Genomic DNA, 269,442 nt, shown 5'->3' with positions numbered 1-269,442 from the left:
CTCCTCCCGGCCCTTGCCTGCGCCCAGCTCATTCACCTCCTGCTCCTGGCCCCAAGCCCCGGCCCTCGTTCCCCCCAGCCACGGCCCTGAAACCAATGACACCAGTGCCGTGACACCCTGTCCCCCCATCCCGCCAGGTTCCTGGCCAACACGTCCTTCCACGGCCGAACGGGGCCCGTGCGCGTGGAGAAGGCGACGCTGGTGCGCCCGGAGCAGCAGTACCGCGTCTGGAGCCTGCGGCGGGACTCGCGCGGGGAGCCCACCTGGGTGACGGTGGGCGCCTGGCAGCGCGGCAAGCTGGAGCTGGAGGAGGGCGCCTGGCAGAGCCACCGGCAGCACAAGAGCCCCGGCGAGGGGGCCGGAGGGGCCCGTGCGAGGCTGCGAGTGGTGACGCTGGTGGAGCATCCCTTCGTCTTCACCCGGGAGGCGGACGAGGACGGGAGCTGCCCCGCTGGGCAGCTCTGCCTGGACCCTGGCACCAATGACTCGGCCGTGCTGGATGCCCTTTTCGAGGAGCTCGGCGCTGAGAACGGCTCGGTGCCGCAGGCGTACAAGAAGTGCTGCTACGGGTACTGCATCGACCTGCTGGAGAAGCTGGCTGAGGACGTGCCCTTCGACTTCGAGCTCTACATCGTGGGTGATGGGAAATACGGGGCCTGGAAGAACGGACACTGGACGGGGCTGGTGGGGGACCTGCTCAGCGGCACGGCCCACATGGCCGTCACCTCCTTCAGCATCAACTCGGCACGGAGCAAAGTCATTGACTTCACCAGCCCCTTCTTCTCCACCAGCCTGGGCATCCTGGTGAGGACCAAGGACACGGCATCGCCTATCGGGGCTTTCATGTGGCCTTTGCACTGGACCATGTGGGTGGGCATCTTCGTGGCCCTGCACATGACCGCCCTCTTCCTCACCCTCTACGAGTGGAAGAGCCCCTACGGCATGACCCCCCACGGCCGCAACCGCATGAAGATCTTCTCCTACTCCTCAGCCCTCAACCTCTGCTATGCCATCCTCTTTGGGCGCACAGTGTCCAGCAAGACGCCCAAGTGCTGCACCGGCCGCTTCCTCATGAACCTCTGGGCCATCTTCTGCCTCCTGGTGCTCTCCAGCTACACGGCCAACCTCGCGGCCGTCATGGTGGGCGACAAGACCTTCGAGGAGCTCTCGGGTATCCACGACCCCAAGGTAGGAGAGCGTCTGGGCTGCCTCGGGTGGGGCTGAGGTCCAGGGAAGGGGTTGGAGGTGGGGGGGTTCTGTCCTTCTTGCTGCACCTTCCCCACTGGAACGAGCACGAAGGGTCTCCCCAGCCCCAGTCCTGCAGCACAGCCCTCCTGAGGTTGTGTAGGGTCTTCCCAGGCCCCCAGGAAGCTTTGTGTCCCCCATGTTTAATCCTGAGCTCAGCTCCAGGGTTGGGAAGAAGGGGACCGCATTCACACCGAGGCTGCCCTTGGGGTGGAGGGGGGTGGGAGGGGGGTCCCCAGGGAGCTGGGGGTGCTGATGCTCTGGTGCCTCCTTCCAGCTGCATCACCCCTCGCAGGGCTTCCGCTTCGGCACGGTGTGGGAGAGCAGCGCTGAGGAGTACATCAAGAAGAGCTTCCCCGAGATGCACGAGCACATGCGCCGCTACAACGTCCCCACCACCCCCGCTGGCGTCACCATGCTCAAGTGAGGGGTGGGCAGAGCATCGGGGGGGGGGGGGGTCTCCACCTTTCACCCCCTCCCAGGGCAGGCATCCCAGGGAGGGGTGTCGGGTTGGGGTGACCCCCAGGGAAGGCGGGGGGTGGGAGCAGCCCCCTCTCTGAGGGTCCGTCTGTGCCGGCGCAGGACAGAGCCCCCCACGCTCAACGCCTTCATCATGGACAAGTCGCTGCTGGACTACGAGGTCTCCATCGACTCCGACTGCAAACTGCTCACCGTGGGCAAACCCTTCGCCATCGAAGGTCTCGGGGGGGCTGCGGCGGGGGGGGGAACTCGGGGGGGGGGGGGGTGGGGGATTGGATGAGTGTGTGTGTGTGCGTGTGTGTGTGTGGTGGGGGTTGGGGGCTGTGAAGCCCCCACCCCAGTGGTGCTGCTCTCTCTCCCCCCGTGCCGGGACCAGGCTACGGCATCGGCCTCCCCCAGAACTCGCCGCTGACCTCCAACATCTCCGAGTTCATCAGCCGCTACAAGTCGGCCGGCTTCATCGACCTCCTGCACGACAAGTGGTACAAGATGGTGCCCTGCGGCAAGCGCGTCTTCGCCGTCACGGAGGTGCGGGCGGCCAGGCCCTCGGCTCCTGGGGCTCTGGCGGGGCTGCTCCTCACCCCAGCCCGGATGACACCCCCCCCCGCCTCTCCCCGCAGACCCTGCAGATGGGCATCTACCACTTCTCGGGGCTCTTCGTGCTGCTCTGCATCGGGCTGAGCGGCTCCCTGCTCACCTCGCTGGGCGAGCACTTCTTCTACCACCTCGTCCTGCCCCGCATCAAGCGCAAGAAGAAATTCAACTACTGGCTGCACACGAGCCAGGTGGGAACGGAAGACCCCGCCTCATGCTGCTCGTCCCTCTTCCCTCCTGCGGCCCTGGGCCGTCACCCACCCCGTTGGCCCCCCCAGCCCATCACCCATCCATCGCACTCTTTCCCCACAGAAAATCCACCGGGCTCTGAACACGGGCACGGAGGAGCAGAAAAGCCAACGGCTGAGCTTGGAGCAGAGGTACAGCCAGGGCTGGCTGCCTGCCCTGCTCTCCTCCTCCTCCCCACGGGCACCCACTGTCCTCGGGGGGCCCCCTCGCTCCTTCTCCCCCTCCCCGAATAGGTGCAACCTCCAGCCAAGGCAGGCGCCGGCAGCGGGGCAGCGCTGGAGCGCCCTGCAGAAGGAGGCACGGCGGGTGCGCTTCCAGCTGGACAAAGCCCCCGCCGAGGGCGAGGGGTCCCCACGGCACCCCGGGAACGGGCAGGCGCCGCGGCCTCCGGACGAGAGCGAGCTCCGGGAGCTGGAGGAGAAGATCCAGGAGATGCGGGAGCAGCTGCGCGCGGCCCTGGCGAGGAAGAGTGAGCTGGTGGCTGCGCTGGGCGCGGCGAAGAGCGGCCAGGCGTTGCCGGCCACCGAGGAGCCCCAGGAGGAGAGGTGACAGGGGGCAGGGAGGAGGGAGGCAGCCTCCCAAAACACCCCAGGCCAGGCTGCTCAGCCCAGACCACCACCTCGGTTGGGGCAGGAGCAAAAGAGATGAGAGACAGAAGGGAAAAGGTGGCAGGACAGAGTGGGGCTGTCCTGGGGCTGGGCCTCCTTTCCCCAGCACCAGAGCTGGCGCGTTTGTCTCTTCCCCCCCTCCCTCCCACTGCGGCCGGAGCTGAGGGGGTTGAGCTCTGGGGAAGGCAGGGGGTTGAGGGGGGGAGAAGCCCCTGCAGAACCAGGACAGACAGCAGGACACGCGCTGGCAGAGCCCTCAGCAGCGCTGCGTTTTTAAACCACGCCAATAAAGATGATGGAGGAAAAGAAAGTCTGCCTTTTCTCTTCCTGCTGCATGAGAAACGCAGCAACGCTTGGGGTGAGGGTAACCCTTCCCTTCCCTGCAGGCCCAGCCCCAGCACAGGACAGCAGTGAGGAGGAGGAGGAGGAGGAAGGTGAGCCGCCCTCATCCCACACCGTACTGACACGGCAGCGAGAGGCCGAGACCCGACGCTCCCCTCCGGGAGAGCCAGCTCCAGGGCAGCGAGCCGGGCTGAGCAGAAAGGGACCCTTCCTCGGGCGATGGCGAGAGGGACAGCACCGGCCCCAGGGTGTGAAAAGGCGGCAGGCCCAGCGCGCTCCCCTCGGCCCCGAGAGCGGAGGAAGTCCCGTAACTCGCAGTCCCACCGCGGGGAACGCCGGGCAGCGGGGCGAGAGCGCAGACCCTCCCTGCCCGCAGCCTTTCCCCCGGCACGGAGAGGCTGCCGCACGCCGGTGAGCGCAGCCACGACGGGGGCTTGTGCTCGGCTCCCCCCTGCCCTGCCAGCACCCCTCTCCGAGCCGTAACGGGGCAAGCGGGGCCCTCCCCGGGGCAGCAGCGGCTGCCCAACGACTGAGAGCTCGACTTGCTGCACCCGCACCCCCGCCGCAGCATCCTCACACCTCCGCGTCCAGCAGGAACCCAGCACAACTGCTAGCAGGACACCACAGCAGCCGTTAGAGATAATATTTATTATTATATACAAACACATTTTGTACATTAATTAAATAGAATGAACTCTACTCTTCATTCATCAAATCATTTGGTTTGTTTCTCCCCTTCCCCTCCAACCCACCCGCTCCTCGTAAAAGCCGACGATAACTCCTTGCTCCCTCCACGTCCACGCCGGAGGCAGGGAGGCAGTTGCCTTCGAGGCCCCTGCCCAGAAGGATGTGACATGCTGGGCACGAGCAGGCTCCCCGTTCCCCAGAGCAACGCTCAGGGCCCCTTGAGACAAAAAGGAAAAGAAAAAAAAAAGAGGGGGCAGAGAAAGCGAAGCAGGGGGCTCCAAGCCCCCGCAGTGCCGACACAGAAACCCTTTCCTGGTGGAAGCCACCGAAACACACACAAGAGCCCTCCAAGGGAGACGGACTGCACGGACACTGCTCAGCCGTGGGGAGACGAGGTTGAAACTGGGGGCACTTCCACAGGGCCACAGTGTCCCCCCCAAAGAGCCGAGTGCCCCACGTGTCACCTCCCAGCGCTGCCCTGTCCACCACACTCCTCCCCGAGCCGCTCTCCTCTCGGGACGTGCTCCTGCGTCACCCCGCTCCACCTACACGCGCAACCCCTCCTTCCAGCCACGGCCTCGCGCGGGCCCAGCCCGTCTCCGTCCCAGCCCCACCACGTCTGCCAGCGGCACTGCAGAGGGGTCGGGCGCGGCCAGCGTCACCTCTGCTGCCAGGGAAATGCAGGAAAATCAGCTGAAATGTCTTGGCTTTAGTGTTTTGGTTCTTTGCTAAACCATCTCATGCAACAGCTCAGCCAGTGAAAAGCCGCTCTCTCCTCTGGGATGGGGCTGACCTTGAACGCAAACGTGTCCCGTTGAGGGGACAAGGCACTGAAAAGCAAACCACACCACCCACAGCGGCAGGCGCTGAAAGCAGAGGTGCGCAGAGACAGAGCTGCTGTCCTCCTCGTCCCAAACGCCTACGGACAGCAGCGCTGCAGAGCAGTTCCCAGCAGGTATCACTCGAGACCACGCGCCCGCACCAGGAGCTCCCACTTTGTGCTGGCCACACGCGTCCAAGAGCGGCCAAACTCCCAAATCCCTCCCAGCAGAAGGGACAGCTCTTCTCCAGGGCGGCCGAACACGGGAATCGACCCCGCTGCTTCCGAGCCCGGCCAAACGCACGTCTCCTGGGATGGGACCTCTAACCTGGCAGCTTCCAGCCCCCAAGCCCACCGGCCCAGGGAAGTTGAAGGGCAGAAAAAACGAGGCCGAACCGCAGCTTCTGCTTCGGTTATTGCCCAGGTTACTTGGGGCTGCCCAGCTTTGCCCTGGTGTGAGCAGATCTAGCTCCTCCTCCCCTTAAGGAGAAGGAAAGTTCACCAGGTTTCTCCTCTGCTTCCTGCGGCTCTCGCACGGGGGTCTGAAAACGCCGGCCCTGCTCGCATGCAGCTGCTATGCTAACCAGAAAGTTGCCACACGCACACACACGCACGCACGGTTTGTCCCAAATCAGCCCACGCTTGTGAACCCCTGGACTGCAAACACCACGGCAGGGGGCAGAGCCGGGCGGTCCCACGCGCGTCGGCCTCTCTCGTACGCAAGCGCAGACGTGCTTCGCCCAGGGGAGCTCCCTGCAGCACCTTTTCTCTGTCCCAGCCGCTCTGCTTCCGCTAAGAGGACTTCATGGGTTAAGGATGACGGTGAAGTGAGAAATAGTAACAAACAAAATCCCAGCGCCTCCCTGGCAGTCCAGAACGACAGCGCGAGGGACTCAAGACAGGCTCCTCGAGTCCGGCTCCGGGCAAAGTTTGGAGCTAGGCGTACTATCTGCTGGTGCCGGGCAAGGGCCGCTTTCACCCCGGTCCCCCAGAGCGCCACCCAAGCGTCTGTCCGGACCAGCGTCCTCCGCGAGGGCTGGAGGGCTCTCTGCCACGCTGCCGTTCACAACGCAGTCCTCGCCGCTAGGTTTGGCTCGGCTGCCTGAGCCCTCGACAGCCTCAGTCTGCTCGGGAAGGGGAGGGCTGGGGAAGGAGGCTCCCTCCTCCTGCGGCGGGACGAGGGGCGCAGCTGGTGCCGCCTCTGCGGCAGGGGGAACATCTGCTGCAGCCACCACAGATGTTGAAGTGACTTCAATGGTGATGGAGCCCATGGCGGTCTCCGGGTGGTCGCTGCTGACCCGGATGCGGGCAACCAAACCGGAGGCGGCGGCGGCATCCTGAGGGTGCCCGTTGGCCACGGCTTCGTGCACCACGTTTGGCTCCAGGAGGGTGGCGCTCAGGTCGGACAGAAACGAGGCTTCCGTAACGATGGCGGCTGTCTCGGCTACCCAGTTCAGATTGCTCCCAACAGAAGCGGCTGTGGCAGCGGCGATGACGCTGGAGGCCTCGCTGGGAGTCAGGGCGGCTGCGCTGCCGCTCTCCCCGGAGGGCCCGGCGGCCAGGTGGGGCCGGCGGCTCCCCACCTCAACGGGGGCGGCTGTGGTGTTGTTGTTGAGGTTGTCCTGGAGGGTGGTCTGCGTGCCCTGGCCTACCTGCTGGTTCTGCAGCAGCATCTCCTGGATCCGGATCTGCTGGAGAATGGCTGGCAGCTCGTAGTGGTGGAAGAAATAAATCATGGAGTGCTGGAGAAGGCAAAGGGAAAGGAGTCATGCGCTGGGCTGGGGCTGCAAGCCCAGACATACCTCAGCGTGCTGGTTTCAGCTGGGATAGAGTTAATTGTTTTCCTAGCAGCTGGAATAGCGCTGTGTTTTGAATTTAGGATAAGAATAACGTAGATAAGACAGGGATGTTTTAGTTAACGCTGAGCAGCGCTTACACAGAGTCCAGGCCTTTTCTGCCTCTCACAGCGCCCCACTAGCGAGGAGGCTGGGGGTGCAGGGGAGCTGGGAGGGGACACAGCAAAGGGACGTCCCATAGCACACGACAGCACGCTCAGCGTATAAACTAGAGGGAAAGCTGGCCGCAGGCCGCTGCTCGGGAACAGGCTGGGCACCAGCCAGTGCGTGGTGAGCAACAGCATCGTGCATCACTCGTTTTACCTGTTCTTTTACACCTTCCTCTTCTGCCCTATTAAACTGTCTCTGTCTCAAGCCACAAGTTTTACTTTTCCCCCCCCCACCTTCCACTTCTCTCCTCCATCTCACTTGGGGGGCAGTGAGCAAACAGCTCTGTGGTGTTTACCTGCCTGCCGGGTTAAACCGCAACATGTAGAGAACTACGCTTTCCTCTCGCTGTAAAGACAACGACTGCAGAATTTGGCTGCTCTGACAGCCAAGAGGTTATCTGAAATTTTGGAAAGACATATCCCTTCTACGACTCCTGCAAGCTGCTGTCAGAGCTTTTATAGTTTCTCTCTGAAGACAGGCAATGGCGTACAACCCCTCTTCCCTTTTAAGGGCTCAGAATAAGAAGGGTGAAGGCATTTCTCTGGCGCATCTCCAGTCCCCCGTCTCCATCCTGCAGCAGAGAAAGGGGGCAGGTCAACAGCCCGAGACACACGAAAGGTTTGCTTGAACCAGGATATTGGAGACATCAATTTGGAGCTGGTCTTGCCAGCATCTTCACTGCACAGCCCTGGCCCTCTCCTCAGCCTCTGCAGAGGAGATCCTCAGCAGGATTTCTTCCAGAAGGAGGAGACAGAAATCCTTCCCTAACACCTTCCAAAAGTCAGTTGACATCAGCCTGCTGTCAGTCACGCAGCTGGATGAGCCAGGACCAAAAGGTCCTGCTGTTCAATAGCTTCCTTCTGCTGTTCCATTTCCAAACCAGGGACATTTCCATCTCTCACATACGTAAAGACTGCTACTCAAACTCAGCTTGATAAGAAGTTTGCTAAAGCCCAAAATGCAGTTGATTTCCTCCACTTTGCTCCCACTGACTGTGCTGTTGAAATCAGCAATGCAACAATTTAAATCGCAGGCAGTCAGATCCCTGTGAGGGGCGTGGAGTGACCAGGACCGAATTCACGCGGTGGCACCTGCCTCCCCGCGGCTGGCGGCACCGACGCGCGGCAGGAGCGGCAGCTACTCACCTGGATGAAGAGCCACGAGGTGACGAGCGCCAGGCTGCTGTACTGCCCGTTGAATCGATAGTGGTAAGCGTAGAAGGCAAAGTGGTACAGATAGAAGAACCTGGACAGAACGGCAATAAATATCAGGATATGGCAATGGAGAGGAGAAACGCGAGTTAATTTCTACGCCTAATCTGTTCTGAGCTGGGGCACTTTGCACGGGGTGGTGCAGACTCTCATTAATTAATTAACAGGCTTTCAACAGGGCAAAACAAAGGGCAGGAAAAGGGGTGAGGTGGTTCCTGAGACACAGGCACGAAGCCTGAAGTGGAAGCGATTGCACTTTGAACCCTGTGACACGTAGGGCATTGCCCACAGAGACGTACAGAGGCTCTCAAGAGTGGAAGCCCTCCTGCCTGGGAGGCTTGGAATGATCCGAAGCAGCCTCCCACCGGAGAACGGGACACGCGGTGAGAACGCGCAGTGCGGGAGCGAGGTCGCAGCCGGCTCTCACCTGAGCCAATGCCTCTTGCTCGTATTGGTGTGGCAGCAGATAGCATCGTACTGGTCGGCCAGCCACACGATGAGGATGATGTAAAACGCCGTCGTGGTGTCGTTGAAGAACTCGGACATGATGGCCTCCATACCTAGAGGACAGAGGGCACCTGGCGTCAGCACGCTGCAGGGCACAGGCAACGGGCTTCCCAGAGGGGCAGGCGAAGGGATCTGTCGTGTCAGAGCCGGGGCTGTACGACTGTACGGCAGGACAAACCAGCTCTGCTCAAAGCAGCAGCTACGGCCAAACCTGCTTCCCTGCTGACTGTCGTCAGTGCGCAGGCCAGAGGATCAGCTGGCTCCGGACAGTGCAGATTTCAGGGGGTTTTTTTTGGTTTTTTTTTGTTTGTTTGTTTGGGTTTTTTTTTCCCCAGTCAAATTGTGCTAATGCAACACGGTCACAGAAGTGTGAATCTGAAATGAACTAAAGTGACAGACAAAGCTTCAGTTTATGTGATTTCCAGGGGACCCAGAAGGACAATGCAGCTCACTGTGCCATCAAATTCCAGAGCCTTCCGCCTTCTGATGAGCAAACTCACTAACGACCTGCTGTGGCCAGGTCAGACCAGGGGGTTACGCTTTCTACAGATCCCAATGGGACTGGCTGCACACACACGAGGAGCAAGCTCACGTCCTTACCGACTAGAGCCAGAATGACTGTGAGGAGGGGAGCTGCGGGGAACGCAATCGTCATGTTCATTTCCAGCATCTGCAACAGGTCAACTGCAAGAAGGAAAACACACGATAACACAGAGCGGACGTGGGGCCGGGAAACCCTCCGCCCCCATGTTACTCCCCATTCCAAGCACTGCAACATGAAGTCCACTGACCCACGTCCACGGTCCCTGACACTTGTCAAGAGACAGAACAGCTCTCTCAAGCACGGTGACAGCGGAATACAGAGATATATTCCCTCTGCAGGTCCGTGCAGGACCCTTCTAAACAACAGCAGCCAAGAGCATATAGATGATACCCTGTACTGCAGCAAGCACGGTGCCCAGCACACCCTGAATGCCTTACAAAATCCTTACCAATGAAGACAAAGATCTGATGGTGCGAGTAGCGCAGCAGCATCGAAACAGAGAGAGTCTGAAACATGAGAACAGAAGGCAGCGTTAGAGCCCCACAGGTCCAGGGAGTCACCTTCAGAATCACACCACGGCAGATGCCTGGACAGGCGAGTTTGGACTTGCAGTGTTGCACAGCGCACTGTGCATATCCCACGTTTGCTAGTTTGAGCTATGCAGACTGATTTCCCAAAGAGTAATTAGGGCTTCACAAACAGCAATTAATCTTTGTATTACTGCAGTGAAACAGTAAGTAATTTCTTTGTAAAGAGACTGATTCTGAATATTTGAGCAGGGGCCAAACCAAACAGCAGCAGCACGGCCGGATTTCTTCCCGTCCCACACCTGTGCTCCTCCCAGCGGCTCGTAACGCCTCTCCAACAGCCACCCAGCACGCATTTCCTCGTCTCCCACTGGCCACAGTATGGCTGTACAGGGAGCTGCACCAGCGGACAGTCGGGCACAAGGGGAGACAGTCACCCAAGACTCTGAACACAGGCTTAGTTATCACTTGGGGTCTTGTCCAACACTTATCTGTAATCACCTCGTCTCACACATAATCACAGGAGACTCGGTTCTATCTTGATCACTCCTGGCAAATTAGTTAGGCCTGTTCTTAAAAGTCTTCGAGGACAAACTTGTGCACCCTGTGCGCTGGCAGCCTGAGTGTTTTAACCGCCCTTAGAGACTCTCAGACACGAATCTCCCTTTTGACAACAAAACCAGTACTTCATTCTATCTCACCTCCTCTCTTTGTCTCACTGTTAGGATTTTCAGAACCCACATTAATTAAAAAAAAAAACCCAACAGAGTAGAACCTCCTACTCCACCAGCTTAGCTTTAAAAGCAGATGAGAGCTCAGGGCTCGGAGTCCAGCAATGCCTGGCTCCTGCCAACTTACAAATATGACCATGATGACAAAGGCTGCCAGATACGACGTCCTCGCCATCCACATGCTGACAAAGCGATAGTGCTCCCCAGACACCACATTGCGAAGGAAACCTGTAGAAGAAAAAAAAAAAAACAACACAGACACACAAGCTTCATGTGATTAAGCCACACACTGAGAACAAATTTCCAGTGCCTTCTAAAGAAATATGATTTAACGCAAATCTATGGCAACACCTCCCCACGGCAGCACTCTTATTGTTACGCAGCGCAGTAAGGCAGGAGGAAGTCACGTTTGCAGACACCTCTCCCCTCCTGCTTGTTTCATTCTGTCCTTGACAATAACGTCTCTACATAAGACAGGGAACTGTTCCCTGCATTAGAGATTAATCAACTGTCAGATGATGATATTCATGCATCCACAGAAAAAACATCAGCTGCTCTGCACAGGTGCTGAAAGCGATTCCTCCAAGCCTTACCTTTGTTTTCCTCATTTTCAGCTAAAGCTTTGACACTCGACATCAAGATGTCATCATAACCCAGAAACTCGTCCAGCAACAGGCGACTGAACCTGTCCCCAAAGCACTGATCCCTGGTAGGATCTAGAGAGGAGACAAAGAAAACATTCAGATTGCTCACACCTTAAGCCCCAGAGGTCTTCTCAGCACTCAGTTCCCAGCAAACCTGTGTCTGCGCTAGGACCTCTGGCAGTGTAACTAAACTGGGCAGGACTGGGAGGGAAAATGTCACACCCCGATAAATCTAGCCACGCTGTCAAAATGCTAATGTCAATCAGGCCTTAGAATCACATCAGTGCTGTCACACTCTCTGTCGGCACAGACAGAGGGAATCTGCCTTCTAGGCTTGGACTGTCTCCCTAGGCTCACCCCAACTAGTGGCCCAGAGAAACAAGCTTGGGTCAGACTCGGAGGGCCAGGCTGAGGCCTTTTAGCCATCGGCTGGCCTCAGCACGACACCGCTGGGGCCCAGCGTCCCCACGCACCCTCCTGCAGCGGGACACGCGAATGCCTAGACTAGAACCTTCTAGTCGAAGATGTCCCTGCTCCTTGCAGGGGGGTTGGACTAGATGACCTCTGAAGGTCCCTTCCAACCCAAACCATTCTGTGATTCTACGCCTGCCCACGGCTCTGGGTGCTGATGGAGGCTGTTCAGTTCCACCTCCTGAAGCTGGTACTGCATTCTGCTGTACAAACACTGAACAGCTCATAAAAATAACCCAAACCTAAGCACAGTAGGAAGTGTAAACAGAAATATTTTTTCAGTAAATGACTAGGATATTTATGAAGGAATTTGTCTAGCTGAACTGGAAAACTCAGGTCAGTAAACAGCTATTTAACATGGAAACTGCCCAGCACCTATACAGGATAACCACTTAACACTCCAGCCCAGCTGTGCTTCAGTTGGATTAGCAGCACGCAGTGAAATCTAGTCCGATCGCTGCACCAACAGCTCATTACAGATCAATGACGTTCACAGGCATGAAGAGGTTTGAGACCACGGACCTGACCTAGCATTTAACAGAGCAAATGCCAGGAGAAGAGAATGCTGTTCCAGGAAAATGGTCTGCTGGTGCTAACAGGGGCACAAAAGTACGTTAAGGCAGGGCCAAGCAGACCTGCTCAGCACCATCCCTGACGCTATTGCTCTTGCCACTGGGCTCTAACGTTGTGCCGCTGCTGCTCCACACTGAGCCTGGATCTTCAGTACCATGAGGCTCTTCCTTCCTCAGGGAGAAAACTGTGCCTGACGTAACATTAGAGCTCGGTGAAACAGGCTCCACCATTTCAGACTGCTCCTCTTGGAAAGGTGTGACCTACTAAAGCAATAAAGACTCCACAAAGAAGCTCTCCTAGATGGAAAATGAGCGCCATCAACTGTTACAAATAGTTTCCGCAAGACTAAAGAGGAAATTGCGCATAGGTATCTCTGCAGAGCGCTCACCCACCCCTGCACCAGAGCGGGCTGGCTCCCTCACTCACCCAGCGTCACCACCATGACCGGGATGCTGAGGCGCTGGCGAGTGCTCTGGGACAGGCGCAAAAACCCGTACTCCAGCGAGTACTCCACGATGTACTCCTCCTGCGGCCACACTGCGAGAGAGGGGGAGGGAGACTCAGCAGCAGGGTTTGCAAACCGCCACCAAGAAAAAACAGCACCTCTGGATTCCCTCCCTCCCAACACGTTCTGGAAAAGAGAATCTTGTTGCAAGCACAGGCTCGCTCCAGGCTTCCTTCAACCAATTTGAAACAAATCAATACAAATTCTTCAAAATTGCAGCCCATTCCCTCGACATCAGTCCTTAACGTGAAACTTCTGGGAAAGCATCAGGGCAGTGGTTCCAAACCCCATCAGCGTTGTCCAGAGTCCGCCCGCATCTTTGCCAGGCAAGCCCTAGACCACTCGCTCTCGCTGTGTTCAATTTCTGCTTTCTATGTTGTTTAGGAAACAGCAGGAAAACACACTGTACACCTGCTGAACACCACGTAAACACTCAGCAGGGGGAGAGCACTGTGCTACTCAGGAGACAGAGGTCACTGCTGAGATTACAAATCTCAAATCTAAAGGCAGGAGCAACTACGGCTTTCCAAAAAAATTTGATGCCTGAAGTTTCCTTGATTTTTTTAAAGAAAGGTCCAAAATATATGCGTTTTGCTACACCATCTCTGAAAGGACAAAACCTCCTGCTTAAGTTGGAGCCAAGCAATTTAATCCCCGATCTTTCCAACTGTCAGAGCGTATATTGCAAGAGGCGAGGGGAGGCAGCTGCTGGGCATCTCACAACAAGGCAGCAAAAAAGCTAAAACAGTACAACTTGAAAGATATGTTCCTGTCTCTTCTGACTCACAGCAACAGAAACGCCCACTTTACTTCCCCGCCTCTGATCCCCCTCCCCAGGCAGCACACACAGGCTGGTGTGTTTGTTTCACCTCTTGTTTCCATTATAAAACAGATTTAAACTGAAATGAAAATAAAGTGTTTAAACATCAACAAAGGAATTGCCTCCTTTGTATCATAAAACATTTTTCCACGGTAAAAGATTCTGTCTAAACATCAAATTTGGTGTACTTACAGCATAAGAAACCTGGAAAAACAATAAAATCAGGTGTTTGGCGAATTGGGACGCATTTGAAAAGCTGAATTTTTTTAACTGCGCTGGGAAGCAGCACAATTCTCTCCCCACCACGCTGCTGGATCGTTTCCAACCAGGCGTTCGGCAAATCGAGGCACAGCCCGTCAGCGCACACAGCACCACGCAACGTGACTCTCTCGCAGAACTTAGGCAACTATTAATAAAGGTATCGCACCAAAAATATTTACTGCTCTTTAGTCGCATGTGACTTAATGATCTTAAAGTCAGGACTAATTAGTTCTGGATTGGCATCAAGCAAAAACAACGCAAGACCAAGGGAGCAGGGCCACTGCAGCATCCAGTCTCCCAGTCCTCCACAACCAGAGCATCCGGTACTTCCGACGAGCAAACCGGTCCAGTCTTTCCAGGGACAAAAGTGTAGGTGAAAAAGGCAAATGAAATAAGAATCCAATCGCCATGTTTCTTTTTTAATACATTTCCTCCCTAACCACTAGAAACAGAAGTTATCCAACACTGGAACTCCATTTTAAATAACGCAGAGCCACTAAATTTCCCTCTACGGTTTACGAGGCATTAACAGCTTGAGTCACGCTGGAACAAGGGGAGGGACAAAGCAGGATGATATCCTGAGCGATGCAGAGCAGCAACGCCGTATCTCGCAATCCACTAGAACTTGCTCGGTGGCTTTCACGATTAATTAGCTACTCCAAGCACTGGGGTTGACTCAGAGACCCAAAATCCAGCCCAAACCCGGTTAAGGCGAGGAGGATCCCTGCAGATCTCAAGCGGATGGCAAGCTGCTCAGAAGAGGGAGTTTCCCATTCACCTGAGAGATCTGGCGCTGGTCTCTGCAGAAACACGACGCCAGAGCAACAGGCTCCGGCAAATTTTACAGCCCAGACGACCCCCGACTCCCAGCCTCCCTCCAACTGAAGGGCAGATCTTGCTGCGGACGCGGTGTTAGTATCGACAGGATTAACCGCAGGCGAACGCACCAGGGAAGACGTTTAAAGCTACTATGCACGTGCCCAGGGAAGCGGGAAGGAATGAGACAAGCAGGGAAGGAGCACGGGGCAGGGGAAGGAGGGAGCACAGACAGCAGCATAAGTTGTCTTTACCTGCTCTGGCTAGCATCTCAAACTCGGACACAGTCTCCCTCAGAGGCTGCATACCTTTAGTGGCCGCTTCGCTAAACGAGAACTCCTGGCTTTCGTTGTGGGTCAGCGCCTCGGTGCTGCTCACCCGGGACGGCTTGAGGAACACCTTGGGCTCGATATCCAGCTCAAACTGTCGGAAAAGCATCGCAGGGAAAACCGTGTTAGCAGTTACTTCAGTTCCCATCTTCTGCGCTCCGGTGAAGGCCTCCACCACCAGAAGGAGAACAAAAGAGGCCACTTTCTCAGGCTTTACTTTCTGTCTTAAACCACCAGTGGCTAACGTGGAGATCCAGGAAACGCCAAGGAACAGGCTCTGCTCCCAGGTGATCACAGAAGGACTGTGGCACACTTAACATTCTAACAAACCATTCCTCCCCAAACCGGCACCCAGGTCCCCATCACCTTCTGTGTACGCCAGGAACACGACTTTACCTTGATAGAGCTGTTTTCAAACATGTCCACAGTCATTTCCTCCTCTTCCTCCTCTTCTTCCTCAGCTGGGGATTCAACGACCATTCCCGGGAACTTCTCAACACCGCAGAATTGCAGGAAGATAGGGGCTCGGCTCGAGTTGCGCTGTATTTCCACCCGCAAGATGCCGTCGCGCGGCCATTTATCCCGCACGTGCTCCAAGCAGTTAATGGGCGAGCGGGAGAAGGCGATGTGAATGTACGCCAGGATGAACAGCACAAAGAGAGCCTACAGAGAGCGAGAGACAAAGCAGAGACCGTCAGCGCAACCAGCCTTGGCCTGTTTACAGGCTGCTCAGGTTTAACCATCTCCTCCTCGCCCGTAAAGACACCGGATTAACCTGGACAAATGGGTTTGCAAGTGGACAACCCTGGTGGTCTCTGCATCAACAATAAAGCGGCCCGCAGCAGCAAGAACAAGCTCGGAGCTGCCACCGATACCCACGCAGTACACGTGCCCTGCTGAAAGCACAGGTCACGCACGCAGGCTCCAGTGCCACGTAACATCCTGCAAACCAACGCTGTCCCCAGAACGACTGCACCGCAGGCACACTGACCAAACACAGCGCCAGCACACGACGAGGCTCCAAAGCATAACGAAAGAAACAGAAACACATCCGTGGCGTTCAACCATCCCCTCCTCAGCACAAAGTGTTCCCTGTTGAAGCCCAGAGAAGACTGCCCAACTCGACAAAGGCAGAATAAAGCGAACCGCGACAAAAGACAAGCCGTGACAAGAGCAGGACAACCCAAACCCACGGCAGAACCGCCAGCTCCGTGTTCAGACCCGCCACGCGCCGCTGCAAGGTACGGACTCTGCCGTGGCGGAGCCTGAGCTGGCCTGGCGGGGCCGGGCGCACGGAGCACCACCGCTCCCTTGCCCTGGCTCACTCCAAGAACAGCGATAAAGTCACAGCAAAACAAAGTGGACTAATAAAATCTGTTCCGTAGCAAAGACAGTAAAACTAGCGTGACATTACCCAGCGCTGTCCAAAGTTCACAGCCGAAAGCTCCCAGAAACACCGGCACAATAAGCAGCACAGCTGAGTTTCAAACGCTCACTTTCCAACTGCACTGAGATGCTCGTTCCTAATTAATCTCGCTGTCCCTGCTCCCTGTCATTCCTGACCTATTTGCTGTGAATAAACAGACTGGTAAACATCTCCTCTGCAGAAGAGCTGCACAGGAAGACACTAGGGAAGGGAAGGAAAGCCCTCCCGCGCCGCAGGAGCGGCCACGACGGAGCCAGCAGAGCCACGAACAGTTTCAGGACTCTGTGAAGAGCAGCACGCAGGACCAGGGTCTCTGACTTCACCTCCTACCGGTACCCCGCAGGCAGAGCTCAGGCTGGAGCCTGGCTGCCTCCTGACGGCAGGCTGCTCTCTGCAGACGCCCTGTGAGTACTCTCACTTCCTCGGGAGCGCTTTGATCCAAAGCAGACAGCAGCAGAAACCGCTACCAGCCGGGCCACTCGCTCTGCCTCACAGCCTCGCCGTTCGCACCATCCAGTGTCCCTGTCTGCCTGACTCCAGTTATACCACGGGGAAAGAAAAAGAGAGAGAGAGATGTTAAAACCTGGAACGTTTATTGGGAAGGGGAGAAAATGTGTATGTGCAGTACAAGACGAGTTGTCCTAAAGGTTTTCTTGCTTTAAGTGGCTGAATTTAGGAAACTCAGAGCAGAAGCATGCTCTTGTCACCCGGCAAGCTCCTCTCCCCGCTTCCCCTCACTCTACTTTCCCACACTGGCACTGGCGAGAAGCATTAGCGTGTGCCCTGGAACTCGTGGTGCAGGATTTAACCTATAAGGAGTTCACCCCCAGACACTCAGAGACCCCTCTGTGGGTCTCCAATCCTGCACCCACACCAACAAGAATGCAGGTGGGACTTTACACGGAGGCGTGACGGCACGCAGGCACAGCTGAAGGCGCTGACTGCTAAAAAGAAACAAAGTTAAAATGGAGTTGCACGCTAATCGCTTCCAGAAAAGAAAAGACAAGACTCCAACAAAAGACCAACAATCAAATCTCTCACGTATGCAACGTAACCAATAAAAGTGACTGCTCGGAAACAGAAATCTTTCACGGACCTGAGGCACGCCAGCGTGGCTGCCCATCGAATTGGCTCTGTGATTTCCTTTTTACTTCCAGAGCTCTGCTGGAGTGGGGACCACCACAGACCGTTACGACTATCCACGTCTCTCTCACAGAAGAGAGGCCCACGGGAGCTCAGCGGACAGCTTGGGGCTGCGTCCCAAACACAGGCTCTAGCAGAGCCAAGCTTTTTTGAGCGTATAAGGAAATTTATGCCTTAGCGCCCAACTGCAAGCTAGCAAGGGGAATGTCCACTGCTCCCCACAATGCTGCCCCTCACCTTGAGGAGGACGAAGAACTCGAAGACGCGGCGGAAGGAGGGCGGGAAGAGGCGAGCGTAGGTCACTGCCATCTTGAAGAAGAGCGCGTGGAAGAGGCGATCGCGTACGTTGATCAAGGGGTTCTGGTTGAGGTTGGGGTTGCGGACGCCCCGGTTGTTTCCCCCGGCAGCCCCGCCGCCCCCGTTGTTGTTGTTGTTGGCCGGGTGGTGGTTGTTGGCGTTCGCCTGGTTCTCGGACATCCTGACACCGGTGGCAGGCAGCCGAAGGGCGCTGGTGAAGCTGACCTGGGCCGGAGGAGCCGTTCCTCCTCCACAGAACAGAGACGGGCGAGGCGAGGCGGCCGCTCCGGAGGGGCCTGCGGGGCGGGAGTCAAGCGCTGCCTGCGAGGGGCTGGGGAGAAGCCCCGCGCCGGGAGCTGCTCGGTGCGGGGCTCCAGGCAGGAGCTGCCCCGGTCCCGCTCTCCCCGGGGGCTGTCACCCCGGCCTCCCGCGCCAGACGCCTCCCGAGCGGAGGGCGGGTCAGGCCTGGCGGGGCCCAGGCCAGGCTCCGGGGCTCAGCGGGCCGCAGGCTCGGCGGGGCCCGGGAGCGGGACGGCCCGAGCAGGCCCGGCGGGGACGCGGCTCCTGGGCCGGCCCCGCGGCCATGGAGAGGGGCTGTCAGCGGGGCGGCCGGGCCCGGAGCGCAGTGGGCGCCTCGGCTCTCCTGGCGCGGTGCGCGGCGGTGCGGAGCGGGGGGCCCGGTCCCGTCCCCTCAGCGCTCCGCCGCCATCTTCCTCCGCCGGCACGGGCGAGGGCGGCAGTGCGCCTGCGCCAGCGCACCGGGGAACTCTGGGACGGCGGAGGACGGGGGCCAGCCCCGCCCCGCCCCTCCATGCAAATTAGAAGTCCTCCCGCCATGCACCGCGCGCAACCGGCAGTTCTCGACGGTGGCCGCCGAAAAGAGAAAATTTCTGACAAAAAGGAGTTTCGTAGTATAGAAATAGACAGATATTTCTTAAAAGTGTGAAGTCATAAGGAAAAGCGCCGAGGTCTAGGACAGAGTTACTCGCCATGACATTGAAATTATTAAATAAGAGAGGTTCAAATAGCATCGCCGCGAGAGCCCAGTTCGTGCTCGCTTCGGCAGCACATATACTAAAATTGGAACGATACAGAGAAGATTAGCATGGCCCCTGCGCAAGGATGACACGCAAATTCGTGAAGCGTTCCATATTTTTTCCTTTTTTTTCCAGAATATTACAAACCTCCCCCCTCCTGCTCTGGGGGACCCGTTTTGGCCCCCGCTCCGTGCTGGGGGCACCTCCGTGCCGTGGCGGTGCACGGGGTACAGACCTCCCGTCCGGTCAGGGGAGCCTCCTGGGGACGGCTTCTGCCCTCCCACCAGAGGAGAGGGGTCCCAGGGGTGAGGGAGGAGACGGGCACCCTGAAACCTTCGCACCCCCAGCCCGGGGGCTCAGCCCAGCCCTGCTCGGGTCCCTGCGCGGCGCAGGTCACAGTGGGACAGCCGACTGAGGGCGAGGCCCCTGCCCCGCGCTGGGGCACCCATGGGGGGAGAAGGACGGAGCTCCAGGGAGGGTGGCAGGCAGAGACCCCTGTCCAGGCAGAGACCCCTGCCCTGGCCCACCCAGAGGAAGACCCCAGCTGACCTTCGTCCACACAGGGAACTGTGGGGAAGGGGCTGCGGGGCAGCAGCAGAGCAGGGGGCCATGCTGGCTGCTATGTGCCCCCCCGTGCAAGGGCTATCCTGCTGCCCTGCGGCCCACTGTGCCCCCCGCCCCGTGACCCTGCAGGGCTGCAGCGGTGCGAGGGCCATCCAGCCCCCCGGCAGTGCCGCGGGTGTTTATTGAATCGCTCTTTTACAGCGGAGAGCAGGGGTCCCAGGGCCCGCCCCAGCACCTGGCTCTGCCCCCCCACCCAAACACAGACCCCCCCAGGGTACCACCCCGCTGAAGGGATGCAGGGGCCAACCATGGCCTGGTGCTCTGACCCTCCCCAGCGCTGGCATTGTCCCATGGGGATGGTGGCCCTGTGTCGGCGGGTGGGATGCAGCCAAGCCCCAACTGCAACTTCCGTCCTCCTCAAGTGGCCGGAAGCCCAGGGGACCCCAGGTCGTGGTGACGGCTGGGGAGGGGTCCGCAGGGCAGCGTGGCCCCGCTCAGACAGTGCTCTCCTGGTAGCTGTCGTCCTCCAGGAACGGTGTCAGCCTCCCATCAGGGCTCGGCACTGCCGGGGTCACATCCTGCCCCGGGGTCGCGGCCTCCCCCGGGTCCTCATCGCTCTGCTCCCTGGCAAAGTGCATGAAGACCTGCGGGGAGCGCAGGGTGAGGGGCAGTGCTGTGGGACCCCATCCCCTGTGCCCTCGTGCCCCGTGTGCCCCTGTCACCTGGTCGAGGGTGGTCTGGGACACGGAATAGTCCTCGATGTGGCAGGGGCTGCGGTGGGCTGCCAGGAGGCTGAAGACACTGGCCAGGGAGCCGGCGTGGGAGGGCAGCTGGTACTGCAGCAGCCCCCCGTGCCGCTCCTTCAGCACGATGCCCGGGAAATGGCGCAGCATCAGGCTCTCCACCGGCTCTGGCCCGGGGCCACCCACCCGCACCACCACCGTGTAGCCGTCCCCAAACCTGCAGCGGTGAGCAAGACATCACAGCAGGGGATCGGCCGCGTCCCCATCCCCGCAGGGCGGCCACCCCTGGCTGCCGCAGCCCCTGGTACCTGTTCTTGAGGTGCTGGACGCTGCCCAGGCAGCGGAAGCGGCCGTTGACCATGATGGCCATCCTGGTGCACAGTGCCTCGCACTCCTCCATGCTGCCGGGGGGCAGGCGTGAGGCCCCCCAGGACCGGGGGGGGGGTGCTCCCCTTTGGGGGTGCCATGGGGGCAGAGGGGTGCTGCTCCCCTCCGGGGGTGCCATGGGCCACGGGGCGGGGGGCTCACCTGTGGGACGTGAGCACCACGGACCTGCCCTCCCGGACAACGCTGAGGATGCAGTCCCACAGGAACCGCCGGGCACGTGGGTCCATTCCGGTCGTGGGCTCATCCTGCAACGGCCCGGTGGCCATGTCAGCCCAGGAGGGGGCTGGGTACTGCCACGGGACCCCCCCGCCGCCCCCACTCACCAGGAAGACGACGGGGGGGGAGCCGAGGAGGGCTATGGCCGTGGAGAGCTTGCGCTTGTTGCCCCCGCTGTACTTGCCCGCCGGCCGGTCCGCGTGCGGCTCCAGCCCCAGCTTGGCGATGCCCCACCGAGCCACCTGCGAGAGACACGGAGGGGATGAGGATGGGGGATCCCCTGGGTTGGGAGGCTGGGGTGCGGGCCCTACCCCGGGGGTCTCCTCCTCCGGGACCCCGCGCAGGCGGCTGTAAAACTCCAGGTGCTCCCGCCCCGTCAGCAGGTCCGTGATGGCGTCGAACTGGGGGCAGTAACCCATGTGCTGGTGTACGGACTGCAGGTCGGTGAGCACGCTGCGGGGACGGGGACACGGCTGAGCACGCCGCGGGGACGGGGACAAGCTCCAGGGACAGGGACGAGGCCGAGCACGCTACGGGAACAGGGATCAGCACGCTGCCGGGATGAGGACGAGGACGCAAACACGCCGCGGGGACGAGGGCGAGGAGGAGCACAGGCTGGGGACGGGGGTGACAGCACGTGTGCTGTGGGGACAAGGAGAGGGGGAGCAGGGATCCCTCCATCTCGCCCACCTGTGCCCTTTCAGCCAGGCCTCCCCCAGCGTCACCTCTGTGTCCCCCGTCAGCATCTTGAAGGTGGAGGTCTTCCCCGCGCCGTTCACGCCCAGGAGGCCGAAGCACTGCGGGGCACAGAGCGGGGTTACGGCACCCGCGGCCCTGCCCGTGGCACCATCCGTCTGTCCCCCCACCCAGCACTCACCTCCCCGGGGGGAACGGCCACGCAGAGCCGATCCACCGCCGGAACCTTCCTGCGCCGGTACACCTGCACGGCAAAGCCGAGACGGCGCTGGATGCTCCCCACCATCACCCGCTAGCGGGATGGGGGCAACGGAGAGACCGGAGGCCCGCAGCGAGAGCCGGGGCAGGGTCCGACCCCACGGCACGCACCTTGGTCAGGTCCTTCAGCAGCAGGAGGTGACCGTGCGGGGGGCTGCTGCTCACCCTCGCCCGCTCCCTGGCCACGTCCCGGTCCTCCTCCCCCAGCGAGGGCAGCTGCAGAGCCTGCGGCCTAGGGGCGACAGCGGCAGGGACACTCCAGGGCTGACCCACGCCACAGCCGCCCCATGGCCGGTCCTCACCTGGGCCGCAGGAGGAAGCGGTATTGCAGCAGGAGGGTGAAGAGGAAGAAGACGATGCCCTCAACGGCCATGGCGAACATGTTCTTCCCTGCCAGATCCCAGGACAGCGGGGACACGAAGCTCCTGTCCCCTGCGAGCAGCGAAAGGCGCTGTAGGAGGGGGCGACGCCGGGGACGGCCTGCGTTGGCCAGGCTTTGGGGAGGGGGAGCAGCCCCAACACCTCTGGACTCACCAAACCTCTCGAAGGCATCGGCCATCGCCTGGTTCTTCACCATGTCGATGAGGCCTCGGCCCAGGCAGAAGTGGGGGAAGATGAGGAAAACTTTCTTCAGGACGCGGTTGATGTCGTTGAGGTTCTGCCGGGGCAGCGAGGAGAGGGGTAGGGGAGCTGGTGCTGGCCCTGCGGGGACGGAAGAGGGGTCCGGGGCAGCGCGGAGGCTCACCTGGTCCACAAAGAGCTCCAGCACAAAGGTGGCCACGCTGCCGTTGATGCCGATGAAGAGGTTGACGCACGTCAGGGCCACGTAGGCGGTGCTGGGGATGCTGAAGAGGAAGGAGGCTGGGTACATCAGGGGGGTGATGGACCAGCTGGAGGGGCAGAGACGTAGGGGCTGGCTGAGGGGCGCCTCCCATCCGGGGGGCACGGCACCCGCCACCCCACCGCCATGACCCCCTGAGCCAGGGTGCCGCTCAGAGCCCCCCTGTTCCTCCCGCTGCCCTGGGGTCCGGCCCCGGCTGGACTCCCCCAGCCCTTCACCCGTAGAGCAGCAGCAGCAGCACCAGGGAGGGCAGGTTGGCGGAGGACACGTAGGACTTCTGCTGGAAGCAGAGGAAGATGAGGATGACCAGAAACGCAGGGACCAGGTAGTTGCACTGCGGACACGGAGATGATGAGGAGGGCGTCACGAGTGGGACCCAGCCCCCTGGGTGCTGTACCCCATCCCCGTCCCACACCATGTCCCAAGCAAAGTTGCCCAGCCAGTAGGTGATGGGCTTCATCCCGCTGACGAACTGCAGGTGCTTGGCCTTGCTGACCCGCTCCTCGATGAGGAAGAGCACAAAGCTGGCCGGGACGAAGGACATGGCGAAGATCACGCAGATGGAGACCAGCACGTCCACCGAGGTGGCCATCCTGTCGCAGAGGGGAGGGCTCAGCTGGGGATAGGGTGGGGTGGCCCCATGGGACCCCCATCCCCAGCACTCACAGTGCGGCCTCCGAGAGCTGCTCCTTGGTGAGGTTGAGGGGGTGGTTGGTGGCCGTGATGCCGTAGAGCGCGGCGTCGGTCCCGGCAGGCAGCTGGGCGCGCAGGAGCCCATTGCTGGCCACGTTGAGGAAGGAGACCATGGCGTGCCAGCCCTTGTTGTTGAACCAGACCTGCAGCCAGGGGAGCCCGGCGCCTCAGAGCCCCACTCCCACCCTGGCACCACTGCCAGCTACGCCCGCAGCACCCCGCTCCCCGCTGGGCTCCCGCTCCCATCCAGCCCCCGCCGGGCTCGGTCCTTCTCAGGCTGCTCCAACCCAGTATGGGGACCCGGGTGCTGCGTCCCTCGCCACCTCCCAGCTCTCCCCGCAGGACCCCCAGCCCCGGCGCCGGGCTCACCTTGATGTTCCTGCGAGCGTCCAAGCCCTCGATGAAGCGGCTGAGGTTGCTCAGGAACTGGTCCGAGGGGCTGCCCTGGGTGCGGGAGCATGGGGTGAGGAGTGGGCTTCAGCCAGAGCCCTCCCAGTGCCGGGATGCTGGGGCCAAGCCGGGGAGCAGAGCCCCAGCCGTACCGGGGTGACGTTGAACAGCGCCCGGAGCTCCAGCACGGCCTCATCCACCTCCGCCGCCGACGGCAGGGCCTGGGAGCTGCCGGCCCCCAGAGAAAAGCCGCCGTACCTGCGGGCAGAGACGGGCACGTCCAAACCTGCCACCCATTTTCCACACCGCTGCTCTTGCCAACACCCAGCTCCTCCACCTGCCCAGACGCTGCGGTGAGGGGCACACAGCGAAGGGCTGAGGCCGCCCAGATGACGCTTGGGCTCCTGCCTCCCCTCTGCCCCATCTGCGTGAGGCCCCATCCCCTCCCCGGGCTCACCTCTGCTCGTTCACCCACTTCTTGTTCCTCAGCCTGAAAGAAATGGGGTGGAGGGGGAGAAACCCCCCCCGAGGAGACATTATGGCAGCACCCAGCAGTTGCCCTGTACCCTGCGGTGCCCTCCGGGGTTTGGTCCCCAGGGTCCCATCCCGCGGTGTCCCCAGGACAGCCCCGTTCCCAGCACTCACTCCCGGCGGATGATCTGGGGGTAGGTCTTCACCAGGTAGTCCGAGATGTTCCTGCCCGTCAGGTTCTGCAGGACGTCGCCTGTGCCCCTTCGCACCTGGTGGGGATGGACAGATGGACTGGCTGGACGGACCCACGGCCTCGCCGGCCGCTCTGAAGCATCGCCTGCACCCAGGGCCGGCCCCGCTGCGGGCTGGGGGTTACCTGGGGTGGCGGGAGCCCCCCGGCCCCCTCGGGGCAGTCGGGCAGCATCCTGCGAGTCCCCGGCCTGCTGCACCAGCACGGGGGGGACGGCTCGGCTTGCGTCCAGTTCCCGCGCCGCAGCGCTTCCAGCAAGGCCGGGGGGGTGGGGGGGACCGAGAAGCCATGGGGGTGGGAAGCTGGAGGGCATGGCCCCGTCCTGGGCCATAGGGGGGGGGAGAGACCCCTGTTACCAGAGGCATCGGGACCTGCCCCTGCCCGCGGCTGCCATCACCCTCCCACCGCGCAGATGGCTGGGGGTCCGCACTGCTCCTGGCCGAGAGGTGGGCATGGAGGCGGGGGCCGAGCCACAACCGCCCCCTCCCAGCCCCTCCAGCCCCCACCCCCGCGGGGCGCAGGCACTCACGTCTCCCCAGCATCCTTCATGCACTGGGTGCCGAAGCCCGGCTCGGCCAGCAGCGCGGCCAGGAGCCCAGCCGTGTCGGGGTCCCCCGGGGCGTCGTTGCTGCCGGAAGACGTGGGAGTGAGACGGCGGCAGTGGGAAATGGGGGGACGCCGGGGGACAGGGGGGTGGGGACACACCTGAAGAAGGTGAACTGCTGCCCGTACATGGAGGGCTGGAGGCGCAGCGGCGGGTACTTCCCGAAGGGCGGCACGATGAGGCTGAAGAGCAGTGCGATGCAGACGAAGATGGCAGGCAGGACGATCTGCCAGGGGCCAGCAGTCAGGGCCGGCTCTGCGCCCCCTGCCCCATCCCATGGGGTCCCCCCGGCCGCACCCCGGTCCCCGGCCGTACCTGCGCGAAGAAGCCCCGGGTGCTGCGCCGGGCGTGGAGCATCCTCTTGATGAAGAGGGCACGGAGCTGCTGGCGGGTGAGTGCCCAGCCCCTCACCCTGCTGCAGGCCTGCCCGGCCCCCCGCAGCAGGTCGGTCTCTCGGGGGTCTTCGGCTGTAAGGGCAGAGACGGGTCAGGCCTCAGCCCCCACAGAGCGGGTGGCGAGGGACAAGGGCTTGTGGCGGGCGGCACGTGGGGGGATGGTGGGCTGGCAGGGGTGTCCCCCCACCCCAGTGGGGATGGGGCGCTGCATGCGGGGATGTGACGGGACCCCCCAGCCCCCCTCCAGCCCCCAGCTCCTACCTCGCCGGGCTCCTTGGGCTCAGTGCAAAGGAGAGGAAAGAGGGGTCACAGCCACGCCAGCGCCTGCCCGCCCAGGGTTAGCACCGACCCCGGCTCCCCAAACCATCACAGGCCCCCCCCAGACCCCAGGGCTGCCCCCAGCTCCAGGAGAAGGGCCTGGCTACATCCCCCGGGATTTCATGTCCCATCCCAACCCGTGCACAGAACCAGGTCCCCCCAAAACCCACTGCCCTCCCCGCCCCTCGCCTTGCCCCATGCCGTGGGCGAGACCCCGAGGCCGGACGGGAGCGATGCTGCGCCAGCGTCCCTCAGCCTCCCCCTGCCCGCTGCCTGCCCAGATGGACGGGTGTCCGAAGGGACGCCTGCCCGGATGGACGCGTGCCACGGCCCCAGCCCAAGGAGTGGGGGGGGGGGGGGGGGGCACCCAGCAGCAGGAGCTGGGCAGCTTGGGGGTCCCCAATCCCAGCTCCCCCCTCCTCACCCAGCTCCCCGTCAGCCGCATCCACGTCCCCCCCCTCGCTGGGGGTTCCTTCTCTCCTGGTTCCTGACAAAACAACGGCGCGAGCGCCAGGGTGGGGATGAGGCCACAGCCTGTGCCACCTCCCTGCTCCCATGGGTGCTTCCAGTGGGGACCCCAGTCCTGGGACCCCCTCTGCTCCGAGCAGTGCAGCGCTCGCCCCAGCACCCCCCCACGCTGCTGAGCATCTCCCCCCGGCCCCCCCCAAAGCTCAGCCCCAGCAAGGACCGAAGCGTTTTACCTGCCACGTCAGCATCCACCCCCGCGTCCTGGGCCACCTTCAGAAAGATCTGAGGGCGGGAGGGGGCTGCCGTTAAACACCGCCATCGGCGCCCACCGCCCCGGCGAGGCAAGCCCCCCAGGTCACAGGCAGCCCCCACCCCCCGGCCGCAGCTCCTCTGGGCACCTCTTCCAGGGTGGTGTCGGAGATGCCGTAGCTGGAGATGCCAAGTTCCCCCAGGCGGGCATCCAGCTCCTGGAAGAGGTCCCCAAAGGTGCCGTCCTTGGCCCCGCTGTAGGGCAGGATGAAGAGCACCTCGTGCCCGATGTCCTCCACCAGCCGGGAGCCGGGCACCAGTTTCTGGATCAGTGCTGACAGCTGGGCCACATCTGGGGGGACAGGGAGGGCTGGGAACCCGGGGCAGGAGCTGGTGGCCAGTGCAGCACCCTGGACCCCGGTTTGGGGGTCCCTGGGGGGGTGGTTGGAAGGGGCAGGAGGGCAAGGTGCCCCTTCTGCTCCACCAGTGGAGGGGGGCCAAGGGCTGGCTGAGTGCACCCGGGGACCCCCCTGGCCGACGGGGCTCCATGGGGAGCACGAGGGAGGGTGACGCTGCACTGAGGGCACAGGGAGGGACGGGACCCTCACCCACAGCGCTGGCCTCACTGCTCCGCTCGCTGCCCCGGCCGGTGTCACCGCTGCACTCCGAGTCGCTGCCGTTCTGCGGGAAAGGGCGGCCGCAGCCTGGCACCCTGCGGCAGGATCCGGCCCCAACCCCAGGGCTCGGCGCTCCCCCAATACCTGGGGTGGAGGCACTGGCCACCCTTTCAGCTGACGCTCAGCGGGGCCAAGGCACCCACCTTTTTGGTGGTGCCGGGGATGGTGCCAGTGCTGCTGCCCATCCCGACCTGCTCCCGCTTCACCAGGGTGAGGTGGTAGCCGGTGCCCAGCCTGGATTTGAGGAAGAGCGGGGACCCGCAGCAGCAGAGCCGCCCCTGCGAGATGATGGCGGTGCGGTCCCCCAGCAGCTCCGCCTCGTCCATGTAGTGCGTGGACAGGATGATGGTGCGGCCTGGGGGGGTCAGGCAGTGGGCTGGACCCCGGGCCCCCTCGCTGGACCCCCACTTTGTGGGCATCTCCCTGCCAGCGCGGCTCTCTGCTCGCCCCATGGGCCCTGCTGCTGGCTCTCCACAGAGGGAGAAGCGGGGTCCCCCGTCCCCCCGTCCCTGACCTTTGCGGTACTTGAGCAGCAGCTCCCAGATGCTGCGGCGGGAGTAGGGGTCAACGCCGGCCGTGGGCTCGTCCAGGATGACCACCCGTGAGCCGCCCACGAAGGCAATGGCCACCGAGAGTTTCCGCTGCATCCCGCCTGCCGGGCAGCAGGGACAGCGTTGCGGGGTGGGGGCCGGGGCTGCGGAGCCCCGCTCGGGGTGCCAGTCCTGCCCACCGCACGCACCCGAGAGGTTCCTGGTCTGCTCGCGACGCTTGTGGGGCAGCCCCGTGTCCCAGATCAGCTGCTCCATCTCCGCCTTCACCCGCTCCTCTGACAGCCCCTTCAGCCGCCCGTAGAACCAGACGTGCTCCTCCACCGTCAGGCTGGGGGTGGGCAGGGGTGAGGGGGGACAGCCAGCGCCCGCCACCGCTCCCCCCCGCCCACCCTGCCCCTTGCCTACACATCGAAGAGCACGTTGTGCTGGGGACACGTCCCCATGGTTTTGCGGATGCTGTCCATATCAGAGCGGATGTCCCAGCCCAGGATATAGGCAGTGCCGGAGGTGGGGGGCAGCAGGCCGGTCAGGATGGACCTGGATGGGGGATCAGCGGAAAAAGGGAGTCACGGAGAGCAGGACCGTGCTCCGGGCTGGGGTGCTCCCTCCTACGCAGGGGGCTCAGAGCCCGGCCGGATCAGGGCAGACAGGACAGGAACGTGGCAGAGCCAGGCTCAGCTCTCGTTCCCACCATGGGCCCGCCAGCCCCCGGCTCACATGGTGGTGGTCTTGCCGGCCCCGTTGTGGCCCAGGAAGGAGGTGATCTGCCCCTCGTAGAAGTCCAGGCTCAGCCCGTTGACGGCCGCGCGGCTGCCGTGGCGGTAAACCTTCACCAGGTTGCGGACGGAGACGCCAGGCTGGAGCTGGGTGGGCGGTTCCTCCACCAGCACTGGAAGCCACCGGAGGGTCACATCCCCGGTGGGACCCCTCACCACGGGGGACAGGACCCCCTGCCATGGGGTAGGACGCCCACCGCAGGTGGGAGGGCTGCAGCCCAGCTCCGTGGCCACATGGCTCCGGGGTGGGCAGGGGCAGGGGCTCACCCTGGGGGCCAGCTGGGGGGCTGGTGGGGTACGGGGGATGCCTGGCTGAGGACGGCTCTCCAAGCCAGTAGCTCTTCAGGAAGGGGAAATTCCAGGGCTTGGGGATCCCATACTGACCTGCAGCAGAGGGGGCTGAGTGGGGCCGGGGCTGGGGAGGGGGCTGTCGGGGGCCAGGGGGGCCACGCTCACCTGGGAATACGCCCTCCAGGTACCAAGTGGCCAGGCCATAGAGGCCGGCGTCCAGCAGCAGCAGCCCCATGGCTGCGGCGAAATTGTAGGGGTCTCCCGGCACGGGGCTGGCGCCCAGGTTGTGCCACTGGATGCCCACCCCCTGCTCCTCGTAGAGGGAGAAGTACTCGCAGCCGAAGCCGAAGGCCACCGGCGACAGCAGGCTCTGGCGGCAGCAAGACCGGCAGAGTGAGCAGAAAGATCGGCCCGGAGGGGTTCAGCCCCAAAGCCCCCTGCCCGGCACGGCCCGGGGCATCGGGGAGGGGGGCAGCCGGGGCCGCTCACCACGAGGACGCGGAGCGGGAAGGTGACGTGGTCGCGCCAGGCGACGCACAGCACGTAGGGCAGGTAGAGAGAGAAGTAGATGATGCCGCCGCAAGCTGAGGCCAGGTTGGCGCGGGGGAAGAAGGTGCTGATGAGGAAGCACTGGCTGATGGTGGCCACCGAGAAGGTGCTGAGGAAGAGGAAGATGACGGCCGGGTCGCTGTAGGGCAGGATGTTTCCCAGCTGCGGATAGAGGTGGGTTGCAGCCTGAGGAGGCCCCCAGGTGCCGGCTCCCAGCCCCGACACTCCTTGTGTCACCCACACCATCCCCTGTGCCCTGCGACCTGCCTTGAGGATAAGGACGAGGAGGGCAGAGCTGAGGAGGAAGGGGATGAGGCTGCTGAGGAACCAGCTGAGCCAGAGGATCCCGCTGCTCAGTCCCATGGTCTTCATGGTCTCCTTGAGCCGCGTCTCCTTCTCGTGCACCACCCCCTTGATGATCATTGCCACCGAGTAGATCCAGGCCAGCGTCATGAAGAGGGGCAGCGAGCGGTTCAGGACCCGCAGGAACCTGGGGGAGAGGCCACCGGCCCTTCAGCCCGCAGCCTGGCACACCAGGACCACCGCCGGGCAGGGGACACCCTGGGGCACGCACCAGCCCCGGGACGGCGAGGCCGCAGGATGCTCAGCCCCGTCCCCCACAGCAGCGGGGTCACTCGAGGATCTGGGGGGCCAGGGCCGTTCCCCCCGACCCACTCACACATCGTCCACGTAGCAGGGGTAGGGCATTTGCTGGACGTAGACCCCTGTCCGCGGGGCCGCCCCCGTCTGCACCCGCACCACCGCCTGCTCCACCATGTCCTGCACGTAGACGAACCCCCCCCAGACGTAACGCAGGTCGCTGAAGGGGTCGGCCGCAGGGCCCGGGTCCCAAAACCTGGGGGCAGAGCACAGCGCTGAGAGGGGGGACCCCCACTGCGGCGGGTGCAGGATGCTTGGGGGCCACGGAGACTGACAGGGCAGGTGTCCCCCGACCTGTCCTTGATCTTGTTGGTCCTGGTGACGCCATCGATGTCCATGCGGATCTTGTAGCGGACGTGGCAGGGCAGCGTGGGGGCTGTGGCGTTGGTGGGGGGCTGGAAGACCACAGCTGCCCAGAACCGCTGCTCCTCCAGCAGCTCCAGGGCCCGGGCCACCAGCTGCTCTTCGGTGGCCACCGCCTCGATCTTGTCCAGGCAGACACACTGCGGGGCAGGCCGGGCTCAGCGGGGCACAGGGGCCAGCCCGCCCGGGGCAGCCGGGCCCACACGCACCTCCATGAACTGCGACAGTGTGCCCAGGACTGCGTCGGCGTCGGCGTAAACCTGGTGCCAGGTGAGCCCGGGCCCCGCCACCGGCCCCGCCAGGAACCTGGCCAGCGCTGGGAACTTCCAGGAGGTGCCGTTGAGGAACCCGTCCAGGAGCCGGGCCGTCCCCGGGGCCAGCAGCAGGTCCTGCAAAGCACCAGGGTACCGACCGCGGGCCGACGCAGCCCACCCCGCTTCCGGCCAGGACCCCTGGCTGCGCCCCACCCCACCGCAGCCCGGTCCCCGATGGGGAGAGGGTCCGGGGGCCACGCACCCGAAGGACCTGCATCTCCAAGCTGCCGTTGAGGAAGGCGTAGAGGCGGGGTCCCAGCTCCCGCCAGGCACCCCCTGCCTCTCCCAGCACCGCCAGCTCCCGGAAGGTCCGGTTCACCTGCGCGGGGTGGGAGGTGAGGCAGGGCTGGGTGAGACCCTCCCCAGCCTCCCTGCAGCCCCCCACTCACCTCGGCCATGACGCTGTTGGGGCCGGGGCCGGGCGGCGTGTACAGGATCTTACCCATGAAGAGGGGCTTGACCCCCCGCCAGAAGACCCGCGACACGGGGCTGGACTCTAGGCTGCGGACCAGCTCTCGGCAGAAGGGACCTGGGTGGGGGCAGAGCCAAGCCCTTGCCACCAGCACCCCCCCGGGGGTCCGTGCCCCTCAAGCCCCCCACCAAGCCCCCCCATAGCCCAGCCCCACTCACTGCTGGCGCTGCCGGCGGCCGAGGCTCTCCGCTCCGAGCTGTTGCGGTCCAGGAAGGCTTTGATGTCGTTGTCCTCGTACCAGTTGAGGGAGGGGATCCTGAGCCCCCCGCCCTCAGGGTGCCCACAGGCGATGCGCGACAGGGCCCCAAAGGCGCTGGCGTTGGGGGCCATCAGCGCCCCAAGCTCCCGCCGCAGCTCGGCCAGGCTGCTCATGGAGGAGACCTGGGGAGAGCAGGACGGGGAGCGGAGCGGGGCTGCGGGGAGGCCCACGGACTCGGTGGGGAGCGGGGCACCACTGGGGTGCAGGGGGGTGGAATGGGGGGGGGCACGGGAGCAGGGCGCTACCTCCTCCATCAAAGCCGCCGCGTCAGCAAGGAAGGCGCCCACGGCTTCCACAGCGCCAGCGATGCCGCCTGCCTCTGAGCTCAGCTCTTCCTATGTGGGGAGCATGGGAAGGGGGTCACGGCCCCTGCGGGGAGGGCGGGGGTCTCTGCCCCGGCACCTTCCAGCACCCAGGGCCCAGCCGGGCCAGGGGCTCACCACCAGGAGCCGGGGGAGGTCGATCTGGGAGAGGAAGGAGCCCTCCATGGCGCGGAGCTGGGGGCTGGGCAGGGCGCAGAGCCCCCGCTGCAGGCGTTGGGTGGAGGTGGCGTCGCCCCCCACCAGGAAGCCCCCCAGCTCCGAGGGGTCGCAGACCACGGCCTTCAGCGGCAGGCGGGTGGAGAACTGGGGGGAAAGGGGGGCCGCTTACGTCGCAGCCCCCCGGTACCCCAGGCACCGGGAGCAGGCACCATGCCCAACACTCACGATGCGGGGGCTGAGCGAAGCCCCCAGCAGCTCGTCCACCAGCGCCGGCGGCAGAGACGTGTTGGTCCGGAGGAACCGCGAGAAGCTCTCGTCCTCCCTCAGGTAGCCCTTCACCGGCAGGGCTGGGTGGGTGGGGAGGAGCTGGGGTCATCCAGGGGGTCTCGCTCCCCCGGCACCCCCCGTCCCCGGTGCTCACCCCTCCGCTGAGCCCCGCTCCCCCGGAGCCGGCGCAGGGCTGGCAGGAGCTGGGTGATGCTGCGTAGGAGCCGTTGCCCATTGGTACGGAGCAGAACCTTCCGGGCTTCGGCGAGCAGGCGGGAGAGGCTGCGGGGGCACGCGGCGGGGAATGAGACACCCACCCAGGCCCCGCTGCCCGGCTGAGCCCCCTGAGCCCCACCACTCACATGGAGCCGTCGAAGTTGCCCACCACGCCGGGGGCCTCGCCCGCCGTCGGGTGCCGAAAGCAGGGGTTGTTCACGTTGCAGATGATGCCCTGGAGCCAGGGCAGGGTGCCGGCCGAGGGCAGGGCCTTGTTGGGGAAGTGGCCTGCGGGAGAGGGAGAGACCTGGGGGGGCAGCGCAGGACCCCCTGGGCCGCAAACACTCCCAAGCGGAGAGACGCCAGAGACCCCGGCTCTTGTCCACCTCCCAGGTTTGTCTCCCCCCGTGCCACCCAGGGCCCCACAGGGCTCCCACGCTGGGGTTGGGGGGGGTCCCGGCAGGCACTGGGGGGGTCCCGGCCGCCCCAGAGGGCCCAGGACACTCACACTCATGCTGCTGGAAAGGCGGGTGGGATTGCCGCACGGCGATCAGGATGAAGAAGAGGAAGAGGGGCCACAGGATCTCGATGGCCAGCTGGATCTGGGGGAGACCCACGGTTGGGGAGGGGTCCTGGTCCCTGTGCTGGGACCGAGCAGCTCTGGGCACCCTCCCGCCCGGTACCCACTCACCCGCTGCCGCCGGCGGTAGGTGAAGTTCTTCCAGAGCAGCAGCCCCAGCTGGGTGCCCACGGCCATGGTGGGGGGGGACGCGCGCCCCGCGCCCTGCTCAGCTCCGGCTGGGGGCGAGAGCAGGGGGTCAGCACCAAGCTGGGGGCGACGGCCGGGGCTCTTGGCTAACGGCAGACTGGGCAAAGCGCCGGGCACAGGGCTGAGCTCCGGAGGGCCGGCTGGAGCCGGGCCGGCATTCCTGCAGCAAAGCTCCTTTCCGGAGCAAAGCCCTCAAATCTTCTTTTCTACACCAAAAGCAGCAAAAATAGGGCGCAAGCTCTGCAAGGGCCTCCAGGTCGGCGCCGCGTTAGGAGCTGTGAGCGGGATTCGCACGCCAGGCCCGGGGAGCGGCACAGGAGCGGCTCGGGGCCGCGGCGAGCCGGGCCTGGACCTGCCCGTGCCTCAGTTTCCCCAAGTGCGGGACGTGGCCAGGCCGGCAGCAAGGTTGAGGTGTTTCTGACAAGACTCTCGGCGCGTGGCCGAACTCGCACCTTCCCGCCCGGCGAACGCCCGCGCCCTGGCAAAAACAGCTCCGGAGCTGCCCCCCCAGGCCCAGCACCCCGAGCTGGTGGCCAAAGCTGCAGAGTCACTTGCCCGCCCTCTCGCCTCCCGTGGCCTCGCGCCTCCGCCAGCCCGGACCAGGATAAGCGGGCAGCGGGATTACGATCCCGGCTGGGAAATCCGGATAATCGGCCTGCGGGACCGGTCACGGGGGGGGGGGGGGGATGATTCCTCCGGGGGGGGCACCGGGGCTTGGGGGGAGCTGGCACCAGCACGGGGGGAGGCTCAGCCCGGCCGGGGACCCCGGCTCTTGTCGGGACGAAACAAACCCAAACCCCCGGGATCCGCACGAAGCCAGCTCCCAGATGGGGACTCGCGTGGGAATCCGCCCCCTCACCCCGCGGAGGACGAACGCGGCCCACGGCTGCAGCCCCGGGTGGGTGTGGGGCCACGGGGCGGGGGCTGGACCGGGGATGGGTGAGTGGGACATGGCACAGCCCCCGCCGGTCACGGGCACGGGGGGGGTGGGGACACGGACAGCCCGGGGGGGTGATGGGGACACGGACAGCCCGGGGGGGTGATGGGGACACGGGGACAGCCCTGGAGGGGACAGGGGGGAAAGTACCGGGCGGACGCAGTGGGGCCGAGGCCCGGCCGAGCCCAGGTCCCGACGGCACAGATTCCCCCCCCCCCCCCCCCACCGGCCCGCCCATGCGCAGCAGCCCCCGGCCCGGGGACCCCCCCGTTACCTGCTCACTCCGCCACCGCGCGGCCCCTTTAAGAGATCAGGGCGGCTCCGCCGGGCTCGCCCGGAGGCCCCGCCCTCCCCGCAGTACAAAGGAGCCGCGGGCGTGACGTCACGGGAAGCAGCTCTTAAAGGGGCCGTACTACGCATGGGGGCGTGGGAGGGGCAGGGGCCCGGCCCCGCCCCGCCCGTGCCACACCCGTGCCACACCCGTGCCACACCCGTGCCACGCCCCGTGTCCCCCTGCATTGCCCCACACCGGGCTCTGAGGGACAGACCCTTCCCCAGGAGGGTCCCCGAGCCCCCAGGGCGGCCGCAGCCTCGAGGCGGGGGGCGCGGGGCGGCAGCGATGGCCCCGGCAGGCTGCTCCCCCTGCAGCAGGGGATAACACCTGGACCCAGGGGAGCGCAGCTCTCTGAGACGCAGTGTCTCACCCCAAAAAAAGCCGGATCCCACGCAGGCATGGCCGTGGGACACAGCCCGGGAGGCGCCACTCGGGTCGGGGTCCCGCGGGTCCCTGCCAGGATCTGGCCACCCCGGGTTTGACCGCAGCGCCTGGCTCCGTTCCGCAGCCCGGGCCGGCACGGCACAGCGTGTCCCTCTGGAAGCTTTTTATTGCCTGCAGTCAGGACCAGCGCGCGCGGCGCCATTAACCCTGCAGCCCCATTCCCAGCTCCCCTGGGCCGCAGTTCGGCCCCATGGCACGCCGCCTCCCACCCCAACGGCCCCCGCGCTCTGGGGTCTCGCCCGGGTCTGTGGCAGCTCCCACCCCCTCCCCAATGCATGGAGGGACCTGGCCTGAGCGCTGACACGAGGAGCCTGCAGCAGAAACTTCTCCCGCTTAAGTTAAAAAGCACTTTTCTTAAAAAAAAAAAGGTTTCCATATAAGAGCATCTGCATTAAAAACCCCACACGAGGCGAAGAAGCCGCCGCGCGCAGCAAGGGGCTGTGCCATGCGCCAGCGTCCCTTGGCATCACCCCGCAGTGCAGGACGCGGCCTCGGAGCTGCGGCTGGGTGTGCCGGGTGTGCCGGCTGCCAGCCCAGCCCTGCGGCCACCGCCAGGGCCTCGGAAACTTGGTTGCTACAAATTTTGCAAAAATAAAAGGCATTTCCAGCTTCGCTTCCAGAGATCGCACCGTGTCCCGCCAACCTGAGCCCCACCGCTCCGTGGGGCCAAGAAGCGGCACGGGGGGCAGCGTGGGCGGCTGCCCGCCGCTCCTGGACGAGAGATCCGGTGGGCGCCGGGTGCAAGGGCGGCTGCTCATCCGCGTGAGGAGTCACCGGGCGCTGGAGCATCACTGGGGCTGCGCTGGGGCCAGGGGGCACCTGCGGGCTGTGGGAACCGGCCGGTCTCTTCTCTAGAAATGAGGTCTTGCTCAGAAAAAATAGATTCCTTTCAAAAATTGAAAAAAAAAAAAAAAAAGAGTTTAAAAAGAGGGAATGATGAAAGTAGAGGCTGGAATGTCGCTGGCAGGGTCTGTACACGAGATGGTGCGAGACGGGGCCGGGCAGCGTCCCGCTCAGTAGCTCTCCTCCTCCTCGTGGTAGTAGTGGTACCCGAGGGGGTCCCCGCTCTGGTCGCAGGCAGCGTTGGCCACCTCTCCTGGGCCGCCCTGCGGGCAGTACTTGGGGTCGTAGATCTGGCGACCCAAACCGAAGACCTGGCCGCTCTGGTTGGCGCCCTGGTTGGAGCCCATCTGCAGCGACATGGAGGAGTTGTCGCACTTCTCCGTCCCCGTCTTGGCATCGTAGATGTGCCTCCTGGTGCCGGGAGCTGTCATGCCCACCTGGAAGGACAGGACGGAGCAGGGCTCGGCCGCAGATCCCCCCGCCAGCCCCCCCGGCGCGGCGGCTCACCTGGCTGGCACATTTGTTGGTGCCCATCTGGAGGCTGATGGTGGAGTGGTCCATGGGCGGCAGGATCTGGTTTTTGGGGTCGTAGAGGTGCCTCCTGGTGCCGTAGGCCGTCATGCCGGACTGGCTGGCACACTTGTTCGTGCCCATCTGACAAAGCAGGGCCGGTGAGGACCCAGCGCTGCCCCACACGAGCCCCCTCTCCCTCCCTGTCCCCCCACAGCCTCTCTGGGCCATCCAGCGCCGGGGTCTGGACGCGGAGCCATGATGGTCCCACGTACCAAGGACACTGGGAGCATCTCCAGCCTCGGGTGCCCCCAGCCATGCTTGGAGCCGTGATGGTGCCGAGGGTGATAAAATGAGGCCTCCTCCCACCCCCAGCACCCCAGGAGCGTGAGGGGCAGCCCACCTGCAGCCCGATCACGCACTGCCCGGCCTTCATCTTGGCCTCGTCAAAGTTCCTCTGCTGCTTCTCCGAGTATTTCACGCCAATGTCTACGCCGCTCTGTAGCCCCTTCGTCTTGGCCTGCCGCAGAGGGGCGGTGAGGAAGGACGGGGGTCCCAGACCTCCCACCCTCTCCCGGGGCAGGGGGAACCATGGGGTTGCAGGGGGCTCTGCCCAGCTGGTCCCCCAGGGTCGCGTCCCCTCCCAAGCCGCTCGCGTCCCCGCGCGCTCACCATGCCCGCCAGCGCCAGCAGCGACACCTGCACCTGCGTCAGGTTGCCGCTCTCGAAGAGATCATTGGCTTCAAAGAGATCCACGGGGTTCATGCCGTAGCTGGCCATGGCCTTGATGAAGTTGGAGAGGTTCTCGAGCTGTTGGGGGGGTAGAGGGGTGAGACCCCGGCGACAGAGGGGCTGGGATGGAGCTGGGCTCCGTTGGCGGCCGGGGTCGCGAGCGGGGCTGCCGGCACAAACCTGGTGCCAGTTCTGAGCCGAGCGGTTGATCTTCCTCACCGAGTTGGGCTGCAGCTTGTTCATGAGCCTGGAGGGAGGCGGAGGAGTGGGGGCTGCAGCAGGGCAGAGACCCCGGCCGGCGGCACGGGTCCCTCTGGGAAAGGTCTCCCCCACAGGCACGAGGCGATTCCCCCCGCCACAGGGCTCCCCCCGGACACAGGCAACTCTGGCCAAGCAGCGCTGCAGAGAAAACCTCCGCTTGCCATGAGCTGGGGGGTCTCAGCGCTGGATCTGGCCCACCCCAAGGGCTGGCGGGGGACCCCCGGAGGGCAGGGGTCCCCCATCCCCACCTGAAGGGAGCAGGGGCCGAGGGACTCACTCGCAGAGGATCACCCCGTCCTTCAGCCCCTTCTGGAAATCGGGCCCGATCTGCTTCCCTGTGACGCTCTCGATCCACAGACGCAGCTCGGCCTCCTTCTGCGGGTCGTACTTCTGCGCGAGCTGGGAGGGCGAGGGGGGCAGCTCAGGCACGGCCCCCGGCATGCACCCCAAACCCCTCGCAGGGGACGGCTCCCCACCCTGGGCACCGACCCGCAGTGAGGTCTGGGGACAGCAGCCCCCGTCCCGAGCATCATCCCTGGGACACCCTGGGGACGCTGGCAGTGAGAGGCTGGTCCCCAGCCTCCGCGGGGCCCTGGAGCGAAGCCCCCCCAGCCCCAGAGAGCCGGGGGACAAGGCACCGGGACTGCCCCTGCCCCTGGCACAGGGACGGTGATGGGAGCACGGGCGTGACGCTGCCATCTCGCGCAGGCGTCGGTGCGGCCAGATCGGGTGCGAGCCCGCAAGCACGGAGCCCCCCTCGCATACAGCAGCCTCTGAGCCTTTTGAGGAGGATGAGGAGGGTCTGCCTGCAGAGGCTGGGAGAACCACCCATCAAGGGCTCAATCCTCCCCTGCTTTCACGGGGAAATCTGCCCTGATCCCCGGCACCAAGTCCCAGGGGTCCTTGGCCGCCCCACGCTCTCCCCTCCGGCGCGGCCGAGCGCGCCGCCGCAGATTCCTCGGTCACCGCGGCTATGCCAGGAATGCAGACGCCTCCTCCCAAATGGAGACCAGCTGCCCGGCCGGCAGCATCACCGGCAGCATCGCCTGGGTCCCGGCCCACGAGGGAAGGTGGGACAGAGGGGGCCGCACGGGAAGAGCCCGGGATGGGCACGGTGTGGCCCCGGTGCGGAGATGCCAGCTGTCCCCCGAGCTGGGCTGAGCTGCGGCCCCACAGCCCTGGCCCCAAAGGGGAAGCTGGGCTGGCGCAGGGACGGGCTGGCCGAGCGGGGTCACACTTGCCACACCACACGTGGCCCGGCCGGGGGATCCCATCACCCCGCCAGCTGATTTTCCAGTGCGTGGGCAGCCGGTGCCAGTTCCTCTTCCCAGCCCATGGCCAGCACGGGGGATTCTCGGGGCACAGAAAGGGCAAAAGGGGACCAGATCCCACTACAGCCCAGTTTGCTGGGCTTGCACGGACTGGGAGGCTGCCACTGGCTTAACTGGTTCCCAGTTGGTGATGTCAGCCTCCAGCAGGCACACCGGGGCAGTCAAACTGGCTCAAGTCTTGCTGAATCAAGCCGAAGCGCCCAGGAGCAGGGAGCGGTGGGGCTCCCGCACGTGTCCACCCGCTCAGCGCCGCGGAGCCCAGCCCAGACGCAAGCAGGGGCCCGTCCTCGCTGGGTGACGAAAGGCAAATGCCCTGCCAGGTCAGGCAAGGAGAACCCAGCCCTGGCTGTGGCTGTGGCTGCCACATCCCCGCAGCCACGTGTGGCCAAGCCCCTTCTCCCACCTGCCCCAGCCCTGTCCCGGCAGCTCCCACATCCCCGGGCGGGGCGCAGCCACCCGGGGCCACCGGCCGTGCCATCGCCCGGAGTGGCAGCGGCACCCGGGGCCCAGCCCCAACCGCAGCCCCCGGGCTGTGCGGGGAGCATGGCCAAGGGAAGGGGTTGTGTCCCCCCATGCCAGTGGGACCCCTGTGCCCCCCGTCGCAGAGGCCGAGCCCCATGGCAAGGGGCACGGTGAAGGCTGGGACGGGGGCACCCGGAGTCGCGGGGTGCACCCAGCCCGTCCCCAGCGCTTCGGTCAAGGGGAGATCGGCCAGGCCGGAGGCCCCGGTTCCCCTTTCCCCTTCCGCTCGCTGGCTCCTCTGTGGGCGGCGTGCGAGGCCTGGGAGGCCAAGGGTGCCCCGGCTGTGCCCGGCTCGGGGGTCCGGGGCTCCGAGGAGGCCACCAGCCCGGTTCCCAGCGAGGCCCACAGCATCCCGGGAGGGGACGAGGCAGCTGGTGCCCCTCCCACCCCCGGGCCCCCGGAGACACCTCCCCGGGACCCTGCGGGCAGGGCCAGGGCTCCCCAGCCCCCGCACCCCCCGCCCCTCGGAGGCCCCGGTGCACCGGGAGGGAACCCCGGCTCCCCACCCCGGGACCTGCGGCTCCCCGTGCCGGGACCCCCAGCTCTGCATCCTCCCGAGACCCCTGGCTCCCTGTCCCGGGACGCCCAGCTTTCCGCCCGTCGGTGCCGCCGGGACCCCCGATCTCCGCCCCCGGGACTCCTCCCCTCTCCGCCCCCGGTGGCACCGGGACCCCCCCACCCGGCTCTCCGGGACCCCCGAGAGCAGCGGGACCCGCTCGCCCCCTCGACTCACCCGGTTCTTGACCTCGGCAGAGAGGCCGTAGGACGGGCCCTTGTTGAACTGGGAGCTCATGGCGGGGCGCGGGGAGCGGGTGCGGAGCCGGGACCGGGACCGGGACCGGAGCGGGGAGCGGCGGGGAGGGGGGGGGGAAGCTGCGCGCGGGGGGGGCGGGGGGGGGAGCCGGCCCGGCCCCCCCGCGCTGATTGGACGGGGCCGAAATGCCCAAATAAGGGCAGGAGCGGCCGGATCGCGGCGGGGTCCCGCACCCCGACACCGGGACCCGGGGGGCACCGGGGGGCATGGGGAGCCGGCGGGGCTGGGGGAGTTGCGGACACACTTGCGTGGGCTCGCGGGCACACGCACGGGCACCCACACGCGCACCCAGGGACGGGCACACGAACACAGTCACGGATGGGCACACGCGTGTGCACCGCCCCGCACCGTGCATGCACCGATGCGCGCACCCGACCCGCGGGCACATCCCCGGACACACGCACGCCCCCCGCCCCACGGGCGCGCCCCTGCACACGCACACTCACACACACGCGTGTGCACCCCCTCCCGCGCGCTGCCCCGTCCTCCCACGCATATCTGGCTCACCCCCTCGTCCCGCGCCCCGACCCCCGGGAGCCGCCGGGCTCGGCTCGGGGTCCCGTCCCAGCCGCTCTGCGCCCCACCGGAGGCAGAAAGCCCACGAGAGGCTGCCCTGCGCGGGGGTCCCGGGGAAGAAGTGGGCTCACCCACTGCAGGTCTCCCGTGGGGGCCCGTAGCCGCCCCGAGCAGCCCCTTGGGCAGGGGCCGGGGCAGGATCCGGCCTGGGGTCCCCACGCTGCACCCGAGGGGGGCCCAGCCCGTCCCATCCCGTAGGTGAGCAGGGCGCTGTGGGGCTGCGTTACCCGCGGGTGGGTGAGTCACGGGTGGGGGGGGGCCGTGAGTGCGCAGAGGCTGCAGGCTGGCGGGGGCTCGGGGCAGAGCAGTGACCCCAGGGGCAGCCACCGCTGTCCTGGCCCTGCCACCGAGCCCACGGGGGAGGCAGAGCCGGGAGCGTGCCACGAGTGGGGGGCCCAGAACCCCACATCCCACTTACACCCAAAGCTGGGGCCTCCAGCAATGCCCCGCGGTGCTGATGGACACCCCAAAAGAGAGGTGAACCCCACAGAGGCCCGGAGTCCCACGGGGGCGAGCCCCAGTCCCACAGCACGGGGTTCTCTGCCCCTCGGGCCCCTCCATGGGGTGCAGCACTGAGCCCCCCCCCGCCCCACCAAACGGGCGCTGAGAGCAGGGGCACCGCAGTCCCCTTCCCCCCGGCCTCGCGCCCGGGGGTGCGCGTTTGGCTTTTCCTGTTTCAGGTTCGCCTGCGAAGCCGATGAGGAAGTGAGGTGGCGTCACACGCGCCCTCCTGACAGTTGGCCCTGGCGAATGTGGCCGGCGCGGTGAGGAGCACGGCGCTGGCAGCCCGGGCGCCGCGGCCGAGCCGAGCGAGGGGTCGCGAGGGCAGGGGCTCGGCCGCCCCGGGAACCATGTTCTCCCGGAAGAAGCGGGAGCTGATGAAAACCCCCTCCATCTCCAAGAAAAGCCGGGCGGGAAGCCCCATCCCGCAGACCCTGCCGGTGAGTGTCCCAGCGCGACGGCAGCCACTGGGCTGAGGCACCCACGGAGCCACTGGGAAGAACTGTGGGGTGGGAAGGGGGACGTGGGTACAGCCAGGGGGTCTGCGAGGAGAAGGAGGGAGCGGAGGAAGGACCCTGCTCACTGGGCCTAGCAGAGGGGGGATTTTGCCCCAGACGAAGGGGACGGAGCAGCCGCCTGGGGAAACGGGAGGGCGAGCGGAGCTGGAGGAAATGGGGCGCTGCGGCAAAACGCAGGGGAGCCCGGCAGTGGGGGCTGCAGCTGCCAGTTTGGGGAGGGCAGAGAAGCCCCGAAACCGCCCAGGGGACGGAGATGAGAGCGGGGGGACGCCCGGGCTGGGACAGCCTTGGTGCCCGGGCTCTGCCGTGTGTTTATTTACTTGCGCCCACCAGCGCTGGAGGGTGCGGGAGGAAGGGCCTCGCCTCTGCCGGGCTCCTCCGCACACCCCGGCACTGCCCGCCCCGCGCCTGCGCCCCAGCCCACAGAGCGTGGGGCAAGATGGGGCCCATGGCGACCCAGAGCTCGCCCGCGGCTCCTTAGCCAGGGGCACCCGGCCCCAATCCCCTGGGAGAGGGGCTTATGGGTGGCGGACGGAGGGATGCTCGGCCGGGCGGCGGGGAGGAAGAGCTACAGCCCCTACTTGGCCGGGCGCCGCAGGACAGGGAAAGCCCGCTCCCCAAAACGCTCCCTGGACTCGTTGTCCCACGCACCCGCCGTGCGGCTGACGGTATGGCCGGGTGCGCCCGTGGGGAGGGATTGGGGTCTCTGGGGCTGCTGCACCCCAGGAGGGACGGGGACGGGTTTTCAAGGGCTGGGCTGGCCCCAGCTGTTTTGGGGTGGGGGCCTTGGGCGGCCCCCTCGCAGCGCTCGGTGTTTGCCTAAATGCAGCTTCCGGCCCTGCCGAGCCGGCGGTGCCCGACCAGGGATGCTGAGACCCAGCGCACTCGTGTCACAGCCGCGTGCCTGAGGGTCCCCAGTGAGGGGCAAGGGTGGCCGCGGGCCCCCTCCCTGTGCCGTGAGGACCCTCACCCTGGGCGCGCAGCCCCCGCACGGTGCATGGGCCTGGAAGGTGCTGGTACCAGCCCCTCCCCTGGGGCAATTTTACCGCTACAAACTGGGGACTCCCTCCATCCGGATGGTGTCCTGGGGGGTGTCCCCGTCTCTGTCCCCATCCCTGGCGGGGCGCGGGCCGTGCCCAACCTGGGGACAGGACGGGGAGAAAAAGAGGAAGGTATGCGTGGGGCCGGACCCTGCCGTAGTCTGGCCGTGCCGGGGGTCCCCAGGCCCCTGAGGATGGGGAGCTCCAGCGCGGTGGGTGCTGGTGGGACAAGGCAATGTCACCCACATGGTCACTATGTGCACCCCCGGGCAAACCCGCACCCACAGGGGCCAGCGGGGGCCGCGGGGGTGGTGGGCAGATGGGGTGGCCGGGCTGCCCTGTGGTTTTGGGGTCGATGCTGCTTGCGAAATCCCCACGCCAGGGGATTTTAATCCCCCAGGAGCTTTGGGCAACGCCAGGCTGCCTGCGGCGTGGCACGGCACGGCATGGCCCGGCCCTGGCCAGGCGTGTGCCCAAACCCTGCCAGCTGTGGCTCTGCCTTCACCCTGCAGGACAGCCCCAGACCACCCCAAAACCCCCAGTCTGGACCCCTGAAGGGCCGGAAATGCTGGGGGGGGTGGGGGGGGGCTACGCCTCGTCCCCATGCCGCAGCGGGGCGGGGTCGCCCTCGGGCTCTGCCAGGGTCCCCTCACTGGGGAAACTGAGGCACAGCACAGCGGCGGGGTCTGCTGCCAGCCCCTCAGACAACAGCCCGTCCCTCCAGGCTGGTGGCACGGGGGGTCCCGCGGCGCTGCCCTCTCCCTGCCCAAGCTGGGGTCCTGGCCGTGGCACCAGCCATGCCCTCACGCTCGCCCCCGCTCCCCAGGACCTCTCCCGCAAGGATTGCCTGGAGGCTCCCGGCGCCGGCCCGGGGGAGCTGCCCCCTGCCAGCGCCAAGCTCAGCAGCAGCCCCAGCGCCGTGGGCACCCTCAAGCGCCCCACCAGCCTCAGCCGCCATGCCAGCGCCGCCGGCTTCCCCCTCGCCGCCGCGGGCCCCAGGGCCACGCCCAAGGGCCACAAGACCCCCATGTGCTACAGCCCCATGGAGGGCGGGGAGGGCCTCTTCATCGACACCGAGGACATCTCCCAGCTGCTGACGGACGTGGCCCGCTTCGCCGACGCCCTGGAGAACCTGCGCGACGTGGTGCTGCGCGACGGTGAGTGCCGGGACGGTGAGATGCCCCCGCTGCCGCTCACACAGCTCCCAGCCTCCCATGGCCGTGGGGACAGACCGGACCCGTGGGTGGGGGTTTCCATCCCAGCCGGGAGGGCACCGGGACCCCCGAGGGGCCATGGGTAGAGGATGGCGGGTGGCTGCCCGGAGCTCGGAGCCAGGATAACGCGGCTTCCGGCCTGCGAGCTATTTTCATCCCCTCACTTTCCTGTTTACAGCGCGGTGGTGCCAGCTGCCTGCCAGGGCCCCCAGAGCCCCATGGGGGCACAGCCCACGGCCCCCCAGACCCCAGACCCCCCAGAGCAGCCTGACCGGGGCGGCCGGCGGGACGGGGCCGATGCCTGGGTGCGGGCGTGGGGCTGGGTGGGCTGCGGGGCGGCCCGAGGAGGCCAAGGGAACGGTGGCGATCTCGTGGTCCCCGCGGCGAGGTGGGGCTGCGGCGGGGGGGTCACATGATGCCATGTTTTTGACGTTGGCTTTGCAAACACGGTGATGCATCCCCACTCGCCACAGAAAACAGCAACACCCTGCCCGCAGCAGCGGCCGGCTCCATGGCTGGGCTGGCAGGAACGTGGCTGGGGTCTGCGCTGTCAGAGGGGCGGTGGGATGGCAGCTGGGGAGGCGATGCCTCCCGCTCCCTGCGAAGGTTTGGGTGTTGCAGGGCAGGGAGGAAACAGCCCTGAGCCCGACAGCAACTGTGCTGCCGCCGTCCCTGCTCGGGATCCGTTGGTTACCACTGGGCCCAGTTTGGGACAAGCCGGGAGGGTCCCAGGTGGGCAGAGAGATGCGGAGAGGTCGGGGCTGACCTGTGGGATGCAGCCATCATTTTGGAGAGTCCAGCTCTCCTCCGCACCCATCCAGCCCTGCTGCCAGCCCTGCTGCCCTCCCCGCTTCCCGCTCCAGAAGGGGCCTGGAAATGGGAGAGGAAACGGAGGAAACCCCTTCCCGACACCAAGCTGGGGGCTGGGATGGGGAGAGGGCTTTGCCCGCCCAGGCTGTGGGTGCCAGGCTCCCACCCCAGCGCTTTCCTATGGGAAGCTCCTCACCTCCTAACAACGGCTGCCAGCACCCAGCCCCAGCACCGGGCTGGTGGGGAGCGGGGCCAGACCCCCGGGCTGGCGCTGGACCCCGCGGAGGGGACGATTCCCAGGGAAAGACCCCGTGGGAGGCGGGGAGCCCGGCCGGCCGGGATGGTGGCAGGACAGACCCACTGCATCCCTCCGGGTGGCTGGGAGTGCCCATCCGGCGGGGCGGAAGGGAAGGAAACGCAGAGGAAATTCCCAAACTGCTTTCAAGGGAAAAAGTTACTACTGAGGAAAGAAATGCCTGAAAGGTCGGGCTGCCCCGGGCCCGCCGCTGCGGCAGGCAGGGGACGCGCCGGCTGGCTTGGCCACGGCGGGACGGGAGGGCAGGGATGGGAAATGTCAGACGAGCAGGACGTGGCTGTGCCCAGGGAACCCCAAAGCCAAGGGGCTTTGGTTTGGGAGCCCGGTGGGAGCCTGTCTGGGACGTGGGTGGCAGGGGGTGGCCGGGAGGGTGCAGAGAGTTTCAGCCCCGCTCTCTTTGCAGACCCCAAGGAGCCGCAGCGGCCGCTGGCCCACGAGTACCTGGGCGAAACCCTGCGCATCCTGCGCCAGGTCATCACCAAGTACCCGCTGCTCAACACCCTGGAGACCCTGACGGCTGCCGGGACCCTCATCTCCAAAGTCAAGGGTGAGACGATGGGGGCCAGGAGCTCCGTCTTGCTCCCTTCCTGCCCCGGGCTGGGACGTGCGGGGTCCAGGAGCCCACGGGGGGCTGCCGGGGGCAGAGCTGCCCCACAGACAGGTGGAGAGGGCGAAGGCGTCAGCTGCCTGCTTGCTGCGTTGCAGTTTTAAGGATGATTTAGCGTCAGAAATGACAGAGCCCAGAGCCCTACCTGGGGGTTTCCAAGCTCGGCCGCAAGAAAAACACTTAAATCATCAGATCCCGCTCCTGGCAGCACCTCGTGTTTACAGGAGCGGGGTCTGCGGAGCCCAGATCCTCGCCGGGGCACCACCTCCTACCCGCGGTTACACCAGCGGCGAGGGGGCCGGGTGTGCTAACCGCAGGCAGAGCACAACATTTTGCGTCACCGCGCCGCTTCCTGGACAACGAACAGCAACCACGAGGGGACAGGAAGCGTCGTGGCGGGCGGCAGGAGGTCTGCTGTGGGGCTGGCCCCACGCGAGTTCAGGCTGTCCGCATCCCCGGGCAGCAGATCCTAACCCCTTACCACGGCGCAGGGGCTCAGCTCACCGGCTCCCGAGCAGCCGACCCAAAAGGCACTGGGCTCTGCCCAAAAGCCCTGGCTGCGAGCCAAGCGAGCGTCCCTTGGCCTGGGCATGTGCCAAGCGCCATCTGCGTCACATCAGCCGTGGGCGAGAGCCCTCCCGCCCTGGAGCAGGGGGTTCTGGAGGTGCCGGAAGGCGCCGGAGTGGGTCCGTCGCCAGCAGCGCTTTTCCCTGCCGGAAACGGGAGTAAACAGAAACGTGAGCCAAGCAATGCTGGCAGGGAAGTCAGTCTCAGGGTAAACGAGGGGGCAGAAGCACTACTCTGCACTAGCGAACGTCCATCATCCATAGGGATGATCCTCTCCTCCCCGCTGCTCCCTCGAGGCCAACCCAGCCCCAGCCCCCAGCACCGAGACCGGAGCCAGTCCTTCTCCCGCCTGAGCCAGGGACAGGCTCTCGTGGCGACAGGACTTCCGTATTTCTTCGTTTCCAGGTTTCCATTATGAATCCAACAATGAGACGGACAAGCGGGAGTTTGAGAAGGCTGTGGAGACCATCGCGGTGTCCTTCAGCAGCACGTAAGGGACTTCTGGCCCCTTGACAGACCCCGTCGCCCAGGACACATCTCCACCCTCTCACCGCGGCCCCTCGCCCATGCACGGCCCCACACATGGTGGCTGGTTTGGGGGGGTGGTTGGGGACTGGAAAGACCCCGCGAGGAGGGTGGATTCACACCTCCTGCTGCTCACGCTGGCACCGAGAAGGGACCCCAAGCCTGCTGAGCCCATGGGCTCCATCTCCCGGCCCAGCGCTGGGCCGAGCTCTGCTCCTCCACCTGAGCTACCAAGATCTCGTGGAGCTGAGCTGATCCCCACTGAAACCAGTACTGTGGCTCCGACTGCCCTGGCCCTTGCCTGGTCCCTCGGCCGCAGGTCGGGTGCTGCTGGGTGACAGCCACCGCCCGCCCTCCCTTTGCTGAGCCCAGCCATGTTCCTCTCCTCACAGCGTGTCCGAGTTCCTCATGGGGGAGGTGGACAGCAGCACCATCCTCTCCATTCCACCCAGCGACCAGAACCAGGTGAGCGCCGCCCGCTCCTGTCGCACGGCTCTCGGGATGTGTCGGGGCGCTCAGACCCGGCTCGGGAAGGGGCTGAGCCTCCAGCCATGGGATTCCCAGCTCACCTCCAAGCCCATCGGAGCTGTGTGGAGGCTTTGCCTGCTCGCTCCTGCCCTCGCCGCCATCCCAAGGAGGGGAAAAGCCACTCGGCAGCTCGATCCAAGGGGCGAGGTGGCTCGGGAGAGAATAGAGGCAGCAAACGGGGCTCTGGTTGCTCTCCGTAGCTCTGCCCCAATATGGTGCGTGCACGGCACACGGCATTTCTCCAGCCCCATTCTGTTAGCTCACGGCCTTTCTGTGGGGCCACGGGCTGGGCACAGAGGGCTTCCAGCAACAGCGGAGCGGCTCCAGCAGCGCCGGGTTTCTGCCTCCCCTCCATCCGCCAGCCCCTCCAGCTGCTCCCCTTCCTCTTCTCTGATCAGTCCACTTTATTTCCCAATTCCCAAAGAGCATGGAGAGCCTCTACGGGGGGATCCCGGGGCCTGGAGGAGACGGCATGCCTTCGGGCATGGAAAGCTATGAGACAGGTAAGCAGGCAGACTCTGGGTGCAGGGTTTGGGGTGCTGGGGCACCCGGCTGAGCAGACCGGCCGGCAGGAACCGGCGTCTTCCCCACCGCCGCCGTGGCTCCTCAGCCAAGAAAAGGCAGCAGAGCTGCCGCTGGCCCCAGCGCAGCGCGATGCCGGCACAGATACGGGGGTCTGCACTGAGAGCTCCTGGAGCTTGCAGCGGTGGGCCGGGTTTTCCCAGCTGTTCCAGCGCTCCTGGGAACTGGAGGGCACTGGGAGGGAGTGGGTCAGTGAACAGCAGTGGCACGTTCAGGGTCTCTCTCCTCTTTCTCCCCCCGCCTTGCCCCTCGTCCCCTCACAGGCCGTCCTCCTGCCGAGGAAGTGGACGTGATGCTGCAGCGCTGCGAGGGGGGGGTCGATGCTGCCCTCGAGTACACCAAAAACATCTCCAAGTACATGAAGGACCTCATTGGATACCTGGAGAAAAGGACCACGCTGGGTGAGACGGGGAGGGCGGCGGGCAGGCGCTCTGCGGCGCGGGGCCGAACCCCTCCCGGCAGCATCAGGACTGGTCGAGGTCCTGGCTGAGGGAGCCAGACACCCCAAGGGCAGTGCCGGGCTGCGTTCCCGAAGTTCTCAATTTGTTTTTCAAAAGGAACCCGGTCAGCAGGGAAATCCTGGTGTCTCGTGTGTCTTTTCACTCCCAACATTTTTCTTGCAGAGATGGAGTTTGCCAAAGGGCTTCAGAAGATGGCAAACAGCTGCAAGCAAACCATGAGTCAGGAGGTGAGTCCCCACGTCCCTAAAGCCACCTGGCGCCCAGGCTGTATCAGACCAGGCAGCTCTGGAGAGCTCGTTTGGCGCGACCCGGCCAGGAGAACAAAGCGCAGTTCTCCAAAGCTCTTTGCTTGCCAAAATTCCTGCCTCCAAACCAAAGCAAAGGATGATGCTGAGACCCTGCAAAAGCTCCTCCATCGATAGCTGAGCCTCTGGCTCTCCCTCCCCGAACGCAGCACTGGAGGATGTGTCTCCTTCGGTTCACCCTGCGGTGCTGGGGCTCAGGGCCGCGCGTTTTCTCGTTTCTCAGACCAACATGCCTTTCCTGTCCATCTACCTGCTGGCCCTGGAGCAGGATATGGAGCACGGGGTGTCGGTTCTGCAGGCCGCCAACACCCTGCAGCACCAAACCTTCCTCCAGGTGAGAGGAGCCGGCGGCGCAGCGCAGGGACGCTCGGACACGCGGCGAGTCCTGAGCCGGTGACTCGGTGCCGGGCAGTCTCCGAGGGCCGTGTCCCTGGGGAGCAGCAGATGCCACCTTCCCCAGGACAGGCCATCCCACAAGGGTCTTCCCCGGCGGCTGGGCAGCGAGGGAGGCTGCTGGTCTCTGTAGCCCTTCTGCCACAGGCAGCTCTTCCAGAAACTGGAATCCAAGCTGCCGCTTGGCTCAGCCACCGCTCGGGCTCGGCATTCCCCGGCTTTGCTTCGGCCTCAGCGGGTCAATGAGCCCAAGCTCTCGGCCAGAGGCCAGGTCCTTGGAGGGGTATCCTACCTCTGTATTGATCTCCACCTGATCCAAGGCCCCTCCGCATTCCCAAATTCCCCCCCTGGCATGGACTGAGCTGCAGCAGTGGCTCCCAGAGCCACTCTCCGGAGTCATTTGCCGGGGAGGGAACTGCTGTTTTGCCGTCTGGCAAAACTGGAAACTGCATCTGGCACTTCCCAGGCTGCAGATTTTCGCCCGCGACACAAACCCTCCCTGTAACCCAGCCCAGATGTGCTGGGAAGCGATCACAGCCCCCACAGGGAACTTCTCCTTGCAAAGCCTTTTGCGGAGGGAAGAGCCGCGAGCGTTGGGGTGTTGTTTCTCCCTCCTGATTCAGCCGCTAACCGTGCGACGCCTCGAACATGAGAAACGGAGGAAGGAGATCAAGGAGCAGTGGCACCGGGCGCAGAGGAAACTGGTGAGCGACAACCATGCGGCACAGGCCCGGTCCGGGGTGCCCCCGTGAGATGCGCCCCTCTGGGGACCCTGGGCTCCTCTCCCCTCTCCAGGAGCTTTGTCCTGGGCGCCTCTGCTGAGCTGGGGGACGCCAGAGAAATGTGGGGCGCTGGGGAGCTCACGGGAGGGAACGATCCCCTCGCGGAGCTCAGCCCTCACCCCGGGTCTGTTTTCACCGGCAGCAAGAGGCGGAGGTCAACCTGCGCAAGGCCAAGCAGATCTACATGCAGCGCAGCGAGGAGCACGATAAGGCCAAGTACATGGCCGTGAAAGCAGAAGAGGAGCAGCAGAGCACGGCCAGCAGCATCACCACCAAAACCCTGGAGAAGAAGAGGCGGCTGGAAGAGGAAGCCAAGAACAAGGTAGGAACATGACAGCTCCGGGCTCCGGCTGAGCATCTGCGCGGCGAGACCCTTCTCACTCTGTGCCATCCCAGCGCACGGGCAGCTCAGCGAGCTGAACCGAGCTCCCTGCGGACCCTTGGACACGGCGCAGGAATGCCTCGGGGAACGGGGTCTGAGCGCAGAGTTCTCCTTGTCCTCCTCACCTACAAACCCTTTCCACCTCTTGCTCTCCCAACTCGCAGGCAGAAGAGGCGATGGCCACGTACCGGACCTGCGTGGCAGATGCGAATACCCAGAAGCAGGAGCTGGAGGACACCAAGGTGAACTCCTTGCGGCAGATCCACGAAGTGATCAAACAGAGCGACCAGGTCATCAAGACGGTGAGTGGGGCTGGCCGGCTCGGGCTGCTCCCCGGGGCCGGGGGGGTTCAGAGCTGCCTCCCCAGACCTGGCGTCCCTGCCCCTGTTTCAGACGAGGTCTGGGTGGATATAGACCTCCCTTTGCTCCCTCGTGCTCTGAAAAGCCAAGGCTCAAGGCTGCAGACCAAGCACCGCTCTGTGCTCCTGATTTCTCATCTAGCCTGGAGCTCCTTGTCTCTCTCTTCCACGTACGTCACCTTGCAAAGCTCACGTCTGGTTTTCTCTACGTTATTTTTAGGCCACCATCTCCTTCTACCAGATCATGCACATGCAGACGGCTCCGCTGCCCGTCAACTTCCAGACGCTGTGCGAGAGCAGCAAGCTCTACGACCCCGGGCAGCAGTACGCCTCTCACGTCAAGCAGCTGCAGCGCGGGGACGAACCCGACACCCAGTACGACTTCGAGCCCTACGTGTCGCACAACGCCTGGTAGGAAAGGAGAGGGGGAAACCCTCGCTGGTTTACGCTCATCCTCTCTCTCACTGGCAACCGGGAAGCTGGGCTGGACCAGCTGGGAATTCTCCTCACATCCTCTCCCGTGGATGAGGCGGGCTATCTGGTATTTGCGAGAGGACGGTGAATCTCAGACAGGTGGACAGCAGCCGTGAATAAGGCTTTCCAGCATCTTTCCTTCCCATCCACTCGGACATTCCCTTTTCTCCTTCTTTCTGCCCCCAGGTCCCCCTTTACTCGGACGCGGAAAGGCAGCTTCAACGCCAATGACTTCTCCACGACCGCCGGCTCGGACGGGCCCGGGCTGCCCAAGGACCGGCCTACCTCGGAAGGGGCAGGAGCCAAGGAGCAGCAAAGCGGGGCTGCGGCGACCGAGCGGAGAGGTGAGCCCGGAGTGGAGAGGAGCCGGCATCGCTGTCCTCACGGCACCGCACGCGGCAGCCGCGGCCCGCCTGGGTCGGGAGCAAAGCAGGACTCCTACGGGTACCGAGGAGGGGTGTCCCATCACAGCAGCAGGGCAGGCTGGAAGCCTTGCAAGCTGAATTTCCTGAAGGACACAGAAATCAGATCCACGGGGGTTTTTTTCCTTTTTCTGGTGCTACCTACCAGACTGTTCCCCATCTTCCCATCTCCTCTTTCCCTTGCTGGATGTGGCCCTGAAGGCATCACAACCCCAGCAGCCCCCTCACCAGCCTGTCCGAAGAAGATTCCCTCAGTAATTTGTCTCCCAGAGTCTAGGCTCTCTCCCGTGTTTCTCTCCCAAAGGCAGGAAGCGATCTCAAGTGGGCTGTGTGTTTTCCTCTGCAGGTGGCAGGGGACACCAGGTCCACAAATCCTGGCCAACCTCCATCACTGAAGCTGACAGCAGCCTGGACTCAAGCGCAGGTAGACACCGAAAACAGCCCTGGCAGCCCGTCCTTCCCCTTCCAGTAAAGCCAGTGTAAACCCAGCGCGTCGGAGTTAGCAGCGCAAGCTTGCTGTGGGAGTCGGCCACGAGCATCAGCGCGCGCTCAGAAGAGAAGCAACTTTGCCCGTAATCTCACTGCCTCGCGGGTTTTCTTTTGGCAGGTGAGTTCGGCCACAAGCTCCAGCGGCTGTCCTCCAACGGCACCGTGTCCTCCAGCGAGGAGCTGGAGGAGAAGGAGGAGAATGCCAGCCCCTTTGAGCAGGGTACGTGACAGCACGGGAGGTGACACGGCGCTCCTGCCCGCACCCCGTGGCAAAGCTGACTGCAGGCTGACTTTTCCCAAATTCAGTAGTTCTGGAGGTAAACGGAACAATTGCTGGGAGGATCCCTGGTCTGTGAGGAGCTCAGCATTTCCTTTACCAAGGGATGAGCTCTGCTCGTTGGGAACAGATGAGCTGGGGCTGCGCGCCTCCAAGCGCAGGTTATTGCAACGGCGCCGAAGAGCGAGCGCATCCAGCTGGTTGTCTGCTCTGACAGCGGCCCCTCTGCTCCAGCTTCGCCTTGCCTTACCTGCTCAGGAGCCAGGACGCAGCTGCCTTTCTTTTTGCCCTGCTCATAGGCATCAATGGGATCACCTCAGAGATGACGGCTCCAACGGGGCCCTTCCGAAACATCGGCTTATCCAAGGCTGCCCAGACTCACCGGCTGAGGAAGCTCCGCACCCCTTCCAAGTGCCGGGAGTGCAACAGCTACGTGTACTTCCAGGGAGCAGAGTGCGAGGAGGTAAGGTTGGGCAGAGGGCTCGGTGGGTGGACAGAGGGAGGACGTGTCCCACGAATGGGGCGACCTCAGCGCCACCTGCGCATGGCCCTGCACTTCACCCCCCCGCGCTTCACCCCCCCCCCGGCCAGAGCCACGTTGTGCGGCTTTTTGCTCGGGTGCCACTGGTTTGGTGTAGAAACCCCATCCCGGCACCTGGACAGACAAACCGGGGGTGGAACCACAGCCAGGAGGTCCAAGCTCTCTGCGGAAGCAGAGGTGCCAGCATGAACCCTGGGGCAGGACTGCCCTAGCCCAGCTCTGACCTCTGGTGTGGAGGACATTCTTCCTGTGGGGAGGGGTCCGGGCGCGGGGCATCGGTCCTGCGGGGTCTCCAGGAAAGGCATTTTTCCTGTCTGCCGTCCTGCCCCACGAGCTCCTCATTCTCCGAGCGATGCCCGGTGTCTCCATGCCTGCCCTTGCACCCGGTCGTGCTGCTCTCTCCCACCTCCACGCGTTTCCCCGTGTTTTCCAGTGCTGCCTGGCCTGCCACAAGAAGTGTCTGGAAACCTTGGCCATCCAGTGCGGGCACAAGAAACTGCAAGGGAAGCTGCAGCTTTTCGGGCAAGACTTCACAAAGGCTTCTCAGAGCAGCTCCGACGGCATCCCCTTCATCATCAAAAAGTGCATTTCTGAGATTGAGAAGCGGGCACTGAAAACCAAGGTGATGCCCTCTCTCTTCCCTCTTCTCCAGCTAAGCTGGCTCAGAAATGCTCTTCTGCCTTGGTATGAAAACCAGCAGACGCGTTCTTCAGATCATTGGAGGCGAGAAGCCAGAAGGTCCCAGGGGTACACTTCGCCCTGAGACCCCAACCCCTGACCTTGGAAACTCACTTCTCTTGTCTCCCTCTTTCCTCGGCAGCAGGAATGACAGCAACACCTGGGCTGGAAGGGGTGGTCCCAGAATGACTCTGAGAGGGATTTCCAGCTGCAGAGGGAGAGGCTGGGAGCTAGAAGCTCACCCTCTCATGCAAACATGAAGAGAAGCATCTCTCCTGGTTCCAGCTCCACTTTTCTCTCTTTCACAGGGCATCTACCGTGTTAACGGTGTCAAGACCCGCGTGGAGAAGCTTTGCCAGGCGTTTGAGAATGGGAAAGAGCTGGTGGAGCTGTCCCAGGCCTCCCCTCATGATATCAGCAACGTCTTGAAGCTCTACCTGAGACAGGTACGGCGCTGGCAATACCTTCTGCTGGGGGGAGGCGGGGGAGAGGCGGCCGGAGCAAAAAACCTCCCAGAACCAAACCCAGCTTCACTGAGTCACCGCTGGCAGGAGCCATTCTGCACAAACTGGGAGCCATTCTGCACAAACTGGGCTGAACCATGGCACGGCAGCGTGGGTGTGCAGGGTCCCTCCCAGCTGGGAGCGGAGCAGCCCTGAAGATGCCACCATGCTCGCTGCATCCAAGCCGGCTGCGGGTTTCCTGCTCTCGCCCGCCCTCGCTGCGGCGGCGGCACTCGCATCCGCAGGAAAACAACGCGCAGAAGCACCAAACCCTCCCTGCCCTTTGCAATTGGGGAAGCAGGTACCCAAAAAGGGAAGCGATCCAGCAAAGCTCGTGCCTCACAGCTGAGCCGGGGCCGAGGTCAGGTCCGCTCTGCCCCTCACGTCGCCCCGCCGCGGGCTCCGCCGGGTCCTGCTCACCGCGTTCTCCGCCCCCAGCCAACGCCAGCACGCAAACTCGAAAACTCGAAAAATGGCAGCGCGGCCCACATCCTCCAGGCAGCCACCGCAAGGCAGAGGGAGAGGAAACGGCTTCCCCTTCGCACTGCAGTTTTGCTACTTAACTCTTTCATGCTGCCTTTCTCGGAGGGCTGGTGTAAGGCCGCAGAGGGGCTCCCGTGCGATAACGCAAGGATGGAGCCCTGTCCCCAGGTCCCCTGCACAGACAGAAGGGCTCTGAACTGCCCCTGCGGTTTCTCCAGAGAAGAAAAGCGGAGTGGAAAGCGAGGGAGAATCAGTCCTGAGCCGCGCTTCAATGTCTCCCCACAGAGAACCGTGTTCAAAGTCCCCCTAAAGCGCTGGACTGGGGGGGACCCGCTCCCCTGCGCGAGGCAGCCTGTCCCCAAAACATCGTCTGAGCCACGCTGAAAACTTCGCGAGCCATGCAAAACCACCAATTAGTGAACGTGCTGCTCCGGCTGCTTCACACAAACTTCAAAGCCAGAGTTTCCACCTCAGCACAGCCCCACCTTCGCTGCAGGCTAGGCTGATTGCACCCTGCCCTCTCCGCCCAGTGCGGCTCATCCCTCCATTCCTCTCCTCTTCCCACCGTGCGCCCACAGCAGGGCTTTTCTAGGGGAAAAAAAAGAATCCCTTAGCCTTCACCCGGAGGGACTGGCCCTGCCCAGAGCACCCACGGGTCCCTCAAATGCTGCTTTTTGCTTGAACTCCACAGGTACTAATTGGCTAGGGCAAACGGGGCTGCATTTACACGCTCCAGGAGATGGATAAATAAACATTGCTTCTGGGTAGCACGCTCTGCGAGCAGCGGGGATGTTTCCTCGCTGCAGGAGTGCCCCAGGTTTCCTCAGCTCCACAGCGCGGGGCAGGACGAGGTCTCAGGGTGAGGTTTCCCCCGATCGGGGGGCTCGGCTCCCCAGCACCCACCTCCCTGTTCTCCTTGCAGCTGCCGGAGCCCATTATGCCCTTCCGCATGTACAACGAGCTGATGGGCCTGGCCAAGGAGAGCCTGCAGGGCGGCGAGGCCAAGGGCAGGAGCGGGAAGGGTGGCCCTGAGCTGGTGGACAGAGGCCCCGACACGGACAAGGTGGTGGTGAACCTGGTGCTGAAGCTGAAGGAGCTGCTGAAGGAGCTTCCCTGGGAGAACATGGCCACGCTCCAGTACCTCCTGCTGCACCTGAGACGGTGAGAAGGGCGGGTCCAGAGCCCGTGGGGTGTGGGGTAAACGCAGCCTCCCCTCTGGACCCACGCGGGCGCTGGGGCCAGCCCAGCCCTTCCCAGGAGTGGGGAGGAAGATCTGTGGCCGCAGCTGCTCCTGCGCCGCTCATGCAGCTCCTGTCAGCCAGGAGCGGGGGCTCCTGCGCCGCCAGCCCAGCATCTCCTCCAGCCTGGGCTGGGCGAGCCCTGCCCGGCCTCTTGTCCCTTCTCCCTGCTTTCTCTCATGAGTTCCTCCTCCTCCCCAGGATTGTGGAAGTGGAACAGGAAAACAAGATGACCTCAAGCAACCTGGGCATCGTCTTTGGGCCAACACTGATGCGCCCAAGGCCCACGGACGCCACTATTTCCTTGTCCTCGCTGGTTGATTATCCCCACCAAGCTCGCATCATCGAGGCGCTCATCATCTTCTATTCGACCATCTTTGAGAACAAGGAGAGCCTGGCGCTGGCCGATGCCAGCAAATTCGCCGCCGGCAGCAAGGAGGAGGCCAGCAGCTTCCCTGACCTGGTAGGGGTCTGGGGAAGGGAGCACCCTCAGGGACGTGGAGCCGAGCAGGACACCCTGCTTGTGCTTGCGACCTGGAGATCAGCCGGGGCAGAGCCTCCCGCAGCCCCACCACCACCCACCCCACTCTCCGCGCCCCCGGCCTCGTGCTCTGCCCGGCAGATCGCATCAGGGCCGATCCCCATCCCTGCCACCCGACGGTACAGGTCCCGCCAGCGCCATGGCCCTTCTCTTACAAAACTCACCTTGCTTCGTCACGTCCCCGGGCGCGTCCCCACTCCACTCGCGAGTCGTTTGCTGTCCCACAAGAACACTCTCAGTGAGACAGGCCGGGGGTGGGAGGGTGGAGCCTACGCACTTATACCGGGACAAGTTGGTATTTCTCGAACCGTTTCTCGGTGAATGCGAACGTTTTCTTCTCCTCCATGCCCTTCCCTCTGTGCCTCTTTCTCCCAGGCCAATGCAGGCTCCCAGCGCGCAGCTCCTCCCGGCAGCGTCGCCTACCTAGAGGTGCCTTCGGAGAAGGGGAATTCGGATTACAGCGCCGACTCATTCGCAGGTAAGCGTAAGGCGCCCAGTGCCTCCTCCCCAGTGGGCACGGGTCTCGGGAGGCACGAGGCGTGTTGGCAGTGGCGATAAGGCAAAGCCCTTCCCCTGGGCCTTCCCGCAAGCCGGCTGAACAAAGCTCCTGCGGAAGCCATGGCGGCAGGCGAGGGCGTAGCTCAGGGCTCCCTCTGTCCCGCAGAGTCTGGCGACCGCTCCGTTGACTCTGACTCTGAGCTGGAGGACAGCGGGGAGCTGCTGGCCGCAGACGGGGGCCCACGAACCCAGCTAACGAAACAGGAGAGCGAGACCAGCACGGACGAAGCTCAGTTCTGCGACGACGGGAGCGAGGGGCAGCGGAGCCGGAGCTGCAGCATGGGCCAGTCGGACACGGAGGGCACCGCTCCCCGCTGCCGCAGCCCCCCGGGAGAAGAGCAAAGTGACGCGGAAGAATACCCTGAGAGCTGCCTTTCCACTGCCAGCACAGACTACAACACAAACCAGTCCAACAACAGACCCGCGCCTGCCGCTGCCCGGCATCCTGCAGCCAGGTGCCACGGTGGCCGCGAGCAGCAGCCTCTGTTTATCTAAGTCACCGAAGAAAAATACCGCGGACGCTGGGACGGGGCAAAGGGGCAAAACCCAGAAACGACCCGGGCATAGCGACGCGAGGCGGAACGCTGTGGTGTTGCGGGGCGGGGAGGGACAGCACGGAGGCGCGGGCAGCTCAGGGGGGTTTGGCGTGTCAGCTGCAGGCAAGGCCTCGCCGTTCCGTGGCTGGAGCTTTCACACGAAACCCCTGCGCCCCTCGGCTCCCATGGGGAAATCGGGTCAGCCTGCCTCGACCGCTGGGAGTCCCTGCACGGGCCGGCACGTTCCTTGGGAAGGAGCTGGAACAGGGCAGACCCTCCGCTTGCTGTTTGGGACTGGGAAGGAACCCAGGGCTTTGCTGTGCCCGTGCCAGGCCACAGGCTTAATTTTTGCCGGGCTCCCTAATCCTGCGCCTCTACGGCAGAAACTGAGATAGGAAAAGTCAAAGGATCCGATCGTCCGAGCTGGCTGCGGCTGGAGGGGAGGAGGCTGCCAGGAGGTGACGCAGGGAGGGTTCAACAGCAGGCAGGAGAAAGGCACTGCAGCGAGGCACGGGCACCGCACGGACAACGCCGAGCACAGGGAACAGCTCGCCGGGAAGGGGACACGGCCGGAGGGGCGCCGGGCTCAGCGCAGCCGGGTGAGAGCCACCCGCGCCACCTCGCGCAGAGCCAGCCGCGGCTGCAGCGTGCCGGGCCCCGCAGGGTACGTTTATCATTCATAACTGGCTGTACCAGGCACCGGAGCCCAGCGATGAATTTACTGCCTCAGCACTCCCAAGCAGCGCTGTGCCTTCCCTGGCTTGGCTGACGAGGTTCGCATGCTGCTTGTATTTACGGGCATTTTTCTGCTTGGCAGGAGCCACGCAAAGAGCAATCTGCAGGCTGCGAGCACGCGCAGGGACAGGTTTTCCTGGCTGCACGGTCCTGAGCGTTGCCTCATCTCTCAGGGTTTGTTTGTTTGTTTTTTTTTTTAATACAAATTTGGTCTTCAAAAATCAAAGCTGCGAGTCCAGGACTTGCTCTCCCAGCTGGCCCCGAGATGGAGCAGGGCGGAGGGCAGGTCACCACGGGGAGCCGCCTCCTCAGGGCCCCACGGCCCGAATCGAGTCACAGCCCCTGCCAGTGTAAGTGGCTTTTTTGGTTTGGTGGTTTTTTTTTTTTTTTGGTAAAGAGATAAGTCTTCAACATGGATCCACTACCTCTGCTGGCAAAGGAACTTAAAGGGTTAAATGAGACCAGCCAAAGTATTTTTTAAAGCTATGAAACTTTTCTGCACTGAAGCATAGAGAAACAAGTAGGTTTCTAAGCTTAAGAAGAGCTGAAAGCGGTTTCCTTCTATCACCCTGCTCGTGCCCGGGCTGCGTTCCTGCCGTCACCGCTGAGCGTGCCACCAGGCCCTCGGCCCGGGAGGGCGAGCGATCAAGGAACCAAGAGCTCCCGGCCGGGGGCAGATGCGCAAGGGCAGCTCACACACACACAGCTTGCAGCCCACGGCTCCTAAGCAGCTGCACGAATCCAAAGCTGCTCTCTCGTAATTCGCCAGCCCCTTCCCCAGGGGAGACGCTGGACGCCAGCTCCTCTCGCTCTCCTCACGCGTCAGGGCTGCGCTGCTCTGGGTTTGCAGAGCGGCAGCAGATCTGGAGCCAAGCGAGCGAGGCGGGAGCGATGCTCCGGCTGGAGGCACACCGAGCAGCGTCTGGGGGGCCGTGCACAGCTCATCCCACAGAACGGGGCAAGCAACCGGACGTTGGAGCCCTCAGAGGATCGGCCTCCAGCACGGGGGAGAGAGCCCGGGCGTTACAGCGGCCAGAGCTCTCCAGGAGGAATCTGGAACGCATCTCCGCGTAGCAGGTTAAAGGTACACGGAACCAAAGTGAACTTACAGCCGAAGAGTTTGTAACTGAGCCAGGGAAGAGCCAGCGATGCCTGCAGGACATTCTGCTCCGCGGCTGGATTTTCCCAGCAGGTCGCTTCCAGGGCGGCAAGAGCAGCGAGGCCGGCTGCCCTCTTGCCGCCAGCACTGCGACCACGGGCGGTACCAGGTGTGTTTGCGAGGGTGGGTGGGGGGTGAACGCGAGCGAGGGGAGGCACAAAGCTACGCTTGAGCTTCACACGGGGCAAGGCACCCTGCTGTCTGTATATTCATTCAGCGCGGAAACCGTAAAGCGTGTTTGTTACGGCATGCCTGTGCTGCTGTATGAAGCTGCGTTACATGTTTTGCTGTGTTCAGATTGACACGCTTCCAAAAAAATAAATAAATGAGTGTGTTCCAACCCACGGCTGTGCGCTGTAAGGAAGCGCTCCACGGATTTCTAGCAAGTAAAGTGAAGTTTAAAAACCCTCGAGGGACCTGGGACACATTAAGATGAAAGCGACTGGGGGACGATAAGCAACTCTTCACCGCAGTATCTGACCAGCAAGGTCTCAAAACCAGAGCCAGCGGGCAGAGCAGGCGAGGTAAGGAAGGAGGTCTGACCTGCAGCGCTGGATGGGAGCTCTGCAGGGTGAGCTCTCGGCTCAGCCCCGGTGAGTCCCTCGGAGCCTCAGCAGCAGCTTGTTCTAAGCAGAGCGAAAAACATGGACCTTGCAAAGCCCGGAATGGGGCACAGGGATAGGCTGAGAAACATAATACCAGGAGGAACAGCGAGAGTACAAAGCTTTATTAAAAATAAGATCCTATAAACAAAATAGGAAAGCAAAAGCCTTTTTCTACTCGCTTCCTCCCTGCACGCTTCGGTTGCGTCACCTCACTTCCATGGCTTGAGTCCTCAACGAAGAACAAGGGGCTCCAGCAAAGTCCACGCTGGAAAACAAGGAATTAGGCCAAGTAACACGACTGCAGGAGGAGAATTTGCTTGGCCATCGATGAAAAGCAGACATCTCAGAGTGTCTGTAAATTGCTGGCGGATGGGAAGATCAGGAGGCACCACACAACTTTCCCGCAGCTGGAAGAAAGAGAACTCGGGATGGGAATCGCCTCACGCCTCCCTCTGCAGACTGCTCTCCGGGCCGAGCCCCGCTGAACGCCCCGAACACCGACAGCCACGCCCCGAATGCTGGCTACTGAGGCACGCGACCAGGAAAGCCTCACTCTGCTCCGTCCTCTCACCAACACTTCCCTCCACAAGCAATTTAAAGTTCTGGGATAATCTTGTCCCGGAGGCAGCTCACTTCAAGTCAATCCTGGAAAGGCCCAGCCCAAAGCCCACGGCTCGCCAGAGGGTTTCATGCTGCGCCTTACCTGACAGCTCCGATCACTGCACCAGCCTGTACGTGATGTAGCGCCCCGCGGTCTCACTCGGTCTTATGATCTTCACCACCTAAAGGCCAGCAGAGGGAACTCGTCAGGGAGAGAAGCTGGCGGCGAGTTTTCCCTGCGGCGCTTCCCAGCCCAACCCAGACAGCGCGGCTGCGGCGCTCGGCAGCCACGGAGACGGCGCTGAGCCCCCCGCTTCAGCTGTGGACGTGGCGTGGAAGTGCCACCCTCCAGGGCGAGGGGAGGGGGAGATGACAACCGATGCTGCCGTGGCCTCACTAGAACTCAGCTCAGCCTACACACGTCCATTCCTAACCTACACAGCTTTTCCGTTCGGAAGAGACGCCTTTCCCATTTCCGAGAATTCCGAAATACCGCAGAGGATCTCCCCTCCTTGCCCTGCCCATAGGGAACCGCTGCCCGGGTCTATTTCTCTCTCTCACCTGACCACGCTTTATTCCGAAGTAGCGGGCCACGGGATCCCCGGCCTGTATCCTCGGGAGCTGGTTCTCCCTCAGCTTACTGCGCGGGGAGTCAAGGAGAACTGGCCACCGGCCCGGCGCGAGCACAGCTCAGGGAACAAAGCCACGAACCATCGCACGCGGACGTATTCGCTGTCAGCCCACGGCAAGCGCGCCCGGCGCCCAGCAGGAAGGGAAGCGCCAAACAAAGGATACTATCTGGCCAGAAGCTCGGTTACTTCTTCCTTTGTCATGACAACGTGCTCGGGGACCAACTGTAAACAACGGGGGAGAGAGCGTAGGATTAGAAAGCCAGAGAAAGGGGCCAGCTCCTCACAGCGGCGGGAGAAGCAACGCGTTCGTAAGGACGAAAACCATGACCGCGTCTCTGAGCCGAGTGAAGGTCCCTGGAGCGGCCCGAGCTGCAGCCCAGCGCACAAAAGCAACCACCGCGCCCCCTCCCTGGCCCGATGCCACTCACCTCGTGTTCCGTGATGTTGATCAGGAGCTCTTGCTGCAGGAACTGCTCCAGGATGTACTTGGGAGCCATATCTACCAGGGACTGGAGAGGGAAAGGGCTGTCAGGCGGCAGCGCTGCTCCGGGACAGCCCTGCCTGTGCCCAGATCCGCTCAATGAACACCGGTCGCTGCAAGCGAGGAGGTGCTGCGCTCGCGCTCCCACGGGTGCAGCTCCGCAGGCAGAGAGCACGCAGATCTCGTGACGACTGGCAAATACCCGCTTTCCCCCTGACGGGCCCTCAGCTGTTCTTCTGCAACCAGAACCACTCGCTCTGGTTAAATACACTTTGCGTGCTACGCAAGAGCCTGCGTTAAGGCACAACAAGGCTTTAGCGAGAGATTTTATCCGGAAGGAAATTCATGGCTTCGATTAACCTAAAGCAGCGCTGAGAGACAAGCGAAACACCCGCACCCAACGACCCTGACTGGGCTGCCTCCTCTCGCGGCGCTCCGCACCTGCTTTGCCGACGGCGTCATGCCCTGCTGCACCACGATCAGCGCCCTGGTGATGTTCTCCTCCTGCATCCTCTGGCAGTACATCTTGATGGTCTTTATCCCAACCTTGGGCTCCTCTGGGAAAGCACCCAGCCCCCGGTTACGCGCAGCCCTCCTGCACGCTCTCATCCCCTCCCTTTCGGCCCCGGCTGAGGCGGCGCAGCCCAAGGCACCGCGGCCTCTCCCGGGGCCGGAGCGGGGCTGGGCTCACCCGGGAAGAAGACGAACATCTGGTCGGTGGGATCGTCGTTGTGAGCCACCAGCACCGTCAGGTCCGTGCGCCGGGGCCGGCCCTCGCTGGGTTTGTCACCGAACTGCGCCTTGAACTCCTCCAGCGTCTGGTCCAGCTCGTCCTGGGTCACCAGGTACCCCCGGTCGTGGCAGAGCTGCCCAGAGCGCACCCGGGTCAGGCGGAGGCCTCGGGGCCGGGCCGGGCCGGGCGCCACAGCTCCCACCGGGCCGCCGCGCAGCCCCCGCCGCCCCGTACCCCCGGCCGAGGCTCGCCCCACGCCGGGTGCCGGCCCCGCCGCCGCCGCCCGCACCTGCATGATGGTTTTCCGGATCTTCCACAGCCGGTACGTCTCCTCCTCGTCGTCCATGGCGCCCGCCCGGCCGCACCGCCCGAGGCCCCTGCGGGCTGCCCGCGCTAGTGCCTGCCCGACAGGGGACAGGCGGCGCCGAGACGGCCGTGGGGGCCTCGGCCGCGGGGGCTTGTGGGAGCTGTAGTCCGCGGCGGGCCGCCTCCCGGCGCTCGCTCGGGGGGGGGAAGGAGGTCCCTGTCCCGCAGCCGGGGCGGTTCCTCGCCTGTCTGCATCCCGGCCCGGGACGGGACGGGACCCACGCACCGCTCAGGTGGGAAACCGCCAGCGCGGGAGGGGAGGCCTGGCCTGCAGCGCCTCGCGGCCTGACCTTGTCCGTCCCCCCCCCCCCCCCGGCACCCCCCCCGTCCTCATGGTCTCGCCCACCTCGCTGATAAACATCCCCTCGGCCACCCCGCCCACCTTATTTCTCCATTGGTCATCTTTCCATCCATCATCCTGTCGGTCACGCCTACGCGCGCGCTGACTGGCTACATCGGCCGCAGGGGGCGGTGCCTCCGGGCAGCCGAGCCGTCGATTGGCTGAGGGCCCGCGGGCGGTGCGGCGCGATGGGATGGGGCCGGGCGGTGCGGCGCTCGCTGCAGTGCTGGGCGGCGTTGGCGGCGGTGCGGGGCCCGGGCCGGACCATGGTGAGTGCGGGGGCCGCTTCGCCCCGGGGCCGGGGCTGGGCCTGGGCCGGGCCGCGCCCAGGGCTGGGCGGCGGTGGGGGCGCGGGGCCGCTGACGGCCTCGCCCGGTTGCCCCGCAGTGCGCGCAGGCGGAGGACTGGCGCTCGGCCAAGGCCATCTACGACTTCCACGCCCTGGACATCGACGGCAACGACGTGTCCCTGGAGAGATACCGGTGAGGGGGGGCGGGGGGGCGGGGGGCAGGGCCGGGTCGGGTCGAAGGGCCTCGGGCGGCGAGCAGGCCTTGGCAGGGAGCAGCTTCGTGCGGCTGCTGATGGACCGCGCTCCGCAGGGGCTACGTCTGCATCATCACCAACGTGGCTTCGAAATGAGGAAAAACCGCTGTAAACTACACTCAGCTTGTCGACTTGCACGCCAGATACGCTGAGAGGGGTTTACGCATCCTGGGGTTTCCCTGCAACCAGTTTGGAAAACAGGTGCCTGGGGGCAGCGGGAGCGCGGGGACAGCCCTGGGCCGGCCGGGCTCCGTGCGTGCCCCCCCCCGCCTCACAGAGCCCCCCGCCCCCCGTCCTGTCGCCTTCCTCAGGAGCCCGGGGACAACGCTCAGATCAAGGCGTTCGCCGAGAAGTACGGGGTGAAGTTTGACATGTTCAGCAAGATCGATGTCAACGGGGACAACGCTCACCCGCTCTGGAAGTGGATGAAGGAGCAGCCCCATGGAAGGGGGACCCTGGGCAAGTGAGTGTGGGGTGGGGGCTTGCAGAAAGCACCCCAGCAGGCAGGGAGGGGGCTGCTCTGGGCCCCTCTGTCCGAGCCGAGGGCCTGGCTGCAGCAAGAGGAAGGGGTTTTCTGCCAAAATCTCACTCCTGGTTTTTTTTTTTTCTCTCTCCTAGCGGAATAAAATGGAACTTCACGAAGGTAGGACGCAGCTGCTTTCTCCTGGGCTGTGCCTGGGTTGCACCGTTGCTCTTTGGGGGCGGTGAGGAGGGAGGATCCTTGTGTGCCAGCTCCGCTCTGGGTAGGAGCGTCCCAAGGGGCACCAGCCCTGTCCCGGAGAGGCAGTAAGCAGCCGGTGCAGGGGCAGAGCAGGTCTGCCGAGGGCTGCAGCTCCACAGGCAGGACCCGCCCCAGCCAAACCCCCTGAAATCGGCTCCCTGCGCTGCTCTCGTGGGGCCACAGAGCCCCTGTTACAGCTGGGTGTTGCTTCACTTCCACAGTTTCTCATTAACCGGGAGGGCCAAGTGGTGAAGAGGTACAGCCCCATGGAGGATCCCTACGTAAGTCTGTGGCCGGCGTTACGGCTCTGCCTGACGCACGGCAGAAGGGGAAGCGAGACCTTGCAGATGCCTGCAGATTGCATCTGTGGAGAAAAATGGCAGCGCAGCGGCTGAACGTCGCTCCGGAGCACGCCCCGCTGCCCTGTCTGGGGGAGAAAAGGCAGCGCTGTGTGCTGAGGGGGTCAGCTGTGCCACCGGGGACAGCGTGTGCCCACCCAGGGTCCCAAGCAGTCTCTCTGGGGCGGGACAGAGGGGGGACCTTGGGCATGTTTTTGGGGCAGTGATGTTCCCGTAGCACAGGGCTCCTTTCTTTCTCTCAGGTGATTGAGAAGGACCTGCTCCTTTCTTTCTCTCAGGTGATTGAGAAGGACCTGCCTGCCCACCTGTAGACCCGCTCCCCTCAGCCCCGTGCTGTCCCGGCGCCGGCCCCCCCGGCTGCCTGCAGAGCCCTCCCCTCCAGCCCCAATGACGGTCTGCCTTCAAGCCAGCTCGCTGGTGAGGCAGACCTGAAGATCTGGCGTGCACCGGCTGGAAGAAGGCTTCACAGGGCCGGCGGCCGCTGCTAGGCAGCCCTTTTCTGTGGGCGTAGAGCAGGATCTAGCGTCCCCTCACAATAAACACAGTAGAAGTGACCGGTCGTGTCTGGGCGTGTGGAACTGAGCTGGGCCAGGGCTGGACCTGCTGCGCCGCTCCCCATGAGAACCCAGAGCTCTGCAGGGGAGCGAAGACCTTACGCAACGCCTGAGCTCAGCAGGGATAATCCTCATTAGTGCTGGGGAGCAATTGCACACAAATCCTGGCTTAGCCAGCGCTCCCGAGGGGCTTGCGCAGGAAAAACTGGAGCAGAGGGAAGGCGTTGTGTATCCCTGCTGGGACCTGGCCCTCTTGAGGACCCCTCCTTGCCCTAAACCAACAGGCACCCACCCCGATGAGGCAACAACGTGGTTTTTTTCTCCCACCGCTGCAGCAGGCTGACAGACCACAGGCAAAGCCTGGGCGCTCAGCAGCTTCCCCCGGCCCCGATGCCCTCCTGGCCCTGGGAGGACAGCAAAGGGGCCACCTCCAGCAGCGGCACAAGCCACAGCCAGAAGCAATTACTGAAAAACCCGACCAAGTGGGGGGTTAGGATGTGATGAAACACCTCACGCAGCCAGAGATGCGTCCCACGGCAGCGTGCAGGCCCACGGGCACATCCATCCTTGGGAAGTCTCGGTTGCGGCTTGTTGGCGCTTGCAGAGGCACAGCCTGGTCTGGCCAAGCCCGTGGAGGGGCCGTCGGCTCCCGTGGGCAGGCAGCGCGTGCTGTGCAGGTCCCTCGCGGGGCAGGAGCAGGGTCTGAGGGAGGTGCGGGGTCTCCCCCTCGCACCCATGGGCCCCAGCCAAGCTCAGCTCCGCTCTGAGCCCTGCCCTTGCTGCGGGGCAGAGACGAGTGAAGTCAGGGAGTGAAGAGCCCCAGTGTCCTTGCTGGGGTCCCCCAGTCCAGAACGTCAGGAACGCTGGGAGACTCCTGCTCCAGCCTGCCCTGCCCCGCAGGGTATGCAGGCTGGTTTCGGGAGCTGCCCCCCTCACGCTCGCCGTGAACTCTGTCGGCAGCACCGCAATGCCCAGCCGCGGTCGCACAAGGCGAGGTACGAACTGCTCCTCCGTTACCAGCGCCGGCGGCTCCCCGCCTCCCGCGGGGACAGAGCAGGGCCGGCAGTGCCTGGGCGAGATGTCCCAGTGCTGCAGCAGCCACCAGTGACGAAGCAGCAACAGCTCGCGCTGGAGGAACAGTGGCTCCTTTGTCCGGGCCGGGAAGGCACAGCCTCGCTGAAGGTGGCTCAAGCCAGCCATCCTCAATGGCCACCAAGCTGGGGACCAGGAGAGAAACTCCGGCCCTGGGGTTCCCTATCCTGATCCGAGTCCCAGATGGGATCCTGGGGCAGGTCTACACCTCTGGAGAGACGGACAGACAGACAGAGAGCTGGGACTTACGGAAATCTCGTACGTGGCTTCCTTTCCATTTTTACTGAGCAGAATGAAAAATTATCCTTCTGAGGCAAGTAGAAAATTCAGGAATTATTAGTCAAAGGCACATATTCTAAAAAAATCTCTTTACATATATACATCTCAATTAATTATAAATACACATAGAAAAACAAAGGCAAACAACAAGCGGATTAAAAAGTGCTAACAAAAAGGTGTAAGGGAAGAAAAAAAGGGACTCATTTAAAAATACAATACAATCAGTAGGACAACTGCATAATAATTTAGTTAAAAGATATTGTTACATATTATTAACCCTGACAAAAACACAGGATCGGGGCAGGGAAAGGCTTCCTCGAAGGTGCTCTCTGTCTTCCCAGGGATCAGGGAGGGGGGATTGCATATATTTTAAAATCAACATCGAAGCCACCAGGTAAGGCTCCGGGTGCCGGTGGAGAAGTGGCTGGCGGAGGGCGCCTAACGGGAGAATTCCTCCTCGCTATTCCTGAGTTTAAGCCTCTCTGAAATGGGTTTTCCCGGCATCCTTTTCTCTCCTTGCTGAGAATTCGGCAAGCGTCGAGCAAATGAACCAGGAGAGGGGTGAAGCCAGGGCCCCTCCACGAGTGGTGTGGACTGGGATTTGTTTTAAATAAAGGAGGGCGTGGGGAAGGGTAGAGCCTTGCTTTGTTCGGGACTCGGAAAAGGCGAGTTGCGGCACCCCGAGAGAGCGGCCATCCCTGCGGCGAGAGGCGAGCGTGGCTGCCGTTAGCAGAGCTGCGGGGAAAGCACAGACCTTGCGGGGCAGTGGGAGGGCCTGGCGCAGGGGCACGCAGAGGCTCCTCGTCTTTGGTGCTCACTTTGAGGTAAGGAGGTTTCCTTGAACGCGGTAAAACGCAGCACCAGCCTCAGGGCTGACCCCGGCTCGGGGGAGGCAGACGCCAGCTGGGGAGGGTGGGGAGTAAGGACAAGCCCCCAAAATGAAGGGCAGGGACCAGAGCAACCTCAAAATTGAGCCTACCCGTGCACTGTGCGAGGCAGGCCCAGGGTCTTAAAGCGCTGGGGAAGGCAGCTCCCACCTGAGCAGCAGCAGGAACGCTGTGGACCCCAGCCCAAAGCACTTCCCAGCAGCAAACAGGGCGCTCGGCCAGGCCCTGAGGCGGGCACGGGGCAGGGGTCAAGGCTCTCGGCCTGGAGAAGGGGACTCCACCAGGCACATGTAAAGCTCCAGCACCCCAATACCGACCTGCCAGGGCACGGGGGACCCCAGCAGAGGCCTCTCCTGGCTGGACCTCCTTCCCCAGGTCCACTCTGAGGAAGGGCCAGGCCAGCCAGGGAAGGTCTCGCGTCCTTCCCCTGAATACAACCTGGTGCCACTTCTAGGAAACACCTCGACGACTCGAGGCGGAGAAAAGAAACAGCAGAGGAAAGGCTTGCGGAGGAGCTGCCAGGCCTGGAGCATTCCTGCCGGCAGGCAGCTTCCTGCCAGACTCCTTAGATTAAAGAGAGAAAACAAAAGACAGTTTTCCCCGGGTCCGGCCGAGGTGCTGCTGGAACGGGGACAGTGACCGAAGCGGCTCTGCCCCGGGGAGAAGGCAGCTCGCCCAGCCGCTCCGGCTGCGGGGCAGTGGGTTGTCTGGGGCAGTGCTTTGCAAAGCAGACCTTTGCTCTTTGGTTCGGGAGGCTGAATTTGCAGCGCGAGCAGCAATACTGCACGTCCCCGGCGCTCACCAGGGAACTCTTCCCTTCCACGGCCCGGGAGCAGCTCTCACCAAGGTCAGCGGTGGGCAGGGCTGGGGACCCAGACCCAGCCACCCCAGCCTGTGTCCACGGCCCAGCCAAGGACAAGCCCTACAGAACAGGACCGGTGAGACGGCCAGCTGGAAGGCCACCACGTGACAGCAAGAAGCGGGACAAAGCACGGCCAGCCACAGTGACCTCGCCAGGCTAAAGTGCAGGAGGAGCTGATGGGACACGTGGCCCTTCTGCTCCGGGGAATCCCCCCGTGGTCCTGGCATGGCTGAGCTCTTACAAACTCACAGGCTCTGCCACCATACTGGCAAATGAGGCGCGGGCGCAGCCAGCTCCTGCCCTCTCCCGTGGAGCTCAGGCAGCCCCGGAGCTGTCGGTGTCCCCTCCTGGGAAGGGCAGAGCAGGCGCAGTCGGTTCTGCTTCTCTCAGCTACGCCCGCTCAGCCCTGCACAGAAGGACACCTGAGCTCAGGGGCTCCCGACTCCTCTGGGGCAGCATTCCCTTTCCCTTCACCCTGCCTTCAGACCCGGCCCTCCAGAGCAGCCTCAGGGTCGCAGCAGGGCTGGGGCAGCCCAAGAGGAAAGCTGGCAGCAGCCGACGCAGACAGTTTGGTCAGCCAGCTCTCGGGGCACCGGGTCCCTTCAGTACCGGACCAGCACTCCGGTCACCGGCTCGTTTTGGAGACCAGACATGGCCCTGCCCAGCTGAGGGGGCTGGAGGGCTGGGGAAGGCACAACCCCGTTTGGAAACTCAGTAGTCTGCAGGGGGACGGGCACAGAGGAGGGGGTCTCTCTCCTCGGTCCTACAGGGCGCTGACCTTTGGGCAGGGCTGGAACACAGCAGAGACCATCAGTCCAGAGCAGCTGAACCTGGCAGCACTCAGCTCCCTCCAAGCGCGCATTATATACAAATCTATACATGCCTGACTGTATATTATATATAAATAAACTTTGCTTTAAGGAACTATAGGGTTTTTTTTTTCTTCCCTCAAAAACAGAACAGGGTCAGTCCAAACCAGTAGAAAAGCCGGGGCTCCCCAGCTCTCACCTCTGCACCACAGGACCTGGATCCGCAGTGGTCGAGCGCCGCCTGACACGCCCAGCCGCCTGTCAGAAGTCTGGGAAAGGCCCGCTGAACTGGATCACACTCTGGCGCTCCTGGGGAAGCATGTTCTCCTGGGGGGCCCCGTTTAACGTCCTTAGCATGTCCTCCAGGATCTCTCTAAAGTTGATATTCCCATCCTGCTGGACAAAATCTTCCTGCTGCTGCTGCTGCTGCAGTGTCTGCAAGGGCCCCGGCTGAGGCAGAGGCAGGTGTTCATGCAGCGGGGAGCTCAGAGGCACGCTCCCCTCCAGGACCGGGGTCGGGCTCTTGAAGGCAGAAGGGTGGCTGAAGCCAAAGAGCAATCTGTGCTGCTGGTGTGGCTGGAGAACGGGCTCGGAGGGGAAGCACAACGCGCTGGGCTCCGGGTTCATCACCATGTCGGGAATGCTGTTGCTGGGAGGGCTGTAGGTCAAGTCCAGGATCTCGTCCTGGTGCAGGGAGTGTCTGGGCAGGGAGACGCCAGCGCCCGTCTGCGTGAGGTCCAGGGGCTGTGTCAGGATGTGCAGCGGCAGGGAGAACTGCGGGCTCTGCTCTTGGGCCTGGAGGAGTCGGTTGTGCTTTCGCTTCACGTTCTCATCCATCTGCTTCAGCTCCTCCAGCACCTTACGGACACAGCTCTCGGGGATCTTTATCCCTAGGGGAGGAATGTGCATCAGTCCCCACAGCGCTTCGGGAACGGACAGGGCACTGTGGGGACAGAGGGATGGGTGGCAGCACCAGGGCCGTTTGCCAAGCACACCCCCAGCCCACTTCGCCGCTCTGGCTGCAGAGCAGGGGGACGGGACTGCAGCCAGAGCAAAAGCAGCTCTGCAGCAGGCTCGCAGCAGGCACCAACAGCACAGCTTCACACGGGCATGGAGGGGCTCAGGCCTGGCTCACACCCTCTGCCTGGTACCCAAACACACGTCAGGGCAGCCCCAGCTCCCCCTCTCCTTCCCACGAGAGCATTTAAGCAGTGGGTGCTTCCAGGCTGGGACACAGCCCTGTTTAGGAAGGAAATTTTGGTACTGAGCAGCTGGATCCTTTTTCCTTCTCCTAAAATGTCCTGCTTCCCTTCCCCTTCCCAGCATTTCACCCACCGACTTGTTTCTTCTTCTCCTTGGTCTTGAGACGGACGATCTGCAGGTAGCTGGTGTTGGTGATGTTTGCCATGATGCTGGCGATCTTGCTCCAGACCCGCAGCAGGGCCCCGCACAGCATGTAGTAGTGCCGCAGGCGCATGCCCTGGTAGCACTCCTTGCCCTCCTGGATCAGTTTGCAGCTCCTGTTCCTTCAGTCCAAATGGGAGAAGACAACCTGGATCAGCACAGGCTGCCACAGCGGAGCGCGATCCCCCACCCACAGTCTCCCCAGTGCAGTCCTTCCCCACACGAGCTCCGCAGGACTGGGGCTGCAGATGCCTTACCAGACGGCATGGTTACACTTCTTCAAGGAGAAGTGGTAACTGCTCTCCCAGTGCTCCTTGGCTTCCTCGGGCAGCACCTGCAGAAGAAACACACAGCATTAGAGATTTTCCACTGTCCAACATGCAGCTGAGGCTCAAAATTCAGGGCTGGGAGCCAGGACACCTGGGTGCCACCACTATCTCTGCCCAATTACACAACAGGGCTACGAGGAGCTCTGAAGAGGTTACAGTAAAAGTCTCTCCACAGCCACTCCCACCCAGAGAAAGAGGCTTTTCCCTGTCCCCACACCGGAGGGCTGCAGCTCCCACCTACCCGCCGGTACTTCTTCTGCAGACTGTCCAGGCTCTCAGGCTGGCTTTGCTTCCCAATATTTGGCTTGTAGAGGATGAAGTTCTTCCCGCGGCTCTGCTCTGCCAGCAGACAGGTGTGTTTGCAGCCTCGCATCTGTTGGGGTAGAGCTGATGGTTACAGTCACAGCTTCTCTCCCTAAGCCCATGTTTCTGTTAAGTAACCCCCTTCCTTCCTTCCACGATGGAGGGTCTTGGAGGCATCTCCCAGCCTCCAGCAAGAGGTCAGACATAGACCTCTTACAGCCACAGCAGACCTTCTCCCATTGGAGTCATCCTCCACGCTGAGGTGCCACCCTGGCAGAGCCCAGGAACCTACCTTGTAGGAGAGGTAGAACCCATCGAAGGATCCTGTCAGTTTGAGTGACTTCTCATAAGCTTCCTCCCACTTTAAGCCTCTGTCGACACTGATCTAAACAGGGACAAACAGAGGCATTCTCTAACTTCACGGGGCAGGACAAGTGTATCAGGGTCTGTCTCACAAATCCCAGCCTCAACACAAACTTGGTGCTGCTGCAGCCTAGAAACAGGCAGTGCCAGACTGCCCGCCCGGGTTTGGCAGCCCCGAGCCCCTGGGGCCTCTCCTTGCCTCCTCTGTGGAACTCTCAGCATCAGTCACCTGCCCGTGACCAAGGCAGATGTGACACAAACAAGATACAAAGCCACGGGGCAGGGAGAGGGACTCAGCAGCTCACAGCCCCAGACTGGGAAACACTGGAGAAGACTGGATTGCAGAGACAGCTGTGCAGGCTGCCTACCTTATAAAACACGACCTGCCCGTCCTGCGGGTGCCCAGGGGTTAGGAAGACCTCCTTGCTCTCCTCGTAGATCTCATCCACTCCTGGGGCTAAATCTGTAGAAGGAGAACGGACTGCTGTAAGGCACATCTTCCTGTACAGACCTCCTCTCTCTGCAAGAGTCTCGAGATCTGTGCTGTATGGTGACACTGCCATGTCTTGAAATGGCTGTAGCACTGCCATCGTTCAGCACAGGGAGGAGCAGAAAATCTCAGGGGTGTAGCAGGGAGAGATCTGGCCACCCCTCTTTCTCCGTACCTAGGATGCCCATGTCATATTTGCCCTCCTTCTTGTCCTTTTCAATCAAATAGTCAAAGGTGTCAGAAAAATACTGGAAGAGCATGTTCTGCTTGTCCACCTCCAGACCCAGGATGCGGTTCAGGAACTTGGCGATGGAGCAGTCTGCAAGAGGGTGGTGGGTCAGGGAACACGGTACAGCCAGGCACGGAACCCGAAGAGAGCCACCCCACGACAGCACAGCGCCAATGCACAAGAGAGCAGCCCAAGGGCTGTTCCTCCAGGCTGCGGTCAGCTGCCAGGCTGCTGCAAGGAAATACGACCTGCAGCGCCAGCTAATCCCCACAGGACCTTCCCCTCAAAGCAAACATCCTGCCCCAGCTGCACAGCAAACCCCTCGAGACCGTGCTCCCATGCAGATGGACTGGGTGGGCCACGACACCCCCACCTCTTTCATTTCTCCCCTACTTTGAGCAGGAAAAGCTTGACACATACCCTTCTCCACTGAGACAGTGCCATACTTCATCTGATTGCAGCAGATCCCCACGGAGATGAGACCTTGCTTCATTTCTGGAATGGCAGAAGACAGTTGCTGCATTTTAAGGTTCAGCCTCCCCTCAGTAGTCCTGCGGGGCTGCTTCCCCTCCAGCAGTGCCTGTTATTTTGCAGCTAAGTCTCTCCCAGAGTCCTTTTTCCCCACCATGGCAGGGTGACACACATCTAGGTGGCCAATTGCCCCGCTCACTGGTGAGCTGCTAAGCCACTGCTGCTGTTCCCTCTCTCTGACCTTCTGCTCGGTTCTTCAGGCCTCCCAAACCTGACACCAACCCAACCCAGCAGCAGAAGCCCCAGAGCTGGTAATGTTCTTACCGTGGAAAAACGCAGCCTCTCCTTTATCGTAGCTCTTGGGCACGGGAACTCTGTTCTCCGTGTGGTTGAGGATAGTGGAGAGAACTCTGTCGAGCGCTTTGGCCCCGTACTGTGAAGGAGACAAAGAGTCACGCGCGGGATAAACGCACACCGGCAGCTGAGCAGCAGACTCCGTGTCACGCAGCACTTCCGCTGGCACCGCAGAGAAAGCTATCGCCTCCGGGAAAGGCCACTGTCCTGGCGGACGTGCCAAGCGAGACGCCGTGTGTCAGAGGCCTCCTCTACCCCTACGGGACCACAGCACAGGAACCTGCACGCCCGCACCCCAGCGCCAGCACCAGCCCCCTTGGGGTAGAGGCACGAGTGGGAGTGCAATCCCCCCGCCAGCGCGCTGCTCAAATGCACGACGCCGAGGATGAACTCTGCTCTGTACTTGGGGCTACAAGCAGGGAGCTGGATGCTAGGCCGGATCCTGCCTGTAGATGCCAGCAATGCTCTTCCTGGCTCCAGCTCCCGCCGAAGGCACTCGCCAACTACTTCAACCCCTCCTCGGCCGAGCTACCCTGAGAACAGACGCGAGTTACCTTATTCTCAAAGTTGTACTTGCTGAGGTCTCGGGATTCGGTGGCCCGGCGGTCTCCGTGAGTTAAGGCACCCTAGGAAGGCAGACCAAGCAAAGAGTTCTTACTTTCAACTGTTGCAAAACACCAGAGAAGGACAGCCAAAGGCCACGTCTCAGAAGAGGCTAGGCTAAGAATATGCTGTGGGCAGGCAGTGTTCCTCTGGAATACTGAGACTTTACCAAAGCATTTGGGGATTTATCAGAAGTGCAGAAAAATGAAACAGACATAAACTAATCATTCCATTCATTATTTCACCAGCTTTCTGGAAACAGATGGGTTTATGCTCCTGAAACAGTGGGGGAATTCCAGCATCTGGAAGTGGGTTCTGCTTCTCTGAAATTCCTCCTGATGCCTTTGTTACGTTCTTCAGTTCCTTTCCCAAATCCCAGGATGCTAAAAGCCTTCTGCATTCCACAACCGCAATGCCTGCAGTCAGGGGTGATGCAATCCCCCGTTATTAGTTAAACCGGCCACGCCAGTGGGAACACCGGAATGGAAGGTCTTTGGAGAGAACTGGGACTGACACGCTAATCTCTTTGCTGCAGGGCACTTACTAGACTCTCCAGACGTTTTGCCACAATGGATGCAAACCTCCTCTCTCCTGCCAGCTCAGAGATAAGGAAGACATACTCTGGAGCAGAAACCTGGTTTGATCGGTGTGTTCGACCTACAGGGACATGAGAACAAGGAGAGGTTGGTACAGCCTGCCTGGTACGGGAAGGGAAGCTGAGCATGAAGTGAGAGAGCCAAAACAACTTTCCACGTCATGCTGGTTTTCAGAGATCTCTCTTTGGGGGAAAATGACAGAGGTACAGCCACATTCATCACCCTGCTGCTGCCGAGACCTTGGGGAGTTGAGTTTATAGCCCTGACCCTCTGGGTCGAGGAGTAACTCCCCAGTTTGAGGTAGGATGTGCATTATTTCTTTTGTGCTCATGTATCGAGGAACTGTCCCTCCTCATCCTACAGAGCCTCCCCAGGGTGGAACAGAAGTCTCCAGGCACTCCTGGCATGTTTCATGAGGACACAATGCTAACATATACAAGAGGGTTTCCCCCTTCCCACACTGCAAATCACTCCTGAAATCAACACAAACCTTCCCTACAAGATACATCAGTCATAACTGCTTTCTGTTTGCATTTCATCCTGGCAAAACACAGGAGCACTGTGCTCTGCAAGGGCTGTATCCCAGAAAACTAAATCCACCCCAGCTGTGGCACAAGCCTGGCTCGGGCGGCCATGCATGCCTTTCCTTCCCAGGGCACCTGAGGCTTCCTGGTCTGAACCACACTTAGGGGAAGGGGACAGTGACCAAGAACACCTAGCCCTCACCAAACTGCTGTATGGCCCGGTCTGCGCTCCAGGGCAACTCCAGCGTCATGTGGACCCGGCGCTTCTGGTTCTTCACCCGTCTGTCTGCTTGGAGAGAGATACCTGAGCTGGAGGCTTCGGAGATTATTGCTACAAGCTAAGAGAGAGAGAGAAAAAACAAGTGAGAAAGGGGAGTGACGTTCCTGGACATCTGCAAAATTGCTTCAAGAAACAACCCAGAGCACAACGGTAGCCCCAGCCCATGAAGGGACCTGGGACTCCTTGTCACCTTCCAGGAGGTCAATTAGACAAACAGAAACCTGCAGAGCCTTGATGGCCTGCGGCTGGCAAGGCGCAAGCATGCAGAGGCACCCTCCCTTTCCTTCCCCTCTCAGTCTACTCGCTCCCATGCAGATGTTTGGAGGTTTCCTTAGCTTGAACCTGACTCACCTTTTCCCCTTTCATAAAACGTTCCTTCTCCTTCAGGTTGACATGGTCTATAGAGAGGCCTTGCTCCGCACGAGACTCGAACATGACCGAACCATCTGGTCTGCAAACTACCCGGCCCTTCCGCCCCGTCATCTGCACACACCGCGCAGGAGAAAGAGAGGCTGTCAGCAGAGGGGAGAGACCCGCGTGGTGCAGCAAGTCAATGTAGAAAGTTAATTCTCAACAGCTTTTTCAGATTGCAAGGAAGGAAAGGACACTCTCTTCCAGCAGGAACCCCCTTTCCTGGCCCCTTTTCCTGTCTCTGAGTGCCACCAAAATATACTCTTGAGTGTGAGGAGTACCTCAGCCACGTGCTCTGGGCCCCCAAAGTGATTGATCAGTTCATCCAAGGTATTGAGAGGTAGCTCTTTGCCCAGTGCTTTTACTTTTGCTAGGAGGTCCTGCTTCATCTTTTCCACATGTTCTAGTTCTCTCAGGCCATGCATCTCTTTCTGAGCAGGCAGCATGTGAAAATTACCTGCAATGTAAAATGCAAACGTTTAGAGTTATCTGATAATTGCAAATCAGAGAGGGAAAAAAAGTTGTCCCAAAGGGTTTCTGGGGACACTGTCTGATGAGCAGGCAAAGACTCCTTGACTTGCAATAAATGCTGCTGAGCATGGAGTGAATTCCCTCTGTGTTTCCCCCTGTTTTGGTGGTGAAAGGTGCATGCAGGGCAAATTCTTCCTTCTCACTGATCACAGCAGGTTAACGGGAATCTGCATCCCAAGCCCAAGTTTGACCATCACAGGATAAAATCTAGCCAAGATCAAAAGGCAAGCACAGACAGAGCTCCACCGTTCCAAGAAGACACCAAGAGAGCCTCCTCACATCAGCTCGTTAACTCTGCAACCCCCTTGGCCAGACCCCCCAAGGGTCAGGTCTGATCTGCTGCTGTCCATGCTTGTGGGGCACTGGGGTGGGTGGCTGCCTCCTGCACTGGGCGCAGAACAAAGTGACTCCGGTTCCCAGCTCCCCGCAGTGAGGAAGGAGCTAACCCCGTGCCACTGCTCTGCTTACTTCTGTCCACAGCGGCGAAGCCGTTGTAGGTGTGCTCAACGAAGATGACGTCATCCGTCTCAAACACAGACTCCGGGGAGGAGTTGAAGTCACTGTCGAGCCCAATGTCGGAGTCAGTGCTGCTGTCATCGCTGATCTTGATCACACCCACGGGGTCACACACGCCCTTCAGAGCCTTGGCGCAGCGGCCTCTCTGCTTCCCTGGCAAGGGAGAGCAAGCGGCGTCAAAGGAGACTCCCCAGCCGCGTGCACCAATGTAGAACAGCAAGTGCCAGCTCAGAAAGAGGAGGAGGAGGATAAATCACAGAACAGCTGAGATTGCCCCAAATGAAAGGCTGATCTTGGAAAGACAGAGCCTCTTGGGTGGGCTGGGGGGCAGACAGGAGGGGAGGGAGAGAGGGGGAGAGAAAGGAAGAGAGAGAAAGGAAGAACAAGGCAATCTTTATCAGGGATGAAGCTAGTTGCACACGTCAGGATGAACACACAGCCGGCTCTAAGCAGCGCTAACTCCTCAGGGGAAGGAGTTCGCAGGTTTGACTGCCTCCAGAGAAATGTGCAGGACACAGGAAGGTGCCAGTGTTTCGGGATGTTGTTTCCTTCCAAGCACAGTAAGACATGCCCCTGCTACGTGAGACGGTTCACAAACCAGCCTGCACAGGCTGCTCTGCAACAGCAGCCAGTCAGGACAACCTGCACAATCTGCCAGTGCTGCTGTCCCCTCTTCCCCCTTTCCCACATCCTGCTGGAGGAGAAATCCCAAAACTCTTCTTACCTGCAGCTGCAGCCAAGAATTTGGCAGGGAAGTGACTTTTTTTTTCCCCCAGGACACCTGCCACTGTCTAAGTAAGGGGTAGTGGAGAAACCCTCCTTGCTGCAAGAGGGCTTCAGACACGCAGGCAGGACTCCTGTGCGATCTGCCCACCAGCCGAGGCAAGGAAGCGGCTGAGGGAGAGGGGCACAGCTACTGGGCATGTGGTGGAGGGGAGGACCTGTGCCGTGACAGGGGAGTGGGTTAGAGGGAGGAAAGGGTGAATGACCTAGAGCTGCCATCCTCCAGATGAGAGAGAGTGACGAGAGATGTGCGGGAGGGCAAACTGAAACCAGGGCAGAGTAGCAAAAAGCATGAAGTAGGGAAAAGGGAAAAAGGAAAAGAAAAAGCTGAGTGGCTGGGGTGAAGCAGCAAGGCAGGAGGTCAGATGCTGGGCAGTGGAGTGTGCTCTTACGTTTTCTTTTAATGCCAGTTCCTTTTTCTCTCTTTCTTTTGGTTGAAGGAAAGTGCTTCTGAATTAGTGATAGAAAGACGCCTCTGAAAGTAAGATGCAAAATTTATTCTAGCTACCAGGAGTAGGAACATCTGCCGGTTATCATGTCGCAATGTGTATTTGAGATAGCACCACATTTCATGAAAGAGGGGTAAATCCTGCACCACAACTACCAGCGCGTGATCAGCCAGCCACCGGTACGGCACGGCTCTCCAGGACAGCAGCAACTCAGACGAGCGTGTTTCACCAAAGGGGTTCTGCCACGGGAGCGCGGGCTGCGCCAGCAAATCCTCAGGTGTGAAATGGGTGTGCTGAGGGAAGGCAAAGCACTGCAACGCCGGGAAAAACGCTCTCTGCCACGGCCTCCCTGCTGGCGGAGGGAGCGAGAGACACGGCAACGAAAGCAGGGCAGACCCTGGGCTCTGCGCTGCCACGTGGCATGCCAGAGTTGCGAGACCTTTATATAGCAACGAAGAGGGAGTTTTAAATGGGAAACACTATACTGGGAAACTGTTACATCACTACTGAAAAATCCAGTAAATCCCAGTGTCCCAACCTCTCTCCATGCTCTGACAACAGAGACCACTGTCAGGCTGTCCAACAAATGTGCTCCAAGTCCTCCGATTAACTGGACGTGGCCCTGCTTGCCCACAAACCAGAGAAAAGCCACAAAACACGGATACGTAGTGGTTTCAGGTGAATTGAAAAAAATCATAAGAGGTGGAAAACAAATGTTTCCGCAGGCTGTTCTTCAGATAAAAGAGCAAATGCTTAAATGCTGATCATGTTGGGTGGGGATGAACCCCCAGTGCAATGAGAAGGCAGTGCTGAATGATGTCTGGTTGGAAAAAAAAAAGATTAAAAAAAAAAAAGAACGTTGAAAGCAACAGCTGAGAGGTATGGACATGACAACTCACCCATGTGAGAAAAAGGGAGTCTTGGGAACCAGGGAGGGAGCTCTAAGACCCTTGGTGTGAGGGGCTGAGGGTGTTGGAGACAGCACTGCTCCCTGAAGGGCAGAGCCCTGTGCTGGCTCTGACGTGATTGCAACCACACGGCACCAGGAAGGGCCCGTTCACCCTGCGTGCTGGGGTGACCCTGGGCGCAAAATGCAAAGACCCACTCTCAGGTCCGGAGCCTCCTGGCCACGAAAACTTTGCTAATTTTCCCGACACTCACACTCCCAGTCTTCCCTGCGAACAAAGGGTTGGGCCGATATTCACTCACTGAACAATCCGTTTATTTTTAAGCCCATTTCTTGGCATATTTTAAACAACTGCTTCTTCCCAGCACACTCCTCTCAAGAAATCCCCTGAAATGCTGTAAAACCAGGCCGCCGCAGTTGGAGGCTCAGCAGATGCCAGAGACATTCTGTTATCTGGCCCGCGCTGCCGAGTGAAGAGCTCTTGCCTCTAGCGCTGGGGACAGAGCTGAGCAGCATGCGTGATCACTAACAGACCCTTCCTCCTCTGACAGCTGAGCAAGGCTCCAGCGGACCACGCAGGCCTCTAGACTCAATTCCTCTGAATTCTGTGACATGAAAACCAATCCAAGAGACTAAATCAATCCAAGCAGTTGTTAGGCTTGCCTTGCGCACTGTCACCAAACGGGTATTTGTTTTTCAGGAACGGACTGGAGACAGCAGTGACACAGACCAACACAACCCCTCCGTCAGTAAGGGAGGAAAGCTTTGCCTAAACTGGACGCATGCTGTCTCTGGCATCTCTCATGGCTTTCACCTGCGTTAAAAGTCACTTCACAAGAAAACAGTAACAGCCCTGCTGCCTGCAGAACAGAGGAAAGGCAACTCAACCCAATGTCACAGGGTTTTGTCACCCATCATGTAGGAACAGCTGTGTTCGAGAGACGGGCTGGTATATTGAAAGCTGGAGAAATAAGGGGGAGCATAAGCCTCTCTGCTGAAAAGGTAGCATGAGTCCTGCTGCTGGCTTCACTTCGGGCACAACCAACTGTCCTTTCAGCTAGGAATGAAGGCAACGCAACCAGGACACCGGTCCCGCCTTGCACATGTGCCAAAAGCTAATACTGGTGAATCTGAACTCCTTGGGCCACTCCTTCCTCTCACCACTCCAGCAATGCCACCTCACCTTGTCATCCCAGCCTCTGTCACTACAGGAGATTCTCTTGCTCATTTCTTTGGTGTCAACAGCCCCGTTTTCCAGTCAGACCCACACAAACTACATCTGAGCTCACACTCCTGGCTCTCCTACACCTGCCAATTCTTTTACGCATGTAGAGAGTCGGATCAGGTCGTTCATGCAAGTTTGGAGCACAGGAGACTTCAAAATCCAGTATCTGTCTCAAAGTCACACTGAAGAAACAGTGCCTTACGGATCTGGCTAAGTGTCCTCTCTGTTTACAGCTCATACAGGGCAAGGTGCTACGAAACTGCATTTCCAGAACTGCAAGTGGGAAGTGGCCCCAGGGCAGGGCTTTCCCTAGCACACCTCCAGCCTCCCATGCCACCCCCTAAAAGAAAAACAGAGATTTTCAACTCACTCTGCAGCAGACACAAAACAATTTAGATGCCCATCATTCTCGTCCAGGACTTCTCTGGTGCGAGCCTCCCCGGTGGACTGCAGGCCGATGACGATACACTGCAGGGAAACACAAGGGACGGCACAGCAAGGCATCAGGGAGGGCGTACCCCAGCTGGCATCAGCCCAAACAGCTACAGGCTCAAAGTCCCAGGTACGCTTCCCTCAGACCCTGTCCCAAACACACATCGGGCTCCTGATGAAGAAACATCTCTCAAATCTTTCAGCATCCAAAACCTTACCCCTGCCCACACCACAGAGAGGATGACCCTGATTACAGAAGCTAACTGACTTTGCTAGGTAGTTTCTGCCTAAAATTACCAAGTTGCATCCAGATGGATGAAAGGACAGAGCTGTGCGCGGGGTGAAGGATCTGGCACCTCTTCTAGCTTGAGCATGACCTAAAACGCCCTTTCAGATCAGCTTGCCCAATCTACCAGAACCGAACAGTGGGAACGCCTCAGAAGACGAGGCCGTGTTAACTCCCAGTATCATTTGCTGTGAATGTTCTCTGAAATCCAGACACTGCACTTCATCCTGGTTCACCTGGAGAGAACCTCAGCCTTAAAGAGGTTTGAAATTGCTTTCAAGTCAACCTGAACAATAATTAACTCCCTTTGGTTGCAGACTACAGAAAAATCAGTTGTAATGTAAGACTGACGGCTGCTGCCGCTGCAGCGAGGCTCTGATACCACACCTTATCCTTCGCCAGCTCCTCCTTGGCAAGCTCAACGAGTCGCCGGACTTTAGCAGCAATGCAGAGATACTTGAAGAAGCGCTGGTGAGCTGACCAAAACTGACCCCACAAGGATTTCCGAGACTCCAAGCCGATCCAGTCGGCTGCCTGCTGGAACACCATCAAGGCCTCTGCCCACTGCAGGCAATACGGAGAAAGGCTGAGTTAGTAACTTCGTTTTCATTTTCATTATTGCTGCGCAGGAGGTTATTAGAACAGGCTGGGGTTTGATAATTTGATTTAACATCAGTATTTATGTTGCTATGTTAGGCCGAATGAAGAGCCTGGTCATTCGCTCTTTTCTGCATTAGCATGATGTTGCAAGCTCTGTTTTGCAAATATTGAACTTTTAAATAGCAGAAAAAAAGACAATTTTTAATGTAAGCTGAGTGTGTGTACCCCTTGTCTTTCTTATGAACACAGTTTGTGGACATGGCCACATTTAGAGTCCTCAAACCCACTCACGTAACAAGCAGCCACGCCCAAACGTGATTAAACATGAGTCTGCCCACTGCAGTGCGACCAGCTCACCAACTTCGCTGCCTTGTCGTAGACAATCTTGTACTGCTGATCCAGCGGGATCTCCTCGATTCTGAAGGTCACACCAGCAAAACTGAGCTGCCTTGCAATGTACATTCCACTGACCTTCATGTCCATTGCCACGATCTCCATTGCACCAACTCCCCTGGGAGAGGAAGACAGCTGTGAAAACCCTTCCTCTGCTGCAGGGCAGTACCCGGTAGGTGCCTCTGCAAAACTGCCAGTTCTCCTGGCTCAAGCTGTCCTCAGCCATTGCATCTGCTTCCCAAACAAAGGCTGCCACAAAACGTAAGCCACACAAAAAAGGATGCTGGACATGACTTACCTCTTTTCAATTGCATGCAGGAACTCATCAAAAGCTCTGAAAGGGGTGCCCTCCCCCCAGATGCCCAGGCGGCTCATGTAAATCATGTTTTTTGGCTCAGAGGCACCTGTTTGAACAGAATCACTGTCAGCAAAAAACAGAGCAGTTGTGAACAGTTTTGACTCAAGTAAAGCGAACTCTTAAGAGGACAGTCACTTGCCATTGTGCCTCAGGAGACGCTAGGACCTTTCCAAATATTGCCCTCCATACACTAAGTGAGCAAGCACCATCCTACAGCTGAACTGTCCAGGATGGTGTTCCTGTCCAGTAACCAGTTAAACTGGAGAGAAATTAGTCTGACTTGCCAAAAAGTCACAAAGAACGGCAGTGATGGGGCTTAGGGCAGATCTTAACACCCTAGGCTCCCCTCTAGCACACTGCAGTACCAGTCACCTCTTCTTGCGTGAGCACGTACTCTCAGTGTATGTGCTCACATCTCAAGGGCATCCTTCAGATCACAGAGGTGACTGGCAACTGTTTATGCATGGCACCCACGCAATGCTGAGAGCAGCTTACCTGTGGCACTGGCATAAACAACCCTCGCTCGAGGCAGCTTGTTCTGAAGGTCCAGCACTGCTTTGCCCATTTTAGTAGAGCTGGCATTTTTGGCTTTATGGCATTCATCAAACACAATCTGGAGGGGAATGTCAGTTAAGGAAAAGATCTATTTTCATTCCGAGGATAGGAGCAGATAGAAAACACATCCCAGCCTCCTCCAACCAATTGAACAACCAGTCCCAGTACCAACAGGACTGACTCGTTCCCCACGCCGCATGAGATCTGTTGGTTTTGTCTAGTCCTCTGCTCTTCAGAGCCTGGAGTCATTTCCCCCTCCCTCTCCCTTCACTTCCAAGGTGTGTCTTGTAATGCGGAGGGAGAAGAATGCTGAAAAGGTTAATCCCAGCTTCATTCTTCCCCTCCTCCCATTAACACTGCAGCCTGCGGAGGAGGAGAGAGAGGAGTGTGGGGGGATGCATGCGCTTACAGCATTTAGATTTCTACCACAGGCACCAGGCTGCTCCGCACAGCTGCTCCCAGTGACTTCAGATGGCCCCAAGCTCTTTGTTCTTTGGTGAAGTACAATGACAAGCATGCAATTCTTCTCTCTCTCCAGGTTTTTGTTGTGGGTTTGTTTTTTTTTAAAGGATACAACTCCATCAAAATTTTCCCTGCACCAGTCCAGAATTTGTTTTAAGCGTGTCCTGTGCTGTCCGCCTGCCTGGCTTTCACCAATCAGCGCAGAATAAGTGGCAAAGAGGACTCCTTCTGAGGTAGCTGTGTCACCGTATTTAATCTGCAGAAAGGAAGAACAAGAGCGCACACGTTCATGACGCTCGCCCCAGTACGCTGCGCCCATCCCTTGCCCACAATCAATATCACCAATTGCGCTGTGACTGCGCAGGACACACACTCCTGCCTCCAAGAACAAAATCCAATCTGAGAGCAGAACAGACAAAAGACTGTTGGTAGCTGACGTCTTTAGCACTTCTATTTGGCACTGACACACGGTGATGACAGGGACTTTAAATGTCTGGACAAGTTCCACTAGCCAGTGTGTCAGCACATCTGGATGCGCGCAGTGAAATGTGGAGACCATGCGAGGACTCAATTTTCTGGCCAATGTTTTTTTAAGCAACAGTTTAGAATGTTTAATTGTTTTGAACCCTCCCATCTGTTTTAATTACTTCTAGAAAGTAATTTTCTCTTTGACTAGGTGAGATTGTTGCTTATCTTCCTGTCATGGGTCTCATCTGTTATGAAATAAAAGGTAAGGAAAACACGGTCCCAATCCGAAGGAAGCTCCATTTAAACCCTTTTTGGTCGGAAAACAAACATCCCTTTCAGTATCTTAATGGAGTGCATTCAGAGGTGTCAAACACATGTGGTTTTCATTGACTTTGTAAGAGTTGGTTGTTCAATACCATTAAAAACCAGAGAAGAGTGTTTCAGTGAACTGGCAGACACAAGCCTGGACAGGGCTGACGCACTGGACAAGAGGCTGAAGCACAGGCTACAAAGAACCCTGTGAATAACCACTATACAAGTACTGGTCGTTTCTTTTGGGAAATACTTCATCCTCATCACTGAATAACTGGAAAAAAAGTCTGAAAATTCTCTGATTCGCTCAGCTGGAGAGAAATGCCCATGTGCTCAGCCTCGGCACCGTGCGTCTGCAGCCCCCTGCCAGGCACCAATCTGTGCGTTTAACATGTGCTCCCTCACTCTCATGCTCTGAAAAGCAGTTCCATGAACCCAGCGCTGGGAAATGTCAGCCCAGGAGAGCAGAGCATGGCCACATCTAACAGGAGCTGTTCCCACTGCAGGACTCTTCAGGAATGGCGAAAAAGGTTTAAGTCCTGCTGTACTTTGCACTTGCCTGGAGACACTTCTCACTCCCTGCAGGAAACAGCTCTGTGCTCACAGTGCAGCTCTGCAGAGCGTATAAAAATAGCAAGAGTCCAGAGTGGGAAGAGCATGCCGAGAGAAAGGAACAGCAAGCAGCTTGCTGTCTGCTACTGCCTGTGCCACCAGCCACGCGGAGGCAGAAACGACTGCTGCTTCACATGCTAAGGCAGATCCATCTAACTGCTCCCGTAGGCTGATTTTCCAGAACACCATCACAACTTCTCTCCCTACCTTATTCAAAGCATGCACAGGAATGTGGGAGGCTTCAATGTCCTTCAGGTCTCTCTCAGCATCATACTTGAGATCATTGGAGACACTGAACCTGCAAAGCAAGACATGGGGCTGGTTATCTCCTAAGGAGATAGTCAGGGCATGCACAGTGATTAATAGCTCTGACTAAGGCAATAGTAGGTGTGCAAAACTGTCATATTTCCAACTGCCCACACACCTCAATGCAAGATCCTACAGCAGACTCCAGTCTGCCGCTGACAATGAGCTGTGGGTACCCTGCAGTAAAACCCCACACGCTAGGGGCTTGAGTCTGCACCCGGGGAGTCCATGAACACCCCTCCGCTGACTTCAAAAAGAGCGGGGCTAGGCTTGGCACTGCGCTCCAAGCAGTACATAATCTGCTAGTTCATAGTGACTCACGCTCCATCACTGCTGCAGGGGAAATATTGCTATTTCACAGAGAGCAAACAGGCACAAGGAGGTGGAAACGACTTACCCAAGGCCACAGCATGAGTCAACCATAAAGCCAACATCAGCACTAAGGAATTCCTTACTCCCAGATCCAAACTAACTCCAAGGTCTTACGGGAAAAGAGAAAAAAAAAAATCCACAACTTACCACAGAGCTTTTTTCCTCCCTTTAAGATAGTTTTCAAAGATGATGCCCGCAACTGTCCTGCCCTTTCCAACTCCAGCACCGTCCCCAATGAGGAACCCAGCTCGCTGCCCATTGGGTAATAAAACTTCATGTTGCTGCAAAATCAAGAACAGAACTGGAAATTAAACTAGATTTGCCTTTGCTAACAGCTTTCATGTGAGCTTATAAGAGCGCCTCTTAACCCTTTCACATATTCCATCCATGCAAGCGCATTTCCTGCTCTAGATAAATGACGCCAGGAATGGTCAAGCTTCACGGCCAAGTTCACATGTGGCAAGTTTACAGAAAAGGCCCTCAGGCCCCCAAAATGTAAAGCGCTCCCCTCTGCAACAAAAGTCAAGGGTTGTCGCCTCTTTGGTAAACTAACCCCACATAAGTTCCCAGCTTCAAATAATCCTTTCAAAAGGCATTTAAAATGCCATATGTCAATGCTTTCAAAGTTTCCTCACCTACATTACAGGTTATTTTAAAACACACTCCATACAAAGGCAGTTTCTTTCTAGAGTGAGACAGGCAAGCTGGGTAAGGCGGAGCCACATACCTGGCAAGCGTAAATGATTGCTTCCAGCTGTAGTGCAGAAAGTGACCCTTTGTCAGCAACGGAGCATGGCAGGGAAAGGTTGTAGGTGATGTCGGGTGGGGGGACGCTGGACAGAGTGCTTGTTTCAACCACGAGGTCAGGGTGGTGCTTCCCAATCTTGGCTAAATGACAACAAAGAAAACAGGTAACTCAAGTTCTTCGCTCCCGTGGGGCACCTCAAAAAGGACTGCAGACCTCATATTAACAGTCTGTAGCCCTCTGCTCAGGAACAGAAGAGACAAGCTCAACTCTTGCTCTTCACTCTTCTGTTCTGGTGAAATTCCAGACTGCTAGAAACAAGTCATGCCCCCAAATGCAAGCAATAGAAAAGTGTTCTGTTAAATTAGCATAGCACCAACAAAAGATCAGTACACTGGTGAAGTTTTTTTAGAAAATCACAAGCTTGAGATGTGTCATAGCAAAGACCATCTACTGCTTGTGGGAAAATAAGGGAGAGGTTAATTAGGTTGGTCCACAGTGGAGTTAACAGAACTTTCCATACTCACGCAACAGCACGACACTCACACTTTGAAGGTATATATTCTGCATAGGTCTCTGTTTGCCCCAACTCTTCTGTTTCTTCCTCCTCACCTTCATCCTCCTCCTCTGCAGGAGCCTGAGACTGAAAAGAAATACAGCATTGACCAAATGTTAATGTCCTCACTGAACTGTGGACACACGCAGTGCTACACGGTGCCAGAAACTACCATTTAAACCATCCCTACGCAAATTCACAGACACTTCAAATACAGTTCATCTCATTTATAGAGTAGAGCAACACAAGGAAAACCATCTGTGAGAGCCCACCTGGGGGCCCAGCACGTGCTCCAAGAGCTACTTTCAACACCTAGTCCACACCGAATTAGGGAAAGATGTCGACATCACTTTTCAGACGGGCTGTGGGCTATCACAAATTCTGCCCTAATCTGGCCCAGGGTAAGGGACCCAGACCAGCTTTAAACTCAGCGTGGTACTCAGCAGCGTAAAGCAAAGCCACAAAAGCCCAAATAATTCTTTAACACAGCAAGGTTCCACCACGGAAAACTTGTGTCTGTCTGATTTTCTTGTCTCACTCCCTCGGAAGGGAAAGGTCGGAACTGCTCGCCTCCACACTGCAACATTACCAAGTTACCAGCCCCGTGTCCAATCCTACTGACGTCAACCATCGTTCTCACCTGGTAGCTTATGAGGAGCGGGGTGTTGGGGACAGCAGGAACCTGGTCATTCGAACTGTTTAAGCCAGTGAACGATCTGCTGGGTGAGAACAGCTGGAACAGAAAGGGTGCAGGTGAGAAAGCAGTCCTAACCCGCAACCCTCCAACCCCAATATGCATGAATCTACGACAACCGTACGCATACTTGTGCTCTCTACTCAGATCTTACACTCTGATGTTGTCAGTGGACTTTAATACTTTCTGTTTGCTAATGAAAAGCCCTGGGCCATAATTCTGGAAACTAATAAATCTTGCCAACATGCCTTTCTCAACATACACACAGGGAATAACTGACCAAGGTAAACACATTCTTGCAAGAAGTGTGAACACTTTGTGCGTGTGCCCTCACGTGACGGAAGCCTGCAGGGACGCGTGTCCTCGCACACCTGCAGGAGTGGAGTCTTTCTGCCAGAGCTGTAATAATTACGCGGCATTAAGATGGGTTATCCCAAAATGCCACATTTTGCCTTGAAAGATGAGATCTCAGGCATGAGCCCACCTTTCGTACACCTCCTGTTAGCACTAACAGATTACCCGGGCAAACGTTGACACTTTCAAAGGACGCTTACAAGCCAGTAGCCCCTGTCAAAAACTGATTTTTATTATGGGAATACTGGATTTGCTCTGCACTGGAGCAGTTATCTTAGTCACCATTTTCCCATTTGCTCCAAAGAGAACACTTTACAAAACTGCTCTGCCCTTCCCGACAAGACAGGGCCTCAGTAAAAGGGGCTGCGTAGATTCTCATTGCGGGATCACAGGTTTATTCCGAACTGGTGAGTCCAACTGAAATCTCTGGGTGGATTTGCTAATGGAAGAGAAACAGCATCGCTCTGGGGACTAGAAGGGGAGCCCAGGTCAGTGATGGCGGGGGTCAGGCTGCCGTACGGGCTGGCGGGGTCTCTCCAGGCACCAACTGCTGTCTCAGAGTTAACGACGGCCTTGGAGCACCCAGCCCGCTGCACCGCAGCCAGCTAAGAGAGCTCTCAAGACACTCCTAGCTGGGAAGGCACAATCAAGGAGATCCTTTGTCTGCCCCCATGCAAACAAAATCACACTGGAATTTCCCGACAGCGAGCAAGGTCAAGTCAGCAGCTCATGGCATCCAAAGCAATCAGCAACTCCAGAAGCAGCACTGTTCAGGTTTATGGCCTGCAGACTTACAAAGAGACTCATGCTCCACCAGCAGAAGTGGAAGATGGGAAGTTCTCAAGCATAAACACTCCGATTATTTCCTTTTTTAAAAAACTAAAAAAAAAAAAAGAAGAAAGAAAAAAACACTCTCCATTACTGGAAGCCTGAGTCAGAATTACCAGAAGGAAGCTGGACGGAAGAGCTATTTTCAGTGCCAACAAATCTGGAGAGCAGGTGAAACATCTCCACCTACAAATCTGAGCTCAGTCTAAAAGTTTCTTCTCAGGCAAGAGAAAGGCGCAGACCTGCTGGAATGACAGGACTTGCTTCTCTCAGCTCCAGCCGTGGAAAGTTATCACAGGTCTGCTTTTGCACCATGCAACCTTCAAAGTACAAATCCCTGCTACCTCAATCCAGCAACGTGGCTTTGTCACACAGCATTTCACCTCAGGTACTGAAAATAAAGCCACAGAAACCTTGGCTGTTTGGAGCACTGAAGAACTAAGCAGATGGCTGAGAATATGCTGTGAGGGCCAGTCCGGGTGGGACCAGGATCTATAGTGGTTGACAGATCATCTTGCCCCAGACTGAACTTGTACGATTCCTTCCTTTCTCTACTCTCGCTCACCTTCCAGTCTGATTTCTTCTTCCTCTGCGCTACATATCTGTAAGCATTAACAGAAAGGGCATACACAGCACACATGAGAACACTGGATGTAAGCAGGAGAGACTCATTCAGTAACACCGCTGACAATTACACAATCAAAGACTCGTTCCATTGTTTTCCTCTTTGCATTGTTCCCCATTTTGCCCCATCTTGCCGTGATTTCCACAGGAAAAGAGAGTCACATCTGGCTGACAAGCCAGCTCCCCTCTGCACAAATCCATTCCCTAGGTACTGAGCTGGGAGAAGGGTGTTCGCATTTCTAAAGTGCTGTGAATGAGTTAGAAAAAAAAAAATACATCAGCATCTCACAAAAATTCTAGTGACAGGCTTCGGAGGCAGGGCTTTGCTTCCCCAATCTTAAAACACTGTAAGCTTGGGAGATGGCTGTGAGAGAACACAATGGATCACATGAACTATTTTTAAAAGATATTTCACAACTTCTTTACAAATGAAGCAAGTGTGTTTTGTCTGCTAAATTCTGCAAATACTCGACAGTGTAGTAGCTCTTCCCTCCATGCTCATTCCCGAAACGATGAGCAGACCCGACACATTACAAACGGCTCATGGCTTTCCTCACGCAAGCACACGAAGGCAGCTCTGCGTCCAGCCATTTCCTCTTCCATGACAAACACTCTACCTAAAGGTTCAGCGCCGGGCACTTGAGATTCGGGGTTCTCAGTGAACTTGAGATGTTCAGCACCGCGCAATCTCACTGTGAGACTTTCTCTCACTTTCTCCAATTTCGCTCTGTCCCCTTTTCTGCAAACCCGTTTCCCTGTGCTAGTGACAGCTGACAGAAAGCAGAGGGAAAGCTAAAATATGGATATAGTCTTCTACACACCCTATGTTAAAATTGCTACACAAGACAGTCCATTATTTCACTTTTTTTAACGATTACACGGCTGTTCTTGTACCTGGGATCTACACGTGGGTCTCACACAGGATGCATCCAGCTTCACTCATGAGACGTCCCACGTATCAGAGCTGTTCAGAGATTGCCATCTCTGCTCCGTCTGCATCTCTGAGACTGAAGTTCTGGAAGAACTACTGTCCTGACAACACAGGGCCAGGCTGGCCATTGCTCCTGGGTCAAAGCTGACCACACAGCTACAACTGATTGGATGTACGGTATCAAAACAGACGAGGACTGCATCTGCCTGGGTTACGTACGGTGTGACATGTCAGACATTCAGTTTTGTACTACAGCTTAGTAACTGTTCTGGCTACTTAAAAGACAAAATTCCTGCAATTTTATGGAAAATTATGGCGGTGTGATGATACGGGGAGGGACAGGGAAAGATTATCTAAATTGCTTGTATATTGATGCAGGATATCAGATTTTGCAACAGATCACTTGTTTGCCTCCTTTAACAATAACAAAAAAAAGCATATTTGAAATTCAGGTAACAAAAGAGTTGCCAATCATGAGTCAACTTGACAATCCATTTGTCCTGTGAGCTATTACCTCCCATGCAAAAATGAAACTGAAATCTCCTGACTAGGATGTGCTTAACTGTCACCTCCTCAGGAAATATCAGACTCAGTGAAGAAAACAAACAAAAAACAAACATCACCCAACCAACATTCCCTCCACCTCTCTACTCAGAAAACACAGATAAGACAAATAGCTAGAGATTCCTTTTGAAAGAAAGTCGTTTATAAACGGAATTCCAAGGAGTTAATTGGCCTTATCAGAACTTAAGTGCTCTGCAGGACAACAAGGGGCGAGGGGAGGACGTGAAGAACAGCACGCAACAGGACTGGAGACGGCTGCTCTGCTACGGTCAGACAAGTCAGTCTCACACTTGGTTTCTCACTTGCATTCCTTACGCTGGATTTAGAACAGCTTTTTTCAGTCCATTTTTTTGCTGCATACTCCACAGATACAAAACAACAAGGTTTTTTAGGCATAGAGTATCTCGACCAGAGTTCACATCTTCAGAAACAGGACATCATAGAACTATTTCTGTATGATTTAGGCTATTACGTAAAAAAATCCAATAATAACAAACTTTCTCTGTCTTTGGGGGTTTGTCTGTTTTCTAGCCTTTTTAATCACCCTGTTTACAAGCCTGCGATGTCTTCAGCCATTTCTTTGGTTCAAACAGCTCAGTTCTCTTCCTGCGAACCGTCTCAGGCTTCAAGTTCAAACTGGTCCAAAGCTCCCAGGCTGCGTGTGAACCGCCTGTGCAGCCCTTGCTGCCAGCACAGCAGCGTGGCCCTTGATCTGTAAGATATTTACCCGCAGGAAGGAGGGCAGTGGTATGCTCTGCCTCCGATTACAGACATGCCAAGGGCCAAGTGGACGCTGCAAAGGTCTGTAAAGGTGATCAAATCTCACCGATGTCAGCCACAGCTCAGGTGTCTGATTTGAGGATCTGTGTGAATAGCCTAAGATCTCACAAAGTCTAAGGCACACAAGACCTTCAATTTCCCACGTCCCAGGCCAGGACCCATGCCACGAAGCCACACTCCTTCAACACTCGACCTGTCACCGAGCCACACAACAGCATCGTTTCAAAGCAGAACTGCTGCCAAGACTCTTCTTTCCAAGCTGTGAGAAACAGCCAGCGTTCATCATGGAAATACAGTCAGACACACTACTAACTGCAAAACGCGGCCTCTAAAACCACAACAGAACCTCAGAATACAACAGTGACGAAAGCATAGGCATGCCAGCTTGCCTTTGGGGCATTCACGTTGAATGTTTTTTTCCCCACAATCTTCATAAGACAACGACCTACAAAGGAAACCTACTGCATGGCTGGGCATTCACTGTGAGAGCTGAGATCCAGAGATTCAACAGACGTGTATGATATCAGTTCCACCATCCAAAGCCAGTGGCTATGCATAGCGACCGATACCAGGTTGCACAATAGTGAGTGGAAAACAGATGGCAGAGGGCTGGCAAAACTGCACAGAATCACATGTTGCTGTGGGACCGCCGGGAAATCACACGCCCGGGAAAACTCAGATATAAAAGCTTGCAAGGACTTGGACTCACAAAGTAAACACAAATGCTTAGCCTTAAGTTGAGACAGAATTTGGTTTTCAGTCACTGTTACTAAAATATTTGCCACAGAGAATAAACAAATGGTGGCTGCTGTTGGGGACAGTTAACGGTCTACGTCATGGTGTTTTTCCTTGAGTCCATCTTTTCAGCACTCCTGAGCGCCCTGTCGCAGGCCACTCTGGATCTGCTGAATGTTTTAGGGATACATCTGCCTCGTGAGGCACCTACCTGTCACAGCTGTTCGAAGAAAGAGCTAGTGCTTGCACCACACTCTGAAGGAGTGCACGTATCCCTTTGAGGATGTCTGGATTCTCTCCTGCTTCCAGGAGACTCAAGTATGTGTAACCACTTCACCCTTTCCCTCCACAAGTGAAGCTGGTGATAGCAAAACAGCACCATCAGATTGCAACTTCACTCCTGTAAGGAACTGGTTTGGAGTTTCCTTGGTGAAAACACCACAGGATGAAGCCCAAGATATTTATTGTCTGATGGGAGGATGGAAGAGGAAGCAGCCCGTACCTCTATTTGGTTCTGCTGCGGCGTGTTTACATCCCATAGTGTTGGCACGTGGTTCAGACTATCGGCAGGCAAGAAGTCCTTCGGATCCGCAATGTCAGAGAGGGAATCCGCAGGGGACGAGAAGAGGGAGTTGTTGTTGGAGAGCTCATCGAGGTATGAAGAATCCTGAAATGGAGAAACAATCAATTAGAGGATGCAGGATGAGAAGACGAGAGTGCTCCTTTCTCACACCTACTCATCCGGGACATTTTCATTTCTTGCTATTAAATGAGCAGCTCTGTTACTTCATGCTCCACAAAACTTAGAAATTAACTTGTAAATTAGGACATGCTCTAAGCAGCTGTTTTAAAAACTCAGTTTCTTGAAAATGTAGGAAAAATGCTGACTGGACAGAAGTGCCAGTGCACGTTCAAGACTAACTCAGGCTGTGTGCACCTCCCCATACAGAGGAGCATTCAACAAGATGTCAGTCACCTCAACTTTGTGTTTGATTAAAAAGACTACTGAGGGGTGAAAAGCCCTCAGCCTCACACCCAGAGGACTCAAGTATTTCAGTCGTGCACAGCAGGCCACAGAATACCAGCTACATCCGATAATGACACAGCTGTTTAATTGCAATTTATAACACAGCAATACCTGGAGGCTTCAAAAAAATTAGCCTCCTCATTCCAGGTTCTGCACAAAGGAGGCTGACAGCAGGGGGGAAGGAGCACTAGTGTCATCTGGATTTGTATCTAGAGAAATCCTGGCAAGTCTACCAGCCCTTTTCCCAAGGGCATGCCTCAGTCTGGACAAGAAGGGAATGTGCTTCAGTGACGAGGATCAGGCTGTCCTTGCTCTTTTTCTGGTGCCTGTGCTGAGATGCTTTACAATTGTTTTATTTCATGCCAATCCAGTGACAATGTTGGGCTGAGTCACGTGGACTCTACCTCAGAAAAAGCTTTCAATCCCCTCCCTTCCTGCTCTGGTTTTTCAGATTTCAGGTGGCAAGAACTGATAGCTGAAAAGCACTTCTTACTCCACGTCCTTAGCTCTGGCACAAGTTGCTGCATGTCCCCCACTCCATCATATCACCTCAGCTCTCCCTCCAGATCAAATACCACTTTCAGACTTTTTCAAACTTTGTCAGAAAGTCAGAAAAAGTTTGTCTGCTGTTTACTGAAGAGCAACGTACTTTGAAATACCAAGCTCCAGCACACAGGTCCTGCTGGACACACGTCTCTGTGCCAGAGGGATACAGAGAGACCAACAGGTCTTTCCTGGTGCCCCATACGACTCTGCCAACACAAATCAGTTTTGTGGTTCTTCAGAAGGGTCAGATTTGTCAGCACACAGCCAACTCAAGCTCTCCGCTAAGCCAGATAACCAAATGAGCGTGATAATACCGCAGCGCGGCTGCCAGGAGAGCCGCAGTGTCTGATAGGAGGAGAAATCGCTGCTCATTTCCAGTTAAAGGCCAATTTCCTACTACAAAGCAGAAAGGCAGCCAAAGATTTTTAAAAGTCCCTTAGCCCTGCCTGACATAAAATCATGAACAGCTGAGCCTGCTAGCACTATTCTAAGGGCTTCAAGCCAAGAGCCGGGTCAGACATCCCCCTCAACTGCTATCAAAAGTTATGGGTTTGCGGTGTTTAAAACTATTGGGACAAGTTCCCTTCACCTCCTTCCCAGATATCTCGTTTGGTACTGAGCAGGCAGTCTCCACTCGGAAGCACTGATGCGCTAAAGCGAAGGCAAGCAGTAACAGAGATTGCAGGCACGACGTTTAAAGCTTGTATTCCTCAAAAGACAACTGGGGGGACCCAAAGGCTTAATGAGAACGGGCTGTTCACGAGGCTGTGCTACCAGGATGGTACTGCCACGCAGGACACCTTCCTGCTAGCAGCGGGTACTCGTGCCGCTGTGCGTGACACCACTGCTGTCTGCCCAGCAGCAGATGGGCAGCATTTCCTGTGCAGCTCTCACTGTCAGTACTTCTGTGGCTATTTTAGGATTACCCAGAAACCAAGGCTTTTCAGAGACTGAAGCAGGCGTCTAGATTTATCACCTCAGAATTAAGTGATCTCTGGAAATGGGACTCTGTTTCACACTTGAGAAAGCAGGAAAACACTTGGGTAAATATCGTATTTCTTGGCCAGAGCAAGCGCCTTGTGCATCCTGCAGGAGCCTGCCCGCCTACCTCCCGCAGCTCTAAGCTCCTCACCCACAGTACTGTACCTGCAGCCTATGTGGCATTCAAACTAACGTGCACGCTACTGAGATTTTTTTTTCCATTAACTGTCATCTTCCGAGGTGTGCAGCTTCTCTCGACCTTCCAGACCTCTGCAGAGACACTTGCTGATTACCTCGAACCACTGTGCTGCTGAAACAAACCATCATCTCCTCTTGCTGTCCTCCCCACCCTTCTACTTCTTCCTCTGGGCTCAAAATCCCAAGAACAAGCACTGCAGGAGTTCAACAGCCTCCAGACTGTCACCACAATCTACCCTCCTGTGCCACCACACCTCTTCAGACTCAACTGGGACATGGGTAAAGCAGAGAGCATTGACATCTGGTCTTGCTGTGGCTTAGGAAGAGAGTTTAACAATTCACCTAATGCTACTCTTTCATATTATGACTGTTACAAGAGTTTAGATCACTTTTGTAGCAACTCTTCTGGTCATTCCCAGAAAGGAGGGAGGCGGAGATGGACAGGCAGATGGACATGCTCCTTCACCCATCTGCTCTGGTACCTGACACACTGGACTGATGCAGCAGCCAGAGGACCTGAAGGAGCCAGAAACTCCACCGAGGGTGTCTGACAGTGCAGATACTACACAGAGGATAAGTACAAACTGATATCAAGAGGTTCATAAGAATTGCTTTGAAGAAGTTACTTTCAAAGCCCAGCACTAGAAGCAACACCTATTATCTTCTCTGAGTACCCAGCAGAACACAGTGACACAAACAGCTCCTGAGACAGACCTGGAGCTACAACTCTCCCACTTGAAATCCATGACGGTACAAGTGCTTTGTCTACAGGCAACGAACAACAGCTGGTTAAGTGGCCGATCCCGAGATGCAGACACACTGCTTTTTGCAGGTGCCTGGGGAGATCCCGAATGCAAACCTAAAAAAAGCACACCTGGAGTCTGCTCACACAATGCTTGGCAGGCAGGAGGAAGAGCAGAAGCTTGCTCCTCACAAGCCCTCGGAGTTCAGCTCACATATCATCCTTGATATTACAGTTAAAAGATGAAAGGTAGTTAGTATAATCTGCATGCTGAGAGGAGAAGCATGTTTTCCCTCTCTCAAGGACAGGCAGGCCTGGGAGATACTGCACTACAGACAAGAAAAGCTAAACCAAAAGGCTGGAATTGCAAGTAAAGCCCAGTTTTGGTGGCTTTGTGTTTGTTTTTTCTTTTCATTCTGAAAACCTTTGTCACGCAGACCCATTTTAGCATTTGACTGACAGCGTTTCACTTGAGGGCTTCACCGCCCAGAGACAGCGGCAGCAGCGTCTCAAGGAGCTCAGGATGGTCTCAGATCTCTGCCTCAGAGACACCAGTGACAGAAGTTGGTTCAGGAGGAAACGTTTGCATACACATGGCCATGGCAGCAAAAAGGCTGTAGAGCAGACCAGAGCGGCCGTTGCCCATGAGGGTCCTGAAGAAAGAGAAGTGCTGGGCTGGAACAGCAACAGATGTGTGAAAGCACTGTACCACAACCCAAGATACCCTGGCAAGCGCCCTCCGCCTTCCTCAATCCCCCAGTAAAGGTTCCAGCCGTACCACCTCTACCACCACTCCCCTCTGGTCGGGGCACCGGACCGAATCAGCCTCCAAGTCAGAGGGATGGTAATACTAGTCCTGGAAATTACCTCAGTGATCCCATCTTCCAGCAGTATTACAAGGCATTAGTCACAAACTTCCAGTCTCTCCCATTTGTCTTACCTAATTACATTATCTACAGAGCACTAAAACTAGTAACGTGCTAGATCCCCGCCCTGACGTGCTCACAGTGCAATCCCAGTCAATTAGATTTGCTACAAAATGCAGTTTAATTGTTTAATACAAGGCCATGCTGATAACTACAGCCTATGTCATTAAGAACCATGCCTTGACTAATTACTCCACTGGTTTATATGGAGCAAACGGGAGCAGCTACCTTAGCCTCCGCAAGGGAAAGGAAGAATTATCACGTAAACTACCAGCTCATGAAATAACAGAGCGAGCAAAAGGGCTCCTTTCCTCAACGGGATGAAGCCGCTGCCAGACCCACCGACACTCCCCAGCTACGGGGCCGGTTCATCCGCTGACGGCATCAGTTCCAGCCGATCCCCACAGAAGAGACCCTCAGCCGAAAGGTGCCGAGCCCCGATGCACAGGCAGAAGGTGAAAAGGAGATGACAATGTTGGAAAAGACAGCCCAAGAAATCACGAAGAGCGAGATGATCACGGGCGCAGCAAGCGCTGGAAAGGGGTGGCGAGCCAAGCCAGGACTGCAAAGCCAGCTCCAGATCTGGAAAGCGCTACTTCTGCTTTTCGAATGGTCTGATGTGCTTCGGAAGCTGCTCCCTCCAGAGAGGTCTCCCATCTCGGTTTGCAAAATTTGAAGTGAGTTATTTTGTCCCTGTTTAAGACTGATTAACAAGAATTTTAATTTTTTCTTATTGGAAACAAGAGGTTTTTACAGTAATAACACTTATTTTACGTTTCAGCGGAAGTCAAATTTCTGCAAGAGATGGAAGTTATCCCGCAAGGCAGGATCTTTATTTCAAAGGCTATTCTGCAACCATTCTCTACATAAATCTCATTCTTGGAATTAGGCTATTTGGTTTGGGGGAGTATAGTGCGGTTTCTTTTTATTTTTGGGGGGTTTTCTCCCCCCTCCAATTTAGTATAGCCTGCAGCCAAAATCCAGACAGCACACTGCAGATCATCACTGGTGGGAGAGTTTTACCCTGGGGGGCTGGCAGACCGGCTTTGCCTCCATCTCTTAGCCTGCTCCGTTAAACGCTCCTCCGCACCAGGACAGCGAACACCTGGGTGAAGCGCAAGCTTGAAGATCTCAACCCTGAGCACCGCGTCTCACAGCACGGACTTTTCTCAGTTTCTTGCATTACAGGACGGACACAAGCAGAGACCTTGAGGTCTGCTGCGAAAGCACGGTTCAGAACTAACTGCTTGAGTCAGGGATGGAGTTTACAGCAGCCCGCTATAAAATGGTGAAAGGACGATTCCCTTGCAGCAGGGCGACCGCTTAATGGGGAATTTTATAAGGGGTCAACAGACAGCCGATGCAGAGGCTATGCACAGCTGCCAGCTGTGGGTCTTGCCAGCATGTTCTTTTTTTTACCTTGAAGTTGAAATTACATCAAGACAGTAGAAGAGGAGATCGAGAATTACAAATCATTGTCTGGTCTTCATATCAGAAGATGCTCCAGTGAGTGACTTTGATAAATCAATGACAATCATTTGCTGGACTTCTAAACTGCGAGGGCAAGCCAGCCAGTGCTTCTACAGCACACTATTTCTGTCGTTATTGCAAGAGAGATGAGTTATCAAAACCAAGAATTAAGTCCCTAGAAAAGATCTGAAAAAACCCCCAAACACTTAACCTCTTTCTCCCAGCCACTGGAAACAGTTCAATTCCCTTAGTCAGAACAAAGTCTTTGTTAAAATTAATGAAAGAACAGGTGAAGTCTAAATACAGAAGGAGTATGCAGCCGAAAAATATTTTTGTCCACGAAGCTATCAATATAAATGGTTTATTTGCTCACAATCCAGACAGAGAAAACAAATACTCCTCCTGCACAGCAATTAGAGACTGCTCCACTACAAAGCACACAGCTGATAGGGGATTTTAAAGCAATTTAAAAAAAAAACAAAATAAAATATATATATACACAGGCACACATACACAAACAAAGCTACACTGCCAGACAAGAAAGATTTGACTTCTCAGTAATCACAGATTAAGCAAATTACATTTCAGGAAAGAATCAAGAATTAACAGCTGCAGTGTAAGCAGGCAATCACTAAAAGAAAACCTTTTAGCTGCCAAAACCCAAAGTCTTTCTAAATACAGGGCAATAAACTTGCAGTGTTAAGGGTTCAGTGCTCTCGCTGGCAAATGTTTCCCTTGCTTTTCTGTACCCAGCATTTGGTTTAAAAATAAAACTCCTGAAAGCCACTACAACTAGATAAACACACCGATCAATTCTCCGCACAGCTTCTCTTCCTCCAAGTTTCGCAGTCAGTGACCAAGTTCTAACCGACCGGAATGGTCTGCAAGTACCGCAGGTTTCAGCAAAATACAAATCACACCTTCAGCACAGCAAATCTCTTCCCACTGCCTTGCACCAAGAATCGTCGCCCCTAAACCTCTGCTACCATTGCAAAAATTACGGGGGACACACGAGCCCGGGGGAGCAGCTGGAGCTGGCTACACTCACAAACAAAACACACCAGGAATTCCAAGGAGGAGGAAAAAAAAAAAAAAAAAAAAAAAAATCAGGCATTACCTTGTAGAGAGATGGGAACTTTAGCCAGAACTGCATTTGGGACATTTTAAAACAGCATTCAGTTTGCTGTCGGCAGAGCAGGATGCGGGTGAAGCAGTAAGGTGAGATTTTTCAGTACATAATGGAGAAAGGTCTTCATTCATGACCGCGACAGCAGCAACAGCCGGGAAGAGAGCTCATCAAGGGTTTTTAAAAATTAACATGCAGAAGAACAGAGTGAAAATGGAGGAAAAAAGGACAGCCATACAGTGCGTCTGTCCTAAGCCTGTGGAAATTTGCATATAGTGTTTAGTCATGAAGGAGAGTGCTCTTACTTCCTCTAAGTACGAGGGCTGACTTTCAGGAAATGATGCCTGCTTGGTAAGTCAGTGAAATTACTGGCAATGCGATGAGAATTACTGTATGTGGTGTAATTCAACCACAGATACACTGTAAACAAAGCTGCGCTCCGCGGCGGAGCAGCCAGACGCGGAGCAGGAGAGGTCCGGGCAGGAGCCCAGCTCCCCTTGGCTCCTGCGTTTCCCCCACGGCAGCCCCTGCTTTGGGGCTGGGGGTTCCTGGCCCCCTGATTTCTGGGGTTCAAATGAAGTAATCAAACTGAAAAAGATTACGAAAAGCATTCACAAGTTGGTGGTTTTTCCTCCCCAAGAGCCACGTGCTTTCTTTTGTCTTCGGTATCTGCTCCACCCCAAATATTGCAATTAGAAAATAAAAAGGAGTAGCCATTTTCTTAAGTTAGTTTTTTCCAGATCATTGTTATTTCTCAGTGTCCAGAAACATTGCCTTCTTTTTCCAAGGCCTTCCCTCTTAACAGTTTTGGTAACAGAAACAGGCAAGATTTCTGATGGGGAAAGGAAAAAGGCACAAAAAAAGGGACATCTGAAAGGGATCTGGTCATCGTAAGCATGAGGGAAGCCTGCACCAACACAGCCCGAGCCTGAAGGAGAAGTGAATTTGCCAGAGCACCCATTACCCTGCAGAAAAACCATGACAACTCTTCTGTTTGCTTTGGGTGCAAGAGGTTCCTGTTTGCTTCTCCTTAGCACAGCCGGCGGCAGCAGCGGCGCCGGGCTCTGGCCGCGGGTTTAATTCCCCCCAGCTCCCGCAGGCTCGGCTGCTCCGGCTCAGACCTGGGCTGGACACCGCACCGCTCCACGTCCGGGAGCGCGGTTTCGGCAAGACTCGCTGCTGAACGCTCTGGGGCAGTCGTGCTGCCAGAGGAGGGCAGGGAGAGGGACTCAACCCAGCCAGCAAACCCAGCAGCGCAGATGCACGTGCTAAGGATGGGGAGAGGAGCGCTGGCTGCAAATCTCTCCGTTCCTGCTCCGAGTCTTTCCACGCAACGATGGCAGGGCTTCAAGCAAAACGCAGCTCGTCGCTGCTCTGCATTAGAGCCGGCACTCGGTGCCTGCTGTCGCTGCTGATGCAAGTGCTCCTGGGGCCTCGTGCTGAGAACCGCTGGAAAATCCCATGTTGCAAGGCACTTCTCAAAAACCAAGACTTTCGAGCAAAAGAAGACAGCAAAGCCCCTACCGGGTCTGGCAAGAGATGAGAGCAGAAAATGAGGGGCTCTCCAGCCTGAGAATCAGGGGAGACAATTTGGAGGGGGGTAGTTTTTCGTCACAACATCAGCTGAGGAGGGAGGACCAGCTCCCGTAAGGAAGAGGCGCTGGGGTGCCGCGGCTGGAAACCCCTGCACAGAACAAAAACCTGCACCAGGGCTCATTTCCAAGGGCAGCTGGGTGCACGGCCCAACCTGCAGCACAGCAGTTCCACAGGGATTCACACGTTCGCAGCCCTTAGTAACGAGGATCCACGTTCCACCATGCAGAACACCTAGTCCAGCAGAGTTTTTTCAATAAGCAAACGGAAAAGAAAAATGCCTTTCCCCAGGCACTCGGGCTGCAGCCAGGGACGCTGGTGCCGCAGAAGGCGAGGGAAGGGCAGCCCCAGCAAGCCCTCACCCGGGGAGGAGCTGGAACATCGCTGCTGGGTTCTTCCTGTCACCAGAGCACCTCTCACCTCCCGGTGAAGGCTGCGAGCAGCAGCTACTCCACTGCTGCTACAGAAGAGGCGTTCTGCAGGAACTGTGGTGAAAGTGAAGCATTCGGCTTCTGTGGGCAGCTGGTTTGGGGTGCAGAAAGGCAGCAGGTTTTCACTCCTGCTTTTATCTGAATTGTACAGTATTTAATTAGCTGGTAGTGCCCTGGAGCCTGGGATAGGTGCTTTAATCACACGTTTGAAGCGAAGAGACCAAATACATTTTTGAAATGTCTTAATTAGTAACTTGCTGGTGACTGCCTTGCTGTGTGACCTTGATTAAATTGCCAACTCTTGCCTAAGCCTACCAAGGGCTTCCTATTTATGCAACCTTTAAAAAGCAGGTGGTTTATTTCCTCTTCCTTTTCTGTTAGTGGACAAACGGGGCAAAACGTAGGCAACAAAACTGGACCGCCAAAAGGAAGCAAGACGTATGACATTGTTACAGATAATCAGGACTGTTAAATTGATTTTGCAAGACCACAGTAATATAATCACAGCAGATAAGATAACCCACTGAGAAACTGCCACCTGGAATTTTAACAACCTGTCCTAGGGGAGGAGGCATGCCACAGCATTTCTGCGCTCCACAATTAATTCGCGAACACGCACGCTGACAGACAGCGACAGGAAAGCAGAATTGTTCCAGCACTCACATTAATTTGACTTATCGTCTTCCAGCAAAATCTGAAGTGTACAACCCAGCTAGTTACTTTGTTGGGTAACCTTCACAGCATCCTCTACCACCTCCTAACAACTGACCTACAAGAGAGCTTCCTGAACACTCTGATGGTTTCTTGAAAGCATGTGCTGAACTTCTAGGAAAGCACAGATAGAAATCACTACAGACTAACAGACCTGGCAGCTCACCACCCTCACGCAACCAAAGAGCTTGGGACTAACATTTCCTGAGATACTTCGCTGCTGAAAGACGGGGTTTTCAGACGCGTCCAAGGACACTCCAGGCTCAGCTTCCTGACCCGGTGATGGCAAAAAGCCATCAGGCCCCTGAATGTCTCCGCAAGCCAAGCTGCTGGGTACCCATCCCATGCAAACAGGGCAGGGATACCCGAGCAAGACCAGGATGTATCACCACATCCCCACAATGTGGAAATCTTGGAAAAGTAAGTCTAAGAGTAACAAAGGGTGGAAGAGTACTGAATGTGTGGACACTGCGGTTTGTCCTAACAGGGTTGGGATGAGAGATGGGAGAGTATGTGTTGTACAGACAGTGCCTTGCTTTTCCCGTTCCCGTGACACAACTGCTGTCACCTAGCTGGGTGCAAGGCTTTGCTTTGCATTTTGGCTCTTCCCAGAACCACGAGCCATCCCTGTCCCGTACAGGGCAGCCTCTGCTCTAGTTTCAAAAGCGAGCGAGAGGAAGCAAGGTGCGTGGTGAGGGACTGCACTGAGAGGCTCTGACAAGCTGAGACCACAAATGGTTTATTTTTAAAACAGACACTAAGAAGAAGGATAATGAAGCAGCTGGTAGGTATAACTTACAATAAGCTGAAATGCAGGGTGTGTGAGGAGGGCCGTCAAACCAGCACACCCTGCCAGGACATGGCTCCCTTGAGGACTGGAAATCTGGAAGGCAACTGCTGCTTGTTCAGGAACAGGGAGAGGACCAGGAGACAGCCTGCCACCGAGCAAGTGCAGAGGGGAACTCCCAGGCTGGTGTTCCTCCTTAAAATAAGGAGAAACCAGGAAAACTTGAAAAAGCCCTCAAGAGAGTAAACTCTTGCAGGTGATCCTGAAAGCTGGAGGAAACCAGCGCACAGCAGCAGGCAGCGAGATGCTGCGACTCTGGGAATAACAAACATATGAGGGAAAGAAAAACACCTGAAGAAGGCGTTCGTTTTGGAGGCAGTATTTCTCGTGGTGACTGCTGCGGTAGGACCACTGGTGCTTTGCGCGCACTACGGATCAGGATATGCAGTGACCGCCAGCAGAACTGGAGATGGGGAAACTCACTCGATCAGACTGACTCAGACTGACGCTGCTTTGAATTAAAGCATCTATTTTAAAACATTTCCCAGTGGTCTGCTATTAAATTATATTACCAGCATTTTTAAGAGCACTCTGTGTTTCAGATCAGTGCTTTTCCCGCTTTTGTCAACTTTATGAAGGGAGGAGGCAGAGAACAGTCTTGCCAAGAATTTCAGAAGGCAGTTCTCCATCACCTCTTGTGCTTTTTCTCATGCCCAGAGATGGGTATCACTGTTTGAAGGTAGCAATACAGATGAAAACTAACAACTCTGGAACAGGGAAGATGCCAGAGCCCTCCAGGCCCTTGTACCCCGTCCCGAGGGCCACGGGCATCCCAGCCAGCTCCTGCAATCCACAGCCAAGCACAACTGACAACAAATTATGCCTCAATAGCAGAACCACTCTCATTTAACCACAGGGATCTCCACCTGAGGTAGTCCCAAGAGCTCCTCTTATACATGGAAGGGAAAGATTTACTCCTAAAGCACAGCTCATCCAACCAAAAGGAGACGTTGCTGTAGAGCAGTCAGCTGCATCCCCTTCAGTCAGATGTGTCCCCTTCTCCTCAGTAACCAGCTCAGGGTGGATGGCTAAATCAGACGGTCAGAACAAACCAAGCACTCGGTCGGTGAAACCTGTGCTGGTGTCCAAGCCCTGCAGTTCAGGAAAGGGCTGCAGCACCCACGCTCACCTGCCTGGTCTGGCCCTTCGCTGCGAACCCAGCGCAGACACTGACCAGCCACTGGTGTGCCCGGCTCCAGCATAGCTCACCTTCACACAGCTCGCAACCAAGGCAGCCAAACCCTTTACAGGTGCCGACAGCCCCGGCTGATGCCACTGTCTCCTCGTATACCGACGGCAATCATTGAATCTGAGAATATCTCAAGTTGTAAAAGGATTTGTACAAGGATCATGGAGTCCAACTCCCTGCTCCTTGCAGGACCACCTAACGCTAAACCAGTACTTGCTCAGCTCCAGGTCAGGAGCCCCAGTGGGTGCGTGGCTGCGGTATCTAGCGGACCATCTCAAGCACGGTATCGGATGTATCATCACCCAGGCACCCCACACGCAGTGAGCCACGGCGAGCCAGGAGCCCACACCGAGAGCAGGGCAGTGGCAGACACACAAATACCATGCCGGCAGCCGTCCTGCCGGAGAGCACACACCATCACAAACAATTTCACTGTACTTACTCTAACTAGGTTAGATGAGCTGTTATAATCACAGCCTTCATTTTTCTAAACCGAGGCCTGAAGTAAGTGTCAGGCATCTCACTGAAAGTGTTTTTAAAGTGTAATTAAGTCAGCCAAAATCCCAGCCTTGGAGTGCAAAAACAAAGACATGAGCATGTAAAGTAACTTGTTCGTAAAATGCTTCAAAGGCACCAGAGCCAGTTAATTGTCTTCAAATTGATTTTAATATCTGTATTCCCTGTAGACATAACTCCAGGACAGCAACAGGAAGTTCCAGAACGTTTCTTATTCCAGGAAAATCTTCATTTCAGTCAGAACCAAGTCCTTCATATAATTTAATAACTGTTACATTGATTTCTCTTAAATCACCACAGCTCTGTGCACTGAAGCACTTTTAAAAATTAATACTTTTTTTTAAGAGTAGGTTAATTTCTCCCCCTCCTTTAACAAGAAAGATTAATAGGAGATTGCAAGGGGCTGGGAGTGAGAAGAGGGCTGGTTTATGATTAACAAGTGTGGTCAAGAGCCCCCATACACCACAGGCAGATCAAACAAAGCTGTAACTGCATCTTTACAGCGTTACTGCAAATGACTCTGCCCAAGAGCAGCCCGTTCCTCCCTGCCCCCACAAGCTAAATCAATCTGGGCTGACCTCCTTCCTCCAGTCCGACACAACTCAAATTTCAGAAGGGGTACCCAAGTTTCTTGGCAAAGCATTTATTTGCAGAGCTGCTTCAGCTGAGGAGAAAAGGAAAGGGATTCTGCAGAGCCCCCTCACACACCCGCTGCATCCACACTTCCATGCTGAACTGCTCATTCTCACTGCAAAAAGATCGGGTTTATTCGTCAGTGCAACTCATGGCAAACGAAGTCAGCAGAGCAGAGAACCAGAGTCCTCCTCTGGAAAGCCACAAGAAGCAAGTCAAATGAAGTTAAGCAAAGGGAAACACAGTTTGACTATCAGAAACAGTCAGGATCATTTTAGACAACAAAAGGCTCAGAGGAAATGGGCAGAGTCGTGTGCTTTGAGTCATTTTGAACAGCACAGAACAGTGAAGTTTAGAGAAAAATCTGTGGTGGCTAAGAGCAGCAAGTATTTACACGACAGGCATGCCTTTCTAGAACAGGCTGCTCTGCTTTTATGACAAGGCTCTGGGGACAGACTACAGCTCAACACACACACCTGCGGAGGGACAGCAGATGCCCGAGTACAAGTTAAAACCTCCTGGATTTAGTGTTTTGTTGTGGCAATTGACAGCTTTTCCCATCAGTCACAGCAAGATAGCATTGATATGATAAAAATGCCTTTGCAGCAGAATTACTGCACACAAGCACTGGATTCCAACTCACCAGCACTTGAGACTTGAGGAATAAAGAGCAGAAAGTGAAGGAAGCAATGGAAACCAAAACCTGCTTCTCCACAGGACTTTGATTTTTAAGGCCAAGTGTGCAGTCAGTAGATTTTTTCCATAAGGAGATGACACCACAGGGTCGGGGCAAGACTTTGGCTTAGACAGCAGTTCCCAAGATCAAGAAATGCTATCAGACCCCAATATGGCCTCACATAACCAGTTTCTAAACCTCAGTTTAAGTCACTTGTTTATATAAAGAATGCCAATAGACCGGCAAGGATGAATCACCCAAGAGCAAGCCAAAAAACAAAAATATTGTGGAGGAAACAAGTTCAAGTTCACATTAGGCTGTTCTGACCATGCAAATGAAGCACCTTTTGCAAAACGCAGAAGGCGTTCAGCGAGGCTGCTGCAATACACACAGAAAGCGCTCTTCACCAGACCAAGCAGCAGCGATGAATGATTCAACTAAAAAGAAATTCCCAGAGCAATTAAGAAATGTGGCAACTCCCATTCAAGGCATCCTCAGGCCAGCAAAGACTTTACACTCCGCAAGACCAGCTGAGGACCTCCGAAATAAGGTACGGGGAGAAGACGGGGGGAGCAGATGCCGGTGCTGGAGGAAAACGCGTCAGCGTTCCCCTGAGTCCCCCCAAACCCTAGGGCACATGAACAATCCTCCAGTCACTGCCACCAGCAGAAAGTGTTTACTACACAAATACCTCAGAATCATTATTCATTTGCTCTTTAGACCTTTTAAATCCATTTTCAGTATTCCTGGAAAACTTTTTAAGGAGACAAACTGCCTATAGGCTACGCAGTCCAAGGCCAGGCTGGAGTCCCGCTGCAGCCCAGCATGGCTGCAGGTGCATTTTGGGGAGGTGATGTTCACCAGATCACACACAGGGACCGCGATCCTTCACTCCAGATCAGAGATGACACTTCCATCTCCTTCCTCTGCCGCCCAGTCAAGCACTGGCAGGCTGCGGAGACACACAAAGGGCTGTCACCCAAGGAGACAGCAAGCTCTCCTGTGCCAGTCAGCTGTCATAGACAGGATTTGGAATCTGAGCAAAGAGAAGCGAACAGTCTGTATTCATGTGAAGGCAGCACAGGTTCTCACACAAGCACGCAGTCTTCGTTGTCTGCCCAGCAACCACAGATTTAATCAAGAATCTCTTACCAAAGCATGCAGCAAACTCCTCATGTTCTCTTTGGTTTCACCCCTCTGTTTGGTTTGGTGGTAACAGCACAAAGTGTAACGGGACTTGCCATTCCTACCGCCGCACCAGGCGAGTATGGAAAAGATAGGTACTTTCCTATACAGTCACCTGGAAAGACGTAACCGAGCTGCTCCCACACCTTCGGAATGGCATGTTTCAGCTTTCCAGGCAGATTGTTAATATTCAACAGTTTGGCATCTGGGACAGCAAGAAATCAGTAAAGTGGAAAATATTGCTGAAGCAAGGAATGGAAAAGCTCCAGGACAGTCCTGGATGACTCCAGACTGATGCCACTGCTTCCAGTTACGTGCCTGCTGCTCTACCAGATCCAGCCTCTAATTCTGGCTCCTGTGAAAAAATCATCAGCTTTTCTTTGGAAGAGCAATACGGCTCAGAAAGCCCAAGGTTTTATCAATGGATTTCCACATTACATTCTAATATGTGAGAGCACTAGGAGCAAACCATGTAGAAAGCTCAAAAGCCAACAGCCGAGTGTTCAGAAAGGCTGATCTGGCTCCGTACTTCAGCAGAACAAGCTGTTTGAGCTGGAGGATGACCAAAGATTGAAATGCCTCTTCAAGAGACAGTAGAGCACAACACTGGTGTTATTTCACATTAATGGGCACTGTCACACCAGACACCTGGTGAGCATTCACGCCCGTCTGCCCTGTGACAGCCCTACACAGACACCGTCCCTCTGAAGTACGGACTCAATCAGATCAGTTTCAGATTGGAAAACGAAGTCCCATCAAAGGTCTTACTCAGTCTTTTTCAGTTTCAGAGCACAGGTGATGACACATCACTGCCTTGGGTTATCTGTGGGAATCTGCAGAAAGCCCCAAGCAGTACCACTCAGTGCAAAGGCTCACGGACAACCACCGAACAGGACAGAAAAGCGCCCATAAAAATGCTCTGTTCCTCATGGGAACGTACACGGCACTACCTGCTACTACGTGGTACAATACCCAAGGAAAAGAACTGGCTTGGCTGTGTTATGTTCAGAGAAGGACACTTTATTGTTTCCGTACTTGAAGCAGAACACTTGCAAGCACATTGTAATAGGTGCGGTCTCGCAACAGTTGGTTTGGAAAGAAAGAGCCCAAGCAAAAGCGTAACTGCCTAACAATCACCTCACTCCTATCCATCACTTTCTCTCCAAAAGGATGAGCATGACAAGAATTATTTCTTGTTCTGGAAATCATCTGAGGTCATTTATGCCTGGTTTGTCTCGAAGCCCTCCTGCTCTTTTATCACCTAGCCGACACAAAGCAGCCTCTCCTTTTCACAAAGAATCTCCAAAAATCTGCTCTTCCAAGCTGGCTGAGATCAATTTCCGTGATGCAGCAGTGGAAGGAAGCTGATCGACCACTTGGATACTAGAAAATATGTAAGTTAAAGAAATAATTAAGCCCTTTTCCCGTTAAACCCATCAGCCAAACTACACCAGACCTGCAACCTGAGACCTATGGAGAGGACCTCCCTCCCTCTTCCCATCGCAGCCTGTTAAATGGCTTCCACAAGTTGATGAGATCACATTTCTGTCTCATTTGTCCTGCAATTAATTCTGCAGGAGGCAAAGATCAATGCTATTACGATTCATTTACTTATCTGCTTTTATCCAGTTGGAAGACTCTGGTCAACTGACTGACCAGATGCGCTGTGCCAGGCGAGTCACTAACGTGAGCCACTCCCAGTTGAATCTGGACTACCACACCAGTGGCTCACCTCAAAAGGCACAAATCTCCAGCATATGTAAATCCAAACCTGCAGAAATCAGAGCCCCAAGAAGGTCCAAAACCTCTCTTCAGCCGTACCAAGAAAATAAAAACAGAATTAGGAGGGAATTAACACAGCCCTCGCAAGAAGAGGGGAAACGCATCAATTTGCTGATGCATCAATTAATGAATCATGCAGGAAGAAGAGACAGATTATGAAGGAAGTTTCTGTTCATACCCGTGTCCTGACATTCAGCAGTTACTCAAAACAAAATACATTGAAAAGTGCACAGCACCTTCTCGGGGCCTACTGAAGTATTTCTCAGTGTGTCAAAGCATGATGTTAGCACAAAGTACACCCGTAGTGCCCCAGTTCAGCCCCGTGTCGCCCCTTTGCTCCGTCTCGCACACCCAAACAGTGCCCCTGTGCTTATACACCACACGGAGTCACAAACCTGAAGCAGGCAACTGTGATGTTCAGATTAGCTAGTTCCCACACTCAGAGGAAGCTTGGCTCTGCTGGTAAGCTTCTTTGTGGCCAGAAAAGAAACAATACTTTTAGTGAAACAAGTTTGACTTGTAGATAACATAGATGAAGGTTTTGAAGAGAGTGCATGATTTTGCACACCTTAAAGGTTCCTTTGGGACCCTCCAAGCACCCCTGAGGCTTGAAGGTCCAATCTGTCAGCAACTGATGAGCCCCCAACCAACCTGTTAATCAGGTCTCATAAGAAGACCTTGAGCATACTAAAAAAAAAAAAAAAAAAAATCAACCACTGATTTCTAATATAAGGTCCCTGCAGCATCATCTAACTGAAAAAGCTATTCTGCACATGGCTTGCAGCACTTGCCCATCCCAGAGCACTGCCACAGCCGTGCTCCTTCCTGTGTTTCTTGTCTGATGGGAGAGTTGTGCTCAAACAAGGGTTCAGGACACAGGTCAGGGGCTGGAAGTAAAGGGGTGCTCTTTAAGTCCGTCTGCTCTCCTCCTGGGCTACTTCCCACAGGGTTTTGAAGCACAGTGGGCTGTGCCCTTTCCCTGCCTGAGGCAGGACACTGGACTGCATCTGGTATCTGCATGCTCCCCAGATAACCACAACAGTGACTTACTGAGAGGGGAGAGCTATCTGAGACTAGGAGTTCATTCGGTCTGGCTATTGCCTTGACAGGTCAAAGCAGGGTAACATTCTGCAGTTTTTCTCACTGTGTATCTTCAGATGCTGGGGGAAACCCTAATGCAAAGAACATACACAGCCAGACACTGATAATATCTGTATTAACTCCTGGAAAGGATGTAGCTCATCTCCTTTATTCCAAGTCAGCTCTGTCGTATCAGCTGCTCTCCAGTCTTTACTGGCCAATCTTATCACGAGATGTTGCCAAAAACCAGTGCAACATTTCAAAAGCTCCATGGAAGGAGCTCCTTCCCACCCAGAGAGATCCCTGAGGTGAGGATGCCTCTTGGTCCCTAGAGATGCCGAAAGAACCAGAGTGACTATTCATTCCTCCCACACTTCAGCTCTGCAAAAAAGGAAACAGATCCAGTCTCAGTTTGCTAGGCACTGTGTTGATGTAATCCCTAAATATTCACTATTCAGGAATCCACCACTTGTAATCAGTGAGAAAGCATAAGCAGCATCAGTGAGTGAAGAGTGTTTCAGGAGGCAAATTATTTAACTGCCTGAAGCATGTTCAAATTCACACTTACCTATGCCCTCCTGCAAATAGGATTCTCCCATGCACTTTCAGTGTTTATGTTAATCATAACTTCAAAAGGCAGAAGCAATTTTACCACAGATGAGCTCCTACCAAGCCAACAGATAGCTTCTGAATTGCTGTTGTCAGAGAATCTATCCCAATTGCACACAATTCCTATCAGCTGCTAGACAAATTTGAGATATTGCCTGTCTCTTCCTTTCCCCTCAATAAGACAATACTCAAAAATAAAACCCATCACCATAAAGCACCACTCTCCCTCAAAGCCATTAGTAGGTATGTACTTACCTGAGGAAAATCACCATTTTTTGGTAAGAAGTCAGTGGGGTCCACAGATGCATAGTTTGTATCCAAGAAATGTGGTCTGCTGATGGAATTCATATAAAAATCGTGAGGGGAATTAAAATATTGCCTGTAAGGAAACGGGAAAAGTAGTTATTTCCTGTCAGTCCTGAGCATTTCTCAGGTTGCTTCAGACTCCATCATGAGCGATGAAGCTGCGACTATGGGATGACACATATAGGAGACCAGTATTTTAAAAAGCTATGTTTATCCAAAAGAGGTACCTAGGCAAAATAATACATCTACCAGTTATATCCTACTTCCTAAGCTCAGTACTGTAAGAGTCTGGAAAGCTGTAGTAAGAATTCAATTCTCAGCAATTTGTGTAAAATAGGAAGGATTTAATAGATAAAAATGGTCTGCGGGACTAAATATTTCAGTCCTGACAACAAAGCAAAATTAAGCCTCTGAGATGTCTCAGCGCCAAGCGTTTGACGGGTGTGATGGAACCTGACAATCACACTACATAAGGACAAGCATCCAGTTTCACGGAAATATCACACCCGAATGCTAGTTTGGGCCATAAAACTGAAACAGCCCTGCAAACTAGCACAGACAGGGAAAGAAAACAACCCCCTTGCACAGCCTTGACAGGGAGCTCTACTGCTCACAGATCTTACAGACAGATTAAAAATGGAAGGGACATGAAACAAAAAAAAAAAAGGACATGAAACCCTAGACAGAACTGTTAGCCCAGACAGGGATGAATTATGGATGTAACCAGTCATACCTAGTTACAAAGCAAGATCTCTGCTGAACTAACAAGTGAAAAAAGCAAAGGTCTTCCGACTGCGCCCTCCTGGGTAGGGCACATGCCAGCGCTTCCTCCTGCCTCCCCTCCCCCAGCACCGGCTTCCTGCGAGCAGAGAGGAGGTAAGAATTGCGAAAGAGCAGACAATTCCCTTCCTCCTTCCCAGGAGCAGCCTCTGGCCTGTATTACACGACCGACCGTCTTCTGGTTCTGCTGTTAGAGAGGCAAGCCCTTCCCTTCTCCTGCAGGAGCAAGGAATGTGCTTCGTAATCCTTCCTGTAAGGGCTGTGCACTCGCGCTGCTTGGGCAATCGCCACCCAACACGTTTGCATGCTGGAACCACTAAAACGTTTCACCAGATCTGACTGGTTTCCTCTTGCGGCAAGTTGTACGTTCTTCGTAATGCCAGGGTTACAGAACCCACAGCAACAAACTTTAACAAGGCACTGAGGGGAGGGAGAAACAGAATTTAAAAAGAAGTATTGCCCAGGAGCAGAGCTCAGGAATGACTGCACTGCCAAAGTATTATTAAGCAATTAAAATGCCATATGTGGCTAGCAGCTCATTAATACACCATGCTTAGCACTTACATATGTATTTATGTGCAAACACAGTTATCTCGCCCCGCTGAATACAGTGTTCCTGCTCTTTTTTCATCGTTACAGATAATACTCTCCAAAATGAACAGCTCCTTTCCCCTCATTTCAGTGCCCCCGCTGTTTTACCTGCTGCAGAGAAACACCCCGACAGAGACTTAACCCTGCGTGAAGGCAAAGGAGGATTTAGCACACCTGCACGTAACTGACAACCCAGCACTGACTCTCAGCTCCTCCTAATCTATTCAGGCAAATTATAATCTGCACATAAATTCTGGAAATTAACGTATTTACGCACAGGGAAAGGCTTGTTTAAACCGCTTTCGAGTTGAAAGTGCTGTGATCTCACCATCTTTCTTGCATGAGGACAGAGCTTGGCCAGCACTAATGAACTAACCAGGGAAGGGGAAAACTATTTTTACTGGAAAAGCGAACATCGCCTCCTATTTCACCAGCACCTCGTGGGTCTGAACAAGAGTCAGTTAAGGTAACGGGAAGGAGACCAAGACAGCCCCAACCTCCCTGGCCTGAACTGCTGCGGAATGACCAGCTTTGGTATGTTATTTTGCTTCCTTTAATCTTGGTTTTCAAATCTATGAATGCACAATGCACTTTCTTCTTGCAGTCTGAAATAAGAGCCAATAGCAACTCAGTGCACTGCTCTGAGATTCTCGTAGGAACCAAGTATGCAGCATTTGCCAAAGTTCTTTTAGTACCTTTCGTGCTGTGCTTTACCTTTTTTCAATATGAACTTAAAGATATTCACACTCATTTGAAGAGCTGGCATAAAGCCACTGACAAGCTAGGCTGAATTAAACTGGAAAAAAAAAAAAAAAGTGCTAACAGGAAGAATCAAGTATGTGAAGCTTGCTGTACTGCCAAAGCAAAGATGTGAGAACAGCCTCATAGCCAGATTGCCCTGAACATACCTGCTCACCCTCTCCAGGACTTAAGTTACTGGTAAACTGCTCCATGGAAGCTACTCTGGGTGAAGAGCTTCCCCTCAGAGGCCAAGGGCATTCACTGGATAACTAAAAATCATTTTAGAAAGGAAATTTATACTGGGTTTAATCACACTGGATTTAGAAAAGACAGCCCGCTTGCACTCATACCCTCAGATCTGACCTCAAGCTGCAGCACTAAAGAAGGAACCCGGTGTCCCGGACAACAGAAACCACCACCTGCATTCAAAAACTCTGACTCTGCAAGTCCATGTCCTGCCATGGACACTCAACTCACCCCTGAAGAGCCAGGCTCTGGCTAACCTGGCCCATCCCAGAGCCAAAACCCCTCTGATTGAACTTGGAGACAGCCAGGGACACCCACCATGGCGGTCCGTCCTGCAGCTGTGGACAAGCGCTACACCGGTCCCCTTCAGGCCACTGATTCTCTTCAACCATTGAGGTTGGCTCCTGAAGCAATCAAGGCCCTACAGCAATTACTAACTTCATAATAGTTAAATACACATGCTTATAATTTTATCAGTGAAACTTATCTCTGCAGCGCTGAGATCAGAGTTTAATGAGTTAATGCTATGGAGTTTGGACTCATCTTATTTTACTTCTTTTGGCTGCAGAAAACCAAGTCCTTGTCATCTTGATGAGTAAAACCAGACCTTTTAAACCCAAACAACTGAACACATTTAGTCATTAAGTTCTTGGAGAAATTATTCTGCACTAAAGTGAAGTTTAGTCTGGAGAAGCGCTGTGCTCTTCGGACAGAAGAGGCTGCACTGGCTCCAGTCAGCCCCTCGGAGCAGGAACGCTCCACAGCGACCCAGCCAGCATCAACACCGCTTTGCTTTGTGGAAAGGCAGGTACCTCAATTAAATCACACAGACAAAAGGGACGGAATGCTGGTCTCCCGCTTCTGTTTGACAAGAGAAAGAGGGAATCTGGCTCAAGAGCAGAGTTTGAAGAAATCAGCGTTTCATTGTGCGAAGAGGAGGTGACAGGTACTGACCCAGTACACGTCCTTCAGCAGCCTCTGGTTAAGGAACATAAGCGCCTGTTCCCGGCCCTATGAGCAAAACAAGTCAATAACGCCAAGCCCAAAAATTCAGCTGTTATGAAAAAGAATATTTAGAAATCTAACTAGAGAGACAATTTTCTGTAGGAAACATGAAGGAAAGTACATAAAGGTGTGCAACCTTCAGAACCCAACAAGCACCAACAGCCTTCCTGCAGAGAGGGTTCCTACTCTTCTTTAAGGAATAAAGCAGCTGGCCCAGAGAAACTCTTTCATCCCTGAGTCCTGGGACGTTATGAGCTGAGTGGGGAGCATCTTTGGATTATATCAAGTTCAGACAATTGCTTTAAAGAGCAAGACTGCTTTTTTTGCTGCCACCCACTCTAAACATAGCAGCGGTGGAACAGTTTGGTATAAGGCAAACCTGAGCCGACATCTGAGTCGCCCAAACCGTCCAGCCAGTGGGTCTCAGGGTAGGGCTAGTTCATATGCTCCAAAAGAAGATTGTTGGCTGGGATTTTTTTGCTGGGTTGCTTTGGTTTGTTGATTTTTAAGACTTTCATAATTTCCTTCAGTTCTCCTGGAGCTCAGAACTTTCAATGGGAGGACCGAGAGGAACACTGTGGACAGGCTTTTACAGAATCCACATCTCAGAGGTGAGCAATGCGATGCCCATCCCTCCCGGGAGATGGGTCTCCATACTTTGACAGCTTAAGCTTGCTGTAACAACCCTTGTTTGGGCTACTGTGATTTTGTGCCTGCCTTGCACGCTTCATACCAGCTGCTCATCCACGCATCCAATGCATTTGAAGCCCCTCTGGGGCCACACTGCAATTTCACTGGAGACCTCCTCTGTGTATTTTGGCCAGGCTTTATGCTCTGATGATATAGCCCTCCATCCAGAGATACAAACTCCACATCTCAGGGCAGTGGAAGATCAGAGATGAACTGGAGAAAACAAAGGCTGCCTCAGCGCCAGCCTGGCACTCTTCTGCCTCATCGTTAGACCAATTTATGTTTCTCAAAGCATACTTTACTATTTCAGCAAGCAATACTCTATACATAGGTGGCAAAGTGGAAAAGGGCATGAAGGCAGCAAGAAAGTTTTTGAAACTGGGGAAGAATCTTTGCTCCAGGTTTTGACAAATACTTTTTTGCAGATCTGTGACACCACTTCCAACAGCACAACCAGACTGACCCAGATTTCCTTGACGCAAGGAATGTATCGAGCCTACAGTCGCAAAGTAAGCCCAGCTCTTCAGGGGTAACTACCTTAGAAATTAACTGAGCTACAGCTCGTCCCTACAGGGGACCTGAACCTGATTTGTTCTTTCAGCAAGGTTTAAGACATTGTTTACATTTTTCAGGTTAAGAAAATCTGAAACAAAGAGGCAAGCTTTGGTATCTTTCAAATAAATTCTCTAGCATGAAATTTAACTGCTGAAAAGAAACAGGAAAAACCTGCTTCAGGACAAAGCTGTTGCTATGAGAATAAGCCATGTCCAAACACAGCCACTTGCAAATGAGATTTCTTCTGCAAGGGTTTTGAAGAGAAACTTGGACTAACTCTAATGCCATCTGCATTTTTCTATTTTACAACATGGGCTATAATTACAATTCCCTTTAAAATAACATTTTTCAATGTTTCCATGCCTTTTGAAATTCCTACTTGTAACACCCTAACCCTAAATCCACCTAAAAAAGATTCATTTGCAGTTATCAAATACAAAAGGACAGATCATTTTCTTTTGTGAAATACAGATATGGAAAATTTCACCTGAAAGGTGATTTTTACAATTAGCAAGATATGAAAAACAGGAAGCTAAAGGTGCAGCCTTGGCTAAATCATTCTCTAGCAAGTAATTACTACAATGAGCCTCATTTCAAAAAGTAACTACAGCAAAGTCAACAAGTTTACATTTGTATTAAATGCAGGCATGTCTTTGCAGGACCAAGGCTATAACGTTTCCAGCAGCATTGACGTGAGCAGCAGAGCAGCACTGAACAGGAAGAAAGTGAGGGGCAAAACCAGAACAAATGGTCAAAGAAAAAAACCCAACACAACAGATAAACACAATCTAATCTTGTGGTTCAATACAGCAAAACAGAAATTCTGTTATAGCTCTCTTGAGGATTTACAAAGTGTAATTTACAGGAATCACGCTCAAAAAGTACACCCTCTTCCAATCAGAGGCAGACTAGCTAAGAGCAAAGGCACTGAACTGATCTGCTAACTCCTCTCCAGCTCTCACTTTGGGGAGTAACTAGCAAGGCAGAACTCCATTCAGCACCTGTGGGACAGCTTCTTGGTAATGCCAGGTCAAGAACCGTCCTATCCCACCCGCCCCATGGTTGCTGGCTAGCTCACTCTGCAGACGGAGGTGGACCAGGCACGGGAGAAGCAAGCAGAACTAACACAGAGACAAGACATCTCATCCCTCCGAACAGAGGAGCTGAATGTCGCTGCTGACAGCCAGGCTGGACCTCAGACACTCCAGAGGAAGGATCTCTCTGCTTTTCCATGAAGATCTAAAATCTCTTCAGGAAGAAGGTTAAACTAAATCCTTGAGCACCTGTAACAGTTATTAGCTCACGATATTGAGTTCTGTTCCTTTTATTTTTCCTTCCTCCCACCTCTGACCTAAATGAAAGCACATCCTGTATATCTGTGCCACTCCCTGTATTCACAAAGAGACCAAAGCAGCCGTTGAGCAGCCTTCAGACCTTCTTTCCAGCAATCAGCATCTCCCAGTCCCAACAGCATTTTAATCCAAGCCACTCGGTGGTGGCACAAGGCCACTTCATGTTGTCCCGAACATCTCCCGTCATATTCTACCTTCTTATCCAGAATGGAGGTTCATCATAAAGGGGCAGAAGGAAGAACAATGTTTATCATTATGCAAAGAGCCCTCAAAAACTTCAGGCACACAATCTAGAAAAGTTTTTGCACTGTATCTAGAAAGCACACGGTTGATGTTTTTCCCATCAGTCAGGGCCACTATTACTATGCAAAGGCTACTGAAACACATCACACCTCCACTTTACAGCACTAAACTGTGCTGCGCAGCCCTACTTAGAAGTCAGTCACAAGTTCTCACACGAGCCCGTACTCATCACCTCACACCTTGTGGGGTGAGGTTATCGGTGAAGAACATCAGTTACAACCAGAGGAAAAAGTCATGACTCCCTGTGAACTTTGCAGCTAGGGGCTGTGCATGTTCTGTCAATGTAGACATGAGATGGTAGTATTTAGTCAGCTTCCAGTCACCTACATGGCAAAAAAATTTAACTTCACTTCACCCGTTAGTATGCCACCTGGTTCCGGTAATCCTTCCTCCTTGTCTGCACTATCTAGAGAGACTCCACGACGTATTTGGTCAGCTAGATTGCGGCAACGGAGTGTTTTTAAGAACTCCATTAGTGTAACAAATCCAGGCAAAACCAAGGCTGTTCCTCCCCTATAGCAGCCTCCGGGTTTACCAGAAATCAAAGTTTTTCTCTTTTTTTTTTTTTTTTTAAAAAAAAAAAAAAGCTGTTTGCTGCTTTTTCAAAGATGTAGCAGTTCATGAAATGCCACAAGATCAGTGTGTGATGCAATTATTTCCCCATCTGTTAGTGAAATAAAGTAAACAAGAAAAGCAGTAAAGAAACATTGGAATCACAGAGTGGGCAAGAGCAAAGGGGAATTATACAAAGGAGAGTAGCACTTACTGGTTTTCACTTGGGAGAGATGAGGTTGGGAAAGAGGCAGGGTAGCAGCTACTCCATGAGTCGGCAGCCAGGATGGAATTCTGAAAGGAGAAAGCAGAACAGTTACAGCAGCAGAGATCTGGCATGATTACCTGCAGCTGCAGACCTGAAGCCAGGCTCATGACCTCTCTCCCTCAGCGCCTCCCGTAAGCAGAGGTGGCCCTTCATCTCTCATCGTAGGAGAAATCTAGTGCCACACTCCGGTTTCAGCTTTTGTACCTACTTTCCTATGCTGTCCCCAGAAGGACAACAGGGTGAGTCCCCTTTCTTAGCCCCTAAATCTCAGTCTCTGCGAAAAGCAAGCACCAATCCCATAACTCAAAATTGGCTTGCATAGGTAAACACCTAAAAACATTGTTAATTTCTTTTTGTCCTCCCACCTCCCTAAACGATCTCCAACATTAACAGGAAGCTTTTAGCTCAGCGTGTACCAATACAATCACGGAAATAATACAGTATCTTACTCATCAACTAGCAGATCAGTCTTTCATCTGTCTTTTTTTGTGTCCAAAGCAATGAAACCTCATGCTTGAAGCAACATGCACTTGGTGAAACGAGGCTGGTTTTTTAACCTCTATATTCCTACATGTGACAAAACTCAAACAAAAGTTATAAACAGAAACAGAAAACTGCAGGAACATGTAAGCTATTTCAGGATAGAAGTTTGCTTTTTGCCCTGTTGAAAACACGCACCAGGGACCCGGTCCTATTTCAGGAGCTGTGTCAGGACAAACACAACCCTATTCATCTCTGCCACTCTCAAGAAAGGCACAGCTGGACCCAGCAATAGATTTAGCATGTCTCAGAGAGACGAGCTGGAGCAGAAACAAAGTTTGCAATTCCGCATAAACTCTTTAGTCCTTTCCCAGGAGCCTAGCACCTACCATCTTTCAGAGAGGCGCTGTTTTAATCACAGCCTTGCTCTCTTCCTCTCACTTCAAAGGCAGCAGCCAGCCGTCACCTCAGCCCTCCAGCACTCCCAATCAGTGCTTCATGCCCCTGGACAGCTGCCTAGAAAGACTGCAAACACGCGCAAGGACTCCCAGGACTCAACAGGCTGGACTGCTCTGCTCAGACGCTTTCTGGTGACACCCTCCAAGCAGCCTCTCCCCACCCCTCGCCCTCACCTCCATGGCTGGCATGGCGAGCTGGGAGCGGAGGCCAGGGATGCTGTAGAGCGTATTGCCTGACTGCTGGTGCTCGTGCTGCGGGTAGTTCTTCCCCCCGTCCATGGCAGGGTGTGCTGAGGGCATCAGCCTGCGTCCTGCTGCATGAAGTCCTCAGGGCAGGTGGAACAGGCTGTGGAGTGGTGGAAGGTTCCTTATCTGTGCTCTTCACCCTGCACCATGTCCTAAGGTGGAAAAGAAACATGCATTTAAATTTTAGGAAAGGGGGGAGAGAAAAACATTTCTAAGAGCAAACATAGCTAAGAGATCAGTAAACAGATGTCAGCCTGTGAAACGCCTGCTGCCTCTTTATAAGAGAGAGGTTTTTACTGGGAAACAGAGTTCTCAAATATCACCACACCTGGAATTCACCCAGACCTGTGAACTTACATTGAACACACCTCTCCCGCCTTACTGCAAACACCGCAGAAGTCTGGCAGATCGTCACAATCATCTGGATTTTTGCAGTAGACACACAGCTGGTTTGTATCTTAAGGAATTTTCTTGTCTAATATACAAAAAGATTCTCACTTGCACGCATACTCATGCCAATCAGTTCCCCCAAATCCCTCACTTTCACTAAAATATGCTACGTAGGCGGAATACCATTCCAGGGAGTACTGATGGCCACGCTGAGCAACGAGTGAATCGCCTCGCAGGGTCCCAGTGCGCCCAGATCTCTCATCTCGCTGCACTGTGACGTCTCCCTAACGTCACGGCAGATGTTCAGTGTCCACTAACACTTGTTCCCTACTGCTATGCACAAAGGTCAAGCCAGATAGTATACTTTTAGCATTAATACCATTAATCTATAAGAATATAAGAACTTAGCAGCTGCCTTCCATTTTCCCTGTTGCTAGAAGATGAGATTTTAGAATCACGCTAAGGCAAGAGTACTGTTCTGGCAGGAATTAATCTCATCAAAAGACATTGCCTTCAGTGCAACTTGTCTGTCAAAAGCTCCAATGCAAATTTTGATTTTTTATTTTTTTTTTCTAAATTCTCCATAATGCCACAGAACATCAATTTCCAATCGCATTTATTGGGTTTAAAAAAAAGAGAGATGGAAAAGTGACCTATACAGCCAGAGGAGCAAGAGAAAAGCACTCGTGATGTCTTTATTTCCACTGCATTTTTCTTTGCCCCTCTTCTGCCTCCCATGACCCTGTCTGCCACCAGAAGCCTGTACCGTGACAGCCGAGTAAATGAAACTGGCCAATACATTCTCATCCAGCAAGCTAGCCAAGCAGAAAAACTAAAGAGCGCAAATCTAAGCTGCAACTTAAAATACGCCAGCTTTGATCATTCAGAAGATACTACTGGCTACAAACAGTATTTTTGAAAAGTCATTTCTGAGTCAGAGGCCCTTTAAAAATAAGTGACCTTTCGGCAGACAAAATTATTTCTGCATCTGTAACGGAAAGTGAAATTCAAGTGACTCTTTCTTTCTTTCTTTCTCTGGTGGCAGCAGTCATGTCAGGAGGGCTCCGAGCAGGGCTCGCATGTGCGGGCTGCAGAACCCGCAGGAGACCACGACATCTCTGCTGATTACAGGGTGGAGAGGCCGACACAGACCCCGCAGTGAAGTTACCAGGCAAGGTCCTCGCATTCAGGGGACCTTCTGGGTGAAAAGCAGAGAGCAGCGACCCCGCTGCCTCTGCTCCTCTAACAAGCTGCGGGTGCACAAGTGCCTTCACAAGACAGAGGCTCCCAGACCGAATTAAATCATTTGCCAGAGGCTAAGCACTTTGTGGTTTAAAAAAGTATTCCCCTCTTTTATTTTAGCTAAAGAGGTAGTCACGCTGGGATGCACACGGTTTACGTAAGCTCCCAAGCCCGCGCTGGATGAAAGCTGTGGCTCATCAGGGTGGGGCTGCAGAGAGCAGGCAACTTCCTCAGAGGCAGACTGGTCAGCAGTGGGTTTGAAGAGACTGCGGAGTTTGCGAATCCCATCTTTGCCCCTTCCCACAGCCTGACAAATTGTGGGGAAAAAAAAAAAACAAAAAAAACCCACAACAACAAAACCTAAGTGACCAAGATGCAAGCGTTTTCCCTAGGAAAGCACAATGAAACATCACCTCCAGGGAACAAAGTTTATACAGCGCCAGAAGTTAACACCAGGCTACCTGAAAAGATCATTAAGTTACAAAAATCTCAGAGCATTTTAATTAATTGCTAACAGAATAAATGCTCTTTTCAAAGGCCCAGGATCACCTAGATCCTTTTCACTGGCTTTATTTCACCAGAGATTTACTGCAGTCTCATTCTTTTACAAGCAAAAGTGTTTCTTTTTATTACACCATAAAATCCACGCTCCGGTTTTATAGTCCATAAGCCCAGGAGCAAAAAATAACTAAAAACACTTAGCTAGCACCCCAGCATGCTAATTAATACTGTTATACTGGCCTCAAGCCTCTTGATTTATTAGCCAAACCTTAGCACCAGGGTTCCCAAAACCTGTCGACTTGCAGTCTGGAAGCCTCGTTAGCAGCTGCTTCATCAAGGCCCTCCTTGACAAAAGTCAGCTCAGCAGCAGGGCTGCAAGCAGCAGCAGCAGCATTACTAGTGGGTGCTCTGGCCCCACTGACACACCAAGTGTTGATGTCCTATTATTTAAGCAAAACCTGCTTTGTGTTACATCTCCTGAAGACAAAGGACCACAGATGAATTTCCTCAGGCAACCCAACATTCACCTCCCTCCCCTATCAAGCGGCTTTGCGCACAAAAGGCTGTGAAGACATTAAAATATTCAAGGGCTTCTTCCTCCCAAGCTGCATGATTTATTGCAACAGAACTTGTGAACAGGGATGCATAAATGCAGACTTTGACCTCAAGCCCATTGTGAAGAGATGTAATAAAAAGCTTCACTAGTGAGAAATGAAACAACCTATGTTTCAGCACCCCAGGGGATGCTTTCCTCTGGGCTTTAGGGCTACTTTCTTCTTTTCCTTTCAGTTTTCTCTGATGCCACCAGTGGTCCACAAGAGATCCTATGAAATTTGAAGTCACATCTAAGGAAGAAAGTATTAAGAGACAAGACAAAGGTTTATCACGACTCCAGTTATCTCCAGTGCACAAAAGATGAAATCGAAGGGTCTGCTTTAAAAATAGCCTCATTCCTTCTCCCAGTCTTTAAATTCCCAGCTTTTCTTCCTGTACCAGCGGCTTTGACAAGAGGACCTGGATTATAAATTAAGCCTGTGCTACAACATCCCAACCCCCAAATGAAGCAGTGCAGCAAACCTACAATTAGGTTTGTTTTCCACTTCCATCAACATGTTCCAAGATCCTCTGGCCTTCCCTCTCAAGAGACGTTGGCAGTACATAGCTTTAAGGAAGATTTTCTTCCTCTTTTTTGGGGGGGAGGTGGGCAGGGGGGGAGTTGGTTTTTGTTTTACAGATTACTCCTCAGAACAGAGATGGGGGGGTTTGCTGCCCTAAGGGTCAATGTCACAGACTGCCTTAGAGCTACCGATATCCTCTGGTGCCTTTAAAATACTGCGTCTGTTCTTTTACCAGAGATTTAAGGTTTTTTGCTGCTTTTTTTCGTTCCTATTTGTAACAGCTTTCGACAAGAAATCAGCAGCAGTTATTCCCGTAACAGCTGTAGTAAATATACAGCTTTACTTACACATCCAAAGTAACTTATGAAGGGTAAAATCAATATCAGAATTTCTCCCTGCCTGCACTACATTATCTCGTGTCTTGGCAACACCAGATTTGGCTGGCCAGATTCTCTGCAGAGCAGAGAACCTTTCTCTAAAACAGCATTAGTTTCTTAGGAAAACTCTTGCACAATAGATCATACCCAATTAGCAAAATGAAAGAAAACTGCTTACGGAACTGTAAACCTCTACGCTTGAGAAATGGTCAGATGGTAAAAGACAACGCTTTGAATTTGCATGACATAATTCCTCTGAAGAGATAAAAGTGAACAGCAGTCCAGCCTTATAGATGGGCGGCTCAAAAACCAGAGATCTTTTGTTCGGAGACGCCAAGGAAATCAGTAACACAGTTAAGGATGAAACCCAGATGTCATGGACTCCCAGCCTTGTCCTCCAGGTCACACAGGAAGAGGATGAATCCCCTCAACATTTTCTAGTTATACCAGAACGAAACAGTCCACTGCCAAAGAAACGTTACCTTAACGCACAAGCATCACACAAGAGCTACCAACCATCACACGACCGCTATGAACCGTCCGCCCACGTGAGCTCCTTGATAGTTCTGATAAAGGCAAGCACGCCCTGTCAGCGTTTACTCACACACAAAGAACCACTAAAAAAGGCTGAGTACAAGCATGGAAATAAGAAAGCTGGAGTACTCTAATGCCTTGGTTTACGGGGGAGTCCGAAGTTATATTGCAAAAAAACCATCCAAGTATCAGCAACAGTGGGAAGCAAGAGGCATCAAGAATTCACTCTCCACTCTGCACCCTTCCCTCCATTGCCTCAACGGCAGAGGACGCTGAAGGCACTTCTTGTCAGAGCAGGGAAACAGCAGAGCACGCAGTGGACGTCACCAAACCCCAACCTTCTGCACCCCGCCAAAGCTTCAGCACTGCAGAATAACCTTCTATTCTCCATGCAGGATGAGCACGGTCACATCGGGGTCCGGGGATGATTAACATGGAGTCCGTTAACAGCTCTCACTAAGCTCACACTCTGCTACGAGAGGGCTGCTGTCCAGCTTGCGCGCTCAAATTCCAATTGAGTGGAAAAAGAAAAATCCAAGTAAAGCCAGTTTCAGAGATCCATGTGAGCCCAAGGACAGCAGGACAACATCCGTCACGAGAACAGGAGACGTGGAAACAGCCTTCGGTATGCGCTTGTCTTACCCTCCTCCAGGCAGCCTCGTCACGGAAAACCATGAAAATCACCAAGTTCCTTGCAAGCCAAAGCGCTCTCATTTCCACATCCCATCCTGTCGCTGTAACAATAAAAACTGATAAACACAGAGGCCCACAGTTTGCAAGTGAACTGTTACAGTAAACTTTTTCATGAACATTTTTCCACTTCTCTTACCAAATATAGCCCAACAAAGTCACAGTTCCCACTGTCAGGGCAAACCAGAGCTCTCTAGTTTAAGAGCATTTCTATTACGGAAGCATGCAAGCAGCCCACGAGGATTTATTAAAAAAAAATAAAAAAAAGACTAGGGCATTATGAGCAACTAATTTGACTTGGGAGTATCGGAAACTCCAGGGCCAGCAGTGATAAAAAAATTTAATTACTGATACTAACTTTTGATCTCAACAGTCAAAAAAAGGTTCTAGTTCCACAGATTCATACCTATGTTTTCTGAAGTGTGAGAGTAACCTCTGGTACTGTCTAAGATTGAAACCAGAGAGTTAAAACGCTCTTTCATGAGTCATGGATTAAAAAAACTCTTTGAAAAAAAAAAAAGCTCTCCCCTGTCCTGTTAGCCTTTGACAACCAGACTTGGGATGTCTGCTGATTATTCACATTTAAAATTTCTACTTAGGGAAAAAAAAAAAAAAACAACACTAAACAAGCAGAGTGCTACCACCAAATTCAAGAATTGACTCAAGCTTTTCTTATCACTAGAAAATAAAGAATGCAGAATCATGCACAACAGTGATCTAGAACTCAATGACAGAAGTCATATCAGGACATCATACCGAAACGAACCCTGGTGCATGGTCACACCCCCGTGAGCGCAGGAAACGGTCATTAGTAGCAGAAGGTATCAAACACTGACGAGGAATTTCAAAAAGCTTCCCGTATGGATTATGCTTCAAAATATAACTACAAAGTAATCAGACTGATTTTACAGATGGGTTATTTGTCACACAGAATTAACTGAAGCACTCCAGTGCATGATAACTATTCAGGGAGCAATATAACCCAAAAAACCCCAAACCCACAAAATAAAAAATAAAAAAAACAACACTATACACAAGAGAACCCCAACCAAACAGTGCAAGGATAAATCCTCTTTAAAAAAAAAAAAAAAAAAAATCACTGGAATTGATTTTTTCACTTCCCTGCCACAAAACCTATACAATTACAAAAAATTATCTCACAGCACAATCTGTAAAGCTGCCTACTTACAGCCTAGCAGAGAAGTCTTCCAGAAGATGAGGCTCCCACAACCGGCAGTTACATTAAAGGAAGTAAAGGCCAGGACGGGAGAACACCAGCTCTGCAGACCAGCACCTGGTACCAGTGGTAGCTGGGACAGAAAGGAAGGGAACTCCAAAACCAGGAGTTCCTAACTTTGAGAACTTCAGCAATTTTCTTCTCCAAGCATCACTAAGAAATGGCAAGGTGATCTCCCAGCTCCAGAGTGGTGGCACTCAAACAACGATGACACAAGCATGAAAAAACCACTGGATTTGCTTCTTTACGGCTGAGCGGCCTATGTTTAATAACGAAACCAGTCCCCGCATGGCGTGAGAAAGCCCCGTGAGCAACTGGATTATATCATGAGTTCTTCTGATTAAGCTGTAGGAACAGTTTCAATGTTAGTAACAGCTTGCTTAAAGGTTTGCTATTCAGCCCAGGCAGTAAGGGACAGCTTCAGTCTGGAATTCCTGCAGAATCCATCATGTGTAGAGGTTACGGAGCACAAATGTCACCTTTTAACAGCTTGAGCTTTTTAGAAATTTATCGGACCAGCACTGCAGCAGATAATTTCCAATTTGAAAAACATAATGAACTGCTCTGCAATAATCAGGATCAATAGAGCCGTGGGGTAAGAGCTCAGTTCAAGGGAATCTGCAATCCAGAGAGGTGAAAGCAACCCATCGTACACTCATAAACACAAGCACTTCCTCCTGTTGGGTTTCAGTCTTTGTTAGTGTATTTTAAATTGTCCCCATTAAAGGAAGACAGGTAGGAAACCACAGGTATGCACGGAACAGCCAGAGCTAAACCTGCTGATCGTGAATTACCATGCACCGGATAATGACAAAGAGACCTCAGAAATTTGATCCAGTTCCTTCTCCTGCTTGCAGATTAACTCCCCTCGCACCTGCCCACCCACACCCACAGAGCAGAAAGGGAGCCCCAGGCCTCGTGCCCCCACCCGGCTCCACTGACTCCTTCCACCAACGCGCTCCCACTGGGAAACCATCAACACGGGCAACCGTGGGAGCTGCAGCTGGAAGGAGTTCTTCAGAATACAATTAGTACATAACTGCCCAAAGAAACGGGAACTCAATACTACGGAACTCTTCAAAGGCATTTCTATGTCTGAAGCACCAAGCTAGCTTCAAGTTCCTCTTTAATGTTTCTTCTTGACATACTCTTGGACAGTTTAGAGCAAACAACATTCTGCCTTGAGGGATGAGAAGAGAAGGGTTCAAATCAGAGTCCCAACTGCTGCCACCGGCAGTGACTCACTTTGAGAAACAGGAAAACCAAGGGAGGGAAGCTTGGATCTACCTTTCTGATAGCGTCACGGTCCCCTCGCAGAGCTACCGTGAGGCTCCATCACATTTAGAATAGGGACTAGCAGACAAAAGACAATATCTGAGTACGAAAGTTCAACACAAACAGAAGTATCAGATCTTTTTCCTTTGGGTAAGTCAAGATATGAACAGAAATAACTTTTTTTTTTTTCCATTCTCTCCGCTATTTGCAGCTTAGCTCTTTTTCATTAGGCAAATCCAGTTCTTTGCAGAGCAAAATTAAATACAGTACTGCTTGTTTAAGTATCTGAAACACTGCTGGAAAAGGAATTCCAAGCTAATTTACAAAGAAGGCAGAAGTTAATGCAGAAACAGAAAATACTGTGGGTGACTCACTCTGGCTTTCTGCTATTCTTAAGCAAGAGATTGGTGAATTCATATTTGAAAGCCAAAGAATCCAAAGTTTGTTCCTTATCAGGAATTATCTTAGAAGAGAGAGTTATACTTACCTTAATGAAAATAGAAAGGAAGAATACATCTCCAACCTTGCATATTAGAAAATGTGAAAAAAAAAAATAAGTGAGCATGACGCAGACAACTTCAAAGCAATATTAGAAAGAGTTCTAGAAAAGAGGGGTGAAAAATCTAACCTTAGGCAGCTGAGGAATACAGCTCAGTCCAGTTACAAACACGTAAGATATCATCAATCTAAAGGATACTTTCTATCTGTGATGAAAACAGAATCACTTTAGGGCTTTCTAACCCAACCATTTCATGCCACCTTGGTCTCCTGAAGGCTTTCGGTGAGCAGGAATGCACTCGGGAGCGTTTGTCCTGCACAGACTTGGAGCTGTAAGCGTGGAGGCACAGCACGGCCAGGCTCGTCAGCAGCACTGAGAAGGAAATGGGGCAAACCTTGCTCCTTACCTGGGCTATGCAAGGCAATATGGAATTGCAGCGTGAAACAATCTATTTGACAGATTAACTGCTGGAATTAGATAGTCTGCAAGCAAAGGGAAGAAAAATTGAGATAATTCCAAAGCTTCTTGCCAGATCTATATAAGATATATGGTGGAGCAGGCAAACGAGCAAACCTGCCCTCCAAAGACAGTGGTGTTTCAAGAATGAAAAGGAAGAGCTTTACCCTTCCAGTGGTGCTAGCTCATCCTCATTTGAAGCTCAGACCATACTGGGGAGGTGGGGGGGGAATATCAAAGACAGCTTTTTGGAGGGAAAAGTCCTCGTTACAAGAAAATATTAACTGTCCCACACAGACAGACTTAAAGTAAGCCAGATAGGTTTACATGAGCATGTAACAGACTTAATTATTCTAAGTGCCGAGAAAAAAAGAACAACTGAAAAATAATACACTCCGAGACGGGTCAGGTTGCAAGACTGTAAGAGCAAAGGCAAGAACAAGGAACAGAACAAGGAAATGACAAAAATCTGACTCACTGAGGAAGAGCACAACGGCTGTATCTCTATTGCATAGGTCTGCCATGGAAAGAGTCGTACCATTAGCGAGGAAGCGCTGTATGGCACAGCCGGGTGCATGCACATACGGAGCCGGGCTGCGCAGAAGGTGACTGTCACCCATCGGGAACAAGCTCAGGCCCCAGAGCAAGCACAGCTGGTGGGTAAAGGAGGCTCAGCCCCCATCATTCATCCACCCCTACCAAACATGAACAGGGGCGTTCTTCTTTCTCCCTGAGAAGGGTCAACACCGGTGTAAAGCACCTTTGCACCAACCAAGGACTGTGCTGCACCCAGAATGTCACTGCCTGACACCGGGACACTCCTTCTTCCTGTCCAGATACTTGTAGAGTCGCAGCGGCCTTAATTCTTGCACAGAAACGCAAGACTAAACAATGAAAGAGGGAAAAAGTTGAATCTGGAGTCTTGTTGCTGGCATCTGCCCCAATGTGCCACTCCCTAAACTTCCAGGGATTAATAGGAGGCAATTAAGTGGCACAGCAGTTTTAGCAACAGCAGAGACGAGAAAGGTTCGTATCTCTCTTTTATATCTATCCACTGGTATAAATCGTCTTAAACCTTCCACAGATGGATGTGTTTCAAAGCTGCACAACTGGAGTTAACTGCTGATGCTACCTGCAATGATGACCTCACTTTTCATTCGTTCAGCTCACAGGGACTGCAGAACATCACGTCCCCTGCTGCCCTGGACTCCGGTTCTCCTGCAGTGGAGCTGTCCGGTCCCTGCTTCACCGTTCCAAGTTTTGTGTTATTTCCCCACAATGAAGCGGCTGCAAAGCAGGCAGACATTCCCTCCACTCGCAGGCTGCTCTCATTCTAACTCTCCAAATTCAAATGTTCTGCTTTGGGTAACAAAATATTGCTCCACAGGGACCCAGACAGACTCAAAGCAAAGGTTGCTTGTGGGGCAGAGACTGATTCCACCCATCCCTGCTCTTCAATCTGGGAGAAGAGGTAGGAGTATTTCTGGAGAGAGCAAAAATGACTCCCCATACGCTACACATGCTTCTGCCAAGAAACACTCAGCACATTTTTGTGTAAATCTATACAGCATCATCCTCACACAATTGTGCACCAAAATTTCCAAAGCGTAAACAGGCAAGGGCTCGGGTTGAGGCAGGTCAGTGACTCAAACAGCAAACGCACAAAACTGTTCTCAAAAGCAGGGGCTTGAGCACTCCCCCTCAGCGGGGCAGAGCCCGAGCAGGGCACTGGGAGCATCAGGGCTGCTCTCCTTCTCACCCGTCACAAACATGGTCCTGGAAGAAAACAAACCACGGCAGGAGCACGATGGGTGCTGGCTGCCAGCTTGACACGGCAGCCACGGCGCTCCGCACAGCCAGGGTCCAGCAGCAGCGAAGCACGCCTGGACAGAACTGTAACACAAGCACTAACAAAGTCAGCCTCAGAAGCACACCTGCGAGGTAGAAACGTGGTATTACACCACTTAATTAAAGGGAAAGAGCACAAAGATCTTAGCTGACTAAGGTCAGAAGCCAAGAAAACACAGGTCCCCAGACTCTTTACACTTCGCCTCTACCCCTAGATTCCCCCAATTTTCCCCCCAGTTTACCCCAAGGCACTCAATCACGAGACAGGTTGGAAGAAACACTCTCCATTAGAACTGAGCAGGTCACGCAGCCGCTCACAGTGGAAAAAAAATACTCCAGGACATCAAAGCCTGCTTCCCTACTGATCGTAAGCACATGAACCCCATTTCAAACCAGCCAACCTCCAGGCAAGCTCAGCACACACTTTTTCTCTTGGAAGAGGAACATATTGGCCCTTTCACAGCTACATGTTTACAGACCTTGATCTTGTTACCAAAAAAGTCTGAAGAGTTTTAAGTTTTAAGCTGAAAAAAAAAAATGTTCCAGAAGAATATAAAACTCCTGATTAAGGCTAGAAGGTTTTCCTGAGAGATCCAGACTCTCACAATTAAAAATCACAGCGATTCAGTGACTACAGTCAGCTCTTTATTACAGTGCCACTACTCAAAAAGTTTTAAATCTGTGTCAGCATTTTATTATAGACCCTCCGTGTCAGGGATCTATAACTTAACCATTAAAAAGGGCTATTCAGCCAGGAAACACAACCCTCAAACACACTGTATGCTCACTACTTTAAACAACAACAACAAAAAAAATTAAAATTCCTGTCCATGTACACTTTAGCGTTAAAAAAACCTGTGATGAAAGTAGCTGCAGCTTTTCAGCGAGTGTCCGGTCTGTCAGACGCAGCCTTGTCCCATGTCTGGCACATGACGAAACATGACGTGTGGTCCTGCTGGTTTTGTTCCAAAGTCCGCAGGGATTAGTGGGGGGATCCACTACGCGGAGAGCTCAGCAAGCATAACGCAAAACATCAGCGCTCAACAGCAGACAGCCGGGCAGCTAAAGGGAGGGACAAATGACTTCTCCAAAGTTTGTTCCTGTTTAAGGATGAGGATGTAAGACTCCGAAAAAGGTAAAGCATGGGAGGAAACTGCACTTAGCAAAACATTAAGAAATCCTAGGGTCTTTTTAAAAGGTGTGAGCTCATACATAAGAAAAGAAAAATCCACTCAGTAAAATCTTTCTGAAGGCTTTTAAAAGAATCAAGTTTGAGATCTATCATTAAAGAAAAGAATGTTGCAAAATGCACTGGCTGTGCCATCTCCTATCATGGCACTCCTGGTTTACCATGACATTTTCCTTTATAAAGAAAAAAAAAAACGTTCTCTTTCAGCTGGCTTGAAAGCCCAGCAAAAGCAGGAGTATGATTCCAAGAACAGACAAAACATTATTGAAGGAAGCAAGGTGGGGAGGGGGGAAAATGTACCTTCCTTTTTCAACAGCCATCCTAGCTACTACATGAAACAGCCCCAGAAAGAAATACACCACTGTTTAATTAGACAAAGACCCTCTAATGACCGTCACAGATCTGTTAACTTCAGCAAACAGAACACAGTGATTTCAGGCATTCCAGGACAACATCAGCTTTGCGCTACATCACTGCTAAGCACTGAGCTTTCTGATGATTTTAGGCTGCTACTTTGGCAATGATTGAAAACGTATTTTTAGACAATCTAAGTTTCGTTAAACTGTACTCATACTAATCTGTGAATGAGACTTCATTAAGTTGAGCCGCTGCTTGTACAAGTCTTATTTTGGGAAAGTGAAGGTGCGAACAGACCTCTATCTAGCCAGCAGCAGAAATGAGAACAGAGTTCAGGCTTGCAAAGCGTCCAACTGGCATCCTACCTAGTGAACTCCACAAAACTTTTACTGTTTTATGGGATGCACGGTGTTCCCTGAACTCCAAGCAAAAGTATTAGTACATAATTCTCCACTTAAACACATTCCCATCACCAGCTGCTCTTCAGTTCAGACGTACCCGCACGGGTCAGGGCAAGCTCAGCGTTTCAGATGACAGATAACCTGCGGAAGAAAATGGCATTGCACAGCCGATATCTTTCTGCCCGCTAAACTGACAACAGTCATAGCGCACAAACTAAAAACCCTTACAGGCTTTGGGATCCCAGCAGCGAACCTGCAGAACTTGCCTCTCAGAAGACCATCTTACTTTAATGGTTAATGGAGCACGCTAATTTGAAGTCACAGTTCTTACGCTGATGTTTACAGTTACTTTTGAGAACGGAGCTCTTTCTTCAACCTTGCGTTAGTATTTAATTACGTTAAGGAGTACGCCAGTGACCGCTAACAGCGCTGCAGTCTGTCAGTATAAGCTCTGTTTTTTTCAGAGGCTCTTAATTGGGCCATTAAGAGCCACACCGCAACCGGCAGAAACCCGGCAATCAAGGCCGTGGCCCGCGAGGGATTCCCGCACACGTTTTTACAGCCGAACGAGGAGCGCAGAGAAATGAGTCTGCTGACTTTCGCCATCTCAGCCGCTGCTGGGGCAACAGCTGGAGCTCAGGCAGAGCTAGAGGAGTCCGGTCTCTGCTTTGAAACCGGGACCAGGCCCAGAGGAGCCGGCCCCGATACACCGGCTTCGCTCCGCAGCCGCTTTCCTTCTCGCGGGGCGCGGGGACACCTGAGCAGCGGGAGCCGACACACGGGCCGGGGGCCTTCGCAAATCCAACGGGGCGGACGCTGACCGGAGCGCTCGGCGAGCGGTGACCGCTACACCGTGACAGCCCCGGCTCCACCCGCGGGAGACGCACACGAGTGGGGAAACACGAGCGACTCGCCCGGCCACGGCGGGGGGGGGGGGGGGGGGGGGTGGCGGCCCCCGAGGCAGAGCCACGCCAGCCCCGGGCCGCCCGAGGGCCCCGCCGCCGCACCGACCGGTCCCGGGGCCCGGCCGGGACGGCGACACGCTGGGGGGGGGGGGCGCGTTCTCCCCTGCACGGCCCCCGGGCCCGGCTGCACGGAGCTGGGCTCCCCGCCCGTTGAGGGGAGTGCAGGGTGCGGCGGCCCGGGGCGGGGGCGGGGGGTACGGGGCAGCCCCACAACCCGGCCCAGGCGGAACCGGAGCGGGGCCCGCTGAGGGGGGAGCGGGGCGCGGGCAGCCCTTACCTGCGTTCGGGGGGGGGACGGGGGGGGGGGCGGCTCAGGCTCCCGCCCGGCGGCCACCGCTTCTCCGCACTTCCGGGTTCCGCGCCGCCGCCATCTTGGGGGACACGGACTTCCGGGGCGGAAGTGGGCGGGGGGCGGCGCCGGGCGGGGCAGGCAGGGCCGGGGGCCCGGGGCTGAGGGTGGTCCCGGGCCGGTGTCACGCCTTTACCCGCGGGCAGGGCTTCCGCCGGCCCCTCGCGCTGCATGCAGAGCCCAGAAGCCGCCATCCGGCCCTCCCGACCCGGGGGTTTGGGCCGGGCCGGCCCCCAGGCCTTGGCGGCGGCACGGAGCCGGGAGCCACCGGTGCCGGGGGGGGGCGGACACCGAAGTCCTGGAGCAGCTCGGGCCGCTCACCTGGCGTCTGCCCGCAGCCCCGGCGGGCTCTGGGAGCCGTTTTCATAGAATCATAGTATAGTTAGGGTTGGAAGGGACATTCAAAAGCCACCCAGTCCAACCCCCCTGCCAGGAGCAGGGACATCTCCAACCAGATCAGGTTGCTCAGAGCCTCATCCAGCCTGGCCTGGAACGTTTCCAGGGATGGGGCTTCCACCACCTCTGAGCAACCTGGGACAGTGTTCTACAACTCTCATTGTAAATTTTTTTTTCCTAATATCCAATCTAAATCTACCTCCCTCTATTTTGAAACCATCACCCCTCGTCCTGTCACACCAGGCCCTGCTGAAGAGTCTCTCCCCACCTTCCCTGCAGCCCCCTTTGGGCACTGGGAGCCGCTCTCAGGTCTCCCCGGAGCCTCCTCTTCTCCAGGCTTAACAGCCCCAGCTCTCTCAGCCTGGCCTCACAGCAGAGCTGCTCCAGCCCTCTCAGCATCTGCGTGGCCTCCTCTGGACCCTCTCCAGCTGGTCCATGTCCTTCTTGTGTTGGGGGTTCCAGAGCTGGATGCAGTGCTGCAGGTGGGGTCTCACCAGAGTACAGGGGCAGAATCCCCTCCCTCAACCTGCTGGCCACGCTCCTCTTGATGCAGCCCAGGATGCGGTTGGCCTTCTGGGCTGTGAGCGCACATTGCCTGCTCATGTTGAGCTTCTCGCCCACCAGCACTCCCAAGTCCCTCTCCTCAGGGCTGCTCTCCATCCATTCCCCGCCCAGCCTGGATTTGTGCCTGGGATTGCCCCGACCCAGGTGCAGGACCCTGCACTTGGCCTGGTTGAACTTCATGAGGTTGGCACGGGCCCACCTCTCCAGCCTGTCCAGGTCCCTCTGGACGGCCAAAGGAAAGGAAATTCCTCAGTTTTCCTACCTGCAGAACGGGGCAGTCGCTATCTGCCCGCAGAGGAAGCAAGCAAGCTCAGCAGGGAAACACTTAAATCCTGAGCAGCTTCCCAGGAATGTCCGCTCGCTGCCATCCTGCAAGAGGCTCGCTCTCGGAATTCACAGCAAATCACAGCTGAATCACAGAGCTGAAAAATAAACCGCTCTGGCAGCTCACCCCATACTCCTTGATTGCTTCTCCCTCCCACCCATTCTTGCATTTCTTTTTTTTTTTTAATTTCCCATTGGTTATGTTGGATCTGTGCCTCTTTTAAGTCCCAGGATAAGAACCAAAATCACGATGGGGTCATATAAAAAAGCCTGCCAGAGAGGTCTATTTTTACGCTGGCATCCCTAACACGGCAGCACCAGTATCTGGGGTTTGATTTATCCCCAAGAAGGAAAGTGCCGGCAGACCAGAACCACCACTATCTGCTTGGCCTTTTGAAACGTCAGGCTCTTGCCAAAGGCACTGGCGGGAGGGAAAGGAGACCTTGACCAGGGAGGTCTGTGACACCGTGGCCAGAGCGGGGACAGGGCCACCTCACTGCTCTGGCACACCGAGAAGCTTTGCCGCCGGCAGCAGCCGCGTGCAGCACGCGGGTTCAGTGCTCAGGTTTAATCTCCAGCCTCTCAGTTCCGGTACGGGGACGATCCCCGTTGATAACAGAGAGCCTGGCTGGCTAACGGGAAGCAGCCCCGGCTCAGTGCCTGCAGTGAAGCCCCCGATGAGCAGCCACAGCAAGGTGCAGGCTGGCAAGGCGTGCACAGTCTGGATTTAGGGACATCTGACAGGATGTCTGTCTGACGAGGCCGGGAAAAAAGGTTCTTTTGGGAGCCGGGTAGTCCCAAGCCACGAGGGGAGTCCTCTCTGAAGGGGCTCACGGAGTCAGGGAGCCTGGCCCTGCCGGGGTTTGCATGGGAACCCTGGGGCTGGCTGCCAGCCGAGAGCAGCATCGTGCCCGTCAAAGGAGCCACCTTCCAAAAGGATGAGAACAAAAGGGTTGAGGTTTCTCGCAGCAGCCCTGGAGGAAGGCAGCCAGGCACAGACACGCTCGGCTGGTCCCGTTCCCTCTCCCAGGAGCTGGACACCTCATCCGGGGAGCTTCAGAGCCAACAGCAGCAAAACGTCGGCCTCTCAGGCTCCCTTGCCTCTCCCACATCCCGCTGCCGTTAGCAGACGATTGCCTGAACCCCAAACCCCAGCCCCCTAAACCAACCGGGGAACCTCACAAGGGCAGAGGGGAGCGCAGCCCCCCCCTCCCAAGGGCCACAACACGTGTGGCATGGCCAGAGCACCCCAAACCGGGACCCCATCCCACAGGCCCTGCATCCCCTCCCCAGCCCCGGGGGGAATGTTCCCTTTCTCCCGCTCAGACCAAAGCACAGGGTCTGTCACATTTGGGCTTTTAATCCCATGATGAGCGTCACTCTCAGAAGATTCCATTCATTTGCACACATTAATTAATCAAAGTGATTGTGTCATGCTTTCAGAATATCCTTTCTCCAGAGGTTAATGCCAAAGGCGCTGGCTGTTAAATCACAAACAGCCCCCCACCCCTAACCCCCCGGCTCTGACTCTGGCCCCACATGTCCCCATGGGCCAGGCAGGACTGTCCTCATCCCCTCCAGGCTACCGGCCATCTTATCTGAGAGCAATGGCTGGAGTCTGGCTGGCCATGCATTCTAAGGGTCTAAAATCCCCCAGAGCTATTTATTTAGCCCGATACAAGTATGAATAAGCAGATACACTGGAAGAACACATACTGATCCATTCAGCAACGAACCAGTCTCCTCCCGTAACCACCACCGCCTCTGCAGCTGGTGCCACAGCCACTTATTTCACTCACCACCACCTCCTCCTCCTCCCCATCCCAGTTCCCATTTTAGACACGAACCCGCTGGCCCCGCCGCCCCAGCCCACGGTCCCCAGCCAAGCCCTGCAAAGCCAGCGGCCCAGAGGTCCAGGCTCAGCCCCCGTGCACTCCCACCACGCTTCAGATGTGTGGGCCCCCTGCCCCACAGAGCCCCCCGCGCTCCAGCTGTGCCATCGGACCGTGGCAGGGAGCCACTCAGAAGGCAGCCAGCGCCTTCCCTGCTCCCAGGCAGACCCCAGCCCACCCTACAGCCCACCCTACAGCCCACCCTCTCCTTCTGCAGCACCACAGCTCCCTGGGCAGGGGTGCAGATAAAGCCTCTGCCCTAATTGCCAGCTCTTAATAAGGGAGGTGGAGCACATGCAGGTGCTTCTGCAGGAGCATCCCTGGGCTGGGGGCTCTGGGGGGGGGGGGGGGGGGGGGGGGAGAGGAGGAGGGCAGGGGTGAGGAGGCTCAGCTTGGGGAGGGTGAGCGTGAGCGTGTAACATCTCCTCCTGAGCCTGATGCTGCTCCAGCAGCACAAGGAGAAGGCAGCATGTCTGAGGGGGCCCCTTTTCACCTTGTTGAACCTGTTGCTGCTGGGCCGTGGGCCAGGCATTTCCCAGACACTCAAAGCCCTGAGGCTGCAGCACAGCCCTTGCCGCAGGCGGGCACTGTGGTGGTTTGGTGGCCTTCAGCTGCAGCCCCCAGAGCTGGGGAGCAGGAGGAGTACCGCTGGTGTGCGGGGGGGAGCTCTGCTCTCCCTGCACCCCCCATGTGTGGGGTGTCACACCCATGGTGGCCCTGCCTGCCCTGTGCCTTCCTGCTGGCAGAGCTGTGACGGGCTGAGGAGGAAATTCCCAAGGAGGGGACGAAGCAGATGTGATGCTGGTGTGGGGGCGGTGGGACTGGGGGCATTGGGGCTGCACTGGTGGGATGGGAGGTGGAGAAACATCATCTCCTGGGACATGGCTGGGCTGCGTGCTGATGCTTTGGCCCTTGCGGGGACAGATGTCCCTGGGAAATGGCCTGGCCTCCCACAAAAAAAAAGCCCCTCTCTGGCAGCTGGGTCCCTGAGGAGCACCCGGTTGCAGGGAAATGGGGTCAAAGATGGGAGTTTTAGGGCCCTGATCCTGCAGGCTTTGGTCTCACACTGTGGAGCAGCTCCCACCAGCCGTGGCCATGTTGGGGTGAGCCCAGCCGATGTTGCATGCAGCCAGTTCCTGTTTTTTTTCCCACAGCCTGGAAATCCCCTGACTTTCCGCAGGGGTGAGGAGCGAGGAGCCCTGCACCCAGCTGGCCTCGCGCCTCCCCACAGCTTTGGGAAGAGGTGGAGAGGTGGCCACGGGGACAGACCAGCAGCCCCCAGTGACCCGGGCTGCCCTGGTGCCAGGGGTGGGGCTGCACTGGTGGTGGGGCTGGAGGGCTGGAGCCATGCAGGGAGGCAGAGAAGGGACCTGGCAGAGACCATCCCATGGTGGGAGAGTCCTGCAAAATCATCTCATGTTTGGGCAGACCTTTCCTTGCTTCCTTCCAGCTCCGGGCTTTGCCCCATCCGGTGGAGGGGACGAGAGGACAGCGGTGGCTGAGCACTGCCCACATTCAATGAGCTTTGTAGGTCTCAGCCCGATTCCCCATGGCTCACGGGCAGGCTGACCTCCCAGTTGGAGGTGAAGATGCTGGTGTGGACGCTTGGGAAAACTGGTGCAGCCACAAGCCCATGGTGAGGGACAGGGCTGGGGCATTTGAGGGTGCCTGGGGACACCCCAACTGCGCTGAGCAGGGCCCTGCAGTGAGACCTTGCCTTGCCCTGCTCCAGCTGCCCGTTCCTGGAGAAGCTGACCCCCAGGAGCCTGTTTTCGTGCCACCCTGGCAGGGCGAGTGACAGGGAGCAGAGTGCGGCTGATGCAACGCAGATACGGAGCTACAGCCGAAGCGACAGGAGCTGCCTCCTGCCCGGGTTTCTCTGCTGTGGACGGTTTCCAATCGATCCTGCCCTCCTGCTGCTGGGAACCCGTCCCCCTCGGGAAGGGGAAGCATGACACTTACCAGAATTTGGGTGATCGCTTTCCAGCACTCTGGACTTGGTGCCAAGATCGAAGTAAATCACACATGGCCGGGCGCTATCATGAGAAAAGCCTGCGAGGGAGCGGGAGGAAAATGCAGCACTGGCAGCAGCCTGGGGGCTCGGCAGTGCAGTCCGTGCCCGTGTACCCCTCTTCCGTGCTCAGGAGATGCTCAGCAGCCCTTGGAGCCTCCCCTGCCTCTTCCTGCTCTTACGGGGCTGGACACCCTGGACAAAGCGGCAACGGAGCTAGGGCAAGACCCCGAGCATCGCTGTGCTCTGACCCCTGTCCCTGGGGATCTGCCGAGCCTTTGGGGATCTCGGGGTGGAGGGATGTGCTGTAACATGCTCAGCCCCGCCAAAAATGGGCTCGGGGCTCTCCTGCCTCTGCCTTGTGACCTTGTGCAGTGCCAGTGGCTCTCGTGAAAAGGCAGAACTCATGGATTTGTCCTGTGCTGTCTCAAAATAATGGCTTAGCTCCTTAGCTCTTGGAGCTCCTGACCCAGGTGCAATTCCCAGCTGAGCCTGCCTTGATCTCTTTGCTAAAGGGTTTTTTTAGCCTGTAGTGCAGCGGGGCCTGGGAGGAAGCTGCAGCTGCAAACATCTTGGTTCCTCTGTGTGTTTGGAAGAAGTTAACTGCACGGACCAAGTGTGCCAGCACCTGCCACCAGCTGTTCCCCGGCGGGAGCTGGCGCGGCACGGGCTGCGCCTCTACGCCAGAGCTGGCTGTCACAATGCAAGCCCTTGCCCCAGAGGCTTGGCAGGGCCTGTGCCCTTGTGCCGGCTGCGCTGGGAGGGGGGCTGCAGCGTGCTCTGATGCACTCAGTGAAACCCTTCCTCTTGGGAGACCCCTGAGAAACAGCCCCTGTCTGGGGGCTCGGGACGTGCCCGGGGTTCTGGTTGGGGCAGTGGAGCCGGGCACTGGGCTGCTGTTTTGGAAGACGCCCTCGCGGCTGCTGGGCCTCGTCCAAGCCCCAGCTGGTTTCCGCGTGTTCCCCCTCCCAATGCCGGGTGTCCCCTTGCTCAGGGTGAGGAGGAGGACGTGCTCGTACTGCCCAAATCCAGGGAGGGGCTTAAGGAAACTGTGGACCTCTCCAAAACTACTGTGCTGGGAACTTAATTCATTGCTTTCCCATTTTTTTCCCTAATCTTTTCCAAGCTCTTGTACATGGCCATGAGAGCTAGCAGGCTATTTTTTAATAACGGCAGAGGTTCCTGTGTAACCAAATCCCTTCCAGGAAAACATTACTTAGTGTGAAATTCAAAATAAAGAAAATCCCAACTTGTTCAAAGGGAGTTGTCGGGGATGTTTTCTCCAAAGTTTTCTTCTCTTTTTGTAACACACTGACCAAAAGCAAATGGCAGCAGCTGCAAATGATGTCAAACAAATAACAGAGCCTTTAAACAAACCAGCCCAGGGAGCTGCTCCCTCGCTGCCTGGGGCTGCGGCAGAGCAGCCCGTGGGGTTGGTGCAAACCCACCAGCCGTGCTGCTGGGAGGGGGCAGGTCCCAATTCCCCCTTTCTCCCAGGTATAAACTTTCCTGTTGTAATAAAAGTGGAAAGGAACAGATTTTTTACAGATTTCAGCAGCGTCCAGCTCACGGGAGCGGCTGAGGAATCTGTGTCCCTGCCTTTAAATGCCCATAAACATGCACTGCTTTGGAAGCACAGGACCGCTGACGTGGGCTGGGAAAGCTGCGGGAGAAGCTTTCCAAGGTGTGGGAGTGAGTACAGAGCCAGAGACACAGGACTGGACCTGGCACGGCCTTCAGCACCGGGGAGAAAGTGAGAAACCTGTGGAAATGCAGGATTTACGGCACCAAGGAATTTGCATTACATATTAGGAACAAGCTCCCTCAAGAGACGCGGTTCAGCACTGGGTGGGAAGATTCCTAAAGGCTGGATGAATGCCTGCCGGAGGGGATCCGTGCTGGAGGCCGTCTCGGGGGGACCAGAGGGCTCCTGGCAACGTGTTTCGGCCCCACGTTTCCAGGCCTGGCTGTGCTGGGAAGAGTGTCCCTGCTGCTGCTGAAGCGTAGCGAAAGGTAAATAGGTATTTGTGAGGTGAGAAAAAGGTGAGGGGGCAGGAGGGAACGTGAGTGAATGAAAACCACAAATGCTGTTGGTAAATCCCCCGGTAAACCCACTTCCTGCAACCACAGCAGCATGCCCAGCCGCTCTCCAGGTCAGGACGCACCCGGGAGCTGGGATGGTTGCTCCCCAAGCCGAGCCTGTGGCCAGAGGCGGCCGTTGAGCTGCTGAAGATGGGCAGTGAGGATCCCCTGCGGGTTTTAGGGTTGGCAAGAGCACAAACGCTTGCTTGACTCAATTAAAACCCTTCCCCATCTGCATTTTTGATTGGAAACAGGAGACTTCAGTGCCCGCGTTGACATCGCACAGCAGAAAGCAAGCAGATGCGGCCTCCCAGCCCAGCACTGGCTTTGCTTCAAAGGCTGCGGCAGCCTCCCCTGTGCCTGCGTCGCCTCGGAGGGCTACAGATAAAAACCACACTCTGTTTTATTTTACCGTCCGTTATTTGTTCTTATCCCAGAGCATGTGTTGGGACTGGCTGCTCCCATCACAACACCCAAGCATGCTGGACCTGTCGGAGCCCTCGGCAGGGAGAGCGAGCGGCTGGTGAAGTGAGGTAAAATGGGGGGGAAACGGGAAAAGGGGCCTGGGCGGGCAGTGATGGCGGAGGGAAAGGGCATCCTTGCCTCAGCAGAGCTCTGCTAACCGAACACAGAGCTCTAACATCCGTTAAATTTAGCGTGGAACACAGGGTTCAGCAGAAGAAGTTCCCGAGAAAGACACAGTTTGACTCAAGAACGTTTGTGCTCTGCTTGAAAAGGGGCTGCGCTGGTGTCGTAGTTCAGCCCCGATGGGGACCAGACCACCCAGTCTCTGTCTCGCTCCCCCCACCCTCCGAGAGAACAGGGAGAGATGATATAAGAAAAACGGCTCGAGGTTTGAGATAAGGACAGGGAGAGATCCTTAAAGTTACCGTTACGGGCAAAACAGACTCAACTTGGGGAAAACTATTCATTTATTTCTAAAACTAGCAGGAGAATGAGACAGAGAACAAGATAACCTCCCCCCACCCCTCCCTCTTCCCGGGCTTAACATTATCTATACGACCTCCCCTCCCGAGCGGCACGGGGGGAAAGGGAATGGGGGTCGCAGTCAGTTCATCACGCGTTGTTTTACGCCGCTGTGTCATCGTCAGGGGAAGAACTCCTTGCATTCTTCCTCTGCTCCAGCGTGGGGTCCCTCCCACGGGCCACAGTCCTTCGTGAAACTGCTCCGGCGTGGGTCATCTCTTCCACGGGGTGCAGTCCCTCTAGAACAGCTGTCCCAGCGGGCCCTCCACAGACCACAGCCTCCTTCAGGCCTCCACCTGCCCCGATGTGGGGTCCTCCACGGGCTGCAGGTGGATCTCTGCCCCTCCGTGGACCTCCATGGGCTGCAGGGGGACAACCTGCTCCACCATGGTCGTCACCACGAGTTGCAGAGGAATCTTGGCCAGGAGCCGCATTACTCCTCCCCCTCCTCTTTCACTGACCTTGGCGTCTGCAGCCGTTCCTCACAACAGGCTGGCAGACACCTCTCAGGATCCTTTTTACATCTCATTCACATCTCATCTCCTCTCCACTTCTTGCAGCCGGGCCGGGCCAAGTTGGGCCCAGTCGGCTGCCCGGCGGGAGGCCAGAGGGTGAGGCCTGCAAGGCCCATGAGGCTCGCACCTCCCCCTCTCTGCCCCCCGCTCAGCTGCTTCACATCTCTCCCTCCTCTTTTTCTGTTTTCCCCTTCTTAAATACGTTATCGCAGAGGCGTTATCAGGGAACATTCTGCTACCAATTGGCTCGGCCCTGGCCAGCAGCGGGTCCGCTCTAGGCCCGGCCGAGTCCGCTGAACAAAGGGGAGCGACTTCCAGCAGTTTCCTACAGAAGCTGCCACCTTAGGCCCCCCCTCACTAACAAAACCAGAACAGCCGCCCACCGAGGGTTCCCAGGGGCGGGCGGGGGAGGAGCCCCCGGCCAGACAGGACCCCGCTCCGCGCCCGCGGGCTGCAGGGCCGCGAACATGGCGGCCACGGACCCCGCGCCCCGGTCTCCATGGCACCCGCTTTCCCCTTCGCCCTTCGCCCTTTGCCCCTCACCGCCCCGCCCCTGCGGTTGACGGACAGCTCCCGCCGTCTATCACAACGCCCGGCCGCCCGCCCGAGTGAGTGGGCGGGTTGGAAAGCGGCGAACCAACCGGAAGCGAAAGCCGCACCGCCGGCTCCGCCCCCCTCGTGGCGGCGCCGCAGCCAACCAGCGGGCGAGCGCGGGGGGGCGGGGTCGGAGCGGCGGCCAATGGGAGCGCACGTCGGTCGCCAGGGAGGTGCGAGGCCCGGAGGGGGCAGCGGCGGGAGCGCGGCGGGGCCGGGCGGGGGCGGGAGGTAAACAAAATGGCGGCGGCGTGCGCGCTGCGGCGGGGGTAAAGGGGGCAGCGGCGGGGGGAGCGGTGGGCTCGCGGGGCGGCTGGAGCGGGTACCCGGGCAGGGCCGCAGCGGCTGGCGGGGCTCCCTCTGAGGCGTGAGGGGGGGGGAGCGCGGCGCCGCGGCGCGACCCGGCCCGGTTCCCGAGCCCAGCGGAGGGGAGGGGGGACGAGGCTGCCTGCCCCCCCCTCCCCCGACTCGACAGCGGGGCGCGGAGGCCCGGGGCTGAGGGAGTGGCTGGGGCTGCCTGCGGGGCCCGGCCCGTGGGGGAAGGGCCTGTCCCGGGCGGGCTCCCCCGCCGTGGCGGCGAGGGGCTCGGCTGCGGCGGAGCCGGAGGTCTCCTCGGCCCTGGGGGTCCCTTCCCTGCTGACTCCGTCGTTGGTTTGGTTGCACTTAAAGTGTTTTAACCCCCTTTTGCCCCTTCCCTGCTTTCCCCGGGGGTGGCTGTGGTTTGTTTTCCTCCCCAGCCGGACTGACACCTGTGGAAGGGGCGAGGCTGGCATCTCCTTGACCTTCCCTTGTTGGAAGGGGCATGGGGTGGTTTGGGCACTGGGCAGAGAGAAGTACTTCCTCCCGATTGTTCCTGTTTTAAGGTGGATCAGTAAAGCTCTGGTAGGTGTTGCGTTGTCTGACACCGGCTGACCCCTGGACCCGTGGTGGCGACACATCATGTGCCAGGCGGCATCTGGGTGGTTGAAGGATGCCCCTGGGAGGTCTTGATAGGCACCGAAGGCCTCAAACTTTTGTAGGCGTGAAAAGTGAAGATATTAGAATTGTTTCTGGAAACTCCTTCAAAGAAACTTGGTTCCAGCTTCCAAACGGCTGAAAAAAAAAAAAAAAAAAACAAACGCTTCTGTGCTCATAGCTGGGTGGTGAGGACAGCAGGGCAGAAACGCTTCCCCTGCCACCCAGCTTAGAGTTGGTGACTGTGTTCTACTAGGAATGGAAAGTCACGAAAGAGACTCAGCAATTGTCTGGTTTTATGCGGTGGCCTAAAGTCCCAGAGGATGACCTAGCACTTAAGAATCAAACTGGGCCAAGTTAAAGGCCAAGTTGACTTGAAAGAACCCTAACAGTGGGACCAGGTTGGAAGCAAAGCGAGTCCCAAGCCGAGTGTATCTGGTCAAAGATATATATTATTTTTAAAAGACATTGTGCTATTGGAGCCAGGTCTGGATCTTTTAGCATCCAGTAGAGCTGGAAGCAGCTCATAGGTTTGTCTTGTTTTTGTTTTTTCTTTTTTAATTCATGTTTGTACAATCTTCTGGATATTTTTTTTCAAGAAGGAGTAAAAGGGAGTGTTGGAAACTAACAACAGGATTAAACCCCTGAGCGCTTAAGGAAAACAGGTTAAGGAACTTAATCCAGGATGGATATGCAGGAGCCGCAGCAGCTGGGTATGTTTGCAGAGAGCGAGCTGATGTCTGTGGGGATGGACACTTTTATCCATCGCATTGACTCCACGGAGGTCATCTACCAGCCCCGGCGGAAAAGGGCCAAGCTCATCGGCAAATACCTGATGGGAGACTTACTTGGAGAAGGGTCTTACGGCAAAGTCAAGGAGATGTTGGACTCTGAAACCCTCTGTAGGAGAGCTGTGAAAATACTGAAGAAGAAGAAGCTACGCAGAATTCCCAACGGAGAGGCAAATGTGAAAAAGTGAGTAAATATTTCCAGTAGCTGGGAACTGAGGGGTTAAACTTTGTAGTTATTTTCCAGCTGAAGTTCTGTACCATTTTAACTGACAACATGGCTTTTTGCTGTGGAAACACTTCCTAAACCATAGGTATTCAGGAATCTTTACCGTTGAACTGCAGCCAGCGCTCTCGTTGAGGCTGGGAACTGGAGGAAGCTGGTTCTGAAGGGCTGGGGAGGCAGGTCTGGCTGAACAGCCAGCACGTAACACATGCCACTTTTAAATACTTAAAGGAGAAAATAGTATTTCTTAAAGAAATTCCTTTTTAAGATTTCACCTTGAAGAGGTAAACTGTGGTGCTGTCAGCTAGGAGAGGGGGAGAGGTGGTGTAGCGGAGAGTGCAGAAACACACTTTGTGTCGTTGCGGTCTGCGTTATTTGTGTATCCCTCATGGAGCGTGTGGCTCTTGAGCTCTTTGGGATGGCAATTACTGCTCCCACCCATGTAGCAGGTGCCTGGAACACAATCCAATGGATTGTGCACGCAATGGGCATAGGAAGTCTTGCGTTTTATTCTTAGTTTCACTTAATGAGTTTGGGAAGTAATTCAAGGCTCTTTCCAGTTGAGTTCTGCAGCTATAAAATGGGGACAAGGGTTGTCAACCTTTTTTGTTTCAGTGACTCAAGATCTGTGCTTGGAAGCTTTTGAAGTGCCAGTTACATACTGATTAGTCAGGGCACAGGTAACTAATTAAAATTAACTGTGGGAGAAGCCTGGTGTTACACTTCATCTGCAGGGCTGGGTGTGTGAAACTTTCCCTTTTTTGGGGGCTGCGCTCTGCTTGCGGGGACCTCCCGGCCAGCTGTGTTTTCCGCAGCAAGCTGTTTGTCACAGCCCTACCAGATAGTTGTTTATCTGCTGTGGAGGGGAGCCTTCTGCAGCCAAAACAAGCTATTTGCAAGGGTTTATCTTATAGTGGGAGGGAAAACTTGAGATGTTTAGAAGACTCTTGTTTTGCGTCTTTAGCGGTGGCATGCTGAGTGTAGAGCCCTGACCTAGCAGAGTCTTGTTTCTGTTTCTCGGTTTGGTTTGAGTTTCCGAGCTCAGCTGCAAGATATTTCACATCCTGTACCGGGGCTTCTGTCAGTGAGCTCTTTAAGTTTGCCTTCTAACCTTCAGTGACAGACTTAGCTATGGAATAGTCGCAAATCCTACTGCTGGGACCTCCCTTTCTTTCCTTTGCTGGCTTGAGTTCAGAATCAGAGTAAACTGTTGGTTAATATGTAATAAAATGTTTCTTGTTTTTCTGGTAAAGGTATTGAGTGCCTCTTTCCACCCTTGGTCCCTCCTTCAGTTTCATCAAGAGCTTCTACTGAAGAAGGGGAAGATGGTTTCCTCTTCAGTGAAACTTTCACATTTACATTTTTCTCCCCTGTAGTGAAAAAGGACTGGCCAGATACCAGAGAGTTTCCTGGTATCAGAGCTGTGGTGATGGTCCTGTGTCCTGAAGTGAACTCTGTAGAAGCTTTATTCCCGCGCAGAGCCTGTCTGTGAATACCTTGTTTGATTTCATTAAGGTTAGTTATTAAAGCAGACTAGCCAAGCACTGTGCTGTTTTGCTGTGGATGTTTTTCTGGCTCAGCCACACCTGCTTCAAAACACCCAGGCAGGTTTTAGATGCTGTCTCGTAAGGAGGGTTTACTTTAGTTCAAGTTCCTGTTTTTGTCACCTTGTCCTTTTTTCTTTGTCCACCTATTCGTTTGCTTTATCTGCTTCAGTGGTGAATTTTAAGGCAAAAGTGTCACGGTTTTGTGGTACCCATGGAAATCTGACCTAATAAAAACCCTTCAGCACCACTGTGACAGGCAGAGGAAGCTGTCTCTGCTCTGAATAAACTTCTTAGGGTGAGATACATCATCAAACCTGTATGGATTGACTGGTCAGTATGGGTGGGGAAGCAAGCCATTGCTATATGTCCAGATAGCACTGTGAAGTACTCTGCTAACACTGGGGTTTTTCTTGGTTTTTTGTTTATGCCACATTGCCTGGCCAGACTCCAGTAAAATTTCACTTTCTACAGCTGCGTTTGGGCAGCTGTGAGTGGTTTATACCCAGCAAACTACTCACATGTAATAAAACAGCAGATCAGATTGTGGACTGAATCACAGCAGTAGGTTCTACTTGTTTTCTCGAAAGCCACTAATAAATGCAGTAATGAGTAAATATCTAATTCCTGTGTTGTAATCAGGCCTGCTTCCCCTCCCGCTTGTGTCCTTATCTAGACAAGGATGTCTGCAGCTCAGTACATGTGAGAGATGATTGTGATTAGTTGTCTAATCTTTGTAAACATCCCAACTTTAGTTGGTGCCCTTTGAGATTAAAAATATCTTCATCTGCCACCAGAACTGGTGCTCCTCTCCCTGCCCAGTGGTATCTGCAAGCAGGAGGCTCTTCCAAAGCGTTTGCATTGATAGTAAATGAAACGGTCAGGAGTGAGAGTCTTCTGAATCCCTAATGCACTGCTTTCTTTACTGTAGAAATCCCTGCTCTCCAGGGATTCATTTATTCACGTAGTGCTACAAACCTGTTAAAAGTGCACTGGCAGAGGGTCTAAGCAGTTAGGGCGTGTGTTCAGGTTCGATTTAAGAGTGCTTATGGCTTGGAAGTGACCGTTCGCTCTTTCAGTCTCAAAATACCTTGTTGTACAGTTCTCTCTCAACTGCAAAGACACAGCCTGTTCCTACTGAGGTGATTTCCAGTGTTTCTCACTGTACAGGAAAAAGCTACATAGGTGACTTGTTTGGCAGAGATGGAATTGAATTATTACAATGGGCTTGTGCCTCGGCCGTTATCACGGGGTGCCCCAGTATTGCTGCTGCCGTGGTGAAGATGACCCTTGTGTTGATAGTGTGTCATCAAAGAAATTCCCTAGAAAATAGTTCCTAGACCGTTGGCTCTCGGGTAATTGTATGAGCAAGTCGTATACAGGGAGTTGTGACAGCAAGGGAGGGCACAGTGGCTATGAGCTGCGGAGGCTCGCGCGGGTCGGTGCTGTGCTTGGGGACCCTGGGTACGTGGGGCTGGAGTTACAGCTCCGGGAGCTCTGACCATTAGCATCATCTTTGTGTTACCCCTCGCTAATTTTGGTGCAGTAAGGAGTTCTGGGGACCTGGAAATTATGACTGAAATACGTTTGAGTCTTACAAAATGGAATGATTTTCTTCTACTCCTGAATACTCCAGATCTGCCCCTGAGAAATGAGCCCTTACGGGATCTGTGAATCCTGGCGAGCACGTTGCGAGTTTAAACTCGTAAGGTGCGCATTTCCCTAAATCGGTCTAGGGAATCTTCGTTTCTCCAGTCATTTTAGGGAAAGGTTGGGGTGGCTTAGCTAACCAGACAGTACCATGGCCAATTACTGCTTCCAGTTATTACAAAAAAATGAGTTTAGTAGGATTGCCAAGAAGATGAAAGAAAATTTGGAAGATTATTTGTCTCTAGGAGCACAAGTTTTATTAAACCGTGTGCTAATAGCCTTACATTTTAATTAAGCGTTTGGGACTTTCTGTGCATATCCCAAGTGTCTTGTACTGTACTTGGCGCACTTGGTGATTACTTAGATTTGAATATATGCTCATTAGAATTCCTTGGAGGTTTAAAATGTGTGGTAGGCCAAATGCGTGGTGTACTTTGACAATTTACTCCTTGGGTCTGCGAATGGAAGCGTCTCGCGCCTCAAAACATGGGCAGTTCTGCTGAAAGAAGGACTTGTTGCAAGCCACAGGGGTGTGTGCCTTAGACCAAGATGAGCTGCAGCTGACTCATCCGATTTCCTTTCCCTCCTGACTGAGACGCTCTGTCTGCCATACATAACTGAGCATCTCTGTCTCTTACTTTGCTAACCTGGATGTATGCTTGGGTTCAGTGGTGAAATATTAGAAACGGTAATCTGTAGAAGAGCGTGGGTGCTGTGCTGTGGTGGATATAGGGCTTGTAACGTCCGATATCCCTGCTAGGAGTGTGATGTGGATGGAGGCCTGAAAGTAGGAAAGGGGAAAAGTAACGCTGCCATCTTCACCTCCTGTGGGCTCACACGCAGTTTGGGAGCAGGGGCCTGCCTGTGGCTGTCAGCTTCTGCAAGGTGAGAGCTGTGTTTGGTGGCTGAGGGTGTGCTCTGTCCTGCATCTGCAGTGTTCAACATCTCAGGGGCTTCTGGGGGCAGGTAAGGTAACAAGTGTGGTGACCACGGTGGATCTTTCTGGATCTTGACATGTTGTGGCCTTAGGGAGGGAGAGGTGGTGGGAACGTGGTGGAGATGCTGTAATGCTCGCAACGTTACTTTGGGTAATGGCTGGAGAAGAACTATTTGGATACTAAAAACTTGAAAATATGTGGATCAGCACTGAATTTATCAAGACGTAATGCTGTCACCCCCTCCCCGTGTCAGATGTACAGTCAGATGTGTGAACATTAGTTTGGAAAAGGAAATAGTGAGGTGCTCTACTCAGTCTCTTATCTGAAATATCACTCATGCTCCTGAGAGCAAAGAGGTGCACCTTCTCCTGTGGATGAAAATGACAAGTTGCATCCTTGCAAGTAGAGGCCTGGTTTTTTTGAGTGAAATAAACAGAAAAGCTGTTCACAAGCTGGGCCTTAAACAAGTTGATCTGCTTTGTGGCATATTGGGGATACTGACTTGCAATTACAACTTGCTTTGGCTATACAGGATTGCAAAATCAATCTAAATAAATACATAATGTACTTGTTCAGTTGCGTAAAGACCAAATGAATGATTCTTGAGTCCTTTGTAGCAATTAGCAGGAACGGCGTTAGTGGATCTACGGTACGTGCCAGAACTGGCATATGGAGCTGTTCTATGTGTGCATCTCCCAGCCCTTCGCGGTGGCACCAGTGCTGTGGTGGAGGTGTGCCAGTTCCTTGTGCCCTCTTCCTCAGTACCGTGTGCTGCATGCGGAGAGCTTGAGATGGGCCACGGCTGTGTGCTGAAGAGTGCAGGGGCGGGTGAGGGTAAGCTCCTCCCAGGCTGAAAACTCTCTCTGCAGCCCTGCTGCAAACCCTCAGTTCTGACATATTATCTGACCTGGCAGGTAATATGGCAGAGATTTGCCATCACGTGTCTCCAGTAAAATCCTAAAAGCTTCGACCTGTGGAGGAACCTTGTCAACCAAAGGAAGGGAATGAATCTTTTGGCTGTATTGCTCATTCTTATTTAAGCAAGAATCGCTGTGATGAAACTGAGGCTTGAAACAAATTTTAGAAAGAATGCTAGATCTTATGGTGAAGATGTGCTCCAGGAAAGAGTGTTGTCTTTCCAAGCTGTCCTTGACATCTTCCAAAATTGTGTAGCACTTGGTACAAGTAGGCAGCTTTGCTATATACAGTTCTGAGCAACACCACCACCTTGTCATTTGCCAAAGCGAGGTGTCTTGCTAGGGATAAGTCTTAATCTGCCAGGATGGGCTTCATGGGTCTGACAGAACCACACAGAAATCTTCGTTCGAAGATCTTTTCTCTTCTCTCCTTCCTCCAAGATAGTTATGCTTTGAAACAGACCCCAAACTCTGACAGTCTGTCTTGTCACGCGCTTGAGGTCTTTCTAGTCTGGAAAATTAGGAACAGAATTACAGAGTGGAGACTATTCTGGCCACGTAATAGTGGTGTTGAGTAGGATGGGTATGGAAGCGATTACCACGCTGCAGAAAGCACAGCCTAGCTCCTGCGCTGGGGTCCTCCCTTCCCTCTGTGTTGGGGAGAGATCTGGTCTCAAAAGCAGCTGTTGGGGTTTAAATTTCCTGTTAAATTTTAGAGGTAGCAAGGAAAGGAGTCAAAGCTGCAGCAGCTCAGAAGGTATCCTAAAAATCTGAGCAGATTCACTAGGCTAGCGTGGGAAAGGCAGGAAGCCACCTTGCCTTGGTTGAGAGGAAAGGCAGCAAGCCGTAGGCATGCAAATCTCTTTCCCAGTGCTGCTTGACTGAAGCACTATTGTGCAGGCAAATTGCAAAAAAAAAAAAAAAAAGCAGTGGACAGGAGTGGTTTTTCTGTTGTTAGTTTTGAAAAAAAGTAAATTCGTTCTGACGAGGTGAGCCCTCAGTGAAGTTTGAAAACAGAAATGGCTTCAGAGGTGACTGGTCTGGCTGTCTCTGTTCCTCAGGCGTTCTAGAATGCAAGAGCAGCTAAAAATAGAAGTAATCTTTCCTCTGGGAAATGGGCTGCTTGGCCTCTGCCCCAGAGGTGGGTGCACTTCACTGGCGTTTTAGATTGGTTCACAAAGTCCTCGTGGAGGGAAAAAAAAAGTCATTAAAGAAATATGAAACATTTATTAGTCCGGTAAAGGTGGAAGGAGCTAGTATTTGTGCTTCCAAGCCATATTACAGGGAATGAGCTGTTGAGATCAGGATTTTAAATGTGTTCCTAATATTGGAAGCTTGCTTTGCCTTCACAGCAAAGTCGTCTTATTTAAATAAGTATGTGTTTGCTCCCTCTCTTGCTGGCTTGGTCTGAGCGCTCAGCCGTCTCTCTTCATTATGCAGAAACTTCTTAGACCTACACTACTGCTGGCTGCAGTTTCTATGCTAATTTAATCCACTTCAGCCTTTTGGTCATTACTATAATTAGAGTGGCTGCATCACTTTGCAAATCTGTCTGCCATTTAAACTAAAGGTTCTTCCGAGCTTTGCCTTGTTATCCTAGGTTTCTGTTTATCTTTTTTTTTTTTTTTTCTCTAAAGCCAGATATGATAAAGGAAGAGTGGCTGGCCTAAACTTTGTTAGCAAAGTAATTAATACTACTGCTCAGGGATCCTTAAAAGATCTTTGAAAACCTGCTTGCATTCCGGCATCTTAGGAGCCTTCGAAGGAGCAGTTACTGGTTCGTTATTCAGATGTGATGCATCAACAAGCCTTTGTACTGGCCACAGCTTGATATTAGAGTTGCGGCTAGTTGTGCAGGCGAGGGGCAAGTGGCTTCTGGGCTCTGTGTGTCGTGTTTGGGCAGAGGCTCTTTCTTCCCAAGCTGTGCTCTGAATTCCTTGTAGTGCTGCTTTCTAGACTCCTAACTGTTGAAATGTAACCGTGCTTCTTAAAGCAACTTACCGAATGGCAAGAGAAAGAAGCTGGAAAGAAGAGTTTATGCACAGCTTAGCACAAGCCCAGAATCGAGCAGCAGAGGAAGAAAGTGAGGAGCAGTGTCTGCACTTCCAGACACTGACAGAACCACCCTGACCTGACTGTCCTGATCCTCCTGTTTCTCCTCTTCACAACTGGCATCCAGTGGGATTTTGCAGGCTGAATTTAATGCAAAAGATACTAAAATGTGGTTTGGGCCACAGTACAAAATCCCAAGAGACAAAGATCAAAACAGCTGATACGAGATGACATGCAAGGGTCCATTTTCATAGCCAAGGAAAGATGTCTGCTTGCTCAGTTTTACATGATTTATTCTCCACAGACAGAGGATTCAGTTCAGGTCTCTGAACAGTTCAGTCAAGTTAAGTTAGGACTAAAGTTTGGAAGAAATTGAATTATTATCTGGAACTCCTGTTTTTGACTCCTTGAGCCTAATGTTGCAATTCTTACATTGGTTGCTTCATTTCTGCATTCTCCTGGAAGTTACAGTTTTAAAAAAGGGCACTATGAAACTGCCTCCATAGTTGGCTGCTGCGTAGAAGGAATTTGATGTGTCTTCAGGATGATTTCTGTACTAATTCTACTGAAAAGACACTTAAACTGATCACACAAATGGACTGGCCAGCTCAGGGGTCTTTGGCTTTGCATCCCTGACACTGAGCAGCTCGTGGCACGTAGTATTTGGTGGTGCTCGGGGGTGGGTGGCCTGTAGCTGTTAAACTGTGCGTGACTCCCAAGCTCCGAGCGTGGTTTGTGCTGAGGGGAGCAGGGTTGTGTTGCTGTGGGAGGTCTCTAGGTAGCTCGCATGAGGAGCCAGGTGCTGAGCCGGAGGGGTGCTGAGGGAGCATTTGGGGCTGCTGGGAGGCCTTTGTCATCTCCAACTTGTGAACCTCTCTGGCGGTTCCGTTCCTCGGCTCTGACAGCTGTTGCGCTCGACTCCTGGGCTCAGGAAGCTTTTGGTGCAGGGCTTCTTGGGTCAGGAACTCCGGTGACTTGCTGCCCCTCTGGCAGCCTGGGCACGTGTGCTAGCTTCCCTTCATGGCCGCAGCGCGGTGCTGCTGGTGATGCGCTTGTCTCTTGCTAGTGAGGCACCTCCTGGTTCTTCTGTAGTTTTTATGTTCTGTAGAAAATCATGTTCTGCTGAACTGCCCCCCTTCAGATGAATTTCACGTGGTGTGACAGAAAAAAAAAATAGTTTTAGTTTAATTTCTTCATATCTTTAGTGGATTAGCCAGTTTCTGGTGGTTTTATATTTAAATGACTCCTATCCATTCACAATATAACAACTATCAGAAGGAATTGTTTGTTAGGTGTAGAAACTTTTTTTCTTTTTTTTTTGGCAAGTAGCTAATATTCAAGTTACTTCCCAGCTAAATAACAGAACTTGTGCTGAAATGGGCTATGGGGCCTTAACTGCTCTGCCACGTTTGGCACCGGGTGCTGCCTGCCCCTGAGAACAGGAGCGCACCTAACTGCACGATGCTGCCTTACACCGACATCCGCGGGGGCTGTTCCTGGTCACGATGCCGATTAAATCATACCCTGAAGTACGAAGACTGGGAGCCGAAGCAAATTTATTTCTGCTCCTGTAACTACAGATGACGCTTAGATATAAAGAAGTGTGAAGTGCAAACATAAAAGGTTTGTCTTGGAAGTGGCTGTCCTACATATCACGGTAAACACAAATGCAGTGCATCTTCAGGGGTTTAACTGAAGAGACTGATAGTGAGAGAAGCTCCCAACAGTCCAGAATTGTTTGAAAAATTTTAATTGGAGGGAAGCTGATAAAGCCGCATCTTTGGCGTGCAGAGTAAATCAGGGTAGGCTTTGACTTGCCCGAGCAGTTGATAGGGCAGTGTTTCAGTTCCCAGTGCAGTTCTCCGACAGGAGAAAGACCTTTCCTTTAGTCAGTAGTAGCTTTAACTGGAAATGGTGAGGTGCGTGCCCGGGGCCATAGGGAAAGATGTGAGCTGAGAAGGGGGCCACAGGGGATGCCGTAAACCACTCTGGTACGGGTGGGAGGAGGAGGCTGGCTTGCTGCACCAGGCCATTGCAAGGCCAGTGCTGCTTGTGGAGGCAGGGGACTTGCAGAGTGCAACCTTGGGTTGCTTTCTCTTTCCGCACGGCCTGGTGTCTGAGGGTCGCAGGATCTCACCAGGAGTTCTTTTCTGTGCGTTGGCCCAGCGCGATGTACTTCTGATCAAGCTTGCTGTCATCTCATTCCCACTCACTTTGAGTGGGGCTGTTCGACTGTCAGTGTCCTACCATTGACCAGTGAAATAGCCAAAGGGAAGCACTGCACAGATTTTGTGGGGAAAACCAGAATAAAGCTTACACTGGAGTGTAAAACTTCACATTAGCAGATATGATGCAGCCCATGTTGAATGGCACCAAAGCGTTGACACGGAGGATTCTTATGACCAATTTCATGTCCGGCACAAAGGTAAGTTGCTCCTGGAGGATAATTCTCCTGCTGTTGTTTGTCAATTGACTAAAATTCCTGCCCAGAGAGAACTGACTGGCTGTGTAGAGTTATCTGGAGGGTACTTGTTTATAGTCCCTCAGTGGCCTGTAAGTATTTCACGGTCCAACTTTGGACTAATGAATTTGAGAACACACAAGACCTTCTGCAAACAGCATGCATAGGTAGTCTTAGGTGAAGGAGCTTGGCTAATGTGGTTTGAAGTGTCTTTTAAATCCCCGTGATTTAGAAAACAGTAATTTCATGCTATAATAAGGAAATAAGCTTTTGAAACATAACTTTTTTCCTTTTCTCTTCCTGCAGGGAAATTCAGCTCCTGCGACGATTACGGCACAAAAACGTTATCCAGTTGGTAGATGTATTATACAATGAAGAGAAGCAGAAAATATATCCTTTTTTTCACAGAGTTGTTAATAAGGTTTGAATTCCCGTTGTTCTCTGCTCTAGTGCTGAATTGTTACAGTTCTGCTTTTGTTAAGGCCCTTTTGAAGCTTAAAATGACTTTCACTGGTATTAAACATACTGCATGTCTGGAATACTTTCCACACAAGTACATTTCTTAAGTTTCACAGCTTCCCAGTTAGGAAACTAAATATTGTCCCCCAGTTACAGTTGCAGGGCTGGGGTAGGGGAGAACTGACCTTCAAACGCTATGTTTTTATTGTGTGACCTTCAGCAACTCAGAGATGAGAAGAGCTGTGCATCTGTCGTGTCTAACCTCCTGTCCTAGCGGTGGTGTATGCTAGTGCTTTCATTCCCTGAAGATGGACCTTTTATTGTCTACGCTATGTGAAATCAATTTTTGTAATGCGTTTTCCTTTAAGTCCTTGGCAGTGGTTTAGGTATTATTTTCTATCCCTCAAAAGAAGAAAGAAATCTACTTGTTCTCTGGCATACAGATGCCTGCAACCCTCTCATCCCCTTTGTGGGGTCTGTACTGCTGCAGTGCTGCCTTTTCTGTGAGCAGTTGGTATGCTGTGCTGCTGCTTATCCTTAACAAGATAAGATGAACTCCCGAGCCTGCTGAAGCCTCCTCTGTCTTTTTTTTTTTATGTGTGTGTGTGTGAAAGTCCCTTGTGATAGTGCTTTAAGTGACCTAAAGCTTAAAATAGTCATGAGATACTGAAAGCCTATTGCTCCTGTGAGATCTACAGCTCAGCTTTTTGAGACTAAACCGTTCAGTTCTTGATTCAGGGCTGCGTCTTGTGATCTCGGTGCATCTTTCGGGCTTTGACGTGTTATTCCCCAGTGTACGGAGTCTCCAAAGTGTGCACAGACACTAACCAAGGTAATTACACGCCTAACTAGCGAGTGACTGGCTGGATGGTTTCTAATGAGTCTGCCGCTCTGAGCGCACTCTGACTTGAGCCTGTTTAGTAAGCTTATAGAGCTGTTCTGTTGTAGTATGTGTTATAAATGGTTGCTTTTGTTTTTGACAGTGTTTTCTAAATAGTGTCTTCCAATTACAGTACTTCATAAAATGAGTAATTTAATTGTGTGCTTTAATTAAATCAAATACTCTGCCACCAAATCATTAGTATGAAAAAAGCATGACAACTTTTGTTTGTGTTTTGTAGCCTTAACAGACCGAAGGCACTGTAATTCAATTACTGTCTAGAGAAAGATGCCATTTAATTAATAAGCTGGGATGCTAGAGAAGCATGGGGAAAAAGAGCCCGAGAGAGACCTCATGTGTTGGTAACAGGTGATGACAACCCAGAATGGTCATTCAGAAATGTGACCTAAGCCAGGAGGGATGTTCCTTGCTTTACTTTCTGACCAGTAGTGTTTGGAAAAGAACAAATTGATTTTTGATACTTTTCCCTTGCAAGTATAGGTTGGCTTAACTATTTTTATCTTTATCTGCTTCTACACTCTAAGAAAGTTTGTTTCTATACCTACTTATTCTGTGCATGTGAATGGCAATACTTGGAGAAATGTGGTGGGTTTTTTTTTTTTTTTTTGCTGGGACTGGGAGCGGAAATTGATCCTTGATCATGTTCTTGCTTAACCTTTCTCCAGCTTCTCATTGGCACTGCTGGTGCCTGTGCAGCATGGCCGAGGATGTGGCAGTACAAACGCTTGTGCAGTTGCATGGTAAACAGGTTTGGGAACAGATCCAGCTGCAAAGTAACTTTCTCTCTTAGGCTGGCTTCTCTGTAGGTCAGTTCCCCTACTCATTTCACTGTGTATTCATGCAAATGCCTGTGTTAGTGCCTTGCAGGAAGCAATGCAAGGTGAAAGTTGAGTGGGGTATAGGGGAGGGATGTCAACCTCCCCCTTGCTAATGAAAAAAATCCTCTTTTCCAGAATGGTCACTGTGGCATTTGAAATTAGGCCTGTAGAAGGAGGAAGGATTCTGTTCTCACTGGAGTTTTCTGTCGCTGATAGAAGTAAACTGCAGGCTTTAGCCGTGTTTATAGTGGGGAAGATAGTGTTTAACAACTTGACTGCCTAGTCAAAGCCTTCAATGATTTTCTTTGGTAAAGGGAAAGCTGTGATGACTGGATTAAAAATATCAACTACGCTTAGTAGTATTTAATGGGCTGCTTCAATGACCTGCTGTGGCTGGGAATGCAGAGCTAGTGATGAATGGAGAACTAATCCAGGCAGAAAATAAACCCAGTTCAATAAGCAGCATCCCAGCTGGCACCCTCTCTCGACAGCTTCTCTTACCAGTGTGTGCAGTTGTGCGTGGGAGCAGAACCCTATTGATTAGAAGAATTGAGAGCCTCAGCCTTGTTGGGGCACCTGTAACAGATCTGCTCCAGCCTGGAAGTTTGTACTCTAATCTGACTGATCAAACAGAGACGGATCTGTTACAAAAGAAGGGGTGAAAAACAGTCTGCCAGCAAATGAAACCAAAATCAAGCTGCCCTTTGTGGATGAGAACGAGACCTAGGGTTTGCTTCCCGGGAGCTAGTCTATAGAATCTACTATTAGTGTTCTCTCAAAGGTGGGAGAGTTGGTGTCTTCCACATCACTGATATAAGTAGTTCACGGATTTCTTCCAGAATAGCTCTTTCTGCTGTTTTTGCTTCTACTGGTTTACTGGGTGGCACTGTTCACGTTGTAAAATCTTATGGTGCTTTGCTGTCCCTCTGAAGAGCAGCCCAAGTGGGGAATGTAGCACGAACTTAATGAGTTGGACAGTGTTTTGAGCTCCTGGATAGAACATGCTACAAAAGGGCAGCACAATCTTTAGCACAGATCTCACTTAAAGCGCAGGTCATCTCCTTAGTCTCTCCTGCCTCAAGAGTTAAGATGGCATCCTGGGACATAAGCAACTTATTTTAGGCTTAGGTTAAGAAGGCATCTGCCAGGAATAATTAGAGTGACCAAAGAAATGCTTTGTGTTACTGCAGAACGCGGCCTGCCATGCTTTTCTCTGCTCTTTATCTTAAAGGTGCACTCCCTTGGCAAAGCCAGCAGATGTCTCCGGGTCTGTTCTTGCAAGCCTCTCTCAGCGCACAGTCTGCCTCAGAGAGCCCAGGGAGAGGAGGAAAACAGGCAATCATTGCTTTAGGCAGTTGTGTCATTTCCATTGTTTGGCCCCGACATTAAAGCTTGAGGAAATGAAAACTGGAATATGCTGCAAGGGAACAAATGCTAAAAAGTGCCACTAGTTCTTGGAATGCGGTTGTAACTTTTTTTTATTCTTGCAATTTCAGAGAAGTTTCCCAGGTCTCTAGGGATCCTTTCTCCTGCTACTGAAATGCTGCCATGGGGCTGGGGGGTAAGCAGCCGCTGTTAAATAGCACGTACAGCCGTATTGCTCTGAAGCAGGAAATGAGGAATAACAAGCTTTGGAGAAAATCGTGGCAGCTCATTTACCTCAAGTGTGGAACAGCCAGGGTATTGGGAGAATATGCTACAGCCTACAAATCTTCTGCCAGGGGTTTCCTAACTTTTTGTTGCCACTCCAAGGTGATATCCTACTTCTCTCATGCTTGTGAGATCTCCAACTTAATTTCTGTCCCAGGTCTGATCATGGAGTTGCAGCTGGTCATTAAGCAAAAGAATTTTCTCATGGGTTCTTTGCATCCTCCTGTTAGACAGCTGGAGGAAGGCAGCTGCCTCAGCACAGCTCAGGCTCTACCTTTCAAGCACGTGCATACCAGGTAGCAGGGACAGCCTGTGCAGCTCTCCAGTTGCACTGGAGCAGGGCTGCGCTCCTCACACAGCATTTGCCTGAAAAGTGTTTAACCTTGAAGCTTCCTTAACTCTGCCTCCACGTATATGGTGATGGAGTACTGTGTGTGTGGGATGCAGGAAATGCTGGACAGTGTCCCAGAAAAGAGGTTTCCAGTTTTTCAGGCTCACGGGTAAGTACAGTTTTGTTCCTTAGGCTGCATTAGACTCTCACCACTGTGCTCCCTTGAATTAAAGGACACGTTCTACTCTATTGCTTAGACTGCTGGCTGCACTTTAAAGTAAAACTGACTGTGTGTAGTAACTGCATCTTTTACATCCATTGAAAAAATTGAAAAACTAATGAACTGGTGGCAGGGACAGCCCTTAGATTCTGTGAAGAGAAGCCTTCTTTCTATTGAATTTTCTGTTACTTTTGTTTTGCTTCAAGATACATGGCAGCCCTCCCTGGCCCCTTTCCTACAGCTGTGGTGTTCAGCGAAGATGGGTGCAGTGGAGGAATCTGTGAGGACTTGCCCTGCCTAAATGGAGGCAAGCTGTGCAGTTCAGTGTCAGAAAAGAGATTACAGGTCTTTGGATGGATTAAGGATTGGCAATATCCAGTGTGATCTGTTAGCTTGTTTAGTTAGTAGACAGGATAATCTGAATCACCTTTCACTCTGCAAGTAAAGGAACATTAGAATTCTGGAAACAGATGCAAGAAGATTGAAATGTATATCAAATCAGTGCAAACCAGCAAATCTGTGGTAACGACATATTTTGATGGTCATATTTTCATCTTGTTTAAAAAAAAAAAGTATCTGAGATTGCAGATAGCCCAAGTGAAATACAGGCATATTAAGTCGAGTGTTATTTCTGGACATTGAGATAAACATGCACAATCGTTGCCAGACTATCAGTGCACAGTGCTTGCTACGTTATAGTTATGGCTTGGCCATAACTACAGCAAAACACTCCTTTCTACTTGCTGAAGGAAACCTTTTTCCTCATCTGTTAGAGCAAGCTATGCCACTGAAAGCATCTTTGGCTAGCTTGACTTAGCCTAGACTAAAGCAGGAGTCAGAATTAACGATCAGATCTGTGCCAGTGTGGTGCTCAGCACTTAAAAAATACGCAGACTTGTGAAGGGGGCTTTGGTGTGGGGGAGCCCAGGGTCTGAAGTGGTTAGGACACCGGTGCAGAGCTCTAGCAGGTAACTTCTGACTTTGTCAGAAGATTCAGTATTGTTTCTTACCCACCACAGTCCAGTCTCGAGTTGCTCAGCATCAAATGGAAATGTATTTCTGACTTGTCTCCAGTAACAACACTCTTTGCTTTATGTATTATTAGTAGTTCACATAATCTATGGCAGGGCTTGACTTTTTTCCTCTAACTCTTTCTGCAGGTACTTTTGTCAGCTTATAGACGGCTTAGAGTACTTGCACAGCCAAGGGATTGTCCACAAGGATATAAAACCGGGGAACCTCCTGCTAACAACCAATGGGACGCTAAAAATATCTGATCTAGGTGTAGCAGAGGTATGTGAGAACTGCAGCAAATTCCGGAGTGTGAGAAGCGTGACGTTCTAGATTTAGGTCACCTTTGTGGTGTCGATTGATTTATTATGCATTTAGTCTTTTGTTCTGTTAAGCTTGCAGAGTGTTCTAGAGTGACTCTGAATGTTGATTGTAATTGGCAAGAAACTTATTGGTAACAGCACAAAACTTCCGTCCGGGAAGCGTATAGAGGAAGACATCAGTCTTAGACAAACCCAGAAGTGTGGTGAAATGACGACAAGCTACAGAACCTTATCCTTCTTGTTGTCTTAGGACACCTTAGGAGAGGTGTAAGAATTGTCACTGGTGGCATGTAGTTGCTGTAGTGGCATGTTCTCATGATATGTAAGTAGATGTTCAGTAGCAGAGTTTTCGCCTTTTTTCCCCAGGTGAAACTTTTCTAGCAGTTACCATTTATCTGCCTTGAAATTTTGAAACTAATTGGTCTCTTCTGCTGCAGGCATTGCATCCGTTTGCGGAGGATGACACGTGCAGAACGAGCCAAGGGTCGCCAGCATTCCAGCCACCAGAAATTGCCAATGGCCTTGACACCTTTTCAGGCTTTAAAGTAGACATCTGGTCCGCAGGGGTCACACTGTAAGTGCCCGTGCAGTGTCCAGGAAGTGCAATAAAAAAGTGACAAGCCACAAGATAGCCCAGACTTGTGCTGTCTGCTGTCATTGCCACTCTTCTGTATGTTTTTGGGGGGAGCAGGGAGGGTGTGTCTGTGCTGGTCCCTCCTTTGGATGGGTGAATGTTCCTTGAAGGGCTTGTAATTCTGAAGAAAGTAAACTCTGACAGCCATTTCTCAGCATCTGAGATGCACAGCTACTGTAATAATAGAAACCACAACTATCTCTAGTGTTTATTTTTAAGTTTCTTCCATCCCAGCCTGTCAGGGAGATGTCTTGGTGGTTTTGACTCATGTGAATGAAGAGGCTGTGATAAAGGAAGGCTAAGTTTAAAGAGACATTCCAAATACTGTCAAATATTCATCTTGGAGTTTCCTCTTGGCTTCTTTAGGTTTGTGTAGTCACATAAGAACTGAACATGTTCTGTGTGCTTTTTCTCATGCAGCTTCTTCTGCCTTTACAGATACAACATTACAACGGGTCTATACCCCTTTGAAGGGGATAATATCTATAAGTTATTTGAAAACATCGGGAAAGGTGACTACACAATTCCAGAGGATTGTGGTCCTCCACTCTCAGACTTATTAAGAGGTGAGTCTCCCAACTGCCTCTAATAAAAGAATGGGTAAAATCTATAGGTGCAACAAATGCTTAGCTCACAGTGCCGGGGGGAGCTTCATTCCAAGAATCCTTGAAGATACAGGATCCTGTTAGAAAGGGAGGTTTTGCTTACAAACCTTTTGATAAGACTTTGAAAGATCTTGAACGCTGATATTTTCCTGAGGTACCCTAAACCCTGCCTGGGTTGCAGTCGCTACTCTGTATGGAGTTGCTTCTTGCGTTGTTTCTTGTGCTCTGAGGAGCTTTTAAACTGAAAGACAAAGCCCACAAGAGGTTAAATTTAAAATGGCATCATAGCATTGATATGAGTTTTGCAAGTGAGAACACTCAATTAAATTCCTTGCCCAAGCTTTCTAGAATGTGCAATGCTGAGTACTTGGGTTCTGCTGTCCTTCCTCCTCAGTCTCTTGTTCTGAATTTGTTTCAGTCCCAGTCGTCTCCTCTTTCCCCTGAAAGTTACAATGAAAGGGTATTGGAGCAAAGTGACTGGTGCCCACTTTCACAGCAGGGCTGTGGTAGAAACAGGAGAAGCACTTTCTGGGTAGAGACGGTTGTGGGGTTTGTTTATTTGGTTGGTTTTTTCCTGTCTCTTATCACAGTAGTTTGAGGTTTAGTGTTGAACAGTCTCTACTTCTTTTGACAGCTGAATAGTCAGGGCACTAGTTAAGCTGTGCTTAGCAGCCAGCCTGGTGATGCCTGTTTGGCAGCAGGTAGGATGTGTTTCTAGCGCGTGGGAGATCCTGACCAGAGTTCCTGCTGCCTCAGCGGCGGAGAAACAGCCCTGTTCCGTAGTGCTCCCCAGCCCTCAGCGCAGTTTTGCTCTCTCTTCTTTGCCTTCACCTTTGTGACACAAAAATCAGACCTCAAATACAAAATGATACTGTCTCGTTTCAAGTTTATTTTTCTGGTTGTTGTGCTGCACAGGGTTAGGAGGTTAGTGTGGGTGAAGGCCTGCAGGGCACTGTGAGCAGACTGAGTCAGCTTCCCTTCCTCCTGCCAGCAGTGTCGTCGGGTCTGCTCATAATACCGGTGTTATCGCTGCACCGGGGGGTTGTGTACTGCGCTGTCCCCTCTGTGTGGTCACGGTGCTGCTGCAGTTTGTGGCTCGACAAAAGGTTAACAATCTCAAAGCATTTTACAGCTGCACTTCGTGCTCTGAACAGCAGCAGTCGTGCCTCCACAGGAAGGCCTGTGGGCTCCTGGCTCCTGCGTGGGTGGCTGGGAGGAGCTGCAGTCCCAGCCTGGCCTGGCTGTCTCGCCCCGTAGGGTCACCGCTGCTGCACACCGCGGTCTGATGCGGCGCTGGGGCTGCAGGGTCCTTGCTCTGTGCTGGGCAGCAGCAGGTGGTGCTGTCTGTCTGAGCTCTGCCCACCGCTGCCTCCAGCCCCTCGAGGGGCTGGCAGACCCCCTTCGATCCCACTGAGGGGAGACTGTTTTAGCTCATCTGGACCCATACTGATTATGAAATAAGTTATTTCTGTGTTTCAAAAAGCATTAACTAGCTTTAACAGCTTTCGGAAAGCATTACGTAAGGCATAGCTTCAAATTGCACTCAGCACAGCTGGTATCTTGGCCGTTCTGCTGAGACTGATGTGGCTACTGCTTACAGCCCAGCACTTCTGACTGATGTGTGTTCTTGTGGTATCTGCGTGCCCCAGGGAACAATATCCTGATCTACGTGTGGTGTTTGATTTGTGAATGCTGACTCAAAACACGGCCTTTTTTATGAGCTTGGGAATTGCCCAAATAGAGTGAATCCAGTGGTCCATCTAGATTGGCAGCCAGTCTTCTAAAGCATCCAGCAGAAATCATTTGAGGTTTGTGATAAGCCTCTCAGCTGCACTTAGTGTTGTCCCCCAGGGAAAACGAGTGTGGCAGTTGTTTCTCTTTTCTTATCCTGAGGATATTGATAGCTTCAAATCTTATGCTTCATTAGCAGAAGTAACTCCCTTTTTAGTTCTCTTTCCATCCACTGTATGAGACCTGGAGTCAGAATCTTATGCTTTTTCCTTCTGCTTAATTTTAAACGGAGGAGCCTTGCACCTGATGCCCTTTGTCCATCCCTTACACCCTGAATTGCCTCCTTCATCCTTGCTGCTGTCTGTCTTCATCCCTTCTGTGTTTGAACACTACAGAGACGCAAGTCAAGCACGTTTTCTAGGCAGAGGAGCTTGCCTGGGAGGAGATGTCTGTGTCTCCCTATCAAATTGACCCTTTCTTCCAGGGCGGTGGGAAGTACTAAGGATTCCTTTTACTGTCCTCCTTCCATCCCCACCTGAGAACACGCCTCATCTTGTTGCAAGCAGCTGTTACACAGAAAAACTGTCAAAAACTCCTTGTTCGGTTTGACACACTTTTACTTTTTCTAGTGGTTAGAGTACCCAGCGGACCTGAGGTGACTGAATGATGGAGTGGGATTGCCCTGGCTCCCTCCATGCTGCGGACGCCTGGGCCATCTCCACAGCCCAGCAGATAGCAAGGCGTCTGCCGAAGACGAGGGCTGAGCCTTGCAGTGGTGATACTACGTAGCTATGGTGACAAAACCTGAGTGCTTTATTTAGTTCATGCTTTTCCTCCAGAACATCTGCATTTCCTGGTAGGTGCCTGCTACTTCTGCAGCAGGCTGAAACTTGAATCAAAAGCTTGCGGATCAGATATTGTCAATGGCTGGCTGATGCTTTTATGTGAGCGGCACAGACACCCACAGCTTAGCTGTATCTCACTAGAGACTGTTTCGCCCTTGTGTTGCTTTTAAAAGACTTTTAAAGCACTCTGCAGTGCTGCAAGCGTTTGTTCTGCTTTTATTTTAGGGAAGAATTCAGTATGCTGCAAAGTGCTTGTTTTCTCTCTGGCTATAAGTGCTGTGTTGACCATAGTACTGGTCTGGCTGTGAAGCAAGCACTAGAATACACTTTTTAAGGTTTTTCCTGTTCTTCTGTTGACTGCTTTTTCAGTGGTTTTTTGGTTTTTAGGTTTGTTTTTTTTTTTTACTTTTTCCCCTCCCCCTTGAGCTTGTTTTTATTTCTTTATTCCTCTTTCCAGATGAAGCAGAATTTAGGGGACTTAAAGCTTCTGTGGTATTTGAGTTTGAGACTTGCATGGCAGTGTGTTTCAACAGATTCGCTGGGTTGCTGCTCCTCTCTTTGTCTCCCTAATCAGGGATGAAGCTTTATACTCTTCACTGATGGAGAGGGGAAGGGCTAGTACTGTTCTGGCTTCTGTGTGTACGGTTGGTAAAGATGTGTCAGAGTGGAGGCATTTATAAATAGCCCTGAGGTTCTTCTGTCACCATCCGCACATGACTTATCAACTCATATGCAGTTTGCTTCTGGTCAAGAAAAATGCACAAGGTCAGCTTTTCTTCCTCCTCTTCTGATATACTTTTACTGAAGGAGAAAGCTCTGAGACTGCAGTCTCTGCGTTAAGCCCCTGGATTTATTTCCGGGCTCTGATACAGACTTTGTGACTGGGGACAAGTCGATTAGTTTCTCAGCACTTTGTTTTCTCACTTCTGTGTAGCTACCGTGACCTTTCATTACAGGGGTGGTGAGAGGATGTGTATCCTGATGACAGCAGGACGCTTTCACTCTGCCGTAGCAGGGAGTCCCTGGAGCCAGCAGGCAGGCAGGCAGGCCGGTGTCTGTAACCAGTCCAGTGGCAAGTCTTCCACCTGTGTTTAATCAAAGACTCAAGGTTTGCCTGCAGAGGGAGTTTCTGGTCATAATGCCTGACTGTGCTTGTGGAGGATGAAGGAGAGGAGTCCTGTCTCACTTTAAAAACTGGATTTACACTGCTTTTATAACTGGTTGTTTCAGATGTTGTTCCGAGTTGAGCCTCTGAAGTTAAATTCAGGTTGAGTTTATTAACGCTTGCTATTAAATTTCTTTCTGTTTCTTTAAACAACGCACCTAAGATTGTGCTGTCTGCTTAAAACTAGATGTTCTACCACATGATAATTGTGCTATGCTTGTTCAGGATTATTGAAGTGTGTGGGCTGGAGTCTAAGGAGCTCAAGGCAGGTTCACAGTCTCCAGTTTGCCACTTGACGTAATTTGGAAGGGGGTTGAGACTGCCAGTGTGCTGTAGTGGGCACAATATCCCATGTATGGGCACAGCGAATCCTTCTGAAATGCCACGGGAGCAGAGGTTTGCGAGTTAGGCGGCGTCCTGAAGAATCGCCCTGTTAGAGTATGTCTCATCTCTACTCTCAGATAAACTGCATGGAAATCTTTACCGTAAATGGTAGAGAGTATGTGTGGCTGCTGTGGGCAGACTCTTAGATGACTTGCCTGGTGAATAGTACATGATGTTTTGTCTTGATGAAGTCTCTTTGCAGTACAGGACTTCAGCCACAGAGCTGCCGTGAGTGAGTCAGAGCTGAACGCATGAATGTACATTTTTGGTGATTGGACTGCCCATTTTCTTTCAAACTTTGCCCGAAATATGGTCCTTTTTCGTTGAAGTAAATCTTCTTGCTCAATTATCTTCTTTATGCCTTTTTAATTGCTTGAGAACAATGCAGCTCTCTGCACCATGGGTATTTGTAACTAGTGCTGTTAGGCCTCTTTTAATAATTTACCTTAGAACTTCTCTAGCATAATTTAATTAGCAATGGCTAAGGTGAGGAAACAACTTGGAATTAGCACTGCACAAGCACTTAAATGTTGTATTACAGGCATTGCAGCGCTTCACAGGACAGCAAGATTCAGGATCAAATCCCTTCTCTGCTGAAGATGGTTCACCTGTGTCTTCCCTTCTCTCACCCTTGCTGTGAGACTATCTCAAAATACATTTCAGTGGTGTTCCTCAGTAGCAGACCTAGTAGCTGAGCTGTTTTGCTTCTGGCATTGTCACTGGCATTAATCACCTCCTGCCACATACAGTGTTGGTCTGTAGCTGCAGCCTGGGCTACTGGTCGCTTGTTTATAGCGCTTTAGCCTGTTCTGGGAGAAGGTACCAAGATAAGGAACTACTCTCGCAGTTCAGAGCTCTTGAGCAGGGAGCTGTTGCTGTCGCTCCAGTCAGGCTCGGCCATGTCACTCTAGCATAGCTCTATGGCGGGTTTTATGGTCTCAGCAACGCGAGTATGAATTTCCAACATGCTCTAAAAGCTCTGAAGACTCTAGTGCCTTGAGTTCATGAGGCCGGATGCCTGTGATGCACTTGACCCTCCCTAACCTGGAGAGGTCTTCCTGTGTTTCCTTAACCTACTTCATAGTGATGTATTGTAGATCTGTAGTGACCCCGCCTGCCTTAAAGCTATTAGTGCTGTCATTGGCGCTGATAAATCTTTACAAATTGCCATGGCAAACTGTATTTTGGTCCCTGGGCAGGGAAATAAGTTCAGTCCTTCTGCGCTATACCTTCTCTTTGCCCATACTCGTTACTCTTAGCAATGTGATACGAACTGAACTGGCAAAGATGATGTCCTGGATCAATTTTGTTATCACACATGCTGCTGGTGATTTATCTCTTCCATTACCTTTGTTCACCAGTATTGCAGAAATTAATCTGCAAAGCCCTTGCAACTTCTTACTTGGACTACAATGTCTCTTTCCAGCCCTCCCTTCCTAAGTGTCCATGCAAACATATCTCATGTCCTTGTGTTTTCACCGTGTCCTTGTACTGGCTCTCCCCAGCACTCTGCACTGTTTGTTCCCTGTCCTGACTTTCTCAGCTGCTGTTAGACAGTCTGTTCCGCTTCTCAGCCTTTCTTTTCTTCTCGTTGCTGGAGATGAGGTCCTCCCGTGCTCTTACCTCTTTCCAAAACCTTACTCTTTGTGCTACCTGTGCAAGACTCAACAGTGCTAGTGCTTCAAGAGTAACAAAGGAGTGTCATCCAGTGAAAGCGAAACTCCTTGTGATGTACAGCAGTGATCCTTTGTTAACATTGGAATCGTCATTGGAGAGTATCTTGGGTGGTCCTTGATGAGACTCGTTAGGTCCTACTGGCTAGTTTCTGAAGAATATGGCAAAACTCGCTACTTGCCTCCTGCTGAGTTGTGAAGCTTTTTAAAGACAGCGGCGCAGAGTGGGTATATCCCGAGTCTGTTTAAGGAATCCACCTCCCTCTCTCCTACAGAGAATACAGATAAGCTACTTTTCCTCTCTCCCTCTCTTCTCACCCCCAACCCAGCTATCTTAGCAGATTATGCCAGCAATCAAACTCCTGACTAGGGCAAAAGGATGGACAGTAGGAGTTTTTTTGTCAGTTCTCCCCAGCTGTACTTCCAGAATAAATTTCACTAGACTAGAGTTTCTGGGATGCTGTGCAACTGGATGTGTGCTATGTCTAAGGCTCTGGCTCTTCCACAGAGGAAGTTAAATAGCATTATCTGTGAAATGCAAAGTCTTGATGTTCTTTGCCTGGAGACATGCTTGGACGTGTGATCCAGGGCTGTACAAGTTTCTGTCCCTTCAGTGTGAAGGAGAGAAGGGTCATGCCCACTTTGCAGGTGGGGACACTGAGGAACAGACTTGATAAGGTAGTCAGCAATGGAATCAGGATTTTGTACTGAGCTTCCTGTGACTGGTGCAGCAGGTTCTTCCTGGAGGTAAAGGCTCCCTCAGCTGCCAGGAGGACTGGACGCACAGTCGCTGTTGGGGGAGGGAGGTGGGAGGGAAGGGAGCTTTATGCTTCCTGTCTTCAACTTGGCTGAGAGCGTCTGTGATCACACCTGGACTTTTTCTCCTTCTTTTCAGGGATGCTTGAATACGACCCAGCCAAGAGATTTTCAATACAGCAGATAAGGCAGCACAAGTGAGTGTTCAGCTTCTTCCTATTAGTCATTCTCTCTCTGCTTCTTATGCTAATGTACCTGTGCTATTACTCTCAACTCATTTTTCCTTTTGACAGCAGACACATGGAAGTCACTAGATATCCTTCCTCCAGCTCTGCTGGAGCCCTGGCAACCTCTACTTGGCTTTTTTCCTCCTATTAGAGCATCCGGTTAAAGCATTTGAGTTGCTAACCGGTAAATAATGAATATGTTGAAAATATGTTTCTAGCGTGACTGGTTCTGGACAATTTTTCAGGGGTCTGCTAGTACTAATGGAGCAGAAGAACAGGGGCTCCTTAAAGCTGGGTTATTGATCTAGAACTGTTTAGTAATGTGCTTTAGTTCTGGTTTTCTGGACAGTCTGACAGAAATATCCCTTGGTATTTACTCCATATGGAATCAGTATGTAGAGAAGCATTCCAGGACAATAGGATTTTTTTCCTCTCTTTAATGTCATACGCCTCCCTCCTCCATATCCTCCCCCTTTATCCTTGCCATTGTCTGGGGGAGGGGGGGGCTGGAGGGCAGGCCCCGTTATCTCTGAGGTTTTTTCTTTTTTTTAAGGATCTATTTGAACATGCTGCCTCTGAGCAGAGATTTCCTGGGTGGATAAAAGTACGAGAACAAAAAGCATCATAAGGATGCTTCATCGCGGAGGCTGCATTAGCTTATCTCCTGTTTGAATAGGAAGTGCTTCTGAGGACATGCAGAGCTGCCTGCTGGACCGCAGCTGCTCGGCTGCCTACAAGCTTGCACAGAAAGCTTTTGGGAACCTTGTAAAAACAAGGCTTTGATCCTGGAAGGTGATGGGCCTGCTTTGTGCTGCCTGCAGGCAGGAAGAGCACCATTTTCTTGTTGTGTCTGTGAAAAAACAACAGTGGTAGCCATGTGCTGTCACAGGATGATCCCTGGTAGATGTCGTGGCATGGGAGGCATCTGCAGGAGCTGCAGAACAAAACCTGACAGGCTTGAACTGCACTGGTGTTCTGCAGAGGAGCAACTGTGACCTACCCCAGTGAAGATGAAAAGAGGCTGGGGAGGCAGGTCTTGTGTAGCTGCCTGGTCAATTAATTAAGCAGTCAGGCTGACTCTTTTAAATAGTAGCCAAGGACCGTGCATTGGTTGTTTCACTGGGCCTGGGAGATGATAGGAGCAGGTATTTGCTTTTCAAGCCTGCCTTTCCTGGTGCACATGCCTCCCAGTAATAGTGGGCCATAAAAGAGGCTGCTTGGGGCTGGCCTCTTCAATGCCGCGTGGCAAGTAAAGCACCGTGTAGAGCTGGTCTTGGAAACAATAGCTCCTGCTGTTACTGTCTCCAGTCCACCACGCTGAGGACTAGAGCGCTTCAAGCTAGACAGCAAAGCACTGTGTGCTTTTGTACTTCGCAATGAAGTAGTTCTGTTCATTACAGCTAGGCATAGGGCAGGGGGGCGATCAGTGTGTCATGCCGTCACACCGAGGCTTTGTCCGGAAGCACTGTGGCAGTTAAGTCTATGGAGTCCATCAGGAGGCGTTGAGAAAAGCGCTGGAAGCACTTTCTTTGCCATTGATGCTGTGGGTCCAAAGGCTGTAGTGAGCTGCCCCTGGGCTCGGGACAGCGTAGTTGGTTCTCGTGTGTCTCTATTTGCAAGGTATTTGAGCTACTTATCCAACTCTATATACTTGATTTTGTCCTTCTCCCATGTGGCAGTGAGTTTTTTGCGTCAGCTTTGCCCAGCTGGAAGCAAAGAGGTTTCTCTAGAGACCCTGCCTGTAGTTAGAAAGCAGGAGAAACTAGAGCACGCTCCTGGCGTGGAGGACAGTCGGAGATCTCCATGCTCTGTAGGCACAGCCTGCCCTCTAATTGGGCACAGCTGCTGGGGGTGAGGTGTTTCATCTCATAGCACTGAGAGGGGCTGAGGAAGACTCTACCTCCAAACACAGGAGCATTTCCAAGGCTTAGTCTCTTATTAGTTTTCTGTGAGCTTAGCCAGTGCTTCTTAACAGGCTTTTCTCCCCTATTAGTAATTGCCTCCTTCCTCCTCCTCTGGCATCCTAATAATTACATCAGGCACGGCAGAGCTTGCAGCCTTGGGCTTTGGATGTGTCTGTCCGTCTCCTTTTTGTGGAGTAGCATTGTGCTAAAGAATCCAGTGTTTGGTTCTCTTGGCTTTTCTTTAAATAGAAGAGCAGCTTAGCCCTCATGCTTAATCTGACTGTGATTTTAAAAAAAAAAAAAAAAAACAACCAACCTGAACAAAGCAATCGGAAGGACAGCAGGTAGCCATTCAGATATTGTCAGAGGGGTTTTGGAAAGCATTTTAGTAAGAAAAGACTTGATTTCTAGAATCCTTAGATTTCTAGTGTGCGTGGGAGTAATAGTTATTAATGATTTTGGGTTTCGCTACACTCCTCCCACAAAAGCATGTGTTAAGGCACAGGAACTAGACTATAGAAACATCAAGCTGCTTACCCGGGCTGCCCTGCTGAGATGGCTACTGGCTCAAACCAGAATTACCCCGTGCCTTTCCGTGCTGCTGGAAGTCTCCTTTTATGTCTGAGCCGACGTTACTGGTGATTTGCTCGTATGTACAGTTGAGATTATGAAAGGGCACTGCAAATCAACAGGCACAGCCCCTATGTCCTGCACAGCGCTTTTGCGTTGGAGCCAAACACTGCTAGACCACACTGGTGTCAGCACGAGGGGAAGAGCCGTGTTCTCCTGTCCTGCAGGGAGGGGTGATCCCAAGGGACGCGTCACGGAGCAGGTGTCCTGCAACCGTGGAGCTGGGTGCTCAGGATCCATCCAGAGCTGTGCTGCGCACGTGCTGGATAAACAGCTCGCGTTTCACCTTCCCATAAAGTGATGTTTCTTGCTCTTGTAGTGGGATCAAGGATAAAAGGCTTAATCAGTGGGTTCGGGGAAACGCTGAGGAAGTGTTGAGTATCGCTCTGTGGAGCAACAGAGCTGCAGGAGGCCAAGAAGGCAGCTAGGCACATGTTTATTGCCCCAGCGGTCCTGATTCTGCCATTCCTCCCTTTATTTGTGTCAGCTACTCCAAATGCTTCCCCCTCTCCCCGCCTCCCCCCCCCGTAGTGGCAACTCTGTCTGAAGAGTGCTGTAGGAAGTCTGCTTAGTTTTATACCTGCCAGCTGCCTTCCTCCTCTCCTCCCTTCTGTAGCTAAACTCTTGCATCAAACTTATGTTTCTGCACTTTATTTTAATTCAGCAAGACCAAGCTAAATTCTCTTCTATTGCATTCAAAGGCTTTTCAAACCTAGTCAATCTGTGCAGTGCAGACCTACGAGTTGTAAATTGAAATGAATTAAAACTCTCTCAGCCTGTCATCTTAGAGTTTATGAACTGCCGGGAAGCTGACCCCTGAATAACAATGAAAGAGCCTTGAAACCTGCTCTTCCCAGAAGGATCTGGATAGGATGATGATCAATGGAAAACTGACGTTTTTAGTTCACCTCTGTGAATATTTTGTACTCTGGGGGTGGGAGTGCGGGGCAGTGAAGAAAAGCTGCCAGGAGCCAGGGAGTTAGCAACCTGCTCCCCGTAGATTACTCACCATCTCTTCTCTACACTGTGCTTTTGCTGAAGGGCTTAATGCTCGTACACTGCATTTTGTAACTAATTCACTGACCCTGCTGCAGCACTTAAAGTGATGAAGTAGATGCAGAATTCTACCTCTGTCCCTTGTTTCCAAGGCAACCATCTCGCCTTCCTTCTCCAGAAGTGTCACACTTAATTTGTTCAGTCATAGATACGATTGCAGGAGTTTATAGCAAGAAAGGGAAGGCACTTCCACCTTTTATTAGTGGAGGTGCGAATTAACCTGCTGGATTGGTGTTGCCTCCTGACCTCCTGGAGGCTGCCGTGACACCTTCCCAGGTGCTTTTGCTCACCCCAGCGTCCTCCCTGCGCGGTTTGGAGGGTAGCTGTTGGATACTCTGCCATGCTGTTCAAACCCTGGGTACTGAACCTCTTGGAAATCTGTGTGTGTTGCCGTTGTAGGCTGCTCTGCAGGCACCAAGTGTACTCCTTGACTTCTGTGCCGGAGTTTGAAGGAGTGAGAGAGGTTTCCTTTAACCTCTGCTGCAGCATGTATGCTCATGGGCTTTTAGCATCCCTTATCCCTGGTGTCATGCAATAATCTCCCCTCAGTGGGACACACAGGAAAAAAAAAAAGCACTCCTCCTCTCCTTTCTTGCCAAGGCACCTGGGTCTGCCTGCCTTCCCTGTGGCAGGCACATGGAAGGAATCTTTCGTGGTTCTACCCACGTTCTGCAAATCAGTTTCATAATGCAACTGCGTGTGGCGTGTTAAAGGAATGTGAGTCTCCATTTGCACTCTCCACGTAGGAGTCTGAACTGCAACCTTTGGCCTTAGCATCAACTAGGGGAAAACTGCTTCTTTCTTACTCATTTCTAGTCTCTTATGAGTCTGAGTGAAGAACTTCGGCTTCTCTTGATGTTGCAGGAGTTGGAGCAGTGATTGCAGGGATGCCACTATTATTTATTGCTAGCAGGTGTTGCCTTTCCCCAGGGCACGCTGTCATGTGCCTGCCACGTTTGAGAGAGGACTGAATGAAACCGGAATGCTGTTGGTTGCTTCTTGTGGTAGCAGTGACCTTCCGGTACGCTTGAAGCCCTTACTTGGTGTCATGGGAGGTGGAGAATCATTCATAACCAATCCTTGCTGGCAGGGTGGCAATCTGCAGCTTGGCTGGCATCTTGTTTCGGAGAAAATTGTCCGTGTACAAAGCAAGCAAACTGAAATATTTGTGACCTAGAATGGGAAGTGAATTAGCTGTAAGTGTTTGGAAGCTGCAGCTGTGCTTACTGATGCTTATTTTAACCTTGCTTATACCAGAACTTGAAAAGAGCAGAGCGATGACTTTTGATGTAAGATTTGAGCTTGGAAGCTGGAACCCAGACAGGCTCATTAAGCGTTAGTTGACCTGGATTCCTTTTTTCATTCAGTCCTTGACCCTTGCTGTCTTATCTCCCCGTAGATTATAGCAACCTGTCTGGACACCACTTCTTCACTGGCAGGATCACAATTAGTGCTTGTGCTGCTGCTGTCTGGAGTCCTTGTGCTTCACAGGCATTCTCAACAAGCTTGCAAAGTAGTAAGAAATATCTCGTTACTACTGCTCCCTTAGCTCTTTCAAGGGGCTGGGAGTGGCTAAGAAATACTTCACAGACGAGAGAGGAATCTACCTCTTCCAGGGGATGTTCTGGGCAAGGAGTGCTTTGGAAATCTGCAAAAGCTTTTCTTTTCCCTCAGTGCTAAAGCAGCAGTCTGCGAGCACCAGGTAAACGGCTATGGTTGTGCCAGGACAGCTGGCTGTGAAAACGTCAGTGAAACTGTTTGGGAGTAAATGGTAAAACAGGGCACGCTGTCAGCAGTGCTCCAATCCAGCCTGTGTTTCGGGGTCGGTGGCGAAGGCAGGGTGAGGAGAGACTCTCTCATCTGCATCGCTGACTGATGGGAGAGTTGCACTGTGGGAGAGTAGCTGCTTTCTGGCTTAGTTAGTGGCCAGTAGCTTCTTGAGCCAGACTGGGGCGTTTGATGGAGCCAGTGGTCCTCGGCTGAAGAGCAAATCTTCACTAATAACATTTAGCACCAATGCAGAAAGCAGAATCTGTCCCTGCTGGAAAATTGCTTGCCAGGAAACACTCTGCTACTCCATACAGAATTGCTTGAGGCTCCTTCCAAGAGATCTTTGATTTTCTTAGAACTTCAATGAATTTCTCTTCTCACTCTATATCCTCATTACCATATATGCATATGCAAGTATTTGAAATCACCTCCCAGAGGATGGAATCATTATGACTAGAGTACAGTGATTCAGGTTTCTGCTGTTAATAAAAACCTATTTTTACTTTCCTGGTAAGTAGGACAGAAGGAAAGAGGCAGAGCTGAAATACAGCAAAATAAAAACACTCCAGCAAAACAAAAATACTCCTTTTAATGGCAGTCATTCTGATCTCATTTGTCCTGTATGTTCCATTCTCCTTGGGTCCATGGCGTTTAGTTTGGGTGCCGTTAGCCGCAGTGTCTGTGGCAGTAATAGCTGGTGACTGTGTTGGCTCTTCTGTTCCTGTGCTAGGTGATGCTGCCAGGCCGGATCAGCCTAGGCTGAATTTGCTATCTTGGCAGTCACCTCTTTGATGAAAGCAGTCTCCCAAGGAAAGGAAATCAACTGATCGAATTAGGAGCGCTGTGTGCCATGCACATCACCAAGGAAGCCATCCACAGGGTTTGCTAAAACTGTTGGTCAAAATCTAGTTACGTTGGTCCTGCTCACTTCCTGCTAGTCTAGTGGCCAGGGTGACCTTTTACTTAACTCTTATACTGCTGCTTCCTGAGCCAGAGCTCATACTTGACACGTTAGATCTGCGTTCAGTTCTCTGTCACTTTCCTAAAATACTCTGCTTCCGCCACGGCTTCCAGTAGAGTCGTGACGTGACCATGGCAGAAATGCCAGTAGATCTGCATCGGTGCGTAACTGGACCATACCAGCCCCATCGCTGTTTGGGGTGTTGTCCGTCCGCTCAGACTGTAAGCATGGAAGGATGGAACATGGTTCCGTGCATGATGTTGATATGCTCTGTGGTTAACCAAAATACATTTCCTCTTAAAATGCCAGGCTGTAGGGACTGCTTCCCTCTTTCTTACTGCATAATGGTAAGGTGCTGCATTCCTCACAGAGCAGCCGGCTGACTTTAAAACTCAATCAGTACAGAGAAAACGGTTTAAAGATGCTAATTGTGAAGCAGGGTTTCTGGATAAGGGTTCACTCCTCCTTTGAATCCTACCTGATTTGTCCCAGTAGTTACATTTTCATTTGTTTATCTCCTAACTCCTTGCTTTTGCTGAATAATTTTGTTAGATTGCTGCTTTTTTTTTTTTTAGGCCTACTGTCAAAGCAATGTAAGACTAGAAGAAAATTATAATTACAATTCTTCTGTGCAGGAGGTGCATCCAGCCCTTACTTTCTAAAATGAATTTGGAACCGGAGTGATAAAAAACAGATGGCTCAGGTTTATGAGAGCCCTTTGGTGACTGGCTTCAGGCCCTCCTCTGCGGTTGTTAGCCAGGAGTTACTGGATGCCTGTGCAAAGTACAGAGGGAGAAGCACTCGTGTCACATCAGGCTTGTCTAGGGCAGCGGTCGTCAGGCTGAGAAATAAATATGCCACAAGGTGACAGTTTCAGATCTTGCTCTGCTTTTGAGGTGTGTTTTCAGAGAGATGTTAAGTTCCTAAAGCACTACCCTTTGTAGGGTAAAGTGAATTTTGAGGGGGGAGAAGGCTTAGACTTCCTAGGCTGCCTGCTGCTGTGAAAGACCTCTGAATGTCCCGTTGTGCAGGTGAGTTGCATCTACCTCATATTTAGCGAGATGAGCATAAGAGCGCAGTTGATGTGGTGAGGCTTTTCTTTCCTCCTGGTCTTTGCACAATAACAACAGGTCCTAGTGGCTTAACCGACACCCAGCTCACAGTGTAGAAATAGGGGTGTTGATATCTGTGCCAATTCGAAAGTTTATCGGGAAGCAGGCTACAGTTCAGAAGATGGTCCTAAACCTGGGGGGTTTTGATGCTTTCAGCCCTTCCTTCATGTAGAACGACCCTCCAGGGCAAGGTGTAAGTCCCAGCCTGATGCAGTGCCTCTGTAGGACAGCCTCCTGCTAGCAGGGGCAGCCAGCTGCTCAGCACACCACCTTCAGAGGCAGCAGGACACCAGCATTTGTCGGAGAGCCCATGTGCAGTGTGGATGGATGTCCCAGAGACAGTCTGGTGTTGGAACTCTGCCATGAAAGTACAATAAAAACACTAGAGGCCACCTCTGTGGCTTCTGAGAGGCTGATGTGATGCAAGCCTGTTGGATACTTGACCTGATTAAGAACAGCCTTCAGAGCTGATATCCTTTACTGGGCAGTACTATGGCTACTGCTTTTAATGGTGATAGAAGTCCCTTGAGACAGAGGTGGGACAAGAAAATAAAGTGTAAGCATTTTTGCTGTGTTCTTGTTGAAAACTGCCTGCTAAAGGAGCTTGCGAGAAAACACCACTCTCTGTAGACTGACATTCTGCACCCTTTCTTTTGTCTTCTTGCGCTGGATTAGCCTCAACTTCAGGATAGAAGTTTTTCCTTTTGTGCTTGCTTTGGCAATACAACTCAGGAGCTCTAGCAGCTCTAATAACGTGGTTTGACTTACAGCTAGGTAGTCTGGGCTTGAGTTGGTGATGGAGAAAATGTTCCTGCGCTCTGTTTCCAGGCAGACCTGTTAGTTTCTCCTTAGCTAACAAAGCACCCAGCGGATGGAGCACCTCGTGGAGCGGCTTTCACAGCTGCCGGTGTCCCTGCGGTGTTGTCAGCAAGACAGACTCACCTTCCTTGACACCTGCCTCTCTCGGTTATTACACATTAAAAAACCCACAGTGGCATAAAACTGTCTAGGAAGTTTTCCATAAACAGACTGTGCATGCCTTTAGATATCGAGGTGGAGTGGGACCATTTCGTAGTGTCAAGGATTTCTCCAGGCCTTCTGAAAAGTGAAGCTGTACTGATGAAACTCTGCTCTTGGACTCTTTGCAGTTGGTTTCGTAAGAAACACGCTCAGGCAGAGGCTCTGGTGCCCATACCTCCCAGCCCAGAAACAAAGGACAGGTGGAGAAGTATGACGGCGGTGCCTTATCTGGAAGATCTGCATGGCTACAATGAGGAAGAAGATGACTTGTATGACATTGAAGATGATATCATCTACACTCAGGACTTCACAGTACCAGGTAGGAGAGAATGATGCTGGGATGGGCAGAAGTGGCTTCTTTTTTTTTCCCTGTCTATTTAAAGCTTTTGGGGAAAGGCCTCGAGGTCTGAATAATCCTTTCAGCGGTGGAGGAGACTATTGATTATTAAGTGGTGTGAGTGACGCACAGTGAGTGAGCCACGATGCTCCGGATGCCTTGGTCCTTTATTTGATCAGCCAGGATGCCCCTTCCTGTGTGTTACCCATACGCCAATTTCCTTCCTCCGTCCAGTAATAGCTTGCTGCTGCTGGACTCTGTTTAGCACACTTAATTCTTTTGGCCAGTTTTGCTAGACTGAGTTATTTTGGAGCAGAGCCTTAAAGTGACTCAGTGCTCAGAGTAGATGGCACATCTGGGAAAGAAAGGTGCTTGTAGCCTCATGCTGAGACCTTTTTTCTGCTCCGGTCTTGGTAACGATCTGGTTACAGAATTGTTTCTTTCTTTATTAGGGATTTCCTGTTGTTTTAAGGTAAGCCAACCAATCAAGTACAGGGCCATGTGTGGTTTTGACCATGCGGTTCTCACAAAGTGGTGGTAATCAAGTACCTTTCCTTCTTTGGCCTCTCTGTACCTGTAAGTCGTGTTACTTGTGCGCAGAAGGCTGAAGGGCATGTCTGCGGTAAGACTAAAGACAAAGACCGCTCAGCGTTACAGTCCTTGCAGCAGCGGTGCTGTGTGATCAAGGCAGCGATTGCTTTGTCCTGCTGCCTGTGTTCTCGCTGCCTGCATCAAGAGAACATCCGTTTCTAGATTAATTGCTCCAGCCTAGTTTAATTGTTTTGGAGGGAAAGTTTCAAGCACTGTCTGTAGGGATGCTGATTTACTTTACCGTAGTGTGATTAGAGGTGCCTGCAACTGACCTTTCCTCGTAACAAGGAAAGCCCTAGTTTCTGTAGTCCGAGACTAACCAGGCTGCTTTAGTTTTTCCTTAGTGATGGCCTGGTGGGCTTCTGTGGTCCTGAGTAAAAGCAAGGTCTGATTTTACAGAATCTTGCACCTGAAGACCTTGGTTTTACTCTTGGCTTCCTGGTTAAGCAGAAGTTGCTTTTTTGAAAGCACCGTCATGGAAGAACAAAGTGGCAAGCCTTGAACTGTCGTAAGCCCAATGTCATAGCCCATTGTACCCAATGCTCAAAACTTCTTTGGGCAACAGCTTGAGACAAGATTGGCTTTCCGGGCAGCGCCTCCCAAGAGAAGGGGAGAGGCTGCTGTGAGCCCAGCTGGCTGAGGCAGCGCTTCGCTGCGTGCTGTGTGACATCCTGGGGTAACAGTCCCCACCAGGGTGTCCGTTGGGATGTTCAGCCAAACGGATGTGTAGGGGGGTCGGAGGTGGAGCCTGCCAAGATGAAGGGAGTTTCATCAAAGTGGAATAGACCTATTTCCAAGTGCTGATTCACTGGTGACAGTCGGGTAATTTATAACCTTTTCTAATAGAATGAATGTCCCAGTGCCAGCTGGGTGACCTGCGGAGCTCTGTCCTTTGCTCTCTTCTTACATCCCGCAGACTTTTGTGCAAGAATCCGACCGGGGCCGGGCCTTGCCTCACAGCTTTAAAAAGGAGGGATCCTCTTAAAATGTGATAGACTCGCTGAAGCACATACTTGATTGCTAGGGCCTTTCTAAATGCAGAAGCAGGAGAGAAGAGGGCTTGCCAGATGCACTCCCTGCAGTCAGAGGTTAGCCATTTTTGTCGGCAAGAGCTCTTGCTGGGAACAGCCCACGCCTAAGTGCCCAAGACGTAATTCTGCAGGAGTTCTGGGGCTGGAAGCCCTGTCACTGACAGTGGGGCCTGAGCACAATGATGAGGCTGCCAGGCTTGAAAATCCATAACCAGCATCATTTACATCCCTTTTAGTTTTTTCCCGTTCTGAACTGGTTTCAAGGGGCAGAAGGAGGGTATGGTACATCTGCGTGTGCCGTAACCCCCCTCGGAGGGCCGGCTTTCCGAGATGATAACCGCTGTGAGAATGGACCTGTTTCTCCTAGTAACTCACTATCTTATGGCCCACAGGACGGTCTGTTACTGCTTTTTATTTTGGTGTCAGTGTAGAGAGTAAGCATGTGCGTGTGTCTGACGGTGCTCTGTTGCTTCCCTGTGCGTTCCCAGCTGCAGAGGAGGAAGCTGAGGCAGGGCTTAGAGGAAGAGTGGAGCACTGAGCAGTCATGACGAGCTGTTTGGAGAGGAAGCCGTGCTCCCGTCGGCTGAGGGCACAGAAGAGGAGCGTGAAGCTTAGCCTAGGCCCCAAAACCACTGCCCTCTTGGGCTTCCTGTGGCGTGAGCTAAAGGCAGTGACGAGAGTGCAGGACCATCTCCTTGCTTCCCCCAAGCTTCATCAGGATCCTACCTGTCTCCGGGAGAGCTGCATTATTTTCAAAGCAGATAACTTTGACATGTTATTCTTTTAGTTTGTGGCTTTGGATTTTTAAGAAAAGGGTAGCTGTAGGGGGGGGTCAGCATGCTGCAGAAGAAGGCTGTGACCCCTTTCAGAGTGTGTTACTCAGCTTGTGAAATCCAGCCCGTTCCTGCAGACCTGCCCCACGAGTGGTTGCGTACAGAAGATGCATTCCTGTCTGTTCTCACTCTAGTTAAAATGTTTTGTTTCTCTTTAACTTTTCCAGTGGCGATTAACCTGCGTTGCTGTCCGGTTTATGCACTCCAGTGTGATTAAAAACTGGAGGCTTAGGCAGACTTCCAACATCAGAGCGGTTGCGCGTCCAGCAGGCCCGGGACAGAGCTGCCTGTCCAGGCTGCTGTTGAGGCGCCCTGGTCTGCGGCACCGCAGCCGGGCGTTGCGTGTTACTGTCTGTGTTTGGAAAACCACCCTGCTCTGCCCTTCCTCTGAAGAACAGCAGAGCGTGCGAGGTCCTCTTCTCAGCTGGGCACAGGCTGGCGCCGAGCCCTCAGCACCGAGCAGGCGCAGCGTTGTGCCCGTGTGTGCACACCTTCCTGCTGTCCGACTGCTGGTGTCCGCTCCCAGGCCGCCTCCTCCCACCACGGGGGACTGTGGCCGCGTCCCACGAACAGCGTTACTGCCCCGTGCGTGCCCGGGAGCCTGGCCTGGGCCCGGGCCGTGCGGGTGCTCCTCCAGCAGCCACGACTATCTGCCGGCTGAGGTGGCTGTACCCACGCAGGCAGGTGACTGTGATAGTGGGAGATCATCTCTGGAACGGCGGTATCTGCTATTACACACTCCTCATGCAAACAGCAGTATTTAAACCCAAATAAGAGCTGTCACTTCAGAAGATGACAGGCAAATTAGTGGAAGATTTCTAAGTTCTCCTGTGTACTCCGTGCTGTTCCAGAGGAATTGGAGACCTAAAGGTTGACTGTGGCCCCAGAGGCCCGCACTTCCCGTGTTACAGATAGGCTGGGTGGGTGGGGTGGCTGTGATTTCAGTTATTTCAAGAGTTACTGCATAATTGCTGAGGTAGAGAGTGAAATAAAGCGTTGTTTCCAGCCAATCTGAATGTCTTCTTCCCAGCACTCGGGTCTTAGCTTTTTGAAGTGTTGGGGGCTGAGCTGGGTGCGCCCATGAGGGGTGGGTTCTTTGGGGACTATCAGACACAGCAGTCCAGATGTAGGCTGGAGCTCGGGAAGTCCCCGGGGAACCATCGGAGCAGGAGGAGGATTTTTCTGTACTGGATGTTCTCTGTTGCTTCTGAGCAGCTGCCGCTGTCAGGCAGGGCCCCGGTGTAGGTAGGTCGTTGAGTCTGAACACGCGTGGCCCTTTACCAGCCTTGATTTGGGAACATATTTGAGCATGGACCAAATTCTTCTCCCTCAGACAAATCACCTGTAGCTTGGCTTGCACTAGAAAGGACAAAGCGTAGTTCAGTGTGTCCCCAAACCCGGCAGGAACAGATTTGATTTGGCCTTAAGCGCTGACCAGCTGAGAACTGGTCCACTGTGAGGGATCACCCTGCAACTTCTGGTCAGGCTGTGACAGGAGCCAGGCTGCTCACAGGACTTCTCGAGATCCCTTAAAATAAGGCTGTTAACAAAAAAAAAACAGGTTGAGGGGCTGGAGAGATGGGATGTGGAGGTGCAGGGTACAGGTTCCATGTTTGCGATGGACAAAAAGCCCCTCACCAGGCATCCAACGCTCACCAGAAGCTTATGGGAGGAAGGGGGGTGAGGAGGGAGCCTGGCGTGGGTACGAGATGCTCCTGTGGGTCTGTGTGGCCTTTGCAAAGGCAGGAGGGCAGCTTGCTCGGAGAATAGATCTTCATCGGTTTTTTTTTTTCCCCCTCTGAATCTTCCGGCAGGATCCTTTCGAACTTGCTCAGCCCCATGCAAGTGTTCCATTTCTAACAGTGATGCCATGTTAAAATAAAAATTAAAAAAAACCCCTTGTAAGTGACTGATCAATGCAGTTGTGGTTGCGCTGGGCAGCGAGAGCAGGAGTACAAGTGACTCATAGGCGGGAGTGGGCGTCCGGTTTGGGAGGGGGAAAGAGGGAACCTCATTAAATCTTGCGTTCTTCAGAGAAAGAAGGGGCTTTGAGAATGTGCTTTTATTTTAAAGGGTTATTTAAAGATTTATGCAGCTCTGGAGAGAGCCGTAAATGTTACATGCCCCTGGTTCAATCGGTGTTAAACATCTTATCCGAGGGAAGTGCTGAGAGAGAATAACTGTGGCGTTGAGCGTGTGACGAAGCATCCTCTCCAGAAGTGGCTGCCGCCTTCGTTGGAGAGAGGCAGCATATGCAGTAAATGGCTGTGAGCATCTTGCATGTCGCTTCTGTGCTGCGTTTCAGATTTAGAAGGCTGTGCTCTGCTTTTTTTTTTTCCTCCCCTGCCATTAACCCCTTCCTCTGCTGCAGCCCAGTCCTCCTGTGGAGGCAGATGGCTGCAGAGCTTGATTCTGGTTTGGTTGTTTCGGGTTTGTTTGTTTGTTTGTTTGTTTTGGGTTTTTGGTTGGTTTTTTTTTTGTTTTGCTCCCTTAACATTGTCCAAGGCTGGAAAATAAAGCCAGGACTGGCATCCTTAAGTCGTTCTTGGCGCTTGGAAAGGTGCATTTCTAGCTGGAAACTGCGTGTGCATGTTTGTGTCTGACAACCACAGTGCTTCAAAAGCTCTTCACGGGTTTATTTTGAAGCCTTTTTTGTGCCTGAATGAGCTGGATGGAGCCATTAAGAAATGTGAGAGGGGGCAAGGACGAGCATGCACGTTCTCAGTGCCTCTCTCAGCCCTACCTTTTATTTATTTTATTTTCAGCGCTGTTCAGGCGGTGACGGTAAGGTAGGATGGAGCTGTTCGAACAGACACGGCGCTGGGTCACTGGCTTCCGCGTGGGCAGGCAGTTGCCAAGACTTCAGCCCGTGCTGAATTTTTATTTTCATTAATTTGAACGTCAGCAGCTGTCATTGGTGAAGGAGGTAAAATTAGCTTGCGATTCCCCCGGCCTCCTTGGTATCCGTAATCGACGCCAGGGCTGTGCTTTTGAAGCAGGGTGGGAGGGGGAAGAGAGAAGAGTCACACAAAAGACAAATGAACTGTTTGGATTTTTTTTTTTTTTTCCCTCCCTCCCCAGTCAGAAATGTTAATTGAGTTGGCCTGAGCTCAGCGGAGGGAGGGGAAGGATAAGTGTTCAGCTCTGCCCTGGATGGGGTCATCTGAGGCTCTGCAGACACGCAGTTGGGATGGAGGGAGAGGAGGAAAAACCCTGAACTCGGGGTGGAGGGCACGGCCAGGCTGCGCTGGTCTCGGGCTGCAGCCTGACCCACAGCGCGTGGCTCTGCTCCGCGTCCCCGGGGACAGCCCCATCCCTGGAGGGGCCAGCGTGTCCCCTTCTTCTGGAAGGGCTCTAGGCCTTGGGTGTCTCAGCCCTTTCAGCCAGTCCCCCCCTCTCCCGCGATGGGATCGGTAGCAGGTCCGTAAGCATGCAGCCAGGTAGAGCTGGTGTTTCCGCTTCGTGCTCCTGAGCCTCTCGCCTTGCAGTCACTTTCAAAAGTGTTTGAGGTGGTGACAGATGCCCAGGGTACCGCCATCCTTTGTGGGGAGCTGTGTGAGGAGCGGGATCTGCGTTTCTTGGGAGGTGCAAGGCTGGATGGCCACCCCAGGGAGCACAGTGGGTGCCGCCAGCTCTGGCAGCCATAGGCTTGGGTGCACGAAGCCAGCAGCCGCCCCTGGTGAGTCCGTCCTTGTCCCTTCCCAGGGCTGAGCGGAAGCGCTCCGGTAAGCGGAACAAGCTGGTAACTGGGAGCTGTGTCAGAACATGGTGGAGCTGTCAGGGAGGGACGTTAGGGGCAGCTCACCAGCAGATCTGGGGAAGAGTAATCCCCAGTCGCCCTACGATGGGCAGATCCATCCTGCCCTCCCTCTCTCGCTGGTTTTGGGGCCCTGCCCCGAGCCTCCGGCGCACCAGCAGTACCTCACCCGGCTCCGCTGGTGTCTGGGGTGTCCAAACCGTGGTACTGGGAAGGTGCCTCTGAGCTCTTCGCGAGCTGGGAACGCAGCTGCCTAGCTTGAAGAACTGACTGCTTTGATCTGTAGATCAATCGGCAGGGTAACTTCCCAAGGTGGTTCCTGCCTGGGCCCAGCTCTGCACTACACCTGTGTTTAGGGGGAGAAATCCACCCCCTGCTCCGCTGGTGCTCGTGGAGGTGCTCAGCCTGCTGCCCAGTTTCCAAGGATGTGTTTTTATTGTAGCGCAGGTATTGCCCTGCCGCAGCCTGCGCTTTGCTCCCAGGCCCTGCACCGGCGAGGCTTTACCAAAGCCGCTCCCCGTCAAGCGGAGGGGCCGTGCTCTGCGCTGGGTCCGGGCTCCGGCGCCTTTGCTGCCTGGGGTCTCTGCGAGTGTCCGGAGAGAGGAAAGGTGGGTGCTGAAGGTGACCTTGTCTGAGCAAGGTGACCTCCGTGTCCCACTGTAGATTTTGTTTCCCAAATGACGCCGCCCACGGAGGACCTTGCGGGGTTCCCTGTGATCCCTGTGTGGGGATGGAGGAGGGGAGCAGAGCCGACAGGAGCCCGCAGCGGGATGCGCTGAGGAGGAGGAGGAGCAGCGCAGGGGTCCAAGGTGGGCCCTGCTGTTGTTCTCCAGAGGAGAAGCAGCTCTCCCACCATCCCCGTCCCCGCCTGTGTCCCCTTCCTCCCCGAGCTCGGGGGTGGTGGGGTGATCGTTGGCGCAAATACAGAGAGATGACGTGCCATTCGGCCTTGGCAGAGAAAGGATGGAGCATCCTTTAAAGAAAATTATACATAATCGTCTTACAGCCTTCGCTTCCACTCAAACCTCTGAGTCATAACTGAAGGGCCCTGGAGCGTGACGTTCCTGCTGGAAGGAAATTGCCTCCGCTGGATCCGGTGGGGGGGAGCCAGCAACCTGACGAATCCTCTCACCAGCCCTGTGTCTGGCCTGGGGATGCTCTGGGTTGCTGACGGGAGCGTGCTGGGCTGCGTCTGCAGCAGTGTCCCCTCCCGCTCCGAGCCAGGGCTGTGCCAGGGGTCCCTTCATCACTCCCGGGGCGGACGGATGTGACCGAGCCCCGTGGCAGCGGGCAGATGCCTCTGGAAGTGGCCCTTCATCTGCTGTGCTGAGTCACACCGAGCTGGCGCGCAGAGGAGGGGAAAGGGGCCGATTTGGAGCCGTTCTCCTGTCTGGGTGTCCCCTTTTGGGGACAGTGGTGGTCCTGAGCTGTTGCACTGCTGCCTGACCAGGCCGTGCCCCCAGACGTGGCTGTGCTGCTGCGGGTGACGCAGACCTCCCCGCGCGCTGGGCCTTTCCTCTGCCGACACGTCAAAGCCCTGGGAACTCTGCGGGTCAGTGGGGCTGGGGCTTGCCCTGTCCCCCAGAGAAGGGATGAGGAGGAGGAGTGACCTCCTCCACTCCTGTCCCTCTCTCCCTGGCCAGGAGCTGGGCTGCTGCCCGGGGGTTCAGGGTGGGCACGGCGATTGCCCACCCTGTCCGGGGAGGAGAGGGCACCCCGTTCTTAGGGTCTGGACTGGCCGTGCCTGTGGGTCTCGCTCACTGCCTGAGGTTTTCTTTTCTCTTGTGTGCTGGGGACACAGGGCTGAAACCAGTCCTCAGTGGGAGCAGGGAGAGGCTCGCTGCCTGGCGTGTCCTCTCTGGGGCTGCCTCCCCTGTGGTCCTCGAAGGCGTAGAAACGGGCTCGGATTTCCCTCGGGGCAGCGCGTGTTCCGGGCGATGGGAAGGGCTGCTCTTCGGCGGAGGCAATGCTCGGGGGCCGCGGTCTGTCCTTGGCCTCACCATCCCCCTTCCCTTGCAGGACAGGTGCCTGAGGAGGAGGCAGGGCAGAACGGGCAGAGCCACGGCAAAGGGCTGCCCAAGGCCGTGTGCATGAACGGGACGGAGACGGGACAGCTGAGCACCAAATCCAAGGCGGAGCGGCGGGCGAGCGCCTCTTCCAACCCCTCCCGCAAGGCCTGCTCCGCCAGCAACAAGATCCGCAAGCTCTCCACCTGCAAGCAGCAGTGAGGCCGCAGCCCCCGCGCTCTGCACAGGTACGGGCCGTTCGGTCCCCGCGCGAGGTAGCCACCCTAAGTGACTGCCCAGGGAAAGGGGGGGACATCTGAGTCTCCCCCAAAACGTGGGCAGCAGGAGGGGGCTGGAAAGGGTGTTTTGTAGTCCTGGGTCTGGAGAGGGAGGAGGTCTGGGTCCTCAGCATCCCTCTGCAACTGTCCCTGCCACCCAGAGCCTGGATCCCCTGCGGTGCTGGGGGGGTGCAGAGCCCAGCAAGGTCAGTGGGGACCCCCCGTGCTCCCTCCTCCCTGCTCTGCTGCCTGCCTGGCTCTGCTCTGCCTTGCGAGCTGCTGCCACATCAGACCAGAGCTGCTGGCGAAGTCCTTTCTTTCCTCCCGGGCTGCAGCCGGGCTGTGTCACGACAACCCCTGTCCCTTGCACCGCAGCCCCCTCGCTTCCCCCCCCCTGCTCTGCTCCCAGCCGCGCTGCCCTCCTGGCTGGGGGGACCACAAAGCCTCCGGCATGCGGAGGAGCTGGGCTGCGGCAGGATGGGATGCACTGGGATGTTTCCCTGAGTGAAGACCGTCCCCCGGTTCGGAAGGTGGCCGTGTCGGCACTGGCTGGGCCAGGGCCGTGCCCAAGCCCCTTCCTTTCCTCTGGGGAAGCTGAGCTTCCATGCCCTGCTTCCCCCTCCTCCTTCCGGCTTTTTCCTGGGCTCCGCAGCCCGGTCCCCTCCTTCCCACCCCTCATTCATAAGTGAGCCAGCAATGACTCATGTTCAGCGCTCATCCACCCCCGGCCTCACGCTTGCGCTCGTCACCGGCGCTCTGTGGGGCTGAGGCTCTGTTATCTGTTTGGATCACGACCAGCTTTGTGGTGTGAAAAAAAGCCAGAAATAAAAGCCTGTTCCTCCCCCTGCAGCTGTCAGACCCGCGCGCTCAGCCCCTGTGGCAGCTTTCATCTTTAATTCATGGCTGGGAGTGAGTCACCTGCGCGGGGAGTTGCTGTTTCGGCAAGCAACCGCCTTGGGTCTGGGTCTCCCCGGGGTTCTGCGGCTTCTCTGGCCCCTTCCCGCTCGGTACCCAACATGGGGGCTCGGCCCCAGCTGCCCAGCGCTTTTGGGAAGGAGAAGTCCCCACACCGGCTGCCAGAGCCTGGTGCGGTCGCTGCCTCCGCTCTCCTCCTGCGTGCATTGTGGGGATGGCTGGGTTGGAAATCACCTGCTCTCGCGCTGCCCCCCCTTCAGTCAGCGCCGTAAAACCTTTGACAGTAGCAAAGCGCTCCACTCTCCTCAGCGTAAACAGGTTCCTTGTCTGCGTTTTCCCCTTGGGATTTTGCTTCCCAGCTTCGTGGGCAGGGCCGGGGTTACCTGGCCCAAGGGCCAGGCCCTGTGCTAGCGCGCCCACCCCTCCAGGACCCCCCGTTCCGCACGGCGCTGGCGAGAGCGGGAGGCCGGGAGCTGCCCGCGGGCACAGCAGGGCCGGGAGCGGAGCTGGGGTTTGGCACCAGCCCTACCCCACCTGACCCCCTCCCCATGTCTCTTCTCCCACTAACAGCGTCCCAGGGCCCGGGCCAGCCCGCGCCCCCCATCTGCGCCCCATCTCTGCCTCGCTCCTCGGACTGGACTGTGCTTGCCATCCAAAAAGAAACCGGAGGAAACCAACCAAGGAACCCGCCCCCACCTTCCCCGCAGCCCCTGCTCCGGCCGGCGCCGGGACCCAGAGGCTGCTGGGGGCCAGACCCCGCTGACCACCGCGGAAGATGGAACCCTGCGGCTGCCAAGATGCTGCCCCTCCTCCCCGTCACTCTTTGCCAATCAAGACACTGATTCTGTTTTTAATTTCGCGAGGGGAAGGGTGGGATGAGCGGGGCCGGGGTGCGGTGGGACCCCTCTCCCCGCTGGGCCCGGCCGTGCCCACCCTGGCTGTGTAGAAGTCGTGCAAAGCCATTGCCGTGCACTTTATGTTTTAGACTACTGTTATATATTATATATTTTTCCTCTTTTTTTTTTTTGTTTATATTTGCGGTATATTTAGAGATTCCTACACATCGTTATGTGTTTAAAATAAACCAGATGAGGAAAAAAAACAGGTATTAAGACAAAGCAAAACTCTATTAAACCTGCATGCTGTAAAAGGGCTCGGAAAAGGGAATGGGTGCGTTCGTCGTCTTTTTATCTTTTTTTTTCTTTTTTTTTTTTTTTCTTTTTTTTAAAAGGAAAAAAAATAAAGTGAAAACAGCGAGGTGGGTTTCATGTCCTTCCTCCTGCAGCAAGCGGGGCTGGGGGGGTGGAGGGGTGCCCTCCTGGGGGGTGGGTGCGGGGCCCCCCCAGCCCAACCCTGCTCTTCCAGGAGCATTGGGGGTGACGCCCCCCGCAGCAGCTCCCGGGCAGGGGAGGTCGCGGTCCCAAGGGGAGAAGGGAAGAAGCAAGCTCAGAAAAGTCACAGTTAGGTTTTTGGTTTTGTTTTGTTGGTTTTTTTTTTTTTTTCCTCCTTGTTTCATAGACTTAAAAACGCTGAGTTTAGATCCAGTTAGTGCTTTGGACAGAGACTTTGCGGGGGGAAGGAGCGACCCGGCCTCTTTACTCGCATGCAATGGGGGTGCGGTGGAGGGGCGGGGGGCCCTGCCTGCCCCGCTGCCCCGCCTCCCCGCTACCACAGCTTGGGCTGGATTTATTTTCTTTTTTTCTTTTTTTTTCACCCATCTTCGAAGCACAAATAAAAACCCCATACAAAGCTAACCCCTCCCCTGGAGCAGCAGCATCCACCTCTGTAAAAATCCTCCGAATTTTTACATATTAATAAATATCCTTGGCACGCCTCGAGCCGGCGCTGAGCTCCCAGAGGGTGTGGAGTGCGCGGGGGTCACCGCGGCACATGCTGGCCTGACCCCGCGCTCCGCTCTCACCCAGGGAGAGGGGACAGCACCGGGGGGGCAGGTGACAAGCAGCCCCTCGCCCCTACGGGGGTGTTTCCGGGGGTGCCCGAGGCTGGTCCTGCCCCCGCCCCCAGCCCTCGGGATGCAGCTGGGGGGCCCGCAGCCCGCCACTGCCCCTCCAGCATCCTTCTGCCCCAGGCCCCGGCTTCCAATTTAGATCCCAGGTTCCCTGCTGCACTGGGGGGTTGGTAGGCACGAGGAGGAGATTCCCCCCTGCCCCCATCCCCCCCAAAATAACTGCCCCCTGTGCCAGGGCGGCACTCGCATCCCCCAGCCGGCCTGGGGGACGCCCAGCTCCGGCCCCTTCCTCGCCAGGCCGTTCCGCGGCCGGCTGGGAGGCATTATTGCTTGTAAAAACACCGGAGAGAGCGAAGGGAGAGCGGGTCTGCTACACAGCTCTGCCGTGAGGTAAGGATTGGGCCTCGGCGGGGTTTGGGGGTTTATTAGCAAAGTCCCTCCTCGCTGACCTCCCGGCCAACGCCCTGCGCCCCCAACCCCCAGGCACCCCCAGCCGAGGCCCTCCGCCACCGCCTGGCACCTCGCTCCCGGGAGCGAGGGGGCTTGGCCACCCCATACTACCGGACCCCCGCCGTTGGGGGGAGGGGGGGTACGTCAGGGGACCCCAAGTGCCCTCCTGGCCTTCCCGTGGCGAGGCCGCTCTTCCCGCAGCACCCCAGACATCAGGCTGGGCCCCACGCCGGCAGCAGAAGGGGATGGAGCCCCGCACCCCGGTGGGGGCCGAGCCCCCCTGCGCCGGGGTCTCTCCCCCTCGCGCTGGGCCTAGACAGGGCTGTGGTCTGGGGGGGCGTCGCTGGCCGCCACAGCCACTGCGTGCTCCGTGCTCTCTCCCGCTTTCCTCAAGTGCCCGTAGAGCCGCTCCTCGAGGCCGCTGGTGATCTTGTCCATCAGCTCCGAGCCGGAGCCCAGGCCCAGGCACCTCCCGGGGCCGGGGCAGTCGTCATCCCCAGGGGGCTCGGAGGCAGCCCTGGGCTCGGGGGCCGCCTCGCCGGGCTCCTCCACGATCACCTGGATCTCGGGGTCGGGCAAGGCTGGGGTGGGGGAGACCCCGTCGGCCGCCTCGGCCACCTCCTCGTCGCCAGCGCTGACGATGCGGGGCAGGGGGCTGTGGAAGCGGGCGTCCAGGGGGTAGTTGGCACTGTCCCCACGGCGCAGGGGCGTGCGGTGCCGCTCCAGCGCCGGGTAGCGCACGCCGGGGTCGCTGTACTGCTTGGCGTGCTGCCACTGCTTGCGGAGGTGGGTGCGGGAGCGGTGCTTCCCCCGCAGCGGCGACTCGTCGAACTGTGGGTCGTGGCGCACAAAGGCGTTGAACAGGGCGTCCGTCTTCTCGTCGATGCTGTAGTCCCGCCGGGGCAAGGCCTCCCGCCCCGGGAACATCTGCCCATACGGGGACCAGGCCAGGGGGCTGTGGGGACGCGGGGGTCCTCCACCCACTGCACCAAGGGCTGCGGTCCCCTCCTCCTCCTCCTCCTCTTCTTCCTCCTCTTCCTCCTCCGGCTCCCGGCCCTCGAAGCTCTCGAAGATGGTGCCCTTCCGCCCGGCGCTGGTGAAGCAAATGCGCTTCTCGGAGGCCGTCTGGTCCTTGGGGAGCCCCTCCTCGCCCCCCCGGCTGGGAGCCTCGATGGAGGCGTAGCCGCTGTCCATCTGCAGCAGCTTGCGCGTGCCAGGCTCCGATTCCTCCGACTTGGGCCGACCCCACGGCTTCTCCTCGGGGCCTTCAGCCTCGTCCAGGGAAGAGGAGGGGCAGGGGGGCACGCCACTGGCAGAGGAGACGCTGTCGCCGCCGTCACTGCGCACCGAGTCCTGGTCGTTGCTGCGCTCGGAGGAGGCGTACAGCTCCAGCGAGGCGCGCAGGCTCCAGATGTCGTGGTAGGCGCTGGGCTGCTCCGCGACGCCGGCCTCGCCGGGGCTGCCCGCACCCCCCTCGCCCGCCTCTAGCCTGCGGGCACCACCTGGGCGTCACGGCCGAGCAGGGGACGGAGCAGACACCAGCCCAGCACCCGCAGGCTTCGCGGTGACGCCATGGTGCCGTGCAGTCCCCCATGCTGTCCCCATGCTGACCCCACCACCTTGCCCGTACCCCCAGCCACCCACCCCATCCCTGGCTCTCCCCTGGCCCCCTCACCCAAGCCCTTGGCCCCTCGGCCACCCCACCAAAGCCACACAGAGGTGGGAGCCCGCCGTGCACAGGGCAGTGCAGGATCCCTCGGCGCCTTCCCGGTGTGCAGCTCGCCCATCCCCATCCCCTCTACCTACTGAAAAATACCTGCCGAGAGAGGGTGGGGGGCTGGCGGGGGAGGGCAGGAAGGGGCCGCCCGCAGGGTGGAAGGCCACGTCGTCCGTGTGGGCGATGTACTGGATGATGTCGGTCTGGTGAGGGTCCCGGTCCTCCTGGTCCATGCTCTCGCTGGCCGCCCGCTGACGCTGGAACTGCCGCCGCTTGGGAGACCCTGGGGAGGCACAGGGCGCGGCTGGGGGGACGATCCCGTCCCGGCGAGCCCCGCTGCGCACACACATCCCCCTGGGGCCGTGCCCCCATCACCCCTTGCATGGCGGCTCCCACCTCTCGTGTCCAGGCTGGATGCTCGCTGGGTGCTCTCCAGCTTCCACTTCTTGATCTTGAAGTAGGGGCTGGCCCCATCCAGGCTGGCATGGCGGCGCAGGCGGGTGAAGAACTGCAGGACGGTTCCCTGCGCGGGGGGTGGGGGGGGCTCCCCGGGGCCGCCGCTGCCCATCCCGGCCGCCTTCCCGGTCCTGGCCGCTGCTGTGAGCTGAGGGGGGGGATGCAGGGGGGCTGTGAGCGTCCGCTCAGCTCCAAGCACGGACCCCGCCCCAGCCCCAGCTCAGCCCCGTTGTCCCGCTCCTGCCACGCTCGGCTGCAGCAGATGCACAAATGTCCCCCGGGGCAGGGGACAGGGCAGGGGGCAGGCAGCCCCCCGGGGTGCACGGCCGTCCCTGTGCTGGGGGGATTGGGGCGGGACGGGGCCTTGGAGCTACGCAGGCTGCGGAGGCCGGGGACCCCCCTGCCCCATCCCAGCCCCCCGCGCCCCGGCGCTCACCGAAGGGCCCTCGCCGGAGTCGGAGGAGGCGGACGGGCTGGCCTCGGCGAAGCTGGTGTCCACGGTGGAGTTGTAGGTGTCCCCGGGCAGGGCAGAGCTGGGCCCCACGGCGTGGCTGGGGAGCGCCGGCTGGGGCAGGGCCCCCGCGGGGGGCTGCGGGCGGAATGCGCTCAGGGGTCTTCGCACCAGGGTCAGGGACCCCCGGGCTTCCCCATCCCCGTGTCCAGCAATGCCCCAAGACCCCCAGCCCAGCGGAGCCTCCCTGGGGGGCTGCAGGACCCCCCCTCCCCGTTCCCCCGGGGTGCTGGGGGCTCACCTGGAAGATGGCGAGGCCGGGCTTGGGCGGGGGCAGGCGGGGGGTCATGGCCAGGCTGTTCTCGCTGGACTCGCACTCGTGGATGGTGACGATCTTGAGGGCGGGCGGCGGGAGGTGCAGGTGAGTCAGGCGGGCGTTCTTCAGGTGGTGGAAGTCCCCCTCCGTCAGCGTGTACCTGCCGGGCACGGCGGGTCAGGGGGGCCCCCTGGATTCCCCCCAGTCCCCCTCCAGCCCACCCTGGGGCTTCACCTCCTCCCCTTCTCCTGGGTCTTCTTGCCCTGGTCGAAGAGAGCGGCCTCGTTGAAGGAGACGCGGCGGGCGGTGGAGGAGCTGGAGGACAGGAACCGCTCGCTCTCCGCATCCCGGTAGCTGGAGGACGACAGGCAGTCGGGGTCCTCCACTTTGACGGTGATATCTGCAGAGAGGGCAGGGGGGGTCGGCAACCAGCGTCCCCCCTGCCCGCCGTGGAGCATGCCAGCTTCCCCAGCTGAGGCCGGGCAAACTCACTGCACCCAAGGCCTCGATGCCAGCCCGGCGGTCCCTGACCTGGCCATCCCCGCCACGGCACTCACCCTGGGCCAGCTGCGAGTCGTCCAGGTAGGTGGTGTTGGTTTTCTCGGGGTCATCGCTGGCTCTGCAGGGGGGAGTGGGGGTCAGCGGTGCCCCGCACAGGCACCCTTGGGGACAGCGGTGTGGCCCGTCCCCCCCCGTGGCCCATGCCCACCTGGAGTGCCGGCGGTCGGCCTCGCAGCAGCGGCGGCAGACGATCAGGATGCCAGAGAGCAGGACCAGGGTGCCCCCGATGAAGATGGAGAGCAGGGCGAGGAGCAGCACATAGCCATCCTGGGGGGACACCTCGCCGGGCACCGCCTGCACGGGGTGGTGGGGGCTGACCCAGGGGGGGACGCAGCCCACCCCCAAACCCAGCCTCACCGAGGTGCCGGGGCGGCCCCCACATGGCCCTGCCTCCACCAAGGCAACCGCAGCAGGGGCCGAGCCAGCAGCGACCCCCACACTAAAGGGATGGGGACAGGGACGGGACCCCCCAGCCCTGCCCCAGCGTGGGGGTCGGTGCTCGCACCCCCCAGCAGCGGGAAGGGGGACTGATCCAGCAGCAGCTCCCAGGACCCCTTGGACCCCCAGGGCATCTCGGGGGGCTGCGCTGGGTGCAGAGAGGTGACACCCACCCCCGGGACAGGCAGAGCGGGGTGGGCGACAGCGGGGCCACCTGGCTGCTGCCCTCCCCACCCGGGCGCAGACCCCCAGCCCCACGGCAGCCACACAGCTTCCCCCCCGGACCCCCAGGCTCTGCCCCACGCCGGGACGTGCCCCCAACCCTCTCCCGGGACCCCCGCTCACCGTTGTGGCGCTCTCGGTGGCGTTGTCCCAGGCTGTCGGGTCATCGCTCATGGTCCGTCCCGGCCCGAGCGCGTCCTGGGGTGGGGGGAGGCAGAGGGGAGGCACCGGGCCGGGGGGTCGGGGCGTCGGGGGGTCGGCTGCTGCCCGGCCCCGGGCCCTGCCCGGCACCGCGGAGCTGCCGGGAGGGAGGGACCGGGCTGGAGGATGGAGGGATGGATGGAGGGAGGGACCGGGATGAAGGGATGGAGGGAGGGTGTGGTCAGGAGGGAGGATGGAGAGTGATGGAGGCACCGGGGGATGGAGGGAGGGAGGCAGGGACGGGGGGAGGCAGGTGGGGGCCGCCGCCCGTAGGAGCCCCCTTGCTCCACCGCTACCGCCCGACCCCCGGGCCGGCGTGGGGCACAGACCCCGGCCCGCGGAGCCCCACGCCAGGCTGGGAGCCGGAGCTCCGGAGCGGTGGCCGGAGCCGGTGGCCAGAGCTGGCCCGAGGAGCGGGGTGGCATTGCCCCGGGATCCCACGCGGGATGGGTGGCAGGGAAGGAGGTGACAGCGCGCTGCCGTCCCCAGGGAGCCGTGGGGCCAAAACGCAGCCCCCGGAACCGCTGCCGGGGGGGGGACAGGGCTGCCGGGGGGCACAGGGAGCAGCGCCCAGGTCACCTCGGCAGGGAAAGGCGGCAAATGGCCGCCCCACACCTCGTGCGAACGAGGAGCGCGATGGGTGACGCTTCTGAGTCAGCCCCACAGCGGCTCCGTCACCGGGCTGCCCAGGGACCCACAGGTAACGGAGAAGGGCCAAGCGCCTGAGGAGCGAGAGCCACCGGGGTCAGGGGGCGGACAGACGGACAGACGGACACCTCCGGGCCCCCGCACGGCATGAGCCTTCGCACCCCGGCTCAGAGCTCCTGGCCCTCCCCAGGGGCTGCCGAACCCCTAGCCCCCGCCGTGGGGTCCGTCTGTCCCCATCCGTGTGTCCTGGGGTTCTGGAGCTGGGCTGGGGTGGGGTGCGCGACGCTGGAGCTGGGGGGAGCCCCCAGGGTGGGCGTGCCGCTGGTCGGGGCATCAGAAACCGCTCAAAATCAGGTCAGCGAAAAACGTGAGCGGAGCTCGAGGCCCGGGCTTTGTGGGGATGGGGCGGGGGTGACAGGGACCCCCGGGGTCCCCGCTCCGGCCCCAGGCCCAGGGGAGCGGGACAGCGGCCCCACGCGGGACGGGCGGCCCCACGGACGGGGAGAGGGGGCAGAGCGTCCCTCCTGTCCCCATCATGGAAGAATCCCGTCTCCATGGCGACCAGCGGGAACAGGGCGGCCATTGTCTGGGGAGGGGGCCGGTCCCTGCGCTGTCCCCACGCGTGGGGGCACGGGACGGCTGACACAGTCCAGGGCGGGGGGCTCGGGGCCGGGGGACCCCAGTGCTGCCGCTTTCGCGCACGTGTGAGCCCGTGGGAGGGGTCGTGGGGGGCCGGGGCGGGTCTGCGCCCCACGCGGGCCTGTGCCCCGCGGGGACCGGCCGGGCCGGGGGCGTGGAGGGACCCGCTCTGCTCCCGGCTCCTCTGCAGCGGCCCCCCCCGGCCCCGGCCCGGTGATGGGGGATGCGGGCGCGGATGCGGGAGGAGGGCAGGGCTGTGGGGCGGGGATGCGGGACAGGGATGGAGGCTGTGGGGCGGGGATGCGGGGCAGGGATGGAGGCTGTGGGGCAGGGATGGAGGCTGTGGGGCAGGGATGCGGGGCGGGGATGGAGGCAGGGGTGCTGACAGCGGGGCAGGAGCCCCCGGGGCCCCCCACGCGCCGTGGGGTCCCCTCGGCCGGGCGGGCTGGGGCTGTCGCGATGGCGGCTGTCGCGATAGCGGCGGGGCCGGGCACTCACCTACAGCCGGGACCGGGGCTCCATCGCCGCCGCGGCGCTCGGGGCGGCCCCGCGATTTATGAATGAACCGGAGCCGCCCCCGCGCGGCGCGGGCGTCACGTGGGGACAGGGGCAGCCCCACAGCCCGGCCTGCCCCACAGCGCCCTGTCCGCCCCACAGCCCTACCTGCCCCACAGCGGCTGTCCTACCCCATAGCGCGTTGCGTGCCCCAAAGCCCGGCCTGCCCCATAGCACCCTGCCCGCCCCATAGCGCCTTGGCAGCTCCACAGCCCTGCCTGGACCACGGCCCCGCCCGCCCCACAACTCGGCCTGCCCCATAGCACCCGGCCTGCCCCACAGCCCGGCCTGCCCGCCCTACAGCCCCCGGCCTGCCCCACAGCTCAGCCTACACCAGCTGCCCCCGGCACCGCAGCCCCGGGAGCGGTCGCAGGTCGGGACCCCCCGCAGCGGCACGGGGTAGGACCGGTCCCCCGGGCCGAGGGGGCCGGGTCGGGGGCTGCGGGGCACGGCCGGGGCCAGGGGGCGCGGGGGCGGCGGGTGTCGGAGCGACGATGGGGCCCGAGGCTCCGCCTCTAAACTACAACTCCCATGCGCTCCCGCGGCGCCTGTCAGACGTAACTTCCGCCGCCGCCGCGGGGCACGCTGGGAGCTGTGGTCCCGCCCTCCCCCGCGCAGCCGCCGCCGCCGCCATGTTCCGCGCCAGCCGCCTCCTCCTCCGCCTCGCCGGCCGCCCGCCGCTGCCCCCCGCCCGCGGCTATGCCGAGCCCGCCGCCGGGCCGGCCCCCATGGCCTTCACCTTCGCCTCGCCCACGCAGGTAGGGCCCGGCCCGGGCCCCGCCGAACCGGGCCCCCCGCCGCCGCCCCCGCATCGCCTGGGGCCGCCGGTGCGGGTTGTTGGGGGGCCAGGCCCGGGGGTCGCGGGAGGGGGCGAGGACCGCGATCCCTGCCGTTCCCGCCGCGCTGACACCGGCCCTGACCTTGACCTTGGCCCTGACCTTGGGGGCCCCCCCGCTCCGCCGCCCCCTTCTCCCGCCCCGCTCCCGTTCCAGCCCCGGCCGAGGCCCGCGCGGCCCTGGGGGCCCTGCCCCGCACCCGGGGTCCCTGGGCCCCGCTCGGGGGTGCGGGGGGCGCGGCCTCTGCACGCTCCCTAAACGCCTGGGGCGGTGGGTCTGACCCCCCACCCCCCCCACCCCCTCTGGAGCAGGGCGCTGGGGACGGGGCTGCCCGCGGGGTTCGGGCCGCCTTGGCAGGGCCGTGCGAGGCGGTGGCGGCTGGCGTCAAGCTCTGCCCACGCTCTCCTCAGCCTTCTCTCGCCTGCACCCTTTGCCTCTTGCCCGCTCCCTGACTTCTCATCTCCTCCTGCCGCCTCTCGGGAAACTCCCAGCGCTTTCCTGCTCCGTTTGCCAGGATCCCTTCTCCAGAGCCCGGCCCTGCTCCCGTCCTGGGAGGGTCCAGGCCGTCCTAGTCGCATCTCGCTGCATCTTAAACCCGGCTGCCGGGAGCGGGGCTGCTCCGTCGGGGTGGGCGCGGGTTGCCCACCCCGTCCCTCGGCTCTCCCGCTGACTGCCCACCCGCTCTGCCCTCCCCGCCCAGGTGTTTTACAACGGTGCCAACGTGAAGCAGGTGGACGTGCCCACGCTGACTGGCTCCTTCGGCATCCTGGCCTCGCACGTCCCCACCCTGCAGGTCCTCAAGCCGGGAGTCGTGACGGTCCACGCTGAGGACGGCACAGCCACCAAGTACTTCGGTGAGGAGAGCAGGCGGAGGGGCCCGTGGGGGGCTTTCACGAGGGAGGCCGTGCCTGTCAAGGTGCACCCTGGTGCGCTCCCAGGGGTTTCTGCTTCCCGAGGGGCTGCACTCCAGCGCCGGGGGTCTGCCCTGGAAAATGGGGTTCAGCGTGAGGCCGTGGTCAGGTTTTATTGGTTCTGACTCTCTAGGAGCATCCCCTGCTTTAGCTTTCCTTCTGGTAGGGAATGAGGGCTTGGGAAACATTCCGGGAGAGCGTCGAGGTTTTGTTTTGGCCAAGGGACTGTGGAGGTTCCGGGGCTGAGCCTTGCTGCTGCTCTTGAGCCCTGGATGCGGCTGATGTGGCAGCCCCGCTGGCGCTGCCTGACGCGGTCCCCGCCGTGGTGCCTTTGCAGTGAGCAGCGGCTCCGTCACCGTCCACGCGGACTCCACCGTGCAGGTGCTGGCGGAGGAGGCGGCGACGATGGACATGCTGGATCTGGCTGTGAGTACCCGCTCGGCCTCCCTCGGGCCGGCCCTGGCCGCCGGGCTCCTTTGTGGAGGGGGATTTGCTCCCTGCTGCTCTCGCGTGGGGTGGCTGTCGCAGGAGCTTCCTGTGGCTGCCCAACGCCCAGACCGGGGGCTGCGCCTTCACCCTGAGCTTCCCCTGCCCACTGGTGGGGACCGAAGGCCTGGAGCTCCTCCTCAGTCAGCTCTCCGCAGGCTGTGGGGAGAGGAAGCCCCGCAGTCGTTAACCTTCCCCCAGGCCGCTTTCCTCCCCTTGGACAGGCGCTGATCCTGCCCCTCCCCAGCCCTCTGTCTCTGGAGCAGCTTTTCCCCACCGCGGTCCTGTCGATGCGGCGGCCGCTGCCAGCGCAGCCCTGTGAGCGGGGCTGCGGGGCCGGGTGTGCAGGGCCGGCGACTGCGGTGCGGGCAGGGGAGGGAGAGGGGCGGCTTGGGGGCCGTAGGACAAGCCTGCAGTCCTACGGTGATCTCCCAGTGATGCATTCCCCGTGCTCTCGTCTTCAGACGGCAAAATCAAACCTGGAGAAGGCTGTTTCAGAGATGGCCGCAGCATCCGATGAAGCAGCTAAAGCTGAAGCTCAGATTAAAGTAGAAGCTAACGAAGCCCTTGTAAAAGCCCTGGAGTAATTAAGGTAAACGTCACCTGTATCCTGGCTGAGGTTCTCACTGCTCCGTGCTGCCCCTAGGGAGCTTCCCCTCGCAGCAGCCAGGCCTGCAGGGCTGCCCCGGGGGGCCGCTGAGGGTTTGTGCCGGGGTTTTGGGGAGCGGCGGTATGGGCGCTGCGCCTTTCCCTGGTCAGGTGTCAGCACGGGGGGCGTCGTGGGGGGGCCCCTGCCCGGAGCCGACACAGAGTCGCTAGATGAGAGCAGGGCCCGGTGCCGTGCCGCGGGGTTCGGCTCAATGCCGGGACAGGCTGGGAGCCTGCAGTCACTGGTGGAGCCTCACTGCTGGCTCCGGGTCCCCGCGGGATGGGCCGGATGCCTGGGGCCCCGGCAGGAGAGCGACGTGCGGCCTCTGCTCCGCCTGCGCTCCCTGCTGCTAAAAACAAGCAGCTTCTGTCTCGGGGGAGGCAGGGCCGGGCTGTTTACCTCGCGGCCCCTTTTCCCTCTGCCGTGCTAAGACCGTGCCTCATCCCTCTTCTTCCCACGTGCTGGCAGCTGGGAGACGCACTCGGCGGCAGCGCGCGCTGTGCCTGGCAGGTGAGTCAGCAGAGGCCTCTCCCTGCGGTAGGTACGGCAGGGCAGCGGCTCCCCCGCGCTCTCCCCCGTCTCTGAGCTCTGCGCTCTTCGGCCGTGAGGTCAGGGCTGAGCGAGCCGGTGCCTCTTTGTTTACCGGCAGCAGTTTAACAGCCTGAGCTGGCGCCGAGCCCTCGGATGGGAATCCACCGCCCTGCCGAGCCCACCCTGCGTTAAAACCGACCCTGCCTCTGTGTGTTGCAGGAATCCCACTGTCGATGCAGAGAGAGCCCAGACTGTCCTGCTTGTCCTGGCTTCCCCGGTTGTACAGATGGTGCAGGACAAATGGAGGCGGAGAAACGCTCTGATCAATTAAAAGGAAATGTAATCCCGTCTCGTAGCATGTCGCCTTCTTCTGAGGCAGCGAGTTGCGGCTTTGTGCTGCGCCAGCGGCGGGGCGCAGTCGCTGGGGAAGCTGTACCTCCAGCACCGCCCTGGGGTTCGGCTGGGGATTCCCGTGGGAGATTCACCTACGGGAGGCTTATCGGGCAGATTTTATAACCCCCTCCCTGTGCTGTCAGCCACCTCCACCTCCGGTAATCCACCTGGACAGCAGGATTACGGCAGCGCGGGAGGAGGTGTCCGCGGGGCAGCGCAGGTCTGTACCAGAGGCGTCCTGTCCCGACTCCCCCGCCTCGTCGCACTCTGGCTGTTGCTCAGCCTCCCGGCTCCGTTGCTGCAGGAATTCACGGCAGCCGGGCTGTTTCTTCACGGTATCTCTTGCAGCTGGACAGCAGCTGCCTGGGCTTTGACCCGTTCCCGTGCCGCTGCGTTTCCACTGCGCGTGTGGTGCGCAGGGCAGGGGAAATCTCCCCCCGCGCCTTGGAGAGAGGCTCGGTGCGGAGCGGGAAGCAGATGCCGTACGTGGTGGGAGTCTTTCCTGAATCCGTGTGTGGCGGGGGGGGGCTGATGGCGTTGCTCTGCCTAAGGCGCCGCGTGTTTGGGGTCAGCTGCTGAGGAGGCTGCCCCGGGCTCCTGGCAGCGGGGAGGCACCCGCGTGTCTGCAGTGAGCTCACCGGGCCCCACGCGCCTCGCGAAACGGCAGCGCCGCTGGGGAGGAGTGGTTTCGAGCGCAGGGCCGGTTCTGCCTGTGCCAGACGCCCGAGGATGCCAGCGGCACCATCTGCTGCCAGGCTCCTCGCTCAGTGCCGCCCTCCCCAGAGGGATTTCGGGTTTCCAGGCCGGCCGGCCGAGGCGACCCCTGGGCGCGTGGGGCTGCGGTCCCTCTGCCCTGCTCTCATCCCCTTTTCCCTGCGGTCTTCCAGCCCGGGAGCGCGCGTTGGCTCGCCTCTGCGGGCAGCTGCCCCAGCGAAGGTCAGCGGGCCGCAGGTTCGGCCTCCTGCCTGCCCTCCCATGAGCTCGGCTCCCCGCGGCTCCGCAGCCGGAGGGGGCATGGCTATTTTGGGTGCTGCCACCCAGGATGTAATCTTGGCTGCCTCCTCTCCTCCCCACCACCTCCTCCCCCTGCTCTCACTCGCTCTGTCTTTCTCTCCCCCCCGCTCCCTGCACAAGCGATCAAAAATAGTGCCTGTGGTGTTAAATTTCTCACTCTGTAGCTTATTAAAAGCCTCTGGGTGCCTGACGCTGAGCCTATTTGAAGCTCAGCCGACTTCCCAGTTCCTAAGCTGCTCCACTGCCTTTTTCTTCCCTTCCCCTCTCTTTCCTATTTTTTTTTTTTTTTTTTAAAGGTCATACGCTGCACCGTGCATAAGCAAAGCCTCAAAGTCAGAGCGAGCGCTAATTAAAACATCTCGGGAATAACTGGGGACGGACGCCTTCGCTCCCTCTTCCGCTCGCTCTCGCTCTCTGTCCCCGGTTTCTATTTGCGGCGTGCGTGTGCCTCTCTCGACACACGCAGCCGCTCTTTCCGACGGAAGGTGGCTGGGGTGGTTTGTGGGGTGTTTTTTTTTTGTTGTTGTTTTTTTTATTTTTTTTTTTTTTTTCCCCTCATCAAATGGAAGAGCGTTGGCGAGGCCGGGAAGCTGGGGAAACGGCCAGCTGCTATTTTTAGGATGGGAAAAAAAAAAAAGCGTCTCCGTCAGCGTCCTCTCACCAGCTCTTCCCACCGCCTCCCCCCCCCGCCCCGCACGGGGGGGCCGGCAGGAATCGGGCCCTGCCCCCTCGCAGGGTGCCCTTGGACGGGCTCTCCCCGGCGTGACGCCCGCTGGGATTTGTAGTCTGTGTCTGGGGGGGAGCAGCGAGGGCACCCCCAGTTTCACCCTGCTCCCCTCACAGCCCAGCCCGCTCCCCGCGGGGTCCCCGCTGCGGCCTGGGCTCCGAGCCCCCCACCTGCCTCTGTCCTTTCCCACCCCTGCCAACGACCCGGTTCTGCCCAGAGCCGCGTCCTCCTCCCCCAGTTCCCCGCGCCAAGCTCTCGGCTCCTCTGCCCGTGCCGGCAGCCGCCGCCGGTCACGTCCCGCTGGGTGCCACGAGCGTGGGTCCCCGACTCTGCCTGGCGCAGGAGACACGTGGCTGAGCCGGGGCAAAGCCTTTCCCCGCTCCCGGCTCGGCGTCGCGGCTCTGGGGGCGGAGGTGGGGGGGTCAAGCCGCTGAATCCTCCCTCTGCTCCCCAAATCCCCCTGGGTCAGGGACGCAGTGGGGCTGTCCCAGCTGCCGGCAGCACCGGCACTCAGCTGTCCCTGGCGCGCTGGCACGCGTGCCTTTGGGGACCACACCGGTGGCTGGGGCGAGAGGCCTTTCCCTGCCGCTTTTTGGGGCGGTGGGTGCTGGGGCAGCGCCTTGCCCCTGCGCTTCGGTCCCCGCTGCGGGCAGGCAGGGGGACGCGCGGTGGCCGGGAGCGTCGGCACGGTGTGGCCAAGTTATCGCGGGGAGCCCAGGGTCTGTTTTGTCTCTGGTTTTCGGCTGCTGTGGGGCGGGGTGGGCGTGAGAGGGAAAGAGGGAAGCGTGAGTGTGCAGGAGGGAAGGGCTGCCCGGAAAATGGCGTGAGTGGGGCGGGGGGCCGGCGCGTCGCCCTCCTCCTTCCTTTCCACCCTTTCTCGCCCATGACTTGCATCTTCTGCTGCCAGATGGAGGGTGGGGAGCCGGGGCCGGGAGCGTTCGGAAAGTGAAGCATCACCATTTCTGCTGGCATCGCTGGCGGCGTCTCTGCTCTTGGGGGATGATTTCCGAGAGAGGCCGCGCTCTGCCAGGGCCAAATCTCCCGGTGCTGGTGTCCCCTCCCCCTGCTTGGCCACATGGTGTTTCCACTGTCCCACCCAGATCCCGAATGCAGGGGAAAGGTTCAAGCTCTCGCCTCTGCGGGGAAGAAAAATAATAATAAAAAATAACAATAATAATTCCCAAACCCCATGGCAGCCCCAGGATTCCCCCCTCTGGACTGACTCAGCCAGCAGAGCCGCCTCGTTCCTTGCCCAGACGCGTGGTGCCGGGGATCCTGCCGGATTGCTCTGCGGGGCGCGGACCTGGCTCCGGTCAGGACCCCTTCCCGGTCCCCACGGTCACGGGCTCTGCCTGCGGCCCCCGTCCCGGTGTGGGAAGGTCAGCAGAGGCTCTGCGCGCTGCCGGCCGCGTCCTTGGGCCGCGTTGCCCTTGGGTGGCTCCAAGGCCATATCCTCGAACTTCCTTCTCGTGGGGGGGAGCGCCGCTGTAACGATTAACCCGGGCTGCGTTAATTGTTCCGTCCTGCAAGCCTTTTTTCCTCTCAGTTTCCAGCACTGGAAAAAAGCTCCTCTTCCGCCAGCCTCCCACGCGTGTGGCCCCCGTGGTGGGAGCGTGGCCGAGCTCAGGGAAAATCCCTGCGGGCAGGGCAGGCCGGGGCAGCGGACGCGGGCTTGGGGCATGGCAGCAGGCAGGATCTGGCCCGTTTCTGGGGTGATTTGCCGGCAGATGGCACTGGAGCCGTGGGGGAGACGTCGCCTCCCCGGCCTCGCCCCCAAAATCCAGGTGCGGGAGCGAGCGCCGACGGGTGTTGCAGAGGGCAGGCGGCGTAGCCAGCACGACAGCCCTTCGCACGCAGCTCCCGGGCCAACAGCCTCCGAGCACCGCGTCGGCCAGCGCGGCAAACCCTTGGCCTGGGGCGGGTTCTCTCTTGGGGAAACTGAGGCACAGATGGGGAAAGCCACTTGCAGGAAGAGGTGGGGGGCGTGGCCCTGTGATGGGGGTCTGAGCAGAGGGACCACAACCAGTGCGGGGTAAGGGGAGGCTGGGGAGGAAGCGGCTGCCAGCTGGGCTCGACGCCGGCTACAAAGGCGGCCCAGAGCCCGAGCGGAATGAGATGGCGCCCGGCCAGGTTCCCACGGCGGCCCCGGCACAGAAAATACACCCGGAGCTGGTGGCGCTTGCCACAGCGATGGGCTGGGTGCCACGCCGCAGGAGGGGGGCGCAGTCCAAGCCCCAGGTGTGCCGGCACGGGACCCCAGCGCAGGGCAGTGGGAGCACGGTGGGGCGGCGGAGCCGGGCGCTGGCGGGGACCAAAGGCTCCTGTCCCGCTTCCCGCTGCCCCCGCCCGCCTTTGATGTGCCGGGACTTCGCCCTTGGTAAAGCTGGGAGGTTCCCAGGGAGTTCCCGGCTGGAGCCTGGCATCCAGCTCCAGGGCTCCGTCCGTCGCTCTGTTCCCCACCGCGGCCGGGGGCTCCTGAGCTGCAGCCAGGGGCTCGGAACCCCTGCGGGCTCCCCGGTTCCTGGCAGGTCTGGCTGGGAGGAAGCGGCTGCGGCCGTGGGGCTCTTCCTGGCGGGGCTGGCGCCTGGCTGGGGCCTGGGGTGGGGAGGGGAAGCTGGAGGGGCCGGGGCTGGCTGCCCTCGGGGATGCCCCCGCACGCAGCGGCGAGGCGAGGACGGCAGCGCTTTCGTCCCCGCTCCCTCAAAGGTGGCCTGTGTGCCAGGCGGCCTCCCCTCTGCCGGCACAAATAGCAGGGGTTGAGGCCTGGCACCGAGTTTGGCGTCACTTCTGCCACCGCCACCTTGGGTTCCATCCCGCCACCGCCGAGACCTCAATGGGGTCCTTGTGCACCCCAGCCCAGAGCAGCTGCTGAGCCTGACCCCGTCTGCTCTCTCCCAAATGCCGGGGCTGCCGCGGGGGCTCCGGTGCCCTGGCAGGGTCCAGCGGGAGGAGGGGACACGTGTCCTCCGCTCGCCCCAGCTGGCGAGGGCCGCGCCCGGGATAGGCTATGGCTCCCTGCCATCCTCATCCTCCCCCTGGCTGTGCCAGCTCCCGTCCCCGTCCCCACCTGGCTCGGCCCCCCGCCACCCTCTCCCTGCCCGGGCAGCGCCAGCAGCTGCTGCGGGGCGTAATGACGGGGTGTGCCTGCCCGCCCCCGGGGAGCCTGCTGCCACCCAGCAAGACGAGGCCAGCCGGGCGCGGAGCTTCCCAGCCTCGCAGCCGGCGCGGCCGCACCTGTGTGGGCTGCATGGACCCCGCTCCCACCCCGATGCCCCGGCCCAACCAGCTCCTTCACGTCCCGGCTGCCCGCGGACAGGCTGCTGCAGGCAGGGCCCCCCGGGCCAAGCAGGTGCAAGGTGTCGGGGAGCACCTGGCGCGGTGAGGGGACGCGGGGGCCAGGAGCTGCCTCCGGCCGGGGCACAGCCATAGCGGCCCCCCGAGTGCACCGAGAGCTGGGGGGCTGTGACCCTGCTTGCTCCCAGCCGAGGGGTTTCTGGGTGTGCCGGGGCCAGCTTGGCTGTGCCGCTGCGGGACGTCCCCGTCCCCACTCACCCCCCATCGCTTCCCCATGTTCTGTCCCCCATCCGACCCCACGTCCTGTCTCGGCAGATGGACCCCGGCCGGCCGCGGCCCCCTCCCCGTTCCTGGCCGGGGCACCCCAAGGGTGCAGGCTCCCGCCGGGACGGGATGGGCTGTGAAACAGCCCCGCCAGCCCACGCGGGCTCCCGGCAGGGCGTGGGAAAAGCCAGTGTCTTCCACAGCGAGTGGGGCAGGCAGGGGCCCCGCCGACGGGTGTGGGCGCAGAGCGTGCACAAGCGCGTGTTGCACCGTCAGCGGGGCCGGGGGTCCCACACCCCGCACCCCTCCATTGGCTCCAGCTGCCATCGGCTGGTCCCCGACGCTGCTCTACCCCCCCACCCCCGTTTGGGGAGCGAGGACCGGCTGCGCCGCAGCCATCCCGCTCTTGTGGGATGCAGGAGCATCGGGGGGTCCTGGGTGGGCATGAGGGTCCGTGACCTGGAGCTTTCTGAATTCATCTCGGGTTCAGCAAAAGGCTATGGCTGGAGGAAAAGGGAAGGAACTGGGCTGGGGGCTTAACCAGCAGCATTTTCCTTTGGAAACGCGTCTCCTGTAAACTGGGAGCTGACGCTTTTCGCTTTGAAGGTGCCGGGGGCATCTGAGAGGCGCAGGCGGTGCTGGGGCTGCTGTGAAGAGAGTTTGTCTTTTGCTTTTGTTTGGCTCGTGTTTGGCTGAGCACCCACCCCGCGCCGAGCACAAGCCGGGCCCTGAGTCTTGGTTTCCATCGAAGCAGCGGTGACGTTCCTGTGTTTTTGGTTCATGGGCAGCGAGGGACTCAGCGGGGCAGGGGGCCGGGTGACAGGCGCTGCGGAGGTTACACAAGAGCCCCGCTCTGCTGATGCTCCCAAAACCACAGATGATCTAATCTCCTGCAGCCTAACCTATCGCTGCCGTATCGCATTTCCCCTCAAAACCTAATCCTGCCGAGAGCACCCGACGCCCTCGTCCCGGCCCTGCCGGCAGCACCAATGGGCGACTGCCCAGCTGTGCTGACAGCTCCTGGCTGGTGGGGCCGGGACTGTGGGTGCTGGGAGAGCGGGACCTCCGTCCCCCTCGTCCTCAGCCGGGGCAGCCCCAGGGCTGGGGCAGCTGTCAGAGCCCTCGCTCCTTGCTGACCCCAGTGCGGAGCCGAGCCTGGGGCGGGATGGCGGCCTGGGAGCTGCTCTGTGCCGGCTGCCCTCAGATGCCGGTGAGTGTCGGAGCCCCGTAGTCCGTGGCACCCAGAGGCAGCTGCCCGCCCGGCAGCATCCCAGCATCACCTGGCCGAGGGGGTGGAGAAGCACCCGGCTCTGTCTCCGGGCTCTGCGGGCAGCGGGGTCTGGCAGGGCTCTGGTACAGCTCCCGTGGCCTCGCCAGCACGTGAGGTGCTGGGGCGTGCTCCAGCCTGCGTGCCGCCACGCCGCCAGCCGCCCGGTGCACACGGGCCTCACGGCGGATGTGAGCAGGCGTGTTTCGGGGCAGGGCTGCCTCCACGCCGGGCCAGCACCGACCTGGCGTGGCCAAGATCTCCGTTGGGAGCTGAAGGCGCTATGGGGAGACGAAGGTTTAATGAGGGGGTGTTCGGCTCTCTCTGATCCTTCCGCCCATTATCTAATCAGAGCAGGGCATTTAAAAGGCCACAGTGCAGGGTGAGTCACTTCCCCGGCCGGTGCCTCAGTTTCCCCATGGGTAGCGCGCCGGGGATGAGCTGAGCCCGTCTCCCCGCAGCGTGTCTCGGCGCTGGGGAATGCGGCGCAGTGGGTCCGGCCCAGGGCTGGATTCCTCCGTCTGCTTTTCACCCCATGCTGACTCACCCCAACCCTGGGCACGGCACCTCCCTCCATCCCCCAGCTGAGGAACGGGCACGGGGCGGCCCCGGTCCAGCCAGCATCCCCAGGCTGGGATGTCTGGAGGCCTGAGGGCCCAGCAGTACGGGGCAGGGGCGCCGGCACCTTCTCGCACGGCAGCTTCGCTGTGGTGGTGCCGGTGGCACGTGGGGTCCGGCTCTCCTCCCCTCCAGGATTTCCTGCCGTGGTTCCCAGAATAGGCTGTGGCCCTGCATCCGTGGGGGAGCGGGTGACCCCATGCAGCCGCGAACCAGCCCCGGCACCCCGAGCAGCACTGGGGCCCGGGGTCAGGCACGGGGCGAGGCAGCAGCACCGGCATCCATCACCGGGCAGGCGGCTCCATCACCGTAAACAGGAACTGCGGCTGGAGGGAGCGCGGCCTGGCCGGGAAGCGAGGGGATGCGTGCGCCCATGACGGGATGCATGTCAACGGCGTGAGGCAGCATCCGGCCCGGCCGAGGAGAACGTGGCTGGGGGTGCAGCACCCACCTGGGCCAGCGTGCATGAGTGTGAGTGTGCACGCATGCTCCCTGGCGCCTGTGTGCAGAGTGAGCACATGTGTGCATGTCTGCACGAGTGTGCGTGTGCGCACGTGGGGGCGGCACCACCTGAGGGGTTGCACACGCGTGTGCAGGGACGAGGCTGGGAGGAAGCGCCTCCTCCTGTCCCCCGCCCGCGCTGGGTCAGGGTTTCCTGTGGCACAACCAGCCCACGGGGCTCCTTCTCCTCCTCCCCGGCTCTGGCTGCCGTGGGCGAGGGGCAGGGGACGTGTGCCGAGCGTGAGCATGCCCACGCGCCCGTCTACAGCCCACGCTGTACCAGACATGCCGTGGGGCTGCCGGCCACCCTGCCGGCCCCCGGCCCCTCCGGCAGCAGCTTTGAGCCCCCCGAGGCGGTGACGGGGTGCCTGCGCTGGGGGGTGGCCCGTGGCCCCGGCCTGGCTCTGGGCCCCTCGCCCGGGTGAGGTTCCCACATTCCTGACACGGCTCCAAGTGGAGCAGCGGGCAGGCGCAGGGCGGGGATGCCGCCACGCTGAGTGTGCGCCCGCGTGTCAGTGTGTGGAGCAGCCCTGCGGGACACGCTGCCCCACACCCCCATGCCGGGCCCCAGGGGCCCCTCACCAGCATCACCCCCGGCCTGTGGCACAGCCTGGGCCCCGTGAGATCCGTCCCAGGCGGCGCTGGCTCTGCCTTCGCGCAGACAGGATTCGGCAGACACCCCGTGGGCAGCAGGGTCGGGCCCCATGGGTGGGCTCGCTGCCTGTGACACGCCCTGTCAGCCAGCCGTGCCCCGTGGGACCGCCGGGCGCAGGCACTGAGCCCCCCCCCCAGCCTCCAGGGCAGGGTTGAGGGGTGGGTACTAAGGATGCTGAGCCCCAGCTCTGCACCCCAAAGTGGGGCCGCCGGACTACACCCCCCAGAATGCACTGCGGGGCGCACTGGCCCCACCCACTGTGGGGTGGCCAAGGGGCATTGTGGGGTGGGAAGTCCCGGGGGCGGCCAGGCCGTGGGGCTGCCCAGGGCGGGGGTGTGTTGCGGTCCCGGGGCCTGCGGCGCTGACACCGCTGCCCCCACTCGGCTCCCACAGAGACCCTGCCCGCAGCGGCATCGCTTCCCTTCTCCGGGCGATGCCGGTGCCGAGGGGGCAGCCCCTGCTCCCGCACCCGGGGGCTCGGCTGAGGGCAGGGGCAGCTTTGGGGCGAGGAGGGGGCCACGGCTGCGGGGCCAGAGGGATCAGCCCCAGTACGGTGGCAGAGGTGTGGTGCCGTGCTGGCTTGTGGCCGGGGCAGCCTTGGCCAGGCTGGACCACAAACCACCCCAGCCGACCCCCACAGTGGAACTGAGGGATAGGATGGGGATGGCATGGGGATGGGGATGGCATGGGGATGGGGATGGCATGGGGATCGGATGGGGATGGGAATGGGGATGGCATGGGGATGGGAATGGGGATTGGATGGGGATGGGGATGGGGATGGGGATGGTGATGGGATAAGGACGAGCATGGGAATGAGAGTGTTTTACTTTCCCCCCGATTTATGAGCCTGGGTCACCCCAGGAACAAGGTTCAGTGTATACCTGAGGAGGCTACCGAAATCCCAGATCTTCCCCTCCCCAGGGCTGGCAACTTGCTTAAGTATTTATAATAATAATAATAATAACAACAACAACAACAACAACAAGCTGAGTTGGCATCTGACTCCTGAAGCCAGTGATTTAATGCAAACCAAGAAATGTCACAGCGGCTGAGAAACAACAGCGCAGTGCTGAGCTGAGACCGGGGCCGGGTCCAGCCCAGCTGGGAAGGGGCTTCCCAGGGGAGGGGGGATACGGGGCAGCAGGGCTCTGCTCCCCCTCAGCCGCAACGGGTGAGCTCCGTGCCCCGGGTGCCCCTTCCCACCCCGGCAGGGGCTGAGCACCCGCGGTTCCAGGGCTCCCCAGGAGCAGGAGTTGGGTCCTCCTGCGCCAGGGGGGCTCAGCCCCCAGCCCACGCCCAGGGCAGGGTCTCGTCAGTGGGCACGAGCCGGCACTGTGCTCCCGGGGTGTTGATGCAACCAAGACCTCTCCTGACCCGCGATTTCTGCGATTGCCACATTGCCTCCGGCTCTCGGCCGGGCTCCCGCGTGGGCTGGGGCGCAGGACAGGGGTTGGGGTGGGGCTGCGCTGGCAGAAGGGCAGCGGCAGAGCTGGTGCACGGGCTGGACATGGCCAGGGCTGGGGTCACCCCACATGGCCGGGGGCTGCTGGCCACTGGCCACGGGCCGGCAGCACCAGGGGCTGGCTGGGAGCCGCTCACCCTGCGTCAGCGGGGCCGCAGAGCTCAGCGTCCCAAAGAGGACCGTGAGCTCAGGGAGCCCAGAATAGCCCTGGCCTCACGGCGGGCAGCGGGGCCAACGCGGCCCTGCACCTGGCCCTGCCACGCCGCTATGTCCCGGGGGATTCGCCATCCTTCCCAGAGCCGCGGGTCCCAGGTGGAAGCCTCTGCAGTGACTCCCCCTGCCCCAACCCCGCGCCTCACAGCCAGGAACTGCCCGACCCCGGGGTCTGGCGGGAGCCACTCAGCCCTGTGCTGTGTGGGGGTCCCCCCTGCCCATGGGGCAGCTTGGGGGGCTGCCTGAGTCACTCCAGGGGTGACTTCATCCCTGGCACTGGCCTGGGCTCAACCAGGCCTGAGGCTGGGGTGATGGGCAAAGCCCCCAGGGAGCGCAGGGTGCCCCAGAGCCAGGGCATGGCAGGCAAGGCCAGGCTGGGCCACCAGCTCTGGCCACACCGGGCCGGTGGCCGCGGTGTCCCCAGGCTGCGACACCCTACCATGCTGCTGAAGGCCACCGGGACGTGGCCCCGAAATCCGGGGAAACGCGCTGGGCTGATTGTGTGTTTCTAAGGACACGCCTGAGTGTTTGCAGCCCCGCCAGCACCACCCGCACAGGCACCGCCATCCTGCCCAAGGCCACCCCGCGCCCGCCACGAGGCCACCCTGAGCCTGACGGGACGGGGGACTCTGCTGGCGGGGGGCTCGTGCCTGGCTCTGCGATGGGAGGGTGGGGATGGCCGGCTCCTTACTCACAGCAGCAAGCGATGGCTCACCTGAGCGCACCGGGTGACGTGAGTCGCCGCTCGCCACCGTGACTAAGGCTGAGCCGCTCGGCCCCGCGGAGTTTGGGGGGACGGGGAAGCCAGGACCCCCAGCCCGCCGCCCTGCACCTCCCCCTCTGTGGCAGGGCCTGGCAGGCTGAAGCGGGCGGGTGGAGGTGAAGCGGTTCGGCTGCGCCCTTCTGCTGGGGTGCGCCCGTGGCGAGCCCTGCCGCTGGCCCCACGCCCGTGGGAACATTCCCGCTTGGTACGGCAGCTCCACAGCTGGGCCCCCGCTGCCTGCGCCGCGCCCGCCGGCATCGGCCCCTTCGCCGCCCTGCAGGAACGGGATCACTGCCCTCCCGGGGCCGGGAGCTGAGGAGTCGTGGAGGACAAGGGGGCCGCAGCCTTGCGCCAGAACTCCCCTTTTGCCCCCCTCTCCCCCACTTCTGCTGCCCTTCTGCCCTTCTCTGCCCCGCTTCTGCCCTCTCCCAGTCTCTGCCCCAGCCCGGCGTCAGCTCTGCCCTCATCCCATGACCCCGCGCCTGCGAGGGCAATGCAGAGGCTTGTGATAAAATCCACCGTTTGCCAAAGCTGTGAAATCAGCCAAGAATTCAGTCCAAAAGGAAAGGAAAAAAAAAAAAAAAAAAAAAAAGAGAGAGAAAAGAGAAAAGCTGCTGCCCGGGGCTGGTGGGGGATTTCCCCAAAGAACAAGGGCTGGGAATTCCCTTCCTTCGAGGGACGGGACTTCCAAGAATCGGCCCCCCGAAAGATTCAGGGCTCCCCGCGAGGCCGGGTAGGCGGGATGGGGGAGGCGATGGAGCCGACACCGCAGTCCTGCCCCGATTCCGCCCTCACACCCGGACACGCACGGCGACCGGGCCCGTGGGAAGCGTCCCGGCCGGACCCCGGGTGAGGCCCCCTCCTCTGTCCCAGCACCCACACCGCCCAGCGCCCGGGAGCGGTGCCGGGGGCTGATCCACAAGGCCCGGGTCAGCCGAGCGGACGGTGGGAGCCGCGTGCGGCCTGCAGTGGGATTTGTGTCAGTGTTCGCTTCTCAGATCGTCCCTCCCCAGGCCACTCAGCCGCGCGGGGTTTGGAGAACGCTCTCTCTGGAGACGGCGGGAGCCTCCGATGCCGCGCAGTGATTATGCCCAAGTCTGGCTGTCATCTCCGACGATTTATTCCCAGGGCAACACAATAAACTAAACACACAAAATTCGGGCTGCTGGGAATCCTGGGATCTCCCAGCTCGTGTCTCTGGAGGCTCAGGATAGCATCAACCCATCCTGAAATGCGCACACGCCTCCTAAAGCACCAGCTCCCAGAGTCACGGGACCGCTGGAGGAGACGGAGCCGCGCGGGCAGGGTGGTGACCGGGAGCGGGGCTCCTCGGGGCTGCGGGGAGATGCCTGCCCTTGGGGCACGACGCGCTTCGGCGAGCGGGCCACGCTCTGCACCGGAGCAGCTGCCCCACGGCTGTGACGTCCCCTCCCCGCAGACCCTGGCCACGGGGCCATGAGCCAGGGGCTGGTGGCCGGGCCTCGCTCCCCGAGGAGGTTGCTCTGGGGTGCCCCTTGTCCCCACCCGATGCACGAGCCCCAACAGGGCCAAACCCACCGCGGCGTGGCCTCCCCCTCCCCCGTTGTCCCCACGCAGCAGCTGGAGACGCGGCCCCCCGCACGGCAGCGGCTTCGCGGGGCTCCGCAGCTCCCGGGGAGAACAATGGCGTGTCCCCGTCCCGGCCCCTCTCCCGGGGACAACAATGGCAGGAGCGGAGCCGGAGCCGCCTGAGCTCATCTCCCCCCACCAGAGCCCGGACGGGGCCGGGGGGCTGCACCACAAAGGCCCCTTCCCTCCCTCCCGGCCCTGCTCCCTGCGTGCAGAGGGGCCTTGCGCCCACCCCAGCGATCTGTGCCCACCATCGGTGAGGGAAACAGCCACAGCATTCGGGGGCTACCAAGAGCCCACCCTGGGCCACCTCCAGCCGCTTTGGCTCGCCGTGCCAGGGCTTCGTCTGCCAGGGGCGAGCAGCCAAGGGTGCTGTGGGCCACCCCAGCACCCTCCCTGCCGCCCGCCGAGGTGGCCACTGGCCCTGCAGCCCTCGGCTCGAGGGGGAAAATGGGTGGTTGGCGTCCGCTCCAGGGCAGCGGGGCATCACCCCCCGCACGGGGGTACAGCAGCCTTTGAAAAATTCTGTGGGGCCCAGCCTTTGTCCCAGCTGTGAAGTTGGTGGTGGGGCAGTGTGAATCCCTGCGGGAGGGGGGGTGGTGGCTCAACCTCGCTATCAGACACCGGAGAGTCCCTACTGGGGCCGCTGTGAAGCTCAGGGGAGCTCGGCCCACCGGTGCCCTGCCCACGGACCGACTTTGACCCTGGGCACGGGTCCCCCGTTTGTCGTGTCCCCCCTCCCCTCTGAGCAGCGGGGGCGGGACCGGGACCCCCGGGGTGGCCGAGACCGGGAGCGGGGAGGGCGTGGGGTGGGGGGGGGGGGGCAGGGTGCGGCCGCGTCACCTGCGGGTCCCGCGGAGGCCGGGGCCAGGCCGGTCCCTGCCCCCGCCAGGCTCCACCCCGGGCGGTGCGGGATAAAACTTGGGGCACCTCCCCGGCAGCTCCGCGTCGGGGCTGCGCTCGGGAGGGGACGCGGCACCGCCACCCCCCCCGCCCCCCGAAGTTCTGGGGTCCCTTCCTCCCTTCCTGCCGCCGGGGAACCGCGGGGCCGCGCTCGGTGAGTGGGGTCGGGGCTGGGAAGGGGGGGGGGGGGGGGATCCGCTTCCCCGGAGGGAGCAGCGCCCACCCGCCTGGAGTGTCTGGGAGCGCATCCCACCCGCCGGGACCCTCCGTCTCCGCGGTCACTCGGGGCCGTCGCTCCGGTTGCCGGGGCCTCCGAGTGCGGCCTCGACGGTGGGGGGCGCCTCCGGGAGCGCCCCCCAGCCCCGCCGTGCCGTGGGGAGGGGAGGGGGGGGTGGACACACACACACACACACACACGGACTACCTGGGGTCTGTGGCGGCGGGCGGGCAGCGGCCTCGGGGGGACCGGGCTCCCCGGTTCTCGGCAAGGGCTCCTCGCCCCCCCCCCCTCCCCGGGCCACCCCCCCCCCCGGGGCGCAGGAGGCGCGGCGGGGCCACCAGGGGGCGCCCGCGCTTTGCTGACTCATAGGGGCCCCCCCCCAGCCACCCCCCCGTGTCCGTTCCACCCCGGGGCCGCTTGGGTCGGTGGTCCCCGCTGCAGGATTTGGGGGGTGGATGGGAGGGCGGCAGGAGAGTGCGGAGGCGACCCAGCCCCGCGCCCGGGCAGCTCCCCGTAGCTGTAACGGCGTCAGCGGGAGGGTGACCGGGCGGGTGTGACCGGCCGCGGGTGACTCTGCGTGTGCGTGTGTGTCCCCCCCGCCCCTTTCGCCTCGGTGTCCCCGCGTCACTCGGCTCCGGAGGCTCCGGTTCCCGCCCGGCCCCCCGGGCAGATCCCTCCCCGTCGCGGCCTCCTCCGGTGCGGGGGCCGCTCACCGCCCCCCTCCACCCACCCGTGTCCCGCCTTCACCCCCCCCGGGCCCCGCACCCCCGGCGAGGAGCGGCCCCGCAGCTCCCGCCGCCGCCCCGGGCCCCCTTTGTTGTGCGGCCCCGGGATTATGAATGGCTCCGGGCGCGCGGAGAAGGGGGGGAGTCCGGGGGGGGGGGGGGCGGTGGTGGAAGGGGCGGGGCCGCGCGCACGCGTGGGCGGGAGGAATCCGGCCGGGCCGCCCTCCCCCCCCCCCTCCCTCCCGGGCCACGTGGGGAGCCCTGCTCCCGTCTCCGATTGGCCGCTGCCGCGGATGTCTGAGTGCCCGGCGCGCTCCTATTGGCTGAAGCTGCCGGAGGAGCCGGAGTGAATGAGGGCGAGGCCCCGCCCGCGGGACGTTGCTACATTGTAACTTCCCCCTGTCCCGCCCCCTCCCCACCCCGCCCCCCCCCCGGGTTGGCGCTTCCACGGCAGCCGGTTCGGCGGGTCCGGCCCCACGGAAAAGGGGGAGCGCAGCGTCCTCCGCGCCTCCCGCCCCTCGCCCCGGCCTCCGGGCCCGCACCCCGCCCCCAGAGACCCCGCACGGAGCGGAGAGCGCACGGCGACGGCAGCGGGAGAACGGCAGGGGGATTTTTTTTTTTTTTTTAATTTTTATTTTATTTAAAATTTATTTCGGCGGTGCCAGCCGCGGTGCCCCCCCCCCGCGCGCCCCGCTCCTCCCGGCAGCGCTCGGAGCGGAGCCGGAGTTCCCGTGGGTACCGGTGGGGCGGGCCCCGGTCCCTCCTTTGTCCGCGTCGCCCCCCCCCCTCCTCCGGTACCGACCGCCCCCCGCCTCGCTCCCCCAGGCCGGCGGATGGACCCGCAACCCGGCGCCAGGAGCTGCAGCCGCGGGCCCCCCGCTTGCGAGGTGGTGGCGAACGAGCCCCCCATGAACCTGTACATCCACACGACCACCGGGACCCGCTATGAGCTCTGCGTGCCCCCCGAGGAGACGGTGGAGGGGCTGAGGCGGCGGCTGTCCCAGCGCCTCAAGGTGCCCAAGGAGCGGCTGGCCCTGCTGCACAAAGAGAGGTAGGGGCTGCGGGAGGGGCGCGGGGGTCCCCATCCCCCCCCTTCGCACCGGGCTCGCCACCGCACAAAGGCCCCCCGCCTCCCTTCCTTCCCCCTGCCTGGCCCCATTCTTCCCCGGGGGGGGGGGGGGGGGGGGGGCAGCCAGGGGGGCCGCGGACGGAGAGGGGAGGGGGGGCGCGGCCGCCACCCCCTTCGCCGAGGCTCTTTTGTGGGCGGGGGGGCCCAGCCGAGCCCACGGGGGCCCGGCCCCTTTGTTCTGGGCTCAACTTCGGCGGCGGCCCGGCCCCCCCCCTCCTCCGGGAGGGCCGGGGGCGGCTGGCTGGAGGGGGATGGGGTGGGAGGGGGGTGTCCTTTGTCTGCCAAGGGGCCGATCCGAGGGGACTGCGCAGCCCCCTCCCGGCCACGCGTGGAGCGGAGCCCGAGTGGGGCCGCGCGGTGCTCAGCCCCGCCTGGAGCCACTCGGGGACGGGAGCGTGGGGGTGAGGGGGGCGGCGGACACCGGCCGGCACCCGTGTGTCGTGGGGGGGGGGGGGGGGACGGGACGGACATGTCTCTCCCACCCCCCCAACCCGTGGGCAGAGTTCCCGTGTCCCGCGGCTCCCTCGCCCCGGCAGCGCCCCGGACCCCCCCCCCCCCCGAACTGCAGGAGGCTGGGGGTGCTGAGCTCCCCTCCTGCCTTGGGGAGGGGGGGAGGAGGAGGGGGGCTGGGTCCCGGCTGGTGGGTGTCCCCCTCGGGTCCGTGCGTGGCCGGGGCCTGGGGAAGCTGTGCTGACCTCGCTTTTAGAATCTGACTCCTCTTTTTTTCCGCCCCCATCCCTCCCACAGCCGACTCAGTTCTGGAAAACTGCAGGACCTGGGGGTCGTGGAAGGAAGCAAGCTGACGCTGGTGCCCACCGTCGAGGCCGGCTTGATGGTAACTGGGCCCTGTTCCCCCCGCCCACTGTGGAAGCCCAGGGTGGGTGGGGGTAGGGGGGGTGCTGGCAGTGCTGGGCTGCGCGGTGGGTTTGGCATTTCCCCACTTTCTGGGCTCACGTAGAAATAGTGGAAGTGACATGTCATCCCTCCCCTCCTGCCGCACAGACGCCCCCTCCTTCTCTGCATTTGTAATATCAATCCCCCCCTCCTCCTTTTTCCTTTTTTTGGTGTTTTTTTTTTTTGTTTTTAATTCTCCTTTATTTTTTTCCAGTCCCAGGCATCCAGGCCGGAACAGTCAGTGATGCAAGCTCTGGAAAGCCTAACTGAAACTCAGGTGAGCGCCCGAATGCTGGGGCAGCGACGGAGACAAAGAAGGGGCGACGGGGTGGGTGGGAAAGGGCCTGCTGCCACCCTACGCCTCTTCCCCTCCCAAAAGGCTTCAGTGTTTGGGTTTCACCTTGAGAAGGGGTTGGGAGCCCTGAGGGTGGCGCCCAGGGCGGGCACCGTCATCCTGTGCGGCGCAGGGAAGGTCCCACGCCACAACGCTCGCAGCCCAAACAGCGCGGCGGCGGGCAGAGGCGCGGGGCGGTGGAGTGACTCACTCAAGGTCACGCAGCAGGGCCTGGGGGTGTGGGGCTGTACCCCCCCCGCACCCCACCCCATGGGGCAGAGGCAGGGCTGGCTGCCTGTCCTGCGGTGGCCGCTGTGCGCTGAGGGGGCTGGCAGGGCCGCGCCGGGGGGGTTGTGGGGGCTGCGGAGCCCGGCCTCTCCCCCGGCACCCCCTCTCCTTGGAGCCGTCCTTGGGGGGCCGTGGGGGGGAACCAGCCGTGCCCAAGCGTTGCGGTGGCCTTGAGCCGGGGTGCCGGGTGCCGAGGAGGTGGCGCGGGGGGAGCACGTTTAGAATAACTGCGAAGTTTCTCGAGGGGGCTGGCGGGGCAGCCCGCGGCGCGGGAGGTGTCAGGGCGGGGGGGCTCACTGCCCGCTGCGAGGAAGCGTTCCCAGGGCTGGGTGAGCCGCGGTGGGTGCGCGCGCAGCCACCGGCTGCCTGCCGCGAAGGTGGAATTTACCCCCAGCCGCGCAGGCCCCGGCTTCTTTGTTTTCAGTCTCTCTATTATTGCTGTTAAACTCTTTCCTTCCTTTCTGGCCAATGCTGCAGCTTTTTTTTTTTTAAAGGCTTTTTTTCTTTTTTTTTTTTTTTTTCTTTTTTACTCTGCCTCGCCAAATTTGGAGAAGGGGCTGAGCCCCGCGCTGTGCCGCCTCGCGGCGCGGGGGCTTGGTGGGGGCACGGCTGTGCCCGCCGTGGGAACGTGGCAAGGGGACCTTTGCCGACCCGCCGTGACCTTGACTTTCTGCGGCTGGTTTAAGCCTGTGTGGGCCCGGGGGGGGCGGGGGGGTGAGCTCAGAGTGGGAACCCTGTGCCAGGAGCTGGCTCCTACCCCTGCCAGGGTGCCAGGGGGGCTTGGTTTGGTCGTGGGGTGCTGCCCGTCCCGGCTGGGGTGCAGAGGTCCTGATCTCGGGGGTGCAGCAGGGTCTGGCGGGGCTCCCCACCGGGGTGGGACACGCTGGGGGGCAGCGGGGCTGGGGAACGCATGGGGGTTGGGGTACTCCCTCCATCTGTGGGGGTTCGGCTCCCATCGGGCGGGCGGCTGTGCTCCTTCCTGGCCCAGTGCAGCAGAGGCAGTGGAGAGGTGTGTGGGCTACGAGCTGGTGGCCGGTGGCCACCTGGTTTTCCCCTCGAGGCTGTGCCGGGCGGGTGGCGGAGGGGGGGGGCTGGCAGCTCCGTACCCCCTGCTCGCTCGCGGCCGGTTCCTGCCGGGTCGGTGATTCAGGAAGCTGGGGCTGTGCAGGAGGAACTGCCAGCACCTGGAGGCGGGGGGGGGGGGGGGGGGGTGCGGGTGGGGGGGGGCAGGAAACCACTCCTCTCATTCATGCTTTGCTCGACTCTGCCTGCGTCACGCATCCTCCCGGCAGCGCGGGGGGGGCCGGGGCGCTGCCACCCCCTCCCCGCCCGGGTACCCTGGGGAAGTGGCTGCTGGGCAGGAGGTGATGCTGTGCCCCGGCCCGAGCGGCGCGGGGCCTTCCTGGAAAGGGGCTCGCCGCGCTTCCTTCCGCCAGGCACGCTCAGCGGCTGCCCCCGCTTTCCAGAGAGCCCTGGGCACGGCAATGCCTGAGCAGGCAACCGGGGGCTCAGTCCTGCGGCCTCGGCTCTTCCTTTCCCTCTGCCCCGATCCCCCCGTGCCGGGGGACAGGGACACATCCTGCCCAGCTCCACCAGCGCCGGAGGAACGTGGCCGAGGGGCTCTGGCCCTGCGCCCTCCTTGGCACAGAAAAAAAACCCAGGCAGTGGTGTGAGCGTCCGGGTGGTGGGAGCCAGCTGTGGGCTGCAGCTGCGCCCGGCTGGAGAGGCTGCAGGGGCTGGGGGACGTTTCCTGCTCCCTCCCCCCTCATCCTCGCTCTGGGCTGGCCTTTCCCCTCTGGATCTGCCAGGAATCCAAGTGAGACAGCTCACCCGCTGTGTTTTGCTGGGGGTCCTGGCCTTCCCGCTTGGGGCAAGGGGCTGGGGCCCGGGGTTGTCTGGGGCTGGGGGCTGGGGTGACACGGGGCCAGGCGTTGGAGCGAGGCGGGAATGCGGCGCTCTGAGTCATCAGCGTTTCTGAGAAGCAACTGGGACACGCTTGCCCCATCCCTGCGGGCCCAGAGCCCGGCACTGTGCGGCCAGATCCCTTCCCAGGGCTTGGCAGGGTCCCGCAGGACCCCCAGGCACGGGGGCTTTGGGGGGCCCAGTGGCCCCAGACCCCCTGGCGGGGTTGTCCCGGCCCCTGTGGTGGAGCTGACTGGGAGGGACAGGGTCTGTGGGCGGTCGAGCAGGCGGCTGGGTGGGACGTGTTTGCATTGGAGCGGCCTAGTTTCGCCGGGGGGTGTTGGCGGCGGTATGGGGGCGGGTGCCAGGAGCCCCACAGCACTGCTCCCACCGGGCTGGGGTCCTGTGGGGACCCAGCCGCCTCAGCGCTGCAGCCGAGCCCCCGGCTGCTTGGAGGTGCTGGAGGGGGGACCATGGGACCCCATGCCTGGGGAGCAAGGAGATGTTTTTAGTGGCACAGGGACGTGCACAGCGTGGGTTTGGGGTGCTGTGGTTTCTCCCTGTGCTGGTGAGGGGTCAGGCAGGGCACAGGCAGGTGTGACTCAGATGGAGCGGGGAGGCGGCCGCGGGTGACGTCAGGGGACCCCGGGGAGGTGTGGGGGCTCTCCCCGGGCGAGGGCCGGTGGAGGGTGACAGGGACTGGTGTGGGTGCTCTCGGGCAGCAGGAAGGGGGACCCGCTTCCCCAAAAGCAGTCTCAGCTGGGAGAGTGGCGTGTGGACCCCGGTTTGGGGTGCTGTGGGGTCCCTGCGTTTGCCCTGTGGGAAATGTCCTGCCTGTGCCAGCTCTGAGAGCAGCAGCGGGGCTGGGGGGGGTCCGGCAACTGTGGCTCCGAACAGGAATTGTCGGCTGCTGGGGTGGTCGTGACCAAGCCGGGGGGGAGACAGGACGCCGCGTCCATCGCCGGCTGCTGCAGGCAGGGAAACAGGGGCAGAGTCCGAGCTGCGGGGCAGGACGGGGGCTGGGGTGACGCTTTCCTGTGGCCAGGTGCTGCGTGCGTGCACACGCGTGTGCGCACCCGTGCCCACGTGTGTGCTCGCTCGCCGTCCTCTCCCGCCCCCTCGCCCCGTAACCTCCGTGTCCAGAGCTGCAGTGTCTCCTTCACGCCCACCTCTTCCTCTGCAGCCTCCGCCTGACACGCTCGGGGCTTTGCTGCTGGTATTTTTAAAGCTGCTTTTCCCACGGCTTCTCAGAACCGGCCTCCGCTGGAACTGGGCGCGGGGGAGCCGGGATGGGGCTGGCGAGGGGGGGCTGTGCCCTGCGGGGGTGCCCGGCCCGTGGCTGGGGAGGGGCTGGGGGCCAGGGGGAGTGCGGTTCCGCGGGTCCACTTGGGACCCCTTGCTGCGGGTGCTGGCTGCGCCCCGAAGGTGCCGGTGGGGGTGTGGGTGGGTGACGTCTGCGCTGCACGTGACGGGCTGGGAAAGCCGGGCCACGTTGTGCCCTAGAACGGCTGGGCTGAGGGGGGGTGGCGGCGGTGGCGTCATCCCGGTGAGCTGTGACCCCGCGTCCTGCCTGCAGTCTGGTGGGGGCGACGGGCACACCCCTCCACCCCCGCCCCAGCAGCACACGCAAAGGCGTGGAGAGGGGGGCTTGTGGTTGCCCTGGCCCCCCCGGGGAGGTGGGGAGATGCTGGGGGGAGCTCCCCTGTTCCCTGGCCGAGATGTTGAGTGATTTATGCATCCGTAGGGAGGTGGGGGGCAGCAGGTGTTGGGGATGGCCCCCTACCCCCAACCAGGACCTGGGCAGGGTCAGGCCCCTGCTCTTGTCTCAGCGTGGCAGCTGCTCTATCACCTGCCTGCGATGGAGCCCTCGGGGGTGGGCAGGGGCAAATCCTGCCTCCCCCCGCCTGGGCTTTGGGGAGGGGGGGGAGGGGGGGTGCCCTCCCCTGCCTTTCCTGCCTGGTTGCCCCACATCCCAGCAGTGGGCACAGCAGGGACCCGGCTCATCCTCACCTGCCCCCTCCCTGTCCTCCTGGAGAGGAGCTTGGTCCCTGTGCTGGGGAGGGGGCCCCTGCACCCTGCACCCCCTCTCTGAGTGGCGCTGGCCCCGCGGCCGGGTGTGCAGCTGCGCGGCGGCCCTGGCTGCGGCCCCTGCCCGGCCCTGCCCGCTGGGTGCTGGCAGCAGCGCCCCGGCTGCAGCGCATTCGCCGCCAGCAAGGGCGGTCACGGCCGTTTTGAGCCGGGAGATAAAGGGCGGGGAAGGCAGGAGGGAGAAAAATAACCCCCCAGCACGGTCAGCTGGCAGGGCTGGCGCTGGGCTGGGGTCGCCTGGGGACGATGGCTGGGCTTGCCTGCCTCTGCCAGGCACTGGGGGGGCTCCGTGCGGTGGGCTCGCTGTGTGCCGGGGCTGACGGGGAGTCTTTCTTTCTCCCAGGTCAACGATTTCTTGTCAGGACGGTCCCCGCTGACCCTGGCCCTGCGTGTGGGCGACCATATGATGTTCGTGCAGCTCCAGCTGGCAGCTCAGCAGAGCAGCGGGCAGCTCCAGCACCGGCACGTCATTGCCAGCCGGGGCGAGGCGGGGGCTGCCGCCAGCCCCCACTGCCGGACTCTTCACGGCGGCAGCAGCGGCTCCAGCTTTGCCCGCATCCCTGTGGTGCCTGCCTGCCAGCAGAGCCCAGCCCCCAGCCCTGTGCCCGCCGCACCGGCCCCCCCCATGTACTGTAACGCTCCCCACCCCGCTCCCGTCACCGCCGGGATGTTCCGGTCACACGGGGCCAGCACGCAGACCGTGAACAGCAGCGTGGTCTCCTCCTGCTCAGAGGTGAGTTGGGCCAGGGGGCTCCTGGTGCATTTGGGGCAGGGGAGCAAAGGCAGGCACTGCCCAGCCCTGCTGCAGCGATGCCCTTCCCTGCCTCAGTTTCCCTGTGCATGGAGTAGGGTGTTGTGGGTGTGGGGACACGACTGCCAGGACCCCCAGGGCCAGGGATGCCACTGCACAGGGTAGGGGGGGTGGGACAGCCGTGGTCCCTCGCATCCCAGTAGAACTGGGGTGGGTGGTGCCTGCTGGGGCTGCTGCGGGGGTCTCCTGGCCTGGCTCTGTCATTCGAGGGGCTGGAGCAGGGCTGCATGCCCGCCCCCGGTGCGGTGGGGTCCCCTTCCTGGAGGCTCAGCCCGCGTCTCTCCCATCCAGGTGGACTGCGGCACCCACAGCGGCGGCTCCCCGGGCGGCAGTCCTGCCCCCACGGCCCGATCCCGCAAACCCGGTGCGGTCATCGAGAGCTTTGTCAACCACGCGCCTGGGGTCTTCTCAGGGACCTTCTCTGGTACGCAATGCCGAGCCGCTCCGGGGGCAACACGGGGGGCTGCAGGTTGGGGGGGCGGCTGCTCGTCTCACACCCCACCTCTTCCTTCCCCCTACCCCAACCCTGCAGGTACTTTGCACCCCAACTGCCAGGACAGCAGCGGGCGGCCCCGGCGGGACATCGGCACCATCCTGCAGATCCTGAACGACCTCCTCAGCGCCACGCGACACTACCAGGGCATGCCCCAGTCCCTGACACAGCTCCGCTGCCAGACGCAGTTCTCCTCTTCCTCGCCCCCTGCCTCCCCGGACCTCACCACCAAAACTACCTCAGAGCCGCTGCCGGCGGCCACGGCCTCCCCGCCCCTGCACCCTGTCGTCCAGTGCCAAAGCCAGATCCGGATGTGCAAGCCCAGCGGTAAGCGCGGCTGCCTCGATGCCTCACGTGGGAGGGGGCCGCCGGGGGCTGCCTCGACCAGCAGCGCTCACCTGCCAACGCGTTGCGGGGGCTCTGCGGCGAGAGCTTGCCGGGGTTCGGGTTTGGCACCTCTGTTTGGCGTCCTGTGTCCGTCCCGCCTGGGGGGCACTCCCCATGGCAGCCCCCGTGGAACCGGGTGCTGGAGTTACTGGAAGTTTTGTTTTGTTTTGGTTTTTTCCTTTCCCCCCGTAATGCCTGACCTCTCGCTTCCTCTTGCGCGGAGCGCGCTGGAGCAGGCGTGGGCACCCCCAGGATGGGGCAGGGGCCAGCGCCTCTGGGCTGAGGGGGCTGCAATGATTGACAGGTGTCAGTCAGGGTGGGGGTCCTGGGGGTTCGTAGGGTCACTGAGGGGGGTGGGGGGAAAGGGTCGCTTCTGACCTTGCAGGGGTGGGGGACAGCCAAGCACCCCCGCGACCTGGGGGAGGTCCCTTCCCATGCCCCGCTCCACAAACCCCTGTGGATCCCATTGAGGGGGGGCGCTGGCAGAGCATGGCCGGGGGCAGGCAGCTGCGGTGTCCCTGTCTGGGTCCCCGGGAGCTCTGGGCCTGTCCCTGCCACGTGGGTGGATGTTTGGGGGGGGCGGGGGTGCGACGGGACACCCAGGCTCTGCCTCCTCGCCTGCCTCCCCGTTGGCAAACCCGCTGCCCCGGGCTGGGGGCCAGGGCCGGTTTGGCTGGGGGGGGGTCGGACCCCCACCGGGATGCACAGGGCGGTTGGGGTCGCACACCTGTGTGCCCCGAGGCCGGAAGGCACCCAGAGGTACCCGCCCTGACCCCCCCCACATCCCCCCCCACATCCCCCCCCACGATTTGCTTAGAAAAAAGAAGTGAAACCGCGGGTGCAGGCTGGGGGGGCTCACCCTCCCCTCTGGGTTTTCTCTTCCTTCTCTCCCGGCTGGGGGGGCTGGGGGTGGCTGCGGGCTGGCTCCCAGCCCTCGGTGACGCGTCTGGGACCCCGGTGTTGCTGACACTGCTGACCCGACCGGGGCCGCCTGCACCTCGCCACGAGGTGTGTTGGTGGGGGGAAACTGGGCCCCCCGCCGTGACGAGTCCTGCCATGGGGCTCTTCTCGCACCAGGACCCCTTCTCCCCTCTCTGCTCCAGAGGGGGCCTTGCTGGGCTTTGCGAGGGGCTTCTGCCCCCATTTCTGGCGTGCCTTGGCACCCGTGGTCCAGAGGGCGATGCTGGAGCATCCACGGCATTTGGGGGTTCCCGGTGGGGCTGTGCCGGGGCCGTGGCTGAGCGTGGTGCCTGGAGTGGGGAAGCAGAGCTGCCCCGCTGTGTTTGGGGGGGCCACGGTGGGCTCTGTCCCCGTTGTGCCGGCTGGGGAGCGGTGGGGACTGCCCGGAGGCCCGAGTTGCGTTTCGGACGTGGGGCCGGAGCGAGACTTTGCTCGCCGGGTTCATGCGAGGCCGTTGGCGGCGTTTGGTGCCGTGTCCCTGTGGCGGCTGCACGGGGGAAACCGAAGCAGGAGGGAAGCGGAGCTGCTCCGTCCCCTCTGCTGTGTCCCAAGCCCCCCCCTCCCGTGGCTGCAGATAGGGGTTTGGTGCTCCCAGCCCCCCTGCCCGCTCACTGCAGCCGCTCTCCTGGCCAAGTTTGTTCTGGAACCGGATCCCTTCCCCCCCCCCCACCTTTCCCCAGCGCCAGAGCCCACGTCTGGAGCTTCAATTGTTCGTCCTCCCACGCTCCGCAGCACGGCTGCCTTGCCGCGGCGGAGGGGGCGGCCGGGCTGGCACCGCTCCCCATCTTTTGGCAAAGCAGCGCAGAAAGGGGCTTCACCCCGACGGGGATCGTCCTGCAGGCTGGGGGGCACCCTGCTTTGGGGGCATCCGCGCATCTGCATGATGGAGAGCGACGGCGGTCTGCGCGTTCCCCCCACAAATGTGACCCCTCCGCCACCTTTGCCGTTGCAGGGGACCGCTTGCGGCAGACGGAGAACCGGGCGACGCGCTGCAAGGTGGAGCGGCTGCAGCTGCTGATGCAGCAGAAGCGGCTGCGCCGGAAGGCTCGCCGGGACGCCCGGGCCCCCTACCACTGGTTGCCGAACCGCAAGTCCAGCCGGACCAACAGCAACAGCAGCGTCTCCAGCGAGGGCAGCCTGGACCTGGACTTCGAGGACTCGGTGTGGAAACCGGAGGTCAAGGCGGAGATGAAATCGGAATTTGTCGTAGCATAGAGCCTGGCTCGGTGCGGGGGGGCCGTGGACTCTGCCGGGGGGGCCCCCGCTCCTGCCGCCCTGGCTGGCAGTGGTGTCATTTCTGTTGTCATGGGCCAGATCTCCTCTAGATTTGCCATCTCCTGCGACCGGACACCTCGGGGGCAGCCTCGCCCCCCCACCCCCGGGCTCGGTTGGGTTTGGGGAGACGGGGATGGGGGGATCCCCCTCCCACCATCCCCCCCACCCCCCCAGCTGGGAGCAGGGAGTCCCAGCGCCTGGTGGGGGGGGGCGGTCCCCGGGGGGATATCAAGCTGCTGCTTTGCTGTGAAAAGGGGCACAGCGGGGTGGGCTCTGGCCCCCAGCATCGTCCCCTGGTGCGGGCAGGAGGAGATTAAGTCTCTTTCGGAGGTGCTGGGCCCCCCCGGGTCTGGGGGCCGTCTGTTTTCCTTCCCTTCTATATGTAGCATTGCTCGGCTGCGGGGCTGGGACCCCCCCGGGTGGCTGGCGGGGGACACACATGGGTGCCAGGGCACTGACGGCCCTGCTGCCGCAGCCAGGGTTTGGGGGGGGGCGGGTTGGGGGGGGCTTTGTTTAGGGGTGGGTTTTAATTTTGTTTTCGGAGGGAAAATAAAAGGCGCCTTCCCTCTGCGGCTGAGACCAACTTCTGAGTCGCTGGACTCCTTCCCGCCCACCTCTTGGTTGGTTGGATTTTCTTTTTTAACTTAAAAAAGGAGAAGGAAAAAAAAAAAAAAAAAAAAGAAAAAAGGTTTAAAAAAAAAAATATAAACCCAGTACTCGGTCATGGCTGTCCGCAAGCCGTGGGGCTAATATTTATAGACATGAATTACCCGACTGAGCCAATACTGACATAGTCTTGCATAGGCCGTAGAAACCCTTTTTCTTGTCCGACTTTGATTTCTTCCGTCAGGAGATCTGTGCAAATAGAGAACCCATGTGATGTGTTTTTTGTCTGTAAAAGTCTTTTTTTTGTGTGTGTTTTGGGGAGGGGGGGGGGGAGAGCGAGGCTTTTGGTCTTTAATATTTTATTTTTTATTTTTGAAATAAATTTGGGCAGTCTGGATGCAACCGTGCCTGCCATTGCCGTCAGTGTCGGGACGGGGGGGTGGGACAGGGCGGGGACACCCTGTGTTAAAGCGTGTGGCTGTGCATGTGTTCAGCACTGCATGTACATGTGCGCACATGCAGAGCTGTGCGCATGCGTGGCCATGCACACGTTGAGCCCTGTGCCCAGCCACGCAGATGTGTTCAGCACCACATGCGTGCACAGAAACATGCACAGGTACACAAGCGTGCACACGCCCGGTCCTATGAGAGGTAGAGGAACCCAGAAGTGGGGGGAAGAGAGGTGGAGCTGCCCCCTCCTCCCAGCATGGGTCATTGGGGCTGGGGGCTGTGCTGGGGGCAGCGTTCCCACCCCTGGCCAGACCCCGGCCCCTGGCGCTCACCCGACTGGGTGAACCCGGTCCAGTCCCGCCGGCCACACCACCGTGCTCCACCGCAGCCCCGAGGAGCCGGGCCGGTTCCACCAGCTATGCTGCCCGTGGGTGCTGGCACCCTCCTGCGTCACAGCGGGGAGCTGTGGGCCGGGGCCAAGGGCTCCGTCACTGCCCTGCCACCCTGGTCCAGTCCCCGGGGCCCGACACGGCCGTGCCTCAGTTTCCCCGCATGCAGCAGCAGGTTTGTTTCCAGGAAGGTGACGGGGTGGGGATGGCCCCAGGGATGCACGTCAGCACCATCCCACCCGTGGGTGCCTGCTTCCCATGGCCCCTCGGCTTCTGGGGTCCCTGAGAGGAAAGGGTGGGGGCTACATGGTGCCGTGGCTGGGGACAGCGGGGGCCAGAGCAGCCCCCGCGCTGGGACGTGGTGGGTGGCACGGTGGGCACCGGCATCCCCAGGAGGATGGGGGGTGAAGCCCCAGGGGAACGGAGGGGGCTGAGCTGTCGGGCTGTTATGTGGGGAGGGGGCAGGAGTGCCCCCCAACCCACGGCCCCTCTGCCATGTCCCCAGCCACGCTGTCCCTGCACCCCGAGGATGTGGAGGAGGAAGCTGAGGGGGAGACAATCCCAAGCCCCACGGGCGATCCAGCGCCCCACACCAGGATGGGGTTGCTCAGCTGCCTGCTCTTCCTGTGGGGGGCCCGGCTGTGGGGCCGGACCCCCGGGAGCAGCCGCGTGGCGGAGGAAGCCGAGGCCGGGAGAGGAAGTGGCTCAGGTTCCTGCGGTGACATGTGCCGCACTGGGCGTCCCGCTGCCAGCACCCCGCTTTGACGTCATTTCGAGTAGAGCAAGCCCTGGGCCGCCCCCCCCCCGACACCCCCGGCCCCCGCCGCTCGCGCCAAATTTGGCAAGGGGAAGAGGAGCCGCTCGCCGCGCCGGGAGCGAAGGCAGAGGCCTTTTAAGGCAATGGCTGCCAGGCCGGGCACGCGCGGGGGGGACACACGCGTGTGCACGCTCACGCCTGCCTGTTGGCACGTGGGCACGCTCACGCCCGGCTGCTCGTGTGCACATGCGTGTGCACGAAGGGACACACACAGGCAGCCACACTGGGGACCCCAACCCCCCCCAGCCCAGCCCGGGGGCCCAGCTCAGGGGTGGGAGAACTGGGGAGCAGTGGGGCCAGTGGGTGCTGCGGGGCGGGCGGCCGGGGGTGCAAGCCGTGCGTGGGACAGGCCTGGTCCCAAAGCGCGGCACGGCGCGGCGCGGCACCGTCCGCACGGCACAGCGCGCCACAGCGCAAGCGCCCGCAGGAGGTGTCTGTGGCGCGGCGGGAGGCAAGCTGGGACACGGGGTGCCTCATCGCACCGCGCCACTGGTGTGACATCACCGTGCCCGGGGCCAGCAGATGTTGGTGATAGAGTGGGAAGGGGTCGCTGGCGGCGGGGCGAGGCTGGGCAGAGCTGCTTTCGCAGCCCAGCCCGGGCGTCGGGGCGCTTCACACCCCCCCACCCCGTCCCGCACCCCGTCCCGCCTCCTCCTCACTGCCCCCGGCCTGGCCAGCGCCGGCGAGGCTGCTCTCATCCCAGTCCTCCCAGTATGGAGCAATCCGGCAGCACCAGCGTCGCGCCTTTGGTGCTGTGCCTGCTGTGACGGGGCAGCACGGGTGTCGGTGGGTGGGTGCGTGTCTGTGCACACACGGGCGTGCACTTGCACGGGGCAGGGGGGGTGGGGAGGTGCGGGGACTGCGCACTGGTGGGCGATCACAGAGGGGCGTGCACGGGAGTGTGTGCACGGGGGGTGCTGGGGTGGGGGGGGTTGCGTGTCTGTGCCGGGGGGTTGTGGGTGTGCACGTGGAGATGTGCACGTGTGTGAGCGTGTTTCAGCCCCCGCGGAGTGACTGTGCCCCGGCCTCGGACACGCACGGCTGCAGGGGTGCGGGTGCCCCCCCAGTGCCGCGGGGTGAGCCCCAGGGTGCAGCCTCGGCCCGGTGAGCACGGCAAACACTGGCCAAATGCCCCGGCGGGGCCTCGGCCGCAGGCCGGGGGCAAATATTTGCCTTCGGCGGCACAGCCCTGCTGTGGCGCAGTGACCTGGGCTGTGGCGGCTGTGGGTGCTGGCAGGAAAGGGCCGGGGACCCCCAGGGCCCCCCACCCACCCGCGACCGGCAGGCGCGGGCGGGTCGGAGGGGGTGCAGGCCCCCCCGCAACCCGGCCCCCGCAGCGCAGGGTGCGCCAGGAAACACCCACGGCGGGCGGGCGAGTGCCTGGCGGCTCCCACGGCCCTCCCGGCACACCCGTGGGCCCCGGCGCACACCCACAGCTGCGGCCTGCGCAGCACAGGGCACACGCCCAGCCCAGGCACGTCACCTCCAGCCCCTTGCACACCCAGCCCCTTGCACACCCACCTACTGCACCCCTCACACCGCCCCCCCCCCGGCCCGGCCTCACCATGGCTTGTGCATGCAAACCCCTGCTCGCAAACACGCATGTACACGTGTGTGCCCACATGCATGCCAGTGCCAAGCACGGCTGTCCCGCGTGTCGGGCTTCGCGCGGGCTGGCGGGGGGGTGACGGCGGCTCAGGCCAGAGCCCCAGTCCCTCAGCCCCCCACTGCCGCCCCCGTCCCTGGGGTGGCTGCCGGTGAGAGACAGCACTGGCACAGCTCTGCCAGACGCCGGGTGGGCGATGAGCCGCCGGCGCGTCCCTGGCAGGAGCTGGGAACACGGCGTCTTCCGCCAGCGGGGTCCCACGGCGGGGGTGAGCCCCGGCCCCCGCGCAGGGGCTGCTGATGGCCTCCCCAGTTTGGGACACCCGTGGGTGCACCCTGGGCATCGCTGCAGGGTGCAGAGGGCCCCCCAAAGGGATTGGGCCCCCCGTGCTGGGCCCCGGTGCTGCTGTGGGGCTGGGCTGCCCCGGCGTGGGGCGCGGAGGCGGCGAGGGGGCCTGGGCGGGAGCTGCCGGCGCAGGGACGGATCCTGGAATTAAAAACATTCCAGGAACTGACTTTGAACCAGATAAAATAACAAGCGCTGCAAGGAATGTCTCACCCCACCCCCCAGCCGGCCGTGGCCTCTGGCCCCACGGCGCTCCCCGAAGCTGCTCTCTGCCCCACACGTGTCCCTGGGCCCTTGCACATGCATGTGGACGCAGCCTGCGTGCACACACGTGTGTGCAGTTGGTGTTTGCACCCGCAGCCGGGCTGCGGGCGCACAGCCCCCGTGCCGGAGCGTGCCCAGGCTGTGGTGCCGGCACACAGCGGGGGCTGGGGGTGCCTGAGGGGCGCAGGCTCAGCACCCTGTGTATGGTGAGGGGCTTCGGCACCCCTGGACAGGTCCGTGAGGGCGCGCACGTGCAGGCTGTGTGCAAGCAGTGCATGTGCACATGCGTGTGAACACAGCTGTGCACGCATGGGTGTTGTGAGCCCACAGCGGCCCCCCTCACCCCACATCCCCCGGCCCCTTCCCAACTCGGATGGGTTGCAGAGGATCCCCCCACCCGCTGCCCAGCCCCCGTGGCCACGGGGCCTCCCCGGCCCCCCCAGTCTGGCCCGTGGCCGGTGGAGGCCGCCCGACATGCCTGGGCGGTGATGTCACGGGGCCGCGGAGCCGGGGGCACGCCGCCCAGCCTGCTCCCTGGGGACCCCACTGGGGTCAGAGTGGGGACGGAGCAGCAGCAGGAGCCCACAGCGTCGCCCTGGGAACAGGCACTGGTCACACTGGGAGTCCAGACTGGGACTGCCAGCTGCCTTTGCTGGCAGCAAAGACTCTAAATCTCCCCTTCCCACCCCATGGGGACCCCCCCTCAAAAGCATCTCCCAGCCAGAGGGGTTGTGGGAGGGGGCAGAGGCTCAGCACCCCCCTCCATTGGGTTCCACAGGGGACGGTGCTTAAACACCCCCGGTGACACCAGCGTGGGCGAGGGGTGTCTCCCTGCGTCACCCCAACTCTACAGCCCGCGCCGCGGGAGTCCCAGCTGGGGGTGGGCTGCAGGGTCAGCACACCGTGGTCCCGGTCAGCACGGTGGGGACGGAGCGCAGTGCCGGTGCGTCACCGTGTTTACAAGGGCCTCGAGGAGTGCTCGTGACGTCCGCGCTGGGCCCTGCCAGGTGGCATGGTGCCACCGCTGCCGCGCTCTCCCCCCGGCTGCCCCTGCCGCTGGCAGGGCTGGCATGGGCCCATCTGGTCCCTGGGCCCCCGTGACGCGGGGGGCACAGGGCAGAGTGTCCCCCCCCACGCTGCCGCTGTCACCAGCCACCGTGCGGCGCGAGCAGATGGGGTGTGCGCGGGGCTATATATAGCGGCGGGACCCACAGGTAGTGATGCGTCAGCGCGCGGGTGACGCAGCCCTGGCGACGCTCGGCCGCACGCCCCCGCAGCCAGCTCCCTGGGGGCCGTGGCGCGCCCCCCCCCCCCCCCGACCCCCTGTCCTCCACGCACCTGGAGCTGCGGGCTTGTGGCTGGCAGGGGTCCCCGCACGGACTGGTCACAGCTGGAGGGCACCCAGCCCTGGGCTGTGCTGCACGGGGGCTTTTGCTGGGTGCCACATGCCTGCAACCCCCCCCGTGGATGTGTGTGCACGTATGTGCATACACGTGCGTGTGCGTGCCTGTGCGCGCATGGTCCCTGAGGCTGCGTGTTGTGTCCGTGCGTGGTAAGGTCTGCGTGTGTCGCTGCGTGTGCATGGCCACGGCTGTGCTCTCTCTGTCTTGGTGCGTGCGCATCCCCACACATGTGGACACGGCCGTGCTGCGTGTATCTCTGTGAGTCCCTGTGCGTGTCGCTGCATGTGTGTTCCCACGCGCAGGGCCATGGCCGTGCTGCGTGTATCCACATGCGTGTGTCGCTGCATATGCATGTCCCTGCCTGCGTGGCCACGTTGCGTGTGCCTCTGCGTGTCCTGGTGTGTTTTGCTGCACACAGATGCCCTGCGTGTGTGGCCACGGCGTGGCCCTGCGTGCGGCTGCGCCTGTGCGTGGCAGCGGTGGCCAGGGGTGACTCAGCCCCCCCGGCAGCCCAGGAATGCCCCCCTCCCCCGTTGCAACGTGGTTTCCGCAGCTGCGGTGCTGGGAACTGGCTGCGCTGGGGCGGATGAGGGCCAGGGCTGACCAGGAAAACATGGCGGTGCCCCCTGCCCCCACCCCACTTCTGGGAACAGCCTTAGCGGGGCAGAGGTGAGGGGCAGGGGGTCTTGGAGACCAAGGGCCACCGGAGAAGCCCCCTGCTCTGACAAGTGCACCCCACAGCCCACCCACCACCCCCTGGGCCCTGCAGACGGGAATCCCAGCACCACCCCCTCCACCCTCAAACAAGGCCCTGGGGGTGCCCAGGCCTGGGTGTGTGGGGGTACGGGGTTCCAGCCTCTCTGGGTGTGCCCGGCTTGGGGGGCCCGTGAGGCTACCCTAGGGCACCGAGCAAGAAAATGGGGTCCTCCCCGCGTGGACGTGGATGTCGGGGGGGTTGGGGGGGGTCACACGGGAAGGGGCCGGGCCGGGCCGGGGAGTGCAGCTCGGGTCCTGCCCCGGCCTCGCACCAGCGCTTCCCCTCCGCCCGCGGAATCCGGGCCGGGTCTTTCCGCCCACCGGCGAGCCGGACCCCTGCCCCGGCCCCGAGGTCGCTGCGGGCGGGGGGCAGCGCGGGGTGGGGCTGGGGGACGGGCAGGCGGCTGCGCGGGGACACGCCGGGCCGTGCGTGGGGCGCTGCGGGCGGCGGTGTGGCCCGGCGGGGGCTCCGGGCTCCGCTCCAGGCTCTCCATTCCGCTCCGGGTTTTCCGCGCCGCCCCGGCCCCGCTCGCTCATTCATTCATTCATCGCTCGCGCCGCGCGCTCTCGGCCCATTCATTCACAGCGGCGCGAGGGAGGCGCGTTACCATGGCACCCCACCCCCCCCCCCCCCCCGCGCGCGCGCACGGTGCCGGTGCAGCGCCGAGCACCGGGGAGGGGGGGGGGGGGCCGGTGCTGAGCCACAGCCGGGGGGGCCGGGGTCCCAGTGGCCCAGCGGGGTGGGGACCCCCCCCTCCCAGGAAACCCCCGTGGGCACCCCGCGGGCCGGGGGGGCGAGGAGCGCGGCGGCTGGGGGGGGCCAGGGCTGCCGACCACCTGTACCCACCCGTGGGCGGCCGAGAGCGATGCCCTGGTCCCGTACACAAGGGTGGGCACAGATCCTGCGCGTGCACGCGTGTGCACCCACGGCTGCGTGTGCGAGCGGGCGGGTCGTGCAGACCCTGCGTCTCCTGCTGCAGCCGCCCGGGCATCCCAGATGCATCTTGCACAGAGGGGTTCTCCTGCAGTTTGGGTTTGTGCACGTTAAGGACGCAGGTGTGCATATGTACACGCGTGTCAGTGCTTACTTGTGCTCCCGGGCACACCTGCACACAGGGCCACATGTCTGTCCCCGCCAACATCAGCGTGCACGTGCACGTGCAGGCCGAGGTGGGTGAGTGCGCTGGGCCGCGGGCGCACGAGGCGGGGGTTGCCCTCACATGCGGCTGTGCGCTCTTCGCCTCCCTGGCGGCTTCTGCACGCCGGGACCCTGTGTCTCGGCGCTGCCGGGGAATGACTCACGCGCTGGCGGAGGAAGTCGTGACTCAGTCCTGGATTCCTGCCTCTCCCCACCCCTCGGCCGGCCATCACGGCCACGTGGAGCCCGCGGGTCCCAGGCTGCGGCTGGCCCGGCAGGACACGGCCGGGTGCTGGAGCTCCCCATCGGGCTGCTGGGAGCAGGGCTGGGGGGGACGTGCCCCCTCACCTGGGCCGTGGGCATGGCGGGGTCCCTGTGTGGCTGTGGGAACCCTGGTGCCTTTGGGTGTGCGGGAGGAGGCAGGCCCGGGTGCTCGATGTGGCACTGCACATGCCCCGACTCCCGCCCGAGCTGGGTGCTTGGGTTCAGGTTCGGGCACGTTTCCCACGAGTGTTTTGGGTGCCGCCGGCTGCGTGCAGCTCTGGCTGGACCAGGCAGCGGTGCCAGGCGCTGCCCCGACTTGGGGGGCTCCCCTCTGCACAGGGGGCACCCACGGAGCCGTCACCTTTGGGTACGTGCCGTGGGCCGCTCGCGGTGGCACGCCTGCCTCCTGCCGGGATGCGGTGCTGTGCCGTGCTGTGCCACCGCGCGGGCAGCCTCTCTGACTCAGAGCGAGGTGGAGCCACTGCCCCTTCCCCGCTCGCCCCGGTTCCCAGGCCCTGCTCGCCAGATTCACTTTCGCAATGACTGGGGCAGCCGCCCCGGCCCTTCCCTCCAGCGCCCAGCTCTGCTGAGCTCGCCCTGGCCGCGTGCCCCGCAGGTTGCCCCAGCCCACGCTGCCCGTGCCCCGGCACAGCTGCCGCCACCACGTTCGGCCAAATCCCCTTAACCCTGCCCCTCGCCGGCTCCTGCCCCAGGTGCTGCTGAGCACTGCAGTGTTCGCCCTCCTGAGAGCCGCGGTCCCCTCATGGGGACAGGGTCTGGCAGGTGGCACTGGGGGGGGTCACGGCGAGTGGCTGCCAGAGCTGCGGAGTGCCCGCGGAGCTGGGGTGAGTCAGTGGCAGGCAGGTGGGGAGGCGCGGGGATGCGCGGCGATCCGGGAATGACTCAGCTGTTAAACAAACAAACAGGCGAGTCCATGTGAAGTCGCACTTCCTCCGCGCCCCGGCAGCGCCAGGGGTGCCGCAGCTGCACCCCGGCCACCGAGCCCCCCGCGACGGCAGGGGCTTCGGGAGCAGCCGCAGAGCTGTGGCCGCACACACGGCCGCGCATGGACATGTGCCCGAGGCATCGCTGTCCCCAGGTGCTCCCTGCGCTGCCGGTGGCATTGAGGTGGGCTGCGCTGGGGGGCTGTGAGTCGGGGGCTGCAGCCCGAGCAGGGGCTAGAGCCATTCCCAGTTTGGACAGAGATGCGTGACGGCACAGGGCCGTTTCGGGTGTCTTGGCAGCAGCACTCCGGAGGCGCAAGGCTCAGCTGGAGCCTTTTGGGGAAGCGTTTGGGGGTGTGAGAGCAAAGCAGTGAATCCGTCCCTGACACGCGCAGGCAGCTCAGCCTTGGGGAAAAACCTTGACTGGCTCCACGGCACCCGGCGGCGCTGAGCTGGCAGCCAGGACGGGTGCAGGGGGACCCCACGCTCCCGCCGTGCTGTGGGGACCCCACAGGGCTGGGAGGACGCGGCCCTGCTTGTGCAGCCGTGGTGCTGGGGACTTCCAGGACAGGGGAAAATACAGCACTCGGCCAGGGGTTGCGGAGGGTAAAGAGGCTGAGTCAGCTCATTACGGAGCCGCCAGCCCAGCATTGATCCCGGCAAAATCACGGAATATCTGATCCAGGCCATGAATAATAAAGCGTTAGAGCGCAGCAGCACGATTGCCGCTCGCGCCTGCCTGCACTCGGCACTGCCCTGCCACCAGCCCTCTGTCCCCAGGACCTCGGGTGAGGTTTTGTTTCCAAGCCCTGTTTTTCAGAAGTCAGCAAGTTTCCGGGCACAGCACAGATCTTTCCTGGGCCACCAGCCGGGCATCCTGGCTCCCACGGAAGGGAAAGCATGGCTGGATCCTGGCAGGCAGCGCAGCTGCAGGATGGTGCCCAGGGGTCCCGGACGTGGGCGCTGGCGAGGCCGGGGATCCCCAAACACCTGCTTTTCACCCTGGGGTGAAGGCGCTTTCGCAGGAGCCACAGTGGCCGGTGCCGGGCGGGCACCTGGCTCAGGTTGCCGGGGATTTCCCAGGTCCAGCCTCACCTGGCCTGCGGCCGCACGGCCTCTCTCTCTGCCGGTGGGTTGTAAAAACCAACCGAATGCAACCGCCCCGGCAGACGCCGCAGGTGGCCTGCCCAGGCACCCTGCGGCTCGGCGGCATGCCCCGCCACGCTGGGAGCGAGCTGGGGGGCAGCGAGGCCGACCCGCAGGGCTGCTGACCGCCCGGCTCCGGTCAATCCCCGTCCTGCACCCCGAGAGGCAGCCCAGGTCCCATCTCTGCTATGAGTTTTGTCTCCTCTCAGCCCAAAGGCAAGCCCATCCTCTGGGCCCTGCCGCAAGCGATGCTGTGCCCGGCACTGTGTCCATCGCCCCAACCCTCGGTGGAGCCACTCTGTCACTGCCAGCGAGTCCCCAGCACGACCGGGGGCCCCGCGCACACATGCATGCCGGCACGGCCCAAAATGTCAGGAATGTTTTGCGGTGAAGCTGGAAAAAGGGTCATTCACTTACTGTTGGTTTTTTTATTTTTTTTTTTTCCCCCCTTCGTTTTGCTCTTTTCTTTGCTGTGTGTTGTGAGTTTGGGGGGAGGGGGCTGTGGCAGGCGTGGGTGCGTGTGTGTGTGTGCGCGCACGCGCAGGCATGTGATGAGCTGGGTGTGATGGGACTGGTGAGGTCTGTGAAAGTGCTGAGCTGGTGTGAACCCGCGATCCCCATCTCCTCCTCTCAGCCCTTCCTGGAAGCGGCTGCGGGGAACGTCCCTGCCGTGCCTGCTATGTGGGCAGCCGTGCCCATCCCCGCAGTGTCTGGGAGCCTGTACGGGAGGCCGGGAGCCTGGCGGCAGGGGCAGGAGGGGCAGGGCTGGGGGGCTCAGTGGAAGCTGCTCGTGCCTTGCTGTTGGGGACACGGGGCAATTCCCGCCCATGCTACCCCGTGTGAGGGGGTCCGCACCGACGGCGGGTGCCCATCCGCCGTGCCGGGGCAGCGACCGGCACATGCCCGGCTCCGGAAGAGGCACCGGTCTCTCACCGCAGCTCGGGCTGTGCTGGTCCCCGCTCGTCCCGGTTGCTGCGTTCTCACCGGGTGCTGCACTCTCCCATCCTGGCTCCCTCGGTGGGTGACAGGGAGGCAGGTGGGCGCCGGCTGTGCGGTGGCTCCTGTCTGCGCCCGGCTTTGCTCCGTGGGCCGTGGTCTCATGGGCGGGTGTGCCTGCTCCGGCACGGATCATATTAATGATCTGGGTGTCGTGTGTGAGGTAATCGCACGTTCCTGCACGGATCAACCAGGCGCTCGCCTGCGAATCAGGCGTAGAACCATGCATGTACCCAGCGTGCGCTCACACACAAGCGCATCGTGTGCAGTCGCATCGTGCGCTCACGAGTGTGAGAGGAGCGTGCTCGTGCACGACCTGCTGGTATCTTCGTGCAGGGATTAGCCAGGTGCTTGTGCACAGATTAGCAGTCATTCCCGTGCGGAGCGACAGCAGCTCCCACAAGGGCGGGCTGGGCTGATGGGAGAGGGGTTCGGGTGCCTGCGTGTCCTGTCAGCGTCCCCAGGGGTTGTGCCAGCGCCCTGTGCCCTGCCCCCAGAGAAGGGCCAAGAGGGAAACTGAGGCAGAGAGGCTTGGGGTCGCTGGGCAGGAAGAGATAGAGATGCTCCCCAGGCGGGGAGGGACGGGCAGGGCCACCTGCCTGGGGACATGCACCCTCCCACGCCCACCCACGGACCCACTCAGCGGCTCCCTGCCGTTTTGGGGTGAAACGGGGCGTGTTGGCAAGGGCGCAGCCCGCCCACTCTGCGTGTGGCAGATGGACCCTGTGGCGGGCCCGGGACCCTCCTGATGCCCCGGCCCCCTCCTGGGTCATGTCCCCAGGCCAGCGCAGGAGCAGGGACATGCTGCTGCCCCTGCTCTTTGCCCCGTTCCAGCCTGCCCGGGCTGTGATGCCAACGCGCCAACTGGCACCGCTCCCCGTCCTCCCCTCCTGCCTGGCGGGAGCCTCCAAGCTGAGGCAGATGTTGGGTCGGAGCTGTGCTGCGGCTCTGCCCGCAACGTCCCCTTGGCCAGGTCCCCGGGCTCCACGCCGAGCCATGGCACCGGCAGCGGGCACGGCGCCGGGGCTGTGGCATGGGAGCTGTTCGAAGGCACCCAGTCCCGGTGGCACAGCTGAGGACGTTGCTGCCCCGAGGGTCCCTGCGTCGCTTCCCCCGCTCTGCAGCGTGACCGTGGGGTTCGGCATGTCCTGCCCTGGGCCACGTGCTGAGTCAGGGACAGACAAGAAGGGAGTTGGGCGCCCTGACTCATGGCCTGCGTGCAAGGCACCCAGCACCTCTTCCCCACCCCGCGCAGGGGGGCCAGCGGCCATGCCCCCGCCCCCGCAGGGCACGGAGCCGCCCGCCAGCCCGCGGTACCTGCTGGGGGGCCGTGCCATGCCAAGACAAGCCAGACTATCCAGCCCCCTCCGTCTGCAGCTCCCCTTGCACACACGTGTGCACACTGCAGCCGCGCTGCACATGCCTGTGCAAGGGCCTTGTCAGCACGTGCAGGCCCCTCCTGCACCCCGGATCCCACGGCCGCCCCTCCGCCAGCTCCCAGCCATCCCCCTCCTTTTCCTCCCGCCTCTCCGGGTGCGTTTTCCCACAGCGTCTCCATTGATAAATCCGGAGCGTTGCCACGGAGACGCTGCAGTGGGGCACAGTGGGGGTGCAGAGCTGCTGAGGGGCCCAGGCACAGTGCGCCAGGCGGCGAGGGGGCTGACCAGGCGGCGGGGGTGCGTGTGTGTGGTTGCACGCATGTGTGGCTGCACACGTGTGTTTGCACACGTGTGTGCACGGCAGTTGCCAGCCAGGCAGCGTGCATGCCCATGCGTGTGATGGCTGAGGTGTGGGTGCGAGCCGTCCCCGTACAGAGCGTGCATGGGCATCAGGGTGTCTGCGTGCATATCAGCATCGGCACACGAGCACAGCTGAGTGCACGGGCTGAGGGTGCAGGGCTGTGGGGGCCCGGGGGCCGCAGCCTGGGGCAGAGCAGGCAGACGGGGCCCCTGGCGCCGTCTGGCTCCTCTCCTGCGAAAGAGCTCGGGGCCACCAGCCCCAGTGGGGAAACTGAGGCACGGGGACGGCGTGTGATTCATCCCGGAGCAGACAGTCACTCCGGGACAGGGAGGAGAGCTCGCGCTGCCACCGCCTCTGACCGCCTGCTGCACGGTGATGGGTCCGGCCAGCACCGTTGCACATGTGCTCACACACTCGCGTGCCACTGGTGTGTTGGAGGCTGCGTGAGGCGGCTCTCACCGTCAGGTTGCAGTGTGGGCGTGTGCACGCGTGGTTTTGCGGGCGGGTGACCCCATCTGACACAGGGATGTGCGTGAGCAAGTCCATGTGTGTGTCCACATGCATACGTGCATGTGCATGTTCCTGTGCATGCGTGTCCATGTGTGTGCCTGCATGTCCGTGTGGTTCCACGCTGCGTGCCGGGGCCCTCCCGGCTGCTGTGGGCTGCTTGGCACTGGTTTGTGATGGCAGCGTGCTGGGGGCGAGGAGGAGGCAGCCCCCATGCCAGGAATGGGAATCCACTGGGTGGCTGCAGGGGGGTCTGGTGGCGTTGGGGGGGCTCATGCAGAAGAGGGAGGCAGGGGGGCCCTGTGCCGGGGAAGCCCCAGGACCACCCACTGCCTCCAGCACAGCCACAGACCCCCGGCACTTGCACCACGACCACCCCCTGCGTGGGGGCTCCGGCAGGCAGGGGCCGGCCCCAGGCTGGCCCCCCTCTGCTGCTGCGCTCGGGGGGTCTGCGTGGGGAGCCCACGTCCGCACGCTGCTGTGGCTGCGTGTGTTCGAGCCCGCAGGTGCGGGTGGGCAGCAGCCCGACGCTGCCGGCGCCCAAAGCCCAGTGCCGTCCTGCAGCAGGACTTTGGGGTGCAGAGGGGGGTGCTGGGCGCCAGGATCAGCCCGATTTGCAGCGAGGAGATGGGGGTGCCCGTGGCCCTTCCCTCGCTGCAGAGCGGGGTCCCACCCGGGAGCTGGGGTGGGGGACACGGACAGGACTCCATGGCACGGGGCAGCAGCATGGCCACGGCTGGAGGAGCGTGGGGAACACGCGTGGGCTGCAGGGGCTCACGCGTGTGGAGCCTGGCAGGATCAGTGCAGTGCATGTAGCGTGGCTGCCCTCTGCTGCCATCACCACGGCAGTGCTCAGCACCCTCGGCACCGCGTGCCGCCGGCACCCATGGGTGCAGGGCCCCCAGGGCCGATGGGTGGCTGCAGACATGGCCGGCCACCCAGGACCAGGGACACCCTCGAGGAGACGTGGTCAGGGCCCTGAGGAGGAAGAGGGCCCTTTGCTCTCCTCTTCAGGGCGGCGCGGCGGGGAGCCATGCCCAAGGGGACTCCGGCCGGCGGTGGTGGAGCTGCGAGCGGGGACACGCCATGGCCCTGCTCCTGGGAGCACCAGGTCCCGCCGGCATGGCTGAGCCCGGCCGCCCCTGCTGCCACCCGTGGGGAGCCGGGTGCTGCCGGGGGGGCAGGTGGGGGTGTGGGAAAGTGGCCCCATCTCCACCGAGCCCCCCCGGCAGCCCGCTGTGGGGCTGGGCACCCCGGCACAGCCTGACCCATCCCCAGCCCCACATGGGGCAAGGGTCCGGGCTGGAAAAGCGCCAGGGTGGGGCAGGGCCCCTCAGCCTGGAGCCTCCCCCCACCCACGGCACGGAGGTGCCCTGTCTGCTCTGCAGCTCAAGGGTATGGGGCAGGGCAGGGCACAGGCGTGGGTGCCGTGGGGCAGGGCAGGGTGAGGCTGCCGTGGGCTGCACACAGCGCGGTGCGTGCAAACACCCCCACACCCACTCCCACGCCCTCGTGTGCACCCACCCTGCGGGTGCCCTGCCGTGGGGGCTTGGCAGGTCCCCGGCAGCTCTGCAGAGCCCAGTCGCGGGTCTGTGCCCCCTGCTGCTTCCAGCCCCCCCCCCCCCCCCGGCAGCACCCTGCCCGCAGCCGTCCCTGTGTGGCGTGGGGGGGGCCGCGTGTGAGATCCGTGGGCGTTAAAACAGGAACCGCGGCCCCCGCTTCCCGGATCTCGCCACTTTTCTTTTTTTTTTTTTCCAAAACATGAGCGGTGCTGGGTGGGGAGCGGAGGCCGGGCACCAGCCCCCCAGCCAGGGGCACGGCTGGCTGCAGTGGGCAGGGGGGCCAGCCGCAGCCCCCACCACACCCTGAGCCCCACGCCACAGATCCCCCTCACCCAGCCGGGCACAGGAGCGCGGGCTGGACACCCTGGTGCCCAGGGTACATGAGCGGGGCCGGTGGGTTGGTGTGGCCCATATGTCCCTGAGATGCTTGTCCCACATTTGGGCAAACCATGACCTCCCCGGGCAGCCTCCTCTGCCACCCTTGCCCCCCCAGGACCCTGCCCACGCCTAGCTCAGGTAAGGGGGTGCCCCAAAACACCTTTGGGTGCACAAGCAAACCAAAAGCCAGCCGGGCGGAGGGGGTAGAGCTCCGCTTGCCGCACCGGCTGCGTCAGCGTGTGCTGTGCCAGCAGCTGCTGGCGAGAGGGCTGGGGCTGTGCCGGTGGCCCTGGGGCCAGCAAGGGGCTGGGGCCAGCCCCACACTTGCTGAAGCAACAGTGAGGACAAATATAGGGCCGATGCTCTGGGCTCTGCCCCACAGTGCCGAGGCCAGGCGTGATTCATCACACCGCCGCTTTCGCTGCCCTCTCTCTTGCCCAACCTACGTTTTTTCCACCGCCCGCCTGGCCCCGCGCCTCCTTTGCCGGGGACAGCGCACGGGATGGGGGGCAGCGGCAGGGAGCCCTGCTCCCAGCTGTAGCCCCCATCCCAGCCGCACCCGCCCGCCCACGGCCACCCCAGGCTGGTTTGGATCTGCCCCATCCTGCAGAGGGCTGAATTCGGTGGGGCTGGCGGATGCACCCCCCCCGTCCCCCGAGATGCCGGCTCCGTGCCCCCCTTTGTCCACGGAGCCCGCCTGCACCAAACAATAGCGTCCCCCCCCGCCTCGCCGGCCCCCGCCCCACAGTAGGGGCTACGAGGGGGTGGGCGAGAGCAGGGGAGGGGGCTGCAGAAATGCTGGTGCAAAGGAAATGTGCCCCCTCCCCGCAGCCGCCCCGCGCAGCCGCAGCGAGGTTGCCCAGCAGCCGGGAGGGGACCGGGTGGCATCGCCTGCGCTGGTTTGCTGGGCTCTTAAAGTGGCTGGGGAGGGGGCCGCAGCCCTGGCAAGGGCTGGGTGATTCCTGGTGGTCCCTGCTGCTCTCAGGGGTCTTGGGGCCCGGGCAGTGCCACGCGGCGCTGGCCCGCGGCTCAGTCCCGTCCTCCATCTCGCCGCCTTGGGAAGCAGGTCACGTCCTGCTCCCAGCGCGGCAGCGATGCTGGGGAAAGAGCTCGGCTTTCTGGGGCTGTTTAATTAGCAGCTGGTTGCGGCTTTCCAGTGCTTTCGGGGCTCGTGGTGGCCTGGGGCGGGGGAGGATTTCCAGCGTCGAGCGAGGCTACGTGCTGGTGCCGTCCTGGGGATGGGGCAGCGGGGAGCTCAAAACAGGAGTGCTGAGCCCCTCGCTCCCCTCCAGCCCCCTCGCTCCCCTCCAGCCCATCCTGGGGGAGGCTGGGCCAGCAGGATGCCGTGCCCCGCCGTGGGGCTGGGGGCAAGCTCGGACCCACACTGCGGCCTCGGGGGCCCGGCTGCCCCTGTGCAGAGCTGCATCCTGCCCCACTGTGAGCCCCCAGCCCCATCATCCGCCCAGCTCGGCTGCCCCAGGCACTGGCTTTAGCCCCATGGTAACGGCTCAGCGGGGCGAGGGGCACACCGGGGCTGGGCAGTGACTTGCCCGTGGACCCCTCCCCTCACGTCGGGAGGGGTTCCCGTCCCACTCTGGGGTCGGTTGGAAGCCCCTGGTGCTGGGCGAGCGGAGGGCATGAGTTCAGGGTGAAGCAGGATGGGGCAATAACTGCAAAGACAAAGGATGCTGGGGGCTGCTGAGCTCCCCGCAAAAGCTCCTCGCTCCAGGAATCGCTCCCCCAGCCCGAGGCAGCCGTGCTGGGCTGGCACCAGCCCATGCGATGCCAGAATCCAGCCTTTCCCTGCAAACACCTGGCTCCCCAGGCAGGCGTGGTGTTGCTGGCGGCAAAGACGCTGCCTCTGCCACGCTGGTGGGGGAGAGCGGGGAAACTTTCCCAACTCGTTTCCCCGCCTTAAGGGGAAAAAAAAAAAAGAAGGAATCGCATGACTTGGAGCTTCACGAGAGGCAGCATGGGGAGAAAGTGACCCAGACAGCCAGGAATCTGCTCTGCTGCCGTTTCTCATTCCTCCTCTGCGGCACGGAGGGCTCCGGGAGAGGTTGGGTTTCAGCCGTGTGGAGCGGGGAGGCACCGAAGGGGGACGGTGCAGGATGAGCTCATGCGAGGGTGCGGGAACCTTCCGGGCAAGGGAGAAACGTTGATGCTGCAGTTCAGGGGTTCTGCAATCGCAGCTGTTCCTGCAGAATCCCGGCTCACTCCACCACGCTGCTCCTTGTGTCAATAGCAATAAAGGCGCTCAGGGGGGCTGCGCTTCTCTGTGGATCTCGGTGATTTTATGTTCCCTCGCCCTCGCAGGCAGGGAAATGGCAGCACACAGTGACTTGCTGATGAGCAGGGACGGAGGCAGGGGGGACACTGGGTGTCGTGGGGAGCCCCGGGGCAGGGAGCTGGGCCAAAGGCCACCCTGCATGGGCCTGGGGGGGGTACGGGACCACCAGCCCTGCTACGAAGCGTGGCAGCAAACACCAGTGTGCCGGCAGTGCTGCGCGTTCTCTGCAGCGTGAGTGAGTGCAGACCAAGGGGTGCGGAAAAGCTTCAGTTTCTCCCCGGCACCCGAGCTGGCTCACCTCGGGATGTGTTTCACCCTTGTTGGGGAGAGATACCGCATTCCTGGCAGTTTTTTTCCCCCTACAGAATGTGGATAAAAACCTTCCTGCATCCCTAGACCTCTCTGTCCTGCAAGGTCACTCCATCTTCGCACAGTGGGAGTTTGTTTATTGTGTCCTTGGGTAGCATCTCCTGACCTTAAGAACTCCGATGCTGCAAATACTCTTAGATGATGATTAATGAGAGCTTATATAATGGAGATAAGTCCTTAATACAGCTGGTAATTTGACAGGAGTGAAGGTGGGAGAGAGAAATGCACATCTCTGTTGCTGCTTTTTCCACAGCAGAAGTAGCTGTGTTTTGCACAGGGGGGGACCCTGGCACAGATGCAAGGGGGAGACCCCACCTACGGAGCCTGGCTGGGACACGCTAGAAGGGGCAGCAGACGGGACAGACCCCTGCCTGGGTTTTCCGGGCAGCCCAGGATCCCGTGGGTGTGAGCAGCCGGTGCTGCTGCACCAAACCGAGTCGCCCACGGCGCAGCCGGGCTCTCCAGCGCAGCGGAGCCGAGAGGTGAAAGGTTTTACACCAGTAAAGCATCGCTACGTAACCAGCGGCTGTAACGTCAGTGCTGATGCCTGCAAGCTGCTAACGTCAGAGGAAAAGGGTACAAATCCCAGCTGCTCCGCGGCCCACGCGGGTTGACGAGGCTCTTGCCGGAGCCACTGCGTGCCGCGGCGCAGCTGGCCTCTGGCGACGGCAGCCTGCGAGGGGAGCAGGGCACGGCCACGTCGTGGAGAGGCACGGGCTCTGCAGAAAGCCTGGTGGGGATCTGAAAACTGCAGCCACGGCAGAAGCTAGCGCGCTTCAGCCCTCCAAAAGCCCAGGGACACAATTGAAGGAGGCTGAGCTGTGCCATTTGTGGGACCCCGACATGATGGCTGATGTGAGGCTGTTCTCGCTGCAGCGCAGAGCTGTTCGTGGCACGAGATTTGATCTGCCCTTCCAGCGAGGATGGCAACACCGACGGCTTGGACCACGTGAACCCCTGCCTCGGTGTCGGAGCCCAAAGCCAATTTGCTTTGCTGGCCAAACATCCGTGCATCTCGGGACAAAGGCAGGGCCGGGGGTATGTGGGCATCACCTTGGCCGTGCAGGCGGTCAGGCTACAGAGACAGCCTCGATGCAGGTGAACAGCAACGCGGCTTGGGGGCACAAGGCACAGCCCTTGCTACTGCACGCCCCAAAAGAGGTCTTGCAGTTTTTCAGGTGTGATGCAGCACCTGTGTTCAGTTGTGTCTAAATTTCGGCCCTGTTTGGGCAGGAATTGATGGTGTGGCAACAGAGGGTTTAGTTTTCTGTAATCTAGCTGAGAAGCTCAGCATCAGTCCCTGATAAAACTGCTTCTTTGAGCCAAGCCATTTACATCGTTGCCTTGGTTACCACATGCTATTTTCACCATCCTCCTAACCTCGCCTGGGTGCACAGGCATCCCCAGCCCTGCATCCCCTCCCTGGAGCATCGTGCTGGGGCTCTTTCACAAGACTGGGGTTTCGTGGTCTGGGGCTGCTGCCTTCTGGGCTCTGGTTCTCACCATCCTTGCCAGGTCTCCGGCTCCCTGAGCCGGGCAGGGCCTGGCTCATGTCCCTTCCTCCTCCCGGGGCACCCGCACAGCCCAGCGCAAAGGGAACAGGCTTTGCCCTTCGGGAGACCTTTCAGAAGGAGCTGCCAGTACCTACCCCTGTGTGATGTGTCTGCCGCTCTGAAACGGGGTGAGGCTGCTCCGTTTTGGAGCCAGCTCCGGATTTGTTCTTTGCTGGCGTAAGCGACAGGGACGGAGCGACGGAGAACTGCGGCCCGGGGGACAAGGGGGTCATTCATTGCGAGATCAGGGAAGGTGCACAAGAGAGAAAGCCGGGAATGGCAGAGGCTGAGCTCTCAGCAGGGTGGACTGGGAACTGAACTCATTTCCTAATATTCAGGCTTGGGTATCCCCCACGCTGCTGTAACCCCCCCACCACCTCACGGCAATATGTGCCAAGCCAGATTTCACACAGCTTTTTGCAAGCCTTGCTCTGGACCTGATCCCTTCGCTCACTGTGGCTTTGTCCTACAACTTGGTAAATCCTGGTCACAGTCACTCACAGAGGAAAATGCAGCAGCAACGTTTCTTGCCATGGCAACGGCATGATTGCGTCAGGGTTTTTTTTTTCAAACTGCAAAGCTGGATAAGCAACTCCCTCAGGGAAAGTAGTAAGAGAGAAGGGATTTTTTTTTTTTTTTTTTCTGTGGGCTTTGGGACTGCCGGTTCCCAAATTCAGAACCGGCTCAGTATTTCACTCCTTGCTTCTGGGTCCGTGGCTGGCGAAGGGAGCGAGCATGGTCACGCAGGGCAGACTCGCTGGGGACAGAAAGGGACAGGGGAGAGACCCCGCCGTGCAGGGAACGGCTCTGCGCTTTGCCGCGTGGGCTGACCTTGCAGGGAGATGGAGGAGCAGTAGGTTTGAGAGAGAGGGGATGGAGGCCTGGGGAACCCCTGGTTCAGTCCAGCCCCACGTTCCCTCTTTCCCTGCACTCCCAGCAGCAAGAAAGGGAGCGGAGGCGGCTTTTCCGCTGGCTTGGTGGGCTCTGCGGCAGCAGCTGGGCAGCCACGCTCGCCCTGCCGGCCCCTCCAGCTGCGCCCCTGCGTGCCAGGTTTGCAGGAAGGGTGGTCCCAGGGGCTTCGCTTAGGCTCAGGGGCCTGGGGACCCCCTCGTCCCCAGGAACGCAATGCTGGAGCGCAGAGCAAACGTGGGCTACGTGGACGGTTTTGTTCCCTCTCCAGTCCTGCTGTCGTGGAGCCTGTGTATGCCACGGCCCCGAGAGCAGACCGTGTGACAACCAGCACTGTCGCAAGGGTCTCGGGCGCCTGTCCCACCCCGCTCTTCCCCCAGCCCACCCGGGAGCTCCTCTCCCCAGCCCTCACTTGAGGCACGGGGCTGCTCTGGGGTTTGGAAGCCTCATCAGAGCCGTGCCCGGGGCAGCTGCCTCTGCCCTGCCCTTGGCTCCCAGCTTGGTCTCCGGAGCAGGTGCCAGGGCTGCCGAGCAGGTTCGGACTTGGCTGCTGTGCGGCTCTGGGCAAACGCCAAACTGCTGCGTGCTGTGGAAAAGGGCCGTGAGTGCAGGAGACTGGAGAAAGGTCCCTACAAACGCAGGCAGTAAGTGTTGCTCAGCAGGGCCCCCCCCAAGAAACCCACAGCGCTGTGGGAAGGCTGCTTGGCTGCAGGATGCACGCGAGAGAAAACCACCTTGGAGGCACAGGAGAGGCTGGTGTGGCTCTGGGGACCGCGGGGAAGGCGAGGGCAGGAGGGCGGGCTTCAGCACATCTCGTCGTATCGGTGCTCCCCGAACGCATTTTGATGTGGCATGAAATGCCGATGTGCTGCTGGAAGGGGGGCTCTCTCAAGAAACAAGTATCTTCATTTGTATGATGTTCGGTACCGTAATCTCTGTCACTGGAGGTTTTAAAAAATGGGTGAGAAAAACATCTGTCAGGCACGGAGTCACTTTATTTGGCAGACAGGATGATCCCCGAGATCCCTCCAGCCTCTCGTGATTTACTATTTAACGATGATTGCACACCACAGCCTATGAAGACACAGGCTCCGCTTTGAAGAGCGCGCAGCTCGAGGCGGCTATTTGTGGTCCTTGACGAAGCGCCGGCGCTTTCACCATATTAGGTCAGTGCAGCCACAGGCCCTGCTCACAGACAGCTACAGGTGACTGAAAACCGGCTTTGGCCAGGGAAAACAAACGATGCTCGGCTCCTAAAACTCGTGCAGGGGTATTTGGGCGCCCAGTCTACCGTCAGGAACAGCGCAAAGTTAACTCTGCGTGTTCTTTCCTGGGCGTCGAGTGCTTTGGGACCCTCCGGCCAGGGGATGCGTTGGTGCCAGCCACTGCTGCAGGAAGGTTTGCTCTAGTGCCATAAATCACAAGTGTTATGTTTCATTGCTTAATTAACAGCCATAACAACCGGCGAAATCTGCCAGGCGAGTTACCTGCTGGGCTACTCCCCAGCGCTGGTTTCAGCCGTAGTTCCGTGGTACAGGTCGAGATGTCCCCCGTACTGAGTCCGTCCCAGAGCCCCGCAGGCGGGGGGAGCGGGGCTGCGGCAGCTGCCTATTTGCAGGCTGAAGCGACGCACGCTGCGTCTAATGCCCTGGATCAGGCAGAGAGGAATAAGCAGATCTGGAGCACACAAAACCTCCCGAGAGCTGCAGAACTGGGACAGGAGTGGAGGCAGCATGGGTGATCTCGATTCGGCCTGGCTCTCACCTTGTTTCACAGGGCAACTCTGTGGGTGTCAAAGGAAAGGCATCGACACACACCCAAGCGAGACCAAAATCCCACTTTTGGGGACAAATCCAGGCAGAGCTGCAATCGCCATTTATTGTCACAGGGGCTACACTGCTCCCACAAGCCGTTCATCCTGCTGGGACTAAAATTCCCCTGAAGCAGCAGAGCAAGGTTTACAGTGCTATTTGCAAATGCCCGACCTGCGCTGGCTTTGCATGAGGAGTTTAAAAAAACAATTTACAGCTGTGTTTGTCCCTTCACTGCCTTAACATTGCAGCACTGAGGGTGTCGGGAACAGGGCAGTGGCGCGGTGCTGCTCCTCCCCTCCAGCATCATCCCAGGGTGGCCGTCCTCATCCTCCTTGTCGCTTGCACAGCTCGGAAAATGGCTCGGTGCATCAAGGTCACTTTATCTGCCCTCATCATGGACCAGAAGTGCTCACGTTAATGCGTCTCTAATTTAATCAAAATGCTGGGGACACGAGCTGAGGGCTGGGCTCTCTTCTTCCCTCTTGAAGGGCAAAAATTGATTTGCAGTCCCTAACGGCAGACGAGCCTCCTCGCTCCTCCGGGCCACGACCAGTGCACTGATGGACCACACAGCCCCATGCAAAATTAGCTAGAATTAAAAAATACCCCAGGGTTGTTCGATAATTCAAACCCAGAGTTCAAAATTCAAATACCCTCCTCAAATCAGGAAACAGTTTTTTTCATTTGCATAAAATATTGTACTACTTTGTCCTTCTATTCATAGTTTCATCCTGTTTTTAAGTATTGCTGTAATATTTTTTGAGTGTTGAACCTTTCCTTCTTCTTTTACTGCAAAATTTATCAGATACACTTAATTTTATACATATATATATAAATAAATGTGTATTATAATTATTCAATGTGTTAATTTGCTCTTGGGACTGAAAAGTTAGAAAGTTTATGGTAAGAAACTAATAATAATATTAGCTCAATCAGTATTGCTTTTTTTTACGTGCTTGCAAGCACTTTGGTGGCAGCTGGGAGAGCGAGGCCACGGCGTGCTGGCCCTGCCGACCCTGTGCACTTGGGAAAACCACCGACGCTGTTGCACGACCACACAAAACCCGCAGACAGCGTGCTGCTGTGAGAGCCACGCTGAGGAGTAACGAAACACCTATTTTTGGGCATACAACAGCTGAGATTTGGGCAGAGCGCAATACTGAGATTCCTCTGGATTTCATAATTACTATACGCGCTTGTGTACAAAACAACCCTTTTACTGTACATCTCAAAAGGTATAACAACAAATCAGAGAGGAAAAGCCCAATTTCCTTACTCTGCGAGGCGGAGAATGGGTACTCGCTGCTTTTACAGAACAATAGCGGGCAGAAGCCGCCTTTGCATTTCACTCTGGTTTCTTTTTACTCCTCTCAGCACTCAGTTAGGAAATCAATCGCATTATCTGCGAACAAGCAGCCCTGATTTAAATAACTCCAAGTGTTATTATTCTGTGCAACCCCGCTCTGACCAGGAATGCTCCGAGCACCTCAGAGGTGGAGGAGGGAGGCCGGGCTGCGCACACTCCTGCCGCTCGCTGCGAAGGGAATCACCGCCTGGTTTCCCCGAGGCAGAGCTGATGTGGCCCGGTCCTGCCGCCGGGCAGGGGCACAGCTGAGGGGGGCTCTGTCCCCCCCTTATTTTCTTCCACCCTTTCTTTCCAGCTCTTGTCTGCGCTCCACTGTTTTCCTCCTGCGCGTCTCTTCCGCTCAGACGTTTAAAAAGATACAATTCTAGGTTACGTTTTCTAAATGAGATTGTAGTTATGAGAACCTGTAAAATTTTATTTTTAGGGCTTTTTAAACCTGTGTAGTCCCTTGCAGAGACACGTTTATCTTTGCCAGAGTTTCCTCTTTCAATAGGGAAGTTTTAAATGCTGAAGACATTATTGGAAAAAACCCCAGGGTGAGCTTTTAAACATTTCAATGGAAAATGAACTGAGCAAAGCCCTTTTATTACTATTTTTTTTAAACAAAACCATTTATGCTTTGGAACCATCGATGAGGCTGCTTTTCGCACGCATTGTGCGCAGGGGTGCGGAGGCACCAGCACAACGCTCCAGCGGCAGCGGCTGCCTGGCCGCAGGGATCCACCCCGCGCTGCGAGACGAGCCGGGGAACGCGGAACAGCTGCCCGACCCCGCGAGGCACGGAGAGGAGGGCGGCCTCCCCCGGGCGCTTTCGGGGCTGGTGAAGACGTGACCCTGGGCCTGGCAGGGGAGGAGGGGACCTACCGCCACGGCACGGAGCCACGCTCCGGTAGCGAGTGTGAGCGGCGAGGCCTAGGGAGAGGTGGGGGCAGAGAGCGTGCGGGGCTCCGGCCCTGATGCGCCGGGGACAGGCCACCGCCTCCCTCAGAGGAGGGGAGAGAGGAGGCGGGGGGCCCTGAGGGGCGGGCAGGGCGGCGGAGCGGGCCTGCCCGATGAGGGAAGAAGGGCCCGGGAGGAACTGGGAGAACGAGGCCCGGGGGCAGCGGCCGGCAGCGCTCGCCGCCCAAGATGGCGCCGGCCCCCTCCGGCGCCCCCTTTGTCTTGCAGCCGTCGCCGCCGCCGCATTGCCGAGAAGCGCGCGAAACTGGGGCAGCGCGGCCACGCCCCCTCGGCGTGCCGGCCGCCGGGGAGGGCGGGGCGTGGGCGGCCTCTCGGCCAATCAGTTGCCTCCACTTCCTTTCCTCTCACAGGGGCTCTCCCGGCCAACGGTTTCCGCGCTCGCAGCCAATCCGCGCCGCCCTCCGCGCCCCGCCCCGCGTGGGAGGAGGGGCCGGGGGCCGGGGGAGCAATGCGGCGTTTTTGTTTTCCCTCCCTCCTCCCCTCCCCGCCCCCGTCGGTGCTCATGAATATTAACAACATCCGGCCCAATCAGGTGGCGCAGCGGCGGCTGCGCTTTGGTGGCGTCATTCGCCCCGCCTGGCAGTGGGGGTTCATCTGCATATTCAGAACATGGGCGGGGCGCAGCGCGGACGTTTATAAGCCGCCGCCCCGCCAGCCTCCGCGTACATCGCGCTGGATCTTTGAACCGTTGCGTGGGCGCCGCACCTCCAGGGCACCGGTAAGATGCCCGCCGCGACGGGTGAGCGGGCTGCGGCCAGGCCAGGCTGGGCCGGGGAGGTTTGGAGCGCCAGAACTCAGGGAAACGTGTCTTAGGAGCCGGAGGGCTTGCTACCCTGCGGGAGTCCGGAACATGGTGCCTGGCCCGCGGCACGGGTGTCCTCCGCGGCTACGGGGAGCCTGGCGGAGCCGTCCCGGCTGTGTGCCGAGTGGGAGAAATGGCCAGGGGAAGGGTGAAATCCGCCCTCGGAAACAAAATGGCGACGAACCTCCACGGTGCAAAATGGCGGCGCGCGGGAGGAGGGGTTTCGGATTGCGCCTGCGCCCAGGGGGCGGGCGGCGGGGAAGGGGTGGGAGTCGGGGGCGCGCATGCGCGCTGGGCCTTGGGCGGAGCGCGGCTGCGGCGGGGCCGTGGAGTCCGCATCGGCCGGCTGGGCCTCGGGAGGAGCGTGTCGAGGCCCGGAGGCGGCCTCCAGACCCGGCCTGTGCCCGGCGGGATGTGAGGCTGGGGCCGCTCTGCCCACGGCTGCGGCCTCCCTTCCCGGGAGCGAGCGCTTGGTCTGGAGCCAGCGGAGAGAATATTTCTCTGTAACGTAGAGCCCTCCTTCACTGGAGTCTGAGTATATGTGTCGTACAAGAATGTGAGATTATTGATGATGTTATAACCCATTTAATCTTTCAGACAGTGTGAGAATATTTTGAGATACTGACTTCGTATATATTGGATTTGCAGGTCAGAATGGCATCAGATGAGGGAAAACTCTTTGTCGGTGGCCTGAGTTTTGACACCAATGAGCAGTCATTGGAACAAGTCTTCTCTAAATACGGACAAATTTCTGAAGGTAGGATTGCAGTACCAAGCTGTGATGATTTCCATACATTTGTTAGATTGCACAGGTGCTAATTCTGCCCACCCCCCCTCCTTCTTTACAGTTGTTGTAGTGAAAGACAGAGAGACTCAGAGATCCAGAGGTTTTGGGTTCGTTACTTTTGAAAACATAGATGATGCTAAGGATGCAATGATGGCCATGAATGGAAAGGTAAGGAGGCTTTAGAACAGCTTCTTTATTTCCTAAAATGTCATAAGAGGCATGAAGGATGTGTTTGTCTTTAGTGCTGTGTAGTAAAAAAACCAAATAAATGCTAGTGTCTTGATGAAACTATATAAATAATAAAGAGTATAAACTGCTGAAGTTCCATGACTCAACCTCTGTGGCTGAAAAATGGTGACACTCTATAGGAAGACCTGTATATACTGTTTGAACATCAGTTTACTTCTGTAGTTGGCTTAATTGTGACAGGAAAAAAAACCTTTGTTTGTATGAACTAGTAAATTCTGGTACTGCTTAGCTAGCAATAAAGGTGTGTAATTCATATGCATGCTGTACTGTTTAAATATCAAGTTGGGTTTTTTCTGTTTATTAGTCTGTAGATGGACGTCAGATCAGAGTTGATCAGGCTGGAAAATCGTCAGAGAACAGATCTCGTGGATACAGAGGAGGGGCTTCTGGGGGCAGAGGCTTTTTCCGTGGTGGCAGAGGCCGGGGCCGTGGCTTCTCTAGAGGTGAGTGTGCGTGAATAACTTGCAGTGCGTGAAGTCATAATGGCATTTGTCAGTGCTTAAAAAAAACCTCATGATGTGATGTCTGTTCCAGGAGGTGGAGACAGAGGCTATGGCGGAAGCAGATTTGATTCCAGAAGTGGAGGATATAATGGCTCTAGAGACTACTATAATAGCAGGTAAAGTCATCGTGACTGCTAGTGATCTTGAAGTCCCTTGCCTGTTTGAGATAAGTGTTGATAGGCTCCAGAAACAGTTGAGCAAATATAAAGCACGTGAATGTTTTTAACAGCAGGAGTCAAGGTGGCTATGGTGACAGGTCTTCAGGAGGATCCTACAGAGACAGCTACGACAGTTACGGTAAGTCTTGGTTCAAATGGGAATGATGAGTACGTATGCTGTAGGAACTCTCTAAACCTTCTGACCCTGTACTCGAGTCTGGAAGTACTGTAAGGCTCAGGTGGACTGTACCACTGTTTCTGTTCTTGCCCGTAAGAACCAATCTGTCAGGCTCTGGACGTGGTTGTGCCGTTTAAATTTCTAATTTGTAATGCATGTGTAGGAGTTGCTTGGATCTAAGGCAAAGCAAGTTTTTACTCGAGCTTGAGACTAAGAAAACTCGGATGCCCTAACAAACTTTAATCAAGGGTGGGGGAGTTCTCTTGCGATGTAGCGAACTAGCACTAGCTTCTGAAATAATGCAAGGGAGTAAAATGCTGGAACTTGTCTATGCTTCAGTGCCTTTACAATTGTGCCTGCTTCTTGTCCTCAGCTACACACAACGAGTAAAAATCCTTCCCGACTCAAGATCGTCCTTCCAATGGCTGTATTTATAAAGATTTTTGGAGCTTCGCTGAAATCGTTATTGTGTAGTACATCTACTTGTATTTTCACTTTTGTAGTATTATCAGTTCTAATCTTGTCAAACACAGCCTGACAGCTTCTGATACAAGATGGTCTAATTAGACTTTTCTTTAAGAAAGCTCTGCTTTCAAGTGTTTTTAATCTTTTTTGAAAGCACTTCAGATTTTATTTTATCCTTCATGATGAGCCAAGGTGTTTTTTTTTTTAAAGTTGTGAAGTTGGGGCCCCAATTCAGTTTCTTTTGAGATAGAAAGGACCTTTAATTCAATGTTCACTGGAAGCTGAACAAGCTGTGGACTTTTTTTTTTAAGTGCATTACCTTCGTCTTTTGTAACATTCCTTTAGTGTAGCAAGGTAGGAATGCAGCCTGGGTACAAATTGGAAGGCAAACCACCTTGATATATCTAAAGAGAAACTTGCTTGTATGTTCAACCTGCATAACGGTATTTTTACTGTTGTAATGATGTAAATTACCCAGAAATAGACTTGCAAACTTACCATAAAAGAGGTTCTTGAAAATGTTTATTTATATTGTCCTTTTTTACTGGAAGAAATATGCATATTCCATTGATATTGTATTTGAAGTGGTAAAGGATTCTTGTATACAGTTTTCTTTGGCTTTACGAAGCCTATTAAAAGACCGTCTGAAATGAACTCTGCTCCTGACATTTACATTTCATTGCACAACACAATCCTTGAAGATGAAGAAAGTCTAAGTAGCAGAGGATGCCAGAGGAGAGAAGACTAGTAGTAGTGTAAGAGCAAGCCAGATTTATTGTCAGTTGCTAGAATTTAATCGGTCTTGACATGTGAATTCGTCAACATACTTTCACATAAGAACAGTCAAACCTGTTTGAGTTTGAGCAGAGGACTGCAAGTACATACCTTAGGATGTTCTGTACTCGAAGCCGAAGTCAAGGGAAATGCTAGGGTTAGGTAGGTTAATTGATGTTTCCTTAAAATACTAAAATAGCCTACATTGAAAAGCTGTAGCGAAGAATCAGTCCTTTGGTAACTGGACTAGTTAGTAGCCTGACAAGAGTGTTCAATGGTAGGTAAATTGCCGTAACTAGCTAGCTTTGTCATTGCCTTACAAGTTCTAAGAATTCTTTGCTAGCATATGGAAACTGCAGTGTCCTTGGAGAAAAGAAGTGTTGTGCCTCCAACAGAAACCTCTGAGACGAAAGCTGCTCTCTTGGCTAGTTCATATGTGGAAATAGTCCTGTAATTCGAGGTAACTCCTTTTGCTCATGTCCGCATCCTTCCTCTTGTTGAGAGCTCATTTGAAAGTCTAATGTACCTGTGAAATATTCCTTTGACAATTTCGGTCAACTGATGGAAAAATTTTAACCCATGCCGTATGCAACCTTTGGCTTGTGGCACAACTTCAGTTCCACAGATCAGAGTTGGGCATGCAGTCATGTCTTGCTAGTAGGTACGGAAGCAAGATGGGAAACGAATTCCCTGACTCGATATGTGTTCATCTATTGAGAATCTTCCTAGACTTCATTAAGTTGCTCACTTTAATTGTAGCTTTCTTTGCCATCCTACTTGTTGCCATTAACTTTTTCCCATAGCCCACACTTCCTAAGCAGCCATGTCAAAGTGGTTAACTCTCTGCTTAGGGGTCAAATGATTCATTGGCTGGCGTGTCAAAGGCATCAGCCAGCCCTGGAACAGTTTTCCCAGACTGTGCTTCTGTGATGTGATGGGTTCAGCGAATGGCTTGTGAAACCCTTGTATACGATGTGACTTGTGTTGGGGGAGGCGGGTGGCAATGTAAAGGCTCTGTTTGATATTTCTGTTAATGCATCTCTGCTTTGGCAGGCTGAAGAGAAGATGGACAGTCGATGTGGAAGCTGAGTGGGGATTCTGAAGAAGGAGAGCGTTTGTTGTAGGGAAGCAGGACCAAGACACGGATGGGTTTGCCAACCAGGTAACGCCTCTGCTCTGTCTGCCTGTCACCCCTGTAGCTTCTCCTGAGCTAGCTCTTGCTGTTGCACAGTACTGTTCTGTAAGCGGGGAAGTCTGACCGGTAGTTTCTAGATGAAAGTGTCCATAGACTTCCTCTGCTTCTAAATTCACTGTCTTGATTTTCTTTCAGCAATGAAATGCGTCAGAGAAGACTGAGAAGGACAGCCATTGACTGGAGTGGTGGAGATGAAGAGCTTTGAGCAGTGGTGTTACTGATTTTTATATAAGTCAGTTGAACAAGGAAATAAGTCAAGCTAGAATAAAATACTGGAGTGTGGAAAAAATTGATCTCTGTAGTATTTTTGTGGGGAAACATAAGAATATTAGATTGTGGCCAAGGCATACAATAGAAATCTAGTTATCTGGTGTATAGCCCAGGTAAAAGTATAAAATAGATAAATGCTCTTCTCATTGAGGAGGAGGACAGAGAGGGTAACCTGTCTTTAAGGGTGTGTTTGAGGAAGAAATTCAGTTGCATCACTTGAACTCAGTGACCTAATTACATGAAGTTTGTGCCTCTGCAAAGCTGCAGTAGTGAAGCAGCTACTGAAGGGCGCTGTCAGATGAGCGATTACATGAATAAGCAGCTGGTGTCTGTGCAGAACAGAAGTGGCTTCTGCTGGCTGAAATGGTAACAGAAAAGTCTAATTTGCACTTCAATGCTAAAAGCTTTTTGAGCTTGGATAAAGAATTATTTCCTTCCATATGTATTAGAATAAGTAAAATAGTTTTGCTGATGAAACTTGAGGTGTGATGTGGCTACACCTTTCCAGAGTTTTACACGCTGCAGTTTTCAGGTGGGACATGAGATTCGCCTGCGCTGCAACTGCTGGTTTTGGTGTGTTTAAGTACTTGGCTCGACATAAAGTTGCCCCAAGTTTCCCATCTCTGTTAAGTGGTTATTTGTAACTTGGCACAAACTTTGTAGTTTGGGTTTTGGGATCACTTATGTTAAAATTATCCAGGTATGAAAAGTAACAATTTGGCTCTTAGTAAATTAATTCTGGTCGTCTTTTTATGTTCTGGAATTTTCTAGTAGAGCAACTTCATGATGTGAAAATTCTTAGGTGCTTGGAAATGAGAAGTGGAACTGGACAAGTGTTGAAGTGGTACTGAGCTCTCCAGCTTTTGAGTGCTGCAATGGGAAGCTTCAGAGGGATGGTGCGAATGTTCAGACTTCAAAAAGGCTGGTCAGATAACACCAGTAGGATAGTAACTGGTTCCACCAATCTGATGGACACCAGGAAGGTGAGGCAAAGTGTGAGCTGCCTGGATGAGATGCAGTAGTGCAGTACTAACAGCTGGCAATTTTTTAAAAACTTCTAAAACATTTGCCTCTGACTAAAGAGGAGCTGCATAGTCAGAACAAATGCTACTGGTACATGTGAATGGGAGATTCAGCCCAAGATGAAAGGGGAACAAGCTGCCAGTTGCAGAGGCTGCAGTTTTGTATCGATTCCTTTGACTCTTGCCGAATGGCTAATAAAAGGAATGGCTAATAAAAGACTTGGCGCCATCTTGCCTAACTGGCAGATGTTGCCTGTTCTTTGCAACGTCTCTTCTAATCTGCAGACTGTTCTGTGCAGAAACTAAAGCACTTGGGATGTGGTGGTTAATTCAGGTTCTTGATTGCTGTGTTAACTGCCACCATTCCAGTTGCCCTACCTCGCATCCGGACAAACACCCGAGCTGCGGGGTGTGCGCCGTCTGCGCACTGTGGTGCTAGGGACCAGAGGCGGGTTTTACTGTGGAAGGCAGGTAAGGCACGAAGCAAGGGAATTACAGTTTCCTTGCAGTAAGTTTGCACTCTGGCATCAATGAAATACTTAACTTTTCCTCTGGTCTGTTAACCTTTACTTGCTCTCTAGTAAACTGTGACGTTACTGGGAGAATTTTCAGCCTTTTGTGTCAGTTGGAGTATGCTGTAGAGATCAAACTTTCTCACCCCAGTGCTGTTGGACTGGCATTTTCTCTTGCCCAGTATTAAGTCCCATTTTCAAAATGGGCCATCAGGAAGTTAAACTACCAAGACAAGCTGCCCTTTTCTTCCTCTTCTGTGTGTGTAGAATATTTGTTCCTAATTTTTCTTCATTTCCTAGCTAGTCCCTGGCTTTCAGTGAAGTCAGATGCGTGTTGCTGAATTCCTCCAGCTGGTCCTTGACTCCATCTCTTGCATGCCTTGGATTACAAGAACTCTCTACTGCGTAGTAGTGGATGTTTTCCGACACGTCACACTGTAACTCAAACCATCCCGAAACGTCTTTGCCCTTCAGGCTGTCATCTTTGATATGTTGTACCTGAGTCTTGCCATGCTACACCGTAGAGCGGAAGCAGCTTGGATTACTTTATTTCCACTGCCTTGCTGGTCTGACCGATCGCTGGCACAAGGCTCTAAAATGAGAGCTGCCTCCTTGAGATCCGCTGTAACTGGGCTCATTTGGCTTGAACTGAATCGATGCCAGTGCCTGATGCTCATGAAAAATGAGGTCTTGTTCTCAGTTAAATCCTGAAAATGTGGCAGTTTGGTAAGGATGATTTCTAGTGCTAGTGAGGATGACAGCTGTATTTTTAGAAGCTTTGAAGAGAATGGGGCAGGGGACTGCAATGAGATAGTGAAGGCAGTAAGAGGGTTTCTGATGGTGTGTGCTACTCTCCTGTCCACTCTTGAGGTTAAAAAAAACACATTTTACTGCTTTTTCCTGCTTCCCCCTCTTTACTGATACTCCTCTGGCTTTTGGTTATGCGGTGCCTCCCTTTGAAGGACAGTCTTTCAAGAGCAGTGTAAAAAACATCTGCTCATGTAGCCCTTATAAGTGTCTTTGAAGAACTCGTGTGGGTATTGTTGCCAGTAACAATTACTGCTGCAGTGTGTTTGAAGGGCACAGTTGATGGCATGTTCTCTAGGCTCTGGTGTAAAGCCTGGTTATTCATAAGGCTGTGGTGGCTTGCCTTGCCAGCCCACTGAGGCGAAGCCACTGCTCCTGCGCTCGTGTTCTGTTGCCGCTTGCATCGGCTCTCCAGAGCAGACAGGCCAGACGCTTAGCTGCTATAAATGAACTAAATTAATGGTTAAAGCCAGCTTTAAAAACCTGTGTTCTTATTAAGAAATGGTTTATCTTGCTGAGGAGTCCCAGGCACAAAGGAATTCAGTAAGGTGGCAAGCAGGGTGCTTGCTCATGATCCCCCATGGGCTTGCTGCTCAGGAGCCATCGCAGTTTCCCTGTACAAGCGTCCACAGGAGCCCTAGGGACATTCAGTGCATACAGAATGGGAATGACTATCACGCTTACTTCCTGAAACTTAACTTTTGCTTCTTTTTTTTTAATGGAGTTAAAAAAAGAAATCAGCTGACACACTTTTGGGGGCTGTCTCTAGCAATGCCCCAGTGAGGATTTTGCATGTTAATGGCGGATGGTATTAAATAAGGGGCAGGAGAGTGTGTGTGTAAAACCTTTGCTGACAGAAATGCAGTTGGATGATGTTTAAATGAATTTAAACTGTAAATACTTACAAAACATTATTTGAAAGACCTTCCTAAACAGGATGCCTAGATGCTTGAATGCAGGTGGCAATAATTCATCAGTCGAAAAACAGAGGCCTAGTTTGAGGTGCTGTTACTCTGGTATTGCTCGTTACAGCACTGTGTTAATTATTTGCTCCGGGGTTGAGGGAAGAGCGAGCTGTAGGGGCTGGATGCAAAACCTACCTGCATCTTTGGGATGGTGCTCAGGTGCCGTGGGCCTGAAATAGCATCTGCTGGGGGTTACCCACTGCCAGCTAAAATGTCCTTTTCTTCATCTCCCACGGGTCCGGGCAGGTCCAGGTACTTCCCTGAGAGGAAAGCTTGCGGGGCGGTGCGGGGCTGCACTTCAGGGTGACTGATGGACCCTCGGGTTAGTCCGGAGATCCTGTGGAGAAACGAGGTGGTTGTCGGAAATACTCAGAAATGCTCGTGTTTTCGAGCAATGTTCACCTCTGGCTGCCCGCGGTGGCGGGGGAATTATAGCCCTGAGAGGGGGAACGGCCACCCCCGGTGGAAAATGGCGGCCCCGAGGCAGGCAACGACGACCCCGAGCGGAAAATGGCAGCTCCGAGGCGGGGAACGGCGGCGCCTCGGGCGAACCGGCCGCCTCGGGAGGCGGAGCGGCGGCGGCAGGCCGAGGCCGGGCTGGGGCTGGGCGCCTCGGGCCGGCCCGGAACGGCGCTGCCCCGGAACGCGACGTGCGGCTCCCCCGGGCCCGACCGGTGCCTGGACCGCGCGGCACCGTCCCGCCGCCTTCCTGCACCCGCCCCGCCGAGGCGCAGCTCGCCGCTCCGCCCGGCCATGCTGCGACCGGGGCCGTTCTGCCTCCTGCTCCTCCTCCTGCACCTCGGCCGGGCCGCCCCCCCAGCTCCTCCGGCCTCCCCGAGCCCGCTCAACGGCACGGAGACGCCGCGGGCGGCCGCGGGTAACGGGACGCAGCCGATCCCGCCGCCGCCATCGCGGCGACCGCCGGGGTCGGGGCTGTCGCTGGGGTCGGGGCTGCCGGTGCTGAAGCGGGCCGCGTACGTGCTGAGCGCCCTCTCGTTGCTGGCCGCGCTCTATTTCCTCCTGCGGGCGTTCCGGTGAGTGCGGGCCGGCCCAGGCCCCTCCCCGGCCCGGGGCCAGGCCCCTGCTTGCCCCGGGCCCCGCGGGTTGCGCCCCGTTTGCCCTGGATTCCCCCGACTCCCCCTCAGTGCCAGGCCGGAGCCGTGCTTCCCTGTGCATCCCTCTGGCAGCACCTGTGAAATGCTGCTGTAAATTCGCGCCGCTGTTAATTACCGAAGGCGATTAGCAGCCATAAAACGCCTCCCAGCCCTGCTCGCTTTGCCCTTTGACTCCGTGCAAACCTGTCGCGTGGCAGTGCGCTCACTCCGTGCTCTCCGTGTCCCTCAGCCCTAGGTCCGAGGGACCCAGAAACGAGCGCAAAACTAATTTCAGGCTGAAGAAACCCCAGCGGAAGAAATACGGCCTGCTGTCGAATTACGATGAGAACATAGAGATGGCCTCATTCGATAGCGACGAGGACACGGTGTTTGAAACGAGAAATCTGAGGCGGTAAGCAGGTGTTCTGTGTGTTTCTCTTTTCCTCATGAGGGGCTAAGACTCCTGTTCTAAAGACGTGGGAGCTCTGGCATGGATTCTGTAACCAGATCTGCATAAATTAAACTTTTGTGTGTGGTCTCTCTGTGTTGACACGCAGACTTTATCTCGCTTCACCCAAGTGCCCTGAAGGGGACGTATCCCGGTTTGTTTGGAGCACCACTTTGTGCCTGGTGCTTAGCAGGCCTGTAAGAGGGAGAGACAGCCCTTGTGTCCAGTCGGAGCCTCTCTGAATTAGACAGGAAAACAAGAAACTGCTGCTTTTCTCAGTGTAGGAATTGCTCCCAAGTCATATCGCAGCTAAAACTCGCAGTCCCTTTGGGGCATCCACTCCTGCATCCGCATCCAGCAACGTGCTTTTGTCCCGTGGAGCATGCAGGTTTGGTTTCTCTGGAGGGTGTTTGTTTAAAGCTGAGGAGGACTGGTGCCTCGCCGTAGCTCGCTGCCTGGCCTCTCAGCTCCCCCAGCTGTTCTCAGGTTGGCAGTGATCTGTCACGTTGTACATGCTCACTCTGATGCTAGGTGTTCTTTTTTTTCCAGATGATTTGGGACGAGTGGCTGACCGGGGAGGTGCAAGTCCAGTGGAATCACCTTACCAGTGCTCAAGTTTTATTTTTTATATTTGCTTATAATGACTATTAATTAGCAGTACAAACACTTCCATAGCTGGGGCAGGGGAAAGGGGACCAAACCTGTTTTCTTCACACACATTTTTGAGGAAAGATGGAGCTGCAAGCTAAATTATGCTGTATTGGGTGCTGTTAACTGCACAGGGAGACGCTGAGGAAAACGTGACTCCTGGATGAATGCTCAGCATTTGAAATCTTACCACTCGGGACTCCAGCTGTGTCTGCTGGCCTATCAGTATTTCATAGGTGCTCATATCCCTCTCTCTACTGACTGGCAGTCAGCTTGAAGTACCGGGCAAGCAGATTCCTTTTGCAGGCTGATCCTCTTTCCTTCCTGCAGTATCAGGTGACTTCTTTAGGAAGTGTCTCTGTAATTGACTCTGAGCTGGGAGAGCTCGTGTTGTCTGTTACGCTAGTGGTGGGTGTTGGTGGTGTAGTGTTAGTCCAGGCAGAGAACAGCTTTGAGCACGCGTTAAATGCGTTGGTTTTCATGTGGTGCAGGGTTAGCAGTTACAGGTGATAAAACAGGTCATTACATGGGTTTACAGAGCAAATACATGTTTACAAACGAAAGATGCCGCTTAGCCCAAAGCAGCATTTCTCCAAAAAAGCAATCCATTGCGTAGTCTATGGGGCTGCGAGTGTTCAGACTGCTGTGCCCAGCTGCCAGTCAGAGTGGCTGCGATGGTGTGTTCACCAGAGAAATGTGTGACGTCTGCTGAGCTTCTGGATCTTGAGCTGCTGGCTCTGTCTGAGATCACCTGAGAAAGAGCCAGAGAACATTAACTGTGTGATGAGTGACCTGTCTCTGAGCATCTGATGACTGGAAAAGGAGGACCCAAACCCCTGTGAACCCTGATTTTTAAACCGAGACAGCCCTGGCTCAGAAATAGTCGCTTTGTGAAGGGTACTGGAGTTTCGCTCCGTTTGCTGGTACTCAAGCTATGTCCCACTGTCAGCCCAGCAAACTGGGACGGTTTCTGTGCAGCCCGTTGTCTTGATACTTGGATTCTTACGGTGCAGGACCAAATGTGAATGTGTTAGAAGGTCGCTGTTAGGTGAATCTGCTGCTAAAATGGTGAAGATTGCTTGCGGAGTGCTCCTGTTTATGGCACATCTCAGCCTTGAAGGGAGGGCTCTTCCTTCAGAACTATGGCCAGTGCAGACCTGTATCCTTAAGTCCCGCTTCCATGCAAAACTGGTAGTGCCTTTGAGGGAGAACCCAAGGGAGTTACCCTGCCGGCCAGGGAGCTCCCTGCTTGACCTTACCTTTGAGATGAAGACTGGGAATGTCTTTGGAGTACTTGGGAATGTCTATTGGTTAGCAAATCTTCTGTAGATAAGGGGACAAAACTGACATGTAACAAAAAGAGTGGGGCAGGAGGGATATCCTTTTCAAATAGCGAGGACAAATGGGTTTGCTGCCAGTCACCGGGGTCCAGCTGCTGGTCTGAAATCTCTCGTGAGGCGGCTGAGGGAGTGGTGTGATCCTGGTGCTCCCCCATGCGAGGGGCAGCGTTTCTCAGCACGGAGTGGGTGAGGTTTCCTGGAGAAATGTCACCACAGGTGCTGGCTACTCCGTCTTGCACACGTGCAAAAGATTTTTAAATATATATATATTTTTAGTAATGCTGTCGTGTGAACGCAGCACCTGAATGTGCCCGAATTTCCTATCATCATTTCTCATGCCTCTTTTAGGTTCGTTCCGCTTGTTTAGCTGATGCAGAGATGAAAGGGTTTGCCGCGTTCCTCTGTGAGGGTAGTGGTAATGGCTAAATCTGGCCATAGCTGCCCCTTGGGTGATCAGAGCGCTGATTTGTTTGATTTGTGGTAGTGTATCTTCCTTGATCCTGCACAGGCTGGCAGGGCTTTGCACATGCTGATAACTTTCTTTGGCTCTTCAGCTCCCTCTGCAAAGTTTTGTTTTTTTTTTCTCGTTGTGCCGAAGCCAGGCAAGCCTGACTGCATCTCAGTCCACTGACATGCCCTGGCTCGGCGTTGTAACTGATGCGTTCCTTGGCCTTTCTTTATCTGAAGCAATTAACTTCATCGTTCTTTAGGCTCTGCTCTTCGTTGGACAGATGAGTTTTGCAATTTAGAAGTTTCCTTACCTTGCAGGAGTGGATGATTTTTTAAACGTTAACAGTTGAATGGTTTTGATCAAAGAGCCGTAGGTCCTGCCATGAAAGTAATGCTGACAGAATTTGATTTTGCTGCAGTAGATATTTAGAATTTGAGCAGGGAAAGATGGGGAGAGACGCAGCCAGAGCACACAGCGAGGTCCCTGTTCTGGTGCTGTGTAGGCAAATGGCAACTGAAGGCCTGGAGCCTGTGCCTGTACACCAGTATCTACGCACCACGTACGCATTTTCAGAGTCCTTCTGCTGTCTGTCTTCAAAGGAGTGGGTTTCGTCAGGTGGAGAATAAAAATGGGCTTGTGGGGCTGTAGTGTAGCTCATTCAGTTCCTGTTTTGGATGGAGACAGGTTTGAGCTGTGATCGGTGACCCTGTGTGGCTGGTTCCATTTCCCCCTGAAGCATCCCGCATCTTGGAAGCGGTCGGCATTCTGGATTTGCTCTTTGCAGGCCAAGACATTACATTCCTGCTCCGTTGTAAGTCATAGTTAAAGGCATCTTCTGAGAGGAGAAAGCAAAAGATGCTCATTATAGGCCTGAGACTCCTTCAAGGACAAATCTATTGCTTGGCACAGCTTTTACCGATCTCCGTTTCTCCTGGAAGAATGAATCGGAGCTATTGCAGGAGCTTCTCCTCACAGCAACAGAACTGTGCCAATGGGCAATCAGCGCGAGGCAGAGCAGGCTTTTGGGGGAGGGTGGGAGATCTTGCTAATAATAGCAGCTTTTAAAGCCTTGCGTTATGTTTCCGGAGTAAGAGAGCAGTTCCGTAGTTACTTCAGTTATAGTTTTAGTTACTTTATGTGTTTTGGTACCCTTGTTGATAGCCTGGTAGATCTCTTTGCAAGGGTTAGAACTTCTGGTAGTTCTTCAGCATAGATTTAAATGCAGGGATGCAAACAAACATCCGTGTACTCTGAGCACGCGAGAGCTCCGGCCTGGGAGCTGCGTGGCTGTGTCGGTGCAGGGCTGTGCTTGTGTGAGTACGTGCCGCTGCTCAGAGGGATGCATGTCTGTTCCTGGGCAGGCTGATGCCTCACCAGCTACTGCTGCATTTTTTTTTCTCCAGAGCGAAGCAGGGTGTTAGCGAGAGGCTCTGCGGACTCCGACTGCCCTTTGCTGTTGGCCTGTGCAGGGCTTCTGCCGATCCTTGCCAAAAGGCTGCCGGAGTGACGAGGCCCGAGAGCGGAGTGCGCGGTTCCCTACGATGCTGCACAGTCACCGGCCTGTGTGTGTCACAAGTGACTGCTAGAGTTCACTTGAAACAATCATTGTTTAAGCCAAAGCCTAATTTCAAAAGTTTACATAATTGCCTCTCTGATCTTCTTGGAGGGCTGTATCCAATCCTCTGCCGTTGCTATTGAACTGCCGGGCAAATCGACTGGACTGGCTGCTGCGGTTAATGAGATTGAGAGCGATACGAGCATCAGCTCTCCTGTCGTTAATAACGTGCGTCTGTTTTGTTTCGTTCCTACATGTGACTGGAATGGGATCTGCGGTGTTAAAGTGCTGGGAGATGGCCCTGTGCTCTGAGCAGATTGCCAACAAGTCAATAAAACAGCACTTGAGTGCATTGTGTTGTCTGTGCTTTCAGAAATGGAGGAGCTAGTCTTTCACCCTCCTACTTGAATTGTTGATTTATTTTTAAATAGCTACCAGTCCTATATTGATTGATTGTTTTACTTTCTTTTACAGCATCCCTCCATTGTATCTCAAAACAAATGAAATAAAGCATTCCGTTTCGCCCAATTCCTCCGTGGCAGCGTGCTTGGCTGCCAGCATTCGGGGTGGTTCTGCGGGGCTGCCTCACGTGGCCGGCTTGCTGCGGAGCTGACGGGACGGTGCTTTTGTGGAGCCTTTCTGTGCTCAGCTGCCCTCCTTGCTCTGTGGCAATGGACTGACACTGTCAGCCCTTCTTGTGTATTAGATCCATACTTCTCTCCTTGCCTACTGCTCACCCTCAGCCATCGTCTCAGGGTTTGTTTCCATCTTCTAAAGTCTTCTCCCTTTCTTTTCTCCCTCTTCTTATGTTAATCTCTTTTCTTGTACAGAAGACAAGGTAAAATCCCTGCGAGGGTGATCCCAGGCTCTCTGCAGCAGAAGAACTAAGTTACATTTTGCTTTTTGGGGAGTTGGGAAGGGGAGACTGTCCCCTGGGTGCGATGTCCTGGCTCCTCAGCGCATGGAATTAAAGACTGAACAAAATCAAGGACGTTCCCTGGTACTGACATCTGCTTTTCATCCATCTCACGAAGAAGGGTGGCTGTGCAGATGTTGGTTGTGCAGATTAGCAGCACTGACAAAAAGAAAAGCCAAGTTCCCCACGTCCCAGTCTGGCACCCTGCTGTCATGGAGGTGTCCCTGTGTCCTGCACGCTGGCCCTGGAGCACATCACAGCCAAGAGGCTTTCGTGTGCTTGGTGTTTTACCCTCGTCGCTGGTAGGGGCTGGTGTGGTGCTGTGCGGAGAGGGCAGCCGATGTCAGGGCCAGGCAGGGAGCTGGCAGGAGAGCCGGGGGGGGCCCTGTAGATGGCACTCGCAGACCAAACATGCTGGCTGGCAGGGCACTGCCAGCACCTGGTGAAGCTGAAAATAAATCCTGATGCCTGAGAAAGGCAAGCCTTCCCTCACGCAGCTGGGAACGAGGTGCAAGTGCCCTCTCAGGGGCTGCAGCTCTTGGCTCTGGGGTGGGGGGAGCAGCAGGTTGGGGAGCTCTTTGGGAGCTGTTCGCCCGGAGAAGGTTTGTCCCAGCTGTGGGCGATGCTCTCCCCTGGCTCTACCCAAGCCAGGTTTAACCTGTTAGTACTTGTTTGCAAGGGCTGTTCATGATTCTGGGACAGACAAACTTTTAAGATCCCCTAATTTGATTGAATATAGCTGTAGGCTCCCTGCTCGCATGGGAGATTGCTGCTGTGAGGGAAAGGCCTGTCTGTGCAGAGCCCAGAGCAGTCTTGGGCTGGCCCAAGGCTTGGTATAAACCCCAGCAGGACTAAAGCCCAGCCCAGAGTCTGCTCCCTGCTCCAAGTCTGCATGCCTCCTGTACAGCATTGTGCAGATGTGCGAAAACCCAGCTCTGCTGCAGCAGCACCCTTTGGTGCACGCCTGGCTTTCCCTGGCCAGCGTGCCGTGCCAAATTAACTGCACTGCTTAACCAACTGACAGGGAGTGCTCGCCGTGGGCAGGAGAGCCTCGTGCTTTCCAGCGCTTGGTCTGCGCGAGGTGCTGGGAGCTGCAACGGGGTGCGAACCAAACGCTCCTTCGTTTTCAGGCTCGGGGGGGGCTGGTAGCCCCAGGCAGCACTGACGGCCGTGGCCTGTGCAGGCTGGATGAGCTGCAGATGTGGTGTCCTCCACGCTGTTTTCCTGGCTGCGTTCCCTGCCCCGTTCTCCAAGCCGGAGCTCCCACCTCTCTCTCTCACTGAGGTCTGCAGTACAGAGAGGCTCAGGCTGGGATTCCACTCACAAACACAAGCTGGCGGCATGGATCTGCTCTGAATTTATTTTAAACTCAAGTTAAAGCGCTCTTGATGCGTTGGATGCAAATTTCCCTCCTCGAAGTGGGAAATGCAGGCCGTTTGCTGAGTGCTGGTAAGCTCTTTTGATTTCACCAGCCTGTTTGCTGCTGCGGCGTTGTACCTGGCCACCGCGCTCCGCGGAGTGCAAAATAACCTCTGCGGCACGCTCCTCTTGGCTTTCTGCTGGCGTTGAAGAGTGCTTCTCTTGTTCTTTTTTTTTTTTAAATGCTCTCTTTTTTAATGCTCTGGTTTTTTTAAAGACCTGTTTTTTTAATGAGGGTTGGGGGTTTTGGGGGTACGTGTGGACAACAGTCTGCAAGTTTTCCGGTCACTGTACAGAAGAAGAGCTGGTCCAAGTCCCTCCAGTCACCTAGGGAGGAAAAAAAGAGAGAAACATAGGATTTTGCTATGGGTAAAGGATGTTTCATTGATGGATTTCAGAGCTCTTTGACAAGAAGGTAGATTCCTCTAGTACTGCAAAGAAGCTCAGCTGTAACAGGTGGCATTACCCATACTGGGATCTCCATCCCCGGGGTTAGGGACCTCCCAGCACGCTGTTACTGATGCCACCGTGAATGCACCGTGGGTGGAAGGGCAGCGTTGCCAGTCAAGTGTTGCGTTCTGCTTCTTGTTCTTCATCTGTCTCCACGTGGGTCACCTGTGCTTTTAGGTTTCCTATTTGTACAATATGGAGAAAATGAGGAATCTTCTGCACAGCTGGTGTGCAAACAGTGCTGGAAAGCACGACCTGGGGTGGGACTGGCTGGACACGGTGTTAGGGAGCAAGAGTGAGGAAATGCGTGTAGTCATGGTGAGATGTTGCAAGCGTTTTGTTCCATTTATCGCTAACACGCTCGCTGAGTGGCTCTAGGGACTTTGGGGGTGGCCGTGTGTCCTGGTTCTGGCCAGGATAGAGTTAATATTTACCTGAGCTGGGTGGAGGACTGAAGCTGGTAGCCCCTATGGCTGGGATAGTTCAATAATTAGCTAACAGCTGGGGTTAATTTACCCAAATTAGCCAAAGGGCTATTCCATCCCATCTGACATCATGCTCAGTATATAAGTGAGGAGGGTGCTGAAGGGAGGCCCCCTGCTACTTGGAAGAGACTGGATGTGGAGATCTGTTGTGAGCTATTATACTGTATTTGTGTTCCATCACTCCCTTGTTTTCTTCTGTCATTACTGTTAAATTTACTTTTTGTTCAATCTCAACCCGCGTGTTTGTTTTTTTTTTTTCCTGGTTTTCTTTTGTTTGTCAAATCTCCTCCTGTTCTCTCGGAGAGTGGGGGGAGTGAGAGAGAGACTGCGTAGTCTGGTCCCCGTTGGGGCTGAACTACGACACCGTGTCGCTTGGAAGCGCAGCCTCCGTGCACACCCGCGTTTTTAGCCGCACCCCCAGTTTTGCTTCTGTGTTTCTGAAGGTGCTGCTGGCGTCCCTCCGGCCCCGGGGGCTCTTCGCAGGCAGCGGCTGGGGTAGTTCTCCTCGCCCAACTCTGCAAACAAGATGGTAGGCGTAATCCCGCAGTGCTCTGCGGGTACCGGAACTGCTTGGAAATGGTGTCTCGGTGTTGATGGTGGAATCGGGCTGCGCGTTGGGAAGGCAGCTGGAAATATTTGGAAACCCCCTCCAGAGTCTCCTCTGATATCTTTTCTGTTCCACTCCACAAAGGTCTTCTACACAACTAGCAGGATTCTTCTGTATTAAAAATTAGCTTTACTTAGTTGGCTTTTTGTCTAAATCCTTCTTCTGATCTTTATTTTCTTCCCTTACGTGATGGAAAGGTGAATGGAAGTGGCACTTCAGCCACAAAAGCCTTTCCTTTAGAAACGTTGGTTGTTTTTTGTTTTAAAAAATTTTAAAGGGGGCTTTGCAGGGGAGAATGGAGAAGCGTTTTTTTTTTTTTTAAGTTACACTGGGGAATAAAAGTATAAAGGAAAGAAATGATCATAACTGTACTGGCAATGGGACAATATTTTTTTTTGAGTGCCAGAGCTAATTGAAGAAGGAATTCACACAACAGTTTTTGCAATCTAAGGATGAGTAAACATTAAAGGGGATGCTGTACTTGTGATGCATGCTAATGTGTAACTGCATGCATGGAAGGGAGAAGATGTCCCTAAAATTAAATTTGAGATGAACGTTTCAGATGTTACACTTCAGTGTTTTCTTCTTTACGTTGCCAGATCAAAGATGTAAGCTAAAGCCCACGTCCAGGGACACCTGTTGAGAGGCTGAAACTTCAATGCACGTGCGAGATGAAATCGCTAGAAATCAGGGACAGTGGGTCCGACGCCGTGAAAGTGCTTCCGTGAGCTGGGGGATTGCTGTGGGTCTCTGTGGATCTTGTTTGCTACAGCAGGGTTTCTTAGGGGTTCTGAGAGCCCCCTGCCCATGCAGGAGTGCTTGCAAACAATCAGCAGCAGGTTTAATTAACATCAGCTTTGGGGATGTAGGCAAATGGGGGGCTGAGGTGTCCCGGTAATCGCGGCTCCTCGGTGTGAAGTGGTTTGCATTGTTGTTTCCAGCATCGGCAGATCAAACGGAAATGGCGTCGAACTGGGGTGTGAACGTATGCTCACGTCAGCTGATGCCTCCTCGCTTCCTCGTTTGTTGGAAGCTTCTCCTGATTCCAGTGTGTTTCCATGCTGGAAACCGCAGCAACTGCTGTTGTCGGCACTCGGGGATCCTCTTGCTGTCTTGCAATCAGAGTAACACTCCCGTCTGCCGGTTCACAAGAGCTGGGAAAGGGAAGTGTCGAGATTTGCAGGTTTTGCAGCTAGAGGAGACCATTCCGTTCATTGTGCTCAGCCTCCCGCAGAGCACCGGCTGGTTTGTCCTTTTTTGTGTGCGGCGAAACTAGAGGGTTTCTCTTGGAAAGGATGCCAGCCTTCCTCCGAAACAACGGAGTGACGGTGCATTTGCTGCATCCCTGATACGTTCTGGTGGTTAATTACTCTCGCTCTTTTAAAGACAAAAACCTCACGTACTTAAAATAATAATCCTAATCGTTTCATTGTTCAACCTGAGCTGAGCGCGCACTACCCACTCTCTCTGGCAGAAGCGGCGTAAATACTGTTTGTCAGTGAAAAACTGGAGCGGCTTTAGTGCTGTGAACAAGCAGCTGGGGGTTGAGCCTTTGGGAGGAGGGGCACGGTGCTGCTTTACCTCCAAACCCCCAGGCTGGGCTTGTTACAGTGGGGCCTTTTCCAAGGACATCCCAGCTGAGGTTGACTCTTCCAAAAAAAAAAAGCAATTTTCCTCTCTCCCTGCCTGATGTTTGCTCAGCCCAGGACAATCCTGCTTGTGACCAACGCGGTCCTTTGAGCTGGCTGTAGTCCAATGCCCGCGCGTGCCTCGGTGCCTCCTCGGGCGCTCGGCAGAGCTGTCCCAACCAATCCCACACCTGGGGTTGTCACCCAGCTCTGGACCATCAGCACGCCAGCTCTGTGGTCGTAATTTGTTCATTCAGCTTTTGCGTGCATCAAACCGAAACCTTCCGCCCCCGTTCGAAGCAGGCCAGAGGCGTCATGCCGAATGCCCGGCGGCAGGGCAACCTGGGGAGCCGTTCCCAACAGGAGGTTTTCCTGAGGGATGGAGGGTTTCACTGTGGCACCAGGCTGGGGAGCCTCGTGCAGCGGGGAATCTCCAAAAAAGACGAGCAGGACTGTGGCGGTGCGGCCGTCATTACGTGCAGCTGAAGGCACTGCAGGACCTGGGGACACGTAGGTTTAAATTCGCTGGTACCAGGGTATATGCTGATCTCTTTTTTTTGCCAGTGTTATTTTAAACTGCTTCTCTTCCCCGTCAAGCTCCCTCTCTCTGAAGAATGCAGAGAGGTGTTGGGTTTGTGCCCTTTGAGCTAGACAGCAAAGGTTTGAGATTCTGCTTTTTTCTTTTAGAATTGGAGGTTTTTATCCATGTTATAACTTTAGCTTCTCCACAGTCATCATTTTGGCTTCTCGACCGGCTTGGATGAACGCACTGAAAACATTTTCTGCCTTTGTTAGAGGAAGGGAGGACTATGTGTCCTTAATGAAGGTTCCCGTTCCTTTCACACATGCGCGCGCAGGTATTAACTTGTGGCTCAGGTCATTTTAGTGAAAGCGGTGTTCCAACTGAAATAACTTTCCTCCTCTGTCTGAAGCCGTCAGGAATGTCTCTGTTGCCTTATCGGACCGAGGTGTTTGTTATGCACCGCTTCCAGGCTGGATGTGCTTCCAGGAGCACGTCCAGTCCCCGAAGAGGAGCCTGCTTTTGCTGGGAGCCATGCAGGAACGCAGCCCTTTCCCTCCAAAGCGTGCATTTTCCATGTAGAAAACAATGTGTAGGGAACCTTTTTTTAAAGGAAGGAAGGATTAAGGCACAGCAAGAACTGGTTTGCCAAAGGGCATCTGGGGAAGCGGTGGCCGACCAGAGAACCAAAGCGAGATCCTTGGGTCTCAGCCCGCACCTGCCCCACGGCCGTTTTTCCTTCCCTCCTCTTTGGCTGCCTGCGGCGTCTTACGGCATAACCAGGGCTGGAATTTCCATCCTCTTAAAAGAGGCAATTTGAGGAGATTTCCAGGGGAGCGAAGCTCCTCATCCGCCTCCCCTTACCCTCCGTTTCTGCAGGTCACCTCTTGGCAGCTGAAGAGGTTTTTTTCTCCCCCTTTCTCCATCCGCACGCCCTCCTTTTAGAGGCTCTTTGCTCTCCTCGCTTTCCCACAGCTCAGAGCCATTCTCCCAGCTTCAAAAGGTTTACTAATTACCCTAATGAGGTCAGGAGAGACCAAACGTTTCTCTGTGACTTAAAGCAGGGGTGGGAGGGGTTTGGAAAGGGGGGAAAATCTCTTGACTTGCACCCATACCGACGTGTCTGCGGGAAGGTAGCGTCTCTACCTCCGCTCCTTTTCCCATCTCGAGCAGGAAAAAAAAAGAAAATGTGGACAGAAGGTCTCAAATGTATCAAACAGCTTTTAGAAAGAAATTCCGTTTGCCTGTCAAAAGAACAAACAGATACACCAAAAACTGTCAGAATTAGTGTTGGAGTAATTGCAGAAGCTCTCCAAGGTTAATGCTCCATTAGCGAGCAGCTCTCACGCAGCTAAAAGCCAGGACGAGACAGGTTGTCAAAGGCTTGCTGGAGATTAAAGAGCTGCGTTCCCAGCCTAAACTCTCTTGTGGATGTTGTTTGGGAGGGGAGGAAGGGGGGGCTGTTTGTGGGATGAAGATAACGCCAGCCGTGGCTTGCGCGTCGCTGGAGAAGCGTGACCCGGAGCCAGGGGAATGGTTTTCAAACCCCGGTGAGGTCCCTGCCCCCTGGGGTCACGGGGTTTCGGAGCGTTTGCTCTCATTTGAAACACTCTGTGGATTCTTCGGCCTGTTTGAAAGCAAATCCCGAGGGCAGCACCGGCCCTGAGTCTGCGGGCAGCCTGGAAGGGCAGCGCGGGGCAGGGGGAAGCGTCCTGGTTGATTCGGGGAGGTGGGAGAGGTGCTGGGTCCCCGGAGAGGAGCGGGGCTGGAGGCCCTGGCAGTTCAGAAATTAATTCTGCCCAGGTTTCAGCTAGCCCAGTGGGACCTGTGGCGAGCAGGGCATCGGTTTTAAATTGAATTGGGGCCTGGTTTCATCGCCCAGGCCAGTGTAAGGCTCGTTTAAATAGAATTGCCCTTGATTTTTCTCTTGTGGAAGAAAGGAAAAAAAACGTTCCTAACTCCTGGTGAGGCAGCACCCGCTGTGCCCCAAACGTTGTCCCAGGGGCTGCGATTTAGTGGCGCCTGGGAAGATGCAACAGCAGCTATGGCATCGCCTTTTCCCACGGACCTGGGTTTTCTGCATCTTCCAGCCAGCCACCTTTCCTAGTGCCCGCGGGTCCGAGCTCAGGTTTTCCCCTTGTACAGAGCGGAGCTTTGTCCGGTTGCATTTAGGGAGTCATGAGAGGCCGTCAGACTCGCGCAGCCTTGGAAATGCCACAGCGAGGACCAGCCCCGGCCATTTCAGGTTCACCGATGACACCAAGTTGTGTGGTGCCGTCGACACGCTGGAAGGGAGGGATGCCATCCAGAGGGACCTGGACAGGCTGGAGAACTGGGCCCGTGCCAACCTCATGAAGTTCAACCAGGCCAAGTGCAAGGTCCTGCACCTGGGTCATGGCAATCCCAGGCACAAATCCAGGCTGGGCGGGGAATGGATGGAGAGCAGCCCTGAGGAGAGGGACTTGGGAGTGCTGGTGGATGAGAAGCTCAACGTGAGCTGGCAATGTGCTCTTGCGGCCCAGAAGGCCAACCGCATCCTGGGCTGCCTCAAGAGGAGCGTGGCCAGCAGGTCGAGGGAGGGGATTCTGCCCTCTGCTCTGCCCTGGTGAGACCCCACCTGCAGTACTGCGTCCAGCTCTGGAGACCCCAACACAAGAAGGACATGGACCAGTTGGAGAAGGTCCAGAGGAGGGCCACGAAGATGATAAGAGGGCTGGAGCACCTCTCTTATGAGGCCAGGCTGAGAGAGTTGGGGCTGTTCAGCCTGGAGAAGAGGAGGCTCCGGGGAGACCTGAGAGCGGCCTTTCAGTGC

General features: G+C 57.4%; 14 protein-coding genes and 1 non-coding gene across 32 annotated transcripts in view; 9 read left to right on the top strand and 6 right to left on the bottom strand.

Annotated features, from left to right (window-relative positions):
- GRIN3B (glutamate ionotropic receptor NMDA type subunit 3B) overlaps window positions 1-3,697 on the top strand; it is a 6,160-nt gene extending 2,463 nt beyond the window's left edge. Inside the window, exons 3-10 of the mRNA XM_086767180.1 lie at window positions 138-1,188; window positions 1,523-1,668; window positions 1,828-1,943; window positions 2,102-2,253; window positions 2,346-2,510; window positions 2,632-2,699; window positions 2,802-3,113; window positions 3,563-3,697. Of these exons, the coding sequence (XP_086623306.1) occupies window positions 138-1,188; window positions 1,523-1,668; window positions 1,828-1,943; window positions 2,102-2,253; window positions 2,346-2,510; window positions 2,632-2,699; window positions 2,802-3,113; window positions 3,563-3,590 (2,038 nt within the window). The 3' untranslated portion in view covers window positions 3,591-3,697. The remainder of the gene's footprint in view (window positions 1-137; window positions 1,189-1,522; window positions 1,669-1,827; window positions 1,944-2,101; window positions 2,254-2,345; window positions 2,511-2,631; window positions 2,700-2,801; window positions 3,114-3,562) is intronic.
- A 449-nt stretch (window positions 3,698-4,146) lies between these two features.
- Window positions 4,147-18,533, bottom strand: TMEM259 (transmembrane protein 259). 2 transcript variants are annotated; one of them, XM_086767182.1, is made up of 11 exons: window positions 17,777-18,533; window positions 15,367-15,633; window positions 14,896-15,064; window positions 12,666-12,776; window positions 11,145-11,267; window positions 10,679-10,779; window positions 9,742-9,799; window positions 9,350-9,433; window positions 8,670-8,802; window positions 8,177-8,276; window positions 4,147-6,767 (listed from the first exon to the last, which is right to left on the bottom strand). In XM_086767182.1, exons 1-11 carry the CDS (start codon window positions 18,014-18,016, stop codon window positions 5,919-5,921), a joined length of 2,235 nt encoding a protein of 744 aa, XP_086623308.1. In that variant the 5' UTR covers window positions 18,017-18,533; the 3' UTR covers window positions 4,147-5,918. The 2 variants fall into 2 exon arrangements, with proteins under 2 accessions (XP_086623308.1, XP_010115303.2); XM_010117001.2 differs by having other exon boundaries at window positions 14,950-15,064.
- A 353-nt stretch (window positions 18,534-18,886) lies between these two features.
- On the top strand, window positions 18,887-18,993 carry LOC147597549 (U6 spliceosomal RNA). Its single transcript, XR_015261197.1, has one exon. It is a non-coding gene; the product is annotated as a U6 spliceosomal RNA (small nuclear RNA).
- A 769-nt stretch (window positions 18,994-19,762) lies between these two features.
- ABCA7 (ATP binding cassette subfamily A member 7) lies at window positions 19,763-33,084 on the bottom strand. The gene is made up of 49 exons (XM_086767039.1): window positions 32,985-33,084; window positions 32,802-32,895; window positions 32,440-32,581; window positions 32,232-32,359; window positions 32,036-32,157; window positions 31,769-31,954; window positions 31,574-31,663; window positions 31,231-31,450; window positions 30,987-31,126; window positions 30,800-30,916; window positions 30,493-30,672; window positions 30,215-30,423; window positions 29,940-30,116; window positions 29,528-29,750; window positions 29,201-29,422; window positions 28,877-29,081; window positions 28,688-28,804; window positions 28,362-28,533; window positions 28,050-28,181; window positions 27,833-27,972; window positions 27,608-27,745; window positions 27,237-27,448; window positions 27,025-27,097; window positions 26,566-26,768; window positions 26,401-26,449; window positions 26,124-26,186; window positions 25,302-25,453; window positions 25,088-25,212; window positions 24,912-25,010; window positions 24,509-24,704; window positions 24,307-24,401; window positions 24,119-24,151; window positions 23,814-23,919; window positions 23,641-23,715; window positions 23,245-23,414; window positions 22,994-23,171; window positions 22,797-22,912; window positions 22,483-22,627; window positions 22,272-22,395; window positions 22,040-22,169; window positions 21,849-21,969; window positions 21,661-21,723; window positions 21,474-21,580; window positions 21,095-21,236; window positions 20,891-21,025; window positions 20,709-20,812; window positions 20,489-20,581; window positions 20,160-20,397; window positions 19,763-20,081 (listed from the first exon to the last, which is right to left on the bottom strand). Exons 1-49 carry the CDS (start codon window positions 33,048-33,050, stop codon window positions 19,932-19,934), a joined length of 6,717 nt encoding a protein of 2,238 aa, XP_086623165.1. The 5' UTR covers window positions 33,051-33,084; the 3' UTR covers window positions 19,763-19,931.
- Window positions 33,085-35,025: 1,941 nt separating this feature from the next.
- On the bottom strand, window positions 35,026-39,836 carry CNN2 (calponin 2). Its single transcript, XM_086767249.1, has 7 exons — window positions 39,710-39,836; window positions 37,401-37,522; window positions 37,043-37,109; window positions 36,803-36,940; window positions 36,534-36,650; window positions 36,128-36,274; window positions 35,026-36,057 (listed from the first exon to the last, which is right to left on the bottom strand). Exons 1-7 carry the CDS (start codon window positions 39,767-39,769, stop codon window positions 35,791-35,793), a joined length of 918 nt encoding a protein of 305 aa, XP_086623375.1. The 5' UTR covers window positions 39,770-39,836; the 3' UTR covers window positions 35,026-35,790.
- Window positions 39,837-40,061: 225 nt separating this feature from the next.
- Window positions 40,062-59,230, top strand: ARHGAP45 (Rho GTPase activating protein 45). Of its 3 annotated transcripts, XM_086767122.1 has the most exons (24): window positions 40,062-40,564; window positions 41,047-41,307; window positions 43,252-43,582; window positions 45,169-45,312; window positions 46,345-46,429; window positions 46,857-46,929; window positions 47,417-47,495; window positions 47,838-47,975; window positions 48,198-48,262; window positions 48,564-48,674; window positions 49,357-49,437; window positions 49,658-49,837; window positions 50,062-50,199; window positions 50,477-50,667; window positions 50,917-51,074; window positions 51,499-51,576; window positions 51,760-51,861; window positions 52,218-52,381; window positions 52,893-53,081; window positions 53,446-53,583; window positions 55,046-55,284; window positions 55,563-55,824; window positions 56,278-56,380; window positions 56,567-59,230. In XM_086767122.1, the coding sequence occupies exons 2-24, from the start codon at window positions 41,218-41,220 to the stop codon at window positions 56,953-56,955; spliced, it is 3,528 nt and encodes a 1,175-aa protein (XP_086623248.1). In that variant the 5' UTR covers window positions 40,062-40,564; window positions 41,047-41,217; the 3' UTR covers window positions 56,956-59,230. The 3 variants fall into 3 exon arrangements, with proteins under 3 accessions (XP_086623248.1, XP_086623247.1, XP_086623246.1); XM_086767121.1 differs by having other exon boundaries at window positions 40,062-41,307; XM_086767120.1 differs by lacking the exons at window positions 40,062-40,564; window positions 41,047-41,307 and adding an exon at window positions 41,504-42,053.
- Window positions 59,231-59,602: 372 nt separating this feature from the next.
- On the bottom strand, window positions 59,603-62,501 carry POLR2E (RNA polymerase II, I and III subunit E). Of its 2 annotated transcripts, none has more exons than XM_086767123.1 (8): window positions 62,231-62,501; window positions 61,900-62,074; window positions 61,650-61,765; window positions 61,156-61,236; window positions 60,891-60,949; window positions 60,657-60,735; window positions 60,199-60,277; window positions 59,603-59,760 (listed from the first exon to the last, which is right to left on the bottom strand). In XM_086767123.1, the coding sequence occupies exons 1-7, from the start codon at window positions 62,285-62,287 to the stop codon at window positions 60,212-60,214; spliced, it is 633 nt and encodes a 210-aa protein (XP_086623249.1). In that variant the 5' UTR covers window positions 62,288-62,501; the 3' UTR covers window positions 59,603-59,760; window positions 60,199-60,211. The 2 variants fall into 2 exon arrangements, with proteins under 2 accessions (XP_086623249.1, XP_086623250.1); XM_086767124.1 differs by having other exon boundaries at window positions 59,603-59,902; window positions 62,231-62,434.
- Window positions 62,502-62,799: 298 nt separating this feature from the next.
- GPX4 (glutathione peroxidase 4) lies at window positions 62,800-64,824 on the top strand. The gene is made up of 7 exons (XM_086767608.1): window positions 62,800-62,916; window positions 63,035-63,129; window positions 63,247-63,391; window positions 63,502-63,653; window positions 63,809-63,833; window positions 64,133-64,192; window positions 64,549-64,824. Exons 1-7 carry the CDS (start codon window positions 62,836-62,838, stop codon window positions 64,579-64,581), a joined length of 591 nt encoding a protein of 196 aa, XP_086623734.1. The 5' UTR covers window positions 62,800-62,835; the 3' UTR covers window positions 64,582-64,824.
- Window positions 64,825-67,764: 2,940 nt separating this feature from the next.
- Window positions 67,765-133,189, bottom strand: SBNO2 (strawberry notch homolog 2). Of its 6 annotated transcripts, none has more exons than XM_086767211.1 (32): window positions 133,169-133,189; window positions 118,258-118,481; window positions 117,092-117,171; window positions 110,012-110,135; window positions 91,991-92,155; window positions 86,619-86,711; window positions 85,969-86,065; window positions 85,405-85,565; window positions 84,825-84,958; window positions 84,207-84,297; window positions 82,720-82,863; window positions 82,086-82,203; window positions 81,531-81,636; window positions 81,197-81,350; window positions 80,627-80,803; window positions 79,892-79,989; window positions 77,333-77,415; window positions 76,110-76,310; window positions 75,392-75,567; window positions 75,051-75,182; window positions 74,622-74,757; window positions 73,844-73,956; window positions 73,251-73,322; window positions 72,667-72,775; window positions 72,292-72,366; window positions 71,818-71,961; window positions 71,521-71,615; window positions 71,082-71,174; window positions 70,728-70,859; window positions 70,415-70,491; window positions 70,089-70,279; window positions 67,765-69,643 (listed from the first exon to the last, which is right to left on the bottom strand). In XM_086767211.1, exons 2-32 carry the CDS (start codon window positions 118,381-118,383, stop codon window positions 69,015-69,017), a joined length of 4,326 nt encoding a protein of 1,441 aa, XP_086623337.1. In that variant the 5' UTR covers window positions 118,384-118,481; window positions 133,169-133,189; the 3' UTR covers window positions 67,765-69,014. The 6 variants fall into 6 exon arrangements, with proteins under 6 accessions (XP_086623337.1, XP_086623336.1, XP_086623334.1 ...); XM_086767210.1 differs by lacking the exon at window positions 133,169-133,189 and adding an exon at window positions 132,980-133,000; XM_086767208.1 differs by lacking the exon at window positions 133,169-133,189 and adding an exon at window positions 131,686-131,781.
- An 8,338-nt stretch (window positions 133,190-141,527) lies between these two features.
- Window positions 141,528-185,843, top strand: STK11 (serine/threonine kinase 11). The gene is made up of 10 exons (XM_086767079.1): window positions 141,528-143,051; window positions 152,959-153,042; window positions 156,891-156,980; window positions 158,192-158,324; window positions 158,803-158,939; window positions 159,438-159,565; window positions 166,298-166,355; window positions 174,967-175,157; window positions 183,407-183,641; window positions 185,157-185,843. The coding sequence occupies exons 1-9, from the start codon at window positions 142,762-142,764 to the stop codon at window positions 183,613-183,615; spliced, it is 1,320 nt and encodes a 439-aa protein (XP_086623205.1). The 5' UTR covers window positions 141,528-142,761; the 3' UTR covers window positions 183,616-183,641; window positions 185,157-185,843.
- CBARP (CACN subunit beta associated regulatory protein) lies at window positions 185,693-193,674 on the bottom strand. Of its 2 annotated transcripts, XM_086767077.1 has the most exons (10): window positions 193,153-193,674; window positions 191,290-191,364; window positions 190,655-190,800; window positions 190,503-190,564; window positions 190,180-190,345; window positions 189,931-190,105; window positions 189,615-189,767; window positions 189,119-189,326; window positions 188,822-189,005; window positions 185,693-188,494 (listed from the first exon to the last, which is right to left on the bottom strand). In XM_086767077.1, the coding sequence occupies exons 2-10, from the start codon at window positions 191,338-191,340 to the stop codon at window positions 187,318-187,320; spliced, it is 2,322 nt and encodes a 773-aa protein (XP_086623203.1). In that variant the 5' UTR covers window positions 191,341-191,364; window positions 193,153-193,674; the 3' UTR covers window positions 185,693-187,317. The 2 variants fall into 2 exon arrangements, with proteins under 2 accessions (XP_086623203.1, XP_086623204.1); XM_086767078.1 differs by lacking the exon at window positions 193,153-193,674 and having other exon boundaries at window positions 191,290-192,151.
- A 133-nt stretch (window positions 193,675-193,807) lies between these two features.
- On the top strand, window positions 193,808-196,970 carry ATP5F1D (ATP synthase F1 subunit delta). Of its 2 annotated transcripts, none has more exons than XM_086767080.1 (5): window positions 193,808-193,967; window positions 194,746-194,899; window positions 195,294-195,382; window positions 195,907-196,034; window positions 196,842-196,970. In XM_086767080.1, exons 1-4 carry the CDS (start codon window positions 193,842-193,844, stop codon window positions 196,027-196,029), a joined length of 492 nt encoding a protein of 163 aa, XP_086623206.1. In that variant the 5' UTR covers window positions 193,808-193,841; the 3' UTR covers window positions 196,030-196,034; window positions 196,842-196,970. The 2 variants fall into 2 exon arrangements, with proteins under 2 accessions (XP_086623206.1, XP_086623207.1); XM_086767081.1 differs by lacking the exon at window positions 196,842-196,970 and adding an exon at window positions 196,560-196,582.
- Window positions 196,971-210,303: 13,333 nt separating this feature from the next.
- On the top strand, window positions 210,304-222,818 carry MIDN (midnolin). Its single transcript, XM_086767603.1, has 8 exons — window positions 210,304-210,458; window positions 212,075-212,300; window positions 213,126-213,213; window positions 213,487-213,549; window positions 218,228-218,617; window positions 218,987-219,119; window positions 219,228-219,515; window positions 221,488-222,818. The coding sequence occupies exons 2-8, from the start codon at window positions 212,083-212,085 to the stop codon at window positions 221,748-221,750; spliced, it is 1,443 nt and encodes a 480-aa protein (XP_086623729.1). The 5' UTR covers window positions 210,304-210,458; window positions 212,075-212,082; the 3' UTR covers window positions 221,751-222,818.
- Window positions 222,819-246,957: 24,139 nt separating this feature from the next.
- On the top strand, window positions 246,958-251,782 carry CIRBP (cold inducible RNA binding protein). Of its 7 annotated transcripts, none has more exons than XR_015261157.1 (8): window positions 247,041-247,121; window positions 247,833-247,941; window positions 248,033-248,139; window positions 248,525-248,663; window positions 248,755-248,839; window positions 248,953-249,020; window positions 251,352-251,460; window positions 251,629-251,782. XR_015261157.1 is itself a non-coding variant. In XM_086767298.1 (7 exons), the coding sequence occupies exons 2-7, from the start codon at window positions 247,839-247,841 to the stop codon at window positions 249,447-249,449; spliced, it is 519 nt and encodes a 172-aa protein (XP_086623424.1). In that variant the 5' UTR covers window positions 246,958-247,100; window positions 247,833-247,838; the 3' UTR covers window positions 249,450-250,178. The 7 variants fall into 7 exon arrangements, 3 of the variants coding, with proteins under 3 accessions (XP_086623424.1, XP_086623422.1, XP_086623423.1); XR_015261155.1 differs by having other exon boundaries at window positions 248,953-249,030; window positions 251,361-251,460; XR_015261158.1 differs by having other exon boundaries at window positions 247,042-247,121; window positions 248,956-249,020.
- Window positions 251,783-255,822: 4,040 nt separating this feature from the next.
- On the top strand, window positions 255,823-256,579 carry FAM174C (family with sequence similarity 174 member C). The gene is made up of 2 exons (XM_086767419.1): window positions 255,823-256,103; window positions 256,414-256,579. The coding sequence occupies exons 1-2, from the start codon at window positions 255,823-255,825 to the stop codon at window positions 256,577-256,579; spliced, it is 447 nt and encodes a 148-aa protein (XP_086623545.1).
- The last annotated feature ends 12,863 nt before the right edge of the window (window positions 256,580-269,442 follow it).

Source organism: Chlamydotis macqueenii, chromosome 26 (genome assembly GCF_036417535.1).
Source record: "Chlamydotis macqueenii isolate bChlMac1 chromosome 26, bChlMac1.mat, whole genome shotgun sequence".
Classification (NCBI taxonomy): Eukaryota; Metazoa; Chordata; class Aves; order Otidiformes; family Otididae; genus Chlamydotis; species Chlamydotis macqueenii.
This window is presented reverse-complemented; position numbering and strand designations above follow the sequence as displayed.

Excerpts from the sequence above, each read along its gene's own strand:
- MIDN (XM_086767603.1), top strand. The coding sequence starts at position 212,083 with ATGGACCCGCAACCCGGCGCCAGGAGCTGCAGCCGCGGGCCCCCCGCT. Across the intron at positions 213,214-213,486 it reads CCGTCGAGGCCGGCTTGATG|TCCCAGGCATCCAGGCCGGA; the intron begins GTAACTGGGCCC and ends ATTTTTTTCCAG. Across the intron at positions 219,516-221,487 it reads CCGGATGTGCAAGCCCAGCG|GGGACCGCTTGCGGCAGACG; the intron begins GTAAGCGCGGCT and ends TTGCCGTTGCAG.
- STK11 (XM_086767079.1), top strand. The coding sequence starts at position 142,762 with ATGGATATGCAGGAGCCGCAGCAGCTGGGTATGTTTGCAGAGAGCGAG. Across the intron at positions 156,981-158,191 it reads CCAGTTTTTCAGGCTCACGG|GTACTTTTGTCAGCTTATAG; the intron begins GTAAGTACAGTT and ends CTCTTTCTGCAG. Across the intron at positions 158,940-159,437 it reads TGGTCCGCAGGGGTCACACT|ATACAACATTACAACGGGTC; the intron begins GTAAGTGCCCGT and ends CTGCCTTTACAG.
- ATP5F1D (XM_086767080.1), top strand. The coding sequence starts at position 193,842 with ATGTTCCGCGCCAGCCGCCTCCTCCTCCGCCTCGCCGGCCGCCCGCCG. Across the intron at positions 194,900-195,293 it reads CACAGCCACCAAGTACTTCG|TGAGCAGCGGCTCCGTCACC; the intron begins GTGAGGAGAGCA and ends GTGCCTTTGCAG. Across the intron at positions 195,383-195,906 it reads TGGACATGCTGGATCTGGCT|ACGGCAAAATCAAACCTGGA; the intron begins GTGAGTACCCGC and ends TCTCGTCTTCAG.
- FAM174C (XM_086767419.1), top strand. The coding sequence starts at position 255,823 with ATGCTGCGACCGGGGCCGTTCTGCCTCCTGCTCCTCCTCCTGCACCTC. Across the intron at positions 256,104-256,413 it reads TTCCTCCTGCGGGCGTTCCG|CCCTAGGTCCGAGGGACCCA; the intron begins GTGAGTGCGGGC and ends CGTGTCCCTCAG.
- CIRBP (XM_086767298.1), top strand. The coding sequence starts at position 247,839 with ATGGCATCAGATGAGGGAAAACTCTTTGTCGGTGGCCTGAGTTTTGAC. Across the intron at positions 247,942-248,032 it reads ATACGGACAAATTTCTGAAG|TTGTTGTAGTGAAAGACAGA; the intron begins GTAGGATTGCAG and ends CCTTCTTTACAG. Across the intron at positions 248,140-248,524 it reads TGATGGCCATGAATGGAAAG|TCTGTAGATGGACGTCAGAT; the intron begins GTAAGGAGGCTT and ends TCTGTTTATTAG.
- SBNO2 (XM_086767211.1), bottom strand. The coding sequence starts at position 118,383 with ATGCCCTCAGCACACCCTGCCATGGACGGGGGGAAGAACTACCCGCAG. Across the intron at positions 84,298-84,824 it reads GGGAGGAAAAAAGCTCTGTG|GTTCAGTGTCTCCAATGATC; the intron begins GTAAGTTGTGGA and ends CTTGCTTTGCAG. Across the intron at positions 73,957-74,621 it reads CCGGGCCATACAGCAGTTTG|GTCGAACACACCGATCAAAC; the intron begins GTGAGGGCTAGG and ends ATGTCCCTGTAG.
- ARHGAP45 (XM_086767120.1), top strand. The coding sequence starts at position 41,925 with ATGCTCGGCCGGGCGGCGGGGAGGAAGAGCTACAGCCCCTACTTGGCC. Across the intron at positions 51,862-52,217 it reads TGCCAGCCCCTTTGAGCAGG|GCATCAATGGGATCACCTCA; the intron begins GTACGTGACAGC and ends CCCTGCTCATAG. Across the intron at positions 56,381-56,566 it reads CAGCGCCGACTCATTCGCAG|AGTCTGGCGACCGCTCCGTT; the intron begins GTAAGCGTAAGG and ends TCTGTCCCGCAG.
- ABCA7 (XM_086767039.1), bottom strand. The coding sequence starts at position 33,050 with ATGGCCGTGGGCACCCAGCTGGGGCTGCTGCTCTGGAAGAACTTCACC. Across the intron at positions 30,117-30,214 it reads ACCAACAAGATCAAGGACAG|GTTTTGGGACCCGGGCCCTG; the intron begins GTCGGGGGACAC and ends CTCTGCCCCCAG. Across the intron at positions 20,582-20,708 it reads GTGGTGCTCACGTCCCACAG|CATGGAGGAGTGCGAGGCAC; the intron begins GTGAGCCCCCCG and ends GCCCCCCGGCAG.
- POLR2E (XM_086767123.1), bottom strand. The coding sequence starts at position 62,287 with ATGGACGACGAGGAGGAGACGTACCGGCTGTGGAAGATCCGGAAAACC. Across the intron at positions 61,237-61,649 it reads TGACGCCGTCGGCAAAGCAG|TCCCTGGTAGATATGGCTCC; the intron begins GTGCGGAGCGCC and ends TTCCCTCTCCAG. Across the intron at positions 60,950-61,155 it reads TCAACATCACGGAACACGAG|TTGGTCCCCGAGCACGTTGT; the intron begins GTGAGTGGCATC and ends CGTTGTTTACAG.
- TMEM259 (XM_086767182.1), bottom strand. The coding sequence starts at position 18,016 with ATGTCCGAGAACCAGGCGAACGCCAACAACCACCACCCGGCCAACAAC. Across the intron at positions 15,634-17,776 it reads AGTTCTTCGTCCTCCTCAAG|GCTCTCTTTGTGCTGTTCAT; the intron begins GTGAGGGGCAGC and ends CGCTCTCTGTAG. Across the intron at positions 10,780-11,144 it reads TGAAAATGAGGAAAACAAAG|GTTTCCTTCGCAATGTGGTG; the intron begins GTAAGGCTTGGA and ends TTTCTTCTACAG.
- CBARP (XM_086767077.1), bottom strand. The coding sequence starts at position 191,340 with ATGAGCGATGACCCGACAGCCTGGGACAACGCCACCGAGAGCGCCACA. Across the intron at positions 190,801-191,289 it reads CCACCGAGAGCGCCACAACG|GCGGTGCCCGGCGAGGTGTC; the intron begins GTGAGCGGGGGT and ends CACCCCGTGCAG. Across the intron at positions 188,495-188,821 it reads CCCCCACCCTCTCTCGGCAG|GCTAGAGGCGGGCGAGGGGG; the intron begins GTATTTTTCAGT and ends TGGTGCCCGCAG.
- CNN2 (XM_086767249.1), bottom strand. The coding sequence starts at position 39,769 with ATGAGCTCCCAGTTCAACAAGGGCCCGTCCTACGGCCTCTCTGCCGAG. Across the intron at positions 36,651-36,802 it reads TGCTGGCGCTGGCGGGCATG|GCCAAGACGAAGGGGCTACA; the intron begins GTGAGCGCGCGG and ends CCTCTGCGGCAG. Across the intron at positions 36,058-36,127 it reads CCAACAAATGTGCCAGCCAG|GTGGGCATGACAGCTCCCGG; the intron begins GTGAGCCGCCGC and ends CTGTCCTTCCAG.